We start from the raw sequence: 288,358 nt of genomic DNA on the forward strand, positions 1-288,358 counted from the left end.
CTCCGCGTCTGCTCGATGGTGACCCTGTTTATACTGTGAGGTCCATCTTAGATTCCAGGAAGAGGGGCAGGGGGGTTCAATATCTGGTCGACTGGGAGGGCTACGGTCCTGAGGAACGCCAATGGGTCCCCCGCTCCTGGATCCTGGATCCCTCTGTCATCCGCGACTTTCACGCGCGCTGTCCCGGGAAGCCAGGTGGGTCGCCAGGGGGCTCCCTTTGAGGGGGGGGTACTGTCACGTTCTGCTGCTGGTTGGGTTGTGTTTTGTTGCAGAGCTGATTGTGGGGGCGTTCCCGACGTCGCACCTGCAGCCGATGCACGCTCATCAACACTGCATTTAAGCACGGGAGATCTCAAAGACAGCTGCCGAGATATTTGCCTTGCTGGTCGCTATTTGACATCTCGCATTAGTCGCTTGTCTTTATATTACGTATACTATATTACGCTGCCTAGGATTTTTGTTCGGCTGCTGCCTCCTTTTGAATCTCTACCTTGTGCAGGTATTCGAGTATTGTATTTTATTTGCCTTTTTCGGCTCCGTGCCTGTTATCTTAGTTTACCCTCGAGTTTGTATTTGAGCCCCGTCGACCTACGGCCACGGACCCTTTTTGTTTTTTCCACCTTTCCGCGATCGCGTGTTGTTTTTCGTTGTGAGTAATAAACCTTTGTAAGCCATCCCCGCTTGTTGTCTGCTGCATGGTCCAACCTTGCTTCCGCATTTGCGGACCTAACATGTTCAAATGCAAATTTTTCAATCGCCAATATTTTTTCACATTAAAAACTTTTTCTTTGATTGAAATTTTTCTTTTTTTTTTTTTGATTGAAGTGGTTTTCTTTTTGAAAATTATATTTTTTTGAAGCAACTTATTTTTTTGACTGAATAATAAAAACAAAAATGTGCTAGCCAAAATGTGGCCCAAAAACAAATCAACATTACTTCAATCAAGAAAGTTACTTCAATCAATATAAAACAAAAAAAAAAAAAAAAAAAATAGCTTTCGCATGATTTTTTTTTTTTTTTTTTTTTTTTTGAGTTTCAAATTTGTTTTTGCATTCAAACACATTTTTTTTAATTGAATAATTTTATTTTATATAATATTAAATTCATTTTTGGTTGAATAACAAAGACGCAAATCTACCTCCTTATGGCTCCACTCAGGGGATACAATTTTTGACTGGGGTAACTACATTGGCACGACACCGGCGGGCGTACCATATTCAATGGATGACGATTTTGGCGAAAAGTATTGCCTAAGCAACCTGATTTAGAATTCCCCTCAAGAATGATGGGGGGAAAAAAACGCTAATTGCCAACTTATTATTATATATATTTTTGTAAGTTCATTTTATTGCTGACACTGCATTTCGGGGTCATCAACACGTTGTGCCCCCCCCTGCCCCAAAAGTCAAACTCCGCCTATGCATTTGGTTGTTATTGATGGTCCTAGATGTTCAATCCATGATGAACTGGACAACCAGGTTAATGGCACTGAATGTTAATTACTATTAGTCCACCTTGAAAATATCCAAGTTTCAAACATCCTAATTTTATAACAGATGTTTTCTTTATATACAGTAGTAATAATTCAGGGCCCTAATTTGGAAAAATCCAATTTGAAATGTTTTACAAATCAGTTTAGAATAATAGACTTCCGTTTTTGTGATTACAATATTTGCAAACGTTTGGCTTTATGAAAGGAAATTTAGGGATGAAAAGAACACACCAATTGCTGTCCAAAAGAAACATCTCTGATTTAAGTCCAATCACTATTATTAGGCCATTAATTAGTCTTGGCAGAAGCCGTTCAAAGGCGGGATTATGCACTTTATGATCCATGAAATGCCTCGAAATCTAATTATCAAAAGCAGAAAGGCTCTACTTAAGGGATTCACATGCTGACGCAGAAGGTAAAATGACAAATGGCAGTACGGAACTACCACCAGAGGGCTTTCCTATGGAGCAAAAGGGTACTTAATATGTGAGGCTGTGTTATTCTTAACCGGTCGGGACTCTTGAGGTCCCACAGTGGTCATATACAAGCAAGTTAGGGTTTCTTAAGCCAGGCGTGAAAAGGCTTCCCCTTATGGCGCAACGCAAGCCTGACAGAGGACAAGCCCGTCTCTATTCGCCGTTGAAGAGAAGTCCGCAAGGATGAGGCGGCGGTCACATCCACCCGCGCATTTTCCCCCCACAAAGTAAAAGAGCCTTACTTCCTGCCTGAGCTCGTGCAGGTGCGAACACATTAGCACGTTGCACTTGAGTGTACAGAGTAACCTGAGGAGTTGAACAACTTGTGAAGAAATTCAGAAATTGGTACACAATTAGGGGAAATAATGTCTATAAATCAGTAAAAATAAATAAATTCCCATATATTTTAGAGCTATTGCCGAAAATTTGGCACGGAAAAGTATCGGCCAAAATTAGTTAAAAAATATATCATTATCGCTTTTCAGTGAAATGTTTTGATGACTGAAAGTTTACCACTGAATAGTTTAATGAACCTTGGTTCCACTTACGCGTTAGTGTAGTTCATTTTTCCAAACCAGTAATCTGATTAAAGTTAGTTTCCTAAGTGTCTGTGCGTTACTATTTTGTTATTGCCTCATAATATATGTAGAATGAAGACTATTGTAGCCATGTACGAAGAGCATTTTGAATAGAAAATGTTAAAAAGGTTCCCACCACGCGTTCATTTCCATGGTAACCGCTCATAGTTACTTTCTTTTTTGGTCTTGAGTCACGCACGCTAAGTGTTTTAGGACACGTGAGGATCACAGGTGCACATTCGAGCTGAGTGCAGCCCCCTGTTGAGATGTGTGAGGGAATGTTGATCTGTGTGTGTCCATGAATGTACGTGACTACTTTTCCTTTGTTTTGGAGGTTTACAGCGATAGGTTGGAGCCGCTACATGCGCGGACGTTTCGTAGCTTTGCCGTTGCAACGGTGGGTAGTCAATGGCAAGCATTGCTCACATCGTATTCGTGTTGCACATTTATGGGGTGTGTTGTCCGACTGAGTGTAAAGTGCTTAGTTGTCGCCATGTTTTGTGGCCAAATTGACCGCATGTGTGTACAACGTACATCCGGGTTGTGCGCGCCCATTTGCGCCCACCTCCACCCTTGTGTTTATTGTACTGTGCAATTCATTTGTGTGTTGTTGATTATTGTGCAGTAAATTCGCATTGTTTTACATTGGCACTGATATGTTGTTAACCCCTAAACTCTAACCTGAAGTTCAACATTTTCGACATAAGGCTCAGTGGCGACACCAGGGGGTGGCCAGGGGTGGCCGTGGCCACCCCTATAAATTGGTTGGCCACCCCACTGGCCACCCCGCTTGCCAGTATATCATTAGATTGTTGTAGCATCAGTTATGCATTTCATCCCAAATGAATGCATTTATTTTGTTTTGTTAAATGTAGGGCTGTCAAATTTATCGCATTAACGGGCGGTAATTATTATTTTTTAATTAATCACGTGAAAATGTTTATCACAATTAAGGCATTCGCGGTACGACTCATTGCCGTAAACAGCCTAAAATGGCACCATTTTATTTCTATTCAGAGTTAAGAGGCAGTGTCAAATGAGTGGAGTAGATACAAGCATTCATTGGGGCCGTGCTTTTAATTGGCAAAAGCTTTGTCATCTCTCCCACAGCAACTATAAATATTGTGGGAAGCGACGTGGGGAAGAATGACAGGAGTTGATCTTTTTCTTAACACCCTGTAGTGTATCCAACGCAGAGAAGATATAGCATTTGCAGCCACCACACACAGTCGTGGTTGCACCACTTACCATCATGCATTTGGGCAGAACAGTTTAGTCGCTACAGTATCATTTACTGAAAGCTCAACAAATACACTAGATGGCAATATTTAGTCACAGTATACAAACTCACATTTATCCTTTAAGAACTACAAGTCTTTCTATCCGTGGATCCCTTTCACAGAAAGAATGTTAATAATGTTAATGCCATCTTGTAGATTTATTGTTATAATAAACAAGTACAGTACTTATGTACAGTATGTTGACTGTATAAATCCGTCTTGTCTTATCTTTCCATTCCAACAATAATGTACAAAAAATATGGCATATTTTAGAGATGGTTTGAATTGCGATTAATTACGATTAATTAATTTTTAAGCTGTGATTAACTCGATTAAAAATTTTAATCGTTTGACAGCCCAAGTTAAAAGTACACCTTATGCCTAATATATACGTACATAACACAATAAAACAGAATTGTTGTGGAACTCAAAATGTGTACTGGACAGTTACGGACTATGCACATTAAATCATTACTAACATCAAATATTACACAATACACCAAAGTATATCAGTAGCCGTGTCCTTAAGTCTTTCTGATAGTTTTCCCCTGACCTTTTTACTGCAATAATATAATGAAAACCTGAAATTATGGCTTTTAGCTTTGGCCACCCCAAGATTTTAAGTGGCCCCATCTGGCCACCCCTATGAAAAATTTCTGATAAGGCTTAATCTTTGAGTTAGCGCGAGTTTAATTAGTCGGTGAAGTTGATTTCGACAATTTCAATGCAATTTGTCAGTTATTTGTTAGTTTCAGGGCTCCAGAGTGGCTAAGCTAGCGCGAGTTGTGGTTAAAATCAACTCCATCAACTAATTGAACCCCCGCTAACTCGAAGATTAAGACTTATGTGAAAAATTCTGATCTTCCCCTTTCAATTCAATTATCGAAAAGTCAATTACATGCAATACCATTTTTCTTTTGTCATTCTTATGTTGAGGCAGCAAAGGGAGAAAAAATGGTAGAAAGTAACCGATAAATTACTTTTAAAGTAACTTAGTTACTTTGATAATAAAATAATCAGTAAAGTAACTAGATTAAGTTTTTGAGGTGTAATCAGTAATCAGTATTTAAATTAATTTTTTTCAAGTACAGTCCCTGACAAAAGTGTTGCCGCTTATCCATTTTGTAGAAACAGATGCTAATAACCCGACTTATAATTATTCCTTTTCAGAAATAGCTCATATGAAAGCTCAGATCTTCCCAAATGATGTTGAATGTACAAAAATATATTTGTTTCACTGAAAAAAGATTTATCATTTAATGACAACATAACGGTCAAATTTTGGCAAGACAAATGTTTTGTCGCCTACAGAAAGTACCGGTAGTGTGAAAATTGAACAAAAAAAATGTACTTCAAATACAAGAATATGTTACATAACATAAGCGAATTAAGTAGTGGTGCTGTGAGATCCAAATTTAATATTTTGTATAACTTCCATGGGCTTGAAGGACTGCATCCATACGGTTCGGCAAGGATTCATACAATTTATTGATGAAGTCATCAGGAACATTAAAAAAGCAGTTTTGCATGCCTCCCAGAGTTCATCAACATTCTTGGGTTTCGTCTTCCATGCTTCCTCTTTCATCCTACCCCAGACATGCTCAGTGATGTTCATGTCTGGTGACTGGGCTGGCCAGTCCTGCAGGATCTTCTTTGCCTTGAGGAACTTTGAGGTAGAGATTGAAGCATGCGATGGAGCACCATTCTGCTGCAGAATTTGTCCCTTTTTATGGTTGGGAATGTAAGAGGCAGCTAAGATTTGCTGATATTTCAGACTATTTATGTTGCCTTCCACCCTGCAGATCTCTCGCACACCCCCATAATGGATGTGACCCCAGATCATAATTTTGCCACCATCAAACTTCACTGTTTTGTGGCAAAAGGTGGATTTTTCAGATGAATCTTCCATTGAATTACACCACAGTCTCCGCAAATATTGCAGGAAACCTACTGGAGATTGCATGGATCCGAGATTGACTCAGAAAACAGAAATCCTTGCCAATGTAAGTCTGAAAAGAATGAAAATAATTAATTTAATAATGGTAGGGTCTATTCTATCCTCACAGCATAAGGGAAGACAATCTAAATTAGCTATATAACTGAACTCATTACGTAATGAATATAAGTTTGATTAAAAGTTGTTGGGGACAGTTTGAGCATCCTGAAAAGTTGCTATTGTTACGTCCCTACGCTAACCTATGCCCTTGGGTGCAACGCCAAAGAACTTTTCCACCTTAGGTCTAATCAGCCACTTGTCCTAAAAACACGCAGAACAATACGACGAGTGTAAGAAGCTCACAGAAACTAAAAAGTTGCTCTTAATATACCGAGTCATTCTGTGGTGGAAGCTTTCGAGAGGGTGAAAACGTCTACTCGGGATAGTGCATTCATCAGAAAATAATGAAATCAAATTTTTTTTAAAAATGTATACATGTCTATTATTCGACCTTTCTGTTTTCCTTAAATCGGTTTCAGCCAAGATTTTAGCTTTCGGTACATCCATACAGGGCTCCAGACTGCGACCAAATTAGACACCATTTCAAGCAATACAGTGCAATTTAAGACTTACCATTCAAAATTCAATGTATTTTTAATGCCACCTTGTTAAATTTAACACTTTTTAAAATCCTGCAGTAAAACTCATTTCTACTGGGTGGCCTGGTAGTGAGTGCCAGTGAGTTAAGTTCACCACATTTGCATGATTCTAAAATTCCCCACATGTGTCTTAATGTTAGCCATTGAAATGATTTTTTTTTAGGCGGTGAGTTGATTATTTTCAGGGTAGTCACTGTGGGTAGGGGTCATTTTAAGTTTCTAATGAGTTGAAAATGCCCCAATGGTTTGGGACGCCATCTTTGAACAAGCCTAGAACGTGAGGTGACAATCAACCACTGAAACTCCAGAAATGTCTTGGATGCTGAGCAACACAAAAAAAAGTGAGGCTGAGGAAAATGTGTAAGGGGGGCTTGTTGGAACACTGCATGTGCGCTGAGTGACGGGAGTACGGCTTCAGCAGTGTTTAGAAACACCAGTCGGCCAGTCTATTGCTTCGGAGCCGGGGTGTCTGCTAAACTGAACCCCTCTGCCCCCCCGAACTCCCGCCCACCCAACCACTGTAAGCAGGATGGTACATGCAGCCTCACTACGCAGTCCCCCCCCTCTGTGGAAACACATGGAATTCTAAACAGCATCAACTTTTCTTGACTTGATTATATTGAGCCTTTCCAAGCTCTGACATTAAAAAGAAAAGAGAGACGGCGCAAGGGAAAAAAATAGAGGGGGAACCTTAGAAGCTAATTGCTGCGGGTCTGGCGCGCACATTGGGCATTGTGTTGCCTCGAAAAGCTGCAGTAATGCCGGAGACTGAGCGAGAGCGCGGGAGGATGAGGGGGGTCCGCGGGGGGATGTGACATCTCCCGTGCATTTGCGGTGGGCTCGCAGCTCGACGCGGGCAGCGAGCGAAGCCGCTAATTAAAAGCAAGCGATCCGTAACTGTCTGGCTCACCAGGCCGTACTCATCCATGTGGCCCCCATCGGCTAGGCTAGCCCACCCCAGACCCAGTGCAGACGGTTGGCGTCTGCATGGGAGTGATTTCAAAACTAAAAAAATAAAGAATATCTTTCCCTCAGGCTACACTGGCAGGAATACAGCACATTTATTAGATTACATTAAAAATTTTCAAATGTTTCAGCGTTCTGTTCTGGATTTACATTTTTTTTCGTTCAGCGTGACCTAAATATTTGTCATTTTGTTACGGTTCAGACAAGCTCTTTCTGCAAGTATCAATATAATATTTGCGAGATAATAAATCTAGCGTCAAACATCTGTAATAATCGACACAGCTGAAACAGAGAATCATGGAACACTGTTTATTGTGCTTTTTTTAATCAGGCTTATTATAATTCAAAAAGAAAGGAAAAATAAGACATTTCCTCAAAATTGCAGTTACTTTATGAAAAGAAGTCCTGAGTGTGTGCGAGCACTTCACAGAGAAAGGTAGGGCTGCAGCTATCGATTATTTTTGTTGTTGATTAATCTATCAACTAGTTAGTTTGAATAATCGAATAATTTGGATAGATAGATAGATAGATAACTGCAGAATAGATTTGAGGAGATATGAAACAATGGCTTGCTAAAAGTTCATTAAATGCGAACACAAAATATCATCAAACTAAGCAGAATTGCACTTTTATTTAAAAATAAATCAAAATACCTGCGCTTAGCCTCAAACAGAAGTAAAAATGTAAATAAATGAGGATCTAAGTATAACAAAAGAACAATTGGCTAACTTGCAATGCAAAAATCACTAGCTTAAATGCTATATAATGCTATTTTTCTTCTTTTTTACAATACTCTTAATAAATCGTTCAAACAAATGTTCCCACAAAAAAAAAAAAAAAAAAACACCTAAATATACCTATAAACTAAATTGCAAATGCATAAGAACAAAAATATTAGTTTATGTTGGTCTCAACAGGGAGCAGCTGGAGTCATCCATGTTAAATGGGTTATGTCATATTCACTGTTGCCACTAGAGGGCAGTGTATCCACACAAATTAATAAAACTACATGCAAATACTTTCAAAACAAACCATAATAATGCCACTCTAAACAAATACTCAAAGCAGCAAAATTTGATTCGAAGCTTTTTTCTAATCAAATTACTCAAGTTAACCGATTAATCGTTACAGCACTAGAGAAGTGTTTGCATGCTACTCTAGTGCTGAGGAGAAGAACTCTTGATTGAAAGCGTTAGGCTTTCTTTGTTGTTTTTTTAACTCGTTTTTATTGACAACTATGACAAGTAATGTGGTGGAGTTTGTGTGTTAATTCTTTTGAGAGTCAAAAAAAGCGAGCAATGCTAATTTTCATTTGCGCTTAAATGTCATACCTATTCCTTTTCAAATTGAAATTAAGCTAGCGGGAGGGTTCGGAAAACGAAATATACAGTATTTTGCATTTAATCCTTAGAATGGATTGTAATGAATATCTTGAGTCTGGGTTTTTTTTTTAAATGATAATAATAACTGAATAAATAAATGAATAAACTCCATGTTTAAATGTCCAGAAGCATTATCTGTTTACCAGAAAATGGGCAAATAGTGATAGGTAATGCTTTGCTTGCAACACAAACTGTGATCAGTTTTTTTAAAACACATTTTCGTAATAGATTTATCATAATTAATAACTCGGCATGTGCCGTTATGAGATTCTAATGGTATGATAACCACAAGCAAAAAAAAAAAATCACGGTTTCGCAGTATTGCAACTACAGCTCTAAAATGTTTTATTTTGAGATTTCTGGGTTACAAAAAAAAAAAAAAAACTTATTCCATTAAACAGGATTTTTTTTTTTTTTTGAACAACATATTAGCAAATTGGAATATAAGTACAATGTTGAGTTAAAAAGAACAACAGCAAAACAAAGAAATGAATGAAATATTCGAAATAAAATCAAATTGGCATGCTAGTTAGCCACGTTATGTGCCTCGTTTACACACTTACGTTACAGTAAGCTTTACCACTGTTAGACACACTACACACGCTGGAGTTAAGTCTCGTAGCTAGTGGGAAACGTTCATGACAGTGTTTACGAACCTTTAATTTTGTATAAATGCAAAATTATATTGGAGATATTGCCTTCTCTGTTAGCCACCCCCCTGCAAACATGTTTTACATGTCCGTTGGCCCACCTAATACGTGTAACTTTCCTGTACCCGAAGTATTCCCATACCAGCAACTTCATTTTCTCCGATGGTGGAAAAAGTTCAGTTGTATCATGTCCTCTGGCCAACGTGCAGCACAGCTGACTCACTGACACTGAGCAACAACTTGAGGGGGAGGGGTGAGCCCTGCATTTTTTGGACATTAAAAAAATAGCTAATACCGTAGGGACGGCATGACGGAAAATTTTAGCGGTTTTGAAACCTTGACGTTTTCATACCATGGTATACCTTGAAACCGGTAACTGGCACATGCCTATTTTCAACTAAGTACACTAAAACTAAATTAAATAATTATTTTCCACAGTCGCTGCAGGTGGATGAAAGAGCCACATCATCTTTGAAGCCGCAGTTTCCAGACCTATGCAGTAGAAGGACATTAAGCTTAAAACTTGACATTCCTCCTAAGTGATCTGAAAGTCATCAGTGCAGGATTCTTCAAAAGATCATCACACACGCCATAATTACATTCCTTTCATCCAGAATTTTCTCCTATTTCCAGCCTCTTGTCGAGTGTACGCCAGGCCGAAGAGGATGGGCAATTTCGTGCATTCTTGTGGATTTTCCAAGACCCCTCATCAAACTCCTAAACAAATATTCTCATGATGTAATGGATTGAAGAAATGCGGGCAAACAACGGCGCTCGACAAGCAATACGCAAGGCCAATTACCGACGGTTTACAGCCAGGGCAAACACTTTAAATATTTACCAACCTTAGCAAAACAGTCTGGGATTATCCTGCGTTGTCAAAGACGCTCTTATGTTCCATATTTTCCATAAAGTTCAACTCGGGAGATCAGGGCTCAGATTCAAATCTCTTTGTACATAAACTAGCCATGGACTCTGCGTCTTCCTGTCGGAAATAGCAATTAGCACTGCGAGACAAAGATCTCAGACATGTTAAACGTCTTCAAAATAAATAAATGCGGCTGTTGCTGTTGGATTGGCGGTCCTGTTTCAATTAAAGCAGAGGCAGTGGTCTGTAGGCCTCGCTCAGGCTGTGCTTTATGGCTAACTTTGAATTGACGTGAGAGGGAAATGTACTTATTTGTCTTGGCCTCCCATACACTTAAATCAATCAAAATAAGTTTTAGCCTTCGTATAACTTTGTTGTGGTCGTATACTCTTTGTCACCATAGTAGTTTATTCATTGTTAATCACACTAGTACAAACGACAGCAATACTAATTCACCCTATTAAAAATCTAAAAAAAAGTCAGCGACATTATGCTATATTCGGTAGTATCAAACAGCAAACAACAAAATTGTGATATGCTGGACATGGCTATAGAGAAATTTGTGATACATGAACAGTATGAATGGGTGTATACAGTGGTATGAAAAAGTATGTGAAACTTTTGGAATTTCTCACATTTCTGCATAAAATCCCCATCAAATGTGATCTGATCTTTGTCAAAATCACACAGATGAAAAGAAAGTGTCTGCTTTAACTAAAACCACCCAAACATTTATAGGTTTTCGTATTTTAATGAGGATAGCATGCAAACAATAACAAAAGGGGGGAAAATAAGTAAGTAAACCCTCTGCCTGAGAAAACTTAAAAAGAAATTGAAACCAAGTTTTACCAAACATTTTAAATCAGGTGTGTGCCCAATCACCGATGAGTGGTTTAAATCTGCCCTGCCCAATACATACGTAAGAATCAGAGGTTGCGCTAGACTTTTTCGCTGTCTGTCATTTTGACTGACAGGGTCATAAAAATCCGGTCATAATCTATTTTTACCCGTTACTTAAATTTTTAAAATGATGATAATGACATTGTGGTGACCCTTTGTTTGGCATAATTCACCTTCCGTACTTGTGTGTCCATTTGGCCGAGCGCATTAGCGGCTACGACACAGTCACGTGACAGAGACACTTAAGAGCCGCGCGCGTTCCGGCTTGAATAGAGTTCAGAGAGCAGCAGAGCTACAGCGGCTGGACACAGCAATTCAAGCTAACAAGACTCTTAACATTGCAAACCGCTTCAACATATTCAATAGTATTTAGTTTTCATTCATTTTAAATTAATATTCTGTCCGAACAAGCTTAACAGAGAATCCACACCGTGCCATCACACATCAAGCAGATGAATATGTAACTTTTTCTCCGCAGTGACAAAAACAGCTGACTGTGGCACCAGTAGGTAAGGCTACATATGGAACAATGAAATTAACAGTTCACCTGCTGTGGCCTGAACGGAGTCTTACACCTTCCTCCTGGTGTGCATGGACTTGAATTGCGTGCCCGCTTGTGCAGTCCCTGTTTTTTCACCTCTTTTATCAACACCATCGTCGTTTTGGGGCTTTTTGAAGAAACTTCCATCTCCAAGAGAGCCTGGCTGCAGCCCGCCTCTCTCAGTACCCTGCGCCGCTCGTCTCCTCTCGAAACTTCGGACACTCAGTTGCCTTGACATTTTTCAGGGTAAGGCCAACGACGTCATGCATCAAGAGAGACAATAGCTAATTAATATGCTCACTCGCCACCCTGTGGTCTGGGGTGTGAATTGCAACCTGTCAAAATGACAGGTGGACTTCAGTTTTTTCCGTCACCGTTTTAAAAAATCGGTCAACGACGGAAAATATTCGGTTAACGCGACCCCTGGTAAGATTTGTCTTGATGAGAAGCATTGTCTGATGTGCATCATGGCTCGGTCAAAAGAGCTGTCAAAAGACCTGTGATCAAGGATTGTTGATTTGAATAAAGCTTGGAAAGGATACGAACCATCTCCAAAAGTCTGGATGTTCATCAATCAACATTCAGAGAAGTTGTCTACAAATGGAGAGAGTTTGGCACTGTTCCTTCGCTCCCATTGAGTGGCCGTCCACCAAAGATGACGCCAAGAGTTCAGCGCAGTATACTCAGAGAGGTAAAAAAGAACTCTAAGCCCCTTTCACACACTCCGAAAGAACGGGAAAACAATTTCCCGGGTCGACTAAAACTGAGATTACACAGACATTTCCTGGGAAGCGATGTGCGTGAAAGCAGGCGTTAAATTCCTGGGTCACAGCACAATGACTGATGACGTAAATATCATGGCGGGCCCAACGTCACTTCCTTTCTCTTTGCAGTAAGATGAAAAGCGGTAAATAAACATCCCAATTATCAACATAGTAAGCTGGAAATAGCTAAATTAAACTGCAAACATAACGAAATTAAATTGCTACGGGATCATAGAGCCAAGGAAGAAAGTCCATCGTCCATCTTTGGAAGTGTGTGGTTTATTTTGTTGCCGATGTTAGGGTCTGCTACAGCGTAAACAAGGTTGAACTTCAATGCAGAAAACAATGGAGGGATGTGGTCAAGGGTTTATTAAATACAAAAATAAATGCGATCGCGAAAAAGGGGGAAAAACACAATGCGTCGGTGACAGCAGATCGACGGGGATCAATAAAATACTAAGCTAAGCAGCGGGATTCTTCCTTCCCAAGTCATCGGGATTTTTCCTTCAACCCTTTTCTTGATTTTGCCACCACAACACTGTTTTCTGAGTGAATCTAAGATCCATGCAGTTTTCAGTAGGTCTCCTGCAATATTTGCGGTGACTGTGGTGTAATTCAATCGAAGATTCATCTGAAAAATCCACCTTTTGCCACAAAACAGTGACGTTTCGTGGTGGCAAAATCATGCTCTGGGGTTACATCCAGTATGGGGTGTGCGAGAGATATGCAGGGTGGAAGGCAACATAAATAGTCTGAAATATCAACAAATCTTAGCTGCCTCTTACATTCCTAACCATAAAAAGGGACAAATTCTGCAGCAGGATGGTGCTCCATCGCATACTTCAAGCTCTACCTCAAAGTTCCTCAAGCCAAAGAAGATCAAGATACTCCAGGACTGGCCAGCCCAGTCTCCAGACATGAACAGGATGAAAGAGGAAGCATGGAAGACGAAACCCAGGAATGTTGATGAATTTTGGGAGGCATGCAAGACTGTTTTCTTTGATGTTACTGATGACTTCATCAATAAATTGTTAGAATCCTTGCCGAACCGCGTGGATGCAGCCCTTCAAGCCCATGGAAGTCATACAAAATATTAAATTTGGATCTCACAGCACCACTACTTAATTCGCTTATGTTATGTAACCTGTTTTTGTATTTGAAGTACATTTTTTGTTAAATTTTCACACTACTTTGTGTAGGCGACAAAACTTTTGTCTTGCCAAAATTTTACCTTTATGTCTTCATGAAATGATCAATCTTTTTTCAGTGAAACAAATATATTTTTGTAAATTGAACATCATTTGGGAGGGTCTTAGCTTTCATATGAGCCATTTCTGAAACCAATTGAATAATTAAAAGTCAGGTTATTAGCAATTGCTTCTACAAAATGGATAAGCGACAAGACTTTTGTCAGGGACTGTATGTATTCCTCTCTATGGCATAGCCTTCAAGACAATGCTTTCATTCTTCACATAATGAATGGAGATTTTATCAGGTTTTTTACTGCAGTTGAGTGATTTATGGTCAGTTTTTTACACCACTACCGCCTTCAATTTCAGTGGGTAAAAACATCCAGAGATCTCGCTCAAAATCAAAAACTTTGACAAAGGCGGTCTCTGATATTTATCATTAGTTTACCGGCTGTAATGCGTTAGGTCTTACGTAACCAATAGGATTGCGATCCACGTATTCGGGGAATGTCGGTTAAGAACTCAAACTCAATATCCATCCGCCATGTCAGCTATCAAAAAGCAAGGCCTGCTGACACCCCGATCAAAATTTTGTGTCAGCACAACTTTGCGAAGCGCATACGCTCGCGTTCTATCCCGTCTATCCTCAGGCATCCCATCAATCATTCCCACTTGGAGTTCCTAATTTCCTCCTGACGTCTGCGTTGCACCAAGCGGAGAACGCTTAAAAGCCCCGTTGGTTTTCGCATCCTTCTCAGATGAGATAATACCTTGAGCTATTTTCCAGAACACCTTGTTCTCTCCGTCTTGTTATTTTCTCTCAACACCAGTAATAAGCGGCGCGGGGCCCCGACGACAGCGAGCGTTTCTACCTTTCAGCCTTCCCTCTCTGGCAGATGGTTCCAGTTTATGCTTTCTCACCCGCCACTAATATAAAAGGCGCTTTGAATTCATGTCGCATCTTAAAAAGGAGGACGACAGCATCACAGACAGGGAGTTTTCAAACTATGGAAGGATTCCTCCCGCCCTTGGTTTATCGTTATATTCATTTGAATGGAATGAAGCATGGAGTGCTGAACACTAATGTGTTGGGATTGTTAATACTTTGGTATTTGAAACTTTTGCAAATATGATTAACTCACATTTATTAGATCAGTGGCTATTTTGCGGGTTGGGGGGAAAAAAGCCTACACGCTTGTAGTCGGCGTTGATGGGACAACAATCATTGTGGACACCAGGCTTGTTTTCATGCTAAGGGAGGTAATGATTTTATTGAGTCTTTTACTGCAAAATCATAGACCTTAACACACGCCATATGCTCCAGGAGTCCACCGCAGAGTGCAACGAAAAGGCTAACCTTGCTACCGAAAGCTGCTAAAAGCTAAATGTAATTACATGATATTGGACCAAAGCCGCAGCACAAATACATAATATAAACTCAATTATGGCTGTACCCAAATGCATTATTTGATCATATTTCGACAGGGAGGCACTGCTACTCAACATTTTTATGATGGATTTACGTCAAAGGTTCAAGAGTCGAATTTCAATTTAAATGCCCATATCCATTTTTTACATTTTTAAAAAACTATTTCCATGTATAACAGCACATTTTAGTCATTATTTGGGCATTTGCTAAAGGCCCATTTAGTTTTTTTTTTTTTTTTTTTTTTTTTTTTTGCATAGTGTTTCTTCAGCGCACAGCACAGCCCAAACCGTTTGATCGACCGTCACCATTCAGATATCTAAATGACCAGAATTTTCGCGCCATGCAGGGAATTTTTCGACTGACCCACCAAAATTTTCTGTTCGCCTGTAAACGGGGGTTTTCGGGGGGAAAAAAAAAATACAGTAACTATTAACAATAACTACAATTTTTGACCAAATCGCATAATTTACACAAAAAAACTTCCAGGACGGTCAAGGACATAAAAGTTGTCCACAAAATTTGCCAAAATTTTCAGTTCCTTCAAAATTTGCCCAAAACTTGCCCATTCATTTCTAATAGGGGTGCCATTGCCCCTTCTTTTTCGATGGCAGGAAAACATAGGATGTGAGTTTTGACAGCTTACCATTACAGCCAATTCCCATTCAACTAGTGCCCATCTAAGTCAGTGCCATTGACAGCCATGTACAGTGCATCCATGACATTGATGGCCATGTACGTCCAAATTTCCCATTCATTTTTAATGGTAGAAAAACCTGTGCTTTTGATTTTTGACCATACACTTACCATTACAGCCCATTGACATTCAACTGGCGCCCAAGTAAATCGATGCCACTGACAGCCATGCACGTCCATGCCATTGACAGCAATGCACGTCCAAATTTCCCATTCATTTTCAATGGCAGAAAAACCTTTGGTTTTGATTTTTGGCCATACGCTTACCATTACTGACATTCAGTTGGCGCCTAAGTAAATCGATGCCATTGACAGCCATGCATGTCCATGCTATTGACGGCCATGTACTGTATGTCAAAACATTAACAGGAAGTGACCTTATATCAACAGAAAGTGTCCCCGAAATGTCTCCAAATCAACATGAAGTGACCTAATAGATCTGTATCTACCACAGCAAAGCCCCATCGTAATCTCAAGCAAATTCCCATTTGTAGTTCCAAAATGTGTTTTTATAAATACAATAAATACAATAATAAATACAATTTCTGGCTCTGTGGCGAACTTCACGTTGAGGAGCTCAAGCAAGAAATTCTAGAACTAGAACTTTAAAATATCTTGATACAAAGTTTTTTTTTAGTGAAAGTAGTGAATTTGTTTTGTTGTTTTTCTAGTCACATCTGAGATGCAATTGTTTGCTGTTTTCAACAATGTACATCTAAAATAAAGACATTGATTGTCTAAAAATGGTTCAATATTAGGTGAAATGTCGTTTTCTCATGTATATTTATAATTGCTCTTAACCGAAATGTGTATATGTATGTATATATGTATATATGTATATATATATATATATATATATATATATATATATATATATATATATATATATATATGTTAGGGGTGTCAAAAGATTAAAATTTTTAATCGAGTGAATTACAGCTTAAAAATGAATTAATCGCAATTAATCGCAATTAATCGCAATTCAAACCATCTATAAAATATGGCATATTTTTCTGTAAATTATTGTTGGAATGGAAAGATAAGACACAAGATGGATACATACATTCAACATACGGTACATAAGTACTGTATTTCTTTATTATAACAATAAATCAACAAGATGGCACTACCATTATTAACATTCTGTTAAAGCGATCCATGGATGGAAAGACTTGTAGTTCTTAAAAGACAAGTTATAGAAATTTTATATCAAAACCCCTCTTCATGTTTTCGTTTTAATAAAATTTGTAAAATTTTCAATCAAAAAATAAACTAGTAGCCCGCCATTGTTGATGTGAATAATTACTTACACAATGCTTAATGCCCTATAAAATCAGTCGCACCCAAGCGCCAGCAGAGGGCGGCAAAACTCGGGAAAAACACAACAAGTACACCTTTCACTGTGCTCTCATTTTAATCTGTTTGAGCGGGGCATTTGTGCGTTAATTGCGTCAAATATTATAAAGGGATTAATTTAAAAAATTAATTACTGCTTGTTAACGCGATAATTTTGACAGCCCTAATATATATATGTTTTATCCGATTACTCAATTAATTGATGGAATTTTCAGTAGAATACTACTAGCTGCAGCTCTAGTGGTACTCATTCCACACTTCTTCAGAACCACTGATTACAAATTCTGCCTCTTGGTAATCATGGATCACAGCAGTGGCGTTCCAAAACATCCGGGCTGGTTAGTAATGAGATGACTTCTCACCTTCACCACCACCACTACTACCCTAAAGAACATCTGCACATCTTGTCCTGACCCCAAAGCCTAGGAGCACATCAACATAGCTGTGGTCATCTTGTTTTCTTAAGTTCTATGTTGGGCCGCCGCAGTTGTGCCCTATCACGTTCCCTTGGAGTGGCCAACGTACTTAGAGAAACATAAACTCATTTTGTTGACCTTAAGTGGTGTGCTTACGCTTCATCGGTTGGCAGGTCAAGCGGGCGAGAAAGGGCGGCGTGAACAAAAGACGGGGGGGTTAACGGCGTTGAAGCAGCTGTCAAGGTCCGAGAATAGACGTCGAGGGCTGAGTCAGCCCGCAGCAATAAGCCACAACGGCAGTAAGACAAGCAGAAATGCGTGCTTGCGAGGTAGCCAAATACAAAGCAAAGTAGGAGGCGGAAAGAGCAAGGGAAAACAAGCGCTGCTTCCCGTTAAATTGGGGATTGTAAAAAGATTCCCGCTGTGACTCGTTTGGCCGGTCGCCGTTTGACTCCGTGGCTCCTTTGTTGACCCCGTAGCGCAGAAACGGAAGGGGAGTCTTAATCACCCTGTTTACTGGAAATTCCGTGAAATGGGGACGGATGATGCATGCGAGGCTCATGCCAACGTTTACTGTTGTGTGGTCGACACCCAAAACACCAATTATTTGGAGCTCTACAATGGTCAACCCTAAAGTTGTCTCTTTTTTGAGTAAAATTATTCAAATTAACAACTTACTTTATGGGAGCTTTTCTTGGTGTGAGTGTGGGTTTATATGTGCAGGGATTCGGGCCCGATCACGTGATTTTTAGAGGATCAGAATCGGGTTAAAAAGATGGGGTCATTAAAATGTATTGAATTATTTTTATTTTCAAGTATTAACTTATTGACTGCCATTGACGGAGATAGACTTCCAATCCATTTTGAGAGAGAGGGCTGTTAGCGATCGTGGTTTGTTGTGAGCGACATCATTCCAAAAATGTATACACTGAGGAAATACTGAAGCTTGTGCACAGTTGGGAAAAGTGTATGACAGTGCTGGGAGACTATGTTGAAAAGTTAACAAAATAAAATAAAAAGTAAGCTTCTATCTGAAAAAAAAAACCTTATTTATTGAATGACCCTCTTATAATATTTAACATTATATACAGTATTAAATAATAGATAAGATCAAAAATTGGACGGACGGACGGACAGACACAGACAGACAGAAACGGACAGACAGACACAGACAGACAGACACAGACATACAGACAGACCATAAGGCGCACCTGACTATAAGCCGCCATAGATAAACCGCACTGGACTATAATCCGCAGCTGTCCTCACTGTATTATGGGATATTTACACTAAAAGGTATTAAGCAGTATTACATTATTTGACAACGGCATCATAAGACTGTCATAAGACCAAATGAAACACCTATGAACCAATTGGCTGCAAAGCTTCATTGGTTCAAGAAGCTTCAGTTGGCCATCACTGCTCCCGTGTGGGAGACAGTCAACCTCTGCTGCCACCTGCTGTCAACACTGTTGTTGTCCAACATGCCTCCTAGCATGCATTGCAGCGCTACAGATAAATAACAATCCAAATTGATGTTCTGTGCTTGTTATATACTTAGACTACGTTCATACTACAGGTCTTAATGCACGAATCTGATTTTTTCGTGTTTTTCCGACTCAAGTGAGGCATTAACTTGACGGTCTGAACGTGAGAAGTCACATAGAACTGGACCATTTCAAATCCGATCTGGCTCACTTTCGTATGTATTTCAAATCCGATCTGGGCCACATTTTTCCAGACTGTCGCGGTGGTCTGTACTGTCCAGTCTCTCAAATCGGAATTCATGCAGCAATTACGTCATCAAAAAGCGAGACAGACGCTACGGTAGCGGTGCAGCTGTGCGTTATTAGCGCCTAGCTTGCCTTGAACACTGCTTTTTAGGAAGTGTCGGGATTGACAACAGTCATAAAAAAAATAAAAATGGGTTGAGGATAAGCCTGAAAACGATCGGTTTTCTGTCTGCTCCATATAAGCAATATTTCAACATTGCTTACACGGCCGAGAGTCGGGGCAAACTGCCCGTATGTGTGTGTGACGTGCACGGACAGTGCGTGCATGCTAGCGATCCATATACCTTGAATGTAAGCCTAAACTGGGATTATTTATGTCTTTTATTTGTGTCCTCTTTTTAAAAAGCAAAATATGATATCCCTGGAATGATGGATGACAGCCAGCATGTGTGGTCATTTGTTTTGATGCTTCTGCGCATGCGGGTCGTCTTGCTCAGCGTGTGTTGGACTGCGAATTAGTGAGCATGTGTAATACTTGAATGGGTTCAATGGACAAAGGCAGTCTGAACGGGCACGCCAAAAAAACAGATATGACAAAAAATCGGATTTGTGCATTAAAACCTGTAGTATGAACCTAGCCTAAGTTACTGTTCCAGTTGGTCCATTGTTTGCTAGTTTTGTTTGCATTGTTTGCTAGTTTGCGATGGTATTTGGTAACACTTTATTTGACAGTGGCGCCATAAGACTGTCATAAAACAATCATAATTATATGTCACTCCCATGAGCTTTAATGAATGCTTATGACTGTTGTTATTTTGTGTCATTTGGCAAATTATCTCACTTTTGAATGGATGTAAAAGATCCGAGCTGGACATAAATGGAGATAGTGACATAATTTGCCGGATGACACTTAATGACATTTGACATAAGTATTCATTAATGTCAATGATAGTGTCATGTCATAATTATTATATAATATAACTGTCTTATATACGTAACGTCACTGTCAAATGAAGTGTTACCTTTTAACCCAAATAAATCAACAAATAAGCCGCACTGCACGATAAGCCGCAGGATTCAAAATGACAGAAAAAAAGCATTGGCTTATGGTCCGAAAATTACCAACGACTGACAGACAGACAGGCTGCACAGTGATCCCTCACTACTTCTCAGACCCCCCTCCTTTCCTTGGTTATCAAGCCCCCCACGTGGTGTCAACCGGAAATACAACTAGCTACGATAGCTCCAACATATTCATAGTTAGTTAGAGGAGGCGTTTAATATATTTCTTGCTGTTGTTTGTGCATTTTCTGTTTCTCTCGCCCTCTTTTCTTTTGTTCCACCATAAACCCTTCCTGTTCGCTGCTTTCTCCTAATAAACGAGGTACATTGAATGATCACAATGGATCATCAGGGGCGCTGCCAGGGATTTTGGGCCCCATGAAAAGATATCACTTTGGGCCCCACCACCAGTGCCGGGACACACACACACACTTAGAGTATCAATTACGTAATTTCCTGCATTCTGGTGAATCTTTACACACTAATTTGTGCATTTTCTGCATTAATTTAAGAGGAAAATATATTTATGTAAACATACAGCGTATAGAGCAATAATGAATAGATTGATATCTATAAGAAATGTACTGAAGGCCATCTTTTACAATCTAAATATACTTTTATTAGAAATATTCTCAAATCAAACACCATAATGAATGACTTAGAATAAATCTTTTGTTTTAACTTAACTATACTACAGTATACAGTATACAACTGTTTTAGTATGAAGAGCTTGGTAACGGTTTGCCTGCTGTACTGATTAAATGTAAGATAAAAGTGCACCAACACTAGCTAGCAAGGAGTGGGCTAAGATAACAAGTTAATTTTCAGCACTGCACTGACATAAGACACCAACCTTCCTTTGTGAAGTACTTTGTCACATTCTGTTGGCCTTTTCTAGCCCTCTACTGTTTTGCTTTCTTTTCTTTTCTCTTTTGATAACCCGATTTTTGTTTTGAAAACATTTCTGCAGTATCGCTCACTCCGAGTCATTGACTGGTGTAAATGCACACCGCTGCTCCCGGTCTGATTGAAGGAAGGGCGGACCAAACCATTTAATGAAAATACGGGGTTTGCTGGCAATACATATGCTCTCTGGGTGTTTACTTTTTGCCAAAAACAAAACAAGAAAAAGAAACCCTTTATTTTAATCCTATTAAAATTATAATGATTAATATTTAAATTTGCAAACGATTACCTAATGTTCTAATTTTCTTTGTGGGCCCCATCAGGTCATGGGCCCTTAGAATCAATATCACTTTTTACCCCTATACGGCGCCCCTCCATGTCATACGCCCATGTGATACATTAAAACTAGAGGTAGAAATCTTTGGGCACCTAACGATTCGATTACGATTCAGAGGCTACGATTCGATTATAAATCGATTATTAATGCCCCCCCCCCCCCCCCCCCGCTATTAGCTGACTTTATTGTTTTGTACATTAGTTACAAAAACTGTAAAAAAAAAAAAAAAAAAAAAAAATTAAATAAAGCCTCGCAGGCTTAAATAAACGACTATTTCAGTATCAAGTTAACAGTTAAAAACAATAAATAATATACTCAAATCCCCATTCTGTATCAGCAGCTTTAAACTACATTCAATTAATTTAATGTTGTGAATCAACCGTTAAAGTTGTTAAAATTGCTCCCGTTATTCCACAATTTCCCTTTTGTCAACTTTCGGCATGTGAAAGTTTTAAAACTATTTTAATGGCAGATTCAAGTCAGTATTTTACCGATTTAGGAGTATTTTAGATAAAAAGTTAATTAGGTTCGCTTGGAAGGTTCGCTACAGCAGCCTTGCAGGGAAGTCTACTGCTTTAAGATGGCGTCCGTTTACTAACGCCTGCATCTAGCTTTTTGTACATGTGCTGCTAACGCCACCGAGTCTATAATGCAACTAGTCCTATATAAATATGATATCTACCGTACCATTATGTGGACGTACTTTGTAGCAGCTGTTGGCAGCAGTCAGGTATGTTGTTGTTTTTTTATCTCGCGGCATGAGTTGAGCTAGAGCCGTGAGTTGATCATTGGCATTACCCGAGGGGCCGGGTAATGCCAAGCATGATGTTTAGCTACTCTCGCTCCGTTCCTCATTGCGTCCCGAAGACCGCGCGGCGCGCGGAGTGTGTTTTACTCCCGCTTTACTTGACATATTTCAATAATCGAAATTTGGATGTTTGTGAATCGTTCTCAAATCTTCCACGGCTGAATTGCGAATAATCTAAGAATCGGAAATTTCGCACACTTCTAATTAAAACTGTTCAGATCAATCGGACACTCAGATCTCCATTCTCCATGTCAAGCAGCTGAGGGTTAAATGTGTCTTAAATGTATCTCTTTCCAATGCTAAACCTGAATAAATACAGTGACACATACATTTTTTTTTCTTTGCGAGGGCCAGTGCTCGACTTTTCAGTTATCGCAGCGGGTTCTGGTCCCGATTAACCGCAAAAAACGAGGGATCATTGAATTTATATTTACATGACAGATATAAACTTTTCAGAACAAAGACAAAATAGAATAGCAAAAGAATCAAGATAATCACAACCAAGATAGCTCAGTTTATCACATTAGATTTTGTTTTTTATGATCTAACTTTGTTTTAACATGTTTTAAACAAGTTTTGACCACTGAGCTTATGGAAAAGCACCATTTATGTGAGTAGCTCTATCTAGTGATGAAATTGATAATTGCAACAGAATGTAGGTTGAACTCAAGCTTATTTTCATAATTTGCTGCAGGCCAATAAACACTGGTAGTTTGGACACGCCTGCTCTCCAAAAGAACTTGTCAACACTTGATTTAATAATAAAAATTGAAGACTGTGAGATTACCTCATATCCTTCAGGCCACCTCGTCATTCAGTCAACTGGAAGTTGTTGCAATTATACTATAATATGATCAAGACACTGTATTTTACTCCCACTTCTACCAGATGCAACAAAACGTAATGAGTTCTTTCCTCTGTGCTTTACTTAGCCACTGAGTTCCGTGACAATCAGTCTGGTTCACTGTTTTTGTCATGTCAACTCACGCTGTTGACTGAAGTGCGCACACAGGCAGGCACATCGGCCTCCATTTGGAAGCCATCTCCTGTTGCCGAACACCAAACGTGTGCGGCGTGGAAGCTCAAAGCTCTCGCCCACATCAAGAGAAACCATCAGTCCTTGCAGCCACAAAGCCCCCCCCCAGTCCCTCTCCACCCCCCTTCACAGCGCGTAATAACAGAGCCATCAAATAGCCGTATTTATAATCTCCGACCGAGCCAATTTTAAAGTGGTCAGCTCCAGAGGTAAAGGAATTGTTGGGAGCAATTTGTGGTTTTCATTCTTAAAGAGGCACCATCCCAGTGGCAAATGAAATAGTCAGTTTCCTTTTTTTTTTCTCTTTTTTTCCCCATTTGTCAATAACAAAGCTGGCTTTAGTTACACCGTTGGCTCTCTTTTGATATCACTCCGGTATGATTTATTTAAATTGGGCCAGGCAAAGATTACATTATTATAATTCTGCTCCATGTTTGCATGGCGCCAAAATTGGGGCATTTATCAATTTCCCAGGCCGAGTGATTTAATAGCACAGTGGTGCAACGCGATCATGTGAAAGCAATTATTAATCATCCCGAACGCGGTTTAGCTCGTCTCCACTTTAAGGTGAACTTCTCGAAAAGCTCTTCGAACGCAACAAACAAGCAGACACAGGGATGTTTCATCTGGCGATTAGCGTGGCGGCTAAAGAAACGCGGCCTCCCCCCGACAGTTTCCAGCCTCTTGTCAGTCGGCCGTCGACTGACGCCGCGCTCACGACATCCTGCTTTTGCTATACGTTGCGATCAAATGACTCTCGAGGGTGCTTCGAGGATGATGAATGTAGTAGCGTGTGAGGAGTCGGTCTTTTTTTTTGGGTGTCAGTTCTGGCCTTAAGGCAAAAGCTATGTGTATGTCGTTTGTAGTATCACGCCGAGTTGAGAGGAACACTGTGCGAGTAGAGCAGATATTTAAAGGCGGATGTTTTATTGTCTGTGTGAGGGCGAGCGGCTGTAACATATTTTGTTTTAAATCAGAAATTCAAAATCAAGGACATTTTGTTTTTGCAGACAATGGCGACTCACTTTCAAAAAGGTCAGAGCACTTATCGTTTTTTTAGCATTATTTCAAATTGGATGGAAAATTCTCTTAACTCATTGGATGCCATTGACAGCAATTAACGTCTTATCCATTTTGTCTGGAAGGAGCAGACATCCCAGATATGAGTTTGATGAGGTTTTATTCTCTGCTTCTGATACTCCAACCATGAATGTTTTGCTTCTATTTGTCTACATGCAATATGGCCCGTCGTTGCTTGGATTTGTGTCAAATGAACGCAATACAACCGAACGGCAGATAAAACATACCTTTCTTAGAGATGCAGAGGTAATGTTGTAAACAGTACTGTAAACAGTATTGTAGCGAGCGACGTGGAGATGAATGAGACAGATTTTATATTTCACACTTGCTGCTCTTGTGCCCCAAACAGCACATGACCCCAGGAGCAGTGTCTTTATTGAACAGAAAACACCAGAACATAACAATGGCAACCATCCCTCTCAGTCATCATTGCCACAACTACCCACGAACCATTGCGGGAGTAATACATAATACAGTGGGGCAAATAAGTATTTAGTCAACCACTAATTGTGCAAGTTCTCCCACTTGAAAATATTAGAGAGGACTGTAATTGTCAACATGGGTAAACCTCAACAAAGAGAGACAGAATGTGGAAAAAAAAAAAAAAGGAAATCACGTTTTTTGATTTTTAAAGAATTTATTTGCAAATCATGGTGGAAAATAAGTTTTTGGTCAATACCAAAAGTTCATCTTAATGCTTTGTTATGTACCCTTTGTTGGCAATAATGGAGGCCAAACGTTTTCTGTAACTCTTCACAAGGTTTTCACACATTGTTGCTGGTATTTTGGCCCATTCCTCCATGCAGATATCCTCTCGAGCAGACATGTCCAAAGTGCGGCCCGGGGGCCGAATGCTGCCCGTGGTCAAATTTCATCCAGCCCCCAGCCTCTGTCATAAAATCAATAACGTCTGGCCCACACACAGACTTGATAAATTGGTCAACAGTACTGCTACCAGCATACGCACTAAATGCTGCTCCTCATTTACCCAAAAAGGCAGCAGCACTCTAAGGAACATTACCCAGTGTGACCCTTTACTTCCAATTTTCTAAAATGGCGACAATCAACAAAAAAAAAGAAAGTTGACTGCGACGGCCAGCGCTTCAAAGATAGGTGGAAATTGGACTATTTCTTCACTAAAATGCGCAACAACTGTGTCTGCCTCATTTGCAAAGAGACAGTCGCTGTTTTTAAAGAGTTCAATGTGAGGCGATATTACCAAACAAGACACGCTGACATGTACGACAAGGTTACAGGGAAGATACGCAGCGAGAAACTGAAGCTAGTTTAACTTCACAGCAGCAGTATTTTGCAAGAGCCCTAGAGTCGAAAGAGAACACCACAAAGGCTCGTCGCGAGATAAAATTTGCTTAAGTATATTGTTCTACGTAAAGGACGTCAGCCAAGGTCGCACCCACATTTTTACCACACCAAATCTGGCCCCCTTTGCAAAAAGTTTGGACACCCCTGCTCTAGAGCAATGATGCTTTGGGGCTGTTGTTGGCCAACACGGACTTTCAACTCCCTCCTCACACCGTGGGGTCAAAATGATAACAAGAACGGTGAGCAAAAATCCCAGAACCACATGGAGGGACCTAGTGAATGACCTACAGAGAGCTGGGACCACAGTAACAAAGGCTATTATCAGTAACACAATTAGCTGCCAGTGACTCAAATCCTGCTCTGCCAAACGTGCCCCCCTGCTGAAGAAAATACACGTCCAGGTCCATCTGCGGTTCACTAGAGAGCATTTGGATGATCCAGAAGAGGACTGGGAGAATGTGTTATGGTCAGATAAACACAAAATAGAACTTTTTGGTAGAAACACAGGTTCTCATGTTTGGAGGAGAAAGAATACTGAATTGCACCATACCCACTGTGAAGCATGGGGGTGAAAACACACAGCCCGAAAGAAATACATGTCGACAACATGCCGTCTCCTTCGAAGAGGAGGGATATAACGAGTTCATTTTTCGACCAGCAGCAGCCACTGTAAGTAATTTAAAAAGACGCCAGTGTTGTGGAGGTGGGAAAAACACCACTAATTTTGGTACAGAAAGTCCGACCTGAATCAGAGTTAGCATAACATTAAACTGTGTTAACTTGCTAACCTGCAAAACTCAAGTAGGAAGGTGCTTAGAGAGAAGTGTCCTTCTGTTTGTGTTTTCTACTGTCAACGTTAATTAAACTGTGAGGAATGTAGTGAACTATAGAACTACAAAAACGTCAGCAAGAAGCTGCTTAGGGAGAGAGGGGTGCTGCATAACCTCATATGTTGCTCACACAACACAAAATTGTACATGCAGGTTATGCTGCCATATTGTCCCTACCAATTCTGAGACCAAACCTACGCCCTTGTATCTAAGTATAAATATTGATGACAATGAAATGAACAATACAAATACCTCAAAGTCAATTTGAGCATAATGGGCAGGAAGGATAACAATTTGGATAAAAATATACAAATCCGGAATCACTGCGAAGTCTGTGAAATGTTTCAAACTGAAAAATATACTCTGCCTTAATTCTTTGCTCACTAACCACTATATTCTCTGAAAGTGCCCATATTAAAAAAGTACCTAATAAAAGTGCTCTAAAACAGTCATGTTCACATTGTGTTTCGTAGTGATATCTCCATGTAAAAAATGTACAGTACATCAGGTACAGAATAACTGTGGATGCATAATAAAACCAATAGCGTCTAATGTACCCCTAAAATATTCTGACATCTGGAGTATCCCAAACTCAAAGCAGCTGCATCTGACCTGAAGGCCAATCATTCAATTATATATTTATGTTTTTTTTTCTTCCTCCCTTTCTACTGTAAATGGGAAATCTGCTGAATATTGTAACTGGAAACGCCGTTGTTTATTGATGCCGCCACCTATGACCGATTTTGCACGATACACCTTTTTTTAACCGTTGCCCCCTTTCATCTCGTCAACCTTTCTTTTGGCTCGGTGGTCTTTAAGGGTTGTGCTCACGCATGCCGCCCTGCTAATCAGCCATCTTGATATGCAAACAAGGCTTTTGCACACATGTGCGGTCCCTGAGCTGAATACATCAGGGGACAGCTGCAGACAGGGAGGTTAAGGCTAGTACACAATTTGGCCTAACAGAGGGGGCTGAAGAGCTGTTGGCCTGACTTCAATGCCGTCTGAGCAGGAAGGAAACCAGGCTTTATACACTCCTCAACAACTTCCTGTCAGACATCTGCAAATCACAAAGGGGTCTGCGAGTACGTGTATTTGGAAGTTGACCATGTTGTATGTGTGTGTGTGTGTGAACACCAGAAAACCTGATGATGTTATCAACGTAGCAGTGATGAGTGACGAACGGTGTCCCACAGGAACCCAGCCTGAGCCCCCTAGCACATGTGTATAGTGGAAGGCAAAAAAAGGGCCTATTGGAAGGCAATCGTGACAGCAATCACAGTTTTTTTGGTGTGTGGTTATCATATCACATTATAGTTGAGTTTTGTACTCTTAATAATATACTATAAGTAAATCGTGATTATTAGCTGAAGATTCTTGCGATAAACTGTTATTAATAGCTTTGTTATAGACACACAAAAAAAACAATAATTCTGAATGAAAAGCACATTTATAAGATAAATTCTTAAGATATAAAGTATTAAGCAGGGGTCTCCAAACCGGTCCACGAGGGCCGCTGTGGGTCTTGATTTTTGTTCATAACGATCAAGCACAGACTTTTTAACCAATGAAGTTTCTACTAAAACAAGCAGCACTTGACTGCAATCAATTGATTACACTTATAAAACACCAGATTGGTGAAAAGGTGTGGTCTTGTTTTGTTAGAGTGAAATCCTGCACCCACTGCGGCCCTATGTGGAATCGTTTGGAGACCACTGGTATTAAGTTATGGGGAAAAACTTTTCTTTTTTTTCTTTTTCTTTTTCTTTTTACAGGTTCTTTCATTCTCTTAATAAACAGGAGATCACAACACACATTTCAGGAACAAAAAAAAGCCATAATCACAATATCATTATCCGATATACTTAACTATCTTCTACTTAACCCTGAAAAGACAGAAGTCCTTATAATAAGCCCGAAAAGTGTGACAGACTCTTTAACTGCCCAGATAGTCACTCTGGACAATGTAAGTGTAGCCTCCAGCACCACAGTTAAAAACCTAGGCGTTCTATTTGACCCAGACTTATCGTTTAAAGCTCATATTAAACAAACCTGCAGAAAGGCCTTTTTTCACCTGCGCAATATAGTCAAAATTAGAAATTTTTTTTAACTAAAAACGATGCAGAAAAATTCACGCGTTCGTTACATCTAGATTGGATTACTGTAACTCCCTACTTGCAGCTTGTCCTAAAAATTCTCTAAAAGGTCTTCAGCTAGTCCAAAACGCACCAGCAAGATTTTTAACAGGAACTAATAGAAGAGAGCACATCACCCTTGTGCTCCAGGCCCTTCACTGGCTTCCAGTCGAGTTTAGAATTAAATTTAAAATCCTCCTTCCTACATTTAAGTCCATTAATGGGTTGGGACCATCTTATCTCACCGATGCGCTGGTTCCATACCGCCCCAACAGAACACTCCGCTCTCAGAATGCAGGTCTACTAGTAGTTCCCAGGGTTTCTAAAAGTACTGTCGGAGCTAGAGCCTTTAGCCACCAAGCCCGTTTTATGGAATCAGCTTCCAGCTAGTATTAAAGAAGCCAAGACAGTCTGCACATTTAAGATTACACTAAAAACGTTCCTATTCGACAAAGCTTATGGTCAGGCTAGTTGAAGATGGACTAGACTCACAGTTCAGTCTAAGCTGCACTAGAAGCTATAATGCTGGGGGAAGTACATCCACTGAGTTCTAACTCCTCTTTCTCACGCTACCTACCACTTGTCTTACTTTATTTCTATTTTCCAATGTTAATATCTAGTTGACTAGTCTCTTCATCACTAGTCACCGAGGTGTGACTGGGGAGGGGCTATTTTTCAGCTGCAGCCTCATGACTATCCGGACCCCTGGCTGGATGGACGTCCTCGTTGCCACCCCCGTCTCATCTGACTAGATGGACCTCTTCTTGTTCCTTTACTCTATTGCATTTTTATTATTATAAATTATTCACTTCCATGTTTTAAACTTTTAAACAAATTACGTCACAATGAAAAAAATTGTGTCTGTAAAAAGGTCACGGATATCTACCTCATAACTATCGCTTAATTGTATTTTTTTTGTTACTGTCGCATTTCCCCCGATATGTTAGATGATAAATAATCAATCTAAACAAAGACAAATTGAAAAAAAATGTTTAAAAGGGTAACTATATAAAAAAAGAACATCTCGACCACTCCTTGATGTCTGCGATTCTGCATCGTGACCCTTGTTATATTACCATGTTTCACCCATAAAATCCCCCCAAAATCCGACTGTGGCTATTCACATCTGTGTCTTGACACTCAATGATACATGCTATATCGAGTTTTTGGATCGAAACAAGGTAAGTACGCGATAATATCTTGTTAAAATCATGGCGTCTTTAACTCTGCTCTCACGTGCTCTCACCTCCAGTTAGGGTTTTGCTGTTTAAAAAATATTTTTTTAAATGCCCTCCTGTTCAAAATTTTCTTCCCCCAGAAAATTGACATTTTAAGCTTTCCAATGATGTATCACACGTGCAAATCGGACAATTTTGAAATTTGGCCAAATTGGGGTTCTCAGAGCGGAACTTCAAGTCGCCGAAGTGTTTTCCGCCATATACATTTATTAAGGAAAGAGTCATTAAAAGCTGGTCCCAGAACACATCTCCCATAGCGCCACAAGCTGCTCTCCAGAAAAAGATCCCAGACCTTGAAGTTCATGCCGTTTATATTTGCCGTCTAAATAAACAGTGGAAAAAACCAGGCCCCTACCTAGATAAAACAGTGGAAGAAGTCCTTGTACACAAGCAGTACTGTAGAGAAACACAATGTTATAAGAACAAAGAATGATTATGTGCAACGCTGTGAAATGAACAGATACTAGTTAAACATTCAGTCTTCTAAAGTCTCTGGTGAGGCGGGCTGTGGCCCGGAAAGAGGATGGCGTTTGGGCATTGCCTAGGATTATTCTCTGTTGTGGATTGGGCAGGAGGGTTTCGGGCGTTAATGTTTTCAGGGCAACGAGAGTTGAGGATTTTGCCACCTAGCGCCACGTGAGTTTCGAGTGTCAACTACTCAGTCGAGTTATCCTCGTCATCAGATGTCCTTTGTGGGAAGACAAGATTTCCCGTCATTGTTCTGACCTGTCCATTGTTGGTCTCCAGAAGAGCTGATGGTGGGATATGGTGGTACAGCTGTCTTGCCCATCGCCTGCTTGTCTTCCTCAGACAGATGCATAATGCGCACGTGGAGCCCGGCGGTCAGCATGACGTTCTTGATGTTTGTGTTCTCCCAATATGATAAGGCTGTGCTCACCCTGTACTCTCAGTGTTCCACATTCAAGCTCATTTATTCACCCTCTCACATCACATCCGAATATAGTCTATTTGTTTTCCTAAACTATGATTAAATGCCTTTTTATGATATTGAGTGCGTTAGAATAATACAAACAGTCAAACTGTAAATACGAGAGAACATACTATTCCCTGATTGATTATCATAAGTGTGTTAGAGTAATACAAACAGTCAAACAGTAAATACAAGAAAAGATACTTCCCTTCAGTTAACACGGTGTTAACGACCTAACCCAGCTTTATTATATGTGGCGGAAAAGACTCAGGTGACTTGGAGTTCCACTGTTAGACCCCCACTTTGGCCAAATTTCAAAATTCTCCTATATGCATGTGTGATACATCATTGCAAAGCTTAACATCTCAAGTTTCTGGGGGAGGAAAATTTTTGAACAGGAGGGGATTAAAAAAAAAATGTAAACAGCAAAACCCTAAATGGAGGTGAAAGCACACGAGAGCATAATTAAAGTGCCTGTGACACGAAAAAGCATGTTTATTTCATAATACACGCGGTATTTTATGCCCCTGAATGATATGGGCAGCTTGGATGTGTGTGGAAGCGATCGCTATTTTTATTTAGTTTTTTGAATCCCGCGCCATGAAAATGAGTGACTTCCGGCTTCGGTCTTGCACTGAGGAGGAGGGCGCTGTGACGTGTACGGTAGAAGACGTCCTCTTCACGCTACAGTGTACTGTTGTGTATGAGGACGAAGGATTCAGCTGATTTTGCGGATTAATACGTTTATTTTTCGCACCACGCCAGCCAAACGGCTGCAGAAAAATCATTCTGTATGAGGGAAAGGCGTATGCGCCTTTTTGGAGTTTCAAAAGGTTCCCATTCACCGTGGATATTTACTGTGGGACCATTGGACTGACGAGGAAGTGAGTAAACATCTTGTTTTGTATTATGTCAAATACGAATACAGCGATTACAAAGTAAACACTACAAACTTCCTTTAAATGAAGGACTACTTACGTTTGATCATTGATAGGCATGTAAAAAGCTCTCCTAATGCCCATTAGCAGCAGCACGTTAGCTTCACAACAAATCCAGCCACCCTCCTCCGGGGAACGAACTGTAAATTGCTCTCCGCCGGGCGGTTTGCCGATCCACTAAGACAATCGACAACCGGGTCGTCATGTCAAATAATCCAGGATAGTTATGTGTGATTTTCCACTTCGAAGACTTTGAAACATCACTCGGTTCGGGTTAGCATGTCGGCTAGCTGTCACGGCTTCTGGTTTGTTTACATTCTCCGAAGCCGGGGAAGGGAAATGACATATGTCCGATTTAGGTGTCATAAAATATCGTTCGGGAGGTGCGACAGTAAAGGTGAAGTCGACATTTTTGACCATTATGGAGTAATTTTGCCATGTCGTCCTGAATAAATGCATTTTTATTATTTCATATTCCATTCAGCACAAGACTGTTATTTGTCATGAACATGCCATTTATTTAGCAATTGGGGAAAATACTTGGATAAAAAGAATATCCTGTAAAAATATTGAAGTAAAGAGACAGAAACAATGACATTTTGCTGCTCTCTTCGTCGCGTTTTCCTCGTTGTGAATAGTTCCCCCTCGACGGGCTGACTGGTCCTTCTCAAGCCATTGATATAGCTATTGGGGAAAATACTTGGATAAAAAGAATATCCTGTAAAAATATTGGAGTAGAGAGACTGAAACAATGACATTTTGCGGCTCTCTTCGTCGCGTTTTCTTCGTTCTGAATAATTCCCCCTCAATGGGTTGAATAGTAAAACCGATGAGCCCAGTCTACCGCTGAGGTCATCCACCTGTTGGGGACGCTAAAGCCCTATAATGGTAGGCGTGGCTAACCGGCAGATTAAAAGACTCATTTCTCGTCATCTTTGCTTTTCTAAATTGTTGTATATAGTCGAATCGTCTCAAAATATGATTCTAATTCACATAATAATGCCATTTAAGACTTTTTTTCTCGTGTCATATGCTCTTTAAAGACGCCATGATTTTAACAAGATATTAACGTGTACTTACCTTGTTTCGATCCAAAAACTCTATGTAGCATGTATCATCCAGTGTCAAGCCACAAATGTGAATGGCCACAACCGGATTTTGGGGGGATTTTATGGGTGGAACATGGAAATATAACAAGAGTCGCGATGCAGAAATTGCAGACATCAAGGAGTGGCCGAGATATTCTTTTTCATATATTTACCCTTTTAAATGTTTTTTTTTCTTCAATTTTTCTTTGTTTGGATCGATTATTTATCATCTCAAATAACGGGGAAAATAAGACAGTAACAAAATACAAAAAATACAATTAAGTGATTGTTATAAGGTTATCCGTGACTTATTTACAGACACCATTTTTTTTATTGTGACGTAATTTGTTTAAAGGTTTAAAATATGCGAGTGAATAAAATTTTAAAGTCGTTTTTTTCTTTTAAACTAAATATTAGACATCAATTAATAAGCTAAAAATGACAGACATTTCGAATAATAAATATAAGTACTTCTAATAAGTACGGTTGCGTGACGTCTGTAAATGGTGGTTTCCAGGATAAAATGGACAAACTAAAAAGCATTCGGGGGCTTAATGCACCATGAATCTGCTATTGTAGCATACAGACATATTGTTCTATTAAACACAATAGTTTTCTGGCTTAAAATACAGCAGCTTATTTTAAAGAGGGGTGCAAGAGCAGAAACTACTTTTCTCCTTTGTCTGTGTTTTCCGCCATATACAGTACTGTATTCTGGTATAGTTTTTAATCTCTTAGCACTGGCTACTTTGCAGGGCTCCCAGCTGGCAAACAGGCCTGTCCGCCATCCTGCCAAAGCGGCGACGGGCTTCCTAATTAACGAAGCAATTGGACGCAGAATTTCATAATGAACACAGAGCGCCCTGTTTTCCGGCCTTGTTATTTTTGGTTGGCTTTAAGGATCCGCAGGAATATTTAAAGGTGAAGGCCGTTATTAAAATGCATGAGAAGGAATTAAAAAAAAAACAAATAAATGCAAGGGTGCACCAACGTGCCCCAGAAAGTTTGGAGAAGGGATTTGGGGTTTGATGTGTTTTCACAGAGCCGTCAAATTAATCACTTCAACTTTTGTTGGCACTAGAGCGCCGTCTTGTTTCATCGTGAGAAACTTTTTGACTCAGTAGATTTTTCATTTTTTTTCATGAGCAGCCCCACCCGGACGACTCTAAAGAGTTAAGCCACTTTCCAAGAAGAAGAAATACGGCGTCCGCTTACTCCCAAGGAGTGATGACATCGATGTCTTTTTTTCACCGCTGACTGCTCAAAGCTCGGAGGCTAGTGTTTCCTCCCAGCGTGAAGGGAAAGTGTATCACTCTGACAGCCAGGTAAAAGAACTTAAAGCCTCTCCATTAGTAACTCTCGGCCATGCTTAATGCCACCTCCCTAGACGTCATAAATCTCATTCTCTGAGCTTTGCTCAGATCTGAACGGAGCTGATTTATGGTTACAACTTTTTGCAGACTTTTCATCCTTTATCCCGCTTTATTGCCCTCCTTTCCGGGCTTTGCTCGCATTTTACGCTCTGCTCATCGGGTGCCTGGACTCTGAATTAGGGCCAACGCTAGCCAAGCAACACAAAGGCTTGCACAGGAATATGATCTCCTTACTAAAGGACGTCAAATTGGATGTGGCATCTTCCATGTGGTGTTCCAACTACTGCCCGCGGGCCAACTTTGGCCCAGTTTTTATTGGCCCGCAGCAAATAATCAAAATACCGTAGTTTTCAGACTATAAACTGCTACTCATTAACTCATTAATGCTCATGGCAATCATAAGCAGAGTTTAAGGGGGGCGGGGGGCAGCCCCCCTTGTGGCTGAAAAGTGTCATTGCATGTAAATGACTTTCCTATATATATCAAAGTTGTAAATTAAGAAAACAAACAACAAAATCTATGAAATGAACAAAAAAAGATTTTTTTTAATAATGGATCAAAATTATTTTTCGAATAGATCATGTGACTAGCACCTTAGATGGTCATTTGCTTTGCATATTATTTTCAGAAAAAAATAAAATAGGGGAGGGCAATTTTTATTACTCAAATAAGTTTTTTCTTTGATTGAAAATATTTTTTTTGATTGAAGCAACTTTTTGGGGGATTGAATGATTTAGACACAATTGTCCTACCCATAATATGGCCCAAAAACAAAGAGGATTGCTAAAATCAAAGACAACTTTTTAATGAAAAATTAAGTGTTCAAATGCAAATTTTTGAGTCTCAAATATTTTTTCGCATTCAAAAACCTTTTTTCTATGCTTGAAAGTTTTCTTTTTTTGATTGAAGTTTCTTTTGAAAAAAAAAAAATTTTTTTTTGTATAAAGCAACTTATTTTTGGATTGAATAAACACACAAATGTCCTTGCCAAAATGTGGCCTAAACGCAAAGCAACATTACTTCAATCAAAAAAGTTTCTTCAATTAAAAAAAAAAAATTGACTCCGATCAAAAAAAAAAAATTTTTTAAGCACCTTTCAAATGCATTTTTTTGAGTTTCAAATTTATTTTTGCATTCAAACTTTTTTTTTGATTGAAGCAACTTATATTTTTTGATCGAATAGTGAAGACACAACTCTACCTCCATATGGCTCCGCCCACAATTTTTGACTGAGATAACTACATTGGCACAACACCAGCGGGCGTACCATATTCAATGGATGATGATCTTGGCGAAAAGTATAGCTGTCCTGCAAGCAGCCTGATTTAGAATTCCCCTCAAGAATGATGGGAAACAAAAAAAAATGTTCATTTTCAACTTATTATTATAAATATTCTTGTAAGTTCATTTTATTGCTGACACTGCGTTGCGGGGTCATCAACATGTTGTGTCCCCCCGCCCTAAAAGTCAAACGCCACCTATGCAGCGTCATTTCATAATTATGATGGTCTTATGACAGTCTTATGGCGCCACATTTAAATAAAATGTTACCAAATACCCTAACTAGCAATTAATGAAACAACTAGAACAGTAGCGGAAGAAATAATTAGCACAGTCCAATGGCCAGTCAGAGCGAGTTAACCAGGAGCTCAAGAAGTCACTCCGGTGCATGGCATCGTCCAACCCCCGGTCATGGCCTCAGCCCCTGCTGAAGCATTGCCTAATTGCCTTCAATTATCCCCACCTGTTCTCAATTCACCTACTTTCAGCCCAGCCAATAGCACTGCATCATTCAGCAATCAACCTGTGCATTTAAAGCCCAGATTTTCACTTCCACTCTGTCAGAGCGTCTGCGAAGCCTGCCTGTTACCTGCCTGCCTGCCTGTTACCTGCCTGCCTAGCTCTCTAAATCTGACTCTTGTTGCCGAATCTGAACCTGCCCGGCTGCTGCGTTCTCTCCTGCCCTGGTAACTCGACCTCCCATTTGCTTTTGGAAACCTGGCTTCTGCCTAGCCCTTGTCTGTACTGTTGCCATCGTTTCACCTGCCCTGCTGGTCCTGTCAATAAATTGTTGAAAACGTGACGCATTTGTGGTTCTCCTCTGTTGGGTCCGTGACAAAGGGGAATGAACAATAAATGATTAAAAAATAATGAATTATAAACTCATTACACATAACTACAGCGTTACCAGAAAGAAATAATCACCAAAAAAAACTAGAAAAGTAATACATGCAAAATGCTTTTTAGGATTTGTCATTGCATCTGCATGTTCTATGATTGACTGCCTGTATTTGTAACGCTTTGGTCACCCCTTAGTGGCTCTATGTGGTAACTACTGTAAACTTGATTTAATTGACTCATTTCAATGTTTATTATTCATATGGGACATTTATTTTCTATAACTTTAGTTGAAGTTGTTTCCTAATGTTGCACAGGTTTATTATTTATATTGTATATTTTTTATTTTGAAAACTTTGAAGTTGTTACATTTATCATTATTAAACCATGCATTGGGGCATCACAATATAATTAGCAATAACATGTTAAGTGCATGACCGCCAGTGTTGTTAATAACGGCGTTACAATATAACGGCATTACTAACGGCGTTATTTTTTTCAGTAGTGGGTAATCTAATTAATTACTTTTCTCATCTTGGCAACGCCGTTACCGTTACTGAGGACGGAAAGGCATGCGTTACAATGCGTTACTATATTGGTCGAAAAGTCTGAGGGAGACGGACTCACCGAGACGACAGAGCAGGAGTATGGAGGAGGCAAGAAAGTTGTGACGCCGAGCAAACGCGATGCTAGGTAGCTCCAATAATACATGTTGTAGCCGATAGCTAGTACAAACTACGCGCGCATATTATGGTAGATATGGTAGACATGATAGATATCACATGTACTGTACATAGATATAACTAGATGCAAAATGACAGACATGGCACTAAATGAGTTAGTAGACAGCCGCCATCTTAAAGCAGTACTTTTTAGGACGGCTCTGTTGTAGAGAACCTTCCTAGCGAACCTAAGTAACTTTTTATCTAAAATACTTCTAAATCGGCAAAATCTTGATTTGAATCTATCTTAAAATGATGAAACAGTTTTAGAACTTTCATATGTCGAAAGTAGAGAGAAGGGAACTAATGCAAGAATGGGAGCAATTTTAACAACTTTTAACAGCTGATTCAGGGTAAAGGGTAAATTAGGGTAAAGAATTGGGCTCGGGCCAATTGTACCAAAAACCTTCACAAAAAACTTCACATAGTGTGGCCAATGTTTTTTTTTTTTTTTTTTTTTTTTTTTTTTTTTTTGGAGGAAAAAAAAAAAAGTAATTATCACCAATTACTTTGCCAAGTAACTAATTACTCTTACATTCAGGTAATTGAGTTACTAACGTAATTACTTTTTGGGAGAAGTAATTTGTAACTATAATTAATTACTTTTTTTCAGTAAGATTAACAACACTGATGACCGCATATATCAGTATCGGTTTGATATCGTACCGGATTTTTGGAGTCAGATAATATCAAGATATCGGTTAAACCCTAGTAAAACAATAACACTGCTTTTAAACCCTAGTTTGAATCCCTAATACTATACTGGTTTTAAACCCTAGTTTGAAACCCTAAAACTGGTTTTAAACCTGAGTTAGAAATCCTAATACTGGGTTTAAAACCTAATCACAAATCGTAATACTGGTGCAAAATCCTACTTTGACACCCTAAAACCCTACTTTGACTCGCTAAAACTGGTTTTAAACCCTAATTCTGGGGTAAAACCCTAAATGGACAACCTAAAACTGGTTTTAAACCCCAGTTTGAAACCCTAATACTAGTTTTAAACCCTAGTTTGAAACCCTAATACTAGTTTTAAACCCTAGTTTGAAAACCTAAAACTAGTTTGAAACCATAGTTTGAAACCCTAATACTGGTTTTAAACCCTAGTTTAAAACCCTAAAACTGTTTTTAAGACCTTGTTTGACAACTTATTACTGGTCTTAACCTAGGTTTGACACCCTAATGCTAGTTTGAAACCCTAATACTGGGTATAAACCCTAATTTGAAACCCTAATACCGGTTTTCAACCAAATTTTGAAACCCTAAAAATGGTTTTAAACCTTAGTTTGAAACCCTAATACTGGTGCAAAACCCTACTTTGACACCCTAAAACCCTACTTTGACTCGCTAAAACTGGTTTTAAACCCTAGTTTGACACCCTAATAAAAGTTTTAAAACCGAGGAACCTAGTTTTGAAACACTAAAACTTGTCTTAAACCCTAGTTTGAAACCTTAATACTGGTTTTAAAACTTAGTTGCAAACCCTAATTCTGGGGTAAAACCCTAAATGGAAAACCTAAAACTGGTTTTAAACCCCAGTTTGAAACCCTAATACTAGTTTTAAATCCCAGTTTGAAACCCTAATACTAGTTTTAAATCCCAGTTTGAAACCCTAATACTAGTTTTAAACCCTAGTTTGAAAACCTAAAACTAGTTTGAAACCATAGTTTGAAACCCTAATACTAGTTTTAAACCCTAGTTTAAAACCCTAAAACTGTTTTTAAGACCTTGTTTGACAACTTATTACTGGTTTTAACCTAGGTTTGACACCCTAATGCTAGTTTGAAACCCTAATACTGGTTTTAAACCCTAGTTTGAAACCCTAATACTGGTTTGAAACCCTAGTTTGAAACCCTAATACTGGTTTGAAACCCTAATACTGGGTATAAACCCTAATTTGAAACCCTAATACCGGTTTTCAACCAAATTTTGAAACCCTAATACTGGTGTAAAACCCTACTTTCACACCCTGATACTGGTTTTAAACCCTAGTTTGAAACCCTAATACTGGTTTGAAACCCTAGTTTGAAACCCTAGTTTGAAACCCTAATACTGGGTTGAAAACCTAGTTACAAACTGTAATACTGGTGCAAAACCCTACTTTGAAACCATAAAACTGGTTTTAGAAACTAGTTTGAAGCCCTCAAACATGTTTGAAACCCTAGTTTGAAACCCGACTACTGGTTTTAAATCCTAGTTTTACACCCTAAAACTGGTTTTAAAAACAAGTTTTGAAACGCTAAAACTTCTTTCAAACCCCAGTTTAAAACCTTAATACTGGTTTTAAACCCTAATTCGGAACCCTAATACCGGTTTTAAACCCTAATTTGAAACCCTAATACTGGTTTTATACCCTAGTTTGAAACCCTAATACTTGTGTAAAACCCTACTTTCACACCCTGATTGGTTTTAAACCATAATACTGGTTTTGAACCCTAGTTTGAAACCCTAATACTGGTTTTAAACCCTAGTTTGAAACCCTAAAACCGGTTTTAAACCCTAGTTTGAAATCCCAATACTGGTTTTAAACCCTAGTTTGAAACCCTTATACTGGGTTTAAAACCTAATCACAAACCGTAATACTGGTGCAAAACCCTACTTTGACACCCTAAAACCCTATTTTGACATCCTAAAACTGGTTTTAAACCCTAGTTTGACACCCTAATAAATGTTTTAAAACCGAGGTTTAAAACCTAGTTTTGAAACATTAAAACTTGTTTTAAACCCTAGTTTGAAAACTTAATACTGGTTCTAAAGCTTACTTTCAAACCCTAGTTCTGGGGTAAAACCCTAAATGGACAACCTAAAACTGGTTTTAAACCCTAGTTTGAAACCCTAATACTGGTTTTAAACCCTAGTTTGAAACCCTAAAACCGGTTTTAAACCCTAGTTTGAAATCCCAATACTGGTTTTAAACCCTAGTTTGAAACCCTTATACTGGGTTTAAAACCTAATCACAAACCGTAATACTGGTGCAAAACCCTACTTTGACACCCTAAAACCCTATTTTGACATCCTAAAACTGGTTTTAAACCCTAGTTTGACACCCTAATAAATGTTTTAAAACCGAGGTTTAAAACCTAGTTTTGAAACATTAAAACTTGTTTTAAACCCTAGTTTGAAAACTTAATACTGGTTCTAAAGCTTACTTTCAAACCCTAGTTCTGGGGTAAAACCCTAAATGGACAACCTAAAACTGGTTTTAAACCCTAGTTTGAAACCCTAATACTGGTTTTAAACCCTAGTTTGAAACCCTAGTTTGAAACCGTAATACTGGTTTTAAAATCTGGTTTGAAACCCTAATACTGGTTTGAAACCCTAGTTTGAAACCCTAATACTGGTTTTAAAACCTAGTTTGAAACCCTAATACTGGTCTTAAAACCTAGTTACAAACCGTAATACTGGTGCAAAACCCTACTTTGACACCCTAAAACCCTACTTTGACTCGCTAAAACTGGTTTTAAACCCTAGTTTGACACCCTAATAAAAGTTTTAAAACCGAGGAACCTAGTTTTGAAACACTAAAACTTGTCTTAAACCCTAGTTTGAAACCTTAATACTGGTTTTAAAACTTAGTTGCAAACCCTAATTCTGGGGTAAAACCCTAAATGGAAAACCTAAAACTGGTTTTAAACCCCAGTTTGAAACCCTAATACTAGTTTTAAATCCCAGTTTGAAACCCTAATACTAGTTTTAAACCCTAGTTTGAAAACCTAAAACTAGTTTGAAACCATAGTTTGAAACCCTAATACTAGTTTTAAACCCTAGTTTAAAACCCTAAAACTGTTTTTAAGACCTTGTTTGACAACTTATTACTGGTTTTAACCTAGGTTTGACACCCTAATGCTAGTTTGAAACCCTAATACTGGTTTTAAACCCTAGTTTGAAACCCTAATACTGGTTTGAAACCCTAGTTTGAAACCCTAATACTGGTTTGAAACCCTAATACTGGGTATAAACCCTAATTTGAAACCCTAATACCGGTTTTCAACCAAATTTTGAAACCCTAATACTGGTGTAAAACCCTACTTTCACACCCTGATACTGGTTTTAAACCCTAGTTTGAAACCCTAATACTGGTTTGAAACCCTAGTTTGAAACCCTAGTTTGAAACCCTAATACTGGGTTGAAAACCTAGTTACAAACTGTAATACTGGTGCAAAACCCTACTTTGAAACCCTAAAACTGGTTTTAGAAACTAGTTTGAAGCCCTCAAACATGTTTGAAACCCTAGTTTGAAACCCGACTACTGGTTTTAAATCCTAGTTTTACACCCTAAAACTGGTTTTAAAAACAAGTTTTGAAACGCTAAAACTTCTTTCAAACCCCAGTTTAAAACCTTAATACTGGTTTTAAACCCTAATTCGGAACCCTAATACCGGTTTTAAACCCTAATTTGAAACCCTAATACTGGTTTTATACCCTAGTTTGAAACCCTAATACTAGTGTAAAACCCTACTTTCACACCCTGATTGGTTTTAAACCATAATACTGGTTTTGAACCCTAGTTTGAAACCCTAATACTGGTTTTAAACCCTAGTTTGAAACCCTAAAACCGGTTTTAAACCCTAGTTTGAAATCCCAATACTGGTTTTAAACCCTAGTTTGAAACCCTTATACTGGGTTTAAAACCTAATCACAAACCGTAATACTGGTGCAAAACCCTACTTTGACACCCTAAAACCCTATTTTGACATCCTAAAACTGGTTTTAAACCCTAGTTTGACACCCTAATAAAAGTTTTAAAACCGAGGTTTAAAACCTAGTTTTGAAACATTAAAACTTGTTTTAAACCCTAGTTTGAAAACTTAATACTGGTTCTAAAGCTTACTTTCAAACCCTAGTTCTGGGGTAAAACCCTAAATGGACAACCTAAAACTGGTTTTAAACCCTAGTTTGAAACCCTAATACTGGTTTTAAACCCTAGTTTGAAACCCTAGTTTGAAACCGTAATACTGGTTTTAAAATCTGGTTTGAAACCCTAATACTGGTTTGAAACCCTAGTTTGAAACCCTAATACTGGTTTGAAACCCTAGTTTGAAACCCTAATACTGGTTTTAAAACCTAGTTTGAAACCCTAATACTGGTCTTAAAACCTAGTTACAAACCGTAATACTGGTGCAAAACCCTACTTTGAAACCCCAAAACTGGTTATACTAGTTTGAAACCCTAATACTGGTCTTAAAACCTAGTTACAAAACGTAATACTGGTGCAAAACCCTACTTTGAAACCCTAAAACTGGTTTTAAACCCTAGTTTGAAACCCTAAAACTGATTTTAAACCCTAGTTCAAATCCCTACTTTGAAATCTGTACCTTAGTTTATAACCATAATCCTGGTTTTAATTTCTTCTTTTGAAACCCTAATCCCAGCCAGTAAAAGATGCTGCAAAATAAACGCGCATAAAAGAACCTAACCAAACACATGAACATGAATCATTCCAACGGCAGTGGTTTGATGAGTTATACACCAAGAGAACATCCAGAATATTTCTTGCCAATTTAGACGACAAAATCTATAGTTCATCTGCGCACCTTCCCTGCTCATCAGTCCCATTGACAGAAACGCCTTGCAGGAGAACAAAGACCCCAAAGACAACAAGGAGTGTTTTCAGCAGAGGTTTTTATGCATAGTTTTTCAGGAAAATAACATTTTACACATTTGGATCGGATCATGCTTGCTTCCTTTTGTGTGTATGTGTTTTTGTTTTTGCACACGTGTTTTACAAGCAACACTTAATGACAACACGGAACGACCAAAAAATATCAAAATATGACGAACGTGTGTTAGTTTGAAAAGGATAATGTCACTTAAAGAGACACAGGCAATGGAAAGTCATTATTTGAACCTTAACTCATTTGCTGTCATTGACAGGGATAGACGTCCGATTCATTTTGACTGGAAGAGCAATTGGACGTCTATCCCCGTCAATGGCGCTGAAACGCAATAATTCGCAGCCTCTCTACATGTTTTTGTACATGGAGCGATCGCGCGGCATCTGCGGCGGCGTGTTGCTGGCGCTCAGCTTGAGGTGGAAGTGGTAGATGGTCAGCGTGATGACGATGATGAGCGCCAGGATGAAGCCCAGGATGAGCGGGAGTCGCTCGCGCTGGTCCGTGATGCACTTGTATGCTGAGAAGACACAGTCGCGTTTTCTCGTTACAACTCCAAAAATGATTGCATTACAAAATGATACATTTCATGATGTTAAATAAATAAAGTTAAATTTAGAGAGAACCTCGGACTTGTAGGCTCTAATCAGCCACAATTGTTCTGTTTTACTAAAATATTTTATAAGAAACACATAAAATATTGCTATTGATTTAAAATTGCATAATATCTAGTACATGCTTTGACCTACGGTGGGCGCCATGTTTTAAGCGCAATGGACACTCGGGGTGATTATGTAGATTGTCACTGTCACTCGACGAATATTACCGGGTAACTGTGATTCCTTCTTTGCGGCAAGAGGTCCAACATATGCGCTCATCAGTTAAAAGCGACGAGTACCGTAATTTTTTGTTTATTTCGATTTATTTGGGTTATTAGTAGGGTTGTTCCGATCATGTTTTTTTGATCCCCGATTCGATCCCGATCGTTTTAGTTTGAGTACCTGCCGATCCCGATATTTCCGGATCCGATTGCTTTTTTTTTTTTTGCTCCCGATTCAATTCCAATCATTCCCGATAATTTTTCCCGATCATATAAATTTTCGCAATGCATTAAGAAAAAAAATGAATAAAACTCGGACGAATATATACATTCTACTTTTATTCTATACTTTTATTCAGTGGTATGTTTTGTGTGTTATTTTATTGTCTTGTGTTTTATGGTCCCACGGAGTAGCTTTCCAATTTCGTTGTTTGCTCTGCTTGCAATGACAATAAAGGAATTGAAGGAATTCAACATACAGTACATAAGTACTGTATTTGTTTATTATGACAATAAATCCACAAGATGGCATTTACATTATTAATATTCTTTCTGTGAGAGGGAGCCACGGATAGAAAGACTTGTCATTCTTAAAGGATAAATGTGACTTTGTATATTGTGACTAAATATTGCCATCTAGTGTATTTGTTGAGCTTTCAGTAAATGATAATGTAGCTATTTAACTGTTCTGCCCAAATGCATGATGGGAAGTGCAACCATGACCGTGCGGAGTGGCACCAATTGATATATCTTCTCTGCATTTCTTCCCACGATATTTCTAATTGTTGAGAGAGGCTTTAGCCAATTAAAAAGAGGCTCCAATGACTGCCAAAATTCTCTCTACTCATTTTACGCTGCCTATTAGCTCTATATATAGGTAAAACGGCACCATTGTAGATTGAACGCGACAATGCGTGAGTGGTCGTGCAGCGCATGCGTTAATTGCATTAAATATTTTAATGTGATTAATTTTAAAAAATTAATTACCGCCGTTTACGCGATAAATTTGATAGCCCTACTTTAAGCCAAAACTAAAGACTCTGGATGAATGGAAGACATTTTGTATGTAACGTTAAATACAATTTAGAAAACGATTTAATTAAAACATTATATATATATATATATATATTCAAAAAAGGTATGTCCGATATTTTTTTGCCGATTCCGATACTTTGAAAATGACGTGATCGGACCGGATCGATCGGCATTCTGATCAATCGAGACATCTTTAGTTATTAGGTAACGCTTTATTTGACAGTGGCGTCATAAGACTGTCATAAGACCGTCATAATTATGACATGACACTATCAACAAAGCATTATTGAATGCCTATGGCGGACTTCATCAAATGTCCTGCGACAAATTATGTTATTACTCCATTTCCAGCTCAGATCTTTTACATCCATTCTAGATAATTTGCAGGATGACAGAAAATGACATCTGTCATAAGCCTTCATCAATGCTCATGACAGTGGCATGTCATAATTATGATGGTCTAATGAGAGTCTTATGGCGCCACTGTCAAATAAAGTGTTACCAAATACACTAACTAGCAATTAATGAAACAACTGGAGCAGTAACTGAAGAAATAATTAGCGAGGAGCATGAATTTTGATGGTTATTTACATCTGTAGTGCTGTAATGCATTTTAGGAGGCATGTTGGATGACAACAGTGCTGACAGCAGGTGGCAGCAGAGGTTGACTGTCTCCCCCAAAGGAGCAGTGATGGCCAAATGAAGCTTCTTGAAGCAATGAAGCCTTGCAGCCAAATGGTTCAAACCTTCATGGTGGTTCATTTGGTCTTATGACAGTCGTATTATGCTGCTGTCAAACAAAGTGTTACCAGTTAAATATTCTTCGGTCCAACTATCTGGACTTTAGTCCAGTGCGGCTTATCTATGAGCAAATGCCATTTTCGTGTCAAATTTGGTGGGTGGCAGCATATAGTCAGGCCTTATAGTGCAAGAATTACGGTATACTATTTGTTTTTTTATTGAATCTTTTATTACTTTTTCATTGCCTCAAAATTCTTTTTGCAATTTCAAATGCGTCATGTTGCTATGTAAAACTTGTCACATTAAAATGTGAAATGTAACATTTTATAAAGTAAAACTCACTACAAATGTGAAATTAATCATATAACATGAGATTAATCAAAATGTGGAACTTAACGTAAAATTAATAATAGTAAAATGTTTTCATGTTAAAATTAGGGCTGTCAAAATTATCGCGTTAACGGGCGGTAATTAATTTTTTAAATGAATCGCGTTAAAATATTTGACGCAATTAACGCACATGCCCCGCTCAAACAGATTAAAATGACAGCACAGGGTCATGTGCACTTGTTACTTGCTTAGAGGCTTAGAGGGACGTCATCACTCGAAATCAATATCTCAAGCCCCCCAATTTACTGCAAAATGGACCCGAATTTGTGTTATGCTCGTGCAAGTTATTAGGACACCCCTCTGTTATTGAGGGAGTTGGTACGCTCCATTAGCCGCGGGAGCTAAACTGAGGAAAAGCTACGAGTGACGTCACCACTCGAAATTAATATCTCTATAAAAGCATAATACTGTATCAACAAAACCGTTGCAGGCCAAACGATTGACATCATTTTTATATAAATTTGCATCTGATGGAGGGGCAACTTCATGGAGGTCCGTATAGATGGTCACAAAGCACATATAAAGTGTATAAAGTGTCGTCCTTTTTTTTTTTTTTTTAACTTCCGGGTCATCCTCTTGCCGTTGTGTTGCGTGATTTTGTTGCTGTGTTGTGAGCTGTTTGCTGTTGTGCTACGAGCTATTTGCTGTCGTGTTGTGGCAGTTGGGACTCGTGCTTTTGCCAATTTGCAATCGCGGTTTAGGAATTGGGGATCGTGTTGTGGCAGTTTGCATTCGTGCTACGAGCCATTTGCTGTCGTGTTGTGGCAATTGGGGTTCGTGCTTTTGCCAATTTGCAATCGCGCTTTAGGAATTGGGGATCGTGTTGTGGCAGTTTGCATTCGTGCTTTTTACTTTTGCAAAGCGTTTACAATTTGGGTTCGTGATTTTTTCTATTTGCAAAGTGTTTGGACTTTTGCATTTCGCCTGACACCTCTCGGCCACCGTATTGATCAGACTAGATGGTTGTTTGAACATTCATTGTATTGTGTCATGTATTTCATTTTTAAAAAGTCATTATCGAACAACTCTAGAAAATATCATTGAATACGGCCCGCATATGAAGCCGGAGTTCAGCCTGAATTCTTTTGCACTTATCAGTTTCAACACCAGATGTTTTCTTTTTTGATCTTATTTCATTGTTTTTAATTTCTTTCCTTTTTTTTTTTTCTCTATAAAAGGAAAATGTTTATTAGAAATGGATATAAGTCAAGGTAGGCAACTTGTTGTAAACTAAAGCAAAATAAAGAATTTAAAAATGAAAATGCACCAATTTCTGTGCACCATTTTAATACAAAGACAATATGGCTTGCTATTTCAGGTGACCCAACTTTCTAAATGTTTAATCAATATTCAAAATGTTGCTGTCATTGTAAAGATTTACAATATGTGTGGTTAAATTTGGCATCGAAACATGCAGATAAAAGATGATAACCTGAGAACGTAATCTGTAACATACACACAGGATGGAACAAATAAAGCACAAGTTAAAGAAATTCGCCTTAGCGAAAACAACAACAAATATGTGCTATTAGGATGATTCAGAATAACATCGAAAAATTTGGCCAGCTATGAGTTACAGTGGTATTAAAAAAGTATCTGAACCTTTTGGAATATCTCACCTTTCTGCATAAAATCACCATCAAATGTGATCTGATCTTTGTCAAAATCACACAGATGAAAAAACAGCGCCTGCTTTAAAACGATGCAAACATTTATAGGTTTTCATATTTTAATCAGGATAGCATGCAAACAATGACAGAAGGGGGAAAATAAGTAAGTGCACCCTCTGCCTAAGGCAGTACTTCTCAAATGGTGGGGCGCGCCCCCCCAGGGGGGCGCAGAGCGATGCCAGGGGGGGCGCGAGTGACCTCGGGGAACATGCTTTTTTTTTTTTTTTTTTTTTTGCCGTACTAGAATAAAGTGTACTTGCACATCCACTCCGTGGGTGGCAGTGGCACTCTCATTTTCAAAGTGCGTGCAGTATTTTTGAAGTAAGCAAGAGCACACGGAAGAGACTCATGCAGAGCTGGACTCACGCAGCGACCCACTGTCTTCTTCGGTTCTCACGTGTCCGGCCGAGAAGTGCCGTTTTCGGCTTGGGATCGTCACGACCACCGCCCTCACCTACGGTTCTCCCTCGGCCGCCGAGAATGCGCTTTTTTCGGGCCGTTTGCCTTTGACTTTTAATATAGTGGGAAATGAGGAAAGACCACTGTTTACTGAGTCTAAAAATGATTATAGCGGAGAAGCCAAATCAGTTAAGACGCCACTTAAAGACATTAGACCTCAATCTCATTGATAAGCCGCTTGATTGTTTTTCAGCGAAAATGTGCCGAATATTGCCAATTGTCACCATCGTCCCGCTTTGTCAGTGTTATATCAGTAAACCAGTGAGCACTGTGGTGAATCAGCGAAAATAAAAACTTTCCTTCTGTCCAAAGATCCCCCCCCCCCCCTTCTATTCAGTTTTGTTTTTTTTCGGTCAAATTTTTTGGCATGTTGTCCTGAAGAGTAAATGTTTCTAATCAATTTGAATTTGTTATTATTTACTGATTTTATTACATTTTATTTTTCAGTATCAAATGGTCAAAAATGTACCTTGAGTGTATTTTTACAGTTTGGATGTGACTTTTTTTTAATTTTTTATTTTTTAACTTCAGGCAAATTGATGCGCGTTAAGTCTTTTCTGTTGTTACAAGCAACACAATGTTAAAAAAGTTATACTTTATTATAAGTTGATCTATGTTACTTTTTTTTCTTTAATAGAAAAAAAAGGACACAATGTTAGGCTGAGGCGTACTTATAATAGTAATATAGACGAATGATACTATTTACAGTGGCGGCAGAGAGTTGGGGGGGGGCGCGAAACATTTACGTCTTCCTTGGGGGGGCGTAACAGAAAATAATTGAGAAGCACTGGCCTAAGGAGACTTAAAGAACAACTGATTGACCAAACATTTTAAGTCAGGTGTGTGGCCAATCACTGATGATTGGTTTACAGCTGCCCTGCCCACTATAAAACACACACCTGGTAAGAATTGTCTTGATGAGAAGCATTGTCTAATGTGCATCATAGCTCAAAAGAGCTGTCTGAAGACCTGCGATCAAGGACTTTTGATTTGTATAAAGCTGGGAAAGGATACAAAACCATCTCTGATGAATGAATTCAAAAGTTTATCAGGAAAACATGAGGCCGTCTGTCAGACAGTTGAAGCTAAAAAGAGGATGGATGCTGCAACAAGACAATGTCCAAAACACAGAAGTAAATGCACTTCAGAATGGTTTCAGAAGAACAAAATACATGTTCCGTAGTGGCCAAGTCAAAGTCCAGACTTGAATGCCATTGAGATGCTGTGGCATGATCTAAAGACAGCGATTCATGCCTGACATCCCTGGAATCTGACTGAACTACAGCAGATTTGTAGAGAGCAATGGGCCAAGATTAGTCCTGATCGATTTGCCAGACTGATCTGCAGCTACAGGAAGGGTCTGGTTAAAGTTGTTGCTGCCAAAGGGGGGGGGCCACAAAATATTAAATGTGATGGTTCACTTACTTATTTTCCCCCTTCTGTCATTGTTTGCATACTATCCTCATTAAAATATGACAACCAATAAATGTTTGGCTGGTTTTAGCTAAAGCAGACACAGTTTTTTCATCTGTGTGATTTTAACAAGGATCAGATAACATTTGATGGTGAATTTATGCAGAAATGTGAGAAATTCCAAAGGCTCAGGGACTTTTTCAAACCACTGTAAAAGATATATCAATCGTTGTAAAAACAACGTTTAAATTGAAATAAAACAAGGTATCCATCAGTTCATCACTATATGATGAAACTAAAAAAAATATTCAAACAGCTTTAGCAATGCTGTGGTATTGATCAGAAGTGCTTACTGATAAACATTGTTATATTTGATATTAACTCAATTTTCTGTTACATTTTTGGCATTTTGTTTCCAGAAAATTTGGGTCAAATATCAATATTTAAACTCCTGCTTAAGGAAAGTGATTGTTTTGGCTGAAAACAACCCTGGCTAAACATCGTAGCGAGGCAAACTGCAGTGACGAAACTTGGCCCTTCAAGCCGTCATGCATTTTGATCAGATCGACCCCGACCTCGCCTGAGGAAGTGAGCATGTAGATTTACCGCGGTGGATTGCGATCCAATGCTTTTGATGGCGCTGTAACTGTGCGAGCACTTGATGCACTTTCCAGATTATTTCGAGCGGCACACTGGAACGGGGAAACTGTGCCGCACGCCGCTCAGGATTTAGGAGGTCGTAATCTCTAAATGAGCGCTAGCCGCTGAAAGCATGAACCTCACCGACACGTATTAAAGACGACATTGTGCCGCCGCTGTGTGTTTTTGCTCTGTACTCTCTTGTTGCGCTTCGAAGAGTAATCGGTGACTTTGAAGCGCAATCCAATTGGTCAGCGCAATTCAAAACCCGAAAGGCGCTGTCGAGGTGTTTTTGCCCAAAAGGAAACTTTTATTTGGATGTGTTTGCATTCAAAATAGTGAAGCCTTTGTTTTGCTTTCACGTCTCCAGCTCTGCTAAAGAATTTTTACCTTTGTCAGCCTTTTGGTGTACTTTTGGAACTGTGGTGGTAGGCTGGATGGACTTTGTAGAGCTAGGTGAGAAACTCTGACGATAAGGATGGGCCAAAATCCTGAAATCGCATTCGCATCGCTTACGCATTTTTTCAAAATTTGAAAAACCGTCAAAAAAGACTTTTGGGCCAAGGAGCGCCGGGAAACGTTCTAAAAACATGTCGGGACTCTCGGCACAGCCAAAATATGCCAAAAAAGTTGACTTTTGGGAAAAGTCAATTTTTAACTCTTTTGTAAGGGGGAGCTGACGCATTTTTTCAAATTTAAAAAACCGTCAAAAAAAACTTTTGGGCCAAGGAGCGCCGGGAAACATGTCGAGACTCTCGACACACCCAAAATATGCCAAAAAAGTTGACTTTTGGGAAAAGTCCATTTTTAATTTTTTTTGTAAGGCGGGGTGCTTACGCATTTTTTCAAAATTTCAAAAACGGTCAAAAAAACACTTTTGGGCCAAGGAGCGCCAGTAAACGTTCCAAAAACATGTCAGGACTCTCGGCACAGCCCAAATATGCCAAAACAGTTGACTATCTGGAAAATTCGATTTTTGACTTTTTTGTAAGGGGGGTGGGGTGCTTACACTTTTTTTCAAAATTTCAAAAACGGTCAAAAAAACACTTTTGGGCCAAGAAGCGCCGGGAAACGTTCTAAAAACCTGTCAGGACTCTCGGCAGAGCCCAAATATGCCCAAAGAGTTGATTTTTGAGAAAAGTCAATTTTTGACTTTTTTGTAAGGGGGGGGGTACTTACGCATTTTTTCAAAATATCAAATACGGTCCAAAAAATCTTTTGGGCCAAGAAGCGCCGGGAAACGTTCCAAAAACATGTCAGGACTCTCGGCACAGCCCAAATATGCCCAAAAAGTTGACTTTTGAGAAAAGTCCATTTTTGACTTTTTTGTAAGGGGGGGTACTTACGCATTTTTCAAAATTTCAAAAACGGTCAAAAAACACTTTTGGGCCAAGGGGCACCGGGAAAAGTTCTAAAAACATATCAGGACTCTCGGCACAGCCCAAATATGCCCAAAAAGTTGACTTTTGAGAAAAGTAAATTTTTGACTTTTTTGTAAGGGGGGGTACTTACGCATTTTTCAACATTTAATAAACGGTCAAAAAACAGTTTTGGCCCAAGGAGCGCCGGGAAACGTTCTAAAAACATGTCAGGACTCTCGGCACAGCCCAAATATGCCCAAAAAGTTGACTTTTGAGAACAGTCCATTTTTGACTTTTTTTTAAGGGGGTGTAGTTACGCAGTTTTCAAAATTTCAAAAACGGTCAAAAAACACTTTTGGGCCAAGGAGCGCTGGGAAAACTTCTAAAAATATGTCAGGACTCTCGGCACAGCCTAAAAATGCCCAAAAAGTTGACTTTTGAGAAAAGTCCATTTTTGACTTTTTTGTAAGGGGGGGTACTTACGCATTTTTCAGAATTTTAAAAACAGTCAAAAAACACTTTTGGGCCAAGAAGCGCCGGGAAACGTCCTAAAAACCTGTCAGGACTCTCGGCAGAGCCCAAATATGCCCAAACAGTTGACTTTTGAGAAAAGTCAATTTTTGACTTTTTCGTAAGGGGGGGTGGTTACGCATTTTTTCAAAATTTCAAAAACGGTCCAAAAATACTTTTGGGCCAAGGAGTGCCGGGAAACGTTCCAAAACCACATCAGGACTCTCTGCACCACCCAAATGTGCCAAAAAAGTTGACTTTTTCGTAAGGGGGGGTGGTTTAATTTTTTAAAAATTTCAAAAACGGTCAATAAATACTTTTGGGCCAAGGAGCGCCGGGAAACGTTCCAAAACCACATCAGGACTCTAAGCACCACCCAAATGTGCCAAAAAGTTGACTTTTGGAAAAAGTCCATTTTTGACTTTTTCGTAAGTGGGGGTGGTTACGCATTTTTTCAAAATTTCAAAAACGGTCAAAAAATACTTTTGGGCCAAAAAGCGCCGGGAAACGTTCGAAAACCACATAAAGACGCTCGGCACCACCCAAATGTGCCAAAAAGTTGACTTTTGGAAAAAGTCAATTTTTGACTTTTTCGTAAGAGGGGGTGGTTACGCATTTTTTCAAAATTTCAAAAACGGTCAAAAAATACTTTTGGGCCAAAGAGCGCCGGGAAACGTTTCAAAACCACATCAGGACTCTCGGCACCACCCAAATGTGCCAAAAAAGTTGACTTTTGGAAAAAGTCATTTTTTGACTTTTTCGTAAGGGGGGGTGGTTACGCATTTTTTCAAAATTTAAAAAACGGTCAAAAAATACTTTTGGGCCAAAGAGCGCCGGGAAACATTCCAAAATCACATCAGGACTCTCGGAACCACCCAAAGATGCCAAAAAAGTTGACTTTTGGAAAAAGTCAATTTTTGACTTTTTCGTAAGGGGGGTTGGTTACGCATTTTTTCAAAATTTCAAAAACGGTCAAAAAATACTTTTGGGCCAAAGAGCGCCGGGAAACGTTTCAAAACCACATCAGGACTCTCGGCACCACCCAAATGTGCCAAAAAAGTTGACTTTTGGAACAAGTACATTTTTGACTTTTTCGTAAGGGGGGGTGGTTACGCATTTTTTCAAAATTTCAAAAACGGTCAAAAAATACTTTTGGGCCAAAGAGCGCCGGGAAACGTTTCAAAACCACATCAGGACTCTCGGCACCACCCAAATGTGCCAAAAAAGTTGACTTTTGGAACAAGTACATTTTTGACTTTTTCGTAAGGGGGGGTGGTTACGCATTTTTTCAAAATTTCAAAAACGGTCAAAAAATACTTTTGGGCCAAGGAGCGCCGGGAAACGTTCCAAAACCACATCAGGACGCTCGGCACCACCCAAATGTGCCAAAAAAGTTGACTTTTTCGTAAGGGGGGGTGGTAACGCATTTTTTCAAAATTTCAAAAACGGTCAAACAATACTTTTGGGCCAAAGAGCGCCGGGAAACATTCCAAAATCACATCAGGACTCTCGGCACCACCCAAATGTGCCAAAAAAGTTGACTTTTGGAAAAAGTCATTTTTTGACTTTTTCGTAAGGGGGGGTGGTTACGCATTTTTTCAAAATTTCAAAAACGGTCAAAAAATACTTTTGGGCCAAAGAGCGCCAGGAAACGTTTCAAAACCACATCAGGACTCTCGGAACCACCCAAATATGCCAAAAAAGTTGACTTTTGGAAAAAGTCCATTTTATGACTTTTTCGTAAGGGGGGGTGGTTACGCATTTTTTCAAAATTTCAAAAACGGTCAAAAAATACTTTTGGGCCAATGAGCGCCGGGAAACGTTCCAAAATCACATCAGGACTCTCGGCACCACCCAAAGAAGCCAAAAATGTTGACTTTTGGAAAAAGTCAATTTTTGACTTTTTCGTAAGGGGGGGTGGTTACGCATTTTTTCAAAATTTCAAAAACGGTCAAAAAATACTTTTGGGCCAAAGAGCGCCAGGAAACGTTTCAAAACCACATCAGGACTCTCGGCACCACCCAAATGTGCCAAAAAAGTTGACTTTTGGAAAAAGTACATTTTTGACTTTTTCGTAAGGGGGGGTGGTTACGCATTTTTTCAAAATTTCAAAAACGGTCAAAAAATACTTTTGGGCCAAGGAGTGCCGGGAAACGTTTCAAAACCACATCAGGACTCTCTGCACCACCCAAATGTGCCAAAAAAGTTGACTTTTTCGTAAGGGGGGGTGGTTTAATTTTTTAAAAATTTCAAAAACGAACAATAAATACTTTTGGGCCAAGGAGCGCCGGGAAACGTTCCAAAACCACATCAGGACTCTAAGCACCACCCAAATGTGCCAAAAAGTTGACTTTTGGAAAAAGTCCATTTTTGACTTTTTCGTAAGTGGGGGTGGTTACGCATTTTTTCAAAATTTCAAAAACGGTCAAAAAATACTTTTGGGCCAAAAAGCGCCGGGAAACGTTCGAAAACCACATAAAGACGCTCGGCACCACCCAAATGTGCCAAAAAAGTTGACTTTTGGAAAAAGTCATTTTTTGACTTTTTCGTAAGGGGGGGTGGTTACGCATTTTTTCAAAATTTAAAAAACGGTCAAAAAATACTTTTGGGCCAAAGAGCGCCGGGAAACATTCCAAAATCACATCAGGACTCTCAGAACCACCCAAAGATGCCAAAAAAGTTGACTTTTGGAAAAAGTCAATTTTTGACTTTTTCGTAAGGGGGGGTGGTTACGCATTTTTTCAAAATTTCAAAAACGGTCAAAAAATACTTTTGAGCCAAAGAGCGCCGGGAAACGTTTCAAAACCACATCAGGACTCTCGGCACCACCCAAATGTGCCAAAAAAGTTGACTTTTGGAACAAGTACATTTTTGACTTTTTCGTAAGGGGGGGTGGTTACGCATTTTTTCAAAATTTCAAAAACGGTCAAAAAATACTTTTGGGCCAAAAAGCGCCGGGAAACGTTCGAAAACCACATAAAGACGCTCGGCACCACCCAAATGTGCCAAAAAGTTGACTTTTGGAAAAAGTCAATTTTTGACTTTTTCGTAAGAGGGGGTGGTTACGCATTTTTTCAAAATTTCAAAAACGGTCAAAAAATACTTTTGGGCCAAAGAGCGCCGGGAAACGTTTCAAAACCACATCAGGACTCTCGGCACCACCCAAATGTGCCAAAAAAGTTGACTTTTGGAAAAAGTCATTTTTTGACTTTTTCGTAAGGGGGGGTGGTTACGCATTTTTTCAAAATTTAAAAAACGGTCAAAAAATACTTTTGGGCCAAAGAGCGCCGGGAAACATTCCAAAATCACATCAGGACTCTCGGAACCACCCAAAGATGCCAAAAAAGTTGACTTTTGGAAAAAGTCAATTTTTGACTTTTTCGTAAGGGGGGTTGGTTACGCATTTTTTCAAAATTTCAAAAACGGTCAAAAAATACTTTTGGGCCAAAGAGCGCCGGGAAACGTTTCAAAACCACATCAGGACTCTCGGCACCACCCAAATGTGCCAAAAAAGTTGACTTTTGGAACAAGTACATTTTTGACTTTTTCGTAAGGGGGGGTGGTTACGCATTTTTTCAAAATTTCAAAAACGGTCAAAAAATACTTTTGGGCCAAAGAGCGCCGGGAAACGTTTCAAAACCACATCAGGACTCTCGGCACCACCCAAATGTGCCAAAAAAGTTGACTTTTGGAACAAGTACATTTTTGACTTTTTCGTAAGGGGGGGTGGTTACGCATTTTTTCAAAATTTCAAAAACGGTCAAAAAATACTTTTGGGCCAAGGAGCGCCGGGAAACGTTCCAAAATCACATCAGGACGCTCGGCACCACCCAAATGTGCCAAAAAAGTTGACTTTTTCGTAAGGGGGGGTGGTAACGCATTTTTTCAAAATTTCAAAAACGGTCAAACAATACTTTTGGGCCAAAGAGCGCCGGGAAACATTCCAAAATCACATCAGGACTCTCGGCACCACCCAAATGTGCCAAAAAAGTTGACTTTTGGAAAAAGTCATTTTTTGACTTTTTCGTAAGGGGGGGTGGTTACGCATTTTTTCAAAATTTCAAAAACGGTCAAAAAATACTTTTGGGCCAAAGAGCGCCAGGAAACGTTTCAAAACCACATCAGGACTCTCGGAACCACCCAAATATGCCAAAAAAGTTGACTTTTGGAAAAAGTCCATTTTATGACTTTTTCGTAAGGGGGGGTGGTTACGCATTTTTTCAAAATTTCAAAAACGGTCAAAAAATACTTTTGGGCCAATGAGCGCCGGGAAACGTTCCAAAATCACATCAGGACTCTCGGCACCACCCAAAGAAGCCAAAAATGTTGACTTTTGGAAAAAGTCAATTTTTGACTTTTTCGTATGGGGGGGTGGTTACGCATTTTTTCAAAATTTCAAAAACGGTCAAAAAATACTTTTGGGCCAAAGAGCGCCAGGAAACGTTTCAAAACCACATCAGGACTCTCGGCACCACCCAAATGTGCCAAAAAAGTTGACTTTTGGAAAAAGTACATTTTTGACTTTTTCGTAAGGGGGGGTGGTTACGCATTTTTTCAAAATTTCAAAAACGGTCAAAAAATACTTTTGGGCCAAGGAGCGCCGGGAAACGTTCCAAAACCACATCAGGACGCTCGGCACCACCCAAATGTGCCAAAAAAGTTGACTTTTGGAAAAAGTCAATTTTTGACTTTTTCGTAAGGGGGGGTGGTCACGCATTTTTTCAAAATTTCAAAAACGGTCAAAAAATACTTTTGGGCCAAAGAGCGCCGGGAAACGTTTCAAAACCACATCAGGACTCTCGGCACCACCCAAATGTGCCAAAAAAGTTGACTTTTGGAAAAAGTCATTTTTTGAATTTTTCGTAAGGGGGGGTGGTTACGCATTTTTTCAAAATTTCAAAAACGGTCAAAAAATACTTTTGGGCCAAAGAGCACCGGGAAACGTTTCAAAACCACATCAGGACTCTCGGATCCACCCAAATGTGCCAAAAAAGTTGACTTTTGCAAAAAGTACATTCTTGACTTTTTCGTAAGGGGGGGTGGTTACGCATTTTTTCAAAATTTCAAAAACGGTCAAAAAATACTTTTGGGCCAAGGAGCGCCAGGAAACGTTCCAAAACCACATAAAGACGCTCGGCACCACCCAAAGAAGCCAAAAATGTTGACTTTTGGAAAAAGTACATTTTTGACTTTTTCGTAAGGGGGGGTGGTTACGCATTTTTTCAAAATTTCAAAAACGGTCAAAAAATACTTTTGGGCCAAGGAGCGCCGGGAAACGTTCCAAAACCACATCAGGACGCTCGGCACCACCCAAATGTGCCAAAAAAGTTGACTTTTGGAAAAAGTCAATTTTTGACTTTTTCGTAAGGGGGGGTGGTTACGCATTTTTTCAAAATTTCAAAAACGGTCAAAAAATACTTTTGGGCCAAAGAGCGCCGGGAAACGTTTCAAAACCACATCAGGACTCTCGGCACCACCCAAATGTGCCAAAAAAGTTGACTTTTGGAAAAAGTCATTTTTTGAATTTTTCGTAAGGGGGGGTGGTTACGCATTTTTTCAAAATTTCAAAAACGGTCAAAAAATACTTTTGGGCCAAAGAGCACCGGGAAACGTTTCAAAACCACATCAGGACTCTCGGATCCACCCAAATGTGCCAAAAAAGTTGACTTTTGCAAAAAGTACATTCTTGACTTTTTCGTAAGGGGGGGTGGTTACGCATTTTTTCAAAATTTCAAAAACGGTCAAAAAATACTTTTGGGCCAAGGAGCGCCAGGAAACGTTCCAAAACCACATCAGGACGCTCGGCACCACCCAAATGTGCCAAAAAGTTAACTTTTGGAAAAAGTCAATTTTTGACTTTTTCGTAAGGGGGGGTGGTTACGCATTTTTTCAAAATTTCAAAAACGGTCAAAAAATACTTTTGGGCCAAAGAGCGCCGGGAAACGTTCCAAAATCACATCAGGACTCTCGGAAACACCCAAATGTGCCAAAAAAGTTGACTTTTGGAAAAAATCCATTTTTGACTTTTTCGTAAGGGGGGGTGGTTACGCATTTTTTCAAAATTTCAAAAAGGGTCAAAAAATACTTTTGGGCCAAAGAGCGCCGGGAAACGTTTCAAAACCACATCAGGACTCTCGGCACCACCCAAATGTGCCAAAAAAGTTGACTTTTGGAAAAAGTACATTTTTGACTTTTTCGTAAGGGGGGGTGGTTACGCATTTTTTCAAAATTTCAAAAACGGTCAAAAAATACTTTTGGGCCAAGGAGCACCGGGAAACGTTCCAAAACCACATCAGGACTCTCGGAACCACCCAAATGTGCCAAAAAAGTTGACTTTTGAAAAAAGTCCATTTTTGACTTTTTCGTAAGGGGGGATGGTTACGCATTTTTTCAAAATTTCAAAAACGGTCAAAAAATACTTTTGGGCCAAGTAGCACCGGGAAACGTTCCAAAACCACATCAGGACTCTCGGCACCACCCAAATGTGCCAAAAAGTTGACTTTTGGAAAAAGTCAATTTTTGACTTTTTCGTAAGGGGGGGTGGTTACGCATTTTTTCAAAATTTCAAAAACGGTCAAAAAATACTTTTGGGCCAAGGATCGCCGGGAAACGTTCCAAAACCACATCAGGACGCTCGGCACCACCCAAATATGCCAAAAAGTTGACTTTTGGAAAAAGTCAATTTTTGACTTTTTCGTAAGGGGGGGTGGTTACGCATTTTTTCAAAATTTCAAAAACGGTCAAAAAATACTTTTGGGCCAATGAGCGCCGGGAAACGTTCCAAAATCACATCAGGACTCTCGGCACCACCCAAAGAAGCCAAAAATGTTGACTTTTGGAAAAAGTCAATTTTTGACTTTTTCGTAAGGGGGGGTGGTTACGCATTTTTTCAAAATTTCAAAAACGGTCAAAAAATACTTTTGGGCCAATGAGCGCCGGGAAACGTTCCAAAATCACATCAGGACTCTCGGCACAAACCAAAGAAGCCAAAAATGTTGACTTTTGGAAAAAGTCAATTTTTGACTTTTTCGTAAGGGGGGGTGGTTACGCATTTTTTCAAAATTTCAAAAACGGTCAAAAAATACTTTTGGGCCAATGAGCGCCGGGAAACGTTCCAAAATCACATCAGGACTCTCGGAACCACCCAAATATGCCAAAAAAGTTGACTTTTGGAAAAAGTCCATTTTTGACTTTTTCGTAAGGGGGGGTGGTTACGCATTTTTTCAAAATTTCAAAAACGGTCAAAAAATACTTTTGGGCCAATGAGCGCCGGGAAACGTTCCAAAATCACATCAGGACTCTCGGCACCACCCAAATGTGCCAAAAAAGTTGACTTTTGGAAAAAGTCATTTTTTGACTTTTTCGTAAGGGGGGGTGGTTACGCATTTTTTCAAAATTTCAAAAACGGTCAAAAAATACTTTTGGGCCAAAGAGCGCCGGGAAACGTTCCAAAATCACATCAGGACTCTCGGAACCACCCAAATATGCCAAAAAAGTTGACTTTTGGAAAAAGTCCATTTTTGACTTTTTCGTAAGGGGGGGTGGTTACGCATTTTTTCAAAATTTCAAAAACGGTCAAAAAATACTTTTGGGCCAATGAGCGCCGGGAAACGTTTCAAAACCACATCAGGACTCTCGGCACCACCCAAAGAAGCCAAAAATGTTGACTTTTGGAAAAAGTACATTTTTGACTTTTTCGTAAGGGGGGGTGGTTACGCATTTTTTCAAAATTTCAAAAACGGTCAAAAAATACTTTTGGGCCAAGGAGCGCCGGGAAACGTTCCAAAACCACATCAGGACGCTCGGCACCACCCAAATGTGCCAAAAAAGTTGACTTTTGGAAAAAGTCAATTTTTGACTTTTTCGTAAGGGGGGTGGTTACGCATTTTTTCAAAATTTCAAAAACGGTAAAAAAATACTTTTGGGCCAAAGAGCGCCGGGAAACGTTTCAAAACCACATCAAGACTCTCGGCACCACCCAAATATGCCAAAAAAGTTGACTTTTGGAAAAAGTCCATTTTTGACTTTTTCGTAAGGGGGGGTGGTTACGCATTTTTTCAAAATTTCAAAAACGGTCAAAAAATACTTTTGGGCCAATGAGCGCCGGGAAACGTTCCAAAATCACATCAGGACTCTCGGCACCACCCAAATGTGCCAAAAAAGTTGACTTTTGGAAAAAGTCATTTTTTGACTTTTTCGTAAGGGGGGGTGGTTACGCATTTTTTCAAAATTTCAAAAACGGTCAAAAAATACTTTTGGGCCAAAGAGCGCCGGGAAACGTTCCAAAATCACATCAGGACTCTCGGAACCACCCAAATATGCCAAAAAAGTTGACTTTTGGAAAAAGTCCATTTTTGACTTTTTCGTAAGGGGGGGTGGTTACGCATTTTTTCAAAATTTCAAAAACGGTCAAAAAATACTTTTGGGCCAATGAGCGCCGGGAAACGTTTCAAAACCACATCAGGACTCTCGGCACCACCCAAAGAAGCCAAAAATGTTGACTTTTGGAAAAAGTACATTTTTGACTTTTTCGTAAGGGGGGGTGGTTACGCATTTTTTCAAAATTTCAAAAACGGTCAAAAAATACTTTTGGGCCAAGGAGCGCCGGGAAACGTTCCAAAACCACATCAGGACGCTCGGCACCACCCAAATGTGCCAAAAAAGTTGACTTTTGGAAAAAGTCAATTTTTGACTTTTTCGTAAGGGGGGGTGGTTACGCATTTTTTCAAAATTTCAAAAACGGTAAAAAAATACTTTTGGGCCAAAGAGCGCCGGGAAACGTTTCAAAACCACATCAAGACTCTCGGCACCACCCAAATGTGCCAAAAAAGTTGACTTTTGGAAAAAGTCATTTTTTGACTTTTTCGTAAGGGGGGGTGGTTACACATTTTTTCAAAATTTCAAAAACGGTCAAAAAATACTTTTGGACCAATGAGCGCCGGGAAACGTTCCAAAATCACATCAGGACTCTCGGCACCACCCAAAGAAGCCAAAAATGTTGACTTTTGGAAAAAGTCATTTTTGACTTTTTCGTAAGGGGGGGTGGTTACGCATTTTTTCAAAATTTCAAAAACGGTCAAAAAATACTTTTGGGCCAATGAGCGCCGGGAAACGTTCCAAAATCACATCAGGACTTTCGGAACCACCCAAATGTGCCAAAAAAGTTGACTTTTGGAAAAAGTCAATTTTTGACTTTTTCGTAAGGGGGGGTGGTTACGCATTTTTTCAAAATTTCAAAAACGGTCAAAAAATACTTTTGGGCCAAAGAGCGCCGGGAAACGTTTCAAAACCACATCAAGACTCTCGGCACCACCCAAATATGCCAAAAAAGTTGACTTTTGGAAAAAGTCCATTTTTGACTTTTTCGTAAGGGGGGGTGGTTACGCATTTTTTCAAAATTTCAAAAACGGTCAAAAAATACTTTTGGGCCAATGAGCGCCGGGAAACGTTCCAAAATCACATCAGGACTCTCGGCACCACCCAAATGTGCCAAAAAAGTTGACTTTTGGAAAAAGTCATTTTTTGACTTTTTCGTAAGGGGGGGTGGTTACGCATTTTTTCAAAATTTCAAAAACGGTCAAAAAATACTTTTGGGCCAAAGAGCGCCGGGAAACGTTCCAAAATCACATCAGGACTCTCGGAACCACCCAAATATGCCAAAAAAGTTGACTTTTGGAAAAAGTCCATTTTTGACTTTTTCGTAAGGGGGGGTGGTTACGCATTTTTTCAAAATTTCAAAAACGGTCAAAAAATACTTTTGGGCCAATGAGCGCCGGGAAACGTTTCAAAACCACATCAGGACTCTCGGCACCACCCAAAGAAGCCAAAAATGTTGACTTTTGGAAAAAGTACATTTTTGACTTTTTCGTAAGGGGGGGTGGTTACGCATTTTTTCAAAATTTCAAAAACGGTCAAAAAATACTTTTGGGCCAAGGAGCGCCGGGAAACGTTCCAAAACCACATCAGGACGCTCGGCACCACCCAAATGTGCCAAAAAAGTTGACTTTTGGAAAAAGTCAATTTTTGACTTTTTCGTAAGGGGGTGTGGTTACGCATTTTTTCAAAATTTCAAAAACGGTCAAAAAATACTTTTGGGCCAAGGAGCGCCAGGAAACGTTCCAAAACCACATCAGGACGCTCGGCACCACCCAAATGTGCCAAAAAGTTAACTTTTGGAAAAAGTCAATTTTTGACTTTTTCGTAAGGGGGGGTGGTTACGCATTTTTTCAAAATTTCAAAAACGGTCAAAAAATACTTTTGGGCCAAAGAGCGCCGGGAAACGTTCCAAAATCACATCAGGACTCTCGGAAACACCCAAATGTGCCAAAAAAGTTGACTTTTGGAAAAAAGCCATTTTTGACTTTTTCGTAAGGGGGGGTGGTTACGCATTTTTTCAAAATTTCAAAAAGGGTCAAAAAATACTTTTGGGCCAAAGAGCGCCGGGAAACGTTTCAAAACCACATCAGGACTCTCGGCACCACCCAAATGTGCCAAAAAAGTTGACTTTTGGAAAAAGTACATTTTTGACTTTTTCGTAAGGGGGGGTGGTTACGCATTTTTTCAAAATTTCAAAAACGGTCAAAAAATACTTTTGGGCCAATGAGCGCCGGGAAACGTTCCAAAATCACATCAGGACTCTCGGCACCACCCAAAGAAGCCAAAAATGTTGACTTTTGGAAAAAGTCAATTTTTGACTTTTTCGTAAGGGGGGGTGGTTACGCATTTTTTCAAAATTTCAAAAACGGTCAAAAAATACTTTTGGGCCAATGAGCGCCGGGAAACGTTCCAAAATCACATCAGGACTCTCGGCACAAACCAAAGAAGCCAAAAATGTTGACTTTTGGAAAAAGTCAATTTTTGACTTTTTCGTAAGGGGGGGTGGTTACGCATTTTTTCAAAATTTCAAAAACGGTCAAAAAATACTTTTGGGCCAATGAGCGCCGGGAAACGTTCCAAAATCACATCAGGACTCTCGGAACCACCCAAATATGCCAAAAAAGTTGACTTTTGGAAAAAGTCCATTTTTGACTTTTTCGTAAGGGGGGGTGGTTACGCATTTTTTCAAAATTTCAAAAACGGTCAAAAAATACTTTTGGGCCAATGAGCGCCGGGAAATGTTCCAAAATCACATCAGGACTCTCGGCACCACCCAAATGTGCCAAAAAAGTTGACTTTTGGAAAAAGTCATTTTTTGACTTTTTCGTAAGGGGGGGTGGTTACGCATTTTTTCAAAATTTCAAAAACGGTCAAAAAATACTTTTGGGCCAAAGAGCGCCGGGAAACGTTCCAAAATCACATCAGGACTCTCGGAACCACCCAAATATGCCAAAAAAGTTGACTTTTGGAAAAAGTCCATTTTTGACTTTTTCGTAAGGGGGGGTGGTTACGCATTTTTTCAAAATTTCAAAAACGGTCAAAAAATACTTTTGGGCCAATGAGCGCCGGGAAACGTTTCAAAACCACATCAGGACTCTCGGCACCACCCAAAGAAGCCAAAAATGTTGACTTTTGGAAAAAGTACATTTTTGACTTTTTCGTAAGGGGGGGTGGTTACGCATTTTTTCAAAATTTCAAAAACGGTCAAAAAATACTTTTGGGCCAAGGAGCGCCGGGAAACGTTCCAAAACCACATCAGGACGCTCGGCACCACCCAAATGTGCCAAAAAAGTTGACTTTTGGAAAAAGTCAATTTTTGACTTTTTCGTAAGGGGGGGTGGTTACGCATTTTTTCAAAATTTCAAAAACGGTAAAAAAATACTTTTGGGCCAAAGAGCGCCGGGAAACGTTTCAAAACCACATCAAGACTCTCGGCACCACCCAAATATGCCAAAAAAGTTGACTTTTGGAAAAAGTCCATTTTTGACTTTTTCGTAAGGGGGGGTGGTTACGCATTTTTTCAAAATTTCAAAAACGGTCAAAAAATACTTTTGGGCCAATGAGCGCCGGGAAACGTTCCAAAATCACATCAGGACTCTCGGCACCACCCAAATGTGCCAAAAAAGTTGACTTTTGGAAAAAGTCATTTTTTGACTTTTTCGTAAGGGGGGGTGGTTACGCATTTTTTCAAAATTTCAAAAACGGTCAAAAAATACTTTTGGGCCAAAGAGCGCCGGGAAACGTTCCAAAATCACATCAGGACTCTCGGAACCACCCAAATATGCCAAAAAAGTTGACTTTTGGAAAAAGTCCATTTTTGACTTTTTCGTAAGGGGGGGTGGTTACGCATTTTTTCAAAATTTCAAAAACGGTCAAAAAATACTTTTGGGCCAATGAGCGCCGGGAAACGTTTCAAAACCACATCAGGACTCTCGGCACCACCCAAAGAAGCCAAAAATGTTGACTTTTGGAAAAAGTACATTTTTGACTTTTTCGTAAGGGGGGGTGGTTACGCATTTTTTCAAAATTTCAAAAACGGTCAAAAAATACTTTTGGGCCAAGGAGCGCCGGGAAACGTTCCAAAACCACATCAGGACGCTCGGCACCACCCAAATGTGCCAAAAAAGTTGACTTTTGGAAAAAGTCAATTTTTGACTTTTTCGTAAGGGGGGGTGGTTACGCATTTTTTCAAAATTTCAAAAACGGTAAAAAAATACTTTTGGGCCAAAGAGCGCCGGGAAACATTTCAAAACCACATCAAGACTCTCGGCACCACCCAAATGTGCCAAAAAAGTTGACTTTTGGAAAAAGTCATTTTTTGACTTTTTCGTAAGGGGGGGTGGTTACACATTTTTTCAAAATTTCAAAAACGGTCAAAAAATACTTTTGGACCAATGAGCGCCGGGAAACGTTCCAAAATCACATCAGGACTCTCGGCACCACCCAAAGAAGCCAAAAATGTTGACTTTTGGAAAAAGTCAATTTTTGACTTTTTCGTAAGGGGGGGTGGTTACGCATTTTTTCAAAATTTCAAAAACGGTCAAAAAATACTTTTGGGCCAAAGAGCGCCGGGAAACGTTTCAAAACCACATCAGGACTCTCGGCACCACCCAAATGTGCCAAAAAAGTTGACTTTTGGAAAAAGTCATTTTTTGAATTTTTCGTAAGGGGGGGTGGTTACGCATTTTTTCAAAATTTCAAAAACGGTCAAAAAATACTTTTGGGCCAAAGAGCACCGGGAAACGTTTCAAAACCACATCAGGACTCACGGATCCACCCAAATGTGCCAAAAAAGTTGACTTTTGCAAAAAGTACATTCTTGACTTTTTCGTAAGGGGGGGTGGTTACGCATTTTTTCAAAATTTCAAAAACGGTCAAAAAATACTTTTGGGCCAAGGAGCGCCAGGAAACGTTCCAAAACCACATCAGGACGCTCGGCACCACCCAAATGTGCCAAAAAGTTAACTTTTGGAAAAAGTCAATTTTTGACTTTTTCGTAAGGGGGGGTGGTTACGCATTTTTTCAAAATTTCAAAAACGGTCAAAAAATACTTTTGGGCCAAAGAGCGCCGGGAAACGTTCCAAAATCACATCAGGACTCTCGGAAACACCCAAATGTGCCAAAAAAGTTGACTTTTGGAAAAAATCCATTTTTGACTTTTTCGTAAGGGGGGGTGGTTACGCATTTTTTCAAAATTTCAAAAAGGGTCAAAAAATACTTTTGGGCCAAAGAGCGCCGGGAAACGTTTCAAAACCACATCAGGACTCTCGGCACCACCCAAATGTGCCAAAAAAGTTGACTTTTGGAAAAAGTCCATTTTTGACTTTTTCGTAAGGGGGGATGGTTACGCATTTTTTCAAAATTTCAAAAACGGTCAAAAAATACTTTTGGGCCAAGTAGCACCGGGAAACGTTCCAAAACCACATCAGGACTCTCGGCACCACCCAAATGTGCCAAAAAGTTGACTTTTGGAAAAAGTCAATTTTTGACTTTTTCGTAAGGGGGGGTGGTTACGCATTTTTTCAAAATTTCAAAAACGGTCAAAAAATACTTTTGGGCCAAGGATCGCCGGGAAACGTTCCAAAACCACATCAGGACGCTCGGCACCACCCAAATATGCCAAAAAGTTGACTTTTGGAAAAAGTCAATTTTTGACTTTTTCGTAAGGGGGGGTGGTTACGCATTTTTTCAAAATTTCAAAAACGGTCAAAAAATACTTTTGGGCCAATGAGCGCCGGGAAACGTTCCAAAATCACATCAGGACTCTCGGCACCACCCAAAGAAGCCAAAAATGTTGACTTTTGGAAAAAGTCAATTTTTGACTTTTTCGTAAGGGGGGGTGGTTACGCATTTTTTCAAAATTTCAAAAACGGTCAAAAAATACTTTTGGGCCAAAGAGCGCCGGGAAACGTTCCAAAATCACATCAGGACTCTCGGAAACACCCAAATGTGCCAAAAAAGTTGACTTTTGGAAAAAATCCATTTTTGACTTTTTCGTAAGGGGGGGTGGTTACGCATTTTTTCAAAATTTCAAAAATGGTCAAAAAATACTTTTGGGCCAAAGAGCGCCGGGAAACGTTTCAAAACCACATCAGGACTCTCGGCACCACCCAAATGTGCCAAAAAAGTTGACTTTTGGAAAAAGTACATTTTTGACTTTTTCGTAAGGGGGGGTGGTTACGCATTTTTTCAAAATTTCAAAAACGGTCAAAAAATACTTTTGGGCCAAGGAGCACCGGGAAACGTTCCAAAACCACATCAGGACTCTCGGAACCACCCAAATGTGCCAAAAAAGTTGACTTTTGAAAAAAGTCCATTTTTGACTTTTTCGTAAGGGGGGATGGTTACGCATTTTTTCAAAATTTCAAAAACGGTCAAAAAATACTTTTGGGCCAAGGAGCACCGGGAAACGTTCCAAAACCACATCAGGACTCTCGGCACCACCCAAATGTGCCAAAAAGTTGACTTTTGGAAAAAGTCAATTTTTGACTTTTTCGTAAGGGGGGGGTGGTTACGCATTTTTTCAAAATTTCAAAAACGGTCAAAAAATACTTTTGGGCCAAGGATCGCCGGGAAACGTTCCAAAACCACATCAGGACGCTCGGCACCATCCAAATATGCCAAAAAGTTGACTTTTGGAAAAAGTCCATTTTTGACTTTTTCGTAAGGGGGGGTGGTTACGCATTTTTTCAAAATTTCAAAAACGGTCAAAAAATACTTTTGGGCCAATGAGCGCCGGGAAACGTTCCAAAATCACATCAGGACTCTCGGCACCACCCAAAGAAGCCAAAAATGTTGACTTTTGGAAAAAGTCAATTTTTGACTTTTTCGTAAGGGGGGGTGGTTACGCATTTTTTCAAAATTTCAAAAACGGTCAAAAAATACTTTTGGGCCAATGAGCGCCGGGAAACGTTCCAAAATCACATCAGGACTCTCGGCACAAACCAAAGAAGCCAAAAATGTTGACTTTTGGAAAAAGTCAATTTTTGACTTTTTCGTAAGGGGGGGTGGTTACGCATTTTTTCAAAATTTCAAAAACGGTCAAAAAATACTTTTGGGCCAATGAGCGCCGGGAAACGTTCCAAAATCACATCAGGACTCTCGGAACCACCCAAATATGCCAAAAAAGTTGACTTTTGGAAAAAGTCCATTTTTGACTTTTTCGTAAGGGGGGGTGGTTACGCATTTTTTCAAAATTTCAAAAACGGTCAAAAAATACTTTTGGGCCAATGAGCGCCGGGAAACGTTCCAAAATCACATCAGGACTCTCGGCACCACCCAAATGTGCCAAAAAAGTTGACTTTTGGAAAAAGTCATTTTTTGACTTTTTCGTAAGGGGGGGTGGTTACGCATTTTTTCAAAATTTCAAAAACGGTCAAAAAATACTTTTGGGCCAAAGAGCGCCGGGAAACGTTCCAAAATCACATCAGGACTCTCGGAACGACCCAAATATGCCAAAAAAGTTGACTTTTGGAAAAAGTCCATTTTTGACTTTTTCGTAAGGGGGGGTGGTTACGCATTTTTTCAAAATTTCAAAAACGGTCAAAAAATACTTTTGGGCCAATGAGCGCCGGGAAACGTTTCAAAACCACATCAGGACTCTCGGCACCACCCAAAGAAGCCAAAAATGTTGACTTTTGGAAAAAGTACATTTTTGACTTTTTCGTAAGGGGGGGTGGTTACGCATTTTTTCAAAATTTCAAAAACGGTCAAAAAATACTTTTGGGCCAAGGAGCGCCGGGAAACGTTCCAAAACCACATCAGGACGCTCGGCACCACCCAAATGTGCCAAAAAAGTTGACTTTTGGAAAAAGTCAATTTTTGACTTTTTCGTAAGGGGGGGTGGTTACGCATTTTTTCAAAATTTCAAAAACGGTAAAAAAATACTTTTGGGCCAAAGAGCGCCGGGAAACGTTTCAAAACCACATCAAGACTCTCGGCACCACCCAAATATGCCAAAAAAGTTGACTTTTGGAAAAAGTCCATTTTTGACTTTTTCGTAAGGGGGGGTGGTTACGCATTTTTTCAAAATTTCAAAAACGGTCAAAAAATACTTTTGGGCCAATGAGCGCCGGGAAACGTTCCAAAATCACATCAGGACTCTCGGCACCACCCAAATGTGCCAAAAAAGTTGACTTTTGGAAAAAGTCATTTTTTGACTTTTTCGTAAGGGGGGGTGGTTACGCATTTTTTCAAAATTTCAAAAACGGTCAAAAAATACTTTTGGGCCAAAGAGCGCCGGGAAACGTTCCAAAATCACATCAGGACTCTCGGAACCACCCAAATATGCCAAAAAAGTTGACTTTTGGAAAAAGTCCATTTTTGACTTTTTCGTAAGGGGGGGTGGTTACGCATTTTTTCAAAATTTCAAAAACGGTCAAAAAATACTTTTGGGCCAATGAGCGCCGGGAAACGTTTCAAAACCACATCAGGACTCTCGGCACCACCCAAAGAAGCCAAAAATGTTGACTTTTGGAAAAAGTACATTTTTGACTTTTTCGTAAGGGGGGGTGGTTACGCATTTTTTCAAAATTTCAAAAACGGTCAAAAAATACTTTTGGGCCAAGGAGCGCCGGGAAACGTTCCAAAACCACATCAGGACGCTCGGCACAACCCAAATGTGCCAAAAAAGTTGACTTTTGGAAAAAGTCAATTTTTGACTTTTTCGTAAGGGGGGGTGGTTACGCATTTTTTCAAAATTTCAAAAACGGTAAAAAAATACTTTTGGGCCAAAGAGCGCCGGGAAACGTTTCAAAACCACATCAAGACTCTCGGCACCACCCAAATGTGCCAAAAAAGTTGACTTTTGGAAAAAGTCATTTTTTGACTTTTTCGTAAGGGGGGGTGGTTACACATTTTTTCAAAATTTCAAAAACGGTCAAAAAATACTCTTGGACCAATGAGCGCCGGGAAACGTTCCAAAATCACATCAGGACTCTCGGCACCACCCAAAGAAGCCAAAAATGTTGACTTTTGGAAAAAGTCATTTTTGACTTTTTCGTAAGGGGGGGTGGTTACGCATTTTTTCAAAATTTCAAAAACGGTCAAAAAATACTTTTGGGCCAATGAGCGCCGGGAAACGTTCCAAAATCACATCAGGACTCTCGGCACCACCCAAATGTGCCAAAAAAGTTGATTTTTGGAAAAAGTCATTTTATGACTTTTTCGTAAGGGGGGGTGGTTACGCATTTTTTCAAAATTTCAAAAACGGTCAAAAAATACTTTTGGGCCAAAGAGCGCCGGGAAACGTTCCAAAATCACATCAGGACTCTCGGAACCACCCAAATATGCCAAAAAAGTTGACTTTTGGGAAAAGTCCATTTTTGACTTTTTCGTAAGGGGGGGTGGTTACGCATTTTTTCAAAATTTCAAAAACGGTCAAAAAATACTTTTGGGCCAATGAGCGCCGGGAAACGTTTTAAAACCACATCAGGACTCTCGGCACCACCCAAAGAAGCCAAAAATGTTGACTTTTGGAAAAAGTACATTTTTGACTTTTTCGTAAGGGGGGGTGGTTACGCATTTTTTCAAAATTTCAAAAACGGTCAAAAAATACTTTTGGGCCAAGGAGCGCCGGGAAACGTTCCAAAACCACATCAGGACGCTCGGCACCACCCAAATGTGCCAAAAAAGTTGACTTTTGGAAAAAGTCAATTTTTGACTTTTTCGTAAGGGGGGGTGGTTACGCATTTTTTCAAAATTTCAAAAACGGTCAAAAAATACTTTTGGGCCAAAGAGCGCCGGGAAACGTTTCAAAACCACATCAGGACTCTCGGCACCACCCAAATGTGCCAAAAAAGTTGACTTTTGGAAAAAGTCATTTTTTGAATTTTTCGTAAGGGGGGGTGGTTACGCATTTTTTCAAAATTTCAAAAACGGTCAAAAAATACTTTTGGGCCAAAGAGCACCGGGAAACGTTTCAAAACCACATCAGGACTCTCGGATCCACCCAAATGTGCCAAAAAAGTTGACTTTTGCAAAAAGTACATTCTTGACTTTTTCGTAAGGGGGGGTGGTTACGCATTTTTTCAAAATTTCAAAAACGGTCAAAAAATACTTTTGGGCCAAGGAGCGCCAGGAAACGTTCCAAAACCACATCAGGACGCTCGGCACCACCCAAATGTGCCAAAAAGTTAACTTTTGGAAAAAGTCAATTTTTGACTTTTTCGTAAGGGGGGGTGGTTACGCATTTTTTCAAAATTTCAAAAACGGTCAAAAAATACTTTTGGGCCAAAGAGCGCCGGGAAACGTTCCAAAATCACATCAGGACTCTCGGAAACACCCAAATGTGCCAAAAAAGTTGACTTTTGGAAAAAATCCATTTTTGACTTTTTCGTAAGGGGGGGTGGTTACGCATTTTTTCAAAATTTCAAAAAGGGTCAAAAAATACTTTTGGGCCAAAGAGCGCCGGGAAACGTTTCAAAACCACATCAGGACTCTCGGCACCACCCAAATGTGCCAAAAAAGTTGACTTTTGGAAAAAGTACATTTTTGACTTTTTCGTAAGGGGGGGTGGTTACGCATTTTTTCAAAATTTCAAAAACGGTCAAAAAATACTTTTGGGCCAAGGAGCACCGGGAAACGTTCCAAAACCACATCAGGACTCTCGGAACCACCCAAATGTGCCAAAAAAGTTGACTTTTGAAAAAAGTCCATTTTTGACTTTTTCGTAAGGGGGGATGGTTACGCATTTTTTCAAAATTTCAAAAACGGTCAAAAAATACTTTTGGGCCAAGGAGCACCGGGAAACGTTCCAAAACCACATCAGGACTCTCGGCACCACCCAAATGTGCCAAAAAGTTGACTTTTGGAAAAAGTCAATTTTTGACTTTTTCGTAAGGGGGGGTGGTTACGCATTTTTTCAAAATTTCAAAAACGGTCAAAAAATACTTTTGGGCCAAGGATCGCCGGGAAACGTTCCAAAACCACATCAGGACGCTCGGCACCACCCAAATATGCCAAAAAGTTGACTTTTGGAAAAAGTCAATTTTTGACTTTTTCGTAAGGGGGGGTGGTTACGCATTTTTTCAAAATTTCAAAAACGGTCAAAAAATACTTTTGGGCCAATGAGCGCCGGGAAACGTTCCAAAATCACATCAGGACTCTCGGAACCACCCAAATATGCCAAAAAAGTTGACTTTTGGAAAAAGTCCATTTTTGACTTTTTCGTAAGGGGGGGTGGTTACGCATTTTTTCAAAATTTCAAAAACGGTCAAAAAATACTTTTGGGCCAATGAGCGCCGGGAAACGTTTCAAAACCACATCAGGACTCTCGGCACCACCCAAAGAAGCCAAAAATGTTGACTTTTGGAAAAAGTACATTTTTGACTTTTTCGTAAGGGGGGGTGGTTACGCATTTTTTCAAAATTTCAAAAACGGTCAAAAAATACTTTTGGGCCAAGGAGCGCCGGGAAACGTTCCAAAACCACATCAGGACGCTCGGCACAACCCAAATGTGCCAAAAAAGTTGACTTTTGGAAAAAGTCAATTTTTGACTTTTTCGTAAGGGGGGGTGGTTACGCATTTTTTCAAAATTTCAAAAACGGTAAAAAAATACTTTTGGGCCAAAGAGCGCCGGGAAACGTTTCAAAACCACATCAAGACTCTCGGCACCACCCAAATGTGCCAAAAAAGTTGACTTTTGGAAAAAGTCATTTTTTGACTTTTTCGTAAGGGGGGGTGGTTACACATTTTTTCAAAATTTCAAAAACGGTCAAAAAATACTCTTGGACCAATGAGCGCCGGGAAACGTTCCAAAATCACATCAGGACTCTCGGCACCACCCAAAGAAGCCAAAAATGTTGACTTTTGGAAAAAGTCATTTTTGACTTTTTCGTAAGGGGGGGTGGTTACGCATTTTTTCAAAATTTCAAAAACGGTCAAAAAATACTTTTGGGCCAATGAGCGCCGGGAAACGTTCCAAAATCACATCAGGACTCTCGGCACCACCCAAATGTGCCAAAAAAGTTGATTTTTGGAAAAAGTCATTTTATGACTTTTTCGTAAGGGGGGGTGGTTACGCATTTTTTCAAAATTTCAAAAACGGTCAAAAAATACTTTTGGGCCAAAGAGCGCCGGGAAACGTTCCAAAATCACATCAGGACTCTCGGAAACACCCAAATGTGCCAAAAAAGTTGACTTTTGGAAAAAATCCATTTTTGACTTTTTCGTAAGGGGGGGTGGTTACGCATTTTTTCAAAATTTCAAAAAGGGTCAAAAAATACTTTTGGGCCAAAGAGCGCCGGGAAACGTTTCAAAACCACATCAGGACTCTCGGCACCACCCAAATGTGCCAAAAAAGTTGACTTTTGGAAAAAGTACATTTTTGACTTTTTCGTAAGGGGGGGTGGTTACGCATTTTTTCAAAATTTCAAAAACGGTCAAAAAATACTTTTGGGCCAAGGAGCACCGGGAAACGTTCCAAAACCACATCAGGACTCTCGGAACCACCCAAATGTGCCAAAAAAGTTGACTTTTGAAAAAAGTCCATTTTTGACTTTTTCGTAAGGGGGGATGGTTACGCATTTTTTCAAAATTTCAAAAACGGTCAAAAAATACTTTTGGGCCAAGGAGCACCGGGAAACGTTCCAAAACCACATCAGGACTCTCGGCACCACCCAAATGTGCCAAAAAGTTGACTTTTGGAAAAAGTCAATTTTTGACTTTTTCGTAAGGGGGGGTGGTTACGCATTTTTTCAAAATTTCAAAAACGGTCAAAAAATACTTTTGGGCCAAGGATCGCCGGGAAACGTTCCAAAACCACATCAGGACGCTCGGCACCACCCAAATATGCCAAAAAGTTGACTTTTGGAAAAAGTCAATTTTTGACTTTTTCGTAAGGGGGGGTGGTTACGCATTTTTTCAAAATTTCAAAAACGGTCAAAAAATACTTTTGGGCCAATGAGCGCCGGGAAACGTTCCAAAATCACATCAGGACTCTCGGAACCACCCAAATATGCCAAAAAAGTTGACTTTTGGAAAAAGTCCATTTTTGACTTTTTCGTAAGGGGGGGTGGTTACGCATTTTTTCAAAATTTCAAAAACGGTCAAAAAATACTTTTGGGCCAATGAGCGCCGGGAAACGTTTCAAAACCACATCAGGACTCTCGGCACCACCCAAAGAAGCCAAAAATGTTGACTTTTGGAAAAAGTACATTTTTGACTTTTTCGTAAGGGGGGGTGGTTACGCATTTTTTCAAAATTTCAAAAACGGTCAAAAAATACTTTTGGGCCAAGGAGCGCCGGGAAACGTTCCAAAACCACATCAGGACGCTCGGCACAACCCAAATGTGCCAAAAAAGTTGACTTTTGGAAAAAGTCAATTTTTGACTTTTTCGTAAGGGGGGGTGGTTACGCATTTTTTCAAAATTTCAAAAACGGTAAAAAAATACTTTTGGGCCAAAGAGCGCCGGGAAACGTTTCAAAACCACATCAAGACTCTCGGCACCACCCAAATGTGCCAAAAAAGTTGACTTTTGGAAAAAGTCATTTTTTGACTTTTTCGTAAGGGGGGGTGGTTACACATTTTTTCAAAATTTCAAAAACGGTCAAAAAATACTCTTGGACCAATGAGCGCCGGGAAACGTTCCAAAATCACATCAGGACTCTCGGCACCACCCAAAGAAGCCAAAAATGTTGACTTTTGGAAAAAGTCATTTTTGACTTTTTCGTAAGGGGGGGTGGTTACGCATTTTTTCAAAATTTCAAAAACGGTCAAAAAATACTTTTGGGCCAATGAGCGCCGGGAAACGTTCCAAAATCACATCAGGACTCTCGGCACCACCCAAATGTGCCAAAAAAGTTGATTTTTGGAAAAAGTCATTTTATGACTTTTTCGTAAGGGGGGGTGGTTACGCATTTTTTCAAAATTTCAAAAACGGTCAAAAAATACTTTTGGGCCAAAGAGCGCCGGGAAACGTTCCAAAATCACATCAGGACTCTCGGAACCACCCAAATATGCCAAAAAAGTTGACTTTTGGGAAAAGTCCATTTTTGACTTTTTCGTAAGGGGGGGTGGTTACGCATTTTTTCAAAATTTCAAAAACGGTCAAAAAATACTTTTGGGCCAATGAGCGCCGGGAAACGTTTTAAAACCACATCAGGACTCTCGGCACCACCCAAAGAAGCCAAAAATGTTGACTTTTGGAAAAAGTACATTTTTGACTTTTTCGTAAGGGGGGGTGGTTACGCATTTTTTCAAAATTTCAAAAACGGTCAAAAAATACTTTTGGGCCAAGGAGCGCCGGGAAACGTTCCAAAACCACATCAGGACGCTCGGCACCACCCAAATGTGCCAAAAAAGTTGACTTTTGGAAAAAGTCAATTTTTGACTTTTTCGTAAGGGGGGGTGGTTACGCATTTTTTCAAAATTTCAAAAACGGTCAAAAAATACTTTTGGGCCAAAGAGCGCCGGGAAACGTTTCAAAACCACATCAGGACTCTCGGCACCACCCAAATGTGCCAAAAAAGTTGACTTTTGGAAAAAGTCATTTTTTGAATTTTTCGTAAGGGGGGGTGGTTACGCATTTTTTCAAAATTTCAAAAACGGTCAAAAAATACTTTTGGGCCAAAGAGCACCGGGAAACGTTTCAAAACCACATCAGGACTCTCGGATCCACCCAAATGTGCCAAAAAAGTTGACTTTTGCAAAAAGTACATTCTTGACTTTTTCGTAAGGGGGGGTGGTTACGCATTTTTTCAAAATTTCAAAAACGGTCAAAAAATACTTTTGGGCCAAGGAGCGCCAGGAAACGTTCCAAAACCACATCAGGACGCTCGGCACCACCCAAATGTGCCAAAAAGTTAACTTTTGGAAAAAGTCAATTTTTGACTTTTTCGTAAGGGGGGGTGGTTACGCATTTTTTCAAAATTTCAAAAACGGTCAAAAAATACTTTTGGGCCAAAGAGCGCCGGGAAACGTTCCAAAATCACATCAGGACTCTCGGAAACACCCAAATGTGCCAAAAAAGTTGACTTTTGGAAAAAATCCATTTTTGACTTTTTCGTAAGGGGGGGTGGTTACGCATTTTTTCAAAATTTCAAAAAGGGTCAAAAAATACTTTTGGGCCAAAGAGCGCCGGGAAACGTTTCAAAACCACATCAGGACTCTCGGCACCACCCAAATGTGCCAAAAAAGTTGACTTTTGGAAAAAGTACATTTTTGACTTTTTCGTAAGGGGGGGTGGTTACGCATTTTTTCAAAATTTCAAAAACGGTCAAAAAATACTTTTGGGCCAAGGAGCACCGGGAAACGTTCCAAAACCACATCAGGACTCTCGGAACCACCCAAATGTGCCAAAAAAGTTGACTTTTGAAAAAAGTCCATTTTTGACTTTTTCGTAAGGGGGGATGGTTACGCATTTTTTCAAAATTTCAAAAACGGTCAAAAAATACTTTTGGGCCAAGGAGCACCGGGAAACGTTCCAAAACCACATCAGGACTCTCGGCACCACCCAAATGTGCCAAAAAGTTGACTTTTGGAAAAAGTCAATTTTTGACTTTTTCGTAAGGGGGGGTGGTTACGCATTTTTTCAAAATTTCAAAAACGGTCAAAAAATACTTTTGGGCCAAGGATCGCCGGGAAACGTTCCAAAACCACATCAGGACGCTCGGCACCACCCAAATATGCCAAAAAGTTGACTTTTGGAAAAAGTCAATTTTTGACTTTTTCGTAAGGGGGGGTGGTTACGCATTTTTTCAAAATTTCAAAAACGGTCAAAAAATACTTTTGGGCCAATGAGCGCCGGGAAACGTTCCAAAATCACATCAGGACTCTCGGCACCACCCAAAGAAGCCAAAAATGTTGACTTTTGGAAAAAGTCAATTTTTGACTTTTTCGTAAGGGGGGGTGGTTACGCATTTTTTCAAAATTTCAAAAACGGTCAAAAAATACTTTTGGGCCAATGAGCGCCGGGAAACGTTCCAAAATCACATCAGGACTCTCGGCACAAACCAAAGAAGCCAAAAATGTTGACTTTTGGAAAAAGTCAATTTTTGACTTTTTCGTAAGGGGGGGTGGTTACGCATTTTTTCAAAATTTCAAAAACGGTCAAAAAATACTTTTGGGCCAATGAGCGCCGGGAAACGTTCCAAAATCACATCAGGACTCTCGGAACCACCCAAATATGCCAAAAAAGTTGACTTTTGGAAAAAGTCCATTTTTGACTTTTTCGTAAGGGGGGGTGGTTACGCATTTTTTCAAAATTTCAAAAACGGTCAAAAAATACTTTTGGGCCAATGAGCGCCGGGAAACGTTCCAAAATCACATCAGGACTCTCGGCACCACCCAAATGTGCCAAAAAAGTTGACTTTTGGAAAAAGTCATTTTTTGACTTTTTCGTAAGGGGGGGTGGTTACGCATTTTTTCAAAATTTCAAAAACGGTCAAAAAATACTTTTGGGCCAAAGAGCGCCGGGAAACGTTCCAAAATCACATCAGGACTCTCGGAACCACCCAAATATGCCAAAAAAGTTGACTTTTGGAAAAAGTCCATTTTTGACTTTTTCGTAAGGGGGGGTGGTTACGCATTTTTTCAAAATATCAAAAACGGTCAAAAAATACTTTTGGGCCAATGAGCGCCGGGAAACGTTTCAAAACCACATCAGGACTCTCGGCACCACCCAAAGAAGCCAAAAATGTTGACTTTTGGAAAAAGTACATTTTTGACTTTTTCGTAAGGGGGGGTGGTTACGCATTTTTTCAAAATTTCAAAAACGGTCAAAAAATACTTTTGGGCCAAGGAGCGCCGGGAAACGTTCCAAAACCACATCAGGACGCTCGGCACCACCCAAATGTGCCAAAAAAGTTGACTTTTGGAAAAAGTCAATTTTTGACTTTTTCGTAAGGGGGGGTGGTTACGCATTTTTTCAAAATTTCAAAAACGGTAAAAAAATACTTTTGGGCCAAAGAGCGCCGGGAAACGTTTCAAAACCACATCAAGACTCTCGGCACCACCCAAATATGCCAAAAAAGTTGACTTTTGGAAAAAGTCAATTTTTGACTTTTTCGTAAGGGGGGGTGGTTACGCATTTTTTCAAAATTTCAAAAACGGTAAAAAAATACTTTTGGGCCAAAGAGCGCCGGGAAACGTTTCAAAACCACATCAAGACTCTCGGCACCACCCAAATGTGCCAAAAAAGTTGACTTTTGGAAAAAGTCATTTTTTGACTTTTTCGTAAGGGGGGGTGGTTACACATTTTTTCAAAATTTCAAAAACGGTCAAAAAATACTTTTGGACCAATGAGCGCCGGGAAACGTTCCAAAATCACATCAGGACTCTCGGAACCACCCAAATATGCCAAAAAAGTTGACTTTTGGAAAAAGTCCATTTTTGACTTTTTCGTAAGGGGGGGTGGTTACGCATTTTTTCAAAATTTCAAAAACGGTCAAAAAATACTTTTGGGCCAATGAGCGCCGGGAAACGTTCCAAAATCACATCAGGACTCTCGGCACCACCCAAATGTGCCAAAAAAGTTGACTTTTGGAAAAAGTCATTTTTTGACTTTTTCGTAAGGGGGGGTGGTTACGCATTTTTTCAAAATTTCAAAAACGGTCAAAAAATACTTTTGGGCCAAAGAGCGCCGGGAAACGTTCCAAAATCACATCAGGACTCTCGGAACCACCCAAATATGCCAAAAAAGTTGACTTTTGGAAAAAGTCCATTTTTGACTTTTTCGTAAGGGGGGGTGGTTACGCATTTTTTCAAAATATCAAAAACGGTCAAAAAATACTTTTGGGCCAATGAGCGCCGGGAAACGTTTCAAAACCACATCAGGACTCTCGGCACCACCCAAAGAAGCCAAAAATGTTGACTTTTGGAAAAAGTACATTTTTGACTTTTTCGTAAGGGGGGGTGGTTACGCATTTTTTCAAAATTTCAAAAACGGTCAAAAAATACTTTTGGGCCAAGGAGCGCCGGGAAACGTTCCAAAACCACATCAGGACGCTCGGCACCACCCAAATGTGCCAAAAAAGTTGACTTTTGGAAAAAGTCAATTTTTGACTTTTTCGTAAGGGGGGGTGGTTACGCATTTTTTCAAAATTTCAAAAACGGTAAAAAAATACTTTTGGGCCAAAGAGCGCCGGGAAACGTTTCAAAACCACATCAAGACTCTCGGCACCACCCAAATATGCCAAAAAAGTTGACTTTTGGAAAAAGTCAATTTTTGACTTTTTCGTAAGGGGGGGTGGTTACGCATTTTTTCAAAATTTCAAAAACGGTAAAAAAATACTTTTGGGCCAAAGAGCGCCGGGAAACGTTTCAAAACCACATCAAGACTCTCGGCACCACCCAAATGTGCCAAAAAAGTTGACTTTTGGAAAAAGTCATTTTTTGACTTTTTCGTAAGGGGGGGTGGTTACACATTTTTTCAAAATTTCAAAAACGGTCAAAAAATACTTTTGGACCAATGAGCGCCGGGAAACGTTCCAAAATCACATCAGGACTCTCGGCACCACCCAAAGAAGCCAAAAATGTTGACTTTTGGAAAAAGTCATTTTTGACTTTTTCGTAAGGGGGGGTGGTTACGCATTTTTTCAAAATTTCAAAAACGGTCAAAAAATACTTTTGGGCCAATGAGCGCCGGGAAACGTTCCAAAATCACATCAGGACTCTCGGCACCACCCAAAGAAGCCAAAAATGTTGACTTTTGGAAAAAGTCAATTTTTGACTTTTTCGTAAGGGGGGGTGGTTACGCATTTTTTCAAAATTTCAAAAACGGTCAAAAAATACTTTTGGGCCAATGAGCGCCGGGAAACGTTCCAAAATCACATCAGGACTCTCGGCACAAACCAAAGAAGCCAAAAATGTTGACTTTTGGAAAAAGTCAATTTTTGACTTTTTCGTAAGGGGGGGTGGTTACGCATTTTTTCAAAATTTCAAAAACGGTCAAAAAATACTTTTGGGCCAATGAGCGCCGGGAAACGTTCCAAAATCACATCAGGACTCTCGGAACCACCCAAATATGCCAAAAAAGTTGACTTTTGGAAAAAGTCCATTTTTGACTTTTTCGTAAGGGGGGGTGGTTACGCATTTTTTCAAAATTTCAAAAACGGTCAAAAAATACTTTTGGGCCAATGAGCGCCGGGAAACGTTCCAAAATCACATCAGGACTCTCGGCACCACCCAAATGTGCCAAAAAAGTTGACTTTTGGAAAAAGTCATTTTTTGACTTTTTCGTAAGGGGGGGTGGTTACGCATTTTTTCAAAATTTCAAAAACGGTCAAAAAATACTTTTGGGCCAAAGAGCGCCGGGAAACGTTCCAAAATCACATCAGGACTCTCGGAACCACCCAAATATGCCAAAAAAGTTGACTTTTGGAAAAAGTCCATTTTTGACTTTTTCGTAAGGGGGGGTGGTTACGCATTTTTTCAAAATTTCAAAAACGGTCAAAAAATACTTTTGGGCCAATGAGCGCCGGGAAACGTTTCAAAACCACATCAGGACTCTCGGCACCACCCAAAGAAGCCAAAAATGTTGACTTTTGGAAAAAGTACATTTTTGACTTTTTCGTAAGGGGGGGTGGTTACGCATTTTTTCAAAATTTCAAAAACGGTCAAAAAATACTTTTGGGCCAAGGAGCGCCGGGAAACGTTCCAAAACCACATCAGGACGCTCGGCACCACCCAAATGTGCCAAAAAAGTTGACTTTTGGAAAAAGTCAATTTTTGACTTTTTCGTAAGGGGGGGTGGTTACGCATTTTTTCAAAATTTCAAAAACGGTAAAAAAATACTTTTGGGCCAAAGAGCGCCGGGAAACGTTTCAAAACCACATCAAGACTCTCGGCACCACCCAAATATGCCAAAAAAGTTGACTTTTGGAAAAAGTCAATTTTTGACTTTTTCGTAAGGGGGGGTGGTTACGCATTTTTTCAAAATTTCAAAAACGGTAAAAAAATACTTTTGGGCCAAAGAGCGCCGGGAAACGTTTCAAAACCACATCAAGACTCTCGGCACCACCCAAATGTGCCAAAAAAGTTGACTTTTGGAAAAAGTCATTTTTTGACTTTTTCGTAAGGGGGGGTGGTTACACATTTTTTCAAAATTTCAAAAACGGTCAAAAAATACTTTTGGACCAATGAGCGCCGGGAAACGTTCCAAAATCACATCAGGACTCTCGGCACCACCCAAAGAAGCCAAAAATGTTGACTTTTGGAAAAAGTCATTTTTGACTTTTTCGTAAGGGGGGGTGGTTACGCATTTTTTCAAAATTTCAAAAACGGTCAAAAAATACTTTTGGGCCAATGAGCGCCGGGAAACGTTCCAAAATCACATCAGGACTCTCGGAACCACCCAAATGTGCCAAAAAAGTTGACTTTTGGAAAAAGTCAATTTTTGACTTTTTCGTAAGGGGGGGTGGTTACGCATTTTTTCAAAATTTCAAAAACGGTCAAAAAATACTTTTGGGCCAAAGAGCGCCGGGAAACGTTTCAAAACCACATCAAGACTCTCGGCACCACCCAAATATGCCAAAAAAGTTGACTTTTGGAAAAAGTCCATTTTTGACTTTTTCGTAAGGGGGGGTGGTTACGCATTTTTTCAAAATTTCAAAAACGGTCAAAAAATACTTTTGGGCCAATGAGCGCCGGGAAACGTTCCAAAATCACATCAGGACTCTCGGCACCACCCAAATGTGCCAAAAAAGTTGACTTTTGGAAAAAGTCATTTTTTGACTTTTTCGTAAGGGGGGGTGGTTACGCATTTTTTCAAAATTTCAAAAACGGTCAAAAAATACTTTTGGGCCAAAGAGCGCCGGGAAACGTTCCAAAATCACATCAGGACTCTCGGAACCACCCAAATATGCCAAAAAAGTTGACTTTTGGAAAAAGTCCATTTTTGACTTTTTCGTAAGGGGGGGTGGTTACGCATTTTTTCAAAATTTCAAAAACGGTCAAAAAATACTTTTGGGCCAATGAGCGCCGGGAAACGTTTCAAAACCACATCAGGACTCTCGGCACCACCCAAAGAAGCCAAAAATGTTGACTTTTGGAAAAAGTACATTTTTGACTTTTTCGTAAGGGGGGGTGGTTACGCATTTTTTCAAAATTTCAAAAACGGTCAAAAAATACTTTTGGGCCAAGGAGCGCCGGGAAACGTTCCAAAACCACATCAGGACGCTCGGCACAACCCAAATGTGCCAAAAAAGTTGACTTTTGGAAAAAGTCAATTTTTGACTTTTTCGTTGGGGGGGGTGGTTACGCATTTTTTCAAAATTTCAAAAACGGTAAAAAAATACTTTTGGGCCAAAGAGCGCCGGGAAACGTTTCAAAACCACATCAAGACTCTCGGCACCACCCAAATGTGCCAAAAAAGTTGACTTTTGGAAAAAGTCATTTTTTGACTTTTTCGTAAGGGGGGGTGGTTACACATTTTTTCAAAATTTCAAAAACGGTCAAAAAATACTCTTGGACCAATGAGCGCCGGGAAACGTTCCAAAATCACATCAGGACTCTCGGCACCACCCAAAGAAGCCAAAAATGTTGACTTTTGGAAAAAGTACATTTTTGACTTTTTCGTAAGGGGGGGTGGTTACGCATTTTTTCAAAATTTCAAAAACGGTCAAAAAATACTTTTGGGCCAAGGAGCGCCGGGAAACGTTCCAAAACCACATCAGGACGCTCGGCACCACCCAAATGTGCCAAAAAAGTTGACTTTTGGAAAAAGTCAATTTTTGACTTTTTCGTAAGGGGGGGTGGTTACGCATTTTTTCAAAATTTCAAAAACGGTCAAAAAATACTTTTGGGCCAAAGAGCGCCGGGAAACGTTTCAAAACCACATCAGGACTCTCGGCACCACCCAAATGTGCCAAAAAAGTTGACTTTTGGAAAAAGTCATTTTTTGAATTTTTCGTAAGGGGGGGTGGTTACGCATTTTTTCAAAATTTCAAAAACGGTCAAAAAATACTTTTGGGCCAAAGAGCACCGGGAAACGTTTCAAAACCACATCAGGACTCTCGGATCCACCCAAATGTGCCAAAAAAGTTGACTTTTGCAAAAAGTACATTCTTGACTTTTTCGTAAGGGGGGGTGGTTACGCATTTTTTCAAAATTTCAAAAACGGTCAAAAAATACTTTTGGGCCAAGGAGCGCCAGGAAACGTTCCAAAACCACATCAGGACGCTCGGCACCACCCAAATGTGCCAAAAAGTTAACTTTTGGAAAAAGTCAATTTTTGACTTTTTCGTAAGGGGGGGTGGTTACGCATTTTTTCAAAATTTCAAAAACGGTCAAAAAATACTTTTGGGCCAAAGAGCGCCGGGAAACGTTCCAAAATCACATCAGGACTCTCGGAAACACCCAAATGTGCCAAAAAAGTTGACTTTTGGAAAAAATCCATTTTTGACTTTTTCGTAAGGGGGGGTGGTTACGCATTTTTTCAAAATTTCAAAAAGGGTCAAAAAATACTTTTGGGCCAAAGAGCGCCGGGAAACGTTTCAAAACCACATCAGGACTCTCGGCACCACCCAAATGTGCCAAAAAAGTTGACTTTTGGAAAAAGTACATTTTTGACTTTTTCGTAAGGGGGGGTGGTTACGCATTTTTTCAAAATTTCAAAAACGGTCAAAAAATACTTTTGGGCCAAGGAGCACCGGGAAACGTTCCAAAACCACATCAGGACTCTCGGAACCACCCAAATGTGCCAAAAAAGTTGACTTTTGAAAAAAGTCCATTTTTGACTTTTTCGTAAGGGGGGATGGTTACGCATTTTTTCAAAATTTCAAAAACGGTCAAAAAATACTTTTGGGCCAAGGAGCACCGGGAAACGTTCCAAAACCACATCAGGACTCTCGGCACCACCCAAATGTGCCAAAAAGTTGACTTTTGGAAAAAGTCAATTTTTGACTTTTTCGTAAGGGGGGGTGGTTACGCATTTTTTCAAAATTTCAAAAACGGTCAAAAAATACTTTTGGGCCAAGGATCGCCGGGAAACGTTCCAAAACCACATCAGGACGCTCGGCACCACCCAAATATGCCAAAAAGTTGACTTTTGGAAAAAGTCAATTTTTGACTTTTTCGTAAGGGGGGGTGGTTACGCATTTTTTCAAAATTTCAAAAACGGTCAAAAAATACTTTTGGGCCAATGAGCGCCGGGAAACGTTCCAAAATCACATCAGGACTCTCGGCACCACCCAAAGAAGCCAAAAATGTTGACTTTTGGAAAAAGTCAATTTTTGACTTTTTCGTAAGGGGGGGTGGTTACGCATTTTTTCAAAATTTCAAAAACGGTCAAAAAATACTTTTGGGCCAATGAGCGCCGGGAAACGTTCCAAAATCACATCAGGACTCTCGGCACAAACCAAAGAAGCCAAAAATGTTGACTTTTGGAAAAAGTCAATTTTTGACTTTTTCGTAAGGGGGGGTGGTTACGCATTTTTTCAAAATTTCAAAAACGGTCAAAAAATACTTTTGGGCCAATGAGCGCCGGGAAACGTTCCAAAATCACATCAGGACTCTCGGAACCACCCAAATATGCCAAAAAAGTTGACTTTTGGAAAAAGTCCATTTTTGACTTTTTCGTAAGGGGGGGTGGTTACGCATTTTTTCAAAATTTCAAAAACGGTCAAAAAATACTTTTGGGCCAATGAGCGCCGGGAAACGTTCCAAAATCACATCAGGACTCTCGGCACCACCCAAATGTGCCAAAAAAGTTGACTTTTGGAAAAAGTCATTTTTTGACTTTTTCGTAAGGGGGGGTGGTTACGCATTTTTTCAAAATTTCAAAAACGGTCAAAAAATACTTTTGGGCCAAAGAGCGCCGGGAAACGTTCCAAAATCACATCAGGACTCTCGGAACCACCCAAATATGCCAAAAAAGTTGACTTTTGGAAAAAGTCCATTTTTGACTTTTTCGTAAGGGGGGGTGGTTACGCATTTTTTCAAAATTTCAAAAACGGTCAAAAAATACTTTTGGGCCAATGAGCGCCGGGAAACGTTTCAAAACCACATCAGGACTCTCGGCACCACCCAAAGAAGCCAAAAATGTTGACTTTTGGAAAAAGTACATTTTTGACTTTTTCGTAAGGGGGGGTGGTTACGCATTTTTTCAAAATTTCAAAAACGGTCAAAAAATACTTTTGGGCCAAGGAGCGCCGGGAAACGTTCCAAAACCACATCAGGACGCTCGGCACCACCCAAATGTGCCAAAAAAGTTGACTTTTGGAAAAAGTCAATTTTTGACTTTTTCGTAAGGGGGGGTGGTTACGCATTTTTTCAAAATTTCAAAAACGGTAAAAAAATACTTTTGGGCCAAAGAGCGCCGGGAAACGTTTCAAAACCACATCAAGACTCTCGGCACCACCCAAATATGCCAAAAAAGTTGACTTTTGGAAAAAGTCAATTTTTGACTTTTTCGTAAGGGGGGGTGGTTACGCATTTTTTCAAAATTTCAAAAACGGTAAAAAAATACTTTTGGGCCAAAGAGCGCCGGGAAACGTTTCAAAACCACATCAAGACTCTCGGCACCACCCAAATGTGCCAAAAAAGTTGACTTTTGGAAAAAGTCATTTTTTGACTTTTTCGTAAGGGGGGGTGGTTACACATTTTTTCAAAATTTCAAAAACGGTCAAAAAATACTTTTGGACCAATGAGCGCCGGGAAACGTTCCAAAATCACATCAGGACTCTCGGCACCACCCAAAGAAGCCAAAAATGTTGACTTTTGGAAAAAGTCATTTTTGACTTTTTCGTAAGGGGGGGTGGTTACGCATTTTTTCAAAATTTCAAAAACGGTCAAAAAATACTTTTGGGCCAATGAGCGCCGGGAAACGTTCCAAAATCACATCAGGACTCTCGGAACCACCCAAATGTGCCAAAAAAGTTGACTTTTGGAAAAAGTCAATTTTTGACTTTTTCGTAAGGGGGGGTGGTTACGCATTTTTTCAAAATTTCAAAAACGGTCAAAAAATACTTTTGGGCCAAAGAGCGCCGGGAAACGTTTCAAAACCACATCAAGACTCTCGGCACCACCCAAATATGCCAAAAAAGTTGACTTTTGGAAAAAGTCCATTTTTGACTTTTTCGTAAGGGGGGGTGGTTACGCATTTTTTCAAAATTTCAAAAACGGTCAAAAAATACTTTTGGGCCAATGAGCGCCGGGAAACGTTCCAAAATCACATCAGGACTCTCGGCACCACCCAAATGTGCCAAAAAAGTTGACTTTTGGAAAAAGTCATTTTTTGACTTTTTCGTAAGGGGGGGTGGTTACGCATTTTTTCAAAATTTCAAAAACGGTCAAAAAATACTTTTGGGCCAAAGAGCGCCGGGAAACGTTCCAAAATCACATCAGGACTCTCGGAACCACCCAAATATGCCAAAAAAGTTGACTTTTGGAAAAAGTCCATTTTTGACTTTTTCGTAAGGGGGGGTGGTTACGCATTTTTTCAAAATTTCAAAAACGGTCAAAAAATACTTTTGGGCCAAGGATCGCCGGGAAACGTTCCAAAACCACATCAGGACGCTCGGCACCACCCAAATATGCCAAAAAGTTGACTTTTGGAAAAAGTCAATTTTTGACTTTTTCGTAAGGAGGGGTGGTTACGCATTTTTTCAAAATTTCAAAAACGGTCAAAAAATACTTTTGGGCCAATGAGCGCCGGGAAACGTTCCAAAATCACATCAGGACTCTCGGCACCACCCAAAGAAGCCAAAAATGTTGACTTTTGGAAAAAGTCAATTTTTGACTTTTTCGTAAGGGGGGGTGGTTACGCATTTTTTCAAAATTTCAAAAACGGTCAAAAAATACTTTTGGGCCAAAGAGCGCCAGGAAACGTTTCAAAACCACATCAGGACTCTCGGCACTACCCAAATGTGCCAAAAAAGTTGACTTTTGGAAAAAGTACATTTTTGACTTTTTCGTAAGGGGGGGTGGTTACGCATTTTTTCAAAATTTCAAAAACGGTCAAAAAATACTTTTGGGCCAATGAGCGCCGGGAAACGTTCCAAAATCACATCAGGACTCTCGGCACCACCCAAAGAAGCCAAAAATGTTGACTTTTGGAAAAAGTCAATTTTTGACTTTTTCGTAAGGGGGGGTGGTTACGCATTTTTTCAAAATTTCAAAAACGGTAAAAAAATACTTTTGGGCCAAAGAGCGCCAGGAAACGTTTCAAAACCACATCAGGACTCTCGGCACTACCCAAATGTGCCAAAAAAGTTGACTTTTGGAAAAAGTCCATTTTTGACTTTTTCGTAAGGGGGGGTGGTTACACATTTTTTCAAAATTTCAAAAACGGTCAAAAAATACTTTTGGACCAATGAGCGCCGGGAAACGTTCCAAAATCACATCAGGACTCTCGGCACCACCCAAAGAAGCCAAAAATGTTGACTTTTGGAAAAAGTCATTTTTGACTTTTTCGTAAGGGGGGGTGGTTACGCATTTTTTCAAAATTTCAAAAACGGTCAAAAAATACTTTTGGGCCAATGAGCGCCGGGAAACGTTCCAAAATCACATCAGGACTCTCGGAACCACCCAAATGTGCCAAAAAAGTTGACTTTTGGAAAAAGTCAATTTTTGACTTTTTCGTAAGGGGGGGTGGTTACGCATTTTTTCAAAATTTCAAAAACGGTCAAAAAATACTTTTGGGCCAAAGAGCGCCGGGAAACGTTTCAAAACCACATCAAGACTCTCGGCACCACCCAAATATGCCAAAAAAGTTGACTTTTGGAAAAAGTCCATTTTTGACTTTTTCGTAAGGGGGGGTGGTTACGCATTTTTTCAAAATTTCAAAAACGGTCAAAAAATACTTTTGGGCCAATGAGCGCCGGGAAACGTTCCAAAATCACATCAGGACTCTCGGCACCACCCAAATGTGCCAAAAAAGTTGACTTTTGGAAAAAGTCATTTTTTGACTTTTTCGTAAGGGGGGGTGGTTACGCATTTTTTCAAAATTTCAAAAACGGTCAAAAAATACTTTTGGGCCAAAGAGCGCCGGGAAACGTTCCAAAATCACATCAGGACTCTCGGAACCACCCAAATATGCCAAAAAAGTTGACTTTTGGAAAAAGTCCATTTTTGACTTTTTCGTAAGGGGGGGTGGTTACGCATTTTTTCAAAATTTCAAAAACGGTCAAAAAATACTTTTGGGCCAAGGATCGCCGGGAAACGTTCCAAAACCACATCAGGACGCTCGGCACCACCCAAATATGCCAAAAAGTTGACTTTTGGAAAAAGTCAATTTTTGACTTTTTCGTAAGGAGGGGTGGTTACGCATTTTTTCAAAATTTCAAAAACGGTCAAAAAATACTTTTGGGCCAATGAGCGCCGGGAAACGTTCCAAAATCACATCAGGACTCTCGGCACCACCCAAAGAAGCCAAAAATGTTGACTTTTGGAAAAAGTCAATTTTTGACTTTTTCGTAAGGGGGGGTGGTTACGCATTTTTTCAAAATTTCAAAAACGGTCAAAAAATACTTTTGGGCCAAAGAGCGCCAGGAAACGTTTCAAAACCACATCAGGACTCTCGGCACTACCCAAATGTGCCAAAAAAGTTGACTTTTGGAAAAAGTACATTTTTGACTTTTTCGTAAGGGGGGGTGGTTACGCATTTTTTCAAAATTTCAAAAACGGTCAAAAAATACTTTTGGGCCAATGAGCGCCGGGAAACGTTCCAAAATCACATCAGGACTCTCGGCACCACCCAAAGAAGCCAAAAATGTTGACTTTTGGAAAAAGTCAATTTTTGACTTTTTCGTAAGGGGGGGTGGTTACGCATTTTTTCAAAATTTCAAAAACGGTCAAAAAATACTTTTGGGCCAAAGAGCGCCAGGAAACGTTTCAAAACCACATCAGGACTCTCGGCACTACCCAAATGTGCCAAAAAAGTTGACTTTTGGAAAAAGTCCATTTTTGACTTTTTCGTAAGGGGGGGTGGTTACGCATTTTTTCAAAATTTCAAAAACGGTCAAAAAATACTTTTGGGCCAATGAGCGCCGGGAAACGTTTCAAAACCACATCAGGACTCTCGGCACCACCCAAAGAAGCCAAAAATGTTGACTTTTGGAAAAAGTACATTTTTGACTTTTTCGTAAGGGGGGGTGGTTACGCATTTTTTCAAAATTTCAAAAACGGTCAAAAAATACTTTTGGGCCAAGGAGCGCCGGGAAACGTTCCAAAACCACATCAGGACGCTCGGCACCACCCAAATGTGCCAAAAAAGTTGACTTTTGGAAAAAGTCAATTTTTGACTTTTTCGTAAGGGGGGGTGGTTACGCATTTTTTCAAAATTTCAAAAACGGTCAAAAAATACTTTTGGGCCAAAGAGCGCCGGGAAACGTTTCAAAACCACATCAGGACTCTCGGCACCACCCAAATGTGCCAAAAAAGTTGACTTTTGGAAAAAGTCATTTTTTGAATTTTTCGTAAGGGGGGGTGGTTACGCATTTTTTCAAAATTTCAAAAACGGTCAAAAAATACTTTTGGGCCAAAGAGCGCCGGGAAACGTTCCAAAATCACATCAGGACTCTCGGAAACACCCAAATGTGCCAAAAAAGTTGACTTTTGGAAAAAATCCATTTTTGACTTTTTCGTAAGGGGGGGTGGTTACGCATTTTTTCAAAATTTCAAAAAGGGTCAAAAAATACTTTTGGGCCAAAGAGCGCCGGGAAACGTTTCAAAACCACATCAGGACTCTCGGCACCACCCAAATGTGCCAAAAAAGTTGACTTTTGGAAAAAGTACATTTTTGACTTTTTCGTAAGGGGGGGTGGTTACGCATTTTTTCAAAATTTCAAAAACGGTCAAAAAATACTTTTGGGCCAAGGAGCACCGGGAAACGTTCCAAAACCACATCAGGACTCTCGGAACCACCCAAATGTGCCAAAAAAGTTGACTTTTGAAAAAAGTCCATTTTTGACTTTTTCGTAAGGGGGGATGGTTACGCATTTTTTCAAAATTTCAAAAACGGTCAAAAAATACTTTTGGGCCAAGGAGCACCGGGAAACGTTCCAAAACCACATCAGGACTCTCGGCACCACCCAAATGTGCCAAAAAGTTGACTTTTGGAAAAAGTCAATTTTTGACTTTTTCGTAAGGGGGGGTGGTTACGCATTTTTTCAAAATTTCAAAAACGGTCAAAAAATACTTTTGGGCCAAGGATCGCCGGGAAAAGTTCCAAAACCACATCAGGACGCTCGGCACCACCCAAATATGCCAAAAAGTTGACTTTTGGAAAAAGTCAATTTTTGACTTTTTCGTAAGGGGGGGTGGTTACGCATTTTTTCAAAATTTCAAAAACGGTCAAAAAATACTTTTGGGCCAATGAGCGCCGGGAAACGTTCCAAAATCACATCAGGACTCTCGGCACCACCCAAAGAAGCCAAAAATGTTGACTTTTGGAAAAAGTCAATTTTTGACTTTTTCGTAAGGGGGGGTGGTTACGCATTTTTTCAAAATTTCAAAAACGGTCAAAAAATACTTTTGGGCCAATGAGCGCCGGGAAACGTTCCAAAATCACATCAGGACTCTCGGCACAAACCAAAGAAGCCAAAAATGTTGACTTTTGGAAAAAGTCAATTTTTGACTTTTTCGTAAGGGGGGGTGGTTACGCATTTTTTCAAAATTTCAAAAACGGTCAAAAAATACTTTTGGGCCAAGGAGCGCCGGGAAACGTTCCAAAACCACATCAGGACGCTCGGCACCACCCAAATGTGCCAAAAAAGTTGACTTTTGGAAAAAGTCAATTTTTGACTTTTTCGTAAGGGGGGGTGGTTACGCATTTTTTCAAAATTTCAAAAACGGTCAAAAAATACTTTTGGGCCAAAGAGCGCCGGGAAACGTTTCAAAACCACATCAGGACTCTCGGCACCACCCAAATGTGCCAAAAAAGTTGACTTTTGGAAAAAGTCATTTTTTGAATTTTTCGTAAGGGGGGGTGGTTACGCATTTTTTCAAAATTTCAAAAACGGTCAAAAAATACTTTTGGGCCAAAGAGCACCGGGAAACGTTTCAAAACCACATCAGGACTCTCGGATCCACCCAAATGTGCCAAAAAAGTTGACTTTTGCAAAAAGTACATTCTTGACTTTTTCGTAAGGGGGGGTGGTTACGCATTTTTTCAAAATTTCAAAAACGGTCAAAAAATACTTTTGGGCCAAGGAGCGCCAGGAAACGTTCCAAAACCACATCAGGACGCTCGGCACCACCCAAATGTGCCAAAAAGTTAACTTTTGGAAAAAGTCAATTTTTGACTTTTTCGTAAGGGGGGGTGGTTACGCATTTTTTCAAAATTTCAAAAACGGTCAAAAAATACTTTTGGGCCAAAGAGCGCCGGGAAACGTTCCAAAATCACATCAGGACTCTCGGAAACACCCAAATGTGCCAAAAAAGTTGACTTTTGGAAAAAATCCATTTTTGACTTTTTCGTAAGGGGGGGTGGTTACGCATTTTTTCAAAATTTCAAAAAGGGTCAAAAAATACTTTTGGGCCAAAGAGCGCCGGGAAACGTTTCAAAACCACATCAGGACTCTCGGCACCACCCAAATGTGCCAAAAAAGTTGACTTTTGGAAAAAGTACATTTTTGACTTTTTCGTAAGGGGGGGTGGTTACGCATTTTTTCAAAATTTCAAAAACGGTCAAAAAATACTTTTGGGCCAAGGAGCACCGGGAAACGTTCCAAAACCACATCAGGACTCTCGGCACCACCCAAATGTGCCAAAAAGTTGACTTTTGGAAAAAGTCAATTTTTGACTTTTTCGTAAGGGGGGGTGGTTACGCATTTTTTCAAAATTTCAAAAACGGTCAAAAAATACTTTTGGGCCAAGGATCGCCGGGAAAAGTTCCAAAACCACATCAGGACGCTCGGCACCACCCAAATATGCCAAAAAGTTGACTTTTGGAAAAAGTCAATTTTTGACTTTTTCGTAAGGGGGGGTGGTTACGCATTTTTTCAAAATTTCAAAAACGGTCAAAAAATACTTTTGGGCCAATGAGCGCCGGGAAACGTTCCAAAATCACATCAGGACTCTCGGCACCACCCAAAGAAGCCAAAAATGTTGACTTTTGGAAAAAGTCAATTTTTGACTTTTTCGTAAGGGGGGGTGGTTACGCATTTTTTCAAAATTTCAAAAACGGTCAAAAAATACTTTTGGGCCAATGAGCGCCGGGAAACGTTCCAAAATCACATCAGGACTCTCGGCACAAACCAAAGAAGCCAAAAATGTTGACTTTTGGAAAAAGTCAATTTTTGACTTTTTCGTAAGGGGGGGTGGTTACGCATTTTTTCAAAATTTCAAAAACGGTCAAAAAATACTTTTGGGCCAAGGAGCGCCGGGAAACGTTCCAAAACCACATCAGGACGCTCGGCACCACCCAAATGTGCCAAAAAAGTTGACTTTTGGAAAAAGTCAATTTTTGACTTTTTCGTAAGGGGGGGTGGTTACGCATTTTTTCAAAATTTCAAAAACGGTCAAAAAATACTTTTGGGCCAAAGAGCGCCGGGAAACGTTTCAAAACCACATCAGGACTCTCGGCACCACCCAAATGTGCCAAAAAAGTTGACTTTTGGAAAAAGTCATTTTTTGAATTTTTCGTAAGGGGGGGTGGTTACGCATTTTTTCAAAATTTCAAAAACGGTCAAAAAATACTTTTGGGCCAAAGAGCACCGGGAAACGTTTCAAAACCACATCAGGACTCTCGGATCCACCCAAATGTGCCAAAAAAGTTGACTTTTGCAAAAAGTACATTCTTGACTTTTTCGTAAGGGGGGGTGGTTACGCATTTTTTCAAAATTTCAAAAACGGTCAAAAAATACTTTTGGGCCAAGGAGCGCCAGGAAACGTTCCAAAACCACATCAGGACGCTCGGCACCACCCAAATGTGCCAAAAAGTTAACTTTTGGAAAAAGTCAATTTTTGACTTTTTCGTAAGGGGGGGTGGTTACGCATTTTTTCAAAATTTCAAAAACGGTCAAAAAATACTTTTGGGCCAAAGAGCGCCGGGAAACGTTCCAAAATCACATCAGGACTCTCGGAAACACCCAAATGTGCCAAAAAAGTTGACTTTTGGAAAAAATCCATTTTTGACTTTTTCGTAAGGGGGGGTGGTTACGCATTTTTTCAAAATTTCAAAAAGGGTCAAAAAATACTTTTGGGCCAAAGAGCGCCGGGAAACGTTTCAAAACCACATCAGGACTCTCGGCACCACCCAAATGTGCCAAAAAAGTTGACTTTTGGAAAAAGTACATTTTTGACTTTTTCGTAAGGGGGGGTGGTTACGCATTTTTTCAAAATTTCAAAAACGGTCAAAAAATACTTTTGGGCCAAGGAGCACCGGGAAACGTTCCAAAACCACATCAGGACTCTCGGAACCACCCAAATGTGCCAAAAAAGTTGACTTTTGAAAAAAGTCCATTTTTGACTTTTTCGTAAGGGGGGATGGTTACGCATTTTTTCAAAATTTCAAAAACGGTCAAAAAATACTTTTGGGCCAAGGAGCACCGGGAAACGTTCCAAAACCACATCAGGACTCTCGGCACCACCCAAATGTGCCAAAAAGTTGACTTTTGGAAAAAGTCAATTTTTGACTTTTTCGTAAGGGGGGGTGGTTACGCATTTTTTCAAAATTTCAAAAACGGTCAAAAAATACTTTTGGGCCAAGGATCGCCGGGAAACGTTCCAAAACCACATCAGGACGCTCGGCACCACCCAAATATGCCAAAAAGTTGACTTTTGGAAAAAGTCAATTTTTGACTTTTTCGTAAGGGGGGGTGGTTACGCATTTTTTCAAAATTTCAAAAACGGTCAAAAAATACTTTTGGGCCAATGAGCGCCGGGAAACGTTCCAAAATCACATCAGGACTCTCGGCACCACCCAAAGAAGCCAAAAATGTTGACTTTTGGAAAAAGTCAATTTTTGACTTTTTCGTAAGGGGGGGTGGTTACGCATTTTTTCAAAATTTCAAAAACGGTCAAAAAATACTTTTGGGCCAATGAGCGCCGGGAAACGTTCCAAAATCACATCAGGACTCTCGGCACAAACCAAAGAAGCCAAAAATGTTGACTTTTGGAAAAAGTCAATTTTTGACTTTTTCGTAAGGGGGGGTGGTTACGCATTTTTTCAAAATTTCAAAAACGGTCAAAAAATACTTTTGGGCCAATGAGCGCCGGGAAACGTTCCAAAATCACATCAGGACTCTCGGAACCACCCAAATATGCCAAAAAAGTTGACTTTTGGAAAAAGTCCATTTTTGACTTTTTCGTAAGGGGGGGTGGTTACGCATTTTTTCAAAATTTCAAAAACGGTCAAAAAATACTTTTGGGCCAATGAGCGCCGGGAAACGTTCCAAAATCACATCAGGACTCTCGGCACCACCCAAATGTGCCAAAAAAGTTGACTTTTGGAAAAAGTCATTTTTTGACTTTTTCGTAAGGGGGGGTGGTTACGCATTTTTTCAAAATTTCAAAAACGGTCAAAAAATACTTTTGGGCCAAAGAGCGCCGGGAAACGTTCCAAAATCACATCAGGACTCTCGGAACCACCCAAATATGCCAAAAAAGTTGACTTTTGGAAAAAGTCCATTTTTGACTTTTTCGTAAGGGGGGGTGGTTACGCATTTTTTCAAAATTTCAAAAACGGTCAAAAAATACTTTTGGGCCAATGAGCGCCGGGAAACGTTTCAAAACCACATCAGGACTCTCGGCACCACCCAAAGAAGCCAAAAATGTTGACTTTTGGAAAAAGTACATTTTTGACTTTTTCGTAAGGGGGGGTGGTTACGCATTTTTTCAAAATTTCAAAAACGGTCAAAAAATACTTTTGGGCCAAGGAGCGCCGGGAAACGTTCCAAAACCACATCAGGACGCTCGGCACCACCCAAATGTGCCAAAAAAGTTGACTTTTGGAAAAAGTCAATTTTTGACTTTTTCGTAAGGGGGGGTGGTTACGCATTTTTTCAAAATTTCAAAAACGGTAAAAAAATACTTTTGGGCCAAAGAGCGCCGGGAAACGTTTCAAAACCACATCAAGACTCTCGGCACCACCCAAATATGCCAAAAAAGTTGACTTTTGGAAAAAGTCAATTTTTGACTTTTTCGTAAGGGGGGGTGGTTACGCATTTTTTCAAAATTTCAAAAACGGTAAAAAAATACTTTTGGGCCAAAGAGCGCCGGGAAACGTTTCAAAACCACATCAAGACTCTCGGCACCACCCAAATGTGCCAAAAAAGTTGACTTTTGGAAAAAGTCATTTTTTGACTTTTTCGTAAGGGGGGGTGGTTACACATTTTTTCAAAATTTCAAAAACGGTCAAAAAATACTTTTGGACCAATGAGCGCCGGGAAACGTTCCAAAATCACATCAGGACTCTCGGCACCACCCAAAGAAGCCAAAAATGTTGACTTTTGGAAAAAGTCATTTTTGACTTTTTCGTAAGGGGGGGTGGTTACGCATTTTTTCAAAATTTCAAAAACGGTCAAAAAATACTTTTGGGCCAATGAGCGCCGGGAAACGTTCCAAAATCACATCAGGACTCTCGGAACCACCCAAATGTGCCAAAAAAGTTGACTTTTGGAAAAAGTCAATTTTTGACTTTTTCGTAAGGGGGGGTGGTTACGCATTTTTTCAAAATTTCAAAAACGGTCAAAAAATACTTTTGGGCCAAAGAGCGCCGGGAAACGTTTCAAAACCACATCAAGACTCTCGGCACCACCCAAATATGCCAAAAAAGTTGACTTTTGGAAAAAGTCCATTTTTGACTTTTTCGTAAGGGGGGGTGGTTACGCATTTTTTCAAAATTTCAAAAACGGTCAAAAAATACTTTTGGGCCAATGAGCGCCGGGAAACGTTCCAAAATCACATCAGGACTCTCGGCACCACCCAAATGTGCCAAAAAAGTTGACTTTTGGAAAAAGTCATTTTTTGACTTTTTCGTAAGGGGGGGTGGTTACGCATTTTTTCAAAATTTCAAAAACGGTCAAAAAATACTTTTGGGCCAAAGAGCGCCGGGAAACGTTCCAAAATCACATCAGGACTCTCGGAACCACCCAAATATGCCAAAAAAGTTGACTTTTGGAAAAAGTCCATTTTTGACTTTTTCGTAAGGGGGGGTGGTTACGCATTTTTTCAAAATTTCAAAAACGGTCAAAAAATACTTTTGGGCCAAGGATCGCCGGGAAACGTTCCAAAACCACATCAGGACGCTCGGCACCACCCAAATATGCCAAAAAGTTGACTTTTGGAAAAAGTCAATTTTTGACTTTTTCGTAAGGAGGGGTGGTTACGCATTTTTTCAAAATTTCAAAAACGGTCAAAAAATACTTTTGGGCCAATGAGCGCCGGGAAACGTTCCAAAATCACATCAGGACTCTCGGCACCACCCAAAGAAGCCAAAAATGTTGACTTTTGGAAAAAGTCAATTTTTGACTTTTTCGTAAGGGGGGGTGGTTACGCATTTTTTCAAAATTTCAAAAACGGTCAAAAAATACTTTTGGGCCAAAGAGCGCCAGGAAACGTTTCAAAACCACATCAGGACTCTCGGCACTACCCAAATGTGCCAAAAAAGTTGACTTTTGGAAAAAGTACATTTTTGACTTTTTCGTAAGGGGGGGTGGTTACGCATTTTTTCAAAATTTCAAAAACGGTCAAAAAATACTTTTGGGCCAATGAGCGCCGGGAAACGTTCCAAAATCACATCAGGACTCTCGGCACCACCCAAAGAAGCCAAAAATGTTGACTTTTGGAAAAAGTCAATTTTTGACTTTTTCGTAAGGGGGGGTGGTTACGCATTTTTTCAAAATTTCAAAAACGGTCAAAAAATACTTTTGGGCCAAAGAGCGCCGGGAAACGTTTCAAAACCACATCAGGACTCTCGGCACTACCCAAATGTGCCAAAAAAGTTGACTTTTGGAAAAAGTCCATTTTTGACTTTTTCGTAAGGGGGGGTGGTTACGCATTTTTTCAAAATTTCAAAAACGGTCAAAAAATACTTTTGGGCCAATGAGCGCCGGGAAACGTTTCAAAACCACATCAGGACTCTCGGCACCACCCAAAGAAGCCAAAAATGTTGACTTTTGGAAAAAGTACATTTTTGACTTTTTCGTAAGGGGGGGTGGTTACGCATTTTTTCAAAATTTCAAAAACGGTCAAAAAATACTTTTGGGCCAAGGAGCGCCGGGAAACGTTCCAAAACCACATCAGGACGCTCGGCACCACCCAAATGTGCCAAAAAAGTTGACTTTTGGAAAAAGTCAATTTTTGACTTTTTCGTAAGGGGGGGTGGTTACGCATTTTTTCAAAATTTCAAAAACGGTCAAAAAATACTTTTGGGCCAAAGAGCGCCGGGAAACGTTTCAAAACCACATCAGGACTCTCGGCACCACCCAAATGTGCCAAAAAAGTTGACTTTTGGAAAAAGTCATTTTTTGAATTTTTCGTAAGGGGGGGTGGTTACGCATTTTTTCAAAATTTCAAAAACGGTCAAAAAATACTTTTGGGCCAAAGAGCACCGGGAAACGTTTCAAAACCACATCAGGACTCTCGGATCCACCCAAATGTGCCAAAAAAGTTGACTTTTGCAAAAAGTACATTCTTGACTTTTTCGTAAGGGGGGGTGGTTACGCATTTTTTCAAAATTTCAAAAACGGTCAAAAAATACTTTTGGGCCAAGGAGCGCCAGGAAACGTTCCAAAACCACATCAGGACGCTCGGCACCACCCAAATGTGCCAAAAAGTTAACTTTTGGAAAAAGTCAATTTTTGACTTTTTCGTAAGGGGGGGTGGTTACGCATTTTTTCAAAATTTCAAAAACGGTCAAAAAATACTTTTGGGCCAAAGAGCGCCGGGAAACGTTCCAAAATCACATCAGGACTCTCGGAAACACCCAAATGTGCCAAAAAAGTTGACTTTTGGAAAAAATCCATTTTTGACTTTTTCGTAAGGGGGGGTGGTTACGCATTTTTTCAAAATTTCAAAAAGGGTCAAAAAATACTTTTGGGCCAAAGAGCGCCGGGAAACGTTTCAAAACCACATCAGGACTCTCGGCACCACCCAAATGTGCCAAAAAAGTTGACTTTTGGAAAAAGTACATTTTTGACTTTTTCGTAAGGGGGGGTGGTTACGCATTTTTTCAAAATTTCAAAAACGATCAAAAAATACTTTTGGGCCAAGGAGCACCGGGAAACGTTCCAAAACCACATCAGGACTCTCGGAACCACCCAAATGTGCCAAAAAAGTTGACTTTTGAAAAAAGTCCATTTTTGACTTTTTCGTAAGGGGGGATGGTTACGCATTTTTTCAAAATTTCAAAAACGGTCAAAAAATACTTTTGGGCCAAGGAGCACCGGGAAACGTTCCAAAACCACATCAGGACTCTCGGCACCACCCAAATGTGCCAAAAAGTTGACTTTTGGAAAAAGTCAATTTTTGACTTTTTCGTAAGGGGGGGTGGTTACGCATTTTTTCAAAATTTCAAAAACGGTCAAAAAATACTTTTGGGCCAAGGATCGCCGGGAAACGTTCCAAAACCACATCAGGACGCTCGGCACCACCCAAATATGCCAAAAAGTTGACTTTTGGAAAAAGTCAATTTTTGACTTTTTCGTAAGGGGGGGTGGTTACGCATTTTTTCAAAATTTCAAAAACGGTCAAAAAATACTTTTGGGCCAATGAGCGCCGGGAAACGTTCCAAAATCACATCAGGACTCTCGGCACCACCCAAAGAAGCCAAAAATGTTGACTTTTGGAAAAAGTCAATTTTTGACTTTTTCGTAAGGGGGGGTGGTTACGCATTTTTTCAAAATTTCAAAAACGGTCAAAAAATACTTTTGGGCCAATGAGCGCCGGGAAACGTTCCAAAATCACATCAGGACTCTCGGCACAAACCAAAGAAGCCAAAAATGTTGACTTTTGGAAAAAGTCAATTTTTGACTTTTTCGTAAGGGGGGGTGGTTACGCATTTTTTCAAAATTTCAAAAACGGTCAAAAAATACTTTTGGGCCAATGAGCGCCGGGAAACGTTCCAAAATCACATCAGGACTCTCGGAACCACCCAAATATGCCAAAAAAGTTGACTTTTGGAAAAAGTCCATTTTTGACTTTTTCGTAAGGGGGGGTGGTTACGCATTTTTTCAAAATTTCAAAAACGGTCAAAAAATACTTTTGGGCCAATGAGCGCCGGGAAACGTTCCAAAATCACATCAGGACTCTCGGCACCACCCAAATGTGCCAAAAAAGTTGACTTTTGGAAAAAGTCATTTTTTGACTTTTTCGTAAGGGGGGGTGGTTACGCATTTTTTCAAAATTTCAAAAACGGTCAAAAAATACTTTTGGGCCAAAGAGCGCCGGGAAACGTTCCAAAATCACATCAGGACTCTCGGAACCACCCAAATATGCCAAAAAAGTTGACTTTTGGAAAAAGTCCATTTTTGACTTTTTCGTAAGGGGGGGTGGTTACGCATTTTTTCAAAATTTCAAAAACGGTCAAAAAATACTTTTGGGCCAATGAGCGCCGGGAAACGTTTCAAAACCACATCAGGACTCTCGGCACCACCCAAAGAAGCCAAAAATGTTGACTTTTGGAAAAAGTACATTTTTGACTTTTTCGTAAGGGGGGGTGGTTACGCATTTTTTCAAAATTTCAAAAACGGTCAAAAAATACTTTTGGGCCAAGGAGCGCCGGGAAACGTTCCAAAACCACATCAGGACGCTCGGCACCACCCAAATGTGCCAAAAAAGTTGACTTTTGGAAAAAGTCAATTTTTGACTTTTTCGTAAGGGGGGGTGGTTACGCATTTTTTCAAAATTTCAAAAACGGTAAAAAAATACTTTTGGGCCAAAGAGCGCCGGGAAACGTTTCAAAACCACATCAAGACTCTCGGCACCACCCAAATATGCCAAAAAAGTTGACTTTTGGAAAAAGTCAATTTTTGACTTTTTCGTAAGGGGGGGTGGTTACGCATTTTTTCAAAATTTCAAAAACGGTAAAAAAATACTTTTGGGCCAAAGAGCGCCGGGAAACGTTTCAAAACCACATCAAGACTCTCGGCACCACCCAAATGTGCCAAAAAAGTTGACTTTTGGAAAAAGTCATTTTTTGACTTTTTCGTAAGGGGGGGTGGTTACACATTTTTTCAAAATTTCAAAAACGGTCAAAAAATACTTTTGGACCAATGAGCGCCGGGAAACGTTCCAAAATCACATCAGGACTCTCGGCACCACCCAAAGAAGCCAAAAATGTTGACTTTTGGAAAAAGTCATTTTTGACTTTTTCGTAAGGGGGGGTGGTTACGCATTTTTTCAAAATTTCAAAAACGGTCAAAAAATACTTTTGGGCCAATGAGCGCCGGGAAACGTTCCAAAATCACATCAGGACTCTCGGAACCACCCAAATGTGCCAAAAAAGTTGACTTTTGGAAAAAGTCAATTTTTGACTTTTTCGTAAGGGGGGGTGGTTACGCATTTTTTCAAAATTTCAAAAACGGTCAAAAAATACTTTTGGGCCAAAGAGCGCCGGGAAACGTTTCAAAACCACATCAAGACTCTCGGCACCACCCAAATATGCCAAAAAAGTTGACTTTTGGAAAAAGTCCATTTTTGACTTTTTCGTAAGGGGGGGTGGTTACGCATTTTTTCAAAATTTCAAAAACGGTCAAAAAATACTTTTGGGCCAATGAGCGCCGGGAAACGTTCCAAAATCACATCAGGACTCTCGGCACCACCCAAATGTGCCAAAAAAGTTGACTTTTGGAAAAAGTCATTTTTTGACTTTTTCGTAAGGGGGGGTGGTTACGCATTTTTTCAAAATTTCAAAAACGGTCAAAAAATACTTTTGGGCCAAAGAGCGCCGGGAAACGTTCCAAAATCACATCAGGACTCTCGGAACCACCCAAATATGCCAAAAAAGTTGACTTTTGGAAAAAGTCCATTTTTGACTTTTTCGTAAGGGGGGGTGGTTACGCATTTTTTCAAAATTTCAAAAACGGTCAAAAAATACTTTTGGGCCAAGGATCGCCGGGAAACGTTCCAAAACCACATCAGGACGCTCGGCACCACCCAAATATGCCAAAAAGTTGACTTTTGGAAAAAGTCAATTTTTGACTTTTTCGTAAGGAGGGGTGGTTACGCATTTTTTCAAAATTTCAAAAACGGTCAAAAAATACTTTTGGGCCAATGAGCGCCGGGAAACGTTCCAAAATCACATCAGGACTCTCGGCACCACCCAAAGAAGCCAAAAATGTTGACTTTTGGAAAAAGTCAATTTTTGACTTTTTCGTAAGGGGGGGTGGTTACGCATTTTTTCAAAATTTCAAAAACGGTCAAAAAATACTTTTGGGCCAAAGAGCGCCAGGAAACGTTTCAAAACCACATCAGGACTCTCGGCACTACCCAAATGTGCCAAAAAAGTTGACTTTTGGAAAAAGTACATTTTTGACTTTTTCGTAAGGGGGGGTGGTTACGCATTTTTTCAAAATTTCAAAAACGGTCAAAAAATACTTTTGGGCCAATGAGCGCCGGGAAACGTTCCAAAATCACATCAGGACTCTCGGCACCACCCAAAGAAGCCAAAAATGTTGACTTTTGGAAAAAGTCAATTTTTGACTTTTTCGTAAGGGGGGGTGGTTACGCATTTTTTCAAAATTTCAAAAACGGTCAAAAAATACTTTTGGGCCAAAGAGCGCCAGGAAACGTTTCAAAACCACATCAGGACTCTCGGCACTACCCAAATGTGCCAAAAAAGTTGACTTTTGGAAAAAGTCCATTTTTGACTTTTTCGTAAGGGGGGGTGGTTACGCATTTTTTCAAAATTTCAAAAACGGTCAAAAAATACTTTTGGGCCAATGAGCGCCGGGAAACGTTTCAAAACCACATCAGGACTCTCGGCACCACCCAAAGAAGCCAAAAATGTTGACTTTTGGAAAAAGTACATTTTTGACTTTTTCGTAAGGGGGGGTGGTTACGCATTTTTTCAAAATTTCAAAAACGGTCAAAAAATACTTTTGGGCCAAGGAGCGCCGGGAAACGTTCCAAAACCACATCAGGACGCTCGGCACCACCCAAATGTGCCAAAAAAGTTGACTTTTGGAAAAAGTCAATTTTTGACTTTTTCGTAAGGGGGGGTGGTTACGCATTTTTTCAAAATTTCAAAAACGGTCAAAAAATACTTTTGGGCCAAAGAGCGCCGGGAAACGTTTCAAAACCACATCAGGACTCTCGGCACCACCCAAATGTGCCAAAAAAGTTGACTTTTGGAAAAAGTCATTTTTTGAATTTTTCGTAAGGGGGGGTGGTTACGCATTTTTTCAAAATTTCAAAAACGGTCAAAAAATACTTTTGGGCCAAAGAGCGCCGGGAAACGTTCCAAAATCACATCAGGACTCTCGGAAACACCCAAATGTGCCAAAAAAGTTGACTTTTGGAAAAAATCCATTTTTGACTTTTTCGTAAGGGGGGGTGGTTACGCATTTTTTCAAAATTTCAAAAAGGGTCAAAAAATACTTTTGGGCCAAAGAGCGCCGGGAAACGTTTCAAAACCACATCAGGACTCTCGGCACCACCCAAATGTGCCAAAAAAGTTGACTTTTGGAAAAAGTACATTTTTGACTTTTTCGTAAGGGGGGGTGGTTACGCATTTTTTCAAAATTTCAAAAACGGTCAAAAAATACTTTTGGGCCAAGGAGCACCGGGAAACGTTCCAAAACCACATCAGGACTCTCGGAACCACCCAAATGTGCCAAAAAAGTTGACTTTTGAAAAAAGTCCATTTTTGACTTTTTCGTAAGGGGGGATGGTTACGCATTTTTTCAAAATTTCAAAAACGGTCAAAAAATACTTTTGGGCCAAGGAGCACCGGGAAACGTTCCAAAACCACATCAGGACTCTCGGCACCACCCAAATGTGCCAAAAAGTTGACTTTTGGAAAAAGTCAATTTTTGACTTTTTCGTAAGGGGGGGTGGTTACGCATTTTTTCAAAATTTCAAAAACGGTCAAAAAATACTTTTGGGCCAAGGATCGCCGGGAAAAGTTCCAAAACCACATCAGGACGCTCGGCACCACCCAAATATGCCAAAAAGTTGACTTTTGGAAAAAGTCAATTTTTGACTTTTTCGTAAGGGGGGGTGGTTACGCATTTTTTCAAAATTTCAAAAACGGTCAAAAAATACTTTTGGGCCAATGAGCGCCGGGAAACGTTCCAAAATCACATCAGGACTCTCGGCACCACCCAAAGAAGCCAAAAATGTTGACTTTTGGAAAAAGTCAATTTTTGACTTTTTCGTAAGGGGGGGTGGTTACGCATTTTTTCAAAATTTCAAAAACGGTCAAAAAATACTTTTGGGCCAATGAGCGCCGGGAAACGTTCCAAAATCACATCAGGACTCTCGGCACAAACCAAAGAAGCCAAAAATGTTGACTTTTGGAAAAAGTCAATTTTTGACTTTTTCGTAAGGGGGGGTGGTTACGCATTTTTTCAAAATTTCAAAAACGGTCAAAAAATACTTTTGGGCCAAGGAGCGCCGGGAAACGTTCCAAAACCACATCAGGACGCTCGGCACCACCCAAATGTGCCAAAAAAGTTGACTTTTGGAAAAAGTCAATTTTTGACTTTTTCGTAAGGGGGGGTCGTTACGCATTTTTTCAAAATTTCAAAAACGGTAAAAAAATACTTTTGGGCCAAAGAGCGCCGGGAAACGTTTCAAAACCACATCAAGACTCTCGGCACCACCCAAATATGCCAAAAAAGTTGACTTTTGGAAAAAGTCCATTTTTGACTTTTTCGTAAGGGGGGGTGGTTACGCATTTTTTCAAAATTTCAAAAACGGTCAAAAAATACTTTTGGGCCAATGAGCACCGGGAAACGTTCCAAAATCACATCAGGACTCTCGGCACCACCCAAATGTGCCAAAAAAGTTGACTTTTGGAAAAAGTCATTTTTTGACTTTTTCGTAAGGGGGGGTGGTTACGCATTTTTTCAAAATTTCAAAAACGGTCAAAAAATACTTTTGGGCCAAAGAGCGCCGGGAAACGTTCCAAAATCACATCAGGACTCTCGGAACCACCCAAATATGCCAAAAAAGTTGACTTTTGGAAAAAGTCCATTTTTGACTTTTTCGTAAGGAGGGGTGGTTACGCATTTTTTCAAAATTTCAAAAACGGTCAAAAAATACTTTTGGGCCAATGAGCGCCGGGAAACGTTTCAAAACCACATCAGGACTCTCGGCACCACCCAAAGAAGCCAAAAATGTTGACTTTTGGAAAAAGTACATTTTTGACTTTTTCGTAAGGGGGGGTGGTTACGCATTTTTTCAAAATTTCAAAAACGGTCAAAAAATACTTTTGGGCCAATGAGCGCCGGGAAACGTTCCAAAATCACATCAGGACTCTCGGCACCACCCAAAGAAGCCAAAAATGTTGACTTTTGGAAAAAGTCAATTTTTGACTTTTTCGTAAGGGGGGGTGGTTACGCATTTTTTCAAAATTTCAAAAACGGTCAAAAAATACTTTTGGGCCAAAGAGCGCCAGGAAACGTTTCAAAACCACATCAGGACTCTCGGCACTACCCAAATGTGCCAAAAAAGTTGACTTTTGGAAAAAGTACATTTTTGACTTTTTCGTAAGGGGGGGTGGTTACGCATTTTTTCAAAATTTCAAAAACGGTCAAAAAATACTTTTGGGCCAAGGAGCGCCGGGAAACGTTCCAAAACCACTTCAGGACGCTCGGCACCACCCAAATGTGCCAAAAAAGTTGACTTTTGCAAAAAGTACATTTTTGACTTTTTCGTAAGGGGGGGTGGTTACGCAATTTTTCAAAATTTCAAAAACGGTCAAAAAATACTTTTGGGCCAAAGAGCGCCGGGAAACGTTTCAAAACCACATCAGGACTCTCGGATCCACCCAAATGTGCCAAAAAAGTTGACTTTTGCAAAAAGTACATTTTTGACTTTTTCGTAAGGGGGGGTGGTTACGCATTTTTTCAAAATTTCAAAAACGGTCAAAAAATACTTTTGGGCCAAGGAGCGCCGGGAAACGTTCCAAAACCACATCAGGACGCTCGGCACCACCCAAATGTGCCAAAAAAGTTGACTTTTGGAAAAAGTCCATTTTTGACTTTTTCGTAAGGGGGGGTGGTTACGCATTTTTTCAAAATTTCAAAAACGGTCAAAAAATACTTTTGGGCCAAGGAGCGCCGGGAAATGTTCCAAAACCACATCAGGACGCTCGGCACCACCCAAATGTGCCAAAAAAGTTGACTTTTGGAAAAAGTCCATTTTTGACTTTTTCGTAAGGGGGGGTGGTTACGCATTTTTTCAAAATTTCAAAAACGGTCAAAAAATACTTTTGGGCCAAAGAGCGCCGGGAAACGTTTCAAAACCACATCAGGACTCTCGGCACCACCCAAATGTGCCAAAAAAGTTGACTTTTGGAAAAAGTCAATTTTTGACTTTTTCGTAAGGGGGGGTGGTTACGCATTTTTTCAAAATTTCAAAAACGGTCAAAAAATACTTTTGGGCCAATGAGCGCCGGGAAACGTTCCAAAATCACATCAGGACTCTCGGCACCACCCAAAGAAGCCAAAAATGTTGACTTTTGGAAAAAGTCAATTTTTGACTTTTTCGTAAGGGGGGGTGGTTACGCATTTTTTCAAAATTTCAAAAACGGTCAAAAAATACTTTTGGGCCAAAGAGCGCCAGGAAACGTTTCAAAACCACATCAGGACTCTCGGCACTACCCAAATGTGCCAAAAAAGTTGACTTTTGGAAAAAGTACATTTTTGACTTTTTCGTAAGGGGGGGTGGTTACGCATTTTTTCAAAATTTCAAAAACGGTCAAAAAATACTTTTGGGCCAAGGAGCGCCGGGAAACGTTCCAAAACCACATCAGGACGCTCGGCACCACCCAAATGTGCCAAAAAAGTTGACTTTTGGAAAAAGTCCATTTTTGACTTTTTCGTAAGGGGGGGTGGTTACGCATTTTTTCAAAATTTCAAAAACGGTCAAAAAATACTTTTGGGCCAAGGAGCGCCGGGAAATGTTCCAAAACCACATCAGGACGCTCGGCACCACCCAAATGTGCCAAAAAAGTTGACTTTTGGAAAAAGTCCATTTTTGACTTTTTCGTAAGGGGGGGTGGTTACGCATTTTTTCAAAATTTCAAAAACGGTCAAAAAATACTTTTGGGCCAATGAGCGCCGGGAAACGTTCCAAAATCACATCAGGACTCTCGGCACCACCCAAAGAAGCCAAAAATGTTGACTTTTGGAAAAAGTCAATTTTTGACTTTTTCGTAAGGGGGGGTGGTTACGCATTTTTTCAAAATTTCAAAAACGGTCAAAAAATACTTTTGGGCCAAAGAGCGCCAGGAAACGTTTCAAAACCACATCAGGACTCTCGGCACTACCCAAATGTGCCAAAAAAGTTGACTTTTGGAAAAAGTACATTTTTGACTTTTTCGTAAGGGGGGGTGGTTACGCATTTTTTCAAAATTTCAAAAACGGTCAAAAAATACTTTTGGGCCAAGGAGCGCCGGGAAACGTTCCAAAACCACTTCAGGACGCTCGGCACCACCCAAATGTGCCAAAAAAGTTGACTTTTGGAAAAAGTCAATTTTTGACTTTTTCGTAAGGGGGGGTGGTTACGCATTTTTTCAAAATTTCAAAAACGGTCAAAAAATACTTTTGGGCCAAAGAGCGCCGGGAAACGTTTCAAAACCACATCAGGACTCTCGGATCCACCCAAATGTGCCAAAAAAGTTGACTTTTGGAAAAAGTCCATTTTTGACTTTTTCGTAAGGGGGGGTGGTTACGCAATTTTTCAAAATTTCAAAAACGGTCAAAAAATACTTTTGGGCCAAAGAGCGCCGGGAAACGTTTCAAAACCACATCAGGACTCTCGGATCCACCCAAATGTGCCAAAAAAGTTGACTTTTGCAAAAAGTACATTTTTGACTTTTTCGTAAGGGGGGGTGGTTACGCATTTTTTCAAAATTTCAAAAACGGTCAAAAAATACTTTTGGGCCAAGGAGCGCCGGGAAACGTTCCAAAACCACATCAGGACGCTCGGCACCACCCAAATGTGCCAAAAAAGTTGACTTTTGGAAAAAGTCCATTTTTGACTTTTTCGTAAGGGGGGGTGGTTACGCATTTTTTCAAAATTTCAAAAACGGTCAAAAAATACTTTTGGGCCAAGGAGCGCCGGGAAATGTTCCAAAACCACATCAGGACGCTCGGCACCACCCAAATGTGCCAAAAAAGTTGACTTTTGGAAAAAGTCCATTTTTGACTTTTTCGTAAGGGGGGGTGGTTACGCATTTTTTCAAAATTTCAAAAACGGTCAAAAAATACTTTTGGGCCAAAGAGCGCCGGGAAACGTTTCAAAACCACATCAGGACTCTCGGCACCACCCAAATGTGCCAAAAAAGTTGACTTTTGGAAAAAGTCATTTTTTGACTTTTTCGTAAGGGGGGGTGGTTACGCATTTTTTCAAAATTTCAAAAACGGTCAAAAAATACTTTTGGGCCAAAGAGCGCCGGGAAACGTTTCAAAACCACATCAGGACTCTCGGATCCACCCAAATGTGCCAAAAAAGTTGACTTTTGCAAAAAGTACATTTTTGACTTTTTCGTAAGGGGGGGTGGTTACGCATTTTTTCAAAATTTCAAAAACGGTCAAAAAATACTTTTGGGCCAATGAGCGCCGGGAAACGTTCCAAAATCACATCAGGACTCTCGGCACCACCCAAAGAAGCCAAAAATGTTGACTTTTGGAAAAAGTCAATTTTTGACTTTTTCGTAAGGGGGGGTGGTTACGCATTTTTTCAAAATTTCAAAAACGGTCAAAAAATACTTTTGGGCCAAAGAGCGCCGGGAAACGTTTCAAAACCACATCAGGACTCTCGGCACCACCCAAATGTGCCAAAAAAGTTGATTTTTGGAAAAAGTACATTTTTGACTTTTTCGTAAGGGGGGGTGGTTACGCATTTTTTCAAAATTTCAAAAACGGTCAAAAAATACTTTTGGGCCAAAGAGCGCCAGGAAACGTTTCAAAACCACATCAGGACTCTCGGCACTACCCAAATGTGCCAAAAAAGTTGACTTTTGGAAAAAGTACATTTTTGACTTTTTCGTAAGGGGGGGTGGTTACGCATTTTTTCAAAATTTCAAAAACGGTCAAAAAATACTTTTGGGCCAATGAGCGCCGGGAAACGTTCCAAAATCACATCAGGACTCTCGGCACCACCCAAAGAAGCCAAAAATGTTGACTTTTGGAAAAAGTCAATTTTTGACTTTTTCGTAAGGGGGGGTGGTTACGCATTTTTTCAAAATTTCAAAAACGGTCAAAAAATACTTTTGGGCCAAAGAGCGCCAGGAAACGTTTCAAAACCACATCAGGACTCTCGGCACTACCCAAATGTGCCAAAAAAGTTGACTTTTGGAAAAAGTACATTTTTGACTTTTTCGTAAGGGGGGGTGGTTACGCATTTTTTCAAAATTTCAAAAACGGTCAAAAAATACTTTTGGGCCAAGGAGCGCCGGGAAACGTTCCAAAACCACTTCAGGACGCTCGGCACCACCCAAATGTGCCAAAAAAGTTGACTTTTGGAAAAAGTCAATTTTTGACTTTTTCGTAAGGGGGGGTGGTTACGCATTTTTTCAAAATTTCAAAAACGGTCAAAAAATACTTTTGGGCCAAAGAGCGCCGGGAAACGTTTCAAAACCACATCAGGACTCTCGGATCCACCCAAATGTGCCAAAAAAGTTGACTTTTGGAAAAAGTCCATTTTTGACTTTTTCGTAAGGGGGGGTGGTTACGCAATTTTTCAAAATTTCAAAAACGGTCAAAAAATACTTTTGGGCCAAAGAGCGCCGGGAAACGTTTCAAAACCACATCAGGACTCTCGGATCCACCCAAATGTGCCAAAAAAGTTGACTTTTGCAAAAAGTACATTTTTGACTTTTTCGTAAGGGGGGGTGGTTACGCATTTTTTCAAAATTTCAAAAACGGTCAAAAAATACTTTTGGGCCAAGGAGCGCCGGGAAACGTTCCAAAACCACATCAGGACGCTCGGCACCACCCAAATGTGCCAAAAAAGTTGACTTTTGGAAAAAGTCCATTTTTGACTTTTTCGTAAGGGGGGGTGGTTACGCATTTTTTCAAAATTTCAAAAACGGTCAAAAAATACTTTTGGGCCAAGGAGCGCCGGGAAATGTTCCAAAACCACATCAGGACGCTCGGCACCACCCAAATGTGCCAAAAAAGTTGACTTTTGGAAAAAGTCCATTTTTGACTTTTTCGTAAGGGGGGGTGGTTACGCATTTTTTCAAAATTTCAAAAACGGTCAAAAAATACTTTTGGGCCAATGAGCGCCGGGAAACGTTCCAAAATCACATCAGGACTCTCGGCACCACCCAAAGAAGCCAAAAATGTTGACTTTTGGAAAAAGTCAATTTTTGACTTTTTCGTAAGGGGGGGTGGTTACGCATTTTTTCAAAATTTCAAAAACGGTCAAAAAGTACTTTTGGGCCAAAGAGCGCCAGGAAACGTTTCAAAACCACATCAGGACTCTCGGCACTACCCAAATGTGCCAAAAAAGTTGACTTTTGGAAAAAGTACATTTTTGACTTTTTCGTAAGGGGGGGTGGTTACGCATTTTTTCAAAATTTCAAAAACGGTCAAAAAATACTTTTGGGCCAAGGAGCGCCGGGAAACGTTCCAAAACCACTTCAGGACGCTCGGCACCACCCAAAGAAGCCAAAAATGTTGACTTTTGGAAAAAGTCAATTTTTGACTTTTTCGTAAGGGGGGGTGGTTACGCATTTTTTCAAAATTTCAAAAACGGTCAAAAAATACTTTTGGGCCAAAGAGCGCCAGGAAACGTTTCAAAACCACATCAGGACTCTCGGCACTACCCAAATGTGCCAAAAAAGTTGACTTTTGGAAAAAGTACATTTTTGACTTTTTCGTAAGGGGGGGTGGTTACGCATTTTTTCAAAATTTCAAAAACGGTCAAAAAATACTTTTGGGCCAAGGAGCGCCGGGAAACGTTCCAAAACCACTTCAGGACGCTCGGCACCACCCAAATGTGCCAAAAAAGTTGACTTTTGGAAAAAGTCAATTTTTGACTTTTTCGTAAGGGGGGGTGGTTACGCATTTTTTCAAAATTTCAAAAACGGTCAAAAAATACTTTTGGGCCAAAGAGCGCCGGGAAACGTTTCAAAACCACATCAGGACTCTCGGATCCACCCAAATGTGCCAAAAAAGTTGACTTTTGGAAAAAGTCCATTTTTGACTTTTTCGTAAGGGGGGTGGTTACGCAATTTTTCAAAATTTCAAAAACGGTCAAAAAATACTTTTGGGCCAAAGAGCGCCGGGAAACGTTTCAAAACCACATCAGGACTCTCGGATCCACCCAAATGTGCCAAAAAAGTTGACTTTTGCAAAAAGTACATTTTTGACTTTTTCGTAAGGGGGGGTGGTTACGCATTTTTTCAAAATTTCAAAAACGGTCAAAAAATACTTTTGGGCCAAGGAGCGCCGGGAAACGTTCCAAAACCACATCAGGACGCTCGGCACCACCCAAATGTGCCAAAAAAGTTGACTTTTGGAAAAAGTCCATTTTTGACTTTTTCGTAAGGGGGGGTGGTTACGCATTTTTTCAAAATTTCAAAAACGGTCAAAAAATACTTTTGGGCCAAGGAGCGCCGGGAAATGTTCCAAAACCACATCAGGACGCTCGGCACCACCCAAATGTGCCAAAAAAGTTGACTTTTGGAAAAAGTCCATTTTTGACTTTTTCGTAAGGGGGGGTGGTTACGCATTTTTTCAAAATTTCAAAAACGGTCAAAAAATACTTTTGGGCCAAAGAGCGCCGGGAAACGTTTCAAAACCACATCAGGACTCTCGGCACCACCCAAATGTGCCAAAAAAGTTGACTTTTGGAAAAAGTCATTTTTTGACTTTTTCGTAAGGGGGGGTGGTTACGCATTTTTTCAAAATTTCAAAAACGGTCAAAAAATACTTTTGGGCCAAAGAGCGCCGGGAAACGTTTCAAAACCACATCAGGACTCTCGGATCCACCCAAATGTGCCAAAAAAGTTGACTTTTGCAAAAAGTACATTTTTGACTTTTTCGTAAGGGGGGGTGGTTACGCATTTTTTCAAAATTTCAAAAACGGTCAAAAAATACTTTTGGGCCAATGAGCGCCGGGAAACGTTCCAAAATCACATCAGGACTCTCGGCACCACCCAAAGAAGCCAAAAATGTTGACTTTTGGAAAAAGTCAATTTTTGACTTTTTCGTAAGGGGGGGTGGTTACGCATTTTTTCAAAATTTCAAAAACGGTCAAAAAATACTTTTGGGCCAAAGAGCGCCGGGAAACGTTTCAAAACCACATCAGGACTCTCGGCACCACCCAAATGTGCCAAAAAAGTTGATTTTTGGAAAAAGTACATTTTTGACTTTTTCGTAAGGGGGGGTGGTTACGCATTTTTTCAAAATTTCAAAAACGGTCAAAAAATACTTTTGGGCCAAAGAGCGCCAGGAAACGTTTCAAAACCACATCAGGACTCTCGGCACTACCCAAATGTGCCAAAAAAGTTGACTTTTGGAAAAAGTACATTTTTGACTTTTTCGTAAGGGGGGGTGGTTACGCATTTTTTCAAAATTTCAAAAACGGTCAAAAAATACTTTTGGGCCAATGAGCGCCGGGAAACGTTCCAAAATCACATCAGGACTCTCGGCACCACCCAAAGAAGCCAAAAATGTTGACTTTTGGAAAAAGTCAATTTTTGACTTTTTCGTAAGGGGGGGTGGTTACGCATTTTTTCAAAATTTCAAAAACGGTCAAAAAATACTTTTGGGCCAAAGAGCGCCAGGAAACGTTTCAAAACCACATCAGGACTCTCGGCACTACCCAAATGTGCCAAAAAAGTTGACTTTTGGAAAAAGTACATTTTTGACTTTTTCGTAAGGGGGGGTGGTTACGCATTTTTTCAAAATTTCAAAAACGGTCAAAAAATACTTTTGGGCCAAGGAGCGCCGGGAAACGTTCCAAAACCACTTCAGGACGCTCGGCACCACCCAAATGTGCCAAAAAAGTTGACTTTTGGAAAAAGTCAATTTTTGACTTTTTCGTAAGGGGGGGTGGTTACGCATTTTTTCAAAATTTCAAAAACGGTCAAAAAATACTTTTGGGCCAAAGAGCGCCGGGAAACGTTTCAAAACCACATCAGGACTCTCGGATCCACCCAAATGTGCCAAAAAAGTTGACTTTTGGAAAAAGTCCATTTTTGACTTTTTCGTAAGGGGGGGTGGTTACGCAATTTTTCAAAATTTCAAAAACGGTCAAAAAATACTTTTGGGCCAAAGAGCGCCGGGAAACGTTTCAAAACCACATCAGGACTCTCGGATCCACCCAAATGTGCCAAAAAAGTTGACTTTTGCAAAAAGTACATTTTTGACTTTTTCGTAAGGGGGGGTGGTTACGCATTTTTTCAAAATTTCAAAAACGGTCAAAAAATACTTTTGGGCCAAGGAGCGCCGGGAAACGTTCCAAAACCACATCAGGACGCTCGGCACCACCCAAATGTGCCAAAAAAGTTGACTTTTGGAAAAAGTCCATTTTTGACTTTTTCGTAAGGGGGGGTGGTTACGCATTTTTTCAAAATTTCAAAAACGGTCAAAAAATACTTTTGGGCCAAGGAGCGCCGGGAAATGTTCCAAAACCACATCAGGACGCTCGGCACCACCCAAATGTGCCAAAAAAGTTGACTTTTGGAAAAAGTCCATTTTTGACTTTTTCGTAAGGGGGGGTGGTTACGCATTTTTTCAAAATTTCAAAAACGGTCAAAAAATACTTTTGGGCCAATGAGCGCCGGGAAACGTTCCAAAATCACATCAGGACTCTCGGCACCACCCAAAGAAGCCAAAAATGTTGACTTTTGGAAAAAGTCAATTTTTGACTTTTTCGTAAGGGGGGGTGGTTACGCATTTTTTCAAAATTTCAAAAACGGTCAAAAAGTACTTTTGGGCCAAAGAGCGCCAGGAAACGTTTCAAAACCACATCAGGACTCTCGGCACTACCCAAATGTGCCAAAAAAGTTGACTTTTGGAAAAAGTACATTTTTGACTTTTTCGTAAGGGGGGGTGGTTACGCATTTTTTCAAAATTTCAAAAACGGTCAAAAAATACTTTTGGGCCAAGGAGCGCCGGGAAACGTTCCAAAACCACTTCAGGACGCTCGGCACCACCCAAATGTGCTAAAAAAGTTGACTTTTGGAAAAAGTCAATTTTTGACTTTTTCGTAAGGGGGGGTGGTTACGCATTTTTTCAAAATTTCAAAAACGGTCAAAAAATACTTTTGGGCCAAAGAGCGCCGGGAAACGTTTCAAAACCACATCAGGACTCTCGGATCCACCCAAATGTGCCAAAAAAGTTGACTTTTGGAAAAAGTCCATTTTTGACTTTTTCGTAAGGGGGGGTGGTTACGCAATTTTTCAAAATTTCAAAAACGGTCAAAAAATACTTTTGGGCCAAAGAGCGCCGGGAAACGTTTCAAAACCACATCAGGACTCTCGGATCCACCCAAATGTGCCAAAAAAGTTGACTTTTGCAAAAAGTACATTTTTGACTTTTTCGTAAGGGGGGGTGGTTACGCATTTTTTCAAAATTTCAAAAACGGTCAAAAAATACTTTTGGGCCAAGGAGCGCCGGGAAACGTTCCAAAACCACATCAGGACGCTCGGCACCACCCAAATGTGCCAAAAAAGTTGACTTTTGGAAAAAGTCCATTTTTGACTTTTTCGTAAGGGGGGGTGGTTACGCATTTTTTCAAAATTTCAAAAACGGTCAAAAAATACTTTTGGGCCAAGGAGCGCCGGGAAATGTTCCAAAACCACATCAGGACGCTCGGCACCACCCAAATGTGCCAAAAAAGTTGACTTTTGGAAAAAGTCCATTTTTGACTTTTTCGTAAGGGGGGGTGGTTACGCATTTTTTCAAAATTTCAAAAACGGTCAAAAAATACTTTTGGGCCAAAGAGCGCCGGGAAACGTTTCAAAACCACATCAGGACTCTCGGCACCACCCAAATGTGCCAAAAAAGTTGACTTTTGGAAAAAGTCATTTTTTGACTTTTTCGTAAGGGGGGGTGGTTACGCATTTTTTCAAAATTTCAAAAACGGTCAAAAAATACTTTTGGGCCAAAGAGCGCCGGGAAACGTTTCAAAACCACATCAGGACTCTCGGATCCACCCAAATGTGCCAAAAAAGTTGACTTTTGCAAAAAGTACATTTTTGACTTTTTCGTAAGGGGGGGTGGTTACGCATTTTTTCAAAATTTCAAAAACGGTCAAAAAATACTTTTGGGCCAATGAGCGCCGGGAAACGTTCCAAAATCACATCAGGACTCTCGGCACCACCCAAAGAAGCCAAAAATGTTGACTTTTGGAAAAAGTCAATTTTTGACTTTTTCGTAAGGGGGGGTGGTTACGCATTTTTTCAAAATTTCAAAAACGGTCAAAAAATACTTTTGGGCCAAAGAGCGCCGGGAAACGTTTCAAAACCACATCAGGACTCTCGGCACCACCCAAATGTGCCAAAAAAGTTGATTTTTGGAAAAAGTACATTTTTGACTTTTTCGTAAGGGGGGGTGGTTACGCATTTTTTCAAAATTTCAAAAACGGTCAAAAAATACTTTTGGGCCAAAGAGCGCCAGGAAACGTTTCAAAACCACATCAGGACTCTCGGCACTACCCAAATGTGCCAAAAAAGTTGACTTTTGGAAAAAGTACATTTTTGACTTTTTCGTAAGGGGGGGTGGTTACGCATTTTTTCAAAATTTCAAAAACGGTCAAAAAATACTTTTGGGCCAATGAGCGCCGGGAAACGTTCCAAAATCACATCAGGACTCTCGGCACCACCCAAAGAAGCCAAAAATGTTGACTTTTGGAAAAAGTCAATTTTTGACTTTTTCGTAAGGGGGGGTGGTTACGCATTTTTTCAAAATTTCAAAAACGGTCAAAAAATACTTTTGGGCCAAAGAGCGCCGGGAAACGTTTCAAAACCACATCAGGACTCTCGGATCCACCCAAATGTGCCAAAAAAGTTGACTTTTGCAAAAAGTACATTTTTGACTTTTTCGTAAGGGGGGGTGGTTACGCATTTTTTCAAAATTTCAAAAACGGTCAAAAAATACTTTTGGGCCAAGGAGCGCCGGGAAACGTTCCAAAACCACATCAGGACGCTCGGCACCACCCAAATGTGCCAAAAAAGTTGACTTTTGGAAAAAGTCCATTTTTGACTTTTTCGTAAGGGGGGGTGGTTACGCATTTTTTCAAAATTTCAAAAACGGTCAAAAAATACTTTTGGGCCAAGGAGCGCCGGGAAATGTTCCAAAACCACATCAGGACGCTCGGCACCACCCAAATGTGCCAAAAAAGTTGACTTTTGGAAAAAGTCCATTTTTGACTTTTTCGTAAGGGGGGGTGGTTACGCATTTTTTCAAAATTTCAAAAACGGTCAAAAAATACTTTTGGGCCAAAGAGCGCCGGGAAACGTTTCAAAACCACATCAGGACTCTCGGATCCACCCAAATGTGCCAAAAAAGTTGACTTTTGCAAAAAGTACATTTTTGACTTTTTCGTAAGGGGGGGTGGTTACGCATTTTTTCAAAATTTCAAAAACGGTCAAAAAATACTTTTGGGCCAAGGAGCGCCGGGAAACGTTCCAAAACCACATCAGGACGCTCGGCACCACCCAAATGTGCCAAAAAAGTTGACTTTTGGAAAAAGTCCATTTTTGACTTTTTCGTAAGGGGGGGTGGTTACGCATTTTTTCAAAATTTCAAAAACGGTCAAAAAATACTTTTGGGCCAAGGAGCGCCGGGAAATGTTCCAAAACCACATCAGGACGCTCGGCACCACCCAAATGTGCCAAAAAAGTTGACTTTTGGAAAAAGTCCATTTTTGACTTTTTCGTAAGGGGGGGTGGTTACGCATTTTTTCAAAATTTCAAAAACGGTCAAAAAATACTTTTGGGCCAAAGAGCGCCGGGAAACGTTTCAAAACCACATCAGGACTCTCGGCACCACCCAAATGTGCCAAAAAAGTTGACTTTTGGAAAAAGTCATTTTTTGACTTTTTCGTAAGGGGGGGTGGTTACGCATTTTTTCAAAATTTCAAAAACGGTCAAAAAATACTTTTGGGCCAAAGAGCGCCGGGAAACGTTTCAAAACCACATCAGGACTCTCGGATCCACCCAAATGTGCCAAAAAAGTTGACTTTTGCAAAAAGTACATTTTTGACTTTTTCGTAAGGGGGGGTGGTTACGCATTTTTTCAAAATTTCAAAAACGGTCAAAAAATACTTTTGGGCCAATGAGCGCCGGGAAACGTTCCAAAATCACATCAGGACTCTCGGCACCACCCAAAGAAGCCAAAAATGTTGACTTTTGGAAAAAGTCAATTTTTGACTTTTTCGTAAGGGGGGGTGGTTACGCATTTTTTCAAAATTTCAAAAACGGTCAAAAAATACTTTTGGGCCAAAGAGCGCCGGGAAACGTTTCAAAACCACATCAGGACTCTCGGCACCACCCAAATGTGCCAAAAAAGTTGATTTTTGGAAAAAGTACATTTTTGACTTTTTCGTAAGGGGGGGTGGTTACGCATTTTTTCAAAATTTCAAAAACGGTCAAAAAATACTTTTGGGCCAAAGAGCGCCAGGAAACGTTTCAAAACCACATCAGGACTCTCGGCACTACCCAAATGTGCCAAAAAAGTTGACTTTTGGAAAAAGTACATTTTTGACTTTTTCGTAAGGGGGGGTGGTTACGCATTTTTTCAAAATTTCAAAAACGGTCAAAAAATACTTTTGGGCCAATGAGCGCCGGGAAACGTTCCAAAATCACATCAGGACTCTCGGCACCACCCAAAGAAGCCAAAAATGTTGACTTTTGGAAAAAGTCAATTTTTGACTTTTTCGTAAGGGGGGGTGGTTACGCATTTTTTCAAAATTTCAAAAACGGTCAAAAAATACTTTTGGGCCAAAGAGCGCCGGGAAACGTTTCAAAACCACATCAGGACTCTCGGATCCACCCAAATGTGCCAAAAAAGTTGACTTTTGCAAAAAGTACATTTTTGACTTTTTCGTAAGGGGGGGTGGTTACGCATTTTTTCAAAATTTCAAAAACGGTCAAAAAATACTTTTGGGCCAAGGAGCGCCGGGAAACGTTCCAAAACCACATCAGGACGCTCGGCACCACCCAAATGTGCCAAAAAAGTTGACTTTTGGAAAAAGTCCATTTTTGACTTTTTCGTAAGGGGGGGTGGTTACGCATTTTTTCAAAATTTCAAAAACGGTCAAAAAATACTTTTGGGCCAAGGAGCGCCGGGAAATGTTCCAAAACCACATCAGGACGCTCGGCACCACCCAAATGTGCCAAAAAAGTTGACTTTTGGAAAAAGTCCATTTTTGACTTTTTCGTAAGGGGGGGTGGTTACGCATTTTTTCAAAATTTCAAAAACGGTCAAAAAATACTTTTGGGCCAAAGAGCGCCGGGAAACGTTTCAAAACCACATCAGGACTCTCGGATCCACCCAAATGTGCCAAAAAAGTTGACTTTTGCAAAAAGTACATTTTTGACTTTTTCGTAAGGGGGGGTGGTTACGCATTTTTTCAAAATTTCAAAAACGGTCAAAAAATACTTTTGGGCCAATGAGCGCCGGGAAACGTTCCAAAATCACATCAGGACTCTCGGCACCACCCAAAGAAGCCAAAAATGTTGACTTTTGGAAAAAGTCAATTTTTGACTTTTTCGTAAGGGGGGGTGGTTACGCATTTTTTCAAAATTTCAAAAACGGTCAAAAAATACTTTTGGGCCAAGGAGCGCCGGGAAACGTTCCAAAACCACATCAGGACACTCGGCACCACCCAAATGTGCCAAAAAAGTTGACTTTTGGAAAAAGTCAATTTTTGACTTTTTCGTAAGGGGGGGTGGTTACGCATTTTTTCAAAATTTCAAAAACGGTCAAAAAATACTTTTGGGCCAAAGAGCGCCGGGAAACGTTTCAAAACCACATCAGGACTCGCGGCACCACCCAAATGTGCCAAAAAAGTTGACTTTTGGAAAAAGTACATTTTTGACTTTTTCGTAAGGGGGGGTGGTTACGCATTTTTTCAAAATTTCAAAAACGGTCAAAAAATACTTTTGGGCCAAGGAGCGCCGGGAAACGTTCCAAAAACACATCAGGACGCTCGGCACCACCCAAATGTGCCAAAAAAGTTGACTTTTGGAAAAAGTCAATTTTTGACTTTTTCGTAAGGGGGGGGTGGTTACGCATTTTTTCAAAATTTCAAAAACGGTCAAAAAATACTTTTGGGCCAAAGAGCGCCGGGAAACGTTTCAAAACCACATCAGGACTCTCGGATCCACTCAAATGTGCCAAAAATGTTGACTTTTGCAAAAAGTCAGTTTTTGACTTTTTCGTAAGGGGGGGTGGTTACGCATTTTTTCAAAGTTTCAAAAACGGTCAAAAAATACTTTTGGGCCAAGGAGCGCCGGGAAACGTTCCAAAACCACATCAGGACACTCGGCACCACCCAAATGTGCCAAAAAGTTGACTTTTGGAAAAAGTCAATTTTTGACTTTTTCGTAAGGGGGGGTGGTTACGCATTTTTTCAAATTTTCAAAAACGGTCAAAAACTACTTTTGGTCCAAAGAGCGCCGGGAAACGTTCCAAAATCACATCAGGACTCTCGGCACCACCCAAATATGCCAAAAAAGTTGACTTTTGGAAAAAGTCCATTTTTGACTTTTTCGTAAGGAGGGGTGGTTACGCATTTTTTCAAAATTTCAAAAACGGTCAAAAAATACTTTTGGGCCAAAGAGCGCCAGGAAACGTTTCAAAACCACATCAGGACTCTCGGCACTACCCAAATGTGCCAAAAAAGTTGACTTTTGGAAAAAGTACATTTTTGACTTTTTCGTAAGGGGGGGTGGTTACGCATTTTTTCAAAATTTCAAAAACGGTCAAAAAATACTTTTGGGCCAATGAGCGCCGGGAAACGTTCCAAAATCACATCAGGACTCTCGGCACCACCCAAAGAAGCCAAAAATGTTGACTTTTGGAAAAAGTCAATTTTTGACTTTTTCGTAAGGGGGGGTGGTTACGCATTTTTTCAAAATTTCAAAAACGGTCAAAAAATACTTTTGGGCCAAAGAGCGCCAGGAAACGTTTCAAAACCACATCAGGACTCTCGGCACTACCCAAATGTGCCAAAAAAGTTGACTTTTGGAAAAAGTACATTTTTGACTTTTTCGTAAGGGGGGGTGGTTACGCATTTTTTCAAAATTTCAAAAACGGTCAAAAAATACTTTTGGGCCAAGGAGCGCCGGGAAACGTTCCAAAACCACTTCAGGACGCTCGGCACCACCCAAATGTGCCAAAAAAGTTGACTTTTGGAAAAAGTCAATTTTTGACTTTTTCGTAAGGGGGGGTGGTTACGCATTTTTTCAAAATTTCAAAAACGGTCAAAAAATACTTTTGGGCCAAAGAGCGCCGGGAAACGTTTCAAAACCACATCAGGACTCTCGGATCCACCCAAATGTGCCAAAAAAGTTGACTTTTGGAAAAAGTCCATTTTTGACTTTTTCATAAGGGGGGGTGGTTACGCAATTTTTCAAAATTTCAAAAACGGTCAAAAAATACTTTTGGGCCAAAGAGCGCCGGGAAACGTTTCAAAACCACATCAGGACTCTCGGATCCACCCAAATGTGCCAAAAAAGTTGACTTTTGCAAAAAGTACATTTTTGACTTTTTCGTAAGGGGGGGTGGTTACGCATTTTTTCAAAATTTCAAAAACGGTCAAAAAATACTTTTGGGCCAAGGAGCGCCGGGAAACGTTCCAAAACCACTTCAGGACGCTCGGCACCACCCAAATGTGCCAAAAAAGTTGACTTTTGGAAAAAGTCAATTTTTGACTTTTTCGTAAGGGGGGGTGGTTACGCATTTTTTCAAAATTTCAAAAACGGTCAAAAAATACTTTTGGGCCAAAGAGCGCCGGGAAACGTTTCAAAACCACATCAGGACTCTCGGATCCACCCAAATGTGCCAAAAAAGTTGACTTTTGCAAAAAGTACATTTTTGACTTTTTCGTAAGGGGGGGTGGTTACGCATTTTTTCAAAATTTCAAAAACGGTCAAAAAATACTTTTGGGCCAAGGAGCGCCGGGAAACGTTCCAAAACCACATCAGGACGCTCGGCACCACCCAAATGTGCCAAAAAAGTTGACTTTTGGAAAAAGTCCATTTTTGACTTTTTCGTAAGGGGGGGTGGTTACGCATTTTTTCAAAATTTCAAAAACGGTCAAAAAATACTTTTGGGCCAAAGAGCGCCAGGAAACGTTTCAAAACCACATCAGGACTCTCGGCACTACCCAAATGTGCCAAAAAAGTTGACTTTTGGAAAAAGTACATTTTTGACTTTTTCGTAAGGGGGGGTGGTTACGCATTTTTTCAAAATTTCAAAAACGGTCAAAAAATACTTTTGGGCCAATGAGCGCCGGGAAACGTTCCAAAATCACATCAGGACTCTCGGCACCACCCAAAGAAGCCAAAAATGTTGACTTTTGGAAAAAGTCAATTTTTGACTTTTTCGTAAGGGGGGGTGGTTACGCATTTTTTCAAAATTTCAAAAACGGTCAAAAAATACTTTTGGGCCAAAGAGCGCCGGGAAACGTTTCAAAACCACATCAGGACTCTCGGATCCACCCAAATGTGCCAAAAAAGTTGACTTTTGCAAAAAGTACATTTTTGACTTTTTCGTAAGGGGGGGTGGTTACGCATTTTTTCAAAATTTCAAAAACGGTCAAAAAATACTTTTGGGCCAAGGAGCGCCGGGAAACGTTCCAAAACCACATCAGGACGCTCGGCACCACCCAAATGTGCCAAAAAAGTTGACTTTTGGAAAAAGTCCATTTTTGACTTTTTCGTAAGGGGGGGTGGTTACGCATTTTTTCAAAATTTCAAAAACGGTCAAAAAATACTTTTGGGCCAAGGAGCGCCGGGAAATGTTCCAAAACCACATCAGGACGCTCGGCACCACCCAAATGTGCCAAAAAAGTTGACTTTTGGAAAAAGTCCATTTTTGACTTTTTCGTAAGGGGGGGTGGTTACGCATTTTTTCAAAATTTCAAAAACGGTCAAAAAATACTTTTGGGCCAAAGAGCGCCGGGAAACGTTTCAAAACCACATCAGGACTCTCGGATCCACCCAAATGTGCCAAAAAAGTTGACTTTTGCAAAAAGTACATTTTTGACTTTTTCGTAAGGGGGGGTGGTTACGCATTTTTTCAAAATTTCAAAAACGGTCAAAAAATACTTTTGGGCCAATGAGCGCCGGGAAACGTTCCAAAATCACATCAGGACTCTCGGCACCACCCAAAGAAGCCAAAAATGTTGACTTTTGGAAAAAGTCAATTTTTGACTTTTTCGTAAGGGGGGGTGGTTACGCATTTTTTCAAAATTTCAAAAACGGTCAAAAAATACTTTTGGGCCAAAGAGCGCCGGGAAACGTTTCAAAACCACATCAGGACTCTCGGCACCACCCAAATGTGCCAAAAAAGTTGATTTTTGGAAAAAGTACATTTTTGACTTTTTCGTAAGGGGGGGTGGTTACGCATTTTTTCAAAATTTCAAAAACGGTCAAAAAATACTTTTGGGCCAAGGAGCGCCGGGAAACGTTCCAAAACCACATCAGGACACTCGGCACCACCCAAATGTGCCAAAAAAGTTGACTTTTGGAAAAAGTCAATTTTTGACTTTTTCGTAAGGGGGGGTGGTTACGCATTTTTTCAAAATTTCAAAAACGGTCAAAAAATACTTTTGGGCCAAAGAGCGCCGGGAAACGTTTCAAAACCACATCAGGACTCGCGGCACCACCCAAATGTGCCAAAAAAGTTGACTTTTGGAAAAAGTACATTTTTGACTTTTTCGTAAGGGGGGGTGGTTACGCATTTTTTCAAAATTTCAAAAACGGTCAAAAAATACTTTTGGGCCAAGGAGCGCCGGGAAACGTTCCAAAAACACATCAGGACGCTCGGCACCACCCAAATGTGCCAAAAAAGTTGACTTTTGGAAAAAGTCAATTTTTGACTTTTTCGTAAGGGGGGGGTGGTTACGCATTTTTTCAAAATTTCAAAAACGGTCAAAAAATACTTTTGGGCCAAAGAGCGCCGGGAAACGTTTCAAAACCACATCAGGACTCTCGGATCCACTCAAATGTGCCAAAAATGTTGACTTTTGCAAAAAGTCAGTTTTTGACTTTTTCGTAAGGGGGGGTGGTTACGCATTTTTTCAAAGTTTCAAAAACGGTCAAAAAATACTTTTGGGCCAAGGAGCGCCGGGAAACGTTCCAAAACCACATCAGGACACTCGGCACCACCCAAATGTGCCAAAAAGTTGACTTTTGGAAAAAGTCAATTTTTGACTTTTTCGTAAGGGGGGGTGGTTACGCATTTTTTCAAATTTTCAAAAACGGTCAAAAACTACTTTTGGTCCAAAGAGCGCCGGGAAACGTTCCAAAATCACATCAGGACTCTCGGCACCACCCAAATATGCCAAAAAAGTTGACTTTTGGAAAAAGTCCATTTTTGACTTTTTCGTAAGGAGGGGTGGTTACGCATTTTTTCAAAATTTCAAAAACGGTCAAAAAATACTTTTGGGCCAAAGAGCGCCAGGAAACGTTTCAAAACCACATCAGGACTCTCGGCACTACCCAAATGTGCCAAAAAAGTTGACTTTTGGAAAAAGTACATTTTTGACTTTTTCGTAAGGGGGGGTGGTTACGCATTTTTTCAAAATTTCAAAAACGGTCAAAAAATACTTTTGGGCCAATGAGCGCCGGGAAACGTTCCAAAATCACATCAGGACTCTCGGAACCACCCAAATGTGCCAAAAAAGTTGACTTTTGGAAAAAGTCAATTTTGGACTTTTTCGTAAGGGGGGGTGGTTACGCATTTTTTCAAAATTTCAAAAACGGTCAAAAAATACTTTTGGGCCAATGAGCGCCGGGAAACGTTCCAAAATCACATCAGGACTCTCGGAACCACCCAAATATGCCAAAAAAGTTGACTTTTGGAAAAAGTCCATTTTTGACTTTTTCGTAAGGAGGGGTGGTTACGCATTTTTTCAAAATTTCAAAAACGGTCAAAAAATACTTTTGGGCCAAAGAGCGCCAGGAAACGTTTCAAAACCACATCAGGACTCTCGGCACTACCCAAATGTGCCAAAAAAGTTGACTTTTGGAAAAAGTACATTTTTGACTTTTTCGTAAGGGGGGGTGGTTACGCATTTTTTCAAAATTTCAAAAACGGTCAAAAAATACTTTTGGGCCAATGAGCGCCGGGAAACGTTCCAAAATCACATCAGGACTCTCGGCACCACCCAAAGAAGCCAAAAATGTTGACTTTTGGAAAAAGTCAATTTTTGACTTTTTCGTAAGGGGGGGTGGTTACGCATTTTTTCAAAATTTCAAAAACGGTCAAAAAATACTTTTGGGCCAAAGAGCGCCAGGAAACGTTTCAAAACCACATCAGGACTCTCGGCACTACCCAAATGTGCCAAAAAAGTTGACTTTTGGAAAAAGTACATTTTTGACTTTTTCGTAAGGGGGGGTGGTTACGCATTTTTTCAAAATTTCAAAAACGGTCAAAAAATACTTTTGGGCCAAGGAGCGCCGGGAAACGTTCCAAAACCACTTCAGGACGCTCGGCACCACCCAAATGTGCCAAAAAAGTTGACTTTTGGAAAAAGTCAATTTTTGACTTTTTCGTAAGGGGGGGTGGTTACGCATTTTTTCAAAATTTCAAAAACGGTCAAAAAATACTTTTGGGCCAAAGAGCGCCGGGAAACGTTTCAAAACCACATCAGGACTCTCGGATCCACCCAAATGTGCCAAAAAAGTTGACTTTTGGAAAAAGTCCATTTTTGACTTTTTCATAAGGGGGGGTGGTTACGCAATTTTTCAAAATTTCAAAAACGGTCAAAAAATACTTTTGGGCCAAAGAGCGCCGGGAAACGTTTCAAAACCACATCAGGACTCTCGGATCCACCCAAATGTGCCAAAAAAGTTGACTTTTGCAAAAAGTACATTTTTGACTTTTTCGTAAGGGGGGTGGTTACGCATTTTTTCAAAATTTCAAAAACGGTCAAAAAATACTTTTGGGCCAAGGAGCGCCGGGAAACGTTCCAAAACCACATCAGGACGCTCGGCACCACCCAAATGTGCCAAAAAAGTTGACTTTTGGAAAAAGTCCATTTTTGACTTTTTCGTAAGGGGGGGTGGTTACGCATTTTTTCAAAATTTCAAAAACGGTCAAAAAATACTTTTGGGCCAAGGAGCGCCGGGAAATGTTCCAAAACCACATCAGGACGCTCGGCACCACCCAAATGTGCCAAAAAAGTTGACTTTTGGAAAAAGTCCATTTTTGACTTTTTCGTAAGGGGGGGTGGTTACGCATTTTTTCAAAATTTCAAAAACGGTCAAAAAATACTTTTGGGCCAATGAGCGCCGGGAAACGTTCCAAAATCACATCAGGACTCTCGGCACCACCCAAAGAAGCCAAAAATGTTGACTTTTGGAAAAAGTCAATTTTTGACTTTTTCGTAAGGGGGGGTGGTTACGCATTTTTTCAAAATTTCAAAAACGGTCAAAAAATACTTTTGGGCCAAAGAGCGCCAGGAAACGTTTCAAAACCACATCAGGACTCTCGGCACTACCCAAATGTGCCAAAAAAGTTGACTTTTGGAAAAAGTACATTTTTGACTTTTTCGTAAGGGGGGGTGGTTACGCATTTTTTCAAAATTTCAAAAACGGTCAAAAAATACTTTTGGGCCAAGGAGCGCCGGGAAACGTTCCAAAACCACTTCAGGACGCTCGGCACCACCCAAATGTGCCAAAAAAGTTGACTTTTGGAAAAAGTCAATTTTTGACTTTTTCGTAAGGGGGGGTGGTTACGCATTTTTTCAAAATTTCAAAAACGGTCAAAAAATACTTTTGGGCCAAAGAGCGCCGGGAAACGTTTCAAAACCACATCAGGACTCTCGGATCCACCCAAATGTGCCAAAAAAGTTGACTTTTGGAAAAAGTCCATTTTTGACTTTTTCGTAAGGGGGGGTGGTTACGCAATTTTTCAAAATTTCAAAAACGGTCAAAAAATACTTTTGGGCCAAAGAGCGCCGGGAAACGTTTCAAAACCACATCAGGACTCTCGGATCCACCCAAATGTGCCAAAAAAGTTGACTTTTGCAAAAAGTACATTTTTGACTTTTTCGTAAGGGGGGGTGGTTACGCATTTTTTCAAAATTTCAAAAACGGTCAAAAAATACTTTTGGGCCAAGGAGCGCCGGGAAACGTTCCAAAACCACATCAGGACGCTCGGCACCACCCAAATGTGCCAAAAAAGTTGACTTTTGGAAAAAGTCCATTTTTGACTTTTTCGTAAGGGGGGGTGGTTACGCATTTTTTCAAAATTTCAAAAACGGTCAAAAAATACTTTTGGGCCAAGGAGCGCCGGGAAATGTTCCAAAACCACATCAGGACGCTCGGCACCACCCAAATGTGCCAAAAAAGTTGACTTTTGGAAAAAGTCCATTTTTGACTTTTTCGTAAGGGGGGGTGGTTACGCATTTTTTCAAAATTTCAAAAACGGTCAAAAAATACTTTTGGGCCAAAGAGCGCCGGGAAACGTTTCAAAACCACATCAGGACTCTCGGCACCACCCAAATGTGCCAAAAAAGTTGACTTTTGGAAAAAGTCATTTTTTGACTTTTTCGTAAGGGGGGGTGGTTACGCATTTTTTCAAAATTTCAAAAACGGTCAAAAAATACTTTTGGGCCAAAGAGCGCCGGGAAACGTTTCAAAACCACATCAGGACTCTCGGATCCACCCAAATGTGCCAAAAAAGTTGACTTTTGCAAAAAGTACATTTTTGACTTTTTCGTAAGGGGGGGTGGTTACGCATTTTTTCAAAATTTCAAAAACGGTCAAAAAATACTTTTGGGCCAATGAGCGCCGGGAAACGTTCCAAAATCACATCAGGACTCTCGGCACCACCCAAAGAAGCCAAAAATGTTGACTTTTGGAAAAAGTCAATTTTTGACTTTTTCGTAAGGGGGGGTGGTTACGCATTTTTTCAAAATTTCAAAAACGGTCAAAAAATACTTTTGGGCCAAAGAGCGCCGGGAAACGTTTCAAAACCACATCAGGACTCTCGGCACCACCCAAATGTGCCAAAAAAGTTGATTTTTGGAAAAAGTACATTTTTGACTTTTTCGTAAGGGGGGGTGGTTACGCATTTTTTCAAAATTTCAAAAACGGTCAAAAAATACTTTTGGGCCAAAGAGCGCCAGGAAACGTTTCAAAACCACATCAGGACTCTCGGCACTACCCAAATGTGCCAAAAAAGTTGACTTTTGGAAAAAGTACATTTTTGACTTTTTCGTAAGGGGGGGTGGTTACGCATTTTTTCAAAATTTCAAAAACGGTCAAAAAATACTTTTGGGCCAATGAGCGCCGGGAAACGTTCCAAAATCACATCAGGACTCTCGGCACCACCCAAAGAAGCCAAAAATGTTGACTTTTGGAAAAAGTCAATTTTTGACTTTTTCGTAAGGGGGGGTGGTTACGCATTTTTTCAAAATTTCAAAAACGGTCAAAAAATACTTTTGGGCCAAAGAGCGCCAGGAAACGTTTCAAAACCACATCAGGACTCTCGGCACTACCCAAATGTGCCAAAAAAGTTGACTTTTGGAAAAAGTACATTTTTGACTTTTTCGTAAGGGGGGGTGGTTACGCATTTTTTCAAAATTTCAAAAACGTTCAAAAAATACTTTTGGGCCAAGGAGCGCCGGGAAACGTTCCAAAACCACTTCAGGACGCTCGGCACCACCCAAATGTGCCAAAAAAGTTGACTTTTGGAAAAAGTCAATTTTTGACTTTTTCGTAAGGGGGGGTGGTTACGCATTTTTTCAAAATTTCAAAAACGGTCAAAAAATACTTTTGGGCCAAAGAGCGCCGGGAAACGTTTCAAAACCACATCAGGACTCTCGGATCCACCCAAATGTGCCAAAAAAGTTGACTTTTGGAAAAAGTCCATTTTTGACTTTTTCGTAAGGGGGGGTGGTTACGCAATTTTTCAAAATTTCAAAAACGGTCAAAAAATACTTTTGGGCCAAAGAGCGCCGGGAAACGTTTCAAAACCACATCAGGACTCTCGGATCCACCCAAATGTGCCAAAAAAGTTGACTTTTGCAAAAAGTACATTTTTGACTTTTTCGTAAGGGGGGATGGTTACGCATTTTTTCAAAATTTCAAAAACGGTCAAAAAATACTTTTGGGCCAAGGAGCGCCGGGAAACGTTCCAAAACCACATCAGGACGCTCGGCACCACCCAAATGTGCCAAAAAAGTTGACTTTTGGAAAAAGTCCATTTTTGACTTTTTCGTAAGGGGGGGTGGTTACGCATTTTTTCAAAATTTCAAAAACGGTCAAAAAATACTTTTGGGCCAAGGAGCGCCGGGAAATGTTCCAAAACCACATCAGGACGCTCGGCACCACCCAAATGTGCCAAAAAAGTTGACTTTTGGAAAAAGTCCATTTTTGACTTTTTCGTAAGGGGGGGTGGTTACGCATTTTTTCAAAATTTCAAAAACGGTCAAAAAATACTTTTAGGCCAATGAGCGCCGGGAAACGTTCCAAAATCACATCAGGACTCTCGGCACCACCCAAAGAAGCCAAAAATGTTGACTTTTGGAAAAAGTCAGTTTTTGACTTTTTCGTAAGGGGGGGTGGTTACGCATTTTTTCAAAATTTCAAAAACGGTCAAAAAATACTTTTGGGCCAAAGAGCGCCAGGAAACGTTTCAAAACCACATCAGGACTCTCGGCACTACCCAAATGTGCCAAAAAAGTTGACTTTTGGAAAAAGTACATTTTTGACTTTTTCGTAAGGGGGGGTGGTTACGCATTTTTTCAAAATTTCAAAAACGGTCAAAAAATACTTTTGGGCCAAGGAGCGCCGGGAAACGTTCCAAAACCACTTCAGGACGCTCGGCACCACCCAAATGTGCCAAAAAAGTTGACTTTTGGAAAAAGTCAATTTTTGACTTTTTCGTAAGGGGGGGTGGTTACGCATTTTTTCAAAATTTCAAAAACGGTCAAAAAATACTTTTGGGCCAAAGAGCGCCGGGAAACGTTTCAAAACCACATCAGGACTCTCGGATCCACCCAAATGTGCCAAAAAAGTTGACTTTTGGAAAAAGTCCATTTTTGACTTTTTCGTAAGGGGGGGTGGTTACGCAATTTTTCAAAATTTCAAAAACGGTCAAAAAATACTTTTGGGCCAAAGAGCGCCGGGAAACGTTTCAAAACCACATCAGGACTCTCGGATCCACCCAAATGTGCCAAAAAAGTTGACTTTTGCAAAAAGTACATTTTTGACTTTTTCGTAAGGGGGGGTGGTTACGCATTTTTTCAAAATTTCAAAAACGGTCAAAAAATACTTTTGGGCCAAGGAGCGCCGGGAAACGTTCCAAAACCACATCAGGACGCTCGGCACCACCCAAATGTGCCAAAAAAGTTGACTTTTGGAAAAAGTCCATTTTTGACTTTTTCGTAAGGGGGGGTGGTTACGCATTTTTTCAAAATTTCAAAAACGGTCAAAAAATACTTTTGGGCCAAGGAGCGCCGGGAAATGTTCCAAAACCACATCAGGACGCTCGGCACCACCCAAATGTGCCAAAAAAGTTGACTTTTGGAAAAAGTCCATTTTTGACTTTTTCGTAAGGGGGGGTGGTTACGCATTTTTTCAAAATTTCAAAAACGGTCAAAAAATACTTTTGGGCCAAAGAGCGCCAGGAAACGTTTCAAAACCACATCAGGACTCTCGGCACTACCCAAATGTGCCAAAAAAGTTGACTTTTGGAAAAAGTACATTTTTGACTTTTTCGTAAGGGGGGGTGGTTACGCATTTTTTCAAAATTTCAAAAACGGTCAAAAAATACTTTTGGGCCAAGGAGCGCCGGGAAACGTTCCAAAACCACTTCAGGACGCTCGGCACCACCCAAATGTGCCAAAAAAGTTGACTTTTGGAAAAAGTCAATTTTTGACTTTTTCGTAAGGGGGGGTGGTTACGCATTTTTTCAAAATTTCAAAAACGGTCAAAAAATACTTTTGGGCCAAAGAGCGCCGGGAAACGTTTCAAAACCACATCAGGACTCTCGGATCCACCCAAATGTGCCAAAAAAGTTGACTTTTGGAAAAAGTCCATTTTTGACTTTTTCGTAAGGGGGGGTGGTTACGCAATTTTTCAAAATTTCAAAAACGGTCAAAAAATACTTTTGGGCCAAAGAGCGCCGGGAAACGTTTCAAAACCACATCAGGACTCTCGGATCCACCCAAATGTGCCAAAAAAGTTGACTTTTGCAAAAAGTACATTTTTGACTTTTTCGTAAGGGGGGGTGGTTACGCATTTTTTCAAAATTTCAAAAACGGTCAAAAAATACTTTTGGGCCAAGGAGCGCCGGGAAACGTTCCAAAACCACATCAGGACGCTCGGCACCACCCAAATGTGCCAAAAAAGTTGACTTTTGGAAAAAGTCCATTTTTGACTTTTTCGTAAGGGGGGGTGGTTACGCATTTTTTCAAAATTTCAAAAACGGTCAAAAAATACTTTTGGGCCAAAGAGCGCCAGGAAACGTTTCAAAACCACATCAGGACTCTCGGCACTACCCAAATGTGCCAAAAAAGTTGACTTTTGGAAAAAGTACATTTTTGACTTTTTCGTAAGGGGGGGTGGTTACGCATTTTTTCAAAATTTCAAAAACGGTCAAAAAATACTTTTGGGCCAAGGAGCGCCGGGAAACGTTCCAAAACCACTTCAGGACGCTCGGCACCACCCAAATGTGCCAAAAAAGTTGACTTTTGGAAAAAGTCAATTTTTGACTTTTTCGTAAGGGGGGGTGGTTACGCATTTTTTCAAAATTTCAAAAACGGTCAAAAAATACTTTTGGGCCAAAGAGCGCCGGGAAACGTTTCAAAACCACATCAGGACTCTCGGATCCACCCAAATGTGCCAAAAAAGTTGACTTTTGGAAAAAGTCCATTTTTGACTTTTTCGTAAGGGGGGGTGGTTACGCAATTTTTCAAAATTTCAAAAACGGTCAAAAAATACTTTTGGGCCAAAGAGCGCCGGGAAACGTTTCAAAACCACATCAGGACTCTCGGATCCACCCAAATGTGCCAAAAAAGTTGACTTTTGCAAAAAGTACATTTTTGACTTTTTCGTAAGGGGGGGTGGTTACGCATTTTTTCAAAATTTCAAAAACGGTCAAAAAATACTTTTGGGCCAAGGAGCGCCGGGAAACGTTCCAAAACCACATCAGGACGCTCGGCACCACCCAAATGTGCCAAAAAAGTTGACTTTTGGAAAAAGTCCATTTTTGACTTTTTCGTAAGGGGGGGTGGTTACGCATTTTTTCAAAATTTCAAAAACGGTCAAAAAATACTTTTGGGCCAAGGAGCGCCGGGAAATGTTCCAAAACCACATCAGGACGCTCGGCACCACCCAAATGTGCCAAAAAAGTTGACTTTTGGAAAAAGTCCATTTTTGACTTTTTCGTAAGGGGGGGTGGTTACGCATTTTTTCAAAATTTCAAAAACGGTCAAAAAATACTTTTGGGCCAAAGAGCGCCGGGAAACGTTTCAAAACCACATCAGGACTCTCGGATCCACCCAAATGTGCCAAAAAAGTTGACTTTTGCAAAAAGTACATTTTTGACATTTTCGTAAGGGGGGGTGGTTACGCATTTTTTCAAAATTTCAAAAACGGTCAAAAAATACTTTTGGGCCAATGAGCGCCGGGAAACGTTCCAAAATCACATCAGGACTCTCGGCACCACCCAAAGAAGCCAAAAATGTTGACTTTTGGAAAAAGTCAATTTTTGACTTTTTCGTAAGGGGGGGTGGTTACGCATTTTTTCAAAATTTCAAAAACGGTCAAAAAATACTTTTGGGCCAAAGAGCGCCGGGAAACGTTTCAAAACCACATCAGGACTCTCGGCACCACACAAATGTGCCAAAAAAGTTGATTTTTGGAAAAAGTACATTTTTGACTTTTTCGTAAGGGGGGGTGGTTACGCATTTTTTCAAAATTTCAAAAACGGTCAAAAAATACTTTTGGGCCAAAGAGCGCCAGGAAACGTTTCAAAACCACATCAGGACTCTCGGCACTACCCAAATGTGCCAAAAAAGTTGACTTTTGGAAAAAGTACATTTTTGACTTTTTCGTAAGGGGGGGTGGTTACGCATTTTTTCAAAATTTCAAAAACGGTCAAAAAATACTTTTGGGCCAATGAGCGCCGGGAAACGTTCCAAAATCACATCAGGACTCTCGGCACCACCCAAAGAAGCCAAAAATGTTGACTTTTGGAAAAAGTCAATTTTTGACTTTTTCGTAAGGGGGGGTGGTTACGCATTTTTTCAAAATTTCAAAAACGGTCAAAAAATACTTTTGGGCCAAAGAGCGCCGGGAAACGTTTCAAAACCACATCAGGACTCTCGGATCCACCCAAATGTGCCAAAAAAGTTGACTTTTGCAAAAAGTACATTTTTGACTTTTTCGTAAGGGGGGGTGGTTACGCATTTTTTCAAAATTTCAAAAACGGTCAAAAAATACTTTTGGGCCAAGGAGCGCCGGGAAACGTTCCAAAACCACATCAGGACGCTCGGCACCACCCAAATGTGCCAAAAAAGTTGACTTTTGGAAAAAGTCCATTTTTGACTTTTTCGTAAGGGGGGGTGGTTACGCATTTTTTCAAAATTTCAAAAACGGTCAAAAAATACTTTTGGGCCAAGGAGCGCCGGGAAATGTTCCAAAACCACATCAGGACGCTCGGCACCACCCAAATGTGCCAAAAAAGTTGACTTTTGGAAAAAGTCAATTTTTGACTTTTTCGTAAGGGGGGGTGGTTACGCATTTTTTCAAAATTTCAAAAACGGTCAAAAAATACTTTTGGGCCAAAGAGCGCCGGGAAACGTTTCAAAACCACATCAGGACTCTCGGATCCACCCAAATGTGCCAAAAAAGTTGACTTTTGCAAAAAGTACATTTTTGACTTTTTCGTAAGGGGGGGTGGTTACGCATTTTTTCAAAATTTCAAAAACGGTCAAAAAATACTTTTGGGCCAATGAGCGCCGGGAAACGTTCCAAAATCACATCAGGACTCTCGGCACCACCCAAAGAAGCCAAAAATGTTGACTTTTGGAAAAAGTCAATTTTTGACTTTTTCGTAAGGGGGGGTGGTTACGCATTTTTTCAAAATTTCAAAAACGGTCAAAAAATACTTTTGGGCCAAAGAGTGCCGGGAAACGTTTCAAAACCACATCAGGACTCGCGGCACCACCCAAATGTGCCAAAAAAGTTGACTTTTGGAAAAAGTACATTTTTGACTTTTTCGTAAGGGGGGGTGGTTACGCATTTTTTCAAAATTTCAAAAACGGTCAAAAAATACTTTTGGGCCAAGGAGCGCCGGGAAACGTTCCAAAAACACATCAGGACGCTCGGCACCACCCAAATGTGCCAAAAAAGTTGACTTTTGGAAAAAGTCAATTTTTGACTTTTTCGTAAGGGGGGGGTGGTTACGCATTTTTTCAAAATTTCAAAAACGGTCAAAAAATACTTTTGGGCCAAAGAGCGCCGGGAAACGTTTCAAAACCACATCAGGACTCTCGGATCCACTCAAATGTGCCAAAAATGTTGACTTTTGCAAAAAGTCAGTTTTTGACTTTTTCGTAAGGGGGGGTGGTTACGCATTTTTTCAAAGTTTCAAAAACGGTCAAAAAATACTTTTGGGCCAAGGAGCGCCGGGAAACGTTCCAAAACCACATCAGGACACTCGGCACCACCCAAATGTGCCAAAAAGTTGACTTTTGGAAAAAGTCAATTTTTGACTTTTTCGTAAGGGGGGGTGGTTACGCATTTTTTCAAATTTTCAAAAACGGTCAAAAACTACTTTTGGTCCAAAGAGCGCCGGGAAACGTTCCAAAATCACATCAGGACTCTCGGCACCACCCAAATATGCCAAAAAAGTTGACTTTTGGAAAAAGTCCATTTTTGACTTTTTCGTAAGGAGGGGTGGTTACGCATTTTTTCAAAATTTCAAAAACGGTCAAAAAATACTTTTGGGCCAAAGAGCGCCAGGAAACGTTTCAAAACCACATCAGGACTCTCGGCACTACCCAAATGTGCCAAAAAAGTTGACTTTTGGAAAAAGTACATTTTTGACTTTTTCGTAAGGGGGGGTGGTTACGCATTTTTTCAAAATTTCAAAAACGGTCAAAAAATACTTTTGGGCCAATGAGCGCCGGGAAACGTTCCAAAATCACATCAGGACTCTCGGCACCACCCAAAGAAGCCAAAAATGTTGACTTTTGGAAAAAGTCAATTTTTGACTTTTTCGTAAGGGGGGGTGGTTACGCATTTTTTCAAAATTTCAAAAACGGTCAAAAAATACTTTTGGGCCAAAGAGCGCCAGGAAACGTTTCAAAACCACATCAGGACTCTCGGCACTACCCAAATGTGCCAAAAAAGTTGACTTTTGGAAAAAGTACATTTTTGACTTTTTCGTAAGGGGGGGTGGTTACGCATTTTTTCAAAATTTCAAAAACGGTCAAAAAATACTTTTGGGCCAAGGAGCGCCGGGAAACGTTCCAAAACCACTTCAGGACGCTCGGCACCACCCAAATGTGCCAAAAAAGTTGACTTTTGGAAAAAGTCAATTTTTGACTTTTTCGTAAGGGGGGGTGGTTACGCATTTTTTCAAAATTTCAAAAACGGTCAAAAAATACTTTTGGGCCAAAGAGCGCCGGGAAACGTTTCAAAACCACATCAGGACTCTCGGATCCACCCAAATGTGCCAAAAAAGTTGACTTTTGGAAAAAGTCCATTTTTGACTTTTTCATAAGGGGGGGTGGTTACGCAATTTTTCAAAATTTCAAAAACGGTCAAAAAATACTTTTGGGCCAAAGAGCGCCGGGAAACGTTTCAAAACCACATCAGGACTCTCGGATCCACCCAAATGTGCCAAAAAAGTTGACTTTTGCAAAAAGTACATTTTTGACTTTTTCGTAAGGGGGGGTGGTTACGCATTTTTTCAAAATTTCAAAAACGGTCAAAAAATACTTTTGGGCCAAGGAGCGCCGGGAAACGTTCCAAAACCACATCAGGACGCTCGGCACCACCCAAATGTGCCAAAAAAGTTGACTTTTGGAAAAAGTCCATTTTTGACTTTTTCGTAAGGGGGGGTGGTTACGCATTTTTTCAAAATTTCAAAAACGGTCAAAAAATACTTTTGGGCCAAGGAGCGCCGGGAAATGTTCCAAAACCACATCAGGACGCTCGGCACCACCCAAATATGCCAAAAAAGTTGACTTTTGGAAAAAGTCCATTTTTGACTTTTTCGTAAGGGGGGGTGGTTACGCATTTTTTCAAAATTTCAAAAACGGTCAAAAAATACTTTTGGGCCAATGAGCGCCGGGAAACGTTCCAAAATCACATCAGGACTCTCGGCACCACCCAAAGAAGCCAAAAATGTTGACTTTTGTAAAAAGTCAATTTTTGACTTTTTCGTAAGGGGGGGTGGTTACGCATTTTTTCAAAATTTCAAAAACGGTCAAAAAATACTTTTGGGCCAAAGAGCGCCAGGAAACGTTTCAAAACCACATCAGGACTCTCGGCACTACCCAAATGTGCCAAAAAAGTTGACTTTTGGAAAAAGTACATTTTTGACTTTTTCGTAAGGGGGGGTGGTTACGCATTTTTTCAAAATTTCAAAAACGGTCAAAAAATACTTTTGGGCCAAGGAGCGCCGGGAAACGTTCCAAAACCACTTCAGGACGCTCGGCACCACCCAAATGTGCCAAAAAAGTTGACTTTTGGAAAAAGTCAATTTTTGACTTTTTCGTAAGGGGGGGTGGTTACGCATTTTTTCAAAATTTCAAAAACGGTCAAAAAATACTTTTGGGCCAAAGAGCGCCGGGAAACGTTTCAAAACCACATCAGGACTCTCGGATCCACCCAAATGTGCCAAAAAAGTTGACTTTTGGAAAAAGTCCATTTTTGACTTTTTCGTAAGGGGGGGTGGTTACGCAATTTTTCAAAATTTCAAAAACGGTCAAAAAATACTTTTGGGCCAAAGAGCGCCGGGAAACGTTTCAAAACCACATCAGGACTCTCGGATCCACCCAAATGTGCCAAAAAAGTTGACTTTTGCAAAAAGTACATTTTTGACTTTTTCGTAAGGGGGGGTGGTTACGCATTTTTTCAAAATTTCAAAAACGGTCAAAAAATACTTTTGGGCCAAGGAGCGCCGGGAAATGTTCCAAAACCACATCAGGACGCTCGGCACCACCCAAATGTGCCAAAAAAGTTGACTTTTGGAAAAAGTCCATTTTTGACTTTTTCGTAAGGGGGGGTGGTTACGCATTTTTTCAAAATTTCAAAAACGGTCAAAAAATACTTTTGGGCCAAAGAGCGCCAGGAAACGTTTCAAAACCACATCAGGACTCTCGGCACTACCCAAATGTGCCAAAAAAGTTGACTTTTGGAAAAAGTACATTTTTGACTTTTTCGTAAGGGGGGGTGGTTACGCATTTTTTCAAAATTTCAAAAACGGTCAAAAAATACTTTTGGGCCAATGAGCGCCGGGAAACGTTCCAAAATCACATCAGGACTCTCGGCACCACCCAAAGAAGCCAAAAATGTTGACTTTTGGAAAAAGTCAATTTTTGACTTTTTCGTAAGGGGGGGTGGTTACGCATTTTTTCAAAATTTCAAAAACGGTCAAAAAATACTTTTGGGCCAAAGAGCGCCGGGAAACGTTTCAAAACCACATCAGGACTCTCGGATCCACCCAAATGTGCCAAAAAAGTTGACTTTTGGAAAAAGTCAATTTTTGACTTTTTCGTAAGGGGGGGTGGTTACGCATTTTTTCAAAATTTCAAAAACGGTCAAAAAATACTTTTGGGCCAAGGAGCGCCGGGAAACGTTCCAAAACCACATCAGGACGCTCGGCACCACCCAAATGTGCCAAAAAAGTTGACTTTTGGAAAAAGTCCATTTTTGACTTTTTCGTAAGGGGGGGTGGTTACGCATTTTTTCAAAATTTCAAAAACGGTCAAAAAATACTTTTGGGCCAAGGAGCGCCGGGAAATGTTCCAAAACCACATCAGGACGCTCGGCACCACCCAAATGTGCCAAAAATGTTGACTTTTGCAAAAAGTCAGTTTTTGACTTTTTCGTAAGGGGGGGTGGTTACGCATTTTTTCAAAGTTTCAAAAACGGTCAAAAAATACTTTTGGGCCAAGGAGCGCCGGGAAACGTTCCAAAACCACATCAGGACACTCGGCACCACCCAAATGTGCCAAAAAGTTGACTTTTGGAAAAAGTCAATTTTTGACTTTTTCGTAAGCATTTTTTCAAATTTTCAAAAACGGTCAAAAACTACTTTTGGTCCAAAGAGCGCCGGGAAACGTTCCAAAATCACATCAGGACTCTCGGCACCACCCAAATATGCCAAAAAAGTTGACTTTTGGAAAAAGTCCATTTTTGACTTTTTCGTAAGGAGGGGTGGTTACGCATTTTTTCAAAATTTCAAAAACGGTCAAAAAATACTTTTGGGCCAAAGAGCGCCAGGAAACGTTTCAAAACCACATCAGGACTCTCGGCACTACCCAAATGTGCCAAAAAAGTTGACTTTTGGAAAAAGTACATTTTTGACTTTTTCGTAAGGGGGGGTGGTTACGCATTTTTTCAAAATTTCAAAAACGGTCAAAAAATACTTTTGGGCCAATGAGCGCCGGGAAACGTTCCAAAATCACATCAGGACTCTCGGCACCACCCAAAGAAGCCAAAAATGTTGACTTTTGGAAAAAGTCAATTTTTGACTTTTTCGTAAGGGGGGGTGGTTACGCATTTTTTCAAAATTTCAAAAACGGTCAAAAAATACTTTTGGGCCAAAGAGCGCCAGGAAACGTTTCAAAACCACATCAGGACTCTCGGCACTACCCAAATGTGCCAAAAAAGTTGACTTTTGGAAAAAGTACATTTTTGACTTTTTCGTAAGGGGGGGTGGTTACGCATTTTTTCAAAATTTCAAAAACGGTCAAAAAATACTTTTGGGCCAAGGAGCGCCGGGAAACGTTCCAAAACCACTTCAGGACGCTCGGCACCACCCAAATGTGCCAAAAAAGTTGACTTTTGGAAAAAGTCAATTTTTGACTTTTTCGTAAGGGGGGGTGGTTACGCATTTTTTCAAAATTTCAAAAACGGTCAAAAAATACTTTTGGGCCAAGGAGCGCCGGGAAACGTTCCAAAACCACATCAGGACGCTCGGCACCACCCAAATGTGCCAAAAAAGTTGACTTTTGGAAAAAGTCCATTTTTGACTTTTTCGTAAGGGGGGGTGGTTACGCATTTTTTCAAAATTTCAAAAACGGTCAAAAAATACTTTTGGGCCAAGGAGCGCCGGGAAATGTTCCAAAACCACATCAGGACGCTCGGCACCACCCAAATGTGCCAAAAAAGTTGACTTTTGGAAAAAGTCCATTTTTGACTTTTTCGTAAGGGGGGGTGGTTACGCATTTTTTCAAAATTTCAAAAACGGTCAAAAAATACTTTTGGGCCAATGAGCGCCGGGAAACGTTCCAAAATCACATCAGGACTCTCGGCACCACCCAAAGAAGCCAAAAATGTTGACTTTTGGAAAAAGTCAATTTTTGACTTTTTCGTAAGGGGGGGTGGTTACGCATTTTTTCAAAATTTCAAAAACGGTCAAAAAATACTTTTGGGCCAAAGAGCGCCAGGAAACGTTTCAAAACCACATCAGGACTCTCGGCACTACCCAAATGTGCCAAAAAAGTTGACTTTTGGAAAAAGTACATTTTTGACTTTTTCGTAAGGGGGGGTGGTTACGCATTTTTTCAAAATTTCAAAAACGGTCAAAAAATACTTTTGGGCCAAGGAGCGCCGGGAAACGTTCCAAAACCACTTCAGGACGCTCGGCACCACCCAAATGTGCCAAAAAAGTTGACTTTTGGAAAAAGTCAATTTTTGACTTTTTCGTAAGGGGGGGTGGTTACGCATTTTTTCAAAATTTCAAAAACGGTCAAAAAATACTTTTGGGCCAAAGAGCGCCGGGAAACGTTTCAAAACCACATCAGGACTCTCGGATCCACCCAAATGTGCCAAAAAAGTTGACTTTTGGAAAAAGTCCATTTTTGACTTTTTCGTAAGGGGGGGTGGTTACGCAATTTTTCAAAATTTCAAAAACGGTCAAAAAATACTTTTGGGCCAAAGAGCGCCGGGAAACGTTTCAAAACCACATCAGGACTCTCGGATCCACCCAAATGTGCCAAAAAAGTTGACTTTTGCAAAAAGTACATTTTTGACTTTTTCGTAAGGGGGGGTGGTTACGCATTTTTTCAAAATTTCAAAAACGGTCAAAAAATACTTTTGGGCCAAGGAGCGCCGGGAAACGTTCCAAAACCACATCAGGACGCTCGGCACCACCCAAATGTGCCAAAAAAGTTGACTTTTGGAAAAAGTCCATTTTTGACTTTTTCGTAAGGGGGGGTGGTTACGCATTTTTTCAAAATTTCAAAAACGGTCAAAAAATACTTTTGGGCCAAGGAGCGCCGGGAAATGTTCCAAAACCACATCAGGACGCTCGGCACCACCCAAATGTGCCAAAAAAGTTGACTTTTGGAAAAAGTCCATTTTTGACTTTTTCGTAAGGGGGGGTGGTTACGCATTTTTTCAAAATTTCAAAAACGGTCAAAAAATACTTTTGGGCCAAAGAGCGCCGGGAAACGTTTCAAAACCACATCAGGACTCTCGGCACCACCCAAATGTGCCAAAAAAGTTGACTTTTGGAAAAAGTCATTTTTTGACTTTTTCGTAAGGGGGGGTGGTTACGCATTTTTTCAAAATTTCAAAAACGGTCAAAAAATACTTTTGGGCCAAAGAGCGCCGGGAAACGTTTCAAAACCACATCAGGACTCTCGGATCCACCCAAATGTGCCAAAAAAGTTGACTTTTGCAAAAAGTACATTTTTGACTTTTTCGTAAGGGGGGGTGGTTACGCATTTTTTCAAAATTTCAAAAACGGTCAAAAAATACTTTTGGGCCAATGAGCGCCGGGAAACGTTCCAAAATCACATCAGGACTCTCGGCACCACCCAAAGAAGCCAAAAATGTTGACTTTTGGAAAAAGTCAATTTTTGACTTTTTCGTAAGGGGGGGTGGTTACGCATTTTTTCAAAATTTCAAAAACGGTCAAAAAATACTTTTGGGCCAAAGAGCGCCGGGAAACGTTTCAAAACCACATCAGGACTCTCGGCACCACCCAAATGTGCCAAAAAAGTTGATTTTTGGAAAAAGTACATTTTTGACTTTTTCGTAAGGGGGGGTGGTTACGCATTTTTTCAAAATTTCAAAAACGGTCAAAAAATACTTTTGGGCCAAAGAGCGCCAGGAAACGTTTCAAAACCACATCAGGACTCTCGGCACTACCCAAATGTGCCAAAAAAGTTGACTTTTGGAAAAAGTACATTTTTGACTTTTTCGTAAGGGGGGGTGGTTACGCATTTTTTCAAAATTTCAAAAACGGTCAAAAAATACTTTTGGGCCAATGAGCGCCGGGAAACGTTCCAAAATCACATCAGGACTCTCGGCACCACCCAAAGAAGCCAAAAATGTTGACTTTTGGAAAAAGTCAATTTTTGACTTTTTCGTAAGGGGGGGTGGTTACGCATTTTTTCAAAATTTCAAAAACGGTCAAAAAATACTTTTGGGCCAAAGAGCGCCAGGAAACGTTTCAAAACCACATCAGGACTCTCGGCATTACCCAAATGTGCCAAAAAAGTTGACTTTTGGAAAAAGTACATTTTTGACTTTTTCGTAAGGGGGGGTGGTTACGCATTTTTTCAAAATTTCAAAAACGGTCAAAAAATACTTTTGGGCCAAGAAGCGCCGGGAAACGTTCCAAAACCACTTCAGGACGCTCGGCACCACCCAAATGTGCCAAAAAAGTTGACTTTTGGAAAAAGTCAATTTTTGACTTTTTCGTAAGGGGGGGTGGTTACGCATTTTTTCAAAATTTCAAAAACGGTCAAAAAATACTTTTGGGCCAAAGAGCGCCGGGAAACGTTTCAAAACCACATCAGGACTCTCGGATCCACCCAAATGTGCCAAAAAAGTTGACTTTTGGAAAAAGTCCATTTTTGACTTTTTCGTAAGGGGGGGTGGTTACGCAATTTTTCAAAATTTCAAAAACGGTCAAAAAATACTTTTGGGCCAAAGAGCGCCGGGAAACGTTTCAAAACCACATCAGGACTCTCGGATCCACCCAAATGTGCCAAAAAAGTTGACTTTTGCAAAAAGTACATTTTTGACTTTTTCGTAAGGGGGGGTGGTTACGCATTTTTTCAAAATTTCAAAAACGGTCAAAAAATACTTTTGGGCCAAGGAGCGCCGGGAAACGTTCCAAAACCACATCAGGACGCTCGGCACCACCCAAATGTGCCAAAAAAGTTGACTTTTGGAAAAAGTCCATTTTTGACTTTTTCGTAAGGGGGGGTGGTTACGCATTTTTTCAAAATTTCAAAAACGGTCAAAAAATACTTTTGGGCCAAGGAGCGCCGGGAAATGTTCAAAAACCACATCAGGACGCTCGGCACCACCCAAATGTGCCAAAAAAGTTGACTTTTGGAAAAAGTCCATTTTTGACTTTTTCGTAAGGGGGGGTGGTTACGCATTTTTTCAAAATTTCAAAAACGGTCAAAAAATACTTTTGGGCCAATGAGCGCCGGGAAACGTTCCAAAATCACATCAGGACTCTCGGCACCACCCAAAGAAGCCAAAAATGTTGACTTTTGGAAAAAGTCAATTTTTGACTTTTTCGTAAGGGGGGGTGGTTACGCATTTTTTCAAAATTTCAAAAACGGTCAAAAAATACTTTTGGGCCAAAGAGCGCCAGGAAACGTTTCAAAACCACATCAGGACTCTCGGCACTACCCAAATGTGCCAAAAAAGTTGACTTTTGGAAAAAGTACATTTTTGACTTTTTCGTAAGGGGGGGTGGTTACGCATTTTTTCAAAATTTCAAAAACGGTCAAAAAATACTTTTGGGCCAAGGAGCGCCGGGAAACGTTCCAAAACCACTTCAGGACGCTCGGCACCACCCAAATGTGCCAAAAAAGTTGACTTTTGGAAAAAGTCAATTTTTGACTTTTTCGTAAGGGGGGGTGGTTACGCATTTTTTCAAAATTTCAAAAACGGTCAAAAAATACTTTTGGGCCAAAGAGCGCCGGGAAACGTTTCAAAACCACATCAGGACTCTCGGATCCACCCAAATGTGCCAAAAAAGTTGACTTTTGGAAAAAGTCCATTTTTGACTTTTTCGTAAGGGGGGGTGGTTACGCAATTTTTCAAAATTTCAAAAACGGTCAAAAAATACTTTTGGGCCAAAGAGCGCCGGGAAACGTTTCAAAACCACATCAGGACTCTCGGATCCACCCAAATGTGCCAAAAAAGTTGACTTTTGCAAAAAGTACATTTTTGACTTTTTCGTAAGGGGGGGTGGTTACGCATTTTTTCAAAATTTCAAAAACGGTCAAAAAATACTTTTGGGCCAAGGAGCGCCGGGAAACGTTCCAAAACCACATCAGGACGCTCGGCACCACCCAAATGTGCCAAAAAAGTTGACTTTTGGAAAAAGTCCATTTTTGACTTTTTCGTAAGGGGGGGTGGTTACGCATTTTTTCAAAATTTCAAAAACGGTCAAAAAATACTTTTGGGCCAAGGAGCGCCGGGAAATGTTCCAAAACCACATCAGGACGCTCGGCACCACCCAAATGTGCCAAAAAAGTTGACTTTTGGAAAAAGTCCATTTTTGACTTTTTCGTAAGGGGGGGTGGTTACGCATTTTTTCAAAATTTCAAAAACGGTCAAAAAATACTTTTGGGCCAAAGAGCGCCGGGAAACGTTTCAAAACCACATCAGGACTCTCGGCACCACCCAAATGTGCCAAAAAAGTTGACTTTTGGAAAAAGTCATTTTTTGACTTTTTCGTAAGGGGGGGTGGTTACGCATTTTTTCAAAATTTCAAAAACGGTCAAAAAATACTTTTGGGCCAAAGAGCGCCGGGAAACGTTTCAAAACCACATCAGGACTCTCGGATCCACCCAAATGTGCCAAAAAAGTTGACTTTTGCAAAAAGTACATTTTTGACTTTTTCGTAAGGGGGGGTGGTTACGCATTTTTTCAAAATTTCAAAAACGGTCAAAAAATACTTTTGGGCCAATGAGCGCCGGGAAACGTTCCAAAATCACATCAGGACTCTCGGCACCACCCAAAGAAGCCAAAAATGTTGACTTTTGGAAAAAGTCAATTTTTGACTTTTTCGTAAGGGGGGGTGGTTACGCATTTTTTCAAAATTTCAAAAACGGTCAAAAAATACTTTTGGGCCAAAGAGCGCCGGGAAACGTTTCAAAACCACATCAGGACTCTCGGCACCACCCAAATGTGCCAAAAAAGTTGATTTTTGGAAAAAGTACATTTTTGACTTTTTCGTAAGGGGGGGTGGTTACGCATTTTTTCAAAATTTCAAAAACGGTCAAAAAATACTTTTGGGCCAAAGAGCGCCAGGAAACGTTTCAAAACCACATCAGGACTCTCGGCACTACCCAAATGTGCCAAAAAAGTTGACTTTTGGAAAAAGTACATTTTTGACTTTTTCGTAAGGGGGGGTGGTTACGCATTTTTTCAAAATTTCAAAAACGGTCAAAAAATACTTTTGGGCCAATGAGCGCCGGGAAACGTTCCAAAATCACATCAGGACTCTCGGCACCACCCAAAGAAGCCAAAAATGTTGACTTTTGGAAAAAGTCAATTTTTGACTTTTTCGTAAGGGGGGGTGGTTACGCATTTTTTCAAAATTTCAAAAACGGTCAAAAAATACTTTTGGGCCAAAGAGCGCCGGGAAACGTTTCAAAACCACATCAGGACTCTCGGATCCACCCAAATGTGCCAAAAAAGTTGACTTTTGCAAAAAGTACATTTTTGACTTTTTCGTAAGGGGGGGTGGTTACGCATTTTTTCAAAATTTCAAAAACGGTCAAAAAATACTTTTGGGCCAAGGAGCGCCGGGAAACGTTCCAAAACCACATCAGGACGCTCGGCACCACCCAAATGTGCCAAAAAAGTTGACTTTTGGAAAAAGTCCATTTTTGACTTTTTCGTAAGGGGGGGTGGTTACGCATTTTTTCAAAATTTCAAAAACGGTCAAAAAATACTTTTGGGCCAAGGAGCGCCGGGAAATGTTCCAAAACCACATCAGGACGCTCGGCACCACCCAAATGTGCCAAAAAAGTTGACTTTTGGAAAAAGTCCATTTTTGACTTTTTCGTAAGGGGGGGTGGTTACGCATTTTTTCAAAATTTCAAAAACGGTCAAAAAATACTTTTGGGCCAAAGAGCGCCGGGAAACGTTTCAAAACCACATCAGGACTCTCGGATCCACCCAAATGTGCCAAAAAAGTTGACTTTTGCAAAAAGTACATTTTTGACTTTTTCGTAAGGGGGGGTGGTTACGCATTTTTTCAAAATTTCAAAAACGGTCAAAAAATACTTTTGGGCCAATGAGCGCCGGGAAACGTTCCAAAATCACATCAGGACTCTCGGCACCACCCAAAGAAGCCAAAAATGTTGACTTTTGGAAAAAGTCAATTTTTGACTTTTTCGTAAGGGGGGGTGGTTACGCATTTTTTCAAAATTTCAAAAACGGTCAAAAAATACTTTTGGGCCAAAGAGCGCCGGGAAACGTTTCAAAACCACATCAGGACTCTCGGCACCACCCAAATGTGCCAAAAAAGTTGATTTTTGGAAAAAGTACATTTTTGACTTTTTCGTAAGGGGGGGTGGTTACGCATTTTTTCAAAATTTCAAAAACGGTCAAAAAATACTTTTGGGCCAAGGAGCGCCGGGAAACGTTCCAAAACCACATCAGGACACTCGGCACCACCCAAATGTGCCAAAAAAGTTGACTTTTGGAAAAAGTCAATTTTTGACTTTTTCGTAAGGGGGGGTGGTTACGCATTTTTTCAAAATTTCAAAAACGGTCAAAAAATACTTTTGGGCCAAAGAGCGCCGGGAAACGTTTCAAAACCACATCAGGACTCGCGGCACCACCCAAATGTGCCAAAAAAGTTGACTTTTGGAAAAAGTCAGTTTTTGACTTTTTCGTAAGGGGGGGTGGTTACGCATTTTTTCAAAGTTTCAAAAACGGTCAAAAAATACTTTTGTGCCAAGGAGCTCCGGGAAACGTTCCAAAATCACATCATGACTCTCGGAACCACCCAAATGTGCCAAAAAAGTTGACTTTTGGAAAAAGTACATTTTTGACTTTTTCGTAAGGGGGGGTGGTTAGGAATTTTTTCAAAATTTCAAAAACGGTCAAAAAATACTTTTGTGCCAAGGAGCGCCGGTAAACGTTCCAAAACCACATCAGGACTCTCGGAACCACCCAAATGTGCCAAAAAAGTTGACTTTTGGAAAAAGTACATTTTTGACTTTTTCGTAAGGGGGGGTGGTTAGGAATTTTTTCAAAATTTCAAAAACGGTCAAAAAATACTTTTGGGCCAAAGAGCGCCGGGAAACGTTTCAAAACCACATCAGGACTTTCGGCACCACCCAAATGTGCCAAAAAAGTTGACTTTTGGAAAAACTACATTTTTGACTTTTTCGTAAGGGGGGGTGGTTACGCATTTTTTCAAAATTTCAAAAACGGTCAAAAAATACTTTTGGACCAATGAGCGCCGGGAAACGTTCCAAAATCACATCAGGACTCTCGGCACCACCCAAAGAAGCCAAAAAATTTGACTTTTGGAAAAAGTCCATTTTTGACTTTTTCGTAAGGGGGGGTGGTTACGCATTTTTTCAAAATTTCAAAAACGGTCAAAAAATACTTTTGGACCAATGAGCGCCGGGAAACGTTCCAAAATCACATCAGGACTCTCGGCACCACCCAAAGAAGCCAAAAATGTTGACTTTTGGAAAAAGTCATTTTTGACTTTTTCGTAAGGGGGGGTGGTTACGCATTTTTTCAAAATTTCAAAAACGGTCAAAAAATACTTTTGGGCCAATGAGCGCCGGGAAACGTTCCAAAATCACATCAGGACTCTCGGAACCACCCAAATATGCCCAAAAAGTTGAATTTTGGAAAAAGTCCATTTTTGACTTTTTCGTAAGGAGGGGTGGTTACGCATTTTTTCAAAATTTCAAAAACGGTCAAAAAATACTTTTGGGCCAATGAGCGCCGGGAAACGTTCCAAAATCACATCAGGACTCTCGGCACCACCCAAAGAAGCCAAAAATGTTGACTTTTGGAAAAAGTCAATTTTTGACTTTTTCGTAAGGGGGGGTGGTTACGCATTTTTTCAAAATTTCAAAAACGGTCAAAAAATACTTTTGGGCCAAAGAGCGCCAGGAAACGTTTCAAAACCACATCAGGACTCTCGGCACTACCCAAATGTGCCAAAAAAGTTGACTTTTGGAAAAAGTACATTTTTGACTTTTTCGTAAGGGGGGGTGGTTACGCATTTTTTCAAAATTTCAAAAACGGTCAAAAAATACTTTTGGGCCAAGGAGCGCCGGGAAACGTTCCAAAACCACTTCAGGACGCCCGGCACCACCCAAATGTAACAAAAAAGTTGACTTTTGGAAAAAGTCAATTTTTGACTTTTTCGTAAGGGGGGGTGGTTACGCATTTTTTCAAAATTTGAAAAACGGTCAAAAAATACTTTTGGGCCAAAGAGCGCCGGGAAACGTTTCAAAACCACATCAGGACTCTCGGATCCACCCAAATGTGCCAAAAAAGTTGACTTTTGCAAAAAGTACATTTTTGACTTTTTCGTAAGGGGGGGTGGTTACGCATTTTTTCAAAATTTCAAACACGGTCAAAAAATACTTTTGGGCCAAGGAGCGCCGGGAAACGTTCCAAAACCACATCAGGACACTCGGCACCACCCAAATGTGCCAAAAAGTTGACTTTTGGAAAAAGTCAATTTTTGACTTTTTCGTAAGGGGGGGTGGTTACGCATTTTTTCAAAATTTCAAAAACGGTCAAAAAATACTTTTGGGCCAAAGAGCGCCGGGAAACGTTCCAAAATCACATCAGGACTCTCGGAAACACCCAAATGTGCCAAAAAAGTTAACTTTTGGAAAAATTCCATTTTTGATTTTTTCGTAAGGGGGGGTGTTTACGCATTTTTTCAAAATTTCAAAAACGGTCAAAAAATACTTTTGGGCCAAAGAGCGCCGGGAAACGTTTCAAAACCACATCAGGACTCTCGGCACCACCCAAATGTGCCAAAAAAGTTGACTTTTGGAAAAAGTCATTTTTTGACTTTTTCGTAAGGGGGGGTGGTTACGCATTTTTTCAAAATTTCAAAAACGGTCAAAAAATACTTTTGGGCCAATGAGCGCCGGGAAACGTTCCAAAATCACATCAGGACTCTCGGAACCACCCAAATGTGCCAAAAAAGTTGACTTTTGGAAAAAGTCCATTTTTGACTTTTTCGTAAGGGGGGGTGGTTACGCATTTTTTCAAAATTTCAAAAACGGTCAAAAAATACTTTTGGGCCAATGAGCGCCGGGAAACGTTCCAAAATCACATCAGGACTCTCGGAACCACCCAAATATGCCAAAAAAGTTGACTTTTGGAAAAAGTCCATTTTTGACTTTTTCGTAAGGGGGGGTGGTTACGCATTTTTTCAAAATTTCAAAAACGGTCAAAAAATACTTTTGGGCCAATGAGCGCCGGGAAACGTTCCAAAATCACATCAGGACTCTCGGCACCACCCAAAGAAGCCAAAAATGTTGACTTTTGGAAAAAGTCAATTTTTGACTTTTTCGTAAGGGGGGGTGGTTACGCATTTTTTCAAAATTTCAAAAACGGTCAAAAAATACTTTTGGGCCAAAGAGCGCCAGGAAACGTTTCAAAACCACATCAGGACTCTCGGCACTACCCAAATGTGCCAAAAAAGTTGACTTTTGGAAAAAGTACATTTTTGACTTTTTCGTAAGGGGGGGTGGTTACGCATTTTTTCAAAATTTCAAAAACGGTCAAAAAATACTTTTGGGCCAAGGAGCGCCGGGAAACGTTCCAAAACCACTTCAGGACGCTCGGCACCACCCAAATGTAACAAAAAAGTTGACTTTTGGAAAAAGTCAATTTTTGACTTTTTCGTAAGGGGGGGTGGTTACGCATTTTTTCAAAATTTGAAAAACGGTCAAAAAATACTTTTGGGCCAAAGAGCGCCGGGAAACGTTTCAAAACCACATCAGGACTCTCGGATCCACCCAAATGTGCCAAAAAAGTTGACTTTTGCAAAAAGTACATTTTTGACTTTTTCGTAAGGGGGGGTGGTTACGCATTTTTTCAAAATTTCAAACACGGTCAAAAAATACTTTTGGGCCAAGGAGCGCCGGGAAACGTTCCAAAACCACATCAGGACACTCGGCACCACCCAAATGTGCCAAAAAGTTGACTTTTGGAAAAAGTCAATTTTTGACTTTTTCGTAAGGGGGGGTGGTTACGCATTTTTTCAAAATTTCAAAAACGGTCAAAAAATACTTTTGGGCCAAAGAGCGCCGGGAAACGTTCCAAAATCACATCAGGACTCTCGGAAACACCCAAATGTGCCAAAAAAGTTGACTTTTGGAAAAATTCCATTTTTGATTTTTTCGTAAGGGGGGGTGGTTACGCATTTTTTCAAAATTTCAAAAACGGTCAAAAAATACTTTTGGGCCAAAGAGCGCCGGGAAACGTTTCAAAACCACATCAGGACTCTCGGCACCACCCAAATGTGCCAAAAAAGTTGACTTTTGGAAAAAGTCATTTTTTGACTTTTTCGTAAGGGGGGGTGGTTACGCATTTTTTCAAAATTTCAAAAACGGTCAAAAAATACTTTTGGGCCAATGAGCGCCGGGAAACGTTCCAAAATCACATCAGGACTCTCGGAACCACCCAAATGTGCCAAAAAAGTTGACTTTTGGAAAAAGTCCATTTTTGACTTTTTCGTAAGGGGGGGTGGTTACGCATTTTTTCAAAATTTCAAAAACGGTCAAAAAATACTTTTGGGCCAATGAGCGCCGGGAAACGTTCCAAAATCACATCAGGACTCTCGGAACCACCCAAATATGCCAAAAAAGTTGACTTTTGGAAAAAGTCCATTTTTGACTTTTTCGTAAGGGGGGGTGGTTACGCATTTTTTCAAAATTTCAAAAACGGTCAAAAAATACTTTTGGGCCAATGAGCGCCGGGAAACGTTCCAAAATCACATCAGGACTCTCGGCACCACCCAAAGAAGCCAAAAATGTTGACTTTTGGAAAAAGTCAATTTTTGACTTTTTCGTAAGGGGGGGTGGTTACGCATTTTTTCAAAATTTCAAAAACGGTCAAAAAATACTTTTGGGCCAAAGAGCGCCAGGAAACGTTTCAAAACCACATCAGGACTCTCGGCACTACCCAAATGTGCCAAAAAAGTTGACTTTTGGAAAAAGTACATTTTTGACTTTTTCGTAAGGGGGGGTGGTTACGCATTTTTTCAAAATTTCAAAAACGGTCAAAAAATACTTTTGGGCCAAGGAGCGCCGGGAAACGTTCCAAAACCACTTCAGGACGCTCGGCACCACCCAAATGTAACAAAAAAGTTGACTTTTGGAAAAAGTCAATTTTTGACTTTTTCGTAAGGGGGGGTGGTTACGCATTTTTTCAAAATTTGAAAAACGGTCAAAAAATACTTTTGGGCCAAAGAGCGCCGGGAAACGTTTCAAAACCACATCAGGACTCTCGGATCCACCCAAATGTGCCAAAAAAGTTGACTTTTGCAAAAAGTACATTTTTGACTTTTTCGTAAGGGGGGGTGGTTACGCATTTTTTCAAAATTTCAAAAACGGTCAAAAAATACTTTTGGGCCAAGGAGCGCCGGGAAACGTTCCAAAACCACATCAGGACACTCGGCACCACCCAAATGTGCCAAAAAGTTGACTTTTGGAAAAAGTCAATTTTTGACTTTTTCGTAAGGGGGGGTGGTTACGCATTTTTTCAAAATTTCAAAAACGGTCAAAAAATACTTTTGGGCCAAAGAGCGCCGGGAAACGTTCCAAAATCACATCAGGACTCTCGGAAACACCCAAATGTGCCAAAAAAGTTGACTTTTGGAAAAATTCCATTTTTGATTTTTTCGTAAGGGGGGGTGGTTACGCATTTTTTCAAAATTTCAAAAACGGTCAAAAAATACTTTTGGGCCAAAGAGCGCCGGGAAACGTTTCAAAACCACATCAGGACTCTCGGCACCACCCAAATGTGCCAAAAAAGTTGACTTTTGGAAAAAGTCATTTTTTGACTTTTTCGTAAGGGGGGGTGGTTACGCATTTTTTCAAAATTTCAAAAACGGTCAAAAAATACTTTTGGGCCAATGAGCGCCGGGAAACGTTCCAAAATCACATCAGGACTCTCGGAACCACCCAAATGTGCCAAAAAAGTTGACTTTTGGAAAAAGTCCATTTTTGACTTTTTCGTAAGGGGGGGTGGTTACGCATTTTTTCAAAATTTCAAAAACGGTCAAAAAATACTTTTGGGCCAATGAGCGCCGGGAAACGTTCCAAAATCACATCAGGACTCTCGGAACCACCCAAATATGCCAAAAAAGTTGACTTTTGGAAAAAGTCCATTTTTGACTTTTTCGTAAGGGGGGGTGGTTACGCATTTTTTCAAAATTTCAAAAACGGTCAAAAAATACTTTTGGGCCAATGAGCGCCGGGAAACGTTCCAAAATCACATCAGGACTCTCGGCACCACCCAAAGAAGCCAAAAATGTTGACTTTTGGAAAAAGTCAATTTTTGACTTTTTCGTAAGGGGGGGTGGTTACGCATTTTTTCAAAATTTCAAAAACGGTCAAAAAATACTTTTGGGCCAAAGAGCGCCAGGAAACGTTTCAAAACCACATCAGGACTCTCGGCACTACCCAAATGTGCCAAAAAAGTTGACTTTTGAAAAAAGTCAATTTTTGACTTTTTCGTAAGGGGGGGTGGTTACGCATTTTTTCAAAATTTCAAAAACGGTCCAAAAATACTTTTGGGCCAAGGAGTGCCGGGAAACGTTCCAAAACCACATCAGGACTCTCTGCACCACCCAAATGTGCCAAAAAAGTTGACTTTTTCGTAAGGGGGGGTGGTTTAATTTTTTAAAAATTTCAAAAACGGTCAATAAATACTTTTGGGCCAAGGAGCGCCGGGAAACGTTCCAAAACCACATCAGGACTCTAAGCACCACCCAAATGTGCCAAAAAGTTGACTTTTGGAAAAAGTCCATTTTTGACTTTTTCGTAAGTGGGGGTGGTTACGCATTTTTTCAAAATTTCAAAAACGGTCAAAAAATACTTTTGGGCCAAAAAGCGCCGGGAAACGTTCGAAAACCACATAAAGACGCTCGGCACCACCCAAATGTGCCAAAAAGTTGACTTTTGGAAAAAGTCAATTTTTGACTTTTTCGTAAGAGGGGGTGGTTACGCATTTTTTCAAAATTTCAAAAACGGTCAAAAAATACTTTTGGGCCAAAGAGCGCCGGGAAACGTTTCAAAACCACATCAGGACTCTCGGCACCACCCAAATGTGCCAAAAAAGTTGACTTTTGGAAAAAGTCATTTTTTGACTTTTTCGTAAGGGGGGGTGGTTACGCATTTTTTCAAAATTTAAAAAACGGTCAAAAAATACTTTTGGGCCAAAGAGCGCCGGGAAACATTCCAAAATCACATCAGGACTCTCGGAACCACCCAAAGATGCCAAAAAAGTTGACTTTTGGAAAAAGTCAATTTTTGACTTTTTCGTAAGGGGGGGTGGTTACGCATTTTTTCAAAATTTCAAAAACGGTCAAAAAATACTTTTGAGCCAAAGAGCGCCGGGAAACGTTTCAAAACCACATCAGGACTCTCGGCACCACCCAAATGTGCCAAAAAAGTTGACTTTTGGAACAAGTACATTTTTGACTTTTTCGTAAGGGGGGGTGGTTACGCATTTTTTCAAAATTTCAAAAACGGTCAAAAAATATTTTTGGGCCAAAAAGCGCCGGGAAACGTTCGAAAACCACATAAAGACGCTCGGCACCACCCAAATGTGCCAAAAAGTTGACTTTTGGAAAAAGTCAATTTTTGACTTTTTCGTAAGAGGGGGTGGTTACGCATTTTTTCAAAATTTCAAAAACGGTCAAAAAATACTTTTGGGCCAAAGAGCGCCGGGAAACGTTTCAAAACCACATCAGGACTCTCGGCACCACCCAAATGTGCCAAAAAAGTTGACTTTTGGAAAAAGTCATTTTTTGACTTTTTCGTAAGGGGGGGTGGTTACGCATTTTTTCAAAATTTAAAAAACGGTCAAAAAATACTTTTGGGCCAAAGAGCGCCGGGAAACATTCCAAAATCACATCAGGACTCTCGGAACCACCCAAAGATGCCAAAAAAGTTGACTTTTGGAAAAAGTCAATTTTTGACTTTTTCGTAAGGGGGGGTGGTTACGCATTTTTTCAAAATTTCAAAAACGGTCAAAAAATACTTTTGGGCCAAAGAGCGCCGGGAAACGTTTCAAAACCACATCAGGACTCTCGGCACCACCCAAATGTGCCAAAAAAGTTGACTTTTGGAACAAGTACATTTTTGACTTTTTCGTAAGGGGGGTTGGTTACGCATTTTTTCAAAATTTCAAAAACGGTCAAAAAATACTTTTGGGCCAAGGAGCGCCGGGAAACGTTCCAAAACCACATCAGGACGCTCGGCACCACCCAAATGTGCCAAAAAAGTTGACTTTTTCGTAAGGGGGGGTGGTAACGCATTTTTTCAAAATTTCAAAAACGGTCAAACAATACTTTTGGGCCAAAGAGCGCCGGGAAACATTCCAAAATCACATCAGGACTCTCGGCACCACCCAAATGTGCCAAAAAAGTTGACTTTTGGAAAAAGTCATTTTTTGACTTTTTCGTAAGGGGGGGTGGTTACGAATTTTTTCAAAATTTCAAAAACGGTCAAAAAATACTTTTGGGCCAAAGAGCGCCGGGAAACGTTTCAAAACCACATCAGGACTCTCGGAACCACCCAAATATGCCAAAAAAGTTGACTTTTGGAAAAAGTCCATTTTATGACTTTTTCGTAAGGGGGGGTGGTTACGCATTTTTTCAAAATTTCAAAAACGGTCAAAAAATACTTTTGGGCCAATGAGCGCCGGGAAACGTTCCAAAATCACATCAGGACTCTCGGCACCACCCAAAGAAGCCAAAAATGTTGACTTTTGGAAAAAGTCAATTTTTGACTTTTTCGTAAGGGGGGGTGGTTACGCATTTTTTCAAAATTTCAAAAACGGTCAAAAAATACTTTTGGGCCAAAGAGCGCCAGGAAACGTTTCAAAACCACATCAGGACTCTCGGCACCACCCAAATGTGCCAAAAAAGTTGACTTTTGGAAAAAGTACATTTTTGACTTTTTCGTAAGGGGGGGTGGTTACGCATTTTTTCAAAATTTCAAAAACGGTCAAAAAATACTTTTGGGCCAAGGAGCGCCGGGAAACGTTCCAAAACCACATCAGGACGCTCGGCACCACCCAAATGTGCCAAAAAAGTTGACTTTTGGAAAAAGTCAATTTTTGACTTTTTCGTAAGGGGGGGTGGTTACGCATTTTTTCAAAATTTCAAAAACGGTCAAAAAATACTTTTGGGCCAAAGAGCGCCGGGAAACGTTTCAAAACCACATCAGGACTCTCGGCACCACCCAAATGTGCCAAAAAAGTTGACTTTTGGAAAAAGTCATTTTTTGAATTTTTCGTAAGGGGGGGTGGTTACGCATTTTTTCAAAATTTCAAAAACGGTCAAAAAATACTTTTGGGCCAAAGAGCACCGGGAAACGTTTCAAAACCACACCAGGACTCTCGGATCCACCCAAATGTGCCAAAAAAGTTGACTTTTGCAAAAAGTACATTCTTGACTTTTTCGTAAGGGGGGGTGGTTACGCATTTTTTCAAAATTTCAAAAACGGTCAAAAAATACTTTTGGGCCAAGGAGCGCCAGGAAACGTTCCAAAACCACATCAGGATGCTCGGCACCACCCAAATGTGCCAAAAAGTTAACTTTTGGAAAAAGTCAATTTTTGACTTTTTCGTAAGGGGGGGTGGTTACGCATTTTTTCAAAATTTCAAAAACGGTCAAAAAATACTTTTGGGCCAAAGAGCGCCGGGAAACGTTCCAAAATCACATCAGGACTCTCGGAAACACCCAAATGTGCCAAAAAAGTTGACTTTTGGAAAAAATCCATTTTTGACTTTTTCGTAAGGGGGGGTGGTTACGCATTTTTTCAAAATTTCAAAAAGGGTCAAAAAATACTTTTGGGCCAAAGAGCGCCGGGAAACGTTTCAAAACCACATCAGGACTCTCGGCACCACCCAAATGTGCCAAAAAAGTTGACTTTTGGAAAAAGTACATTTTTGACTTTTTCGTAAGGGGGGGTGGTTACGCATTTTTTCAAAATTTCAAAAACGGTCAAAAAATACTTTTGGGCCAAGGAGCACCGGGAAACGTTCCAAAACCACATCAGGACTCTCGGAACCACCCAAATGTGCCAAAAAAGTTGACTTTTGAAAAAAGTCCATTTTTGACTTTTTCGTAAGGGGGGATGGTTACGCATTTTTTCAAAATTTCAAAAACGGTCAAAAAATACTTTTGGGCCAAGGAGCACCGGGAAACGTTCCAAAACCACATCAGGACGCTCGGCACCACCCAAATGTGCCAAAAAGTTGACTTTTGGAAAAAGTCAATTTTTGACTTTTTCGTAAGGGGGGGTGGTTACGCATTTTTTCAAAATTTCAAAAACGGTCAAAAAATACTTTTGGGCCAATGAGCGCCGGGAAACGTTCCAAAATCACATCAGGACTCTCGGCACCACCCAAAGAAGCCAAAAATGTTGACTTTTGGAAAAAGTCAATTTTTGACTTTTTCGTAAGGGGGGGTGGTTACGCATTTTTTCAAAATTTCAAAAACGGTCAAAAAATACTTTTGGGCCAATGAGCGCCGGGAAACGTTCCAAAATCACATCAGGACTCTCGGCACAAACCAAAGAAGCCAAAAATGTTGACTTTTGGAAAAAGTCAATTTTTGACTTTTTCGTAAGGGGGGGTGGTTACGCATTTTTTCAAAATTTCAAAAACGGTCAAAAAATACTTTTGGGCCAATGAGCGCCGGGAAACGTTCCAAAATCACATCAGGACTCTCGGAACCACCCAAATATGCCAAAAAAGTTGACTTTTGGAAAAAGTCCATTTTTGACTTTTTCGTAAGGGGGGGTGGTTACGCATTTTTTCAAAATTTCAAAAACGGTCAAAAAATACTTTTGGGCCAATGAGCGCCGGGAAACGTTCCAAAATCACATCAGGACTCTCGGCACCACCCAAATGTGCCAAAAAAGTTGACTTTTGGAAAAAGTCATTTTTTGACTTTTTCGTAAGGGGGGGTGGTTACGCATTTTTTCAAAATTTCAAAAACGGTCAAAAAATACTTTTGGGCCAAAGAGCGCCGGGAAACGTTCCAAAATCACATCAGGACTCTCGGAACCACCCAAATATGCCAAAAAAGTTGACTTTTGGAAAAAGTCCATTTTTGACTTTTTCGTAAGGGGGGGTGGTTACGCATTTTTTCAAAATTTCAAAAACGGTCAAAAAATACTTTTGGGCCAATGAGCGCCGGGAAACGTTTCAAAACCACATCAGGACTCTCGGCACCACCCAAAGAAGCCAAAAATGTTGACTTTTGGAAAAAGTACATTTATGACTTTTTCGTAAGGGGGTGTGGTTACGCATTTTTTCAAAATTTCAAAAACGGTCAAAAAATACTTTTGGGCCAAGGAGCGCCGGGAAACGTTCCAAAACCACATCAGGACGCTCGGCACCACCCAAATGTGCCAAAAAAGTTGACTTTTGGAAAAAGTCAATTTTTGACTTTTTCGTAAGGGGGGGTGGTTACGCATTTTTTCAAAATTTCAAAAACGGTAAAAAAATACTTTTGGGCCAAAGAGCGCCGGGAAACGTTTCAAAACCACATCAAGACTCTCGGCACCACCCAAATATGCCAAAAAAGTTGACTTTTGGAAAAAGTCCATTTTTGACTTTTTCGTAAGGGGGGGTGGTTACGCATTTTTTCAAAATTTCAAAAACGGTCAAAAAATACTTTTGGGCCAATGAGCGCCGGGAAACGTTCCAAAATCACATCAGGACTCTCGGCACCACCCAAATGTGCCAAAAAAGTTGACTTTTGGAAAAAGTCATTTTTTGACTTTTTCGTAAGGGGGGGTGGTTACGCATTTTTTCAAAATTTCAAAAACGGTCAAAAAATACTTTTGGGCCAAAGAGCGCCGGGAAACGTTCCAAAATCACATCAGGACTCTCGGAACCACCCAAATATGCCAAAAAAGTTGACTTTTGGAAAAAGTCCATTTTTGACTTTTTCGTAAGGGGGGGTGGTTACGCATTTTTTCAAAATTTCAAAAACGGTCAAAAAATACTTTTGGGCCAATGAGCGCCGGGAAACGTTTCAAAACCACATCAGGACTCTCGGCACCACCCAAAGAAGCCAAAAATGTTGACTTTTGGAAAAAGTACATTTTTGACTTTTTCGTAAGGGGGGGTGGTTACGCATTTTTTCAAAATTTCAAAAACGGTCAAAAAATACTTTTGGGCCAAGGAGCGCCGGGAAACGTTCCAAAACCACATCAGGACGCTCGGCACCACCCAAATGTGCCAAAAAAGTTGACTTTTGGAAAAAGTCAATTTTTGACTTTTTCGTAAGGGGGGGTGGTTACGCATTTTTTCAAAATTTCAAAAACGGTAAAAAAATACTTTTGGGCCAAAGAGCGCCGGGAAACGTTTCAAAACCACATCAAGACTCTCGGCACCACCCAAATGTGCCAAAAAAGTTGACTTTTGGAAAAAGTCATTTTTTGACTTTTTCGTAAGGGGGGGTGGTTACACATTTTTTCAAAATTTCAAAAACGGTCAAAAATTACTTTTGGACCAATGAGCGCCGGGAAACGTTCCAAAATCACATCAGGACTCTCGGCACCACCCAAAGAAGCCAAAAATGTTGACTTTTGGAAAAAGTCATTTTTGACTTTTTCGTAAGGGGGGGTGGTTACGCATTTTTTCAAAATTTCAAAAACGGTCAAAAAATACTTTTGGGCCAATGAGCGCCGGGAAACGTTCCAAAATCACATCAGGACTCTCGGAACCACCCAAATGTGCCAAAAAAGTTGACTTTTGGAAAAAGTCAATTTTTGACTTTTTCGTAAGGGGGGGTGGTTACGCATTTTTTCAAAATTTCAAAAACGGTCAAAAAATACTTTTGGGCCAATGAGCGCCGGGAAACGTTCCAAAATCACATCAGGACTCTCGGAACCACCCAAATGTGCCAAAAAAGTTGACTTTTGGAAAAAGTCAATTTTGGACTTTTTCGTAAGGGGGGGTGGTTACGCATTTTTTCAAAATTTCAAAAACGGTCAAAAAATACTTTTGGGCCAATGAGCGCCGGGAAACGTTCCAAAATCACATCAGGACTCTCGGAACCACCCAAATATGCCAAAAAAGTTGACTTTTGGAAAAAGTCCATTTTTGACTTTTTCGTAAGGAGGGGTGGTTACGCATTTTTTCAAAATTTCAAAAACGGTCAAAAAATACTTTTGGGCCAATGAGCGCCGGGAAACGTTCCAAAATCACATCAGGACTCTCGGCACCACCCAAAGAAGCCAAAAATGTTGACTTTTGCAAAAAGTCAATTTTTGACTTTTTCGTAAGGGGGGGTGGTTACGCATTTTTTCAAAATTTCAAAAACGGTCAAAAAATACTTTTGGGCCAAAGAGCGCCAGGAAACGTTTCAAAACCACATCAGGACTCTCGGCACTACCCAAATGTGCCAAAAAAGTTGACTTTTGGAAAAAGTACATTTTTGACTTTTTCGTAAGGGGGGGTGGTTACGCATTTTTTCAAAATTTCAAAAACGGTCAAAAAATACTTTTGGGCCAAGGAGCGCCGGGAAACGTTCCAAAACCACTTCAGGACGCTCGGCACCACCCAAATGTGCCAAAAAAGTTGACTTTTGGAAAAAGTCAATTTTTGACTTTTTCGTAAGGGGGGGTGGTTACGCATTTTTTCAAAATTTGAAAAACGGTCAAAAAATACTTTTGGGCCAAAGAGCGCCGGGAAACGTTTCAAAACCACATCAGGACTCTCGGATCCACCCAAATGTGCCAAAAAAGTTGACTTTTGCAAAAAGTACATTTTTGACTTTTTCGTAAGGGGGGGTGGTTACGCATTTTTTCAAAATTTCAAAAACGGTCAAAAAATACTTTTGGGCCAAGGAGCGCCGGGAAACGTTCCAAAACCACATCAGGACTCTCGGAAACACCCAAATGTGCCAAAAAAGATGACTTTTGGAAAAATTCCATTTTTGAATTTTTCGTAAGGGGGGGTGGTTACGCATTTTTTCAAAATTTCAAAAACGGTCAAAAAATACTTTTGGGCCAAAGAGCGCCGGGAAACGTTTCAAAACCACATCAGGACTCTCGGCACCACCCAAATGTGCCAAAAAAGTTGACTTTTAGAAAAAGTACATTTTTGACTTTTTCGTAAGGGGGGGTGGTTACGCATTTTTTCAAAATTTCAAAAACGGTCAAAAAATACTTTTGGGCCAAGGAGCGCCGGGAAACGTTCCAAAATCACATCAGGACGCTCGGCACCACCCAAATATGCCAAAAAATTTGACTTTTGGAAAAAGTCCATTTTTGACTTTTTCGTAAGGGGGGGTGGTTACGCATTTTTTCAAAATTTCAAAAACGGTCAAAAAATACTTTTGGGCCAATGAGCGCCGGGAAACGTTCCAAAATCACATCAGGACTCTCGGCACCACCCAAAGAAGCCAAAAATGTTGACTTTTGGAAAAAGTCAATTTTTGACTTTTTCGTAAGGGGGGGTGGTTACGCATTTTTTCAAAATTTCAAAAACGGTCAAAAAATACTTTTGGGCCAAAGAGCGCCAGGAAACGTTTCAAAACCACATCAGGACTCTCGGAACCACCCAAATGTGCCAAAAAAGTTGACTTTTGGAAAAAGTCAATTTTGGACTTTTTCGTAAGGGGGGGTGGTTACGCATTTTTTCAAAATTTCAAAAACGGTCAAAAAATACTTTTGGGCCAATGAGCGCCGGGAAACGTTCCAAAATCACATCAGGACTCTCGGAACCACCCAAATATGCCAAAAAAGTTGACTTTTGGAAAAAGTCCATTTTTGACTTTTTCGTAAGGAGGGGTGGTTACGCATTTTTTCAAAATTTCAAAAACGGTCAAAAAATACTTTTGGGCCAATGAGCGCCGGGAAACGTTCCAAAATCACATCAGGACTCTCGGCACCACCCAAAGAAGCCAAAAATGTTGACTTTTGCAAAAAGTCAATTTTTGACTTTTTCGTAAGGGGGGGTGGTTACGCATTTTTTCAAAATTTCAAAAACGGTCAAAAAATACTTTTGGGCCAAAGAGCGCCAGGAAACGTTTCAAAACCACATCAGGACTCTCGGCACTACCCAAATGTGCCAAAAAAGTTGACTTTTGGAAAAAGTACATTTTTGACTTTTTCGTAAGGGGGGGTGGTTACGCATTTTTTCAAAATTTCAAAAACGGTCAAAAAATACTTTTGGGCCAAGGAGCGCCGGGAAACGTTCCAAAACCACTTCAGGACGCTCGGCACCACCCAAATGTGCCAAAAAAGTTGACTTTTGGAAAAAGTCAATTTTTGACTTTTTCGTAAGGGGGGGTGGTTACGCATTTTTTCAAAATTTGAAAAACGGTCAAAAAATACTTTTGGGCCAAAGAGCGCCGGGAAACGTTTCAAAACCACATCAGGACTCTCGGATCCACCCAAATGTGCCAAAAAAGTTGACTTTTGCAAAAAGTACATTTTTGACTTTTTCGTAAGGGGGGGTGGTTACGCATTTTTTCAAAATTTCAAAAACGGTCAAAAAATACTTTTGGGCCAAGGAGCGCCGGGAAACGTTCCAAAACCACATCAGGACTCTCGGAAACACCCAAATGTGCCAAAAAAGATGACTTTTGGAAAAATTCCATTTTTGAATTTTTCGTAAGGGGGGGTGGTTACGCATTTTTTCAAAATTTCAAAAACGGTCAAAAAATACTTTTGGGCCAAAGAGCGCCGGGAAACGTTTCAAAACCACATCAGGACTCTCGGCACCACCCAAATGTGCCAAAAAAGTTGACTTTTAGAAAAAGTACATTTTTGACTTTTTCGTAAGGGGGGGTGGTTACGCATTTTTTCAAAATTTCAAAAACGGTCAAAAAATACTTTTGGGCCAAGGAGCGCCGGGAAACGTTCCAAAATCACATCAGGACGCTCGGCACCACCCAAATATGCCAAAAAATTTGACTTTTGGAAAAAGTCCATTTTTGACTTTTTCGTAAGGGGGGGTGGTTACGCATTTTTTCAAAATTTCAAAAACGGTCAAAAAATACTTTTGGGCCAAAGAGCGCCGGGAAACGTTTCAAAACCACATCAGGACTCTCGGCACCACCCAAATGTGCCAAAAAAGTTGACTTTTGGAAAAAGTCATTTTTTGACTTTTTCGTAAGGGGGGGTGGTTACGCATTTTTTCAAAATTTCAAAAACGGTCAAAAAATACTTTTGGGCCAATGAGCGCCGGGAAACGTTCCAAAATCACATCAGGACTCTCGGAACCACCCAAATATGCCAAAAAAGTTGACTTTTGGAAAAAGTCCATTTTTGACTTTTTCGTAAGGGGGGGTGGTTACGCATTTTTTCAAAATTTCAAAAACGGTCAAAAAATACTTTTGGGCCAATGAGCGCCGGGAAACGTTCCAAAATCACATCAGGACTCTCGGCACCACCCAAAGAAGCCAAAAATGTTGACTTTTGGAAAAAGTCAATTTTTGACTTTTTCGTAAGGGGGGGTGGTTACGCATTTTTTCAAAATTTCAAAAACGGTCAAAAAATACTTTTGGGCCAAAGAGCGCCAGGAAACGTTTCAAAACCACATCAGGACTCTCGGCACTACCCAAATGTGCCAAAAAAGTTGACTTTTGGAAAAAGTACATTTTTGACTTTTTCGTAAGGGGGGGTGGTTACGCATTTTTTCAAAATTTCAAAAACGGTCAAAAAATACTTTTGGGCCAAGGAGCGCCGGGAAACGTTCCAAAACCACTTCAGGACGCTCGGCACCACCCAAATGTGCCAAAAAAGTTGACTTTTGGAAAAAGTCAATTTTTGACTTTTTCGTAAGGGGGGGTGGTTACGCATTTTTTCAAAATTTCAAAAACGGTCAAAAAATACTTTTGGGCCAAAGAGCGCCGGGAAACGTTTCAAAACCACATCAGGACTCTCGGATCCACCCAAATGTGCCAAAAAAGTTGACTTTTGGAAAAAGTCCATTTTTGACTTTTTCGTAAGGGGGGGTGGTTACGCAATTTTTCAAAATTTCAAAAACGGTCAAAAAATACTTTTGGGCCAAAGAGCGCCGGGAAACGTTTCAAAACCACATCAGGACTCTCGGATCCACCCAAATGTGCCAAAAAAGTTGACTTTTGCAAAAAGTACATTTTTGACTTTTTCGTAATGGGGGGTGGTTACGCATTTTTCAAAATTTCAAAAACGGTCAAAAAATACTTTTGGGCCAAGGAGCGCCGGGAAACGTTCCAAAATCACATCAGGACTCTCGGAACCACCCAAATATGCCAAAAAAGTTGACTTTTGCAAAAAGTACATTTTTGACTTTTTCGTAAGGGGGGGTGGTTACGCATTTTTTCAAAATTTCAAAAACGGTCAAAAAATACTTTTGGACCAATGAGCGCCGGGAAATGTTCCAAAATCACATCAGGACTCTCGGCACCACCCAAAGAAGCCAAAAATGTTGACTTTTGGAAAAAGTCATTTTTTACTTTTTCGTAAGGGGGGGTGGTTACGCATTTTTTCAAAATTTCAAAAACGGTCAAAAAATACTTTTGGGCCAAAGAGCGCCGGGAAACGTTTCAAAACCACATCAGGACTCTCGGCACCACCCAAATGTGCCAAAAAAGTTGACTTTTGGAAAAAGTACATTTTTGACTTTTTCGTAAGGTGGGGTGGTTACGCATTTTTTCAAAATTTCAAAAACGGTCAAAAAATACTTTTGGGCCAAGGAGCGCCGGGAAACGTTCCAAAACCACATCAGGACGCTCGGCACCACCCAAATGTGCCAAAAAAGTTGACTTTTGGAAAAACTACATTTTTGACTTTTTCGTAAGGGGGGGTGGTTACGCATTTTTTCAAAATTTCAAAAACGGTCAAAAAATACTTTTGGGCCAAGGAGCGCCGGGAAATGTTCCAAAACCACATCAGGACGCTCGGCACCACCCAAATGTGCCAAAAAAGTTGACTTTTGGAAAAAGTCATTTTTTGACTTTTTCGTAAGGGGGGGTGGTTACGCATTTTTTCAAAATTTCAAAAACGGTCAAAAAATACTTTTGGGCCAAAGAGCGCCGGGAAACGTTTCAAAACCACATCAGGACTCTCGGATCCACCCAAATGTGCCAAAAAAGTTGACTTTTGCAAAAAGTACATTTTTGACTTTTTCGTAAGGGGGGGTGGTTACGCATTTTTTCAAAATTTCAAAAACGGTCAAAAAATACTTTTGGGCCAATGAGCGCCGGGAAACGTTCCAAAATCACATCAGGACTCTCGGCACCACCCAAAGAAGCCAAAAATGTTGACTTTTGGAAAAAGTCAATTTTTGACTTTTTCGTAAGGGGGGGTGGTTACGCATTTTTTCAAAATTTCAAAAACGGTCAAAAAATACTTTTGGGCCAAAGAGCGCCGGGAAACGTTTCAAAACCACATCAGGACTCGCGGCACCACCCAAATGTGCCAAAAAAGTTGACTTTTGGAAAAAGTACATTTTTGACTTTTTCGTAAGGGGGGGTGGTTACGCATTTTTTCAAAATTTCAAAAACGGTCAAAAAATACTTTTGGGCCAAGGAGCGCCGGGAAACGTTCCAAAAACACATCAGGACGCTCGGCACCACCCAAATGTGCCAAAAAAGTTGACTTTTGGAAAAAGTCAATTTTTGACTTTTTCGTAAGGGGGGGGTGGTTACGCATTTTTTCAAAGTTTCAAAAACGGTCAAAAAATACTTTTGGGCCAAGGAGCGCCGGGAAACGTTCCAAAACCACATCAGGACACTCGGCACCACCCAAATGTGCCAAAAAGTTGACTTTTGGAAAAAGTCAATTTTTGACTTTTTCGTAAGGGGGGGGTGGTTACGCATTTTTTCAAAGTTTCAAAAACGGTCAAAAAATACTTTTGGGCCAAGGAGCGCCGGGAAACGTTCCAAAACCACATCAGGACACTCGGCACCACCCAAATGTGCCAAAAAGTTGACTTTTGGAAAAAGTCAATTTTTGACTTTTTCGTAAGGGGGGGTGGTTACGCATTTTTTTCAAATTTTCAAAAACGGTCAAAAACTACTTTTGGTCCAAAGAGCGCCGGGAAACGTTCCAAAATCACATCAGGACTCTCGGCACCACCCAAAGAAGCCAAAAATGTTGACTTTTGGAAAATGTCAATTTTTGACTTTTTCGTAAGGGGGGGTGGTTACGCATTTTTTCAAAATTTCGAAAACGGTCAAAAAATACTTTTGGGCCAAAGAGCGCCGGGAAACGTTCCAAAATCACATCAGGACTCTCGGAACCACCCAAATGTGCCAAAAAAATTTACTTTTGGAAAAAGTACATTTTTGACTTTTTCGTAAGGGGGGGTGGTTAGGAATTTTTTCAAAATTTCAAAAACGGTCAAAAAATACTTTTGTGCCAAGGAGCGCCGGGAAACGTTCCAAAACCACATCAGGACTCTCGGAACCACCCAAATGTGCCAAAAAAGTTGACTTTTGGAAAAAGTACATTTTTGACTTTTTCGTAAGGGGGGGTGGTTAGGAATTTTTTCAAAATTTCAAAAACGGTCAAAAAATACTTTTGAGCCAAAGAGCGCCGGGAAACGTTTCAAAACCACATCAGGACTTTCGGCACCACCCAAATGTGCCAAAAAAGTTGACTTTTGGAAAAACTACATTTTTGACTTTTTCGTAAGGGGGGGTGGTTACGCATTTTTTCAAAATTTCAAAAACGGTCAAAAAATACTTTTGGGCCAAGGAGCACCGGGAAACGTTCCAAAACCACATCAGGACTCTCGGAACCACCCAAATGTGCCAAAAAAGTTGACTTTTGAAAAAAGTCCATTTTTGACTTTTTCGTAAGGGGGGGTGGTTACGCATTTTTTCAAAATTTCAAAAACGGTCAAAAAATACTTTTGGGCCAAGGAGCGCCGGGAAACGTTCCAAAACCACATCAGGACGCTCGGCACCACCCAAATGTGCCAAAAAAGTTGACTTTTGGAAAAAGTCCATTTTTGACTTTTTCGTAAGGGGGGGTGGTTACGCATTTTTTCAAAATTTCAAAAACGGTCAAAAAATACTTTTGGGCCAAAGAGCGCCGGGAAACGTTTCAAAACCACATCAGGACTCTCGGCACCACCCAAATGTGCCAAAAAAGTTGACTTTTGGAAAAAGTCATTTTTTGACTTTTTCGTAAGGGGGGGTGGTTACGCATTTTTTCAAAATTTCAAAAACGGTCAAAAAATACTTTTGGGCCAAAGAGCGCCGGGAAACGTTTCAAAACCACATCAGGACTCTCGGATCCACCCAAATGTGCCAAAAAAGTTGACTTTTGGAAAAAATCCATTTTTGACTTTTTCGTAAGGGGGGGTGGTTACGCATTTTTTCAAAATTTCAAAAACGGTCAAAAAATACTTTTGGGCCAATGAGCGCCGGGAAACGTTCCTAAATCACATCAGGACTCTCGGCACCACCCAAAGAAGCCAAAAATGTTGACTTTTGGAAAAAGTCAATTTTTGACTTTTTCGTAAGGGGGGGTGGTTACGCATTTTTTCAAAATTTCAAAAACGGTCAAAAAATACTTTTGGGCCAAAGAGCGCCGGGAAACGTTTCAAAACCACATCAGGACTCTCGGCACCACCCAAATGTGCCAAAAAAGTTGACTTTTGGAAAAAGTACATTTTTGACTTTTTCGTAAGGGGGGGTGGTTACGCATTTTTTCAAAATTTCAAAAACGGTCAAAAAATACTTTTGGGCCAAGGAGCGCCGGGAAACGTTCCAAAACCACATCAGGACACTCGGCACCACCCAAATATGCCAAAAAAGTTGACTTTTGGAAAAAGTCAATTTTTGACTTTTTCGTAAGGGGGGGTGGTTACGCATTTTTTCAAAATTTCAAAAACGGTCAAAAAATACTTTTGGGCCAAAGAGCGCCGGGAAACGTTTCAAAACCACATCAGGACTCGCGGCACCACCCAAATGTGCCAAAAAAGTTGACTTTTGGAAAAAGTACATTTTTGACTTTTTCGTAAGGGGGGGTGGTTACGCATTTTTTCAAAATTTCAAAAACGGTCAAAAAATACTTTTGGGCCAAGGAGCGCCGGGAAACGTTCCAAAAACACATCAGGACGCTCGGCACCACCCAAATGTGCCAAAAAAGTTGACTTTTGGAAAAAGTCAATTTTTGACTTTTTCGTAAGGGGGGGGTGGTTACGCAATTTTTCAAAATTTCAAAAACGGTCAAAAAATACTTTTGGGCCAAAGAGCGCCGGGAAACGTTTCAAAACCACATCAGGACTCTCGGATCCACTCAAATGTGCCAAAAATGTTGACTTTTGCAAAAAGTCAATTTTTGACTTTTTCGTAAGGGGGGGTGGTTACGCATTTTTTCAAAATTTCAAAAACGGTCAAAAAATACTTTTGGGCAAAAAAGCGCCGGGAAACGTTCCAAAATCACATCCGGACTCTCGGCACCACCCAAAGAAGCCAAAAATGTTGACTTTTGGAAAATGTCAATTTTTGACTTTTTCGTAAGGGGGGGTGGTTACGCATTTTTTCAAAATTTCGAAAACGGTCAAAAAATACTTTTGGGCCAAAGAGCGCCGGGAAACGTTCCAAAATCACATCAGGACTCTCGGAACCACCCAAATGTGCCAAAAAAGTTGACTTTTGGAAAAAGTACATTTTTGACTTTTTCGTAAGGGGGGGTGGTTAGGAATTTTTTCAAAATTTCAAAAACGGTCAAAAAATACTTTTGTGCCAAGGAGCGCCGGGAAACGTTCCAAAACCACATCAGGACTCTCGGAACCACCCAAATGTGCCAAAAAAGTTGACTTTTGGAAAAAGTACATTTTTGACTTTTTCGTAAGGGGGGGTGGTTAGGAATTTTTTCAAAATTTCAAAAACGGTCAAAAAATACTTTTGGGCCAAAGAGCGCCGGGAAACGTTTCAAAACCACATCAGGACTTTCGGCACCACCCAAATGTGCCAAAAAAGTTGACTTTTGGAAAAACTACATTTTTGACTTTTTCGTAAGGGGGGGTGGTTACGCATTTTTTCAAAATTTCAAAAACGGTCAAAAAATACTTTTGGGCCAAGGAGCACCGGGAAACGTTCCAAAACCACATCAGGACTCTCGGAACCACCCAAATGTGCCAAAAAAGTTGACTTTTGAAAAAAGTCCATTTTTGACTTTTTCGTAAGGGGGGGTGGTTACGCATTTTTTCAAAATTTCAAAAACGGTCAAAAAATACTTTTGGGCCAAGGAGCGCCGGGAAACGTTCCAAAACCACATCAGGACGCTCGGCACCACCCAAATGTGCCAAAAAAGTTGACTTTTGGAAAAAGTCCATTTTTGACTTTTTCGTAAGGGGGGGTGGTTACGCATTTTTTCAAAATTTCAAAAACGGTCAAAAAATACTTTTGGGCCAAAGAGCGCCGGGAAACGTTTCAAAACCACATCAGGACTCTCGGCACCACCCAAATGTGCCAAAAAAGTTGACTTTTGGAAAAAGTCATTTTTTGACTTTTTCATAAGGGGGGGTGGTTACGCATTTTTTCAAAATTTCAAAAACGGTCAAAAAATACTTTTGGGCCAAAGAGCGCCGGGAAACGTTTCAAAACCACATCAGGACTCTCGGATCCACCCAAATGTGCCAAAAAAGTTGACTTTTGCAAAAAGTACATTTTTGACTTTTTCGTAAGGGGGGGTGGTTACGCATTTTTTCAAAATTTCAAAAACGGTCAAAAAATACTTTTGGGCCAAAGAGCGCCGGGAAACGTTCCAAAATCACATCAGGACTCTCGGAAACACCCAAATGTGCCAAAAAAGTTGACTTTTGGAAAAAATCCATTTTTGACTTTTTCGTAAGGGGGGGTGGTTACGCATTTTTTCAAAATTTCAAAAAGGGTCAAAAAATACTTTTGGGCCAAAGAGCGCCGGGAAACGTTCCAAAATCACATCAGGACTCTCGGCACCACCCAAAGAAGCCAAAAATGTTGACTTTTGGAAAAAGTCAATTTTTGACTTTTTCGTAAGGGGGGGTGGTTACGCATTTTTTCAAAATTTCAAAAACGGTCAAAAAATACTTTTGGGCCAAAGAGCGCCGGGAAACGTTTCAAAACCACATCAGGACTCTCGGCACCACACAAATGTGCCAAAAAAGTTGACTTTTGGAAAAAGTCATTTTTTGAATTTTTCGTAAGGGGGGGTGGTTACGCATTTTTTCAAAATTTCAAAAACGGTCAAAAAATACTTTTGGGCCAAAGAGCGCCGGGAAACGTTTCAAAACCACATCAGGACTCTCGGATCCACCCAAATGTGCCAAAAAAGTTGACTTTTGCAAAAAGTACATTTTTGACTTTTTCGTAAGGGGGGGTGGTTACGCATTTTTTCAAAATTTCAAAAACGGTCAAAAAATACTTTTGGGCCAAGGAGCGCCAGGAAACGTTCCAAAACCACATCAGGACGCTCGGCACCACCCAAATGTGCCAAAAAGTTAACTTTTGGAAAAAGTCCATTTTTGACTTTTTCGTAAGGGGGGGTGGTTACGCATTTTTTCAAAATTTCAAAAACGGTCAAAAAATACTTTTGGGCCAAAGAGCGCCGGGAAACGTTCCAAAATCAAATCAGGACTCTCGGAAACACCCAAATGTGCCAAAAATGTTGACTTTTGGAAAAAGTCAATTTTTGACTTTTTCGTAAGGGGGGGTGGTTACGCATTTTTTCAAAATTTCAAAAACGGTCAAAAAATACTTTTGGGCCAATGAGCGCCGGGAAACGTTCCAAAATCACATCAGGACTCTCGGCACCACCCAAAGAAGCCAAAAATGTTGACTTTTGGAAAAAGTCAATTTTTGACTTTTTCGTAAGGGGGTGTGGTTACGCATTTTTTCAAAATTTAAAAAACGGTCAAAAAATACTTTTGGGCCAAAGAGCGCCGGGAAACGTTCCAAAATCACATCAGGACTCTCGGCACCACCCAAAGAAGCCAAAAATGTTGACTTTTGGAAAAAGTCAATTTTTGACTTTTTCGTAAGGGGGGGTGGTTACGCATTTTTTCAAAATTTCAAAAACGGTCCAAAAATACTTTTGGGCCAATGAGCGCCGGGAAACGTTCCAAAATCACATCAGGACTCTCGGCACCACCCAAAGAAGCCAAAAATGTTGACTTTTGGAAAAAGTCAATTTTTGACTTTTTCGTAAGGGGGTGTGGTTACGCATTTTTTCAAAATTTAAAAAACGGTCAAAAAATACTTTTGGGCCAAAGAGCGCCGGGAAACGTTTCAAAACCACATCAGGACTCTCGGCACCACCCAAATGTGCCAAAAAAGTTGACTTTTGGAAAAAGTCAATTTTTGACTTTTTTGTAAGGGGGGGTGGTTACGCATTTTTTCAAAATTTCAAAAACGGTCAAAAAATACTTTTGGGCCAATGAGCGCCGGGAAACGTTCCAAAATCACATCAGGACTCTCGGCACTACCCAAATGTGCCAAAAAAGTTGACTTTTGGAAAAAGTCATTTTTTGACTTTTTCGTAAGGGGGGGTGGTTACGCATTTTTTCAAAATTTCAAAAACGGTCAAAAAATACTTTTGGGCCAAAGAGCGCCGGGAAACGTTCCAAAATCACATCAGGACTCTCGGAACCACCCAAATATGCCAAAAAAGTTGACTTTTGGAAAAAGTCCATTTTTGACTTTTTCGTAAGGGGGGGTGGTTACGCATTTTTTCAAAATTTCAAAAACGGTCAAAAAATACTTTTGGGCCAATGAGCGCCGGGAAACGTTCCAAAATCACATCAGGACTCTCGGCACCACCCAAAGAAGCCAAAAATGTTGACTTTTGGAAAAAGTCAATTTTTGACTTTTTCGTAAGGGGGGGTGGTTACGCATTTTTTCAAAATTTCAAAAACGGTCAAAAAATACTTTTGGGCCAAAGAGCGCCGGGAAACGTTTCAAAACCACATCAGGACTCGCGGCACCACCCAAATGTGCCAAAAAAGTTGACTTTTGGAAAAAGTACATTTTTGACTTTTTCGTAAGGGGGGGTGGTTACGCATTTTTTCAAAATTTCAAAAACGGTCAAAAAATACTTTTGGGCCAAGGAGCGCCGGGAAACGTTCCAAAACCACATCAGGACTCTCGGATCCACCCAAATGTGCCAAAAAAGTTGACTTTTGCAAAAAGTCAGTTTTTGACTTTTTCGTAAGGGGGGGTGGTTACGCATTTTTTCAAAGTTTCAAAAACGGTCAAAAACTACTTTTGGTCCAAAGAGCGCCGGGAAACGTTCCAAAATCACATCAGGACTCTCGGCACCACCCAAAGAAGCCAAAAATGTTGACTTTTGGAAAATGTCAATTTTTGACTTTTTCGTAAGGGGGGGTGGTTACGCATTTTTTCAAAATTTCGAAAACGGTCAAAAAATACTTTTGGGCCAAAGAGCGCCGGGAAACGTTCCAAAACCACATCAGGACTCTCGGAACCACCCAAATGTGCCAAAAAAGTTGACTTTTGCAAAAAGTACATTTTTGACTTTTTCGTAAGGGGGGGTGGTTACGCATTTTTTCAAAATTTCAAAAACGGTCAAAAAATACTTTTGGGCCAAAGAGCGCCGGGAAACGTTCCAAAATCACATCAGGACTCTCGGAAACACCCAAATGTGCCAAAAAAGTTGACTTTTGGAAAAAATCCATTTTTGACTTTTTCGTAAGGGGGGGTGGTTACGCATTTTTTCAAAATTTCAAAAAGGGTCAAAAAATACTTTTGGGCCAAAGAGCGCCGGGAAACGTTCCAAAATCACATCAGGACTCTCGGCACCACCCAAAGAAGCCAAAAATGTTGACTTTTGGAAAAAGTCAATTTTTGACTTTTTCGTAAGGGGGGGTGGTTACGCATTTTTTCAAAATTTCAAAAACGGTCAAAAAATACTTTTGGGCCAAAGAGCGCCGGGAAACGTTTCAAAACCACATCAGGACTCTCGGCACCACACAAATGTGCCAAAAAAGTTGACTTTTGGAAAAAGTCATTTTTTGACTTTTTCGTAAGGGGGGGTGGTTACGCATTTTTTCAAAATTTCAAAAACGGTCAAAAAATACTTTTGGGCCAAAGAGCGCCGGGAAACGTTTCAAAACCACATCAGGACTCTCGGATCCACCCAAATGTGCCAAAAAAGTTGACTTTTGCAAAAAGTACATTTTTGACTTTTTCGTAAGGGGGGGTGGTTACGCATTTTTTCAAAATTTCAAAAACGGTCAAAAAATACTTTTGGGCCAAGGAGCGCCAGGAAACGTCGCAAAACCACATCAGGACGCTCGGCACCACCCAAATGTGCCAAAAAGTTAACTTTTGGAAAAAGTCAATTTTTGACTTTTTCGTAAGGGGGGGTGGTTACGCATTTTTTCAAAATTTCAAAAACGGTCAAAAAATACTTTTGGGCCAAAGAGCGCCGGGAAACGTTCCAAAATCAAATCAGGACTCTCGGAAACACCCAAATGTGCCAAAAATGTTGACTTTTGGAAAAAGTCAATTTTTGACTTTTTCGTAAGGGGGGGTGGTTACGCATTTTTTCAAAATTTCAAAAACGGTCAAAAAATACTTTTGGGCCAATGAGCGCCGGGAAACGTTCCAAAATCACATCAGGACTCTCGGCACCACCCAAAGAAGCCAAAAATGTTGACTTTTGGAAAAAGTCAATTTTTGACTTTTTCGTAAGGGGGTGTGGTTACGCATTTTTTCAAAATTTAAAAAACGGTCAAAAAATACTTTTGGGCCAAAGAGCGCCGGGAAACGTTCCAAAATCACATCAGGACTCTCGGCACCACCCAAAGAAGCCAAAAATGTTGACTTTTGGAAAAAGTCAATTTTTGACTTTTTCGTAAGGGGGGGTGGTTACGCATTTTTTCAAAATTTCAAAAACGGTCCAAAAATACTTTTGGGCCAATGAGCGCCGGGAAACGTTCCAAAATCACATCAGGACTCTCGGCACCACCCAAAGAAGCCAAAAATGTTGACTTTTGGAAAAAGTCAATTTTTGACTTTTTCGTAAGGGGGTGTGGTTACGCATTTTTTCAAAATTTAAAAAACGGTCAAAAAATACTTTTGGGCCAAAGAGCGCCGGGAAACGTTTCAAAACCACATCAGGACTCTCGGCACCACCCAAATGTGCCAAAAAAGTTGACTTTTGGAAAAAGTCAATTTTTGACTTTTTTGTAAGGGGGGGTGGTTACGCATTTTTTCAAAATTTCAAAAACGGTCAAAAAATACTTTTGAGCCAATGAGCGCCGGGAAACGTTTCAAAACCACATCAGGACTCGCGGCACCACCCAAATGTGCCAAAAAAGTTGACTTTTGGAAAAAGTACATTTTTGACTTTTTCGTAAGGGGGGGTGGTTACGCATTTTTTCAAAATTTCAAAAACGGTCAAAAAATACTTTTGGGCCAAGGAGCGCCGGGAAACGTTCCAAAACCACATCAGGACTCTCGGATCCACCCAAATGTGCCAAAAAAGTTGACTTTTGCAAAAAGTCAGTTTTTGACTTTTTCGTAAGGGGGGGTGGTTACGCATTTTTTCAAAGTTTCAAAAACGGTCAAAAAATACTTTTGGGCCAAGGAGCGCCGGGAAACGTTCCAAAACCACATCAGGACACTCGGCACCACCCAAATGTGCCAAAAAGTTGACTTTTGGAAAAAGTCAATTTTTGACTTTTTCGTAAGGGGGGGTGGTTACGCATTTTTTCAAATTTTCAAAAACGGTCAAAAACTACTTTTGGTCCAAAGAGCGCCGGGAAACGTTCCAAAATCACATCAGGACTCTCGGCACCACCCAAAGAAGCCAAAAATGTTGACTTTTGGAAAATGTCAATTTTTGACTTTTTCGTAAGGGGGGGTGGTTACGCATTTTTTCAAAATTTCGAAAACGGTCAAAAAATACTTTTGGGCCAAAGAGCGCCGGGAAACGTTCCAAAACCACATCAGGACTCTCAGAACCACCCAAATGTGCCAAAAAAGTTGACTTTTGGAAAAAGTACATTTTTGACTTTTTCGTAAGGGGTGTGGTTAGGAATTTTTTCAAAATTTCAAAAACGGTCAAAAAATACTTTTGGGCCAAAGAGCGCCGGGAAACGTTTCAAAACCACATCAGGACTTTCGGCACCACCCAAATGTGCCAAAAAAGTTGACTTTTGGAAAAACTACATTTTTGACTTTTTCGTAAGGGGGGGTGGTTACGCATTTTTTCAAAATTTCAAAAACGGTCAAAAAATACTTTTGGGCCAAGGAGCACCGGGAAACGTTCCAAAACCACATCAGGACTCTCGGAACCACCCAAATGTGCCAAAAAAGTTGACTTTTGAAAAAAGTCCATTTTTGACTTTTTCGTAAGGGGGGGTGGTTACGCATTTTTTCAAAATTTCAAAAACGGTCAAAAAATACTTTTGGGCCAAGGAGCGCCGGGAAACGTTCCAAAACCACATCAGGACGCTCGGCACCACCCAAATGTGCCAAAAAAGTTGACTTTTGGAAAAAGTCAATTTTTGACTTTTTCGTAAGGGGGGGTGGTTACGCATTTTTTCAAAATTTCAAAAACGGTCAAAAAATACTTTTGGGCCAAAGAGCGCCGGGAAACATTTCAAAACCACATCAGGACTCTCGGCACCACCCAAATGTGCCAAAAAAGTTGACTTTTGGAAAAAGTCATTTTTTGACTTTTTCGTAAGGGGGGGTGGTTACGCATTTTTTCAAAATTTCAAAAACGGTCAAAAAATACTTTTGGGCCAAAGAGCGCCGGGAAACGTTTCAAAACCACATCAGGACTCTCGGATCCACCCAAATGTGCCAAAAAAGTTGACTTTTGCAAAAAGTACATTTTTGACTTTTTCGTAAGGGGGGGTGGTTACGCATTTTTTCAAAATTTCAAAAACGGTCAAAAAATACTTTTGGGCCAAGGAGCGCCAGGAAACGTTCCAAAACCACATCAGGACGCTCGGCACCACCCAAATGTGCCAAAAAGTTAACTTTTGTAAAAAGTCAATTTTTGACTTTTTCGTAAGGGGGGGTGGTTACGCATTTTTTCAAAATTTCAAAAACGGTCAAAAAATACTTTTGGGCCAAAGAGCGCCGGGAAACGTTCCAAAATCAAATCAGGACTCTCGGAAACACCCAAATGTGCCAAAAATGTTGACTTTTGGAAAAAGTCAATTTTTGACTTTTTCGTAAGGGGGGGTGGTTACGCATTTTTTCAAAATTTCAAAAACGGTCAAAAAATACTTTTGGGCCAATGAGCGCCGGGAAACGTTCCAAAATCACATCAGGACTCTCGGCACCACCCAAAGAAGCCAAAAATGTTGACTTTTGGAAAAAGTCAATTTTTGACTTTTTCGTAAGGGGGTGTGGTTACGCATTTTTTCAAAATTTAAAAAACGGTCAAAAAATACTTTTGGGCCAAAGACCGCCGGGAAACGTTCCAAAATCAAATCAGGACTCTCGGCACCACCCAAAGAAGCCAAAAATGTTGACTTTTGGAAAAAGTCAATTTTTGACTTTTTCGTAAGGGGGGGTGGTTACGCATTTTTTCAAAATTTCAAAAACGGTCCAAAAATACTTTTGGGCCAATGAGCGCCGGGAAACGTTCCAAAATCACATCAGGACTCTCGGCACCACCCAAAGAAGCCAAAAATGTTGACTTTTGGAAAAAGTCAATTTTTGACTTTTTCGTAAGGGGGTGTGGTTACGCATTTTTTCAAAATTTAAAAAACGGTCAAAAAATACTTTTGGGCCAAAGACCGCCGGGAAACGTTCCAAAATCAAATCAGGACTCTCGGCACCACCCAAAGAAGCCAAAAATGTTGACTTTTGGAAAAAGTCAATTTTTGACTTTTTCGTAAGGGGGGGTGGTTACGCATTTTTTCAAAATTTCAAAAACGGTCCAAAAATACTTTTGGGCCAATGAGCGCCGGGAAACGTTCCAAAATCACATCAGGACTCTCGGCACCACCCAAAGAAGCCAAAAATGTTGACTTTTGGAAAAAGTCAATTTTTGACTTTTTCGTAAGGGGGTGTGGTTACGCATTTTTTCAAAATTTAAAAAACGGTCAAAAAATACTTTTGGGCCAAAGAGCGCCGGGAAACGTTTCAAAACCACATCAGGACTCTCGGCACCACCCAAATGTGCCAAAAAAGTTGACTTTTGGAAAAAGTCAATTTTTGACTTTTTTGTAAGGGAGGGTGGTTACGCATTTTTTCAAAATTTCAAAAACGGTCAAAAAATACTTTTGGGCCAAAGAGCGCCGGGAAACGTTCCAAAATCAAATCAGGACTCTCGGAAACACCCAAATGTGCCAAAAATGTTGACTTTTGGAAAAAGTCAATTTTTGACTTTTTCGTAAGGGGGGGTGGTTACGCATTTTTTCAAAATTTCAAAAACGGTCAAAAAATACTTTTGGGCCAATGAGCGCCGGGAAACGTTCCAAAATCACATCAGGACTCTCGGCACCACCCAAAGAAGCCAAAAATGTTGACTTTTGGAAAAAGTCAATTTTTGACTTTTTCGTAAGGGGGTGTGGTTACGCATTTTTTCAAAATTTCAAAAACGGTCAAAAAATACTTTTGGGCCAAAGACCGCCGGGAAACGTTCCAAAATCACATCAGGACTCTCGGCACCACCCAAAGAAGCCAAAAATGTTGACTTTTGGAAAAAGTCAATTTTTGACTTTTTCGTAAGGGGGGGTGGTTACGCATTTTTTCAAAATTTCAAAAACGGTCCAAAAATACTTTTGGGCCAATGAGCGCCGGGAAACGTTCCAAAATCACATCAGGACTCTCGGCACCACCCAAAGAAGCCAAAAATGTTGACTTTTGGAAAAAGTCAATTTTTGACTTTTACGTAAGGGGGTGTGGTTACGCATTTTTTCAAAATTTAAAAAACGGTCAAAAAATACTTTTGGGCCAAAGAGCGCCGGGAAACGTTTCAAAACCACATCAGGACTCTCGGCACCACCCAAATGTGCCAAAAAAGTTGACTTTTGGAAAAAGTCAATTTTTGACTTTTTTGTAAGGGGGGGTGGTTACGCATTTTTTCAAAATTTCAAAAACGGTCAAAAAATACTTTTGGGCCAAAGAGCGCCGGGAAACGTTCCAAAATCACATCAGGACTCTCGGAACCACCCAAATATGCCAAAAAAGTTGACTTTTGGAAAAAGTCCATTTTTGACTTTTTCGTAAGGGGGGGTGGTTACACATTTTTTCAAAATTTCAAAAACGGTCAAAAAATACTTTTGGGCCAAAGAGCGCCGGGAAACGTTTCAAAACCACATCAGGACTCTCGGCACCACCCAAATGTGCCAAAAAAGTTGACTTTTGGAAAAAGTACATTTTTGACTTTTTCGTAAGGGGGGGTGGTTACGCATTTTTTCAAAATTTCAAAAACGGTCAAAAAATACTTTTGGGCCAAGGAGCGCCGGGAAACGTTCCAAAACCACATCAGGACGCTCGGCACCACCCAAATGTGCCAAAAAAGTTGACTTTTGGAAAAAGTCAATTTTTGACTTTTTCGTAAGGGGGGGGTGGTTACGCATTTTTTCAAAATTTCAAAAACGGTCAAAAAATACTTTTGGGCCAAAGAGCGCCGGGAAACGTTTCAAAACCACATCAGGACTCTCGGATCCACCCAAATGTGCCAAAAAAGTTGACTTTTGCAAAAAGTCAGTTTTTGACTTTTTCGTAAGGGGGGGTGGTTACGCATTTTTTCAAAGTTTCAAAAACGGTCAAAAAATACTTTTGGGCCAAGGAGCGCCGGGAAACGTTCCAAAACCACATCAGGACACTCGGCACCACCCAAATGTGCCAAAAAGTTGACTTTTGGAAAAAGTCAATTTTTGACTTTTTCGTAAGGGGGGGTGGTTACGCATTTTTTCAAAATTTAAAAAACGGTCAAAAAATACTTTTGGGCCAAAGAGCGCCGGGAAACGTTCCAAAATCACATCAGGACTCTCGGCACCACCCAAAGAAGCCAAAAATGTTGACTTTTGGAAAAAGTCAATTTTTGACTTTTTCGTAAGGGGGGGTGGTTACGCATTTTTTCAAAATTTCAAAAACGGTCCAAAAATACTTTTGGGCCAATGAGCGCCGGGAAACGTTCCAAAATCACATCAGGACTCTCGGCACCACCCAAAGAAGCCAAAAATGTTGACTTTTGGAAAAAGTCAATTTTTGACTTTTTCGTAAGGGGGTGTGGTTACGCATTTTTTCAAAATTTAAAAAACGGTCAAAAAATACTTTTGGGCCAAAGAGCGCCGGGAAACGTTTCAAAACCACATCAGGACTCTCGGCACCACCCAAATGTGCCAAAAAAGTTGACTTTTGGGAAAAAGTCAATTTTTGACTTTTTTGTAAGGGGGGGTGGTTACGCATTTTTTCAAAATTTCAAAAACGGTCCAAAAATACTTTTGGGCCAAAGAGCGCCGGGAAACGTTCCAAAATCACATCAGGACTCTCGGAACCACCCAAATATGCCAAAAAAGTTGACTTTTGGAAAAAGTCCATTTTTGACTTTTTCATAAGGGGGGGTGGTTACGCATTTTTTCAAAATTTCAAAAACGGTCAAAAAATACTTTTGGGCCAAAGAGCGCCGGGAAACGTTTCAAAACCACATCAGGACTCTCGGATCCACCCAAATGTGCCAAAAAAGTTGACTTTTGCAAAAAGTCAGTTTTTGACTTTTTCGTAAGGGGGGGTGGTTACGCATTTTTTCAAAATTTCAAAAACGGTCAAAAAATACTTTTGGGCCAAAGAGCGCCGGGAAACGTTCCAAAATCACATCAGGACTCTCGGAACCACCCAAATATGCCAAAAATGTTGACTTTTGGAAAAAGTCAATTTTTGACTTTTTCGTAAGGGGGTGTGGTTACGCATTTTTTCAAAATTTAAAAAACGGTCAAAAAATACTTTTGGGCCAAAGACCGCCGGGAAACGTTCCAAAATCAAATCAGGACTCTCGGCACCACCCAAAGAAGCCAAAAATGTTGACTTTTGGAAAAAGTCAATTTTTGACTTTTTCGTAAGGGGGGGTGGTTACGCATTTTTTCAAAATTTCAAAAACGGTCCAAAAATACTTTTGGGCCAATGAGCGCCGGGAAACGTTCCAAAATCACATCAGGACTCTCGGCACCACCCAAAGAAGCCAAAAATGTTGACTTTTGGAAAAAGTCAATTTTTGACTTTTTCGTAAGGGGGTGTGGTTACGCATTTTTTCAAAATTTAAAAAACGGTCAAAAAATACTTTTGGGCCAAAGACCGCCGGGAAACGTTCCAAAATCAAATCAGGACTCTCGGCACCACCCAAAGAAGCCAAAAATGTTGACTTTTGGAAAAAGTCAATTTTTGACTTTTTCGTAAGGGGGGGTGGTTACGCATTTTTTCAAAATTTCAAAAACGGTCCAAAAATACTTTTGGGCCAATGAGCGCCGGGAAACGTTCCAAAATCACATCAGGACTCTCGGCACCACCCAAAGAAGCCAAAAATGTTGACTTTTGGAAAAAGTCAATTTTTGACTTTTTCGTAAGGGGGTGTGGTTACGCATTTTTTCAAAATTTAAAAAACGGTCAAAAAATACTTTTGGGCCAAAGAGCGCCGGGAAACGTTTCAAAACCACATCAGGACTCTCGGCACCACCCAAATGTGCCAAAAAAGTTGACTTTTGGAAAAAGTCAATTTTTGACTTTTTTGTAAGGGAGGGTGGTTACGCATTTTTTCAAAATTTCAAAAACGGTCAAAAAATACTTTTGGGCCAAAGAGCGCCGGGAAACGTTCCAAAATCAAATCAGGACTCTCGGAAACACCCAAATGTGCCAAAAATGTTGACTTTTGGAAAAAGTCAATTTTTGACTTTTTCGTAAGGGGGGGTGGTTACGCATTTTTTCAAAATTTCAAAAACGGTCAAAAAATACTTTTGGGCCAATGAGCGCCGGGAAACGTTCCAAAATCACATCAGGACTCTCGGCACCACCCAAAGAAGCCAAAAATGTTGACTTTTGGAAAAAGTCAATTTTTGACTTTTTCGTAAGGGGGTGTGGTTACGCATTTTTTCAAAATTTCAAAAACGGTCAAAAAATACTTTTGGGCCAAAGACCGCCGGGAAACGTTCCAAAATCACATCAGGACTCTCGGCACCACCCAAAGAAGCCAAAAATGTTGACTTTTGGAAAAAGTCAATTTTTGACTTTTTCGTAAGGGGGGGTGGTTACGCATTTTTTCAAAATTTCAAAAACGGTCCAAAAATACTTTTGGGCCAATGAGCGCCGGGAAACGTTCCAAAATCACATCAGGACTCTCGGCACCACCCAAAGAAGCCAAAAATGTTGACTTTTGGAAAAAGTCAATTTTTGACTTTTTCGTAAGGGGGTGTGGTTACGCATTTTTTCAAAATTTAAAAAACGGTCAAAAAATACTTTTGGGCCAAAGAGCGCCGGGAAACGTTTCAAAACCACATCAGGACTCTCGGCACCACCCAAATGTGCCAAAAAAGTTGACTTTTGGAAAAAGTCAATTTTTGACTTTTTTGTAAGGGGGGGTGGTTACGCATTTTTTCAAAATTTCAAAAACGGTCAAAAAATACTTTTGGGCCAAAGAGCGCCGGGAAACGTTCCAAAATCACATCAGGACTCTCGGAACCACCCAAATATGCCAAAAAAGTTGACTTTTGGAAAAAGTCCATTTTTGACTTTTTCGTAAGGGGGGGTGGTTACACATTTTTTCAAAATTTCAAAAACGGTCAAAAAATACTTTTGGGCCAAAGAGCGCCGGGAAACGTTTCAAAACCACATCAGGACTCTCGGCACCACCCAAATGTGCCAAAAAAGTTGACTTTTGGAAAAAGTACATTTTTGACTTTTTCGTAAGGGGGGGTGGTTACGCATTTTTTCAAAATTTCAAAAACGGTCAAAAAATACTTTTGGGCCAAGGAGCGCCGGGAAACGTTCCAAAACCACATCAGGACGCTCGGCACCACCCAAATGTGCCAAAAAAGTTGACTTTTGGAAAAAGTCAATTTTTGACTTTTTCGTAAGGGGGGGGTGGTTACGCATTTTTTCAAAATTTCAAAAACGGTCAAAAAATACTTTTGGGCCAAAGAGCGCCGGGAAACGTTTCAAAACCACATCAGGACTCTCGGATCCACCCAAATGTGCCAAAAAAGTTGACTTTTGCAAAAAGTCAGTTTTTGACTTTTTCGTAAGGGGGGGTGGTTACGCATTTTTTCAAAGTTTCAAAAACGGTCAAAAAATACTTTTGGGCCAAGGAGCGCCGGGAAACGTTCCAAAACCACATCAGGACACTCGGCACCACCCAAATGTGCCAAAAAGTTGACTTTTGGAAAAAGTCAATTTTTGACTTTTTCGTAAGGGGGGGTGGTTACGCATTTTTTCAAAATTTAAAAAACGGTCAAAAAATACTTTTGGGCCAAAGAGCGCCGGGAAACGTTCCAAAATCACATCAGGACTCTCGGCACCACCCAAAGAAGCCAAAAATGTTGACTTTTGGAAAAAGTCAATTTTTGACTTTTTCGTAAGGGGGGGTGGTTACGCATTTTTTCAAAATTTCAAAAACGGTCCAAAAATACTTTTGGGCCAATGAGCGCCGGGAAACGTTCCAAAATCACATCAGGACTCTCGGCACCACCCAAAGAAGCCAAAAATGTTGACTTTTGGAAAAAGTCAATTTTTGACTTTTTCGTAAGGGGGTGTGGTTACGCATTTTTTCAAAATTTAAAAAACGGTCAAAAAATACTTTTGGGCCAAAGAGCGCCGGGAAACGTTTCAAAACCACATCAGGACTCTCGGCACCACCCAAATGTGCCAAAAAAGTTGACTTTTGGGAAAAAGTCAATTTTTGACTTTTTTGTAAGGGGGGGTGGTTACGCATTTTTTCAAAATTTCAAAAACGGTCCAAAAATACTTTTGGGCCAAAGAGCGCCGGGAAACGTTCCAAAATCACATCAGGACTCTCGGAACCACCCAAATATGCCAAAAAAGTTGACTTTTGGAAAAAGTCCATTTTTGACTTTTTCATAAGGGGGGGTGGTTACGCATTTTTTCAAAATTTCAAAAACGGTCAAAAAATACTTTTGGGCCAAAGAGCGCCGGGAAACGTTTCAAAACCACATCAGGACTCTCGGATCCACCCAAATGTGCCAAAAAAGTTGACTTTTGCAAAAAGTCAGTTTTTGACTTTTTCGTAAGGGGGGGTGGTTACGCATTTTTTCAAAATTTCAAAAACGGTCAAAAAATACTTTTGGGCCAAAGAGCGCCGGGAAACGTTCCAAAATCACATCAGGACTCTCGGAACCACCCAAATATGCCAAAAAAGTTGACTTTTGGAAAAAGTCCATTTTTGACTTTTTCGTAAGGGGGGGTGGTTACACATTTTTTCAAAATTTCAAAAACGGTCAAAAAATACTTTTGGGCCAAAGAGCGCCGGGAAACGTTTCAAAACCACATCAGGACTCTCGGCACCACCCAAATGTGCCAAAAAAGTTGACTTTTGGAAAAAGTACATTTTTGACTTTTTCGTAAGGGGGGGTGGTTACGCATTTTTTCAAAATTTCAAAAACGGTCAAAAAATACTTTTGGGCCAAGGAGCGCCGTGAAACGTTCCAAAACCACATAAGGACGCTCGGCACCACCCAAATGTGCCAAAAAAGTTGACTTTTGGAAAAAGTCCATTTTTGACTTTTTCGTAAGGGGGGGTGGTTACGCATTTTTTCAAAATTTCAAAAACGGTCAAAAAATACTTTTGGGCCAAAGAGCGCCGGGAAACGTTTCAAAACCACATCAGGACTCGCGGCACCACCCAAATGTGCCAAAAAAGTTGACTTTTGGAAAAAGTACATTTTTGACTTTTTCGTAAGGGGGGGTGGTTACGCATTTTTTCAAAATTTCAAAAACGGTCAAAAAATACTTTTGGGCCAAGGAGCGCCGGGAAACGTTCCAAAACCACATCAGGACGCTCGGCACCACCCAAATGTGCCAAAAAAGTTGACTTTTGGAAAAAGTCAATTTTTGACTTTTTCGTAAGGGGGGGGTGGTTACGCATTTTTTCAAAATTTCAAAAACGGTCAAAAAATACTTTTGGGCCAAAGAGCGCCGGGAAACGTTTCAAAACCACATCAGGACTCTCGGATCCACCCAAATGTGCCAAAAAAGTTGACTTTTGCAAAAAGTCAGTTTTTGACTTTTTCGTAAGGGGGGGTGGTTACGCATTTTTTCAAAGTTTCAAAAACGGTCAAAAAATACTTTTGGGCCAAGGAGCGCCGGGAAACGTTCCAAAACCACATCAGGACACTCGGCACCACCCAAATGTGCCAAAAAGTTGACTTTTGGAAAAAGTCAATTTTTGACTTTTTCTTAAGGGGGGGTGGTTACGCATTTTTTCAAAATTTAAAAAACGGTCAAAAAATACTTTTGGGCCAAAGAGCGCCGGGAAACGTTCCAAAATCACATCAGGACTCTCGGCACCACCCAAAGAAGCCAAAAATGTTGACTTTTGGAAAAAGTCAATTTTTGACTTTTTCGTAAGGGGGGGTGGTTACGCATTTTTTCAAAATTTCAAAAACGGTCCAAAAATACTTTTGGGCCAATGAGCGCCGGGAAACGTTCCAAAATCACATCAGGACTCTCGGCACCACCCAAAGAAGCCAAAAATGTTGACTTTTGGAAAAAGTCAATTTTTGACTTTTTCGTAAGGGGGTGTGGTTACGCATTTTTTCAAAATTTAAAAAACGGTCAAAAAATACTTTTGGGCCAAAGAGCGCCGGGAAACGTTTCAAAACCACATCAGGACTCTCGGCACCACCCAAATGTGCCAAAAAAGTTGACTTTTGGAAAAAGTCCATTTTTGACTTTTTCGTAAGGGGGGGTGGTTACACATTTTTTCAAAATTTCAAAAACGGTCAAAAAATACTTTTGGGCCAAAGAGCGCCGGGAAACGTTTCAAAACCACATCAGGACTCTCGGCACCACCCAAATGTGCCAAAAAAGTTGACTTTTGGAAAAAGTACATTTTTGACTTTTTCGTAAGGGGGGGTGGTTACGCATTTTTTCAAAATTTCAAAAACGGTCAAAAAATACTTTTGGGCCAAGGAGCGCCGTGAAACGTTCCAAAACCACATCAGGACGCTCGGCACCACCCAAATGTGCCAAAAAAGTTGACTTTTGGAAAAAGTCCATTTTTGACTTTTTCGTAAGGGGGGGTGGTTACGCATTTTTTCAAAATTTCAAAAACGGTCAAAAAATACTTTTGGGCCAAAGAGCGCCGGGAAACGTTTCAAAACCACATCAGGACTCGCGGCACCACCCAAATGTGCCAAAAAAGTTGACTTTTGGAAAAAGTACATTTTTGACTTTTTCGTAAGGGGGGGTGGTTACGCATTTTTTCAAAATTTCAAAAACAGTCAAAAAATACTTTTGGGCCAAGGAGCGCCGGGAAACGTTCCAAAACCACATCAGGACGCTCGGCACCACCCAAATGTGCCAAAAAAGTTGACTTTTGGAAAAAGTCAATTTTTGACTTTTTCGTAAGGGGGGGGTGGTTACGCATTTTTTCAAAATTTCAAAAACGGTCAAAAAATACTTTTGGGCCAAAGAGCGCCGGGAAACGTTTCAAAACCACATCAGGACTCTCGGATCCACCCAAATGTGCCAAAAAATTTGACTTTTGCAAAAAGTCAGTTTTTGACTTTTTCGTAAGGGGGGGTGGTTACGCATTTTTTCAAAGTTTCAAAAACGGTCAAAAAATACTTTTGGGCCAAGGAGCGCCGGGAAACGTTCCAAAACCACATCAGGACACTCGGCACCACCCAAATGTGCCAAAAAGTTGACTTTTGGAAAAAGTCAATTTTTGACTTTTTCGTAAGGGGGGGTGGTTACGCATTTTTTCAAAATTTAAAAAACGGTCAAAAAATACTTTTGGGCCAAAGAGCGCCGGGAAACGTTCCAAAATCACATCAGGACTCTCGGCACCACCCAAAGAAGCCAAAAATGTTGACTTTTGGAAAAAGTCAATTTTTGACTTTTTCGTAAGGGGGGGTGGTTACGCATTTTTTCAAAATTTCAAAAACGGTCCAAAAATACTTTTGGGCCAATGAGCGCCGGGAAACGTTCCAAAATCACATCAGGACTCTCGGCACCACCCAAAGAAGCCAAAAATGTTGACTTTTGGAAAAAGTCAATTTTTGACTTTTTCGTAAGGGGGTGTGGTTACGCATTTTTTCAAAATTTAAAAAACGGTCAAAAAATACTTTTGGGCCAAAGAGCGCCGGGAAACGTTTCAAAACCACATCAGGACTCTCGGCACCACCCAAATGTGCCAAAAAAGTTGACTTTTGGAAAAAGTAAATTTTTGACTTTTTTGTAAGGGGGGGTGGTTACGCATTTTTTCAAAATTTCAAAAACGGTCAAAAAATACTTTTGGGCCAAAGAGCGCCGGGAAACGTTCCAAAATCACATCAGGACTCTCGGAACCACCCAAATATGCCAAAAAAGTTGACTTTTGGAAAAAGTCCATTTTTGACTTTTTCGTAAGGGGGGGTGGTTACGCATTTTTTCAAAATTTCAAAAACGGTCAAAAAATACTTTTGGGCCAAAGAGCGCCGGGAAACGTTTCAAAACCACATCAGGACTCTCGGCACCACCCAAATGTGCCAAAAAAGTTGACTTTTGGAAAAAGTACATTTTTGACTTTTTCGTAAGGGGGGGTGGTTACGCATTTTTTCAAAATTTCAAAAACGGTCAAAAAATACTTTTGGGCCAAGGAGCGCCGTGAAACGTTCCAAAACCACATCAGGACGCTCGGCACCACCCAAATGTGCCAAAAAAGTTGACTTTTGGAAAAAGTCAATTTTTGACTTTTTCGTAAGGGGGGGTGGTTACGCATTTTTTCAAAATTTCAAAAACGGTCAAAAAATACTTTTGGGCCAAAGAGCGCCGGGAAACGTTTCAAAACCACATCAGGACTCGCGGCACCACCCAAATGTGCCAAAAAAGTTGACTTTTGGAAAAAGTACATTTTTGACTTTTTCGTAAGGGGGGGTGGTTACGCATTTTTTCAAAATTTCAAAAACGGTCTAAAAATACTTTTGGGCCAAGGAGCGCCGGGAAACGTTCCAAAACCACATCAGGACGCTCGGCACCACCCAAATGTGCCAAAAAAGTTGACTTTTGGAAAAAGTCAATTTTTGACTTTTTCGTAAGGGGGGGGTGGTTACGCATTTTTTCAAAATTTCAAAAACGGTCAAAAAATACTTTTGGGCCAAAGAGCGCCGGGAAACGTTTCAAAACCACATCAGGACTCTCGGATCCACCCAAATGTGCCAAAAAAGTTGACTTTTGCAAAAAGTCAGTTTTTGACTTTTTCGTAAGGGGGGGTGGTTACGCATTTTTTCAAAGTTTCAAAAACGGTCAAAAAATACTTTTGGGCCAAGGAGCGCCGGGAAACGTTCCAAAACCACATCAGGACACTCGGCACCACCCAAATGTGCCAAAAAGTTGACTTTTGGAAAAAGTCAATTTTTGACTTTTTCGTAAGGGGGGGTGGTTACGCATTTTTTCAAATTTTCAAAAACGGTCAAAAACTACTTTTGGTCCAAAGAGCGCCGGGAAACTTTCCAAAATCACATCAGGACTCTCGGCACCACCCAAAGAAGCCAAAAATGTTGACTTTTGGAAAATGTCAATTTTTGACTTTTTTGTAAGGGGGGGTGGTTACGCATTTTTTCAAAATTTCAAAAACGGTCAAAAAATACTTTTGGGCCAAAGAGCGCCGGGAAACGTTCCAAAATCACATCAGGACTCTCGGAACCACCCAAATATGCCAAAAAAGTTGACTTTTGGAAAAAGTCAATTTTTGACTTTTTCGTAAGGGGGGGTGGTTACGCATTTTTTCAAAATTTCAAAAACGGTCAAAAAATACTTTTGGGCCAAAGAGCGCCGGGAAACGTTTCAAAACCACATCAGGACTCTCGGCACCACCCAAATGTGCCAAAAAAGTTGACTTTTGGAAAAAGTACATTTTTGACTTTTTCGTAAGGGGGGGTGGTTACGCATTTTTTCAAAATTTCAAAAACGGTCAAAAAATACTTTTGGGCCAAAGAGCGCCGGGAAACGTTTCAAAACCACATCAGGACTCGCGGCACCACCCAAATGTGCCAAAAAAGTTGACTTTTGGAAAAAGTACATTTTTGACTTTTTCGTAAGGGGGGGTGGTTACGCATTTTTTCAAAATTTCAAAAACGGTCAAAAAATACTTTTGTGCCAAGGAGCGCCGGGAAACGTTCCAAAACCACATCAGGACTCTCGGATCCACCCAAATGTGCCAAAAAAGTTGACTTTTGCAAAAAGTCAGTTTTTGACTTTTTCGTAAGGGGGGGTGGTTACGCATTTTTTAAAGTTTCAAAAACGGTCAAAAAATACTTTTGGGCCAAGGAGCGCCGGGAAACGTTCCAAAACCACATCAGGACACTCGGCACCACCCAAATGTGCCAAAAAGTTGACTTTTGGAAAAAGTCAATTTTTGACTTTTTCGTAAGGGGGGGTGGTTACGCATTTTTTCAAATTTTCAAAAACGGTCAAAAACTACTTTTGGTCCAAAGAGCGCCGGGAAACGTTCCAAAATCACATCAGGACTCTCGGCACCACCCAAAGAAGCCAAAAATGTTGACTTTTGGAAAATGTCAATTTTTGACTTTTTCGTAAGGGGGGGTGGTTACGCATTTTTTCAAAATTTCGAAAACGGTCAAAAAATACTTTTGGGCCAAAGAGCGCCGGGAAACGTTCCAAAATCACATCAGGACTCTCGGAACCACCCAAATGTGCCAAAAAAGTTGACTTTTGGAAAAAGTACATTTTTGACTTTTTCGTAAGGGGGGGTGGTTAGGAATTTTTTCAAAATTTCAAAAACGGTCAAAAAATACTTTTGTGCCAAGGAGCGCCGGGAAACGTTCCAAAACCACATCAGGACTCTCGGAACCACCCAAATGTGCCAAAAAAGTTGACTTTTGGAAAAAGTACATTTTTGACTTTTTCGTAAGGGGGGGTGGTTAGGAATTTTTTCAAAATTTCAAAAACGGTCAAAAAATACTTTTGGGCCAAAGAGCGCCGGGAAACGTTTCAAAACCACATCAGGACTTTCGGCACCACCCAAATGTGCCAAAAAAGTTGACTTTTGGAAAAACTACATTTTTGACTTTTTCGTAAGGGGGTGTGGTTACGCATTTTTTCAAAATTTCAAAAACGGTCAAAAAATACTTTTGGGCCAATGAGCGCCGGGAAACGTTCCAAAATCACATCAGGACTCTCGGCACCACCCAAAGAAGCCAAAAATGTTGACTTTTGGAAAAAGTCAATTTTTGACTTTTTCGTAAGGGGGTGTGGTTACGCATTTTTTCAAAATTTAAAAAACGGTCAAAAAATACTTTTGGGCCAAAGAGCGCCGGGAAACGTTCCAAAATCACATCAGGACTCTCGGCACCACCCAAAGAAGCCAAAAATGTTGACTTTTGGAAAAAGTCAATTTTTGACTTTTTCGTAAGGGGGGGTGGTTACGCATTTTTTCAAAATTTCAAAAACGGTCCAAAAATACTTTTGGGCCAATGAGCGCCGGGAAACGTTCCAAAATCACATCAGGACTCTCGGCACCACCCAAAGAAGCCAAAAATGTTGACTTTTGGAAAAAGTCAATTTTTGACTTTTTCGTAAGGGGGTGTGGTTACGCATTTTTTCAAAATTTAAAAAACGGTCAAAAAATACTTTTGGGCCAAAGAGCGCCGGGAAACGTTTCAAAACCACATCAGGACTCTCGGCACCACCCAAATGTGCCAAAAAAGTTGACTTTTGGAAAAAGTCAATTTTTGACTTTTTTGTAAGGGGGGGTGGTTACGCATTTTTTCAAAATTTCAAAAACGGTCAAAAAATACTTTTGGGCCAATGAGCGCCGGGAAACGTTCCAAAATCACATCAGGACTCTCGGCACCACCCAAATGTGCCAAAAAAGTTGACTTTTGGAAAAAGTCATTTTTTGACTTTTTCGTAAGGGGGGGTGGTTACGCATTTTTTCAAAATTTCAAAAACGGTCAAAAAATACTTTTGGGCCAATGAGCGCCGGGAAACGTTCCAAAATCACATCAGGACTCTCGGCACCACCCAAAGAAGCCAAAAATGTTGACTTTTGGAAAAAGTCAATTTTTGACTTTTTCGTAAGGGTGGGTGGTTACGCATTTTTTCAAAATTTCAAAAACGGTCAAAAAATACTTTTGGGCCAAAGAGCGCCGGGAAACGTTTCAAAACCACATCAGGACTCGCGGCACCACCCAAATGTGCCAAAAAAGTTGACTTTTGGAAAAAGTACATTTTTGACTTTTTCGTAAGGGGGGGTGGTTACGCATTTTTTCAAAATTTCAAAAACGGTCAAAAAATACTTTTGGGCCAAGGAGCGCCGGGAAACGTTCCAAAACCACATCAGGACTCTCGGATCCACCCAAATGTGCCAAAAAAGTTGACTTTTGCAAAAAGTCAGTTTTTGACTTTTTCGTAAGGGGGGGTGGTTACGCATTTTTTCAAAGTTTCAAAAACGGTCAAAAAATACTTTTGGGCCAAGGAGCGCCGGGAAACGTTCCAAAACCACATCAGGACACTCGGCACCACCCAAATGTGCCAAAAAGTTGACTTTTGGAAAAAGTCAATTTTTGACTTTTTCGTAAGGGGGGGTGGTTACGCATTTTTTCAAATTTTCAAAAACGGTCAAAAACTACTTTTGGTCCAAAGAGCGCCGGGAAACGTTCCAAAATCACATCAGGACTCTCGGCACCACCCAAAGAAGCCAAAAATGTTGACTTTTGGAAAATGTCAATTTTTGACTTTTTCGTAAGGGGGGGTGGTTACGCATTTTTTCAAAATTTCGAAAACGGTCAAAAAATACTTTTGGGCCAAAGAGCGCCGGGAAACGTTCCAAAACCACATCAGGACTCTCGGAACCACCCAAATGTGCCAAAAAAGTTGACTTTTGGAAAAAGTACATTTTTGACTTTTTCGTAAGGGGGGTGGTTAGGAATTTTTTCAAAATTTCAAAAACGGTCAAAAAATACTTTTGGGCCAAAGAGCGCCGGGAAACGTTTCAAAACCACATCAGGACTTTCGGCACCACCCAAATGTGCCAAAAAAGTTGACTTTTGGAAAAACTACATTTTTGACTTTTTCGTAAGGGGGGGTGGTTACGCATTTTTTCAAAATTTCAAAAACGGTCAAAAAATACTTTTGGGCCAAGGAGCACCGGGAAACGTTCCAAAACCACATCAGGACTCTCGGAACCACCCAAATGTGCCAAAAATGTTGACTTTTGAAAAAAGTCCATTTTTGACTTTTTCGTAAGGGGGGGGTGGTTACGCATTTTTTCAAAATTTCAAAAACGGTCAAAAAATACTTTTGGGCCAAGGAGCGCCGGGAAACGTTCCAAAACCACATCAGGACGCTCGGCACCACCCAAATGTGCCAAAAAAGTTGACTTTTGGAAAAAGTCAATTTTTGACTTTTTCGTAAGGGGGGGTGGTTACGCATTTTTTCAAAATTTCAAAAACGGTCAAAAAATACTTTTGGGCCAAAGAGCGCCGGGAAACGTTTCAAAACCACATCAGGACTCTCGGCACCACCCAAATGTGCCAAAAAAGTTGACTTTTGGAAAAAGTCATTTTTTGACTTTTTCGTAAGGGGGGGTGGTTACGCATTTTTTCAAAATTTCAAAAACGGTCAAAAAATACTTTTGGGCCAAAGAGCGCCGGGAAACGTTTCAAAACCACATCAGGACTCTCGGATCCACCCAAATGTGCCAAAAAAGTTGACTTTTGCAAAAAGTACATTTTTGACTTTTTCGTAAGGGGGGGTGGTTACGCATTTTTTCAAAATTTCAAAAACGGTCAAAAAATACTTTTGGGCCAAAGAGCGCCGGGAAACGTTCCAAAATCACATCAGGACTCTCGGAAACACCCAAATGTGCCAAAAAAGTTGACTTTTGGAAAAAATCCATTTTTGACTTTTTCGTAAGGGGGGGTGGTTACGCATTTTTTCAAAATTTCAAAAAGGGTCAAAAAATACTTTTGGGCCAAAGAGCGCCGGGAAACGTTCCAAAATCACATCAGGACTCTCGGCACCACCCAAAGAAGCCAAAAATGTTGACTTTTGGAAAAAGTCAATTTTTGACTTTTTCGTAAGGGGGTGTGGTTACGCATTTTTTCAAAATTTAAAAAACGGTCAAAAAATACTTTTGGGCCAAAGAGCGCCGGGAAACGTTTCAAAACCACATCAGGACTCTCGGCACCACCCAAATGTGCCAAAAAAGTTGACTTTTGGAAAAAGTCAATTTTTGACTTTTTTGTAAGGGGGGGTGGTTACGCATTTTTTCAAAATTTCAAAAACGGTCAAAAAATACTTTTGGGCCAAAGAGCGCCGGGAAACGTTCCAAAATCACATCAGGACTCTCGGAACCACCCAAATATGCCAAAAAAGTTGACTTTTGGAAAAAGTCCATTTTTGACTTTTTCGTAAGGGGGGGTGGTTACGCATTTTTTCAAAATTTCAAAAACGGTCAAAAAATACTTTTGGGCCAAAGAGCGCCGGGAAACGTTTCAAAACCACATCAGGACTCTCGGATCCACCAAAAGAAGCCAAAAATGTTGACTTTTGGAAAAAGTCAATTTTTGACTTTTTCGTAAGGGGGGGTGGTTACGCATTTTTTCAAAATTTCAAAAACGGTCAAAAAATACTTTTGGGCAAAAAAGCGCCGGGAAACGTTCCAAAATCACATCCGGACTCTCGGAAACACCCAAATGTGCCAAAAATGTTGACTTTTGGAAAAAATCCATTTTTGACTTTTTCGTAAGGGGGGGTGGTTACGCATTTTTTCAAAATTTCAAAAAGGGTCAAAAAATACTTTTGGGCCAAAGAGCGCCGGGAAACGTTTCAAAACCACATCAGGACTCTCGGCACCACCCAAATGTGCCAAAAAAGTTGACTTTTGGAAAAAGTACATTTTTGACTTTTTCGTAAGGGGGGGTGGTTACGCATTTTTTCAAAATTTCAAAAACGGTCAAAAAATACTTTTGGGCCAAGGAGCGCCGGGAAACTTTCCAAAACCACATCAGGACGCTCGGCACCACCCAAATGTGCCAAAAAAGTTGACTTTTGGAAAAAGTCAATTTTTGACTTTTTCGTAAGGGGGTTGGTTACGCATTTTTTCAAAATTTCAAAAACGGTCAAAAAATACTTTTGGGCCAAAGAGCGCCGGGAAACGTTTCAAAACCACATCAGGACTCTCGGCACCACCCAAATGTGCCAAAAAAGTTGACTTTTGGAAAAAGTACATTTTTGACTTTTTCGTAAGGGGGGGTGGTTACGCATTTTTTCAAAATTTCAAAAACGGTCAAAAAATACTTTTGGGCCAAGGAGCGCCGGGAAACGTTTCAAAACCACATCAGGACTCTCGGATCCACCCAAATGTGCCAAAAAAGTTGACTTTTGCAAAAAGTCAGTTTTTGACTTTTTCGTAAGGGGGGGTGGTTACGCATTTTTTCAAAATTTCAAAAACGGTCAAAAAATACTTTTGGTCCAAAGAGCGCCGGGAAACGTTCCAAAATCACATCAGGACTCTCGGCACCACCCAAAGAAGCCAAAAATGTTGACTTTTGGAAAATGTCAATTTTTGACTTTTTCGTAAGGGGGGGTGGTTACGCATTTTTTCAAAATTTCAAAAACGGTCAAAAAATACTTTTGGGCCAAAGAGCGCCGGGAAACGTTTCAAAACCACATCAGGACTCTCGGCACCACCCAAATGTGCCAAAAAATTTGACTTTTGGAAAAAGTCATTTTTTGACTTTTTCGTAAGGGGGGGTGGTTACGCATTTTTTCAAAATTTCAAAAACGGTCAAAAAATACTTTTGGGCCAAAGAGCGCCGGGAAACGTTTCAAAACCACATCAGGACTCTCGGATCCACCCAAATGTGCCAAAAAAGTTGACTTTTGCAAAAAGTACATTTTTGACTTTTTCGTAAGGGGGGGTGGTTACGCATTTTTTCAAAATTTCAAAAACGGTCAAAAAATACTTTTGGGCCAAAGAGCGCCGGGAAACGTTCCAAAATCACATCAGGACTCTCGGAAACACCCAAATGTGCCAAAAAAGTTGACTTTTGGAAAAAATCCATTTTTGACTTTTTCGTAAGGGGGGGTGGTTACGCATTTTTTCAAAATTTCAAAAAGGGTCAAAAAATACTTTTGGGCCAAAGAGCGCCGGGAAACGTTCCAAAATCACATCAGGACTCTCGGCACCACCCAAAGAAGCCAAAAATGTTGACTTTTGGAAAAAGTCAATTTTTGACTTTTTCGTAAGGGGGTGTGGTTACGCATTTTTTCAAAATTTAAAAAACGGTCAAAAAATACTTTTGGGCCAAAGAGCGCCGGGAAACGTTTCAAAACCACATCAGGACTCTCGGCACCACCCAAATGTGCCAAAAAAGTTGACTTTTGGAAAAAGTCAATTTTTGACTTTTTTGTAAGGGGGGGTGGTTACGCATTTTTTCAAAATTTAAAAAACGGTCAAAAAATACTTTTGGGCCAAAGAGCGCCGGGAAACGTTCCAAAATCACATCAGGACTCTCGGAACCACCCAAATATGCCAAAAAAGTTGACTTTTGGAAAAAGTCCATTTTTGACTTTTTCGTAAGGGGGGGTGGTTACGCATTTTTTCAAAATTTCAAAAACGGTCAAAAAATACTTTTGGGCCAAAGAGCGCCGGGAAACGTTTCAAAACCACATCAGGACTCTCGGATCCACCAAAAGAAGCCAAAAATGTTGACTTTTGGAAAAAGTCAATTTTTGACTTTTTCGTAAGGGGGGGTGGTTACGCATTTTTTCAAAATTTCAAAAACGGTCAAAAAATACTTTTGGGCAAAAAAGCGCCGGGAAACGTTCCAAAATCACATCCGGACTCTCGGCACCACCCAAAGAAGCCAAAAATGTTGACTTTTGGAAAAAGTCCATTTTTGACTTTTTCGTAAGGGGGGGTGGTTACGCATTTTTTCAAAATTTCAAAAACGGTCAAAAAATACTTTTGGGCCAAAGAGCGCCGGGAAACGTTTCAAAACCACATCAGGACTCTCGGCACCACCCAAATGTGCCAAAAAATTTGACTTTTGGAAAAAGTCCATTTTTGACTTTTTCGTAAGGGGGGGTGGTTACGCATTTTTTCAAAATTTCAAAAACGGTCAAAAAATACTTTTGGGCCAATGAGCGCTGGGAAACGTTCCTAAATCACATCAGGACTCTCGGAACCACCCAAAGATGCCAAAAAAGTTGACTTTTGGAAAAAGTCAATTTTTGACTTTTTCGTAAGGGGGGGTGATTACGCACTTTTTCAAATTTTCAAAAACGGTCAAAAAATACTTTTGGTCCAAAGAGCGCCGGGAAACGTTCCAAAATCACATCAGGACTCTCGGCACCACCCAAAGAAGCCAAAAATGTTGACTTTTGGAAAAAGTCAATTTTTGACTTTTTCGTAAGGGGGGGGTGGTTACGCATTTTTTCAAAATTTCAAAAACGGTCAAAAAATACATTTGGGCCAAGGAGCGCCGGGAAACGTTCCAAAACCACATCATGACGCTCGGCACCACCCAAATGTGCCAAAAAGTTAACTTTTGGAAAAAGTCAATTTTTGACTTTTTCGTAAGGGGGGGTGGTTACGCATTTTTTCAAAATTTCAAAAACGGTCAAAAAATACTTTTGGTCCAAAGAGCGCCGGGAAACGTTCCAAAATCACATCAGGACTCTCGGCACCACCCAAAGAAGCCAAAAATGTTGACTTTTGGAAAATGTCAATTTTTGACTTTTTCGTAAGGGGGGGTGGTTACGCATTTTTTCAAAATTTCGAAAACGGTCAAAAAATACTTTTGGGCCAAAGAGCGCCGGGAAACGTTCCAAAATCACATCAGGACTCTCGGAACCACCCAAATATGCCAAAAAAGTTGACTTTTGGAAAAAGCCCATTTTTGACTTTTTCGTAAGGGGGGGTGGTTACGCATTTTTTCAAAATTTCAAAAACGGTCAAAAAATACTTTTGGGCCAAAGAGCGCCGGGAAACGTTTCAAAACCACATCAGGACTCGCGGCACCACCCAAATGTGCCAAAAAAGTTGACTTTTGGAAAAAGTACATTTTTGACTTTTTCGTAAGGGGGGGTGGTTACGCATTTTTTCAAAATTTCAAAAACGGTCAAAAAATACTTTTGTGCCAAGGAGCGCCGGGAAACGTTCCAAAACCACATCAGGACTCTCGGATCCACCCAAATGTGCCAAAAAAGTTGACTTTTGCAAAAAGTCAGTTTTTGACTTTTTCGTAAGGGGGGGTGGTTACGCATTTTTTAAAGTTTCAAAAACGGTCAAAAAATACTTTTGGGCCAAGGAGCGCCGGGAAACGTTCCAAAACCACATCAGGACACTCGGCACCACCCAAATGTGCCAAAAAGTTGACTTTTGGAAAAAGTCAATTTTTGACTTTTTCGTAAGGGGGGGTGGTTACGCATTTTTTCAAATTTTCAAAAACGGTCAAAAACTACTTTTGGTCCAAAGAGCGCCGGGAAACGTTCCAAAATCACATCAGGACTCTCGGCACCACCCAAAGAAGCCAAAAATGTTGACTTTTGGAAAATGTCAATTTTTGACTTTTTCGTAAGGGGGGGTGGTTACGCATTTTTTCAAAATTTCGAAAACGGTCAAAAAATACTTTTGGGCCAAAGAGCGCCGGGAAACGTTCCAAAATCACATCAGGACTCTCGAAACCACCCAAATGTGCCAAAAAAGTTGACTTTTGGAAAAAGTACATTTTTGACTTTTTCGTAAGGGGGGGTGGTTAGGAATTTTTTCAAAATTTCAAAAACGGTCAAAAAATACTTTTGTGCCAAGGAGCGCCGGGAAACGTTCCAAAACCACATCAGGACTCTCGGAACCACCCAAATGTGCCAAAAAAGTTGACTTTTGGAAAAAGTACATTTTTGACTTTTTCGTAAGGGGGGGTGGTTAGGAATTTTTTCAAAATTTCAAAAACGGTCAAAAAATACTTTTGGGCCAAAGAGCGCCGGGAAACGTTTCAAAACCACATCAGGACTTTCGGCACCACCCAAATGTGCCAAAAAAGTTGACTTTTGGAAAAACTACATTTTTGACTTTTTCGTAAGGGGGTGTGGTTACGCATTTTTTCAAAATTTCAAAAACGGTCAAAAAATACTTTTGGGCCAATGAGCGCCGGGAAACGTTCCAAAATCACATCAGGACTCTCGGCACCACCCAAATGTGCCAAAAAAGTTGACTTTTGGAAAAAGTACATTTTTGACTTTTTCGTAAGGGGGGGTGGTTACGCATTTTTTCAAAATTTCAAAAACGGTCAAAAAATACTTTTGGGCCAAGGAGCGCCGGGAAACGTTCCAAAACCACATCAGGACTCTCGGATCCACCCAAATGTGCCAAAAAAGTTGACTTTTGCAAAAAGTCAGTTTTTGACTTTTTCGTAAGGGGGGGTGGTTACGCATTTTTTCAAAGTTTCAAAAACGGTCAAAAAATACTTTTGGGCCAAGGAGCGCCGGGAAACGTTCCAAAACCACATCAGGACACTCGGCACCACCCAAATGTGCCAAAAAGTTGACTTTTGGAAAAAGTCAATTTTTGACTTTTTCGTAAGGGGGGGTGGTTACGCATTTTTTCAAATTTTCAAAAACGGTCAAAAACTACTTTTGGTCCAAAGAGCGCCGGGAAACGTTCCAAAATCACATCAGGACTCTCGGCACCACCCAAAGAAGCCAAAAATGTTGACTTTTGGAAAATGTCAATTTTTGACTTTTTCGTAAGGGGGGGTGGTTACGCATTTTTTCAAAATTTCGAAAACGGTCAAAAAATACTTTTGGGCCAAAGAGCGCCGGGAAACGTTCCAAAACCACATCAGGACTCTCGGAACCACCCAAATGTGCCAAAAAAGTTGACTTTTGGAAAAAGTACATTTTTGACTTTTTCGTAAGGGGGGTGGTTAGGAATTTTTTCAAAATTTCAAAAACGGTCAAAAAATACTTTTGGGCCAAAGAGCGCCGGGAAACGTTTCAAAACCACATCAGGACTTTCGGCACCACCCAAATGTGCCAAAAAAGTTGACTTTTGGAAAAACTACATTTTTGACTTTTTCGTAAGGGGGGGTGGTTACGCATTTTTTCAAAATTTCAAAAACGGTCAAAAAATACTTTTGGGCCAAGGAGCACCGGGAAACGTTCCAAAACCACATCAGGACTCTCGGAACCACCCAAATGTGCCAAAAATGTTGACTTTTGAAAAAAGTCCATTTTTGACTTTTTCGTAAGGGGGGGGTGGTTACGCATTTTTTCAAAATTTCAAAAACGGTCAAAAAATACTTTTGGGCCAAGGAGCGCCGGGAAACGTTCCAAAACCACATCAGGACGCTCGGCACCACCCAAATGTGCCAAAAAAGTTGACTTTTGGAAAAAGTCAATTTTTGACTTTTTCGTAAGGGGGGGTGGTTACGCATTTTTTCAAAATTTCAAAAACGGTCAAAAAATACTTTTGGGCCAAAGAGCGCCGGGAAACGTTTCAAAACCACATCAGGACTCTCGGCACCACCCAAATGTGCCAAAAAAGTTGACTTTTGGAAAAAGTCATTTTTTGACTTTTTCGTAAGGGGGGGTGGTTACGCATTTTTTCAAAATTTCAAAAACGGTCAAAAAATACTTTTGGGCCAAAGAGCGCCGGGAAACGTTTCAAAACCACATCAGGACTCTCGGATCCACCCAAATGTGCCAAAAAAGTTGACTTTTGCAAAAAGTACATTTTTGACTTTTTCGTAAGGGGGGGTGGTTACGCATTTTTTCAAAATTTCAAAAACGGTCAAAAAATACTTTTGGGCCAAAGAGCGCCGGGAAACGTTCCAAAATCACATCAGGACTCTCGGAAACACCCAAATGTGCCAAAAAAGTTGACTTTTGGAAAAAATCCATTTTTGACTTTTTCGTAAGGGGGGGTGGTTACGCATTTTTTCAAAATTTCAAAAAGGGTCAAAAAATACTTTTGGGCCAAAGAGCGCCGGGAAACGTTCCAAAATCACATCAGGACTCTCGGCACCACCCAAAGAAGCCAAAAATGTTGACTTTTGGAAAAAGTCAATTTTTGACTTTTTCGTAAGGGGGTGTGGTTACGCATTTTTTCAAAATTTAAAAAACGGTCAAAAAATACTTTTGGGCCAAAGAGCGCCGGGAAACGTTTCAAAACCACATCAGGACTCTCGGCACCACCCAAATGTGCCAAAAAAGTTGACTTTTGGAAAAAGTCAATTTTTGACTTTTTTGTAAGGGGGGGTGGTTACGCATTTTTTCAAAATTTCAAAAACGGTCAAAAAATACTTTTGGGCCAAAGAGCGCCGGGAAACGTTCCAAAATCACATCAGGACTCTCGGAACCACCCAAATATGCCAAAAAAGTTGACTTTTGGAAAAAGTCCATTTTTGACTTTTTCGTAAGGGGGGGTGGTTACGCATTTTTTCAAAATTTCAAAAACGGTCAAAAAATACTTTTGGGCCAAAGAGCGCCGGGAAACGTTTCAAAACCACATCAGGACTCTCGGATCCACCAAAAGAAGCCAAAAATGTTGACTTTTGGAAAAAGTCAATTTTTGACTTTTTCGTAAGGGGGGGTGGTTACGCATTTTTTCAAAATTTCAAAAACGGTCAAAAAATACTTTTGGGCAAAAAAGCGCCGGGAAACGTTCCAAAATCACATCCGGACTCTCGGAAACACCCAAATGTGCCAAAAATGTTGACTTTTGGAAAAAATCCATTTTTGACTTTTTCGTAAGGGGGGGTGGTTACGCATTTTTTCAAAATTTCAAAAAGGGTCAAAAAATACTTTTGGGCCAAAGAGCGCCGGGAAACGTTTCAAAACCACATTAGGACTCTCGGCACCACCCAAATGTGCCAAAAAAGTTGACTTTTCGAAAAAGTACATTTTTGACTTTTTCGTAAGGGGGGGTGGTTACGCATTTTTTCAAAATTTCAAAAACGGTCAAAAAATACTTTTGGGCCAAGGAGCGCCGGGAAACTTTCCAAAACCACATCAGGACGCTCGGCACCACCCAAATGTGCCAAAAAAGTTGACTTTTGGAAAAAGTCAATTTTTGACTTTTTCGTAAGGGGGTTGGTTACGCATTTTTTCAAAATTTCAAAAACGGTCAAAAAATACTTTTGGGCCAAAGAGCGCCGGGAAACGTTTCAAAACCACATCAGGACTCTCGGCACCACCCAAATGTGCCAAAAAAGTTGACTTTTGGAAAAAGTACATTTTTGACTTTTTCGTAAGGGGGGGTGGTTACGCATTTTTTCAAAATTTCAAAAACGGTCAAAAAATACTTTTGGGCCAAGGAGCGCCGGGAAACGTTTCAAAACCACATCAGGACTCTCGGATCCACCCAAATGTGCCAAAAAAGTTGACTTTTGCAAAAAGTCAGTTTTTGACTTTTTCGTAAGGGGGGGTGGTTACGCATTTTTTCAAAATTTCAAAAACGGTCAAAAAATACTTTTGGTCCAAAGAGCGCCGGGAAACGTTCCAAAATCACATCAGGACTCTCGGCACCACCCAAAGAAGCCAAAAATGTTGACTTTTGGAAAATGTCAATTTTTGACTTTTTCGTAAGGGGGGGTGGTTACGCATTTTTTCAAAATTTCGAAAACGGTCAAAAAATACTTTTGGGCCAAAGAGCGCCGGGAAACGTTCCAAAATCACATCAGGACTCTCGGAACCACCCAAATATGCCAAAAAAGTTGACTTTTGGAAAAAGCCCATTTTTGACTTTTTCGTAAGGGGGGGTGGTTACGCATTTTTTCAAAATTTCAAAAACGGTCAAAAAATACTTTTGGGCCAAAGAGCGCCGGGAAACGTTTCAAAACCACATCAGGACTCTCGGCACCACCCAAAGAAGCCAAAAATGTTGACTTTTGGAAAAAGTCAATTTTTGACTTTTTCGTAAGGGGGGGTGGTTACGCATTTTTTCAAAATTTCAAAAACGGTCAAAAAATACTTTTGGGCCAATGAGCGCCGGGAAACGTTCCAAAATCACATCAGGACTCTCGGCACCACCCAAATGTGCCAAAAAAGTTGACTTTTGGAAAAAGTCATTTTTTGACTTTTTCGTAAGGGGGGGTGGTTACGCATTTTTTCAAAATTTCGAAAACGGTCAAAAAATACTTTTGGGCCAAAGAGCGCCGGGAAACGTTCCAAAACCACATCAGGACTCTCGGAACCACCCAAATGTGCCAAAAATGTTGACTTTTGAAAAAAGTCCATTTTTGACTTTTTCGTAAGGGGGGGGTGGTTACGCATTTTTTCAAAATTTCAAAAACGGTCAAAAAATACTTTTGGGCCAAGGAGCGCCGGGAAACGTTCCAAAACCACATCAGGACGCTCGGCACCACCCAAATGTGCCAAAAAAGTTGACTTTTGGAAAAAGTCAATTTTTGACTTTTTCGTAAGGGGGGGTGGTTACGCATTTTTTCAAAATTTCAAAAACGGTCAAAAAATACTTTTGGGCCAAAGAGCGCCGGGAAACGTTTCAAAACCACATCAGGACTCTCGGCACCACCCAAATGTGCCAAAAAAGTTGACTTTTGGAAAAAGTCATTTTTTGACTTTTTCGTAAGGGGGGGTGGTTACGCATTTTTTCAAAATTTCAAAAACGGTCAAAAAATACTTTTGGGCCAAAGAGCGCCGGGAAACGTTTCAAAACCACATCAGGACTCTCGGATCCACCCAAATGTGCCAAAAAAGTTGACTTTTGCAAAAAGTACATTTTTGACTTTTTCGTAAGGGGGGGTGGTTACGCATTTTTTCAAAATTTCAAAAACGGTCAAAAAATACTTTTGGGCCAAAGAGCGCCGGGAAACGTTCCAAAATCACATCAGGACTCTCGGAAACACCCAAATGTGCCAAAAAAGTTGACTTTTGGAAAAAATCCATTTTTGACTTTTTCGTAAGGGGGGGTGGTTACGCATTTTTTCAAAATTTCAAAAAGGGTCAAAAAATACTTTTGGGCCAAAGAGCGCCGGGAAACGTTCCAAAATCACATCAGGACTCTCGGCACCACCCAAAGAAGCCAAAAATGTTGACTTTTGGAAAAAGTCCATTTTTGACTTTTTCGTAAGGGGGTGTGGTTACGCATTTTTTCAAAATTTAAAAAACGGTCAAAAAATACTTTTGGGCCAAAGAGCGCCGGGAAACGTTTCAAAACCACATCAGGACTCTCGGCACCACCCAAATGTGCCAAAAAAGTTGACTTTTGGAAAAAGTCAATTTTTGACTTTTTTGTAAGGGGGGGTGGTTACGCATTTTTTCAAAATTTCAAAAACGGTCAAAAAATACTTTTGGGCCAAAGAGCGCCGGGAAACGTTCCAAAATCACATCAGGACTCTCGGAACCACCCAAATATGCCAAAAAAGTTGACTTTTGGAAAAAGTCCATTTTTGACTTTTTCGTAAGGGGGGGTGGTTACGCATTTTTTCAAAATTTCAAAAACGGTCAAAAAATACTTTTGGGCCAAAGAGCGCCGGGAAACGTTTCAAAACCACATCAGGACTCTCGGATCCACCAAAAGAAGCCAAAAATGTTGACTTTTGGAAAAAGTCAATTTTTGACTTTTTCGTAAGGGGGGGTGGTTACGCATTTTTTCAAAATTTCAAAAACGGTCAAAAAATACTTTTGGGCAAAAAAGCGCCGGGAAACGTTCCAAAATCACATCCGGACTCTCGGCACCACCCAAAGAAGCCAAAAATGTTGACTTTTGGAAAAAGTCCATTTTTGACTTTTTCGTAAGGGGGGGTGGTTACGCATTTTTTCAAAATTTCAAAAACGGTCAAAAAATACTTTTGGGCCAAAGAGCGCCGGGAAACGTTTCAAAACCACATCAGGACTCTCGGCACCACCCAAATGTGCCAAAAAATTTGACTTTTGGAAAAAGTCCATTTTTGACTTTTTCGTAAGGGGGGGTGGTTACGCATTTTTTCAAAATTTCAAAAACGGTCAAAAAATACTTTTGGGCCAATGAGCGCTGGGAAACGTTCCTAAATCACATCAGGACTCTCGGAACCACCCAAAGATGCCAAAAAAGTTGACTTTTGGAAAAAGTCAATTTTTGACTTTTTCGTAAGGGGGGGTGATTACGCACTTTTTCAAATTTTCAAAAACGGTCAAAAAATACTTTTGGTCCAAAGAGCGCCGGGAAACGTTCCAAAATCACATCAGGACTCTCGGCACCACCCAAAGAAGCCAAAAATGTTGACTTTTGGAAAAAGTCAATTTTTGACTTTTTCGTAAGGGGGGGGTGGTTACGCATTTTTTCAAAATTTCAAAAACGGTCAAAAAATACATTTGGGCCAAGGAGCGCCGGGAAACGTTCCAAAACCACATCATGACGCTCGGCACCACCCAAATGTGCCAAAAAGTTAACTTTTGGAAAAAGTCAATTTTTGACTTTTTCGTAAGGGGGGGTGGTTACGCATTTTTTCAAAATTTCAAAAACGGTCAAAAAATACTTTTGGTCCAAAGAGCGCCGGGAAACGTTCCAAAATCACATCAGGACTCTCGGCACCACCCAAAGAAGCCAAAAATGTTGACTTTTGGAAAATGTCAATTTTTGACTTTTTCGTAAGGGGGGGTGGTTACGCATTTTTTCAAAATTTCGAAAACGGTCAAAAAATACTTTTGGGCCAAAGAGCGCCGGGAAACGTTCCAAAATCACATCAGGACTCTCGGAACCACCCAAATATGCCAAAAAAGTTGACTTTTGGAAAAAGCCCATTTTTGACTTTTTCGTAAGGGGGGGTGGTTACGCATTTTTTCAAAATTTCAAAAACGGTCAAAAAATACTTTTGGGCCAAAGAGCGCCGGGAAACGTTTCAAAACCACATCAGGACTCTCGGCACCACCCAAAGAAGCCAAAAATGTTGACTTTTGGAAAAAGTCAATTTTTGACTTTTTCGTAAGGGGGGGTGGTTACGCATTTTTTCAAAATTTCAAAAACGGTCAAAAAATACTTTTGGGCCAATGAGCGCCGGGAAACGTTCCAAAATCACATCAGGACTCTCGGCACCACCCAAATGTGCCAAAAAAGTTGACTTTTGGAAAAAGTCATTTTTTGACTTTTTCGTAAGGGGGGGTGGTTACGCATTTTTTCAAAATTTCGAAAACGGTCAAAAAATACTTTTGGGCCAAAGAGCGCCGGGAAACGTTCCAAAACCACATCAGGACTCTCGGAACCACCCAAATGTGCCAAAAATGTTGACTTTTGAAAAAAGTCCATTTTTGACTTTTTCGTAAGGGGGGGGTGGTTACGCATTTTTTCAAAATTTCAAAAACGGTCAAAAAATACTTTTGGGCCAAGGAGCGCCGGGAAACGTTCCAAAACCACATCAGGACGCTCGGCACCACCCAAATGTGCCAAAAAAGTTGACTTTTGGAAAAAGTCAATTTTTGACTTTTTCGTAAGGGGGGGTGGTTACGCATTTTTTCAAAATTTCAAAAACGGTCAAAAAATACTTTTGGGCCAAAGAGCGCCGGGAAACGTTTCAAAACCACATCAGGACTCTCGGCACCACCCAAATGTGCCAAAAAAGTTGACTTTTGGAAAAAGTCATTTTTTGACTTTTTCGTAAGGGGGGGTGGTTACGCATTTTTTCAAAATTTCAAAAACGGTCAAAAAATACTTTTGGGCCAAAGAGCGCCGGGAAACGTTTCAAAACCACATCAGGACTCTCGGATCCACCCAAATGTGCCAAAAAAGTTGACTTTTGCAAAAAGTACATTTTTGACTTTTTCGTAAGGGGGGGTGGTTACGCATTTTTTCAAAATTTCAAAAACGGTCAAAAAATACTTTTGGGCCAAAGAGCGCCGGGAAACGTTCCAAAATCACATCAGGACTCTCGGAAACACCCAAATGTGCCAAAAAAGTTGACTTTTGGAAAAAATCCATTTTTGACTTTTTCGTAAGGGGGGGTGGTTACGCATTTTTTCAAAATTTCAAAAAGGGTCAAAAAATACTTTTGGGCCAAAGAGCGCCGGGAAACGTTGCAAAATCACATCAGGACTCTCGGCACCACCCAAATGTGCCAAAAAAGTTGACTTTTGGAAAAAGTCAATTTTTGACTTTTTTGTAAGGGGGGGTGGTTACGCATTTTTTCAAAATTTCAAAAACGGTCAAAAAATACTTTTGGGCCAAAGAGCGCCGGGAAACGTTCCAAAATCACATCAGGACTCTCGGAACCACCCAAATATGCCAAAAAAGTTGACTTTTGGAAAAAGTCCATTTTTGACTTTTTCGTAAGGGGGGGTGGTTACGCATTTTTTCAAAATTTCAAAAACGGTCAAAAAATACTTTTGGGCCAAAGAGCGCCGGGAAACGTTTCAAAACCACATCAGGACTCTCGGATCCACCAAAAGAAGCCAAAAATGTTGACTTTTGGAAAAAGTCAATTTTTGACTTTTTCGTAAGGGGGGGTGGTTACGCATTTTTTCAAAATTTCAAAAACGGTCAAAAAATACTTTTGGGCAAAAAAGCGCCGGGAAACGTTCCAAAATCACATCCGGACTCTCGGCACCACCCAAAGAAGCCAAAAATGTTGACTTTTGGAAAAAGTCCATTTTTGACTTTTTCGTAAGGGGGGGTGGTTACGCATTTTTTCAAAATTTCAAAAACGGTCAAAAAATACTTTTGGGCCAAAGAGCGCCGGGAAACGTTTCAAAACCACATCAGGACTCTCGGCACCACCCAAATGTGCCAAAAAATTTGACTTTTGGAAAAAGTCCATTTTTGACTTTTTCGTAAGGGGGGGTGGTTACGCATTTTTTCAAAATTTCAAAAACGGTCAAAAAATACTTTTGGGCCAATGAGCGCAGGGAAACGTTCCAAAATCACATCAGGACTCTCGGCACCACCCAAATGTGCCAAAAAATTTGACTTTTGGAAAAAGTACATTTTTGACTTTTTCGTAAGGGGGGGTGGTTACGCATTTTTTCAAAATTTCAAAAACGGTCAAAAAATACTTTTGGGCCAATGAGCGCTGGGAAACGTTCCTAAATCACATCAGGACTCTCGGAACCACCCAAAGATGCCAAAAAAGTTGACTTTTGGAAAAAGTCAATTTTTGACTTTTTCGTAAGGGGGGGTGATTACGCACTTTTTCAAATTTTCAAAAACGGTCAAAAAATACTTTTGGTCCAAAGAGCGCCGGGAAACGTTCCAAAATCACATCAGGACTCTCGGCACCACCCAAAGAAGCCAAAAATGTTGACTTTTGGAAAAAGTCAATTTTTGACTTTTTCGTAAGGGGGGGGTGGTTACGCATTTTTTCAAAATTTCAAAAACGGTCAAAAAATACATTTGGGCCAAGGAGCGCCGGGAAACGTTCCAAAACCACATCATGACGCTCGGCACCACCCAAATGTGCCAAAAAGTTAACTTTTGGAAAAAGTCAATTTTTGACTTTTTCGTAAGGGGGGGTGGTTACGCATTTTTTCAAAATTTCAAAAACGGTCAAAAAATACTTTTGGGCCAAAGAGCGCCGGGAAACGTTCCAAAATCACATCAGGACTCTCGGAAACACCCAAATGTGCCAAAAAAGTTGACTTTTGGAAAAAATCCATTTTTGACTTTTTCGTAAGGGGGGGTGGTTACGCATTTTTTCAAAATTTCAAAAAGGGTCAAAAAATACTTTTGGGCCAAGGAGCGCCGGGAAACTTTCCAAAACCACATCAGGACGCTCGGCACCACCCAAATGTGCCAAAAAAGTTGACTTTTGGAAAAAGTCAATTTTTGACTTTTTCGTAAGGGGGTTGGTTACGCATTTTTTCAAAATTTCAAAAACGGTCAAAAAATACTTTTGGGCCAAAGAGCGCCGGGAAACGTTTCAAAACCACATCAGGACTCTCGGCACCACCCAAATGTGCCAAAAAAGTTGACTTTTGGAAAAAGTACATTTTTGACTTTTTCGTAAGGGGGGGTGGTTACGCATTTTTTCAAAATTTCAAAAACGGTCAAAAAATACTTTTGGGCCAAGGAGCGCCGGGAAACGTTTCAAAACCACATCAGGACTCTCGGATCCACCCAAATGTGCCAAAAAAGTTGACTTTTGCAAAAAGTCAGTTTTTGACTTTTTCGTAAGGGGGGGTGGTTACGCATTTTTTCAAAATTTCAAAAACGGTCAAAAAATACTTTTGGTCCAAAGAGCGCCGGGAAACGTTCCAAAATCACATCAGGACTCTCGGCACCACCCAAAGAAGCCAAAAATGTTGACTTTTGGAAAATGTCAATTTTTGACTTTTTCGTAAGGGGGGGTGGTTACGCATTTTTTCAAAATTTCGAAAACGGTCAAAAAATACTTTTGGGCCAAAGAGCACCGGGAAACGTTCCAAAATCACATCAGGACTCTCGGAACCACCCAAATATGCCAAAAAAGTTGACTTTTGGAAAAAGCCCATTTTTGACTTTTTCGTAAGGGGGGGTGGTTACGCATTTTTTCAAAATTTCAAAAACGGTCAAAAAATACTTTTGGGCCAAAGAGCGCCGGGAAACGTTTCAAAACCACATCAGGACTCTCGGCACCACCCAAAGAAGCCAAAAATGTTGACTTTTGGAAAAAGTCAATTTTTGACTTTTTCGTAAGGGGGGGTGGTTACGCATTTTTTCAAAATTTCAAAAACGGTCAAAAAATACTTTTGGGCCAAGGAGCGCCGGGAAACGTTTCAAAACCACATCAGGACTCTCGGATCCACCCAAATGTGCCAAAAAAGTTGACTTTTGCAAAAAGTCAGTTTTTGACTTTTTCGTAAGGGGGGGTGGTTACGCATTTTTTCAAAATTTCAAAAACGGTCAAAAAATACTTTTGGTCCAAAGAGCGCCGGGAAACGTTCCAAAATCACATCAGGACTCTCGGCACCACCCAAAGAAGCCAAAAATGTTGACTTTTGGAAAATGTCAATTTTTGACTTTTTCGTAAGGGGGGGTGGTTACGCATTTTTTCAAAATTTCGAAAACGGTCAAAAAATACTTTTGGGCCAAAGAGCACCGGGAAACGTTCCAAAATCACATCAGGACTCTCGGAACCACCCAAATATGCCAAAAAAGTTGACTTTTGGAAAAAGCCCATTTTTGACTTTTTCGTAAGGGGGGGTGGTTACGCATTTTTTCAAAATTTCAAAAACGGTCAAAAAATACTTTTGGGCCAAAGAGCGCCGGGAAACGTTTCAAAACCACATCAGGACTCTCGGCACCACCCAAAGAAGCCAAAAATGTTGACTTTTGGAAAAAGTCAATTTTTGACTTTTTCGTAAGGGGGGGTGGTTACGCATTTTTTCAAAATTTCAAAAACGGTCAAAAAATACTTTTGGGCCAATGAGCGCCGGGAAACGTTCCAAAATCACATCAGGACTCTCGGCACCACCCAAATGTGCCAAAAAAGTTGACTTTTGGAAAAAGTCATTTTTTGACTTTTTCGTAAGGGGGGGTGGTTACGCATTTTTTCAAAATTTCAAAAACGGTCAAAAAATACTTTTGGGCCAAGGAGCGCCGGGAAACGTTCCAAAACCACATCAGGACTCTCGGCACCACCCAAATGTGCCAAAAAGTTGACTTTTGGAAAAAGTCAATTTTTGACTTTTTCGTAAGGGGGAGTGGTTACGCATTTTTTCAAAATTTAAAAAATGGTCAAAAAATACTTTTGGGCCAAAGAGCGCCGGGAAACTTTTCAAAACCACATCAGGACTCTCGGCACCACCCAAATGTGCCAAAAAGTTGACTTTTGGAAAAAGTCCATTTTTGACTTTTTCGTAAGGGGGGGTGGTTACGCATTTTTTCAAATTTTCAAAAACGGTCAAAAAATACTTTTGGTCCAAAGAGCGCCGGGAAACATTCCAAAATCACATCAGGACTCTCGGAACCACCCAATGATGCCAAAAAAGTATACTTTTGGAAAAAGTCATTTTTTGACTTTTTCGTAAGGGGGGGTGGTTACGCATTTTTTCAAAATTTCAAAAACGGTCAAAAAATACTTTTGGGCCAATGAGCGCCGGGAAACGTTCCAAAATCACATCAGGACTCTCGGCACCACCCAAAGAAGCCAAAAATGTTGACTTTTGGAAAAAGTCCATTTTTGACTTTTTCGTAAGGGGGGGTGGTTACGCATTTTTTCAAAATTTCAAAAACGGTCAAAAAATACTTTTGGGCCAAGGAGCGCCGGGAAACGTTCCAAAACCACATCAGGACGCTCGGCACCACCCAAATGTGCCAAAAAAGTTGACTTTTGGAAAAAGTCATTTTTTGACTTTTTCGTAAGGGGGGGTGGTTACGCATTTTTTCAAAATTTCAAAAACGGTCAAAAAATACTTTTGGGCCAATGAGCGCAGGGAAATGTTCCAAAATCACATCAGGACTCTCGGCACCACCCAAAGAAGCCAAAAATGTTGACTTTTGGAAAAAGTCAATTTTTGACTTTTTCGTAAGGGGGTGGTGGTTACGCATTTTTTCAAAATTTCAAAAACGGTCAAAAAATACTTTTGGGCCAAAGAGCGCCAGGAAACGTTTCAAAACCACATCAGGACTCTCGGCACCACCCAAATGTGCCAAAAAAGTTGACTTTTGGAAAAAGTACATTTTTGACTTTTTCGTAAGGGGGGGTGGTTACGCATTTTTTCAAAATTTCAAAAACGGTCAAAAAATACTTTTGGGCCAAGTAGCGCCGGGAAACGTTCCAAAACCACATCAGGACGCTCGGCACCACCCAAATGTGCCAAAAAAGTTGACTTTTGGAAAAAGTCAATTTTTGACTTTTTCGTAAGGGGGGGTGGTTACGCATTTTTTCAAAATTTCAAAAACGGTCAAAAAATACTTTTGGGCCAAAGAGCGCCGGGAAACGTTTCAAAACCACATCAGGACTCTCGGCACCACCCAAATGTGCCAAAAAAGTTGACTTTTGGAAAAAGTCATTTTTTGACTTTTTCGTAAGGGGGGGTGGTTACGCATTTTTTCAAAATTTCAAAAACGGTCAAAAAATACTTTTGGGCCAAAGAGCACCGGGAAACGTTTCAAAACCACATCAGGACTCTCGGCACCACCCAAATGTGCCAAAAAAGTTGACTTTTGGAAAAAATCCATTTTTGACTTTTTCGTAAGGGGGGGTGGTTACGCATTTTTTCAAAATTTCAAAAAGGGTCAAAAAATACTTTTGGGCCAAAGAGCGCCGGGAAACGTTTCAAAACCACATCAGGACTCTCGGCACCACCCAAATGTGCCAAAAAAGTTGACTTTTGGAAAAAGTACATTTTTGACTTTTTCGTAAGGAGGGGGTGGTTACGCATTTTTTCAAAATTTCAAAAACGGTCAAAAAATACTTTTGGGCCAAGGAGCGCCGGGAAACTTTCCAAAACCACATCAGGACGCTCGGCACCACCCAAATGTGCCAAAAAAGTTGACTTTTGGAAAAAGTCAATTTTTGACTTTTTCGTAAGGGGGTTGGTTACGCATTTTTTCAAAATTTCAAAAACGGTCAAAAAATACTTTTGGGCCAAAGAGCGCCGGGAAACGTTTCAAAACCACATCAGGACTCTCGGCACCACCCAAATGTGCCAAAAAAGTTGACTTTTGGAAAAAGTACATTTTTGACTTTTTCGTAAGGGGGGGTGGTTACGCATTTTTTCAAAATTTCAAAAACGGTCAAAAAATACTTTTGGGCCAAGGAGCGCCGGGAAACGTTTCAAAACCACATCAGGACTCTCGGATCCACCCAAATGTGCCAAAAAAGTTGACTTTTGCAAAAAGTCAGTTTTTGACTTTTTCGTAAGGGGGGGTGGTTACGCATTTTTTCAAAATTTCAAAAACGGTCAAAAAATACTTTTGGTCCAAAGAGCGCCGGGAAACGTTCCAAAATCACATCAGGACTCTCGGCACCACCCAAAGAAGCCAAAAATGTTGACTTTTGGAAAATGTCAATTTTTGACTTTTTCGTAAGGGGGGGTGGTTACGCATTTTTTCAAAATTTCGAGAACGGTCAAAAAATACTTTTGGGCCAAAGAGCGCCGGGAAACGTTCCAAAATCACATCAGGACTCTCGGAACCACCCAAATATGCCAAAAAAGTTGACTTTTGGAAAAAGCCCATTTTTGACTTTTTCGTAAGGGGGGGTGGTTACGCATTTTTTCAAAATTTCAAAAACGGTCAAAAAATACTTTTGGGCCAAAGAGCGCCGGGAAACGTTTCAAAACCACATCAGGACTCTCGGCACCACCCAAAGAAGCCAAAAATGTTGACTTTTGGAAAAAGTCAATTTTTGACTTTTTCGTAAGGGGGGGTGGTTACGCATTTTTTCAAAATTTCAAAAACGGTCAAAAAATACTTTTGGGCCAATGAGCGCCGGGAAACGTTCCAAAATCACATCAGGACTCTCGGCACCACCCAAATGTGCCAAAAAAGTTGACTTTTGGAAAAAGTCATTTTTTGACTTTTTCGTAAGGGGGGGTGGTTACGCATTTTTTCAAAATTTCAAAAACGGTCAAAAAATACTTTTGGGCCAAGGAGCGCCGGGAAACGTTCCAAAACCACATCAGGACTCTCGGCACCACCCAAAGAAGCCAAAAAAGTTGACTTTTGGAAAAAGTCATTTTTTGACTTTTTCGTAAGGGGGGGTGGTTACGCATTTTTTCAAAATTTCAAAAACGGTCAAAAAATACTTTTGGGCCAAAGAGCGCCGGGAAACGTTTCAAAACCACATCAGGACTCTCGGATCCACCCAAATGTGCCAAAAAAGTTGACTTTTGCAAAAAGTACATTTTTGACTTTTTCGTAAGGGGGGGTGGTTACGCATTTTTTCAAAATTTCAAAAACGGTCAAAAAATACTTTTGGGCCAAAGAGCGCCGGGAAACGTTCCAAAATCACATCAGGACTCTCGGAAACACCCAAATGTGCCAAAAAAGTTGACTTTTGGAAAAAATCCATTTTTGACTTTTTCGTAAGGGGGGGTGGTTACGCATTTTTTCAAAATTTCAAAAAGGGTCAAAAAATACTTTTGGGCCAAAGAGCGCCGGGAAACGTTCCAAAATCACATCAGGACTCTCGGCACCACCCAAAGAAGCCAAAAATGTTGACTTTTGGAAAAAGTCAATTTTTGACTTTTTCGTAAGGGGGTGTGGTTACGCATTTTTTCAAAATTTAAAAAACGGTCAAAAAATACTTTTGGGCCAAAGAGCGCCGGGAAACGTTTCAAAACCACATCAGGACTCTCGGCACCACCCAAATATGCCAAAAAAGTTGACTTTTGGAAAAAGTCCATTTTTGACTTTTTCGTAAGGGGGGGTGGTTACGCATTTTTTCAAAATTTCAAAAACGGTCAAAAAATACTTTTGGGCCAAAGAGCGCCGGGAAACGTTTCAAAACCACATCAGGACTCTCGGATCCACCAAAAGAAGCCAAAAATGTTGACTTTTGGAAAAAGTCAATTTTTGACTTTTTCGTAAGGGGGGGTGGTTACGCATTTTTTCAAAATTTCAAAAACGGTCAAAAAATACTTTTGGGCAAAAAAGCGCCGGGAAACGTTCCAAAATCACATCCGGACTCTCGGAAACACCCAAATGTGCCAAAAATGTTGACTTTTGGAAAAAATCCATTTTTGACTTTTTCGTAAGGGGGGGTGGTTACGCATTTTTTCAAAATTTCAAAAAGGGTCAAAAAATACTTTTGGGCCAAAGAGCGCCGGGAAACGTTTCAAAACCACATCAGGACTCTCGGCACCACCCAAATGTGCCAAAAAAGTTGACTTTTGGAAAAAGTACATTTTTGACTTTTTCGTAAGGGGGGGTGGTTACGCATTTTTTCAAAATTTCAAAAACGGTCAAAAAATACTTTTGGGCCAAGGAGCGCCGGGAAACTTTCCAAAACCACATCAGGACGCTCGGCACCACCCAAATGTGCCAAAAAAGTTGACTTTTGGAAAAAGTCAATTTTTGACTTTTTCGTAAGGGGGTTGGTTACGCATTTTTTCAAAATTTCAAAAACGGTCAAAAAATACTTTTGGGCCAAAGAGCGCCGGGAAACGTTTCAAAACCACATCAGGACTCTCGGCACCACCCAAATGTGCCAAAAAAGTTGACTTTTGGAAAAAGTACATTTTTGACTTTTTCGTAAGGGGGGGTGGTTACGCATTTTTTCAAAATTTCAAAAACGGTCAAAAAATACTTTTGGGCCAAGGAGCGCCGGGAAACGTTTCAAAACCACATCAGGACTCTCGGATCCACCCAAATGTGCCAAAAAAGTTGACTTTTGCAAAAAGTCAGTTTTTGACTTTTTCGTAAGGGGGGGTGGTTACGCATTTTTTCAAAATTTCAAAAACGGTCAAAAAATACTTTTGGTCCAAAGAGCGCCGGGAAACGTTCCAAAATCACATCAGGACTCTCGGCACCACCCAAAGAAGCCAAAAATGTTGACTTTTGGAAAATGTCAATTTTTGACTTTTTCGTAAGGGGGGGTGGTTACGCATTTTTTCAAAATTTCGAAAACGGTCAAAAAATACTTTTGGGCCAAAGAGCGCCGGGAAACGTTTCAAAACCACATCAGGACTCTCGGCACCACCCAAATGTGCCAAAAAAGTTGACTTTTGGAAAAAGTCAATTTTTGACTTTTTTGTAAGGGGGGGTGGTTACGCATTTTTTCAAAATTTCAAAAACGGTCAAAAAATACTTTTGGGCCAAAGAGCGCCGGGAAACGTTCCAAAATCACATCAGGACTCTCGGAACCACCCAAATATGCCAAAAAAGTTGACTTTTGGAAAAAGTCCATTTTTGACTTTTTCGTAAGGGGGGGTGGTTACGCATTTTTTCAAAATTTCAAAAACGGTCAAAAAATACTTTTGGGCCAAAGAGCGCCGGGAAACGTTTCAAAACCACATCAGGACTCTCGGATCCACCAAAAGAAGCCAAAAATGTTGACTTTTGGAAAAAGTCAATTTTTGACTTTTTCGTAAGGGGGGGTGGTTACGCATTTTTTCAAAATTTCAAAAACGGTCAAAAAATACTTTTGGGCAAAAAAGCGCCGGGAAACGTTCCAAAATCACATCCGGACTCTCGGCACCACCCAAAGAAGCCAAAAATGTTGACTTTTGGAAAAAGTCCATTTTTGACTTTTTCGTAAGGGGGGGTGGTTACGCATTTTTTCAAAATTTCAAAAACGGTCAAAAAATACTTTTGGGCCAAAGAGCGCCGGGAAACGTTTCAAAACCACATCAGGACTCTCGGCACCACCCAAATGTGCCAAAAAATTTGACTTTTGGAAAAAGTCCATTTTTGACTTTTTCGTAAGGGGGGGTGGTTACGCATTTTTTCAAAATTTCAAAAACGGTCAAAAAATACTTTTGGGCCAATGAGCTCAGGGAAACGTTCCAAAATCACATCAGGACTTTCGGAACCACCCAAAGATGCCAAAAAATTTGACTTTTGGAAAAAGTCAATTTTTGACTTTTTCGTAAGGGGGGGTGGTTACGCATTTTTTCAAAATTTCAAAAACGGTCAAAAAATACTTTGGGGCCAAGGAGCGCCGGGAAACGTTCCAAAACAACATCAGGACTCTCTGCACCACCCAAATGTGCCAAAAAAGTTGACTTTTGAAAAAAGTCAATTTTTGACTTTTTCGTAAGGGGGGGTGGTTACGCATTTTTTCAAAATTTCAAAAACGGTCAAAAAATACTTTTGGGCCAATGAGCGCAGGGAAACGTTCCAAAATCACATCAGGACTCTCGGCACCACCCAAATGTGCCAAAAAATTTGACTTTTGGAAAAAGTACATTTTTGACTTTTTCGTAAGGGGGGGTGGTTACGCATTTTTTCAAAATTTCAAAAACGGTCAAAAAATACTTTTGGGCCAATGAGCGCTGGGAAACGTTCCTAAATCACATCAGGACTCTCGGAACCACCCAAAGATGCCAAAAAAGTTGACTTTTGGAAAAAGTCAATTTTTGACTTTTTCGTAAGGGGGGGTGATTACGCACTTTTTCAAATTTTCAAAAACGGTCAAAAAATACTTTTGGTCCAAAGAGCGCCGGGAAACGTTCCAAAATCACATCAGGACTCTCGGCACCACCCAAAGAAGCCAAAAATGTTGACTTTTGGAAAAAGTCAATTTTTGACTTTTTCGTAAGGGGGGGGTGGTTACGCATTTTTTCAAAATTTCAAAAACGGTCAAAAAATACATTTGGGCCAAGGAGCGCCGGGAAACGTTCCAAAACCACATCATGACGCTCGGCACCACCCAAATGTGCCAAAAAGTTAACTTTTGGAAAAAGTCAATTTTTGACTTTTTCGTAAGGGGGGGTGGTTACGCATTTTTTCAAAATTTCAAAAACGGTCAAAAAATACTTTTGGTCCAAAGAGCGCCGGGAAACGTTCCAAAATCACATCAGGACTCTCGGCACCACCCAAAGAAGCCAAAAATGTTGACTTTTGGAAAATGTCAATTTTTGACTTTTTCGTAAGGGGGGGTGGTTACGCATTTTTTCAAAATTTCGAAAACGGTCAAAAAATACTTTTGGGCCAAAGAGCGCCGGGAAACGTTCCAAAATCACATCAGGACTCTCGGAACCACCCAAATATGCCAAAAAAGTTGACTTTTGGAAAAAGCCCATTTTTGACTTTTTCGTAAGGGGGGGTGGTTACGCATTTTTTCAAAATTTCAAAAACGGTCAAAAAATACTTTTGGGCCAAAGAGCGCCGGGAAACGTTTCAAAACCACATCAGGACTCTCGGCACCACCCAAAGAAGCCAAAAATGTTGACTTTTGGAAAAAGTCAATTTTTGACTTTTTCGTAAGGGGGGGTGGTTACGCATTTTTTCAAAATTTCAAAAACGGTCAAAAAATACTTTTGGGCCAATGAGCGCCGGGAAACGTTCCAAAATCACATCAGGACTCTCGGCACCACCAAAATGTGCCAAAAAAGTTGACTTTTGGAAAAAGTCATTTTTTGACTTTTTCGTAAGGGGGGGTGGTTACGCATTTTTTCAAAATTTCGAAAACGGTCAAAAAATACTTTTGGGCCAAAGAGCGCCGGGAAACGTTCCAAAACCACATCAGGACTCTCGGAACCACCCAAATGTGCCAAAAATGTTGACTTTTGAAAAAAGTCCATTTTTGACTTTTTCGTAAGGGGGGGGTGGTTACGCATTTTTTCAAAATTTCAAAAACGGTCAAAAAATACTTTTGGGCCAAGGAGCGCCGGGAAACGTTCCAAAACCACATCAGGACGCTCGGCACCACCCAAATGTGCCAAAAAAGTTGACTTTTGGAAAAAGTCAATTTTTGACTTTTTCGTAAGGGGGGGTGGTTACGCATTTTTTCAAAATTTCAAAAACGGTCAAAAAATACTTTTGGGCCAAAGAGCGCCGGGAAACGTTTCAAAACCACATCAGGACTCTCGGCACCACCCAAATGTGCCAAAAAAGTCATTTTTTGACTTTTTCGTAAGGGGGGGTGGTTACGCATTTTTTCAAAATTTCAAAAACGGTCAAAAAATACTTTTGGGCCAAAGAGCGCCGGGAAACGTTTCAAAACCACATCAGGACTCTCGGATCCACCCAAATGTGCCAAAAAAGTTGACTTTTGCAAAAAGTACATTTTTGACTTTTTCGTAAGGGGGGGTGGTTACGCATTTTTTCAAAATTTCAAAAACGGTCAAAAAATACTTTTGGGCCAAAGAGCGCCGGGAAACGTTCCAAAATCACATCAGGACTCTCGGAAACACCCAAATGTGCCAAAAAAGTTGACTTTTGGAAAAAATCCATTTTTGACTTTTTCGTAAGGGGGGGTGGTTACGCATTTTTTCAAAATTTCAAAAAGGGTCAAAAAATACTTTTGGGCCAAAGAGCGCCGGGAAACGTTCCAAAATCACATCAGGACTCTCGGCACCACCCAAATGTGCCAAAAAAGTTGACTTTTGGAAAAAGTCAATTTTTGACTTTTTTGTAAGGGGGGGTGGTTACGCATTTTTTCAAAATTTCAAAAACGGTCAAAAAATACTTTTGGGCCAAAGAGCGCCGGGAAACGTTCCAAAATCACATCAGGACTCTCGGAACCACCCAAATATGCCAAAAAAGTTGACTTTTGGAAAAAGTCCATTTTTGACTTTTTCGTAAGGGGGGGTGGTTACGCATTTTTTCAAAATTTCAAAAACGGTCAAAAAATACTTTTGGGCCAAAGAGCGCCGGGAAACGTTTCAAAACCACATCAGGACTCTCGGATCCACCAAAAGAAGACAAAAATGTTGACTTTTGGAAAAAGTCAATTTTTGACTTTTTCGTAAGGGGGGGTGGTTACGCATTTTTTCAAAATTTCAAAAACGGTCAAAAAATACTTTTGGGCAAAAAAGCGCCGGGAAACGTTCCAAAATCACATCCGGACTCTCGGCACCACCCAAAGAAGCCAAAAATGTTGACTTTTGGAAAAAGTCCATTTTTGACTTTTTCGTAAGGGGGGGTGGTTACGCATTTTTTCAAAATTTCAAAAACGGTCAAAAAATACTTTTGGGCCAAAGAGCGCCGGGAAACGTTTCAAAACCACATCAGGACTCTCGGCACCACCCAAATGTGCCAAAAAATTTGACTTTTGGAAAAAGTCCATTTTTGACTTTTTCGTAAGGGGGGGTGGTTACGCATTTTTTCAAAATTTCAAAAACGGTCAAAAAATACTTTTGGGCCAATGAGCGCAGGGAAACGTTCCAAAATCACATCAGGACTTTCGGAACCACCCAAAGATGCCAAAAAATTTGACTTTTGGAAAAAGTCAATTTTTGACTTTTTCGTAAGGGGGGGTGGTTACGCATTTTTTCAAAATTTCAAAAACGGTCAAAAAATACTTTGGGGCCGAGGAGCGCCGGGAAACGTTCCAAAACAACATCAGGACTCTCTGCACCACCCAAATGTGCCAAAAAAGTTGACTTTTGGAAAAAGTCAATTTTTGACTTTTTCGTAAGGGGGGGTGGTTACGCATTTTTTCAAAATTTCAAAAACGGTCAAAAAATACTTTTGGGCCAAAGAGCGCCGGGAAACGTTTCAAAACCACATCAGGACTCTCGGCACCACCCAAATGTGCCAAAAAAGTCATTTTTTGACTTTTTCGTAAGGGGGGGTGGTTACGCATTTTTTCAAAATTTCAAAAACGGTCAAAAAATACTTTTGGGCCAAAGAGCGCCGGGAAACGTTTCAAAACCACATCAGGACTCTCGGATCCACCCAAATGTGCCAAAAAAGTTGACTTTTGCAAAAAGTACATTTTTGACTTTTTCGTAAGGGGGGGTGGTTACGCATTTTTTCAAAATTTCAAAAACGGTCAAAAAATACTTTTGGGCCAAAGAGCGCCGGGAAACGTTCCAAAATCACATCAGGACTCTCGGAAACACCCAAATGTGCCAAAAAAGTTGACTTTTGGAAAAAATCCATTTTTGACTTTTTCGTAAGGGGGGGTGGTTACGCATTTTTTCAAAATTTCAAAAAGGGTCAAAAAATACTTTTGGGCCAAAGAGCGCCGGGAAACGTTCCAAAATCACATCAGGACTCTCGGCACCACCCAAATGTGCCAAAAAAGTTGACTTTTGGAAAAAGTCAATTTTTGACTTTTTTGTAAGGGGGGGTGGTTACGCATTTTTTCAAAATTTCAAAAACGGTCAAAAAATACTTTTGGGCCAAAGAGCGCCGGGAAACGTTCCAAAATCACATCAGGACTCTCGGAACCACCCAAATATGCCAAAAAAGTTGACTTTTGGAAAAAGTCCATTTTTGACTTTTTCGTAAGGGGGGGTGGTTACGCATTTTTTCAAAATTTCAAAAACGGTCAAAAAATACTTTTGGGCCAAAGAGCGCCGGGAAACGTTTCAAAACCACATCAGGACTCTCGGATCCACCAAAAGAAGACAAAAATGTTGACTTTTGGAAAAAGTCAATTTTTGACTTTTTCGTAAGGGGGGGTGGTTACGCATTTTTTCAAAATTTCAAAAACGGTCAAAAAATACTTTTGGGCAAAAAAGCGCCGGGAAACGTTCCAAAATCACATCCGGACTCTCGGCACCACCCAAAGAAGCCAAAAATGTTGACTTTTGGAAAAAGTCCATTTTTGACTTTTTCGTAAGGGGGGGTGGTTACGCATTTTTTCAAAATTTCAAAAACGGTCAAAAAATACTTTTGGGCCAAAGAGCGCCGGGAAACGTTTCAAAACCACATCAGGACTCTCGGCACCACCCAAATGTGCCAAAAAATTTGACTTTTGGAAAAAGTCCATTTTTGACTTTTTCGTAAGGGGGGGTGGTTACGCATTTTTTCAAAATTTCAAAAACGGTCAAAAAATACTTTTGGGCCAATGAGCGCAGGGAAACGTTCCAAAATCACATCAGGACTTTCGGAACCACCCAAAGATGCCAAAAAATTTGACTTTTGGAAAAAGTCAATTTTTGACTTTTTCGTAAGGGGGGGTGGTTACGCATTTTTTCAAAATTTCAAAAACGGTCAAAAAATACTTTGGGGCCGAGGAGCGCCGGGAAACGTTCCAAAACAACATCAGGACTCTCTGCACCACCCAAATGTGCCAAAAAAGTTGACTTTTGAAAAAAGTCAATTTTTGACTTTTTCGTAAGGGGGGGTGGTTACGCATTTTTTCAAAATTTCAAAAACGGTCAAAAAATACTTTTGGGCCAATGAGCGCCGGGAAACGTTTCAAAACCACATCAGGACTCTCGGCACCACCCAAATGTGCCAAAAAAGTTGACTTTTGGAAAAAGTACATTTTTGACTTTTTCGTAAGGAGGGGGTGGTTACGCATTTTTTCAAAATTTCAAAAACGGTCAAAAAATACTTTTGGGCCAAGGAGCGCCGGGAAACTTTCCAAAACCACATCAGGACGCTCGGCACCACCCAAATGTGCCAAAAAAGTTGACTTTTGGAAAAAGTCAATTTTTGACTTTTTCGTAAGGGGGTTGGTTACGCATTTTTTCAAAATTTCAAAAACGGTCAAAAAATACTTTTGGGCCAAAGAGCGCCGGGAAACATTTCAAAACCACATCAGGACTCTCGGCACCACCCAAATGTGCCAAAAAAGTTGACTTTTGGAAAAAGTACATTTTTGACTTTTTCGTAAGGGGGGGTGGTTACGCATTTTTTCAAAATTTCAAAAACGGTCAAAAAATACTTTTGGGCCAAGGAGCGCCGGGAAACGTTTCAAAACCACATCAGGACTCTCGGATCCACCCAAATGTGCCAAAAAAGTTGACTTTTGCAAAAAGTCAGTTTTTGACTTTTTCGTAAGGGGGGGTGGTTACGCATTTTTTCAAAATTTCAAAAACGGTCAAAAAATACTTTTGGTCCAAAGAGCGCCGGGAAACGTTCCAAAATCACATCAGGACTCTCGGCACCACCCAAAGAAGCCAAAAATGTTGACTTTTGGAAAATGTCAATTTTTGACTTTTTCGTAAGGGGGGGTGGTTACGCATTTTTTCAAAATTTCGAAAACGGTCAAAAAATACTTTTGGGCCAAAGAGCGCCGGGAAACGTTCCAAAATCACATCAGGACTCTCGGAACCACCCAAATATGCCAAAAAAGTTGACTTTTGGAAAAAGCCCATTTTTGACTTTTTCGTAAGGGGGGGTGGTTACGCATTTTTTCAAAATTTCAAAAACGGTCAAAAAATACTTTTGGGCCAAAGAGCGCCGGGAAACGTTTCAAAACCACATCAGGACTCTCGGCACCACCCAAAGAAGCCAAAAATGTTGACTTTTGGAAAAAGTCAATTTTTGACTTTTTCGTAAGGGGGGGTGGTTACGCATTTTTTCAAAATTTCAAAAACGGTCAAAAAATACTTTTGGGCCAATGAGCGCCGGGAAACGTTCCAAAATCACATCAGGACTCTCGGCACCACCCAAATGTGCCAAAAAAGTTGACTTTTGGAAAAAGTCATTTTTTGACTTTTTCGTAAGGGGGGGTGGTTACGCATTTTTTCAAAATTTCAAAAACGGTCAAAAAATACTTTTGGGCCAAGGAGCGCCGGGAAACGTTCCAAAACCACATCAGGACTCTCGGCACCACCCAAATGTGCCAAAAAGTTGACTTTTGGAAAAAGTCAATTTTTGACTTTTTCGTAAGGGGGAGTGGTTACGCATTTTTTCAAAATTTAAAAAATGGTCAAAAAATACTTTTGGGCCAAAGAGCGCCGGGAAACTTTTCAAAACCACATCAGGACTCTCGGCACCACCCAAATGTGCCAAAAAGTTGACTTTTGGAAAAAGTCCATTTTTGACTTTTTCGTAAGGGGGGGTGGTTACGCATTTTTTCAAAATTTCAAAAACGGTCAAAAAATACTTTTGGTCCAAAGAGCGCCGGGAAACATTCCAAAATCACATCAGGACTCTCGGAACCACCCAATGATGCCAAAAAAGTATACTTTTGGAAAAAGTCATTTTTTGACTTTTTCGTAAGGGGGGGTGGTTACGCATTTTTTCAAAATTTCAAAAACGGTCAAAAAATACTTTTGGGCCAATGAGCGCCGGGAAACGTTCCAAAATCACATCAGGACTCTCGGCACCACCCAAAGAAGCCAAAAATGTTGACTTTTGGAAAAAGTCCATTTTTGACTTTTTCGTAAGGGGGGGTGGTTACGCATTTTTTCAAAATTTCAAAAACGGTCAAAAAATACTTTTGGGCCAAGGAGCGCCGGGAAACGTTCCAAAACCACATCAGGACGCTCGGCACCACCCAAATGTGCCAAAAAAGTTGACTTTTGGAAAAAGTCATTTTTTGACTTTTTCGTAAGGGGGGGTGGTTACGCATTTTTTCAAAATTTCAAAAACGGTCAAAAAATACTTTTGGGCCAATGAGCGCAGGGAAATGTTCCAAAATCACATCAGGACTCTCGGCACCACCCAAAGAAGCCAAAAATGTTGACTTTTGGAAAAAGTCAATTTTTGACTTTTTCGTAAGGGGGTGGTGGTTACGCATTTTTTCAAAATTTCAAAAACGGTCAAAAAATACTTTTGGGCCAAAGAGCGCCAGGAAACGTTTCAAAACCACATCAGGACTCTCGGCACCACCCAAATGTGCCAAAAAAGTTGACTTTTGGAAAAAGTACATTTTTGACTTTTTCGTAAGGGGGGGTGGTTACGCATTTTTTCAAAATTTCAAAAACGGTCAAAAAATACTTTTGGGCCAAGTAGCGCCGGGAAACGTTCCAAAACCACATCAGGACGCTCGGCACCACCCAAATGTGCCAAAAAAGTTGACTTTTGGAAAAAGTCAATTTTTGACTTTTTCGTAAGGGGGGGTGGTTACGCATTTTTTCAAAATTTCAAAAACGGTCAAAAAATACTTTTGGGCCAAAGAGCGCCGGGAAACGTTTCAAAACCACATCAGGACTCTCGGCACCACCCAAATGTGCCAAAAAAGTTGACTTTTGGAAAAAGTCATTTTTTGACTTTTTCGTAAGGGGGGGTGGTTACGCATTTTTTCAAAATTTCAAAAACGGTCAAAAAATACTTTTGGGCCAAAGAGCACCGGGAAACGTTTCAAAACCACATCAGGACTCTCGGATCCACCCAAATGTGCCAAAAAAGTTGACTTTTGCAAAAAGTACATTTTTGACTTTTTCGTAAGGGGGGGTGGTTACGCATTTTTTCAAAATTTCAAAAACGGTCAAAAAATACATTTGGGCCAAGGAGCGCCGGGAAACGTTCCAAAACCACATCAGGACGCTCGGCACCACCCAAATGTGCCAAAAAGTTAACTTTTGGAAAAAGTCCATTTTTGACTTTTTCGTAAGGGGGGGTGGTTACGCATTTTTTCAAAATTTCAAAAACGGTCAAAAAATACTTTTGGGCCAAAGAGCGCCGGGAAACGTTCCAAAATCACATCAGGACTCTCGGAAACACCCAAATGTGCCAAAAAAGTTGACTTTTGGAAAAAATCCATTTTTGACTTTTTCGTAAGGGGGGGTGGTTACGCATTTTTTCAAAATTTCAAAAAGGGTCAAAAAATACTTTTGGGCCAAAGAGCGCCGGGAAACGTTTCAAAACCACATCAGGACTCTCGGCACCACCCAAATGTGCCAAAAAAGTTGACTTTTGGAAAAAGTACATTTTTGACTTTTTCGTAAGGGGGGGTGGTTACGCATTTTTTCAAAATTTCAAAAACGGTCAAAAAATACTTTTGGGCCAAGGAGCGCCGGGAAACTTTCCAAAACCACATCAGGACGCTCGGCACCACCCAAATGTGCCAAAAAAGTTGACTTTTGGAAAAAGTCAATTTTTGACTTTTTCGTAAGGGGGTTGGTTACGCATTTTTTCAAAATTTCAAAAACGGTCAAAAAATACTTTTGGGCCAAAGAGCGCCGGGAAATGTTTCAAAACCACATCAGGACTCTCGGCACCACCCAAATGTGCCAAAAAAGTTGACTTTTGGAAAATGTCAATTTTTGACTTTTTCGTAAGGGGGGGTGGTTACGCATTTTTTCAAAATTTAAAAAACGGTCAAAAAATACTTTTGGGCCAAAGAGCGCCGGGAAACGTTTCAAAACCACATCAGGACTCTCGGCACCATCCAAATGTGCCAAAAAAGTTGACTTTTGGAAAAAGTCAATTTTTGACTTTTTCGTAAGGGGGGGTGGTTACGCATTTTTTCAAAATTTCAAAAACGGTCAAAAAATACTTTTGGGCCAATGAGCGCCGGGAAACGTTCCAAAATCACATCAGGACTCTCGGCACCACCCAAATGTGCCAAAAAAGTTGACTTTTGGAAAAAGTCATTTTTTGACTTTTTCGTAAGGGGGGGTGGTTACGCATTTTTTCAAAATTTCAAAAACGGTCAAAAAATACTTTTGGGCCAAGGAGCGCCGGGAAACGTTCCAAAACCACATCAGGACTCTCGGCACCACCCAAATGTGCCAAAAAGTTGACTTTTGGAAAAAGTCAATTTTTGACTTTTTCGTAAGGGGGAGTGGTTACGCATTTTTTCAAAATTTAAAAAATGGTCAAAAAATACTTTTGGGCCAAAGAGCGCCGGGAAACTTTTCAAAACCACATCAGGACTCTCGGCACCACCCAAATGTGCCAAAAAGTTGACTTTTGGAAAAAGTCCATTTTTGACTTTTTCGTAAGGGGGGGTGGTTACGCATTTTTTCAAATTTTCAAAAACGGTCAAAAAATACTTTTGGGCCAAAGAGCGCCGGGAAACATTCCAAAATCACATCAGGACTCTCGGAACCACCCAATGATGCCAAAAAAGTATACTTTTGGAAAAAGTCATTTTTTGACTTTTTCGTAAGGGGGGGTGGTTACGCATTTTTTCAAAATTTCAAAAACGGTCAAAAAATACTTTTGGGCCAATGAGCGCCGGGAAACGTTCCAAAATCACATCAGGACTCTCGGCACCACCCAAAGAAGCCAAAAATGTTGACTTTTGGAAAAAGTCCATTTTTGACTTTTTCGTAAGGGGGGGTGGTTACGCATTTTTTCAAAATTTCAAAAACGGTCAAAAAATACTTTTGGGCCAAGGAGCGCCGGGAAACGTTCCAAAACCACATCAGGACGCTCGGCACCACCCAAATGTGCCAAAAAAGTTGACTTTTGGAAAAAGTCATTTTTTGACTTTTTCGTAAGGGGGGGTGGTTACGCATTTTTTCAAAATTTCAAAAACGGTCAAAAAATACTTTTGGGCCAATGAGCGCAGGGAAACGTTCCAAAATCACATCAGGACTCTCGGCACCACCCAAAGAAGCCAAAAATGTTGACTTTTGGAAAAAGTCAATTTTTGACTTTTTCGTAAGGGGGTGGTGGTTACGCATTTTTTCAAAATTTCAAAAACGGTCAAAAAATACTTTTGGGCCAAAGAGCGCCAGGAAACGTTTCAAAACCACATCAGGACTCTCGGCACCACCCAAATGTGCCAAAAAAGTTGACTTTTGGAAAAAGTCAATTTTTGACTTTTTCGTAAGGGGGGGTGGTTACGCATTTTTTCAAAATTTCAAAAACGGTCAAAAAATACTTTTGGGCCAATGAGCGCCGGGAAACGTTCCAAAATCACATCAGGACTCTCGGCACCACCCAAATGTGCCAAAAAAGTTGACTTTTGGAAAAAGTCATTTTTTGACTTTTTCGTAAGGGGGGGTGGTTACGCATTTTTTCAAAATTTCAAAAACGGTCAAAAAATACTTTTGGGCCAAGGAGCGCCGGGAAACGTTCCAAAACCACATCAGGACTCTCGGCACCACCCAAATGTGCCAAAAAGTTGACTTTTGGAAAAAGTCAATTTTTGACTTTTTCGTAAGGGGGAGTGGTTACGCATTTTTTCAAAATTTAAAAAATGGTCAAAAAATACTTTTGGGCCAAAGAGCGCCGGGAAACTTTTCAAAACCACATCAGGACTCTCGGCACCACCCAAATGTGCCAAAAAGTTGACTTTTGGAAAAAGTCCATTTTTGACTTTTTCGTAAGGGGGGGTGGTTACGCATTTTTTCAAATTTTCAAAAACGGTCAAAAAATACTTTTGGGCCAAAGAGCGCCGGGAAACATTCCAAAATCACATCAGGACTCTCGGAACCACCCAATGATGCCAAAAAAGTATACTTTTGGAAAAAGTCATTTTTTGACTTTTTCGTAAGGGGGGGTGGTTACGCATTTTTTCAAAATTTCAAAAACGGTCAAAAAATACTTTTGGGCCAATGAGCGCCGGGAAACGTTCCAAAATCACATCAGGACTCTCGGCACCACCCAAAGAAGCCAAAAATGTTGACTTTTGGAAAAAGTCCATTTTTGACTTGTTCGTAAGGGGGGGTGGTTACGCATTTTTTCAAAATTTCAAAAACGGTCAAAAAATACTTTTGGGCCAAGGAGCGCCGGGAAACGTTCCAAAACCACATCAGGACGCTCGGCACCACCCAAATGTGCCAAAAAAGTTGACTTTTGGAAAAAGTCATTTTTTGACTTTTTCGTAAGGGGGGGTGGTTACGCATTTTTTCAAAATTTCAAAAACGGTCAAAAAATACTTTTGGGCCAATGAGCGCAGGGAAACGTTCCAAAATCACATCAGGACTCTCGGCACCACCCAAAGAAGCCAAAAATGTTGACTTTTGGAAAAAGTCAATTTTTGACTTTTTCGTAAGGGGGTGGTGGTTACGCATTTTTTCAAAATTTCAAAAACGGTCAAAAAATACTTTTGGGCCAAAGAGCGCCAGGAAACGTTTCAAAACCACATCAGGACTCTCGGCACCACCCAAATGTGCCAAAAAAGTTGACTTTTGGAAAAAGTACATTTTTGACTTTTTCGTAAGGGGGGGTGGTTACGCATTTTTTCAAAATTTCAAAAACGGTCAAAAAATACTTTTGGGCCAAGTAGCGCCGGGAAACGTTCCAAAACCACATCAGGACGCTCGGCACCACCCAAATGTGCCAAAAAAGTTGACTTTTGGAAAAAGTCCATTTTTGACTTTTTCGTAAGGGGGGGTGGTTACGCATTTTTTCAAAATTTCAAAAACGGTCAAAAAATACTTTTGGGCCAAAGAGCGCCGGGAAACGTTTCAAAACCACATCAGGACTCTCGGCACCACCCAAATGTGCCAAAAAAGTTGACTTTTGGAAAAAGTCATTTTTTGACTTTTTCGTAAGGGGGGGTGGTTACGCATTTTTTCAAAATTTCAAAAACGGTCAAAAAATACATTTGGGCCAAGGAGCGCCGGGAAACGTTCCAAAACCACATCAGGACGCTCGGCACCACCCAAATGTGCCAAAAAGTTAACTTTTGGAAAAAGTCAATTTTTGACTTTTTCGTAAGGGGGGGTGGTTACGCATTTTTTCAAAATTTCAAAAACGGTCAAAAAATACTTTTGGGCCAAAGAGCGCCGGGAAACGTTCCAAAATCACATCAGGACTCTCGGAAACACCCAAATGTGCCAAAAAAGTTGACTTTTGGAAAAAATCCATTTTTGACTTTTTCGTAAGGGGGGGTGGTTACGCATTTTTTCAAAATTTCAAAAAGGGTCAAAAAATACTTTTGGGCCAAAGAGCGCCGGGAAACGTTTCAAAACCACATCAGGACTCTCGGCACCACCCAAATGTGCCAAAAAAGTTGACTTTTGGAAAAAGTACATTTTTGACTTTTTCGTAAGGGGGGGTGGTTACGCATTTTTTCAAAATTTCAAAAACGGTCAAAAAATACTTTTGGGCCAAGGAGCGCCGGGAAACTTTCCAAAACCACATCAGGACGCTCGGCACCACCCAAATGTGCCAAAAAAGTTGACTTTTGGAAAAAGTCAATTTTTGACTTTTTCGTAAGGGGGTTGGTTACGCATTTTTTCAAAATTTCAAAAACGGTCAAAAAATACTTTTGGGCCAAAGAGCGCCGGGAAATGTTTCAAAACCACATCAGGACTCTCGGCACCACCCAAATGTGCCAAAAAAGTTGACTTTTGGAAAATGTCAATTTTTGACTTTTTCGTAAGGGGGGGGTGGTTACGCATTTTTTCAAAATTTCGAAAACGGTCAAAAAATACTTTTGGGCCAAAGAGCGCCGGGAAACGTTCCAAAATCACATCAGGACTCTCGGAACCACCCAAATGTGCCAAAAAAGTTGACTTTTGGAAAAAGCCCATTTTTGACTTTTTCGTAAGGGGGGGTGGTTACGCATTTTTTCAAAATTTCAAAAACGGTCAAAAAATACTTTTGGGCCAAAGAGCGCCGGGAAACGTTTCAAAACCACATCAGGACTCTCGGCACCACCCAAAGAAGCCAAAAATGTTGAATTTTGGAAAAAGTCAATTTTTGACTTTTTCGTAAGGGGGGGTGGTTACGCATTTTTTCAAAATTTAAAAAACGGTCAAAAAATACTTTTGGGCCAAAGAGCGCCGGGAAACGTTTCAAAACCACATCAGGACTCTCGGCACCACCCAAATGTGCCAAAAAAGTTGACTTTTGGAAAAAGTCAATTTTTGACTTTTTCGTAAGGGGGGGTGGTTATGCATTTTTTCAAAATTTCAAAAACGGTCAAAAAATACTTTTGGGCCAATGAGCGCCGGGAAACGTTCCAAAATCACATCAGGACTCTCGGCACCACCCAAATGTGCCAAAAAAGTTGACTTTTGGAAAAAGTCATTTTTTGACTTTTTCGTAAGGGGGGGTGGTTACGCATTTTTTCAAAATTTCAAAAACGGTCAAAAAATACTTTTGGGCCAAAGAGCGCCGGGAAACGTTCCAAAATCACATCAGGACTCTCGGAACCACCCAAATATGCCAAAAAATTTGACTTTTGGAAAAAGTCAATTTTTGACTTTTTCGTAAGGGGGGGTGGTTACGCATTTTTTCAAAATTTCAAAAACGGTCAAAAAATACTTTTGGGCCAATGAGCGCCGGGAAACGTTCCAAAATCACATCAGGACTCTCGGCACCACCCAAAGAAGCCAAAAATGTTGACTTTTGGAAAAAGTCAATTTTTGACTTTTTCGTAAGGGGGGGTGGTTACGCATTTTTTCAAAATTTCAAAAACGGTCAAAAAATACTTTTGGGCCAAAGAGCGCCGGGAAACGTTCCAAAACCACATCAGGACGCTCGGCACCACCCAAATGTGCCAAAAAGTTGACTTTTGGAAAAAGTACATTTTTGACTTTTTCGTAAGGGGGGGTGGTTACGCATTTTTTCAAAATTTCAAAAACGGTCAAAAAATACTTTTGGGCCAAGGAGCGCCGGGAAACGTTCCAAAACCACATCAGGACGCTCGGCACCACCCAAATATGCCAAAAAGTTGACTTTTGGAAAAAGTCAATTTTTGACTTTTTCGTAAGGGGGGGTGGTTACGCATTTTTTCAAAATTTCAAAAACGGTCAAAAAATACTTTTGGGCCAATGAGCGCCGGGAAATGTTCCAAAATCACATCAGGACTCTCGGCACCACCCAAAGAAGCCAAAAATGTTGACTTTTGGAAAAAGTCAATTTTTGACTTTTTCGTAAGGGGGGGTGGTTACGCATTTTATCAAAATTTAAAAAACGGTCAAAAAATACTTTTGGGCCAAAGAGCGCCGGGAAACGTTTCAAAACCACATCAGAACTCTCGGCACCACCCAAATGTGCCAAAAAAGTTGACTTTTGGAAAAAGTCAATTTTTGACTTTTTCGTAAGGGGGGGTGGTTACGCATTTTTTCAAAATTTCAAAAACGGTCAAAAAATACTTTTGGGCCAATGAGCGCCGGGAAATGTTCCAAAATCACATCAGGACTCTCGGCACCACCCAAATGTGCCAAAAAAGTTGACTTTTGGAAAAAGTCATTTTTTGACTTTTTCGTAAGGGGGGGTGGTTACGCATTTTTTCAAAATTTCAAAAACGGTCAAAAAATACTTTTGGGCCAAAGAGCGCCGGGAAACGTTCCAAAATCACATCAGGACTCTCGGAACCACCCAAATATGCCAAAAAAGTTGACTTTTGGAAAAAGTCCATTTTTGACTTTTTCGTAAGGGGGTGTGGTTACGCATTTTTTCAAAATTTCAAAAACGGTAAAAAATACTTTTGGGCCAATGAGCGCCGGGAAACGTTCCAAAATCACATCAGGACTCTCGGCACCACCCAAAGAAGCCAAAAATGTTGAATTTTGGAAAAAGTCAATTTTTGACTTTTTCGTAAGGGGGGGTGGTTACGCATTTTTTCAAAATTTCAAAAACGGTCAAAAAATACTTTTGGGCCAAAGAGCGCCGGGAAACGTTTCAAAACCACATCAGGACTCTCGGCACCACCCAAATGTGCCAAAAAAGTTGACTTTTGGAAAAAGTACATTTTTGACTTTTTCGTAAGGGGGGGTGGTTACGCATTTTTTCAAAATTTCAAAAACGGTCAAAAAATACTTTTGGGCCAAGGAGCGCCGGGAAACTTTCCAAAACCACATCAGGACGCTCGGCACCACCCAAATGTGCCAAAAATGTTGACTTTTGGAAAAAGTACATTTTTGACTTTTTCGTAAGGGGGGGTGGTTACGCATTTTTTCAAAATTTCAAAAACGGTCAAAAAATACTTTTGGACCAAGGAGCGCCGGGAAACGTTCCAAAACCACATCAGGACGCTCGGCACCACCCAAATGTGCCAAAAAAGTTGACTTTTGGAAAAAGTCAATTTTTGACTTTTTCGTAAGGGGGGGGGTGGTTACGCATTTTTTCAAAATTTCAAAAACGGTCAAAAAATACTTTTGGGCCAAAGAGCGCCGGGAAACGTTTCAAAACCACATCAGGACTCTCGGATCCACCCAAATGTGCCAAAAAAGTTGACTTTTGCAAAAAGTCAGTTTTTGACTTTTTCGTAAGGGGGGGTGGTTACGCATTTTTTCAAAATTTCAAAAACGGTCAAAAAATACTTTTGGGCCAAGGAGCGCCGGGAAACGTTCCAAAACCACATCAGGACACTCGGCACCACCCAAATGTGCCAAAAAGTTGACTTTTGGAAAAAGTCAATTTTTGACTTTTTCGTAAGGGGGGGTGGTTACGCATTTTTTCGAATTTTCAAAAACGGTCAAAAACTACTTTTGGTCCAAAGAGCGCCGGGAAACGTTCCAAAATCACATCAGGACTCTCGGCACCACCCAAAGAAGCCAAAAATGTTGACTTTTGGAAAATGTCAATTTTTGACTTTTTCGTAAGGGGGGGTGGTTACGCATTTTTTCAAAATTTCGAAAACGGTCAAAAAATACTTTTGGGCCAAAGAGCGCCGGGAAACATTCCAAAATCACATAAGGACTCTCGGAACCACCCAAATGTGCCAAAAAAGTTGACTTTTGGAAAAAGCCCATTTTTGACTTTTTCGTAAGGGGGGGTGGTTACGCATTTTTTCAAAATTTCAAAAACGGTCAAAAAATACTTTTGGGCCAATGAGCGCCGGGAAACGTTGCAAAACCACATCAGGACGCTCGGCACCACCCAAATGTGCCAAAAAGTTGACTTTTGGAAAAAGTCAATTTTTGACTTTTTCGTAAGGGGCGGTGGTTACGCATTTTTTCAAAATTTAAAAAACGGTCAAAAAATACTTTTGGGCCAAAGAGCGCCGGGAAACGTTCCAAAATCACATCAGGACTCTCGGAACCACCCAAAGATGCCAAAAAAGTTGACTTTTGGAAAAAGTCAATTTTTGACTTTTTCGTAAGGGGGGGTGGTTACGCATTTTTTCAAAATTTCAAAAACGGTCAAAAAATACTTTTGGGCCAAAGAGCGCCGGGAAACGTTTCAAAACCACATCAGGACTCTCGGCACCACCCAAATGTGCCAAAAAAGTTGACTTTTGGAAAAAGTACATTTTTGACTTTTTCGTAAGGGGGGGTGGTTACGCATTTTTTCAAAATTTCAAAAAAGGTCAAAAAATACTTTTGGGCCAAGTAGCGCCGGGAAACGTTCCAAAACCACATCAGGACGCTCGGCACCACCCAAATGTGCCAAAAAAGTTGACTTTTGGAAAAAGTCAATTTTTGACTTTTTCGTAAGGGGGGGTGGTTACGCATTTTTTCAAAATTTCAAAAACGGTCAAAAAATACTTTTGGGCCAAAGAGCGCCGGGAAACGTTCCAAAATCACATCAGGACTCTCGGAAACACCCAAATGTGCCAAAAAAGTTGACTTTTGGAAAAAGTACATTTTTGACTTTTTCGTAAGGGGGGGTGGTTACGCATTTTTTCAAAATTTCAAAAACGGTCAAAAAATACTTTTGGGCCAAGGAGCGCCGGGAAACTTTCCAAAACCACATCAGGACGCTCGGCACCACCCAAATGTGCCAAAAAAGTTGACTTTTGGAAAAAGTACATTTTTGACTTTTTCGTAAGGGGGGGTGGTTACGCATTTTTTCAAAATTTCAAAAACGGTCAAAAAATACTTTTGGGCCAAGGAGCGCCGGGAAACGTTCCAAAACCACATCAGGACGCTCGGCACCACCCAAATGTGCCAAAAAAGTTGACTTTTGGAAAAAGTCAATTTTTGACTTTTTCGTAAGGGGGGGGTGGTTACGCATTTTTTCAAAATTTCAAAAACGGTCAAAAAATACTTTTGGGCCAAAGAGCGCCGGGAAACGTTTCAAAACCACATCAGGACTCTCGGATCCACCCAAATGTGCCAAAAAAGTTGACTTTTGCAAAAAGTCAGTTTTTGACTTTTTCGTAAGGGGGGGTGGTTACGCATTTTTTCAAAATTTCAAAAACGGTCAAAAAATACTTTTGGGCCAAGGAGCGCCGGGAAACGTTCCAAAACCACATCAGGACACTCGGCACCACCCAAATGTGCCAAAAAGTTGACTTTTGGAAAAAGTCAATTTTTGACTTTTTCGTAAGGGGGGGTGGTTACGCATTTTTTCGAATTTTCAAAAACGGTCAAAAACTACTTTTGGTCCAAAGAGCGCCGGGAAACGTTCCAAAATCACATCAGGACTCTCGGCACCACCCAAAGAAGCCAAAAATGTTGACTTTTGGAAAATGTCAATTTTTGACTTTTTCGTAAGGGGGGGTGGTTACGCATTTTTTCAAAATTTCGAAAACGGTCAAAAAATACTTTTGGGCCAAAGAGCGCCGGGAAACATTCCAAAATCACATCAGGACTCTCGGAACCACCCAAATGTGCCAAAAAAGTTGACTTTTGGAAAAAGCCCATTTTTGACTTTTTCGTAAGGGGGGGTGGTTACGCATTTTTTCAAAATTTCAAAAACGGTCAAAAAATACTTTTGGGCCAATGAGCGCCGGGAAACGTTGCAAAACCACATCAGGACGCTCGGCACCACCCAAATGTGCCAAAAAGTTGACTTTTGGAAAAAGTCAATTTTTGACTTTTTCGTAAGGGGGGGTGGTTACGCATTTTTTCAAAATTTCAAAAACGGTCAAAAAATACTTTTGGGCCAAAGAGCGCCGGGAAACGTTCCAAAATCACATCAGGACTCTCGGAAACACCCAAATGTGCCAAAAAAGTTGACTTTTGGAAAAAGTACATTTTTGACTTTTTCGTAAGGGGGGGTGGTTACGCATTTTTTCAAAATTTCAAAAACGGTCAAAAAATACTTTTGGGCCAAGGAGCGCCGGGAAACTTTCCAAAACCACATCAGGACGCTCGGCACCACCCAAATGTGCCAAAAAAGTTGACTTTTGGAAAAAGTACATTTTTGACTTTTTCGTAAGGGGGGGTGGTTACGCATTTTTTCAAAATTTCAAAAACGGTCAAAAAATACTTTTGGGCCAAGGAGCGCCGGGAAACGTTCCAAAACCACATCAGGACGCTCGGCACCACCCAAATGTGCCAAAAAAGTTGACTTTTGGAAAAAGTCAATTTTTGACTTTTTCGTAAGGGGGGGGTGGTTACGCATTTTTTCAAAATTTCAAAAACGGTCAAAAAATACTTTTGGGCCAAAGAGCGCCGGGAAACGTTTCAAAACCACATCAGGACTCTCGGATCCACCCAAATGTGCCAAAAAAGTTGACTTTTGCAAAAAGTCAGTTTTTGACTTTTTCGTAAGGGGGGGTGGTTACGCATTTTTTCAAAATTTCAAAAACGGTCAAAAAATACTTTTGGGCCAAGGAGCGCCGGGAAACGTTCCAAAACCACATCAGGACACTCGGCACCACCCAAATGTGCCAAAAAGTTGACTTTTGGAAAAAGTCAATTTTTGACTTTTTCGTAAGGGGGGGTGGTTACGCATTTTTTCGAATTTTCAAAAACGGTCAAAAACTACTTTTGGTCCAAAGAGCGCCGGGAAACGTTCCAAAATCACATCAGGACTCTCGGCACCACCCAAAGAAGCCAAAAATGTTGACTTTTGGAAAATGTCAATTTTTGACTTTTTCGTAAGGGGGGGTGGTTACGCATTTTTTCAAAATTTCGAAAACGGTCAAAAAATACTTTTGGGCCAAAGAGCGCCGGGAAACATTCCAAAATCACATCAGGACTCTCGGAACCACCCAAATGTGCCAAAAAAGTTGACTTTTGGAAAAAGCCCATTTTTGACTTTTTCGTAAGGGGGGGTGGTTACGCATTTTTTCAAAATTTCAAAAACGGTCAAAAAATACTTTTGGGCCAATGAGCGCCGGGAAACGTTGCAAAACCACATCAGGACGCTCGGCACCACCCAAATGTGCCAAAAAGTTGACTTTTGGAAAAAGTCAATTTTTGACTTTTTCGTAAGGGGGGGTGGTTACGCATTTTTTCAAAATTTAAAAAACGGTCAAAAAATACTTTTGGGCCAAAGAGCGCCGGGAAACGTTCCAAAATCACATCAGGACTCTCGGAACCACCCAAAGATGCCAAAAAAGTTGACTTTTGGAAAAAGTCAATTTTTGACTTTTTCGTAAGGGGGGGTGGTTACGCATTTTTTCAAAATTTCAAAAACGGTCAAAAAATACTTTTGGGCCAAAGAGCGCCGGGAAACGTTTCAAAACCACATCAGGACTCTCGGCACCACCCAAATGTGCCAAAAAAGTTGACTTTTGGAAAAAGTACATTTTTGACTTTTTCGTAAGGGGGGGTGGTTACGCATTTTTTCAAAATTTCAAAAAAGGTCAAAAAATACTTTTGGGCCAAGTAGCGCCGGGAAACGTTCCAAAACCACATCAGGACGCTCGGCACCACCCAAATGTGCCAAAAAAGTTGACTTTTGGAAAAAGTCAATTTTTGACTTTTTCGTAAGGGGGGGTGGTTACGCATTTTTTCAAAATTTCAAAAACGGTCAAAAAATACTTTTGGGCCAAAGAGCGCCGGGAAACGTTCCAAAATCACATCAGGACTCTCGGAAACACCCAAATGTGCCAAAAAAGTTGACTTTTGGAAAAAATCCATTTTTGACTTTTTCGTAAGGGGGGGTGGTTACGCATTTTTTCAAAATTTCAAAAAGGGTCAAAAAATACTTTTGGGCCAAAGAGCGCCGGGAAACGTTTCAAAACCACATCAGGACTCTCGGCACCACCCAAATGTGCCAAAAAAGTTGACTTTTGGAAAAAGTCATTTTTTGACTTTTTCGTAAGGGGGGGTGGTTACGCATTTTTTCAAAATTTCAAAAACGGTCAAAAAATACTTTTGGGCCAAAGAGCGCCGGGAAACGTTCCAAAATCACATCAGGACTCTCGGAACCACCCAAATATGCCAAAAAAGTTGACTTTTGGAAAAAGTCCATTTTTGACTTTTTCGTAAGGGGGTGTGGTTACGCATTTTTTCAAAATTTCAAAAACGGTAAAAAATACTTTTGGGCCAATGAGCGCCGGGAAACGTTCCAAAACCACATCAGGACACTCGGCACCACCCAAATGTGCCAAAAAGTTGACTTTTGGAAAAAGTCAATTTTTGACTTTTTCGTAAGGGGGGGTGGTTACGCATTTTTTCGAATTTTCAAAAACGGTCAAAAACTACTTTTGGTCCAAAGAGCGCCGGGAAACGTTCCAAAATCACATCAGGACTCTCGGCACCACCCAAAGAAGCCAAAAATGTTGACTTTTGGAAAATGTCAATTTTTGACTTTTTCGTAAGGGGGGGTGGTTACGCATTTTTTCAAAATTTCGAAAACGGTCAAAAAATACTTTTGGGCCAAAGAGCGCCGGGAAACATTCCAAAATCACATCAGGACTCTCGGAACCACCCAAATGTGCCAAAAAAGTTGACTTTTGGAAAAAGCCCATTTTTGACTTTTTCGTAAGGGGGGGTGGTTACGCATTTTTTCAAAATTTCAAAAACGGTCAAAAAATACTTTTGGGCCAATGAGCGCCGGGAAACGTTGCAAAACCACATCAGGACGCTCGGCACCACCCAAATGTGCCAAAAAGTTGACTTTTGGAAAAAGTCAATTTTTGACTTTTTCGTAAGGGGCGGTGGTTACGCATTTTTTCAAAATTTAAAAAACGGTCAAAAAATACTTTTGGGCCAAAGAGCGCCGGGAAACGTTCCAAAATCACATCAGGACTCTCGGAACCACCCAAAGATGCCAAAAAAGTTGACTTTTGGAAAAAGTCAATTTTTGACTTTTTCGTAAGGGGGGGTGGTTACGCATTTTTTCAAAATTTCTAAAACGGTCAAAAAATACTTTTGGGCCAAAGAGCGCCGGGAAACGTTTCAAAACCACATCAGGACTCTCGGCACCACCCAAATGTGCCAAAAAAGTTGACTTTTGGAAAAAGTACATTTTTGACTTTTTCGTAAGGGGGGGTGGTTACGCATTTTTTCAAAATTTCAAAAAAGGTCAAAAAATACTTTTGGGCCAAGTAGCGCCGGGAAACGTTCCAAAACCACATCAGGACGCTCGGCACCACCCAAATGTGCCAAAAAAGTTGACTTTTGGAAAAAGTCAATTTTTGACTTTTTCGTAAGGGGGGGTGGTTACGCATTTTTTCAAAATTTCAAAAACGGTCAAAAAATACTTTTGGGCCAAAGAGCGCCGGGAAACGTTCCAAAATCACATCAGGACTCTCGGAAACACCCAAATGTGCCAAAAAAGTTGACTTTTGGAAAAAATCCATTTTTGACTTTTTCGTAAGGGGGGGTGGTTACGCATTTTTTCAAAATTTCAAAAAGGGTCAAAAAATACTTTTGGGCCAAAGAGCGCCGGGAAACGTTTCAAAACCACATCAGGACTCTCGGCACCACCCAAATGTGCCAAAAAAGTTGACTTTTGGAAAAAGTCATTTTTTGACTTTTTCGTAAGGGGGGGTGGTTACGCATTTTTTCAAAATTTCAAAAACGGTCAAAAAATACTTTTGGGCCAAAGAGCGCCGGGAAACGTTCCAAAATCACATCAGGACTCTCGGAACCACCCAAATATGCCAAAAAAGTTGACTTTTGGAAAAAGTCCATTTTTGACTTTTTCGTAAGGGGGTGTGGTTACGCATTTTTTCAAAATTTCAAAAACGGTAAAAAATACTTTTGGGCCAATGAGCGCCGGGAAACGTTCCAAAATCACATCAGGACTCTCGGCACCACCCAAAGAAGCCAAAAATGTTGAATTTTGGAAAAAGTCAATTTTTGACTTTTTCGTAAGGGGGGGTGGTTACGCATTTTTTCAAAATTTCAAAAACGGTCAAAAAATACTTTTGGGCCAAAGAGCGCCGGGAAACGTTTCAAAACCACATCAGGACTCTCGGCACCACCCAAATGTGCCAAAAAAGTTGACTTTTGGAAAAAGTACATTTTTGACTTTTTCGTAAGGGGCGGTGGTTACGCATTTTTTCAAAATTTAAAAAACGGTCAAAAAATACTTTTGGGCCAAAGAGCGCCGGGAAACGTTCCAAAATCACATCAGGACTCTCGGCACCACCCAAAGATGCCAAAAAAGTTGACTTTTGGAAAAAGTCAATTTTTGACTTTTTCGTAAGGGGGGGTGGTTACGCATTTTTTCAAAATTTCAAAAACGGTCAAAAAATACTTTTGGGCCAAAGAGCGCCGGGAAACGTTTCAAAACCACATCAGGACTCTCGGCACCACCCAAATGTGCCAAAAAAGTTGACTTTTGGAAAAAGTACATTTTTGACTTTTTCGTAAGGGGGTGTGGTTACGCATTTTTTCAAAATTTCAAAAACGGTAAAAAATACTTTTGGGCCAATGAGCGCCGGGAAACGTTCCAAAATCACATCAGGACTCTCGGCACCACCCAAAGAAGCCAAAAATGTTGAATTTTGGAAAAAGTCAATTTTTGACTTTTTCGTAAGGGGGGGTGGTTACGCATTTTTTCAAAATTTCAAAAACGGTCAAAAAATACTTTTGGGCCAAAGAGCGCCGGGAAACGTTTCAAAACCACATCAGGACTCTCGGCACCACCCAAATGTGCCAAAAAAGTTGACTTTTGGAAAAAGTACATTTTTGACTTTTTCGTAAGGGGGGGTGGTTACGCATTTTTTCAAAATTTCAAAAACGGTCAAAAAATACTTTTGGGCCAAGGAGCGCCGGGAAACTTTCCAAAACCACATCAGGACGCTCGGCACCACCCAAATGTGCCAAAAAAGTTGACTTTTGGAAAAAGTACATTTTTGACTTTTTCGTAAGGGGGGGTGGTTACGCATTTTTTCAAAATTTCAAAAACGGTCAAAAAATACTTTTGGGCCAAGGAGCGCCGGGAAACGTTCCAAAACCACATCAGGACGCTCGGCACCACCCAAATGTGCCAAAAAAGTTGACTTTTGGAAAAAGTCAATTTTTGACTTTTTCGTAAGGGGGGGTGGTTACGCATTTTTTCAAATTTTCAAAAACGGTCAAAAACTACTTTTGGTCCAAAGAGCGCCGGGAAACGTTCCAAAATCACATCAGGACTCTCGGCACCACCCAAAGAAGCCAAAAATGTTGACTTTTGGAAAATGTCAATTTTTGACTTTTTCGTAAGGGGGGGTGGTTACGCATTTTTTCAAAATTTCGAAAACGGTCAAAAAATACTTTTGGGCCAAAGAGCGCCGGGAAACATTCCAAAATCACATCAGGACTCTCGGAACCACCCAAATGTGCCAAAAAAGTTGACTTTTGGAAAAAGCCCATTTTTGACTTTTTCGTAAGGGGGGGTGGTTACGCATTTTTTCAAAATTTCAAAAACGGTCAAAAAATACTTTTGGGCCAATGAGCGCCGGGAAACGTTGCAAAACCACATCAGGACGCTCGGCACCACCCAAATGTGCCAAAAAGTTGACTTTTGGAAAAAGTCAATTTTTGACTTTTTCGTAAGGGGCGGTGGTTACGCATTTTTTCAAAATTTAAAAAACGGTCAAAAAATACTTTTGGGCCAAAGAGCGCCGGGAAACGTTCCAAAATCACATCAGGACTCTCGGAACCACCCAAAGATGCCAAAAAAGTTGACTTTTGGAAAAAGTACATTTTTGACTTTTTCGTAAGGGGGGGTGGTTACGCATTTTTTCAAAATTTCAAAAAAGGTCAAAAAATACTTTTGGGCCAAGTAGCGCCGGGAAACGTTCCAAAACCACATCAGGACGCTCGGCACCACCCAAATGTGCCAAAAAAGTTGACTTTTGGAAAAAGTCAATTTTTGACTTTTTCGTAAGGGGGGGTGGTTACGCATTTTTTCAAAATTTCAAAAACGGTCAAAAAATACTTTTGGGCCAAAGAGCGCCGGGAAACGTTCCAAAATCACATCAGGACTCTCGGAAACACCCAAATGTGCCAAAAAAGTTGACTTTTGGAAAAAATCCATTTTTGACTTTTTCGTAAGGGGGGGTGGTTACGCATTTTTTCAAAATTTCAAAAAGGGTCAAAAAATACTTTTGGGCCAAAGAGCGCCGGGAAACGTTTCAAAACCACATCAGGACTCTCGGCACCACCCAAATGTGCCAAAAAAGTTGACTTTTGGAAAAAGTACATTTTTGACTTTTTCGTAAGGGGGGGTGGTTACGCATTTTTTCAAAATTTCAAAAACGGTCAAAAAATACTTTTGGGCCAAGGAGCGCCGGGAAACTTTCCAAAACCACATCAGGACGCTCGGCACCACCCAAATGTGCCAAAAAAGTTGACTTTTGGAAAAAGTCAATTTTTGACTTTTTCGTAAGGGGGTTGGTTACGCATTTTTTCAAAATTTCAAAAACGGTCAAAAAATACTTTTGGGCCAAAGAGCGCCGGGAAACGTTTCAAAACCACATCAGGACTCTCGGCACCACCCAAATGTGCCAAAAAAGTTGACTTTTGGAAAAAGTACATTTTTGACTTTTTCGTAAGGGGGGGTGGTTACGCATTTTTTCAAAATTTCAAAAACGGTCAAAAAATACTTTTGGGCCAAGGAGCGCCGGGAAACATTCCAAAACCACATCAGGACGCTCGGCACCACCCAAATGTGCCAAAAAAGTTGACTTTTGCAAAAAGTACATTTTTGACTTTTTCGTAAGGGGGGGTGGTTACGCATTTTTTCAAAATTTCAAAAACGGTCAAAAAATACATTTGGGCCAAGGAGCGCCGGGAAACGTTCCAAAACCACATCAGGACGCTCGGCACCACCCAAATGTGCCAAAAAGTTAACTTTTGGAAAAAGTCAATTTTTGACTTTTTCGTAAGGGGGGGTGGTTACGCATTTTTTCAAAATTTCAAAAACGGTCAAAAAATACTTTTGGGCCAAAGAGCGCCAGGAAACGTTCCAAAATCACATCAGGACTCTCGGAAACACCCAAATGTGCCAAAAAAGTTGACTTTTGGAAAAAATCCATTTTTGACTTTTTCGTAAGGGGGGGTGGTTACGCATTTTTTCAAAATTTCAAAAAGGGTCAAAAAATACTTTTGGGCCAAAGAGCGCCGGGAAACGTTTCAAAACCACATCAGGACTCTCGGCACCACCCAAATGTGCCAAAAAAGTTGACTTTTGGAAAAAGTACATTTTTGACTTTTTCGTAAGGGGGGGTGGTTACGCATTTTTTCAAAATTTCAAAAACGGTCAAAAAATACTTTTGGGCCAAGGAGCGCCGGGAAACGTTCCAAAACCACATCAGGACGCTCGGCACCACCCAAATGTGCCAAAAAAGTTGACTTTTGGAAAAAGTCAATTTTTGACTTTTTCGTAAGGGGGGGGTGGTTACGCATTTTTTCAAAATTTCAAAAACGGTCAAAAAATACTTTTGGGCCAAAGAGCGCCGGGAAACGTTTCAAAACCACATCAGGACTCTCGGATCCACCCAAATGTGCCAAAAAAGTTGACTTTTGCAAAAAGTCAGTTTTTGACTTTTTCGTAAGGGGGGGTGGTTACGCATTTTTTCAAAATTTCAAAAACGGTCAAAAAATACTTTTGGGCCAAGGAGCGCCGGGAAACGTTCCAAAACCACATCAGGACACTCGGCACCACCCAAATGTGCCAAAAAGTTGACTTTTGGAAAAAGTCAATTTTTGACTTTTTCGTAAGGGGGGGTGGTTACGCATTTTTTCGAATTTTCAAAAACGGTCAAAAACTACTTTTGGTCCAAAGAGCGCCGGGAAACGTTCCAAAATCACATCAGGACTCTCGGCACCACCCAAAGAAGCCAAAAATGTTGACTTTTGGAAAATGTCAATTTTTGACTTTTTCGTAAGGGGGGGTGGTTACGCATTTTTTCAAAATTTCGAAAACGGTCAAAAAATACTTTTGGGCCAAAGAGCGCCGGGAAACATTCCAAAATCACATCAGGACTCTCGGAACCACCCAAATGTGCCAAAAAAGTTGACTTTTGGAAAAAGCCCATTTTTGACTTTTTCGTAAGGGGGGGTGGTTACGCATTTTTTCAAAATTTCAAAAACGGTCAAAAAATACTTTTGGGCCAATGAGCGCCGGGAAACGTTGCAAAACCACATCAGGACGCTCGGCACCACCCAAATGTGCCAAAAAGTTGACTTTTGGAAAAAGTCAATTTTTGACTTTTTCGTAAGGGGCGGTGGTTACGCATTTTTTCAAAATTTAAAAAACGGTCAAAAAATACTTTTGGGCCAAAGAGCGCCGGGAAACGTTCCAAAATCACATCAGGACTCTCGGAACCACCCAAAGATGCCAAAAAAGTTGACTTTTGGAAAAAGTCAATTTTTGACTTTTTCGTAAGGGGGGGTGGTTACGCATTTTTTCAAAATTTAAAAAACGGTCAAAAAATACTTTTGGGCCAAAGAGCGCCGGGAAACGTTCCAAAATCACATCAGGACTCTCGGAACCACCCAAAGATGCCAAAAAAGTTGACTTTTGGAAAAAGTCAATTTTTGACTTTTTCGTAAGGGGGGGTGGTTACGCATTTTTTCAAAATTTCAAAAACGGTCAAAAAATACTTTTGGGCCAAAGAGCGCCGGGAAACGTTTCAAAACCACATCAGGACTCTCGGCACCACCCAAATGTGCCAAAAAAGTTGACTTTTGGAAAAAGTACATTTTTGACTTTTTCGTAAGGGGGGGTGGTTACGCATTTTTTCAAAATTTCAAAAAAGGTCAAAAAATACTTTTGGGCCAAGTAGCGCCGGGAAACGTTCCAAAACCACATCAGGACGCTCGGCACCACCCAAATGTGCCAAAAAAGTTGACTTTTGGAAAAAGTCAATTTTTGACTTTTTCGTAAGGGGGGGTGGTTACGCATTTTTTCAAAATTTCAAAAACGGTCAAAAAATACTTTTGGGCCAAAGAGCGCCGGGAAACGTTCCAAAATCACATCAGGACTCTCGGAAACACCCAAATGTGCCAAAAAAGTTGACTTTTGGAAAAAATCCATTTTTGACTTTTTCGTAAGGGGGGGTGGTTACGCATTTTTTCAAAATTTCAAAAAGGGTCAAAAAATACTTTTGGGCCAAAGAGCGCCGGGAAACGTTTCAAAACCACATCAGGACTCTCGGCACCACCCAAATGTGCCAAAAAAGTTGACTTTTGGAAAAAGTCATTTTTTGACTTTTTCGTAAGGGGGGGTGGTTACGCATTTTTTCAAAATTTCAAAAACGGTCAAAAAATACTTTTGGGCCAAAGAGCGCCGGGAAACGTTCCAAAATCACATCAGGACTCTCGGAACCACCCAAATATGCCAAAAAAGTTGACTTTTGGAAAAAGTCCATTTTTGACTTTTTCGTAAGGGGGTGTGGTTACGCATTTTTTCAAAATTTCAAAAACGGTAAAAAATACTTTTGGGCCAATGAGCGCCGGGAAACGTTCCAAAACCACATCAGGACACTCGGCACCACCCAAATGTGCCAAAAAGTTGACTTTTGGAAAAAGTCAATTTTTGACTTTTTCGTAAGGGGGGGTGGTTACGCATTTTTTCGAATTTTCAAAAACGGTCAAAAACTACTTTTGGTCCAAAGAGCGCCGGGAAACGTTCCAAAATCACATCAGGACTCTCGGCACCACCCAAAGAAGCCAAAAATGTTGACTTTTGGAAAATGTCAATTTTTGACTTTTTCGTAAGGGGGGGTGGTTACGCATTTTTTCAAAATTTCGAAAACGGTCAAAAAATACTTTTGGGCCAAAGAGCGCCGGGAAACATTCCAAAATCACATAAGGACTCTCGGAACCACCCAAATGTGCCAAAAAAGTTGACTTTTGGAAAAAGCCCATTTTTGACTTTTTCGTAAGGGGGGGTGGTTACGCATTTTTTCAAAATTTCAAAAACGGTCAAAAAATACTTTTGGGCCAATGAGCGCCGGGAAACGTTGCAAAACCACATCAGGACGCTCGGCACCACCCAAATGTGCCAAAAAGTTGACTTTTGGAAAAAGTCAATTTTTGACTTTTTCGTAAGGGGCGGTGGTTACGCATTTTTTCAAAATTTAAAAAACGGTCAAAAAATACTTTTGGGCCAAAGAGCGCCGGGAAACGTTCCAAAATCACATCAGGACTCTCGGAACCACCCAAAGATGCCAAAAAAGTTGACTTTTGGAAAAAGTCAATTTTTGACTTTTTCGTAAGGGGGGGTGGTTACGCATTTTTTCAAAATTTCAAAAACGGTCAAAAAATACTTTTGGGCCAAAGAGCGCCGGGAAACGTTTCAAAACCACATCAGGACTCTCGGCACCACCCAAATGTGCCAAAAAAGTTGACTTTTGGAAAAAGTACATTTTTGACTTTTTCGTAAGGGGGGGTGGTTACGCATTTTTTCAAAATTTCAAAAAAGGTCAAAAAATACTTTTGGGCCAAGTAGCGCCGGGAAACGTTCCAAAACCACATCAGGACGCTCGGCACCACCCAAATGTGCCAAAAAAGTTGACTTTTGGAAAAAGTCAATTTTTGACTTTTTCGTAAGGGGGGGTGGTTACGCATTTTTTCAAAATTTCAAAAACGGTCAAAAAATACTTTTGGGCCAAAGAGCGCCGGGAAACGTTCCAAAATCACATCAGGACTCTCGGAAACACCCAAATGTGCCAAAAAAGTTGACTTTTGGAAAAAATCCATTTTTGACTTTTTCGTAAGGGGGGGTGGTTACGCATTTTTTCAAAATTTCAAAAAGGGTCAAAAAATACTTTTGGGCCAAAGAGCGCCGGGAAACGTTTCAAAACCACATCAGGACTCTCGGCACCACCCAAATGTGCCAAAAAAGTTGACTTTTGGAAAAAGTCATTTTTTGACTTTTTCGTAAGGGGGGGTGGTTACGCATTTTTTCAAAATTTCAAAAACGGTCAAAAAATACTTTTGGGCCAAAGAGCGCCGGGAAACGTTCCAAAATCACATCAGGACTCTCGGAACCACCCAAATATGCCAAAAAAGTTGACTTTTGGAAAAAGTCCATTTTTGACTTTTTCGTAAGGGGGTGTGGTTACGCATTTTTTCAAAATTTCAAAAACGGTAAAAAATACTTTTGGGCCAATGAGCGCCGGGAAACGTTCCAAAATCACATCAGGACTCTCGGCACCACCCAAAGAAGCCAAAAATGTTGAATTTTGGAAAAAGTCAATTTTTGACTTTTTCGTAAGGGGGGGTGGTTACGCATTTTTTCAAAATTTCAAAAACGGTCAAAAAATACTTTTGGGCCAAAGAGCGCCGGGAAACGTTTCAAAACCACATCAGGACTCTCGGCACCACCCAAATGTGCCAAAAAAGTTGACTTTTGGAAAAAGTACATTTTTGACTTTTTCGTAAGGGGCGGTGGTTACGCATTTTTTCAAAATTTAAAAAACGGTCAAAAAATACTTTTGGGCCAAAGAGCGCCGGGAAACGTTCCAAAATCACATCAGGACTCTCGGCACCACCCAAAGATGCCAAAAAAGTTGACTTTTGGAAAAAGTCAATTTTTGACTTTTTCGTAAGGGGGGGTGGTTACGCATTTTTTCAAAATTTCAAAAACGGTCAAAAAATACTTTTGGGCCAAAGAGCGCCGGGAAACGTTTCAAAACCACATCAGGACTCTCGGCACCACCCAAATGTGCCAAAAAAGTTGACTTTTGGAAAAAGTACATTTTTGACTTTTTCGTAAGGGGGTGTGGTTACGCATTTTTTCAAAATTTCAAAAACGGTAAAAAATACTTTTGGGCCAATGAGCGCCGGGAAACGTTCCAAAATCACATCAGGACTCTCGGCACCACCCAAAGAAGCCAAAAATGTTGAATTTTGGAAAAAGTCAATTTTTGACTTTTTCGTAAGGGGGGGTGGTTACGCATTTTTTCAAAATTTCAAAAACGGTCAAAAAATACTTTTGGGCCAAAGAGCGCCGGGAAACGTTTCAAAACCACATCAGGACTCTCGGCACCACCCAAATGTGCCAAAAAAGTTGACTTTTGGAAAAAGTACATTTTTGACTTTTTCGTAAGGGGGGGTGGTTACGCATTTTTTCAAAATTTCAAAAACGGTCAAAAAATACTTTTGGGCCAAGGAGCGCCGGGAAACTTTCCAAAACCACATCAGGACGCTCGGCACCACCCAAATGTGCCAAAAAAGTTGACTTTTGGAAAAAGTACATTTTTGACTTTTTCGTAAGGGGGGGTGGTTACGCATTTTTTCAAAATTTCAAAAACGGTCAAAAAATACTTTTGGGCCAAGGAGCGCCGGGAAACGTTCCAAAACCACATCAGGACGCTCGGCACCACCCAAATGTGCCAAAAAAGTTGACTTTTGGAAAAAGTCAATTTTTGACTTTTTCGTAAGGGGGGGTGGTTACGCATTTTTTCAAATTTTCAAAAACGGTCAAAAACTACTTTTGGTCCAAAGAGCGCCGGGAAACGTTCCAAAATCACATCAGGACTCTCGGCACCACCCAAAGAAGCCAAAAATGTTGACTTTTGGAAAATGTCAATTTTTGACTTTTTCGTAAGGGGGGGTGGTTACGCATTTTTTCAAAATTTCGAAAACGGTCAAAAAATACTTTTGGGCCAAAGAGCGCCGGGAAACATTCCAAAATCACATCAGGACTCTCGGAACCACCCAAATGTGCCAAAAAAGTTGACTTTTGGAAAAAGCCCATTTTTGACTTTTTCGTAAGGGGGGGTGGTTACGCATTTTTTCAAAATTTCAAAAACGGTCAAAAAATACTTTTGGGCCAATGAGCGCCGGGAAACGTTGCAAAACCACATCAGGACGCTCGGCACCACCCAAATGTGCCAAAAAGTTGACTTTTGGAAAAAGTCAATTTTTGACTTTTTCGTAAGGGGCGGTGGTTACGCATTTTTTCAAAATTTAAAAAACGGTCAAAAAATACTTTTGGGCCAAAGAGCGCCGGGAAACGTTCCAAAATCACATCAGGACTCTCGGAACCACCCAAAGATGCCAAAAAAGTTGACTTTTGGAAAAAGTCAATTTTTGACTTTTTCGTAAGGGGGGGTGGTTACGCATTTTTTCAAAATTTCAAAAACGGTCAAAAAATACTTTTGGGCCAAAGAGCGCCGGGAAACGTTTCAAAACCACATCAGGACTCTCGGCACCACCCAAATGTGCCAAAAAAGTTGACTTTTGGAAAAAGTACATTTTTGACTTTTTCGTAAGGGGGGGTGGTTACGCATTTTTTCAAAATTTCAAAAAAGGTCAAAAAATACTTTTGGGCCAAGTAGCGCCGGGAAACGTTCCAAAACCACATCAGGACGCTCGGCACCACCCAAATGTGCCAAAAAAGTTGACTTTTGGAAAAAGTCAATTTTTGACTTTTTCGTAAGGGGGGGTGGTTACGCATTTTTTCAAAATTTCAAAAACGGTCAAAAAATACTTTTGGGCCAAAGAGCGCCGGGAAACGTTCCAAAATCACATCAGGACTCTCGGAAACACCCAAATGTGCCAAAAAAGTTGACTTTTGGAAAAAATCCATTTTTGACTTTTTCGTAAGGGGGGGTGGTTACGCATTTTTTCAAAATTTCAAAAAGGGTCAAAAAATACTTTTGGGCCAAAGAGCGCCGGGAAACGTTTCAAAACCACATCAGGACTCTCGGCACCACCCAAATGTGCCAAAAAAGTTGACTTTTGGAAAAAGTACATTTTTGACTTTTTCGTAAGGGGGGGTGGTTACGCATTTTTTCAAAATTTCAAAAACGGTCAAAAAATACTTTTGGGCCAAGGAGCGCCGGGAAACTTTCCAAAACCACATCAGGACGCTCGGCACCACCCAAATGTGCCAAAAAAGTTGACTTTTGGAAAAAGTCAATTTTTGACTTTTTCGTAAGGGGGTTGGTTACGCATTTTTTCAAAATTTCAAAAACGGTCAAAAAATACTTTTGGGCCAAAGAGCGCCGGGAAACGTTTCAAAACCACATCAGGACTCTCGGCACCACCCAAATGTGCCAAAAAAGTTGACTTTTGGAAAAAGTACATTTTTGACTTTTTCGTAAGGGGGGGTGGTTACGCATTTTTTCAAAATTTCAAAAACGGTCAAAAAATACTTTTGGGCCAAGGAGCGCCGGGAAACATTCCAAAACCACATCAGGACGCTCGGCACCACCCAAATGTGCCAAAAAAGTTGACTTTTGCAAAAAGTACATTTTTGACTTTTTCGTAAGGGGGGGTGGTTACGCATTTTTTCAAAATTTCAAAAACGGTCAAAAAATACATTTGGGCCAAGGAGCGCCGGGAAACGTTCCAAAACCACATCAGGACGCTCGGCACCACCCAAATGTGCCAAAAAGTTAACTTTTGGAAAAAGTCAATTTTTGACTTTTTCGTAAGGGGGGGTGGTTACGCATTTTTTCAAAATTTCAAAAACGGTCAAAAAATACTTTTGGGCCAAAGAGCGCCAGGAAACGTTCCAAAATCACATCAGGACTCTCGGAAACACCCAAATGTGCCAAAAAAGTTGACTTTTGGAAAAAATCCATTTTTGACTTTTTCGTAAGGGGGGGTGGTTACGCATTTTTTCAAAATTTCAAAAAGGGTCAAAAAATACTTTTGGGCCAAAGAGCGCCGGGAAACGTTTCAAAACCACATCAGGACTCTCGGCACCACCCAAATGTGCCAAAAAAGTTGACTTTTGGAAAAAGTACATTTTTGACTTTTTCGTAAGGGGGGGTGGTTACGCATTTTTTCAAAATTTCAAAAACGGTCAAAAAATACTTTTGGGCCAAGGAGCGCCGGGAAACTTTCCAAAACCACATCAGGACGCTCGGCACCACCCAAATGTGCCAAAAAAGTTGACTTTTGGAAAAAGTCCATTTTTGACTTTTTCGTAAGGGGGGGTGGTTACGCATTTTTTCAAAATTTCAAAAACGGTCAAAAAATACTTTTGGGCCAATGAGCGCCGGGAAACGTTCCAAAATCACATCAGGACTCTCGGCACCACCCAAATGTGCCAAAAAAGTTGACTTTTGGAAAAAGTCATTTTTTGACTTTTTCGTAAGGGGGGGTGGTTACGCATTTTTTCAAAATTTCAAAAACGGTCAAAAAATACTTTTGGGCCAAAGAGCGCCGGGAAACGTTCCAAAATCACATCAGGACTCTCGGAACCACCCAAATATGCCAAAAAAGTTGACTTTTGGAAAAAGTCCATTTTTGACTTTTTCGTAAGGGGGGGTGGTTACGCATTTTTTCAAAATTTCAAAAACGGTCAAAAAATACTTTTGGGCCAATGAGCGCCGGGAAACGTTCCAAAATCACATCAGGACTCTCGGCACCACCCAAAGAAGCCAAAAATGTTGACTTTTGGAAAAAGTCCATTTTTGACTTTTTCGTAAGGGGGGGTGGTTACGCATTTTTTCAAAATTTCAAAAACGGTCAAAAAATACTTTTGGGCCAAAGAGCGCCGGGAAACGTTCCAAAACCACATCAGGACGCTCGGCACCACCCAAATGTGCCAAAAAGTTGACTTTTGGAAAAAGTACATTTTTGACTTTTTCGTAAGGGGGGGTGGTTACGCATTTTTTCAAAATTTCAAAAACGGTCAAAAAATACTTTTGGGCCAAGGAGCGCCGGGAAACGTTCCAAAACCACATCAGGACGCTCGGCACCACCCAAATATGCCAAAAAGTTGACTTTTGGAAAAAGTCAATTTTTGACTTTTTCGTAAGGGGGGGTGGTTACGCATTTTTTCAAAATTTCAAAAACGGTCAAAAAATACTTTTGGGCCAATGAGCGCCGGGAAATGTTCCAAAATCACATCAGGACTCTCGGCACCACCCAAAGAAGCCAAAAATGTTGACTTTTGGAAAAAGTCAATTTTTGACTTTTTCGTAAGGGGGGGTGGTTACGCATTTTTTCAAAATTTCAAAAACGGTCAAAAAATACTTTTGGGCCAATGAGCGCCGGGAAACGTTCCAAAATCACATCAGGACTCTCGGCACCACCCAAAGAAGCCAAAAATGTTGACTTTTGGAAAAAGTCAATTTTTGACTTTTTCGTAAGGGGGGGTGGTTACGCATTTTATCAAAATTTAAAAAACGGTCAAAAAATACTTTTGGGCCAAAGAGCGCCGGGAAACGTTCCAAAACCACATCAGGACTCTCGGAACCACCCAAATATGCCAAAAAAGTTGACTTTTGGAAAAAGTCCATTTTTGACTTTTTCGTAAGGGGGTGTGGTTACGCATTTTTTCAAAATTTCAAAAACGGTAAAAAATACTTTTGGGCCAATGAGCGCCGGGAAACGTTCCAAAATCACATCAGGACTCTCGGCACCACCCAAAGAAGCCAAAAATGTTGAATTTTGGAAAAAGTCAATTTTTGACTTTTTCGTAAGGGGGGGTGGTTACGCATTTTTTCAAAATTTCAAAAACGGTCAAAAAATACTTTTGGGCCAAAGAGCGCCGGGAAATGTTTCAAAACCACATCAGGACTCTCGGCACCACCCAAATGTGCCAAAAAAGTTGACTTTTGGAAAATGTCAATTTTTGACTTTTTCGTAAGGGGGGGTGGTTACGCATTTTTTCAAAATTTCGAAAACGGTCAAAAAATACTTTTGGGCCAAAGAGCGCCGGGAAACGTTCCAAAATCACATCAGGACTCTCGGAACCACCCAAATGTGCCAAAAAAGTTGACTTTTGGAAAAAGCCCATTTTTGACTTTTTCGTAAGGGGGGGTGGTTACGCATTTTTTCAAAATTTCAAAAACGGTCAAAAAATACTTTTGGGCCAAAGAGCGCCGGGAAACGTTTCAAAACCACATCAGGACTCTCGGCACCACCCAAAGAAGCCAAAAATGTTGACTTTTGGAAAAAGTCAATTTTTGACTTTTTCGTAAGGGGGGTGGTTACGCATTTTTTCAAAATTTAAAAAACGGTCAAAAAATACTTTTGGGCCAAAGAGCGCCGGGAAACGTTTCAAAACCACATCAGGACTCTCGGCACCACCCAAATGTGCCAAAAAAGTTGACTTTTGGAAAAAGTCCATTTTTGACTTTTTCGTAAGGGGGGGTGGTTACGCATTTTTTCAAAATTTCAAAAACGGTCAAAAAATACTTTTGGGCCAAAGAGCGCCAGGAAACGTTCCAAAATCACATCAGGACTCTCGGAAACACCCAAATGTGCCAAAAAAGTTGACTTTTGGAAAAAATCCATTTTTGACTTTTTCGTAAGGGGGGGTGGTTACGCATTTTTTCAAAATTTCAAAAAGGGTCAAAAAATACTTTTGGGCCAAAGAGCGCCGGGAAACGTTTCAAAACCACATCAGGACTCTCGGCACCACCCAAATGTGCCAAAAAAGTTGACTTTTGGAAAAAGTACATTTTTGACTTTTTCGTAAGGGGGGGTGGTTACGCATTTTTTCAAAATTTCAAAAACGGTCAAAAAATACTTTTGGGCCAAGGAGCGCCGGGAAACTTTCCAAAACCACATCAGGACGCTCGGCACCACCCAAATGTGCCAAAAAAGTTGACTTTTGGAAAAAGTCCATTTTTGACTTTTTCGTAAGGGGGGGTGGTTACGCATTTTTTCAAAATTTCAAAAACGGTCAAAAAATACTTTTGGGCCAATGAGCGCCGGGAAACGTTCCAAAATCACATCAGGACTCTCGGCACCACCCAAATGTGCCAAAAAAGTTGACTTTTGGAAAAAGTCATTTTTTGACTTTTTCGTAAGGGGGGGTGGTTACGCATTTTTTCAAAATTTCAAAAACGGTCAAAAAATACTTTTGGGCCAAAGAGCGCCGGGAAACGTTCCAAAATCACATCAGGACTCTCGGAACCACCCAAATATGCCAAAAAAGTTGACTTTTGGAAAAAGTCCATTTTTGACTTTTTCGTAAGGGGGGGTGGTTACGCATTTTTTCAAAATTTCAAAAACGGTCAAAAAATACTTTTGGGCCAATGAGCGCCGGGAAACGTTCCAAAATCACATCAGGACTCTCGGCACCACCCAAAGAAGCCAAAAATGTTGACTTTTGGAAAAAGTCAATTTTTGACTTTTTCGTAAGGGGGGGTGGTTACGCATTTTTTCAAAATTTCAAAAACGGTCAAAAAATACTTTTGGGCCAAAGAGCGCCGGGAAACGTTCCAAAACCACATCAGGACGCTCGGCACCACCCAAATGTGCCAAAAAGTTGACTTTTGGAAAAAGTACATTTTTGACTTTTTCGTAAGGGGGGGTGGTTACGCATTTTTTCAAAATTTCAAAAACGGTCAAAAAATACTTTTGGGCCAAGGAGCGCCGGGAAACGTTCCAAAACCACATCAGGACGCTCGGCACCACCCAAATATGCCAAAAAGTTGACTTTTGGAAAAAGTCAATTTTTGACTTTTTCGTAAGGGGGGGTGGTTACGCATTTTTTCAAAATTTCAAAAACGGTCAAAAAATACTTTTGGGCCAATGAGCGCCGGGAAATGTTCCAAAATCACATCAGGACTCTCGGCACCACCCAAAGAAGCCAAAAATTTTGACTTTTGGAAAAAGTCAATTTTTGACTTTTTCGTAAGGGGGGGTGGTTACGCATTTTTTCAAAATTTCAAAAACGGTCAAAAAATACTTTTGGGCCAATGAGCGCCGGGAAACGTTCCAAAATCACATCAGGACTCTCGGCACCACCCAAAGAAGCCAAAAATGTTGACTTTTGGAAAAAGTCAATTTTTGACTTTTTCGTAAGGGGGGGTGGTTACGCATTTTATCAAAATTTAAAAAACGGTCAAAAAATACTTTTGGGCCAAAGAGCGCCGGGAAACGTTCCAAAACCACATCAGGACTCTCGGAACCACCCAAATATGCCAAAAAAGTTGACTTTTGGAAAAAGTCCATTTTTGACTTTTTCGTAAGGGGGTGTGGTTACGCATTTTTTCAAAATTTCAAAAACGGTAAAAAATACTTTTGGGCCAATGAGCGCCGGGAAACGTTCCAAAATCACATCAGGACTCTCGGCACCACCCAAAGAAGCCAAAAATGTTGAATTTTGGAAAAAGTCAATTTTTGACTTTTTCGTAAGGGGGGGTGGTTACGCATTTTTTCAAAATTTCAAAAACGGTCAAAAAATACTTTTGGGCCAAAGAGCGCCGGGAAATGTTTCAAAACCACATCAGGACTCTCGGCACCACCCAAATGTGCCAAAAAAGTTGACTTTTGGAAAATGTCAATTTTTGACTTTTTCGTAAGGGGGGGTGGTTACGCATTTTTTCAAAATTTCGAAAACGGTCAAAAAATACTTTTGGGCCAAAGAGCGCCGGGAAACGTTCCAAAATCACATCAGGACTCTCGGAACCACCCAAATGTGCCAAAAAGTTGACTTTTGGAAAAAGTACATTTTTGACTTTTTCGTAAGGGGGGGTGGTTACGCATTTTTTCAAAATTTCAAAAACGGTCAAAAAATACTTTTGGGCCAAGGAGCGCCGGGAAACGTTCCAAAACCACATCAGGACGCTCGGCACCACCCAAATATGCCAAAAAGTTGACTTTTGGAAAAAGTCAATTTTTGACTTTTTCGTAAGGGGGGGTGGTTACGCATTTTTTCAAAATTTCAAAAACGGTCAAAAATACTTTTGGGCCAATGAGCGCCGGGAAACGTTCCAAAATCACATCAGGACTCTCGGCACCACCCAAAGAAGCCAAAAATGTTGAATTTTGGAAAAAGTCAATTTTTGACTTTTTCGTAAGGGGGGGTGGTTACGCATTTTTTCAAAATTTCAAAAACGGTCAAAAAATACTTTTGGGCCAAAGAGCGCCGGGAAATGTTTCAAAACCACATCAGGACTCTCGGCACCACCCAAATGTGCCAAAAAAGTTGACTTTTGGAAAATGTCAATTTTTGACTTTTTCGTAAGGGGGGGTGGTTACGCATTTTTTCAAAATTTCGAAAACGGTCAAAAAATACTTTTGGGCCAAAGAGCGCCGGGAAACGTTCCAAAATCACATCAGGACTCTCGGAACCACCCAAATGTGCCAAAAAAGTTGACTTTTGGAAAAAGCCCATTTTTGACTTTTTCGTAAGGGGGGGTGGTTACGCATTTTTTCAAAATTTCAAAAACGGTCAAAAAATACTTTTGGGCCAAAGAGCGCCGGGAAACGTTTCAAAACCACATCAGGACTCTCGGCACCACCCAAAGAAGCCAAAAATGTTGACTTTTGGAAAAAGTCAATTTTTGACTTTTTCGTAAGGGGGGTGGTTACGCATTTTTTCAAAATTTAAAAAACGGTCAAAAAATACTTTTGGGCCAAAGAGCGCCGGGAAACGTTTCAAAACCACATCAGGACTCTCGGCACCACCCAAATGTGCCAAAAAAGTTGACTTTTGGAAAAAGTCCATTTTTGACTTTTTCGTAAGGGGGGGTGGTTACGCATTTTTTCAAAATTTCAAAAACGGTCAAAAAATACTTTTGGGCCAAAGAGCGCCAGGAAACGTTCCAAAATCACATCAGGACTCTCGGAAACACCCAAATGTGCCAAAAAAGTTGACTTTTGGAAAAAATCCATTTTTGACTTTTTCGTAAGGGGGGGTGGTTACGCATTTTTTCAAAATTTCAAAAAGGGTCAAAAAATACTTTTGGGCCAAAGAGCGCCGGGAAACGTTTCAAAACCACATCAGGACTCTCGGCACCACCCAAATGTGCCAAAAAAGTTGACTTTTGGAAAAAGTACATTTTTGACTTTTTCGTAAGGGGGGGTGGTTACGCATTTTTTCAAAATTTCAAAAACGGTCAAAAAATACTTTTGGGCCAAGGAGCGCCGGGAAACTTTCCAAAACCACATCAGGACGCTCGGCACCACCCAAATGTGCCAAAAAAGTTGACTTTTGGAAAAAGTCCATTTTTGACTTTTTCGTAAGGGGGGGTGGTTACGCATTTTTTCAAAATTTCAAAAACGGTCAAAAAATACTTTTGGGCCAATGAGCGCCGGGAAACGTTCCAAAATCACATCAGGACTCTCGGCACCACCCAAATGTGCCAAAAAAGTTGACTTTTGGAAAAAGTCATTTTTTGACTTTTTCGTAAGGGGGGGTGGTTACGCATTTTTTCAAAATTTCAAAAACGGTCAAAAAATACTTTTGGGCCAAAGAGCGCCGGGAAACGTTCCAAAATCACATCAGGACTCTCGGAACCACCCAAATATGCCAAAAAAGTTGACTTTTGGAAAAAGTCCATTTTTGACTTTTTCGTAAGGGGGGGTGGTTACGCATTTTTTCAAAATTTCAAAAACGGTCAAAAAATACTTTTGGGCCAATGAGCGCCGGGAAACGTTCCAAAATCACATCAGGACTCTCGGCACCACCCAAAGAAGCCAAAAATGTTGACTTTTGGAAAAAGTCAATTTTTGACTTTTTCGTAAGGGGGGGTGGTTACGCATTTTTTCAAAATTTCAAAAACGGTCAAAAAATACTTTTGGGCCAAAGAGCGCCGGGAAACGTTCCAAAACCACATCAGGACGCTCGGCACCACCCAAATGTGCCAAAAAGTTGACTTTTGGAAAAAGTACATTTTTGACTTTTTCGTAAGGGGGGGTGGTTACGCATTTTTTCAAAATTTCAAAAACGGTCAAAAAATACTTTTGGGCCAAGGAGCGCCGGGAAACGTTCCAAAACCACATCAGGACGCTCGGCACCACCCAAATATGCCAAAAAGTTGACTTTTGGAAAAAGTCAATTTTTGACTTTTTCGTAAGGGGGGGTGGTTACGCATTTTTTCAAAATTTCAAAAACGGTCAAAAAATACTTTTGGGCCAATGAGCGCCGGGAAATGTTCCAAAATCACATCAGGACTCTCGGCACCACCCAAAGAAGCCAAAAATGTTGACTTTTGGAAAAAGTCAATTTTTGACTTTTTCGTAAGGGGGGGTGGTTACGCATTTTTTCAAAATTTCAAAAACGGTCAAAAAATACTTTTGGGCCAATGAGCGCCGGGAAACGTTCCAAAATCACATCAGGACTCTCGGCACCACCCAAAGAAGCCAAAAATGTTGACTTTTGGAAAAAGTCAATTTTTGACTTTTTCGTAAGGGGGGGTGGTTACGCATTTTATCAAAATTTAAAAAACGGTCAAAAAATACTTTTGGGCCAAAGAGCGCCGGGAAACGTTCCAAAACCACATCAGGACTCTCGGAACCACCCAAATATGCCAAAAAAGTTGACTTTTGGAAAAAGTCCATTTTTGACTTTTTCGTAAGGGGGTGTGGTTACGCATTTTTTCAAAATTTCAAAAACGGTAAAAAATACTTTTGGGCCAATGAGCGCCGGGAAACGTTCCAAAATCACATCAGGACTCTCGGCACCACCCAAAGAAGCCAAAAATGTTGAATTTTGGAAAAAGTCAATTTTTGACTTTTTCGTAAGGGGGGGTGGTTACGCATTTTTTCAAAATTTCAAAAACGGTCAAAAAATACTTTTGGGCCAAAGAGCGCCGGGAAATGTTTCAAAACCACATCAGGACTCTCGGCACCACCCAAATGTGCCAAAAAAGTTGACTTTTGGAAAATGTCAATTTTTGACTTTTTCGTAAGGGGGGGTGGTTACGCATTTTTTCAAAATTTCGAAAACGGTCAAAAAATACTTTTGGGCCAAAGAGCGCCGGGAAACGTTCCAAAATCACATCAGGACTCTCGGAACCACCCAAATGTGCCAAAAAGTTGACTTTTGGAAAAAGTACATTTTTGACTTTTTCGTAAGGGGGGGTGGTTACGCATTTTTTCAAAATTTCAAAAACGGTCAAAAAATACTTTTGGGCCAAGGAGCGCCGGGAAACGTTCCAAAACCACATCAGGACGCTCGGCACCACCCAAATATGCCAAAAAGTTGACTTTTGGAAAAAGTCAATTTTTGACTTTTTCGTAAGGGGGGGTGGTTACGCATTTTTTCAAAATTTCAAAAACGGTCAAAAAATACTTTTGGGCCAATGAGCGCCGGGAAACGTTTCAAAATCACATCAGGACTCTCGGCACCACCCAAAGAAGCCAAAAATGTTGACTTTTGGAAAAAGTCAATTTTTGACTTTTTCGTAAGGGGGGGTGGTTACGCATTTTTTCAAAATTTCAAAAACGGTCAAAAAATACTTTTGGGCCAATGAGCGCCGGGAAACGTTCCAAAATCACATCAGGACTCTCGGCACCACCCAAAGAAGCCAAAAATGTTGACTTTTGGAAAAAGTCAATTTTTGACTTTTTCGTAAGGGGGGGTGGTTACGCATTTTATCAAAATTTAAAAAACGGTCAAAAAATACTTTTGGGCCAAAGAGCGCCGGGAAACGTTCCAAAACCACATCAGGACTCTCGGAACCACCCAAATATGCCAAAAAAGTTGACTTTTGGAAAAAGTCCATTTTTGACTTTTTCGTAAGGGGGTGTGGTTACGCATTTTTTCAAAATTTCAAAAACGGTAAAAAATACTTTTGGGCCAATGAGCGCCGGGAAACGTTCCAAAATCATATCAGGACTCTCGGCACCACCCAAAGAAGCCAAAAATGTTGAATTTTGGAAAAAGTCAATTTTTGACTTTTTCGTAAGGGGGGGTGGTTACGCATTTTTTCAAAATTTCAAAAACGGTCAAAAAATACTTTTGGGCCAAAGAGCGCCGGGAAATGTTTCAAAACCACATCAGGACTCTCGGCACCACCCAAATGTGCCAAAAAAGTTGACTTTTGGAAAATGTCAATTTTTGACTTTTTCGTAAGGGGGGGTGGTTACGCATTTTTTCAAAATTTCGAAAACGGTCAAAAAATACTTTTGGGCCAAAGAGCGCCGGGAAACGTTCCAAAATCACATCAGGACTCTCGGAACCACCCAAATGTGCCAAAAAAGTTGACTTTTGGAAAAAGCCCATTTTTGACTTTTTCGTAAGGGGGGGTGGTTACGCATTTTTTCAAAATTTCAAAAACGGTCAAAAAATACTTTTGGGCCAAAGAGCGCCGGGAAACGTTTCAAAACCACATCAGGACTCTCGGCACCACCCAAAGAAGCCAAAAATGTTGACTTTTGGAAAAAGTCAATTTTTGACTTTTTCGTAAGGGGGGTGGTTACGCATTTTTTCAAAATTTAAAAAACGGTCAAAAAATACTTTTGGGCCAAAGAGCGCCGGGAAACGTTTCAAAACCACATCAGGACTCTCGGCACCACCCAAATGTGCCAAAAAAGTTGACTTTTGGAAAAAGTCCATTTTTGACTTTTTCGTAAGGGGGGGTGGTTACGCATTTTTTCAAAATTTCAAAAACGGTCAAAAAATACTTTTGGGCCAAAGAGCGCCAGGAAACGTTCCAAAATCACATCAGGACTCTCGGAAACACCCAAATGTGCCAAAAAAGTTGACTTTTGGAAAAAATCAATTTTTGACTTTTTCGTAAGGGGGGGTGGTTACGCATTTTTTCAAAATTTCAAAAAGGGTCAAAAAATACTTTTGGGCCAAAGAGCGCCGGGAAACGTTTCAAAACCACATCAGGACTCTCGGCACCACCCAAATGTGCCAAAAAAGTTGACTTTTGGAAAAAGTACATTTTTGACTTTTTCGTAAGGGGGGGTGGTTACGCATTTTTTCAAAATTTCAAAAACGGTCAAAAAATACTTTTGGGCCAAGGAGCGCCGGGAAACTTTCCAAAACCACATCAGGACGCTCGGCACCACCCAAATGTGCCAAAAAAGTTGACTTTTGGAAAAAGTCCATTTTTGACTTTTTCGTAAGGGGGGGTGGTTACGCATTTTTTCAAAATTTCAAAAACGGTCAAAAAATACTTTTGGGCCAATGAGCGCCGGGAAACGTTCCAAAATCACATCAGGACTCTCGGCACCACCCAAATGTGCCAAAAAAGTTGACTTTTGGAAAAAGTCATTTTTTGACTTTTTCGTAAGGGGGGGTGGTTACGCATTTTTTCAAAATTTCAAAAACGGTCAAAAAATACTTTTGGGCCAAAGAGCGCCGGGAAACGTTCCAAAATCACATCAGGACTCTCGGAACCACCCAAATATGCCAAAAAAGTTGACTTTTGGAAAAAGTCCATTTTTGACTTTTTCGTAAGGGGGGGTGGTTACGCATTTTTTCAAAATTTCAAAAACGGTCAAAAAATACTTTTGGGCCAATGAGCGCCGGGAAACGTTCCAAAATCACATCAGGACTCTCGGCACCACCCAAAGAAGCCAAAAATGTTGACTTTTGGAAAAAGTCAATTTTTGACTTTTTCGTAAGGGGGGGTGGTTACGCATTTTTTCAAAATTTCAAAAACGGTCAAAAAATACTTTTGGGCCAAAGAGCGCCGGGAAACGTTCCAAAACCACATCAGGACGCTCGGCACCACCCAAATGTGCCAAAAAGTTGACTTTTGGAAAAAGTACATTTTTGACTTTTTCGTAAGGGGGGGTGGTTACGCATTTTTTCAAAATTTCAAAAACGGTCAAAAAATACTTTTGGGCCAAGGAGCGCCGGGAAACGTTCCAAAACCACATCAGGACGCTCGGCACCACCCAAATATGCCAAAAAGTTGACTTTTGGAAAAAGTCAATTTTTGACTTTTTCGTAAGGGGGGGTGGTTACGCATTTTTTCAAAATTTCAAAAACGGTCAAAAAATACTTTTGGGCCAATGAGCGCCGGGAAATGTTCCAAAATCACATCAGGACTCTCGGCACCACCCAAAGAAGCCAAAAATGTTGACTTTTGGAAAAAGTCAATTTTTGACTTTTTCGTAAGGGGGGGTGGTTACGCATTTTTTCAAAATTTCAAAAACGGTCAAAAAATACTTTTGGGCCAATGAGCGCCGGGAAACGTTCCAAAATCACATCAGGACTCTCGGCACCACCCAAAGAAGCCAAAAATGTTGACTTTTGGAAAAAGTCAATTTTTGACTTTTTCGTAAGGGGGGGTGGTTACGCATTTTATCAAAATTTAAAAAACGGTCAAAAAATACTTTTGGGCCAAAGAGCGCCGGGAAACGTTCCAAAACCACATCAGGACTCTCGGAACCACCCAAATATGCCAAAAAAGTTGACTTTTGGAAAAAGTCCATTTTTGACTTTTTCGTAAGGGGGTGTGGTTACGCATTTTTTCAAAATTTCAAAAACGGTAAAAAATACTTTTGGGCCAATGAGCGCCGGGAAACGTTCCAAAATCACATCAGGACTCTCGGCACCACCCAAAGAAGCCAAAAATGTTGAATTTTGGAAAAAGTCAATTTTTGACTTTTTCGTAAGGGGGGGTGGTTACGCATTTTTTCAAAATTTCAAAAACGGTCAAAAAATACTTTTGGGCCAAAGAGCGCCGGGAAATGTTTCAAAACCACATCAGGACTCTCGGCACCACCCAAATGTGCCAAAAAAGTTGACTTTTGGAAAATGTCAATTTTTGACTTTTTCGTAAGGGGGGGTGGTTACGCATTTTTTCAAAATTTCGAAAACGGTCAAAAAATACTTTTGGGCCAAAGAGCGCCGGGAAACGTTCCAAAATCACATCAGGACTCTCGGAACCACCCAAATGTGCCAAAAAAGTTGACTTTTGGAAAAAGCCCATTTTTGACTTTTTCGTAAGGGGGGGTGGTTACGCATTTTTTCAAAATTTCAAAAACGGTCAAAAAATACTTTTGGGCCAAAGAGCGCCGGGAAACGTTTCAAAACCACATCAGGACTCTCGGCACCACCCAAAGAAGCCAAAAATGTTGACTTTTGGAAAAAGTCAATTTTTGACTTTTTCGTAAGGGGGGTGGTTACGCATTTTTTCAAAATTTAAAAAACGGTCAAAAAATACTTTTGGGCCAAAGAGCGCCGGGAAACGTTTCAAAACCACATCAGGACTCTCGGCACCACCCAAATGTGCCAAAAAAGTTGACTTTTGGAAAAAGTCAATTTTTGACTTTTTCGTAAGGGGGGGTGGTTATGCATTTTTTCAAAATTTCAAAAACGGTCAAAAAATACTTTTGGGCCAATGAGCGCCGGGAAACGTTCCAAAATCACATCAGGACTCTCGGCACCACCCAAATGTGCCAAAAAAGTTGACTTTTGGAAAAAGTCATTTTTTGACTTTTTCGTAAGGGGGGGTGGTTACGCATTTTTTCAAAATTTCAAAAACGGTCAAAAAATACTTTTGGGCCAAAGAGCGCCGGGAAACGTTCCAAAATCACATCAGGACTCTCGGAACCACCCAAATATGCCAAAAAAGTTGACTTTTGGAAAAAGTACATTTTTGACTTTTTCGTAAGGGGGGGTGGTTACGCATTTTTTCAAAATTTCAAAAACGGTCAAAAAATACTTTTGGGCCAAGGAGCGCCGGGAAACGTTCCAAAACCACATCAGGACGCTCGGCACCACCCAAATATGCCAAAAAGTTGACTTTTGGAAAAAGTCAATTTTTGACTTTTTCGTAAGGGGGGGTGGTTACGCATTTTTTCAAAATTTCAAAAACGGTCAAAAAATACTTTTGGGCCAATGAGCGCCGGGAAATGTTCCAAAATCACATCAGGACTCTCGGCACCACCCAAAGAAGCCAAAAATGTTGACTTTTGGAAAAAGTCAATTTTTGACTTTTTCGTAAGGGGGGGTGGTTACGCATTTTTTCAAAATTTCAAAAACAGTCAAAAAATACTTTTGGGCCAAGGAGCGCCGGGAAACGTTCCAAAACCACATCAGGACGCTCGGCACCACCCAAATGTGCCAAAAAAGTTGACTTTTGGAAAAAGTCATTTTTTGACTTTTTCGTAAGGGGGGGTGGTTACGCATTTTTTCAAAATTTCAAAAACGGTCAAAAAATACTTTTGGGCCAATGAGCGCAGGGAAACGTTCCAAGATCACATCAGGACCCTCGGCACCACCCAAAGAAGCCAAAAATGTTGACTTTTGGAAAAAGTCAATTTTTGACTTTTTCGTAAGGGGGGGGTGGTTACGCATTTTTTCAAAATTTCAAAAACGGTCAAAAAATACTTTTGGGCCAAAGAGCGCCAGGAAACGTTTCAAAACCACATCAGGACTCTCGGCACCACTCAAATGTGCCAAAAAATTGACTTTTGGAAAAAGTACATTTTTGACTTTTTCGTAAGGGGGGGGGTGGTTACGCATTTTTTCAAAATTTCAAAAACGGTCAAAAAATACTTTTGGGCCAAGTAGCGCCGGGAAACGTTCCAAAACCACATCAGGACGCTCGGCACCACCCAAATGTGCCAAAAAAGTTGACTTTTGGAAAAAGTCAATTTTTGACTTTTTCGTAAGGGGGGGTGGTTACGCATTTTTTCAAAATTTCAAAAACGGTCAAAAAATACTTTTGGGCCAAAGAGCGCCGGGAAACGTTTCAAAACCACATCAGGACTCTCGGCACCACCCAAATGTGCCAAAAAAGTTGACTTTTGGAAAAAGTCATTTTTTGACTTTTTCGTAAGGGGGCGTGGTTACGCATTTTTTCAAAATTTCAAAAACGGTCAAAAAATACTTTTGGGCCAAAGAGCACCGGGAAACGTTTCAAAACCACATCAGGACTCTCGGATCCACCCAAATGTGCCAAAAAAGTTGACTTTTGCAAAAAGTACATTTTTGACTTTTTCGTAAGGGGGGGGTGGTTACGCATTTTTCAAAATTTCAAAAACGGTCAAAAAATACATTTGGGCCAAGGAGCGCCGGGAAACGTTCCAAAATCACATCAGGACTCTCGGAACCACCCAAAGATGCCAAAAAAGTTGACTTTTGGAAAAAGTCAATTTTTGACTTTTTCGTAAGGGGGGGTGATTACGCACTTTTTCAAATTTTCAAAAACGGTCAAAAAATACTTTTGGTCCAAAGAGCGCCGGGAAACGTTCCAAAATCACATCAGGACTCTCGGCACCACCCAAATGTGCCAAAAAAGTTGACTTTTGGAAAAAGTCCATTTTTGACTTTTTCGTAAGGGGGGGTGGTTACGCATTTTTTCAAAATTTCAAAAACGGTAAAAAATACTTTTGGGCCAATGAGCGCCGGGAAACGTTCCAAAATCACATCAGGACTCTCGGCACCACCCAAAGAAGCCAAAAAAGTTGACTTTTGGAAAAAGTACATTTTTGACTTTTTCGTAAGGGGGGGTGGTTACGCATTTTTTCAAAATTTCAAAAACGGTCAAAAAATACTTTTGGGCCAATGAGCGCCGGGAAACGTTCCAAAATCACATCAGGACTCTCGGAAACACCCAAATGTGCCAAAAAAGTTGACTTTTGGAAAAAATCCATTTTTGACTTTTTCGTAAGGGGGGGTGGTTACGCATTTTTTCAAAATTTCAAAAAGGGTCAAAAAATACTTTTGGGCCAAAAAGCGCCGGGAAACGTTTCAAAACCACATCAGGACTCTCGGCACCACCCAAATGTGCCAAAAAAGTTGACTTTTGGAAAAAGTACATTTTTGACTTTTTCGTAAGGGGGGGTGGTTACGCATTTTTTCAAAATTTCAAAAACGGTCAAAAAATACTTTTGGGCCAAGGAGCGCCGGGAAACTTTCCAAAACCACATCAGGACGCTCGGCACCACCCAAATGTGCCAAAAAAGTTGACTTTTGGAAAAAGTCAATTTTTGACTTTTTCGTAAGGGGGTTGGTTACGCATTTTTTCAAAATTTCAAAAACGGTCAAAAAATACTTTTGGGCCAAAGAGCGCCGGGAAATGTTTCAAAACCACATCAGGACTCTCGGCACCACCCAAATGTGCCAAAAAAGTTGACTTTTGAAAAAAGTCAATTTTTGACTTTTCCGTAAGGGGGGGTGGTTACGCATTTTTTCAAAATTTCAAAAACGGTCAAAAAATACTTTTGGGCCAATGAGCGCAGGGAAACGTTCCAAAATCACATCAGGACTCTCGGCACCACCCAAATGTGCCAAAAAATTTGACTTTTGGAAAAAGTACATTTTTGACTTTTTCGTAAGGGGGGGTGGTTACGCATTTTTTCAAAATTTCATAAACGGTCAAAAAATACTTTTGGGCCAATGAGCGCAGGGAAACGTTCCAAAATCACATCAGGACTCTCGGAACCACCCAAAGATGCCAAAAAAGTTGACTTTTGGAAAAAGTCAATTTTTGACTTTTTCGTAAGGGGGGGTGATTACGCACTTTTTCAAATTTTCAAAAACGGTCAAAAAATACTTTTGGTCCAAAGAGCGCCGGGAAACGTTCCAAAATCACATCAGGACTCTCGGCACCACCCAAATGTGCCAAAAAAGTTGACTTTTGGAAAAAGTCATTTTTTGACTTTTTCGTAAGGGGGGGTGGTTACGCATTTTTTCAAAATTTCAAAAACGGTCAAAAAATACTTTTGGGCCAAAGAGCGCCGGGAAACGTTCCAAAATCACATCAGGACTCTCGGAACCACCCAAATATGCCAAAAAAGTTGACTTTTGGAAAAAGTCCATTTTTGACTTTTTCGTAAGGGGGGGTGGTTACGCATTTTTTCAAAATTTCAAAAACGGTAAAAAATACTTTTGGGCCAATGAGCGCCGGGAAACGTTCCAAAATCACATCAGGACTCTCGGCACCACCCAAAGAAGCCAAAAATGTTGACTTTTGGAAAAAGTCAATTTTTGACTTTTTCGTAAGGGGGGGTGGTTACGCATTTTTTCAAAATTTCAAAAACGGTCAAAAAATACTTTTGGGCCAATGAGCGCCGGGAAACGTTCCAAAATCACATCAGGACTCTCGGCACCACCCAAAGAAGCCAAAAATGTTGACTTTTGGAAAAAGTCAATTTTTGACTTTTTCGTAAGGGGGGGTGGTTACGCATTTTTTCAAAATTTCAAAAACGGTCAAAAAATACTTTTGGGCCAAGGAGCGCCGGGAAACGTTCCAAAACCACATCAGGACACTCGGCACCACCCAAATGTGCCAAAAAGTTGACTTTTGGAAAAAGTCAATTTTTGACTTTTTCGTAAGGGGGTTGGTTACGCATTTTTTCAAAATTTCAAAAACGGTCAAAAAATACTTTTGTGCCAAGGAGCGCCGGGAAACGTTCCAAAATCACATCAGGACTCTCGGCACCACCAAAAGAAGCCAAAAATGTTGACTTTTGGAAAAAGTCAATTTTTGACTTTTTCGTAAGGGGGGGTGGTTACGCATTTTTTCAAAATTTCAAAAACGGTCAAAAAATACTTTTGGGCAAAAAAGCGCCGGGAAACGTTCCAAAATCACATCAGGACTCTCGGCACCACCCAAAGAAGCCAAAAATGTTGACTTTTGGAAAAAGTCCATTTTTGACTTTTTCGTAGGGGGGGTGGTTACGCATTTTTTCAAAATTTCAAAAACGGTCAAAAAATAATTTTGGGCCAAAGAGCGCCGGGAAACGTTTCAAAACCACATCAGGACTCTCGGCACCACCCAAATGTGCCAAAAAGTTGACTTTTGGAAAAAGTCATTTTTTGACTTTTTCGTAAGGGGGGGTGGTTACGCATTTTTTCAAAATTTCAAAAACGGTCAAAAAATACTTTTGGGCAAAAAAGCGCCGGGAAACGTTCCAAAACCACATCAGGACACTCGGCACCACCCAAATGTGCCAAAAAGTTGACTTTTGGAAAAAGTCAATTTTTGACTTTTTCGTAAGGGGGGGTGGTTACGCATTTTTTCAAATTTTCAAAAACGGTCAAAAACTACTTTTGGTCCAAAGAGCGCCGGGAAACGTTCCAAAATCACATCAGGACTCTCGGCACCACCCAAAGAAGCCAAAAATGTTGACTTTTGGAAAATGTCAATTTTTGACTTTTTCGTAAGGGGGGGTGGTTACGCATTTTTTCAAAATTTCAAAAACGGTCAAAAAATACTTTTGGGCCAAAGAGCGCCGGGAAACGTTCCAAAATCACATCAGGACTCTCGGCACCACCCAAATGTGCCAAAAAAGTTGACTTTTGGAAAAAGTAATTTTTTGACTTTTTCGTAAGGGGGGGTGGTTACGCATTTTTTCAAAATTTCAAAAACGGTCAAAAAATACTTTTGGGCAAAAAAGCGCCGGGAAACGTTCCAAAATCACATCAGGACTCTCGGCACCACCCAAAGAAGCCAAAAATGTTGACTTTTGGAAAAAGTCCATTTTTGACTTTTTCGTAGGGGGGGTGGTTACGCATTTTTTCAAAATTTCAAAAACGGTCAAAAAATAATTTTGGGCCAAAGAGCGCCGGGAAACGTTTCAAAACCACATCAGGACTCTCGGCACCACCCAAATGTGCCAAAAAGTTGACTTTTGGAAAAAGTCATTTTTTGACTTTTTCGTAAGGGGGGGGTGGTTACGCATTTTTTCAAAATTTCAAAAACGGTCAAAAAATACTTTTGGGCAAAAAAGCGCCGGGAAACGTTCCAAAACCACATCAGGACACTCGGCACCACCCAAATGTGCCAAAAAGTTGACTTTTGGAAAAAGTCAATTTTTGACTTTTTCGTAAGGGGGGGTGGTTACGCATTTTTTCAAATTTTCAAAAACGGTCAAAAACTACTTTTGGTCCAAAGAGCGCCGGGAAACGTTCCAAAATCACATCAGGACTCTCGGCACCAACCAAAGAAGCCAAAAATGTTGACTTTTGGAAAATGTCAATTTTTGACTTTTTCGTAAGGGGGGGTGGTTACGCATTTTTTCAAAATTTCAAAAACGGTCAAAAAATACTTTTGGGCCAAAGAGCGCCGGGAAACGTTCCAAAATCACATCAGGACTCTCGGAACCACCCAAATATGCCAAAAAAGTTGACTTTTGGAAAATGTCAATTTTTGACTTTTTCGTAAGGGGGGGTGGTTACGCATTTTTTCAAAATTTCAAAAACGGTAAAAAATACTTTTGGGCCAATGAGCGCCGGGAAACGTTCCAAAATCACATCAGGACTCTCGGCACCACCCAAAGAAGCCAAAAATGTTGACTTTTGGAAAAAGTCAATTTTTGACTTTTTCGTAAGGGGGGGTGGTTACGCATTTTTTCAAAATTTCAAAAACGGTCAAAAAATACTTTTGGGCCAATGAGCGCCGGGAAACGTTCCAAAATCACATCAGGACTCTCGGAACCACCCAAAGAAGCCAAAAATGTTGACTTTTGGAAAAAGTCAATTTTTGACTTTTTCGTAAGGGGGGGTGGTTACGCATTTTTTCAAAATTTCAAAAACGGTCAAAAAATACTTTTGGGCCAAGGAGCGCCGGGAAACGTTCCAAAACCACATCAGGACTCTCGGCACCACCCAAATGTGCCAAAAAGTTGACTTTTGGAAAAAGTCAATTTTTGACTTTTTCGTAAGGGGGGGTGGTTACGCATTTTTTCAAATTTTCAAAAACGGTCAAAAACTACTTTTGGTCCAAAGAGCTCCAGGAAACGTTCCAAAATCACATCAGGACTCTCGGCACCACCCAAAGAAGCCAAAAATGTTGACTTTTGGAAAATGTCAATTTTTGACTTTTTCGTAAGGGGGGGTGGTTACGCATTTTTTCAAAATTTCGAAAACGGTCAAAAAATACTTTTGGGCCAAAGAGCGCCGGGAAACGTTCCAAAATCACATCAGGACTCTCGGAACCACCCAAATGTGCCAAAAAAGTTGACTTTTGGAAAAAGCCCATTTTTGACTTTTTCGTAAGGGGGGGTGGTTACGCATTTTTTCAAAATTTCAAAAACGGTCAAAAAATACTTTTGGGCCAAAGAGCGCCGGGAAACGTTTCAAAACCACATCAGGACTCTCGGCACCACCCAAATGTGCCAAAAAAGTTGACTTTTGGAAAAAGTCAATTTTTGACTTTTTCGTAAGGGGGGGTGGTTACGCATTTTTTCAAATTTTCAAAAACGGTCAAAAAATACTTTTGTGCCAAGGAGCGCCGGGAAACGTTCCAAAATCACATCAGGACTCTCGGCACCACCAAAAGAAGCCAAAAATGTTGACTTTTGGAAAAAGCCAATTTTTGACTTTTTCGTAAGGGGGGGTGGTTACGCATTTTTTCAAAATTTCAAAAACGGTCAAAAAATACTTTTGGGCAAAAAAGCGCCGGGAAACGTTCCAAAATCACATCAGGACTCTCGGCACCACCCAAAGAAGCCAAAAATGTTGACTTTTGGAAAAAGTCCATTTTTGACTTTTTCGTAGGGGGGGTGGTTACGCATTTTTTCAAAATTTCAAAAACGGTCAAAAAATAATTTTGGGCCAAAGAGCGCCGGGAAACGTTTCAAAACCACATCAGGACTCTCGGCACCACCCAAATGTGCCAAAAAGTTGACTTTTGGAAAAAGTCATTTTTTGACTTTTTCGTAAGGGGGGGTGGTTACGCATTTTTTCAAAATTTCAAAAACGGTCAAAAAATACTTTTGGGCAAAAAAGCGCCGGGAAACGTTCCAAAACCACATCAGGACACTCGGCACCACCCAAATGTGCCAAAAAGTTGACTTTTGGAAAAAGTCAATTTTTGACTTTTTCGTAAGGGGGGGTGGTTACGCATTTTTTCAAATTTTCAAAAACGGTCAAAAACGACTTTTGGTCCAAAGAGCGCCGGGAAACGTTCCAAAATCACATCAGGACTCTCGGCACCACCCAAAGAAGCCAAAAATGTTGACTTTTGGAAAATGTCAATTTTTGACTTTTTCGTAAGGGGGGGTGGTTACGCATTTTTTCAAAATTTCAAAAACGGTCAAAAAATACTTTTGGGCCAAAGAGCGCCGGGAAACGTTCCAAAATCACATCAGGACTCTCGGAACCACCCAAATGTGCCAAAAAAGTTGACTTTTGGAAAAAGCCCATTTTTGACTTTTTCGTAAGGGGGGGTGGTTACGCATTTTTTCAAAATTTCAAAAACGGTCAAAAACTACTTTTGGTCCAAAGAGCGCCGGGAAACGTTCCAAAATCACATCAGGACTCTCGGCACCACCCAAAGAAGCCAAAAATGTTGACTTTTGGAAAAAGTCAATTTTTGACTTTTTCGTAAGGGGGGGTGGTTACGCATTTTTTCAAAATTTCAAAAACGGTCAAAAAATACTTTTGGGCCAAGGAGCGCCGGGAAACGTTCCAAAACCACATCAGGACTCTCGGCACCACCCAAAGAAGCCAAAAATGTTGACTTTTGGAAAAAGTCATTTTTTGACTTTTTCGTAAGGGGGGGTGGTTACGCATTTTTTCAAAATTTCAAAAACGGTCAAAAAATACTTTTGGGCAAAAAAGCGCCGGGAAACGTTCCAAAATCACATCAGGACTCTCGGCACCACCCAAAGAAGCCAAAAATGTTGACTTTTGGAAAAAGTCCATTTTTGACTTTTTCGTAGGGGGGGTGGTTACGCATTTTTTCAAAATTTCAAAAACGGTCAAAAAATAATTTTGGGCCAAAGAGCGCCGGGAAACGTTTCAAAACCACATCTGGACTCTCGGCACCACCCAAATGTGCCAAAAAGTTGACTTTTGGAAAAAGTCAATTTTTGACTTTTTCGTAAGGGGGGGTGGTTACGCATTTTTTCAAAATTTCGAAAACGGTCAAAAAATACTTTTGGGCCAAAGAGCGCCGGGAAACGTTCCAAAATCACATCAGGACTCTCGGAACCACCCAAATGTGCCAAAAAAGTTGACTTTTGGAAAAAGCCCATTTTTGACTTTTTCGTAAGGGGGGGTGGTTACGCATTTTTTCAAAATTTCAAAAACGGTCAAAAAATACTTTTGGGCCAAAGAGCGCCGGGAAACGTTTCAAAACCACATCAGGACTCTCGGCACCACCCAAATGTGCCAAAAAAGTTGACTTTTGGAAAAAGTAAATTTTTGACTTTTTCGTAAGGGGGGGTGGTTACGCATTTTTTCAAAATTTCAAAAACGGTCAAAAAATACTTTTGTGCCAAGGAGCGCCGGGAAACGTTCCAAAATCACATCAGGACTCTCGGCACCACCAAAAGAAGCCAAAAATGTTGACTTTTGGAAAAAGTCAATTTTTGACTTTTTCGTAAGGGGGGGTGGTTACGCATTTTTTCAAAATTTCAAAAACGGTCAAAAAATACTTTTGGGCAAAAAAGCGCCGGGAAACGTTCCAAAATCACATCAGGACTCTCGGCACCACCCAAAGAAGCCAAAAATGTTGACTTTTGGAAAAAGTCCATTTTTGACTTTTTCGTAGGGGGGGTGGTTACGCATTTTTTCAAAATTTCAAAAACGGTCAAAAAATAATTTTGGGCCAAAGAGCGCCGGGAAACGTTCCAAAATCACATCAGGACTCTCGGAACCACCCAAATATGCCAAAAAAGTTGACTTTTGGAAAAAGTACATTTTTGACTTTTTCGTAAGGGGGGGTGGTTACGCATTTTTTCAAAATTTCAAAAACGGTCAAAAAATACTTTTGGGCCAAGGAGCGCCGGGAAACGTTCCAAAACCACATCAGGACGCTCGGCACCACCCAAATATGCCAAAAAGTTGACTTTTGGAAAAAGTCAATTTTTGACTTTTTCGTAAGGGGGGGTGGTTACGCATTTTTTCAAAATTTCAAAAACGGTCAAAAAATACTTTTGGGCCAATGAGCGCCGGGAAATGTTCCAAAATCACATCAGGACTCTCGGCACCACCCAAAGAAGCCAAAAATGTTGACTTTTGGAAAAAGTCAATTTTTGACTTTTTCGTAAGGGGGGGTGGTTACGCATTTTTTCAAAATTTCAAAAACAGTCAAAAAATACTTTTGGGCCAAGGAGCGCCGGGAAACGTTCCAAAACCACATCAGGACGCTCGGCACCACCCAAATGTGCCAAAAAAGTTGACTTTTGGAAAAAGTCATTTTTTGACTTTTTCGTAAGGGGGGGTGGTTACGCATTTTTTCAAAATTTCAAAAACGGTCAAAAAATACTTTTGGGCCAATGAGCGCAGGGAAACGTTCCAAGATCACATCAGGACCCTCGGCACCACCCAAAGAAGCCAAAAATGTTGACTTTTGGAAAAAGTCAATTTTTGACTTTTTCGTAAGGGGGGGGTGGTTACGCATTTTTTCAAAATTTCAAAAACGGTCAAAAAATACTTTTGGGCCAAAGAGCGCCAGGAAACGTTTCAAAACCACATCAGGACTCTCGGCACCACTCAAATGTGCCAAAAAATTGACTTTTGGAAAAAGTACATTTTTGACTTTTTCGTAAGGGGGGGGGTGGTTACGCATTTTTTCAAAATTTCAAAAACGGTCAAAAAATACTTTTGGGCCAAGTAGCGCCGGGAAACGTTCCAAAACCACATCAGGACGCTCGGCACCACCCAAATGTGCCAAAAAAGTTGACTTTTGGAAAAAGTCAATTTTTGACTTTTTCGTAAGGGGGGGTGGTTACGCATTTTTTCAAAATTTCAAAAACGGTCAAAAAATACTTTTGGGCCAAAGAGCGCCGGGAAACGTTTCAAAACCACATCAGGACTCTCGGCACCACCCAAATGTGCCAAAAAAGTTGACTTTTGGAAAAAGTCATTTTTTGACTTTTTCGTAAGGGGGCGTGGTTACGCATTTTTTCAAAATTTCAAAAACGGTCAAAAAATACTTTTGGGCCAAAGAGCACCGGGAAACGTTTCAAAACCACATCAGGACTCTCGGATCCACCCAAATGTGCCAAAAAAGTTGACTTTTGCAAAAAGTACATTTTTGACTTTTTCGTAAGGGGGGGGTGGTTACGCATTTTTCAAAATTTCAAAAACGGTCAAAAAATACATTTGGGCCAAGGAGCGCCGGGAAACGTTCCAAAATCACATCAGGACTCTCGGAACCACCCAAAGATGCCAAAAAAGTTGACTTTTGGAAAAAGTCAATTTTTGACTTTTTCGTAAGGGGGGGTGATTACGCACTTTTTCAAATTTTCAAAAACGGTCAAAAAATACTTTTGGTCCAAAGAGCGCCGGGAAACGTTCCAAAATCACATCAGGACTCTCGGCACCACCCAAATGTGCCAAAAAAGTTGACTTTTGGAAAAAGTCCATTTTTGACTTTTTCGTAAGGGGGGGTGGTTACGCATTTTTTCAAAATTTCAAAAACGGTAAAAAATACTTTTGGGCCAATGAGCGCCGGGAAACGTTCCAAAATCACATCAGGACTCTCGGCACCACCCAAAGAAGCCAAAAATGTTGACTTTTGGAAAAAGTCAATTTTTGACTTTTTCGTAAGGGGGGGTGGTTACGCATTTTTTCAAAATTTCAAAAACGGTCAAAAAATACTTTTGGGCCAATGAGCGCCGGGAAACGTTCCAAAATCACATCAGGACTCTCGGAAACACCCAAATGTGCCAAAAAAGTTGACTTTTGGAAAAAATCCATTTTTGACTTTTTCGTAAGGGGGGGTGGTTACGCATTTTTTCAAAATTTCAAAAAGGGTCAAAAAATACTTTTGGGCCAAAAAGCGCCGGGAAACGTTTCAAAACCACATCAGGACTCTCGGCACCACCCAAATGTGCCAAAAAAGTTGACTTTTGGAAAAAGTACATTTTTGACTTTTTCGTAAGGGGGGGTGGTTACGCATTTTTTCAAAATTTCAAAAACGGTCAAAAAATACTTTTGGGCCAAGGAGCGCCGGGAAACTTTCCAAAACCACATCAGGACGCTCGGCACCACCCAAATGTGCCAAAAAAGTTGACTTTTGGAAAAAGTCAATTTTTGACTTTTTCGTAAGGGGGTTGGTTACGCATTTTTTCAAAATTTCAAAAACGGTCAAAAAATACTTTTGGGCCAAAGAGCGCCGGGAAATGTTTCAAAACCACATCAGGACTCTCGGCACCACCCAAATGTGCCAAAAAAGTTGACTTTTGAAAAAAGTCAATTTTTGACTTTTCCGTAAGGGGGGGTGGTTACGCATTTTTTCAAAATTTCAAAAACGGTCAAAAAATACTTTTGGGCCAATGAGCGCAGGGAAACGTTCCAAAATCACATCAGGACTCTCGGCACCACCCAAATGTGCCAAAAAATTTGACTTTTGGAAAAAGTACATTTTTGACTTTTTCGTAAGGGGGGGTGGTTACGCATTTTTTCAAAATTTCATAAACGGTCAAAAAATACTTTTGGGCCAATGAGCGCAGGGAAACGTTCCAAAATCACATCAGGACTCTCGGAACCACCCAAAGATGCCAAAAAAGTTGACTTTTGGAAAAAGTCAATTTTTGACTTTTTCGTAAGGGGGGGTGATTACGCACTTTTTCAAATTTTCAAAAACGGTCAAAAAATACTTTTGGTCCAAAGAGCGCCGGGAAACGTTCCAAAATCACATCAGGACTCTCGGCACCACCCAAATGTGCCAAAAAAGTTGACTTTTGGAAAAAGTCATTTTTTGACTTTTTCGTAAGGGGGGGTGGTTACGCATTTTTTCAAAATTTCAAAAACGGTCAAAAAATACTTTTGGGCCAAAGAGCGCCGGGAAACGTTCCAAAATCACATCAGGACTCTCGGAACCACCCAAATATGCCAAAAAAGTTGACTTTTGGAAAAAGTCCATTTTTGACTTTTTCGTAAGGGGGGGTGGTTACGCATTTTTTCAAAATTTCAAAAACGGTAAAAAATACTTTTGGGCCAATGAGCGCCGGGAAACGTTCCAAAATCACATCAGGACTCTCGGCACCACCCAAAGAAGCCAAAAATGTTGACTTTTGGAAAAAGTCAATTTTTGACTTTTTCGTAAGGGGGGGTGGTTACGCATTTTTTCAAAATTTCAAAAACGGTCAAAAAATACTTTTGGGCCAATGAGCGCCGGGAAACGTTCCAAAATCACATCAGGACTCTCGGCACCACCCAAAGAAGCCAAAAATGTTGACTTTTGGAAAAAGTCAATTTTTGACTTTTTCGTAAGGGGGGGTGGTTACGCATTTTTTCAAAATTTCAAAAACGGTCAAAAAATACTTTTGGGCCAAGGAGCGCCGGGAAACGTTCCAAAACCACATCAGGACACTCGGCACCACCCAAATGTGCCAAAAAGTTGACTTTTGGAAAAAGTCAATTTTTGACTTTTTCGTAAGGGGGTTGGTTACGCATTTTTTCAAAATTTCAAAAACGGTCAAAAAATACTTTTGTGCCAAGGAGCGCCGGGAAACGTTCCAAAATCACATCAGGACTCTCGGCACCACCAAAAGAAGCCAAAAATGTTGACTTTTGGAAAAAGTCAATTTTTGACTTTTTCGTAAGGGGGGGTGGTTACGCATTTTTTCAAAATTTCAAAAACGGTCAAAAAATACTTTTGGGCAAAAAAGCGCCGGGAAACGTTCCAAAATCACATCAGGACTCTCGGCACCACCCAAAGAAGCCAAAAATGTTGACTTTTGGAAAAAGTCCATTTTTGACTTTTTCGTAGGGGGGGTGGTTACGCATTTTTTCAAAATTTCAAAAACGGTCAAAAAATAATTTTGGGCCAAAGAGCGCCGGGAAACGTTTCAAAACCACATCAGGACTCTCGGCACCACCCAAATGTGCCAAAAAGTTGACTTTTGGAAAAAGTCATTTTTTGACTTTTTCGTAAGGGGGGGTGGTTACGCATTTTTTCAAAATTTCAAAAACGGTCAAAAAATACTTTTGGGCAAAAAAGCGCCGGGAAACGTTCCAAAACCACATCAGGACACTCGGCACCACCCAAATGTGCCAAAAAGTTGACTTTTGGAAAAAGTCAATTTTTGACTTTTTCGTAAGGGGGGGTGGTTACGCATTTTTTCAAATTTTCAAAAACGGTCAAAAACTACTTTTGGTCCAAAGAGCGCCGGGAAACGTTCCAAAATCACATCAGGACTCTCGGCACCACCCAAAGAAGCCAAAAATGTTGACTTTTGGAAAATGTCAATTTTTGACTTTTTCGTAAGGGGGGGTGGTTACGCATTTTTTCAAAATTTCAAAAACGGTCAAAAAATACTTTTGGGCCAAAGAGCGCCGGGAAACGTTCCAAAATCACATCAGGACTCTCGGCACCACCCAAATGTGCCAAAAAAGTTGACTTTTGGAAAAAGTCATTTTTTGACTTTTTCGTAAGGGGGGGTGGTTACGCATTTTTTCAAAATTTCAAAAACGGTCAAAAAATACTTTTGGGCAAAAAAGCGCCGGGAAACGTTCCAAAATCACATCAGGACTCTCGGCACCACCCAAAGAAGCCAAAAATGTTGACTTTTGGAAAAAGTCCATTTTTGACTTTTTCGTAGGGGGGGTGGTTACGCATTTTTTCAAAATTTCAAAAACGGTCAAAAAATAATTTTGGGCCAAAGAGCGCCGGGAAACGTTTCAAAACCACATCAGGACTCTCGGCACCACCCAAATGTGCCAAAAAGTTGACTTTTGGAAAAAGTCATTTTTTGACTTTTTCGTAAGGGGGGGGTGGTTACGCATTTTTTCAAAATTTCAAAAACGGTCAAAAAATACTTTTGGGCAAAAAAGCGCCGGGAAACGTTCCAAAACCACATCAGGACACTCGGCACCACCCAAATGTGCCAAAAAGTTGACTTTTGGAAAAAGTCAATTTTTGACTTTTTCGTAAGGGGGGGTGGTTACGCATTTTTTCAAATTTTCAAAAACGGTCAAAAACTACTTTTGGTCCAAAGAGCGCCGGGAAACGTTCCAAAATCACATCAGGACTCTCGGCACCAACCAAAGAAGCCAAAAATGTTGACTTTTGGAAAATGTCAATTTTTGACTTTTTCGTAAGGGGGGGTGGTTACGCATTTTTTCAAAATTTCAAAAACGGTCAAAAAATACTTTTGGGCCAAAGAGCGCCGGGAAACGTTCCAAAATCACATCAGGACTCTCGGAACCACCCAAATATGCCAAAAAAGTTGACTTTTGGAAAAAGTCAATTTTTGACTTTTTCGTAAGGGGGGGTGGTTACGCATTTTTTCAAAATTTCAAAAACGGTAAAAAATACTTTTGGGCCAATGAGCGCCGGGAAACGTTCCAAAATCACATCAGGACTCTCGGCACCACCCAAAGAAGCCAAAAATGTTGACTTTTGGAAAATGTCAATTTTTGACTTTTTCGTAAGGGGGGGTGGTTACGCATTTTTTCAAAATTTCGAAAACGGTCAAAAAATACTTTTGGGCCAAAGAGCGCCGGGAAACGTTCCAAAATCACATCAGGACTCTCGGAACCACCCAAATGTGCCAAAAAAGTTGACTTTTGGAAAAAGCCCATTTTTGACTTTTTCGTAAGGGGGGGTGGTTACGCATTTTTTCAAAATTTCAAAAACGGTCAAAAACTACTTTTGGTCCAAAGAGCGCCGGGAAACGTTCCAAAATCACATCAGGACTCTCGGCACCACCCAAAGAAGCCAAAAATGTTGACTTTTGGAAAAAGTCAATTTTTGACTTTTTCGTAAGGGGGGGTGGTTACGCATTTTTTCAAAATTTCAAAAACGGTCAAAAAATACTTTTGGGCCAAGGAGCGCCGGGAAACGTTCCAAAACCACATCAGGACTCTCGGCACCACCCAAAGAAGCCAAAAATGTTGACTTTTGGAAAAAGTCATTTTTTGACTTTTTCGTAAGGGGGGGTGGTTACGCATTTTTTCAAAATTTCAAAAACGGTCAAAAAATACTTTTGGGCAAAAAAGCGCCGGGAAACGTTCCAAAATCACATCAGGACTCTCGGCACCACCCAAAGAAGCCAAAAATGTTGACTTTTGGAAAAAGTCCATTTTTGACTTTTTCGTAGGGGGGGTGGTTACGCATTTTTTCAAAATTTCAAAAACGGTCAAAAAATAATTTTGGGCCAAAGAGCGCCGGGAAACGTTTCAAAACCACATCTGGACTCTCGGCACCACCCAAATGTGCCAAAAAGTTGACTTTTGGAAAAAGTCAATTTTTGACTTTTTCGTAAGGGGGGGTGGTTACGCATTTTTTCAAAATTTCGAAAACGGTCAAAAAATACTTTTGGGCCAAAGAGCGCCGGGAAACGTTCCAAAATCACATCAGGACTCTCGGAACCACCCAAATGTGCCAAAAAAGTTGACTTTTGGAAAAAGCCCATTTTTGACTTTTTCGTAAGGGGGGGTGGTTACGCATTTTTTCAAAATTTCAAAAACGGTCAAAAAATACTTTTGGGCCAAAGAGCGCCGGGAAACGTTTCAAAACCACATCAGGACTCTCGGCACCACCCAAATGTGCCAAAAAAGTTGACTTTTGGAAAAAGTAAATTTTTGACTTTTTCGTAAGGGGGGGTGGTTACGCATTTTTTCAAAATTTCAAAAACGGTCAAAAAATACTTTTGTGCCAAGGAGCGCCGGGAAACGTTCCAAAATCACATCAGGACTCTCGGCACCACCAAAAGAAGCCAAAAATGTTGACTTTTGGAAAAAGTCAATTTTTGACTTTTTCGTAAGGGGGGGTGGTTACGCATTTTTTCAAAATTTCAAAAACGGTCAAAAAATACTTTTGGGCAAAAAAGCGCCGGGAAACGTTCCAAAATCACATCAGGACTCTCGGCACCACCCAAAGAAGCCAAAAATGTTGACTTTTGGAAAAAGTCCATTTTTGACTTTTTCGTAGGGGGGGTGGTTACGCATTTTTTCAAAATTTCAAAAACGGTCAAAAAATAATTTTGGGCCAAAGAGCGTCGGGAAACGTTTCAAAACCACATCAGGACTCTCGGCACCACCCAAATGTGCCAAAAAGTTGACTTTTGGAAAAAGTCATTTTTTGACTTTTTCGTAAGGGGGGGTGGTTACGCATTTTTTCAAAATTTCAAAAACGGTCAAAAAATACTTTTGGGCCAAAGAGCGCCGGGAAACGTTTCAAAACCACATCAGGACTCTCGGCACCACCCAAATGTGCCAAAAAAGTTGACTTTTGGAAAAAGTAAATTTTTGACTTTTTCGTAAGGGGGGGTGGTTACGCATTTTTTCAAAATTTCAAAAACGGTCAAAAAATACTTTTGTGCCAAGGAGCGCCGGGAAACGTTCCAAAATCACATCAGGACTCTCGGCACCACCAAAAGAAGCCAAAAATGTTGACTTTTGGAAAAAGCCAATTTTTGACTTTTTCGTAAGGGGGGGTGGTTACGCATTTTTTCAAAATTTCAAAAACGGTCAAAAAATACTTTTGGGCCAAGGAGCGCCGGGAAACGTTCCAAAACCACATCAGGACTCTCGGCACCACCCAAAGAAGCCAAAAATGTTGACTTTTGGAAAAAGTCAATTTTTGACTTTTTCGTAAGGGGGGGTGGTTACGCATTTTTTCAAAATTTCAAAAACGGTCAAAAAATAATTTTGGGCCAAAGAGCGCCGGGAAACGTTTCAAAACCACATCAGGACTCTCGGCACCACCCAAATGTGCCAAAAAGTTGACTTTTGGAAAAAGTCATTTTTTGACTTTTTCGTAAGGGGGGGTGGTTACGCATTTTTTCAAAATTTCAAAAACGGTCAAAAAATACTTTTGGGCAAAAAAGCGCCGGGAAACGTTCCAAAACCACATCAGGACACTCGGCACCACCCAAATGTGCCAAAAAGTTGACTTTTGGAAAAAGTCAATTTTTGACTTTTTCGTAAGGGGGGGTGGTTACGCATTTTTTCAAATTTTCAAAAACGGTCAAAAACTACTTTTGGTCCAAAGAGCGCCGGGAAACGTTCCAAAATCACATCAGGACTCTCGGCACCACCCAAAGAAGCCAAAAATGTTGACTTTTGGAAAATGTCAATTTTTGACTTTTTCGTAAGGGGGGGTGGTTACGCATTTTTTCAAAATTTCAAAAACGGTCAAAAAATACTTTTGGGCCAAAGAGCGCCGGGAAACGTTCCAAAATCACATCAGGACTCTCGGCACCACCCAAATGTGCCAAAAAAGTTGACTTTTGGAAAAAGTCATTTTTTGACTTTTTCGTAAGGGGGGGTGGTTACGCATTTTTTCAAAATTTCAAAAACGGTCAAAAAATACTTTTGGGCAAAAAAGCGCCGGGAAACGTTCCAAAATCACATCAGGACTCTCGGCACCACCCAAAGAAGCCAAAAATGTTGACTTTTGGAAAAAGTCCATTTTTGACTTTTTCGTAGGGGGGGTGGTTACGCATTTTTTCAAAATTTCAAAAACGGTCAAAAAATAATTTTGGGCCAAAGAGCGCCGGGAAACGTTTCAAAACCACATCAGGACTCTCGGCACCACCCAAATGTGCCAAAAAGTTGACTTTTGGAAAAAGTCATTTTTTGACTTTTTCGTAAGGGGGGGTGGTTACGCATTTTTTCAAAATTTCAAAAACGGTCAAAAAATACTTTTGGGCAAAAAAGCGCCGGGAAACGTTCCAAAACCACATCAGGACACTCGGCACCACCCAAATGTGCCAAAAAGTTGACTTTTGGAAAAAGTCAATTTTTGACTTTTTCGTAAGGGGGGGTGGTTACGCATTTTTTCAAATTTTCAAAAACGGTCAAAAACTACTTTTGGTCCAAAGAGCGCCGGGAAACGTTCCAAAATCACATCAGGACTCTCGGCACCAACCAAAGAAGCCAAAAATGTTGACTTTTCGAAAATGTCAATTTTTGACTTTTTCGTAAGGGGGGGTGGTTACGCATTTTTTCAAAATTTCAAAAACGGTCAAAAAATACTTTTGGGCCAAAGAGCGCCGGGAAACGTTCCAAAATCACATCAGGACTCTCGGCACCACCCAAAGAAGCCAAAAATGTTGACTTTTGGAAAATGTCAATTTTTGACTTTTTCGTAAGGGGGGGTGGTTACGCATTTTTTCAAAATTTCAAAAACGGTCAAAAAATACTTTTGGGCCAAAGAGCGCCGGGAAACGTTGCAAAATCACATCAGGACTCTCGGCACCACCCAAATGTGCCAAAAAAGTTGACTTTTGGAAAAAGTCATTTTTTGACTTTTTCGTAAGGGGGGGTGGTTACGCATTTTTTCAAAATTTCAAAAACGGTCAAAAAATACTTTTGGGCCAAAGAGCGCCGGGAAACGTTCCAAAATCACATCAGGACTCTCGGAACCACCCAAATATGCCAAAAAAGTTGACTTTTGGAAAAAGTCAATTTTTGACTTTTTCGTAAGGGGGGGTGGTTACGCATTTTTTCAAAATTTCAAAAACGGTAAAAAATACTTTTGGGCCAATGAGCGCCGGGAAACGTTCCAAAATCACATCAGGACTCTCGGCACCACCCAAAGAAGCCAAAAATGTTGACTTTTGGAAAAAGTCAATTTTTGACTTTTTCGTAAGGGGGGGTGGTTACGCATTTTTTCAAAATTTCAAAAACGGTCAAAAAATACTTTTGGGCCAATGAGCGCCGGGAAACGTTCCAAAATCACATCAGGACTCTCGGAACCACCCAAAGAAGCCAAAAATGTTGACTTTTGGAAAAAGTCAATTTTTGACTTTTTCGTAAGGGGGGGTGGTTACGCATTTTTTCAAAATTTCAAAAACGGTCAAAAAATACTTTTGGGCCAAGGAGCGCCGGGAAACGTTCCAAAACCACATCAGGACTCTCGGCACCACCCAAATGTGCCAAAAAGTTGACTTTTGGAAAAAGTCAATTTTTGACTTTTTCGTAAGGGGGGGTGGTTACACATTTTTTCAAATTTTCAAAAACGGTCAAAAACTACTTTTGGTCCAAAGAGCGCCAGGAAACGTTCCAAAATCACATCAGGACTCTCGGCACCACCCAAAGAAGCCAAAAATGTTGACTTTTGGAAAATGTCAATTTTTGACTTTTTCGTAAGGGGGGGTGGTTACGCATTTTTTCAAAATTTCGAAAACGGTCAAAAAATACTTTTGGGCCAAAGAGCGCCGGGAAACGTTCCAAAATCACATCAGGACTCTCGGAACCACCCAAATGTGCCAAAAAAGTTGACTTTTGGAAAAAGCCCATTTTTGACTTTTTCGTAAGGGGGGGTGGTTACGCATTTTTTCAAAATTTCAAAAACGGTCAAAAAATACTTTTGGGCCAAAGAGCGCCGGGAAACGTTTCAAAACCACATCAGGACTCTCGGCACCACCCAAATGTGCCAAAAAAGTTGACTTTTGGAAAAAGTAAATTTTTGACTTTTTCGTAAGGGGGGGTGGTTACGCATTTTTTCAAAATTTCAAAAACGGTCAAAAAATACTTTTGTGCCAAGGAGCGCCGGGAAACGTTCCAAAATCACATCAGGACTCTCGGCACCACCAAAAGAAGCCAAAAATGTTGACTTTTGGAAAAAGTCAATTTTTGACTTTTTCGTAAGGGGGGGTGGTTACGCATTTTTTCAAAATTTCAAAAACGGTCAAAAAATACTTTTGGGCAAAAAAGCGCCGGGAAACGTTCCAAAATCACATCAGGACTCTCGGCACCACCCAAAGAAGCCAAAAATGTTGACTTTTGGAAAAAGTCCATTTTTGACTTTTTCGTAGGGGGGGTGGTTACGCATTTTTTCAAAATTTCAAAAACGGTCAAAAAATAATTTTGGGCCAAAGAGCGCCGGGAAACGTTTCAAAACCACATCAGGACTCTCGGCACCACCCAAATGTGCCAAAAAGTTGACTTTTGGAAAAAGTCATTTTTTGACTTTTTCGTAAGGGGGGGTGGTTACGCATTTTTTCAAAATTTCAAAAACGGTCAAAAAATACTTTTGGGCAAAAAAGCGCCGGGAAACGTTCCAAAACCACATCAGGACACTCGGCACCACCCAAATGTGCCAAAAAGTTGACTTTTGGAAAAAGTCAATTTTTGACTTTTTCGTAAGGGGGGGTGGTTACGCATTTTTTCAAATTTTCAAAAACGGTCAAAAACTACTTTTGGTCCAAAGAGCGCCGGGAAACGTTCCAAAATCACATCAGGACTCTCGGCACCACCCAAAGAAGCCAAAAATGTTGACTTTTGGAAAAAGTCAATTTTTGACTTTTTCGTAAGGGGGGGTGGTTACGCATTTTTTCAAAATTTCAAAAACGGTCAAAAAATACTTTTGGGCAAAAAAGCGCCGGGAAACGTTCCAAAATCACATCAGGACTCTCGGCACCACCCAAAGAAGCCAAAAATGTTGACTTTTGGAAAAAGTCCATTTTTGACTTTTTCGTAGGGGGGGTGGTTACGCATTTTTTCAAAATTTCAAAAACGGTCAAAAAATAATTTTGGGCCAAAGAGCGCCGGGAAACGTTTCAAAACCACATCAGGACTCTCGGCACCACCCAAATGTGCCAAAAAGTTGACTTTTGGAAAAAGTCATTTTTTGACTTTTTCGTAAGGGGGGGTGGTTACGCATTTTTTCAAAATTTCAAAAACGGTCAAAAAATACTTTTGGGCAAAAAAGCGCCGGGAAACGTTCCAAAACCACATCAGGACACTCGGCACCACCCAAATGTGCCAAAAAGTTGACTTTTGGAAAAAGTCAATTTTTGACTTTTTCGTAAGGGGGGGTGGTTACGCATTTTTTCAAATTTTCAAAAACGGTCAAAAACTACTTTTGGTCCAAAGAGCGCCGGGAAACGTTCCAAAATCACATCAGGACTCTCGGCACCACCCAAAGAAGCCAAAAATGTTGACTTTTGGAAAATGTCAATTTTTGACTTTTTCGTAAGGGGGGGTGGTTACGCATTTTTTCAAAATTTCAAAAACGGTCAAAAAATACTTTTGGGCCAAAGAGCGCCGGGAAACGTTCCAAAATCACATCAGGACTCTCGGAACCACCCAAATGTGCCAAAAAAGTTGACTTTTGGAAAAAGCCCATTTTTGACTTTTTCGTAAGGGGGGGTGGTTACGCATTTTTTCAAAATTTCAAAAACGGTCAAAAACTACTTTTGGTCCAAAGAGCGCCGGGAAACGTTCCAAAATCACATCAGGACTCTCGGCACCACCCAAAGAAGCCAAAAATGTTGACTTTTGGAAAAAGTCAATTTTTGACTTTTTCGTAAGGGGGGGTGGTTACGCATTTTTTCAAAATTTCAAAAACGGTCAAAAAATACTTTTGGGCCAAGGAGCGCCGGGAAACGTTCCAAAACCACATCAGGACTCTCGGCACCACCCAAAGAAGCCAAAAATGTTGACTTTTGGAAAAAGTCTATTTTTGACTTTTTCGTAAGGGGGGGTGGTTACGCATTTTTTCAAAATTTCAAAAACGGTCAAAAAATACTTTTGGGCCAAAGAGCGCCGGGAAACGTTCCAAAATCACATCAGGACTCTCGGCACCACCCAAAGAAGCCAAAAATGTTGACTTTTGGAAAATGTCAATTTTTGACTTTTTCGTAAGGGGGGGTGGTTACGCATTTTTTCAAAATTTCAAAAACGGTCAAAAAATACTTTTGGGCCAAAGAGCGCCGGGAAACGTTCCAAAATCACATCAGGACTCTCGGAACCACCCAAATGTGCCAAAAAAGTTGACTTTTGGAAAAAGCCCATTTTTGACTTTTTCGTAAGGGGGGGTGGTTACGCATTTTTTCAAAATTTCAAAAACGGTCAAAAACTACTTTTGGTCCAAAGAGCGCCGGGAAACGTTCCAAAATCACATCAGGACTCTCGGCACCACCCAAAGAAGCCAAAAATGTTGACTTTTGGAAAAAGTCAATTTTTGACTTTTTCGTAAGGGGGGGTGGTTACGCATTTTTTCAAAATTTCAAAAACGGTCAAAAAATACTTTTGGGCCAAGGAGCGCCGGGAAACGTTCCAAAACCACATCAGGACTCTCGGCACCACCCAAAGAAGCCAAAAATGTTGACTTTTGGAAAAAGTCAATTTTTGACTTTTTCGTAAGGGGGGGTGGTTACGCATTTTTTCAAAATTTCAAAAACGGTCAAAAAATACTTTTGGGCCAAGGAGCGCCGGGAAACGTTCCAAAACCACATCAGGACACTCGGCACCACCCAAATGTGCCAAAAAGTTGACTTTTGGAAAAAGTCAATTTTTGACTTTTTCGTAAGGGGGGGTGGTTACGCATTTTTTCAAATTTTCAAAAACGGTCAAAAACTACTTTTGGTCCAAAGAGCGCCGGGAAAAGTTCCAAAATCACATCAGGACTCTCGGCACCACCCAAAGAAGCCAAAAATGTTGACTTTTGGAAAATGTCAATTTTTGACTTTTTCGTAAGGGGGGGTGGTTACGCATTTTTTCAAAATTTCGAAAACGGTCAAAAAATACTTTTGGGCCAAAGAGCGCCGGGAAACGTTCCAAAATCACATCAGGACTCTCGGAACCACCCAAATGTGCCAAAAAAGTTGACTTTTGGAAAAAGCCCATTTTTGACTTTTTCGTAAGGGGGGGTGGTTACGCATTTTTTCAAAATTTCAAAAACGGTCAAAAAATACTTTTGGGCCAAAGAGCGCCGGGAAACGTTTCAAAACCACATCAGGACTCTCGGCACCACCCAAATGTGCCAAAAAAGTTGACTTTTGGAAAAAGTAAATTTTTGACTTTTTCGTAAGGGGGGGTGGTTACGCATTTTTTCAAAATTTCAAAAACGGTCAAAAAATACTTTTGTGCCAAGGAGCGCCGGGAAACGTTTCAAAATCACATCAGGACTCTCGGCACCAACCAAAGAAGCCAAAAATGTTGACTTTTGGAAAATGTCAATTTTTGACTTTTTCGTAAGGGGGGGTGGTTACGCATTTTTTCAAAATTTCAAAAACGGTCAAAAAATACTTTTGGGCCAAAGAGCGCCGGGAAACGTTCCAAAATCACATCAGGACTCTCGGCACCACCCAAAGAAGCCAAAAATGTTGACTTTTGGAAAATGTCAATTTTTGACTTTTTCGTAAGGGGGGGTGGTTACGCATTTTTTCAAAATTTCAAAAACGGTCAAAAAATACTTTTGGGCCAAAGAGCGCCGGGAAACGTTCCAAAATCACATCAGGACTCTCGGCACCACCCAAATGTGCCAAAAAAGTTGACTTTTGGAAAAAGTCATTTTTTGACTTTTTCGTAAGGGGGGGTGGTTACGCATTTTTTCAAAATTTCAAAAACGGTCAAAAAATACTTTTGGGCCAAAGAGCGCCGGGAAACGTTCCAAAATCACATCAGGACTCTCGGAACCACCCAAATATGCCAAAAAAGTTGACTTTTGGAAAAAGTCCATTTTTGACTTTTTCGTAAGGGGGGGTGGTTACGCATTTTTTCAAAATTTCAAAAACGGTAAAAAATACTTTTGGGCCAATGAGCGCCGGGAAACGTTCCAAAATCACATCAGGACTCTCGGCACCACCCAAAGAAGCCAAAAATGTTGACTTTTGGAAAAAGTCAATTTTTGACTTTTTCGTAAGGGGGGGTGGTTACGCATTTTTTCAAAATTTCAAAAACGGTCAAAAAATACTTTTGGGCCAAGGAGCGCCGGGAAACGTTCCAAAACCACATCAGGACACTCGGCACCACCCAAATGTGCCAAAAAGTTGACTTTTGGAAAAAGTCAATTTTTGACTTTTTCGTAAGGGGGGGTGGTTACGCATTTTTTCAAATTTTCAAAAACGGTCAAAAACTACTTTTGGTCCAAAGAGCGCCGGGAAACGTTCCAAAATCACATCAGGACTCTCGGCACCACCCAAAGAAGCCAAAAATGTTGACTTTTGGAAAATGTCAATTTTTGACTTTTTCGTAAGGGGGGGTGGTTACGCATTTTTTCAAAATTTCGAAAACGGTCAAAAAATACTTTTGGGCCAAAGAGCGCCGGGAAACGTTCCAAAATCACATCAGGACTCTCGGAACCACCCAAATGTGCCAAAAAAGTTGACTTTTGGAAAAAGCCCATTTTTGACTTTTTCGTAAGGGGGGGTGGTTACGCATTTTTTCAAAATTTCAAAAACGGTCAAAAAATACTTTTGGGCCAAAGAGCGCCGGGAAACGTTTCAAAACCACATCAGGACTCTCGGCACCACCCAAATGTGCCAAAAAAGTTGACTTTTGGAAAAAGTAAATTTTTGACTTTTTCGTAAGGGGGGGTGGTTACGCATTTTTTCAAAATTTCAAAAACGGTCAAAAAATACTTTTGTGCCAAGGAGCGCCGGGAAACGTTTCAAAATCACATCAGGACTCTCGGCACCAACCAAAGAAGCCAAAAATGTTGACTTTTGGAAAATGTCAATTTTTGACTTTTTCGTAAGGGGGGGTGGTTACGCATTTTTTCAAAATTTCAAAAACGGTCAAAAAATACTTTTGGGCCAAAGAGCGCCGGGAAACGTTCCAAAATCACATCAGGACTCTCGGCACCACCCAAAGAAGCCAAAAATGTTGACTTTTGGAAAATGTCAATTTTTGACTTTTTCGTAAGGGGGGGTGGTTACGCATTTTTTCAAAATTTCAAAAACGGTCAAAAAATACTTTTGGGCCAAAGAGCGCCGGGAAACGTTCCAAAATCACATCAGGACTCTCGGCACCACCCAAATGTGCCAAAAAAGTTGACTTTTGGAAAAAGTCATTTTTTGACTTTTTCGTAAGGGGGGGTGGTTACGCATTTTTTCAAAATTTCAAAAACGGTCAAAAAATACTTTTGGGCCAAAGAGCGCCGGGAAACGTTCCAAAATCACATCAGGACTCTCGGAACCACCCAAATATGCCAAAAAAGTTGACTTTTGGAAAAAGTCCATTTTTGACTTTTTCGTAAGGGGGGGTGGTTACGCATTTTTTCAAAATTTCAAAAACGGTAAAAAATACTTTTGGGCCAATGAGCGCCGGGAAACGTTCCAAAATCACATCAGGACTCTCGGCACCACCCAAAGAAGCCAAAAATGTTGACTTTTGGAAAAAGTCAATTTTTGACTTTTTCGTAAGGGGGGGTGGTTACGCATTTTTTCAAAATTTCAAAAACGGTCAAAAAATACTTTTGGGCCAATGAGCGCCGGGAAACGTTCCAAAATCACATCAGGACTCTCGGAACCACCCAAAGAAGCCAAAAATGTTGACTTTTGGAAAAAGTCAATTTTTGACTTTTTCGTAAGGGGGGGTGGTTACGCATTTTTTCAAAATTTCAAAAACGGTCAAAAAATACTTTTGGGCCAAGGAGCGCCGGGAAACGTTCCAAAACCACATCAGGACTCTCGGCACCACCCAAATGTGCCAAAAAGTTGACTTTTGGAAAAAGTCAATTTTTGACTTTTTCGTAAGGGGGGGTGGTTACGCATTTTTTCAAATTTTCAAAAACGGTCAAAAACTACTTTTTGTCCAAAGAGCGCCGGGAAACGTTCCAAAATCACATCAGGACTCTCGGCACCACCCAAAGAAGCCAAAAATGTTGACTTTTGGAAAATGTCAATTTTTGACTTTTTCGTAAGGGGGGGTGGTTACGCATTTTTTCAAAATTTCGAAAACGGTCAAAAAATACTTTTGGGCCAAAGAGCGCCGGGAAACGTTCCAAAATCACATCAGGACTCTCGGAACCACCCAAATGTGCCAAAAAAGTTGACTTTTGGAAAAAGCCCATTTTTGACTTTTTCGTAAGGGGGGGTGGTTACGCATTTTTTCAAAATTTCAAAAACGGTCAAAAAATACTTTTGGGCCAAAGAGCGCCGGGAAACGTTTCAAAACCACATCAGGACTCTCGGCACCACCCAAATGTGCCAAAAAAGTTGACTTTTGGAAAAAGTAAATTTTTGACTTTTTCGTAAGGGGGGGTGGTTACGCATTTTTTCAAAATTTCAAAAACGGTCAAAAAATACTTTTGTGCCAAGGAGCGCCGGGAAACGTTCCAAAATCACATCAGGACTCTCGGCACCACCAAAAGAAGCCAAAAATGTTGACTTTTGGAAAAAGTCAATTTTTGACTTTTTCGTAAGGGGGGTGGTTACGCATTTTTTCAAAATTTCAAAAACGGTCAAAAAATACTTTTGGGCAAAAAAGCGCCGGGAAACGTTCCAAAATCACATCAGGACTCTCGGCACCACCCAAAGAAGCCAAAAATGTTGACTTTTGGAAAAAGTCCATTTTTGACTTTTTCGTAGGGGGGGTGGTTACGCATTTTTTCAAAATTTCAAAAACGGTCAAAAAATAATTTTGGGCCAAAGAGCGCCGGGAAACGTTTCAAAACCACATCAGGACTCTCGGCACCACCCAAATGTGCCAAAAAGTTGACTTTTGGAAAAAGTCATTTTTTGACTTTTTCGTAAGGGGGGGTGGTTACGCATTTTTTCAAAATTTCAAAAACGGTCAAAAAATACTTTTGGGCAAAAAAGCGCCGGGAAACGTTCCAAAACCACATCAGGACACTCGGCACCACCCAAATGTGCCAAAAAGTTGACTTTTGGAAAAAGTCAATTTTTGACTTTTTCGTAAGGGGGGGTGGTTACGCATTTTTTCAAATTTTCAAAAACGGTCAAAAACTACTTTTGGTCCAAAGAGCGCCGGGAAACGTTCCAAAATCACATCAGGACTCTCGGCACCACCCAAAGAAGCCAAAAATGTTGACTTTTGGAAAATGTCAATTTTTGACTTTTTCGTAAGGGGGGGTGGTTACGCATTTTTTCAAAATTTCAAAAACGGTCAAAAAATACTTTTGGGCCAAAGAGCGCCGGGAAACGTTCCAAAATCACATCAGGACTCTCGGAACCACCCAAATGTGCCAAAAAAGTTGACTTTTGGAAAAAGCCCATTTTTGACTTTTTCGTAAGGGGGGGTGGTTACGCATTTTTTCAAAATTTCAAAAACGGTCAAAAAATACTTTTGGGCCAATGAGCGCAGGGAAACGTTCCAAAATCACATCAGGACTCTCGGAACCACCCAAAGATGCCAAAAAAGTTGACTTTTGGAAAAAGTCAATTTTTGACTTTTTCGTAAGGGGGGGTGGTTACGCATTTTTTCAAAATTTCAAAAAGGGTCAAAAAATGCTTTTGGGCCAAGGAGCGCCGGGAAACGTTCCAAAACAACATCAGGACTCTCTGCACCACCCAAATGTGCCAAAAAAGTTGACTTTTGGAAAAAGTCCATTTTTGACTTTTTCGTAAGGGGGGGTGGTTACGCATTTTTTCAAAATTTCAAAAACGGTCAAAAAATACTTTTGGGCAAAAAAGCGCCGGGAAACGTTCCAAAATCACATCAGGACTCTCGGCACCACCCAAAGAAGCCAAAAATGTTGACTTTTGGAAAAAGTCCATTTTTGACTTTTTCGTAGGGGGGGTGGTTACGCATTTTTTCAAAATTTCAAAAACGGTCAAAAAATAATTTTGGGCCAAAGAGCGCCGGGAAACGTTTCAAAACCACATCAGGACTCTCGGCACCACCCAAATGTGCCAAAAAGTTGACTTTTGGAAAAAGTCATTTTTTGACTTTTTCGTAAGGGGGGGTGGTTACGCATTTTTTCAAAATTTCAAAAACGGTCAAAAAATACTTTTGGGCCAAGGAGCGCCGGGAAACTTTCCAAAACCACATCAGGACGCTCGGCACCACCCAAATGTGCCAAAAAAGTTGACTTTTGGAAAAAGTCAATTTTTGACTTTTTCGTAAGGGGGGGTGATTACGCATTTTTTCAAATTTTCAAAAACGGTCAAAAAATACTTTTGGTCCAAAGAGCGCCGGGAAACGTTCCAAAATCACATCAGGACTCTCGGCACCAGCCAAAGAAGCCAAAAATGTTGACTTTTGGAAAAAGTCAATTTTTGACTTTTTTTTAAGGGGGGGTGGTTACGCATTTTTTCATAATTTCAAAAACGGTCAAAAAATACTTTTGGGCCAAGGAGTGCCGGGAAACGTTCCAAAATCACATCAGGACTCTCGGAACCACCCAAATATGCCAAAAAAGTTGACTTTTGGAAAAAGTCCATTTTTGACTTTTTCGTAAGGGGGGGTGGTTACGCATTTTTTCAAATTTTGAAAAACGGTCAAAAACTACTTTTGGTCCAAAGAGCGCCGGGAAACGTTCCAAAATCACATCAGGACGCTCGGCACCACCCAAATGTGCCAAAAAGTTGACTTTTGGAAAAAGTCCATTTTTGACTTTTTCGTAAGGGGGGGTGGTTACGCATTTTTTCAAAATTTAAAAAACGGTCAAAAAATACTTTTGGGCCAAGGAGCGCCGGGAAACGTTCCAAAACCACATCAGGACACTCGGCACCACCCAAATGTGCCAAAAAGTTGACTTTTGGAAAAAGTCAATTTTTGACTTTTTCGTAAGGGGGGGTGGTTACGCATTTTTTCAAATTTTCAAATACGGTCAAAAACTACTTTTGGTCCAAAGAGCGCCGGGAAACGTTCCAAAATCACATCAGGACTCTCGGCACCACCCAAAGAAGCCAAAAAGTTGACTTTTGGAAAAAGTCAATTTTTGACTTTTTCGTAAGGGGGGGTGGTTACGCATTTTTTCAAATTTTGAAAAACGGTCAAAAACTACTTTTGGTCCAAAGAGCGCCGGGAAACGTTCCAAAATCACATCAGGACTCTCGGCACCACCCAAAGAAGCCAAAAATGTTGACTTTTGGAAAATGTCAATTTTTGACTTTTTCGTAAGGGGGGGTGGTTACGCATTTTTTCAAAATTTAGAAAACGGTCAAAAAATACTTTTGGGCCAAAGAGCGCCGGGAAACGTTCCAAAATCACATCAGGACTCTCGGAACCACCCAAATGTGCCAAAAAAGTTGACTTTTGGAAAAAGCCCATTTTTGACTTTTTCGTAAGGGGGGGTGGTTACGCATTTTTTCAAAATTTCAAAAACGGTCAAAAAATACTTTTGGTCCAAAGAGCGCCGGGAAACGTTTCAAAACCACATCAGGACTCTCGGCACCACCCAAATGTGCCAAAAAAGTTGACTTTTGGAAAAAGTCAATTTTTGACTTTTTCGTAAGGGGGGGTGGTTACGCATTTTTTCAAAATTTCAAAAACGGTCAAAAAATACTTTTGGGCCAATGAGCGCCGGGAAACGTTCCAAAATCACATCAGGACTCTCGGCACCACCCAAATGTGCCAAAAAAGTTGACTTTTGGAAAAAGTACATTTTTGACTTTTTCGTAAGGGGGGGTGGTTACGCATTTTTTCAAAATTTCAAAAACGGTCAAAAAATACTTTTGGGCCAAAGAGCGCCGGGAAACGTTTCAAAACCACATCAGGACTCTCGGCACCACCCAAATGTGCCAAAAAAGTTGACTTTTGGAAAAAGTCATTTTTTGACTTTTTCGTAAGGGGGGGTGGTTACGCATTTTTTCAAAATTTCAAAAACGGTCAAAAAATACTTTTGGGCCAATGAGCACCGGGAAACGTTCCAAAATCACATCAGGACTCTCGGAACCACCCAAATGTGCCAAAAAAGTTGACTTTTGGAAAAAGTACATTTTTGACTTTTTCGTAAGGGGGGGTGGTTACGCATTTTTTCAAAATTTCAAAAACGGTCAAAAAATACTTTTGGGCCAAGGAGCACCGGGAAACGTTCCAAAACCACATCAGGACTCTCGGAACCACCCAAATGTGCCAAAAAAGTTGACTTTTGAAAAAAGTCAATTTTTGACTTTTTCGTAAGGGGGGGTGGTTACGCATTTTTTCAAAATTTCAAAAACGGTCAAAAAATACTTTTGGGCCAAGGAGCACCGGGAAAGGTTCCAAAACCACATCAGGACTCTCGGCACCACCCAAATGTGCCAAAAAGTTGACTTTTGGAAAAAGTCAATTTTTGACTTTTTCGTAAGGGGGGGGTGGTTACGCATTTTTTCAAAATTTCAAAAACGGTCAAAAAATACTTTTGGGCCAAGGATCGCCGGGAAACGTTCCAAAACCACATCAGGACGCTCGGCACCACCCAAATATGCCAAAAAGTTGACTTTTGGAAAAAGTACATTTTTGACTTTTTCGTAAGGGGGGGTGGTTACGCATTTTTTCAAAATTTCAAAAATGGTCAAAAAATACTTTTGGGCCAATGAGCGCCGGGAAACGTTCCAAAATCACATCAAGACTCTCGGCACCACCCAAAGAAGCCAAAAATGTTGACTTTTGGAAAAAGTCAATTTTTGACTTTTTCGTAAGGGGGGGTGGTTACGCATTTTTTCAAAATTTCAAAAACGGTCAAAAAATACTTTTGGGCCAAAGAGCGCCGGGAAACGTTTCAAAACCACATCAGGACTCTCGGCACCACCCAAATGTGCCAAAAAAGTTGACTTTTGGAAAAAGTCAATTTTTGACTTTTTCGTAAGGGGGGGTGGTTACGCATTTTTTCAAAATTTCAAAAACGGTCAAAAAATACTTTTGGGCCAATGAGCGCCGGGAAACGTTCCAAAATCACATCAGGACTCTCGGCACCACCCAAATGTGCCAAAAAAGTTGACTTTTGGAAAAAGTCCATTTTTGACTTTTTCGTAAGGGGGGGTGGTTACGCATTTTTTCAAAATTTCAAAAACGGTCAAAAAATACTTTTGGGCCAATGAGCGCCGGGAAACGTTCCAAAATCACATCAGGACTCTCGGCACCACCCAAAGAAGCCAAAAATGTTGACTTTTGGAAAAAGTCCATTTTTGACTTTTTCGTAAGGGGGGGTGGTTACGCATTTTTTCAAAATTTCAAAAACGGTCAAAAAATACTTTTGGGCAAAAAAGCGCCGGGAAACGTTCCAAAATCACATCAGGACTCTCGGCACCACCCAAAGAAGCCAAAAATGTTGACTTTTGGAAAAAGTCCATTTTTGACTTTTTCGTAGGGGGGGTGGTTACGCATTTTTTCAAAATTTCAAAAACGGTCAAAAAATACTTTTGGGCCAAAGAGCGCCGGGAAACGTTCCAAAATCACATCAGGACTCTCGGAACCACCCAAATGTGCCAAAAAAGTTGACTTTTGGAAAAAGCCCATTTTTGACTTTTTCGTAAGGGGGGGTGGTTACGCAATTTTTCAAAATTTCAAAAACGGTCAAAAAATACTTTTGGGCCAAAGAGCGCCGGGAAACGTTTCAAAACCACATCAGGACTCTCGGCACCACCCAAATGTGCCAAAAAAGTTGACTTTTGGAAAAAGTAAATTTTTGACTTTTTCGTAAGGGGGGGTGGTTACGCATTTTTTCAAAATTTCAAAAACGGTCAAAAAATACTTTTGTGCCAAGGAGCGCCGGGAAACGTTCCAAAATCACATCAGGACTCTCGGCACCACCAAAAGAAGACAAAAATGTTGACTTTTGGAAAAAGTCAATTTTTGACTTTTTCGTAAGGGGGGGTGGTTACGCATTTTTTCAAAATTTCAAAAACGGTCAAAAAATACTTTTGGGCAAAAAAGCGCCGGGAAACGTTCCAAAATCACATCAGGACTCTCGGCACCACCCAAAGAAGCCAAAAATGTTGACTTTTGGAAAAAGTCCATTTTTGACTTTTTCGTAGGGGGGGTGGTTACGCATTTTTTCAAAATTTCAAAAACGGTCAAAAAATAATTTTGGGCCAAAGAGCGCCGGGAAACGTTTCAAAACCACATCAGGACTCTCGGCACCACCCAAATGTGCCAAAAAGTTGACTTTTGGAAAAAGTCATTTTTTGACTTTTTCGTAAGGGGGGGTGGTTACGCATTTTTTCAAAATTTCAAAAACGGTCAAAAAATACTTTTGGGCCAAGGAGCGCCGGGAAACTTTCCAAAACCACAT

Source organism: Corythoichthys intestinalis, chromosome 19, assembly GCF_030265065.1.
Source record: "Corythoichthys intestinalis isolate RoL2023-P3 chromosome 19, ASM3026506v1, whole genome shotgun sequence".
Lineage (NCBI taxonomy): Eukaryota > Metazoa > Chordata > Actinopteri > Syngnathiformes > Syngnathidae > Corythoichthys > Corythoichthys intestinalis.